This window comes from Halichoerus grypus, chromosome 10 (genome assembly GCF_964656455.1).
Source record: "Halichoerus grypus chromosome 10, mHalGry1.hap1.1, whole genome shotgun sequence".
Taxonomy (NCBI): domain Eukaryota; kingdom Metazoa; phylum Chordata; class Mammalia; order Carnivora; family Phocidae; genus Halichoerus; species Halichoerus grypus.
This window is the reverse complement of record NC_135721.1, coordinates 86,029,563-86,317,920: the sequence shown is the minus strand read 5'-3', so window position 1 is coordinate 86,317,920 and position 288,358 is coordinate 86,029,563. Positions and strand designations below refer to the sequence as shown.

Sequence of the window (288,358 nt, the reverse complement as noted above, 5' to 3'; positions counted from 1 at the left end):
TGATTCTTCTACACAGTTCTGCCATAAACTCCATATAGTGCCTTTTATTGCTAGATATCTCTAACGCCACAAGGTCCACTACGTCTGATGGCTCAAGTAAGCATGGCTGCTTATACCAATGCCTGGAGCTGTTGCAGAGCCCTTCTGACCTGAGTCCCATTCAAAGCTGGCAGCCTTCTGTGTCACTTGATAACTGGATCAGAGAAACATTACCAAGTGTAGAATATGCTGCCTCTGAAGCCCAGGGAGGTCTGCCAGATCTTGGGCTTGCTTTTTAGTGATGAGAAGTACAAAACATGACATTTTGTCCTTTACATTGGAAGGGATTGTCTCAGTATGTCCCAGATCTTTGGGTCATAAAATCTTCAGGAAGGAGCAGATCCCTGAATCTTCATATTGTTTATCTTCCAAATTCTGCTGTCCATGCATCTTGTCAAGTCTTCCAAAAACTTTTGCCATTTCTTGTTCATCCAGCCAATTAGAATGATGTCATTATGATGTTCTATATAAAGTTCTTAAGGCCCAGCTATCTTCAGATTATGACAGAGGGATAGGGATTTAACATAGCTCTGGGGCAAAAACATATAGATATACTGATGTCCATTCCATGAGAATACAAGCTGTTTCTGGCTCTCCTTCTGGATAGGGGTGAAAATAAATGCATTCAACGATGGATGGCTACATACATTGTACCTGAGTACCTGTTACCAGCTCTAGCATAGTACCACATACAAGTAGCAGTTGCAATTGGGGCAATTATTTGTGTGAATTTGCAATAATACACTATTAACCTGTAGTATATATATACTCTTTATAGGAACCAGATCGGTGAATTAAATGGAAATATTATTGGGACTACACTCACCATATCACTTAAATCTTTAAGGGTGGAACTAGTCTCCGCCATTTACCAAGGGATACAATACTGTTTTTAATTTAATATCTTGGCCACAGTGGGGATGTGGATTGACCTTAGCTTTCCAAGCTCTTACCCCATGGGTCAAAGAAAAGGTGTGGAGTTCTTCCAACCTCCAAACCTGCCCACTTTAATTATACATTTGGAGACTAGGGAAATGACCACTGGGTGGGTCTTTGGGGACAATGGACCCACAGTCAGCTGAACATGGGTGAGGAATCAATTTATTATCTTGCTCCTGTATATACATACTTTAACAGGTCATAATGATCCTTCAGATCTCTGGGTATTAAAGTCAAATCAGACACTTTTGGCCAACAGTCCTTGAAACGTCTGAGTACCCCTCTTTTTTCAGTGATGGTTCTCTGAGTAAATGGCTACAGGTCCCTTTAGGGAAGGACTAGGAAATCATCCCATATATACTTGCTCCAGGGTTACAAAGTAATTCCTTCTGGGGGTCTGGCCTCTACTTCGGTCTATGGGTTCTAGTTCTGAATTCTGGCTCAGTTTTGAAAGCTGGCAAGTACTTGTCATGTTTATTTGGATAGTGTGATAAACTGAATAATGACCCCAAAGGTGTCCATATCCTAATCCCCAAAATCTGTGAATGTGTTACCTTACACGACTAAAGAGATTTTGCAGGGGGACCTAATATAATCACAAGGGTCTTTATAGAGGGAGGCAGGAAGGTCAGACTCAGAGGAAGAGATGAGAGGCTGGAGGGTCAAAGTCAGAGAGAGATTGAAGATGCAATGCCGCTGGCTTTGAAGATGGAAGAAGGGGCCATGAGCTAAAAGATGCAGGTGGCCTCTAGAAGCTAGAAAAGGCAAGGGAATAATTTTTCCTTAGAGCCTCCAGTAAGAACTAGCACTGCCAACACCTTGATATTGACCCAGTGAAACCCATTTCAGACTTCTAGAATTATAGGAGAATGAATCCGCATTTGTTCAATCCATTAAATTGGTAGTAATTTGTTACAGCAGCAATAGGAATCTAATGTAGACAGCTTCCTGAATCATTTATCCCTTGGTATTTGGTTGTAAATATTGAGTACCTTTGTTCATTACCCACCTATCACACCCAAAAGCAAGATAGATTCCCTTCTAATTACCTCCTCTGTAGCTCTCTGCAGGTCAGATTCACAGCCTGCCAATCTTCATGCTCATCACATTTCTTCCACCTTGTCTCTCCTGCTTTGGGATCTTTTCCTTCTCATTGCCATCAGTGAGTCTCCCTCCCATTAGGCTTCCTTATAAAGGATAATGACTACTGAGCTTCTCAGTGCTGCTGCTGTCCTCTTAACAGTACATTCTTTATTGTTTAGTAGATGCGTCTCTTCCAGAAACTCCAACAGAGAACAAAGTTGGCTGGTGGTGGATTTCTGGCTTTTCATGATAGATCCACTCAAATGTTGCCAATTCTTTGAGCCTTTTGACACCCCCCCCTTTTTTTTTATCATTTGCCATAGAAGTTTGGGCATTTTTACTTCACTTAATCTGGAACATCACTTTCTCTAGGATTTCAAAAGCTAACCTAGCATATTAGTACCATCTCCCAAAATTCTTGCCGGAGTGTTAAATCCTAAATCACGGGAGAGTGTGCCTATATTTATAAATCTCTTTTATCAAACTTTGTGTATCCCTCACCACCTTGATGCGGCACCCTCAGGACCTGGTCCCATCCATACTCTATCAGCGCCTACCAGTGCATGTGGTCTAGGCCCTGCTGCTCACTTGGAGTGTAGTCACTTTCCCCCTTCTCAGGCCTAGCACTTCTGCAGCTGGGCAATGTTAAGAATTAATACTAGTTAGTGGCCAGGAGGAGAGATGAAGGTAGATCACGAAGGAGCACATGTAGTCTTGCAAAGCAGAGACCTCAACACCATCTTCAGCCAAAGGTAGGGGAGTGCGGGAGTTTGGCCGAGAACAGTGGGCCATTCCAATAGGCCCAGAAATTCAGAGAATCTGCCATTCAAGATTTTTAAGTACATTAACCCTGATGTCTCAGGACCAACCTTTCCTAATCAGCATCCTGATCTTGGGAATTACTGGGATTGAGAATTCAACTCCTGTGGAACTCTGCTATCTATATTATTAAGTTCTGGGTCTGATCCTTAGCTTTTTCTGCTCTCCAACTACAGGAGATAAGAGTGTCTTTATAGGCTTCCAAGGAGGCTTCTGGCTTCATATTTTGTATTAAATAGGTAATTAATCACCCTCACATTTCACTACCTCTTCCTAATTCATTAATGGCATTCAGAAATAGCCATCTAATCTCATTTTCCTTATAATTACTACTTCCGTATGTCCCTGAAACACCTGAGCTATTGCACCTGCCTTCATATCTCCTTCCACATATAGTCCCAGTACATGACCAATGAAAGTTTTAATAACTGCACAATAACAGCATATCAAAGGCTATATATATATATATATATATATATATATATATATATATATACACACATATATATATATATACACATACCATTGTATAGGAGGTCCTTATTGCTAACTGATGGGTGATACAGTTACAAAATCTCATTTTGAGTCTGATTCCTGGGACCAATCCTGGCACCAACTTTCTTAGGCCTGGTTCCCTGGGAGACAGACTCTGAAGAGCAGATTTGCATGCAGAAATTTTAATAGATGGTGTTCTCAGGAACACCTGTGAGGGAGTAAGAGCAGATAGGGATTAAGCAGAAGGAGAGATTTACCTGTGATAGAATCGCATCAAAGGTCTCTGCCAAACTCATAGAGAATTCTTAAGCTGAGATGGCCCTTGAGAGATGACCTGAACTAAAGCAAGGGGGCCAGGCCTTTTTTTTACCTCCAGTAGGACCCATCACTAGATGTGGGCTGCACCGGGAAGGGGTCATTACCTTGGATGGATGCTCACAGGATGCTCAACAGTACCTGGCCTCGCCTTTATTCAAGGAGCTTTGGGTTTGTGAACTGAGTTAAATCTGAAAATTGGTAAGTGGCCATGAATCTACTGTGGTTATTTAAGCCAATGTCTGGTTGACAGATCCAGAATTTTAAGGGATCAAGACGGATATTTGAAGGTTTCCTTGCTATTTCATCCTGGGAAGCCCGTCATTAGTCAATGACTGCCAAAGATCTCTGAAGATCAGACCATTCTCATACCCACACAAAGCAATCTGATGACCACAGTAATTGCAGCTACATTGCTGTGGTTAGTAAGCACTGCTACTCGGTCTCTGCCATTTCAAGAGTTTATCATCCACTGAGATCTGGAAGTCCACCTCAAAGTCAGTATCTCCCAAACATATCTATCGTCTATGGAAACGGCCATTACAGTGTTTTTCAAAGACACGTATACTAAGCCCCACATCACCAAACTGAGACTTAGCTTAGTTACAGTTTCAGCTCTCCCAGAAATGGAATCTTACACCAATCAATCAGGAATCCCCTGATCAGCACTAATTAGGTAATCTGCCTGATGGAGCCCTACCATCCCCTAAAGGAAAGTAACCTTACCATAACCAATTTACTTTTTTGCCTAATATAACTTCCTTATTCTTGCTCCCTTCAGCCTGTAAAAGTTTTCATTTGTACAGCTCCTTGGAGCTCCTTTCCATCTGCCAGACTGGATGCTGCCTGACTCATGAATTATTGAACAAAGCCAATAAGATTTTTGAAATTTACTCAGTTGAATTCTGCATCCTAACATGGTCAAGGAGTCTGTACAATTTTTAGCTATATTAACCGCGTAGGTCTTCAGGTCCAAAACATTTTCTTAGGACGATCATAGAAACTTCTCTGGTTCTCTGACTCTGCTGTATTAAGAGAATTTAAAATGTTGAGCCTAACCTTGTCTTCCTTTCCACCCTCCCACACAGCAGGAAACAGCAGCCCACCTAGTATTGTGTTCCTTATGTCTCTCCCATTGCCCTAAGGCAGCATCCACTCGGTCCTGCAAGGCCTTGTCTGCACTGGGCATGTTATTCCGGGTGAGTGCTGATGACAATTAAAGAAATTCTTCCAGCATTATGTGAAATGGATTACCAGAATCTCATTTTCTTATTCTCATCAGTTTTTTTTGTTTCAGCCAGGCTTCTCCTTTATTAGCTTCTCCTTTAAGTGAAGGCATGTTCCCTGCAGCCACTGCTGGTAACAATTATTGAATAGGTTAAGGATCAGTCACAAGTAACAGAATCCACTATCTAGTTGACAAGGAATATATTAACTGGCACACAGTAGTTCATAGTATCACTGGGAGAGAAGGAGAGATGGGTCTGGGCCTAAATGTCCACATAAAATGCATAAAAGTTGCTGTTCCTGCTGCTGTCGGCATGGCTAGCAGACACCAGATGCCAGGAACCCCACGGTAGTCCCACTGCTATTAGCTCTGCTGCCCTTTTATATCAGGAACTGGACTTCACAATCCCTAAAAGACAGACGCCTTACCTCCACCTTTATCAGCAAATAGGAGTATTCGCAGAGCCAACTTCCTTTTGTCCTTCCAACTCAAATCCAATGGCAATGCACTTGACTGGAGGCGCCCACATCCACCTGTGTTACAGCTAGAAGAAGTGCATATTGAATTCTGTCTATGACACAGGAAGGAAGATATCGATCGCAGCATGGGAATATACTCCAACATACAAAGGCTTTTCAAAGGATGATATATATCCTCAAGTATTGAAAAAATAAAATAAAAAGATCCATTACATCTTTACAACATGAAAAACCATTTACTGTATGGTGATAGTTGTAGAAAAGCAGAGTATACCATTATAAGTCAGCCTCATTTATTTGCTTATTTATGTATTTATTGTTTGCTTCTTCTGTCTGTAGTATGAGCTTCTTGAGGCCTAAAAGTTTTATGTTCATGGATATATCTGCTGGCTTTAGCTAGGACAGAGTTTAAACCAGAATAGTTAGTAAATAAATATTGAACAGATTAAGAAATAAATAGATCTATTTATATCTAGCTAGGCTTCTTGATATATGGCCTGAATGTTGCACACAAATGAATGCAAGGCTTACTATTGTTATTTTTAGAATCTAAAATGGTACTTGAAAATATAATAGCTACTCAGTTAATTGTATTATTATTTTGAAGTTGACCAAATACTGTTGTTGTTTGACATTTAAGAAAATAACATGCCTGAGACTACCCAGTTAGTAGAGACAGGTGATTTTGGTGTTAAAAATGCAAATTCTGCTCCTGACACATGGGTGACCCTGAGCAAGTTACCCTAGTTTCTGTGCCTCAATTTCCTTATCTATGAAATAAGGGTAATAATAGTAATCATAAGATTGTGGTGATATTTAAAAATTATACTTAAAGGCCCTAAAATAATGTCTGTCACGTGGTGGACATTCAGTGGCTATTTATTATTTTTACAAATGGCCAATTCATTCCATCATCATATATAGAGATGTGGTTTCTGCAGTTGTAGGGTCTCCGTCTGGATGTCAGGCCTCTTGCTTCTCTGGCTGGGTTTTCTTCTCTGGCATTTGTCTAAATCCATGGAATGTTAAACAAAGGTCCATTAACAAGTCTACCACTGAATCTGCAGCTTCTTGAGGGCAATTACCAAGTCTTACTCATCTTTATTTCTCTAAAGCCTGGTGCAGTAGCTAACACATTTAGCAAAATGATTTTCAGCTCTGCCTTAAACATGCTCAGATAAGGGAGTCCCATATACTAAGTTCTTACTCCATCCATGTTGGTTAAATATAAGAATTCTGGAGGTTTTTCTGAGAGAGTATTTGGTTTAGTATAAGATAAGGAAATGAGCATGAGTTTCTCTGAAACTTAGATATCTCATACAAAGGAGAATAAGGAAACCAAGAAATAATCATGATAAAAATGACTCAGAAAGAGAGGGGTAACAACCCATATTCAGAAAATGTAACAATCCATCCTTGCCCAGACTGGTCACAAGGAAAGCCTAGAGGTTGAGTTACAGGGTGGGGAAGTGTTTATTAAAGGAGGTTGGAGAACATGAGAATGGTGTTTCTAATATTAGTGTGATGTCAAGAGAACTTGTGCCTCAGTATTTTGCAGATAATCCAATTACACACACCCTTTGTAGAGTAGGAACGTAGAGTACATTTGGACACAATCTTATGATAGCTTCCACAGATCCATAAACATTATGGCTGCTGGGGTTTATCTGAAAATGGTATGCCACGTAAGAAAGGTAACATGAATTGCAATGATCAAATGTGGGTAAATAAATCCCAAGAAAAGGAGGTGTGAAAGTGTTTATTGCATGAATGGGAGGCAGATAGTGGTTAAGACTATGGGCTTTAGAGCTTGACTACCTGGGTTTTTATATTAGCTTTTATATTGATTAGATTTATGGTGTTGGGTAATTGATCTTCATTTTCTCGTCTCAAAAATAATGGTCATATGAGCTGTTGGGAAATGAAAATAGAATTCTTGGAAAGTGTTTAAAGTACTGCTTGTCAGTGGTAACTGCTCAACACATGTTAATTGCTATGATCATTTCCAAGCAAAATATGAACCTCATTCAAACTTCCTTCGGCCTTTCAAGAATACTGATAACTAGTACACTGTCATTTTTAAAAAGACTCTCTGATCTAAACTGGAATTCAATGGAGTCCTTTTGTCCAGGAGAATGATAGAACCACTTCCAGTAAAAGATGTGGTACACTGTGGTAGGGAAGGAGTCTTCTGTTGGGCAAACTCTGAAAATGGCTTTTCTTGGCTCCTTACCTTCCACCTGTCCCACATAATGACGTTGTTGCTTGTCACTAAAACCTGTTTTCGCACTTCCAAATGTCCAAGGCTCACATTTTGGGTGGGGCCTCCATAACTCCGTAGCTTCGAATTTATAAGTGCATCCAGATTCTACTTCAACCTACTTGATCTTGAATAGGGAAATCACAAATCCCTGACTAGATATATGTGGGTCTATACCTGGACCCTCCCTTCTGTTGCACTGAATTATTATCTCTCCCTATTGCCAATATCACTGTCTTGATTTCCTGTCCTCTTGATTCCTTTATTTTTTTTTTTTTAAGATTTTATTTATTGGGCACCTGGGTGGCTCAGTTGGTTAAGCGACTGCCTTCGGCTCAGGTCATGATCCTGGAGTCCTGGGATCGAGTCCCGCATCGGGCTCCCTGCTCGGCAGGGAGTCCGCTTCTCCCTCTGACCCTCCTCCCTCTCATGCTCTCTGTCTCTCATTCTCTCTCTCTCAAATAAATAAATAAAATCTTTAAAAAAAAAAAAGATTTTATTTATTTATTTGACAGAGAGAGACACAGTGAGAGAGGGAACACAAGCAGGGGGAGTGGGAGAGGGAGGAGCAGGCTTCCCACAGAGCAGGGAGCCCAAAGAAGGGCTCGATCCCACGACCCTGGGATCACGACCTGAGCCGAAGGCATATGCTTAATGACTGAGCCACCCAGGTGCCCCCTCTTGATTCCTTTATATGGATCCAAGATTCCATCAGACATCAATTCCTCTCAGCTTAAAGAACTTTTAATATTTTCTATAGTTAGGGTCCCTGGAGTCAAATTTTCTAATTTTAGTTTAACTGGGAAAGATGTCTTCATTTGCTTCTCTTTTGTAAGGATATTTTCACTGGACATAGACTTCTAGGTTGACAGTTTTTTCTCTTTTCAGCACTTTAAAGACCCAATTCAATTGCTTCCTGGCCTCCATTGTTTTTAATAAAAAGTCAGCCATAATTTTACTGTTGTATTTGTCTATTTGTCTTTTTTTCCTCTATCTGCTTTTAAGAATTTCCTTTTATTACTGATTTTAAGCAGTTTTACTATGATTTCTCTACTATGTATATTTCTCTTTGTTTTTATGCTGCTTAGTTTCACAGAGATTTTTGGATTTGTATGTTGATTTTTTAACCCAAATTCAAGACACATTTGGCCATATTCCTTCAGATATTTTCTCTGAGGAAAATATCTTCTTCTTCTGGGGTTCCAATTACACAACTGTTAGACTACCTCATATTTTCCCATTGGTCATTGAAGGCCTGTTTTTGTATGTGTGTGTCATTCTTTTTTCTCTTGAAGTTCAGTTTGAATGGTTGTTGACCTGTTTTAGAGCTTAGTGATCCTTTCCTATACAGTATCTTCTCTCCTTAGGTCAATACTATAATTTTTTCCCTCTTAATGTATATTTCATTTCTATAATTTCCACTTCTTTTTTTAATAGCTTTCCTTCTATGTTGTTATTATCAATGCTCAAAAATCTGCCCCTTTTTTCCCATAAATCCCTTACATATTTACAATAGCTGTGTTAAAGTCCTTGTCTGCTAATTTCAGATCTTTACATATACTTCAATTGTTACTGCGTTTTTTTCTGATTATGGGCATCGTTTTCTGCCTCCTAGGGTATCTAACATTTGGACACTTTGGATGATATGCTGTAGAGATTCTGTATTTTGTTAGTTTTCTCCAAATAATATTGAGTTTTGTTCTTCCAGGCAATTAAATTACTACTGTATCCAGTGATCTTGTGGATGGTTTGGTTTTAGACTGTGTTTGAATAAGTTATCTCAGTGTTCATTTGTCAGATTACAGAAATTCCTTATATCGCTGAGAAATTTTCATTATGATTAATGATCATATTTTATCAACTTTTCCATGGAATTTTTCTCTTCTACTTTTTAATGTGGTGAATTATATTACTTGATTTCCTAATATTAAACCAACTATGTGTGCCACTAGTAAACCGACTTTGTTGTTACATATTATCTTTTAAAATGTTGATGAATTTTTTTTTGCTGATATTTTGCTAGGATTTTTATATCTGTGTTCACCACAGACATATGATATATGATATATATAATTTTGTCTTACTTGTATATATCAGAATGTTATCACAAGCATATTCTGCTTCAAGATGAAGTCATGAACTTTCCCCTTCTCTCTCAGCAACACCAATCTAAATCCAATCTCCACCTCAAGGTTCGGTTGAACTATTCTATTTCTTTCATGAATTTGGTCTTAATTCTTCTATTCACAATGAATCATTCCATTCCGTATATAACAGTTTAACTTTGTTATGCTTTTTCTTTTTTTTTTTATCTTTTTTTTTTTTTTTTAAGATTTTATTTATTTGCGAGAGAGAGAATGAGAGACAGAGAGCATGAGAGGGAGGAGGGTCAGAGGGAGAAGCAGACTCCCTGCCAAGCAGGGAGCCCGATGTGGGACTCGATCCCGGGACTCTAGGATCATGACCTGAGCTGAAGGCAGTCGCTTAACCAACTGAGCCACCCAGGCGCCCCTGTTATGCTTTTTCTGTATGATAACCCTTCCTATCTAGTACGTCCGGGAAGTTTGAATATTTCCTCCACAAGACTGTGATCCTCTTAAAAGAGAGACGTCCTGGGTGGCTCAGTCAGTTGAGCTTCCAACTCTTGATTTCAGCTCAGGACATGATCTCAGGGTCATGAGATCGAGCCTACATGGGCCCCACATCGGGCTCACTGAGGAGGGAGTCTGTGTCTCTACATCTCCCTCTCTATCTGCCCCTGCTCTCTCTCTTTCTCTCTCTGTGTCTTTCAAAAAAAAAAGTCTTAAAAAAAGAGAGAGAGAGAGAGACCTTTGTTTATAAACTTTGCAAGCTCTATCACCATGCCTGAGACAAAGCAGGTGCTCAGCACATCTGTTGAACTGGTTTATACCATGTTTTACATGCTTTTGATTTGGAAGGCCTTGTTCTTCGTTGCTGAACTCACCTTCTTTGCTTACATGGATTCCATGATACCCTTTACTTTTCTCTACGTAGTTGGAATTAAATAATAATAATAATGGTGATTATAATGATAATATAACCAGCACAGAGCCAAAATGGCTTCTTCTGACGTCAAACTCATTCCACCAGAGACTTGGGGTGAAAGATACAACAATCCATCAGTAAAACAAATTGCTGAAAAGCAATTTAGTTCTTTACCTTTCTCTTGTGAAAAGGCTAGAGATGAAGAAAATTCTGAGACAAATGCCTTAAACCATTTTAAAAAATAATTTCACATCTCTCTCTTACTCTGAGGACTCACCACAGTGTGCTGGTATCCAAAGTCATCCTTTTATTCCAAAAGGAATGGATACCAAAAGGTTTCAAATGCATGCAAGGTCTAGATTCTTTTTTCATGCTTTCTCTTTTTCTTTAGATATCGAATCTTTCTTCTCTGCAACAAGTGATCTTTTTCCCTTTTTAAGGTTTCCTCCCCAGGAATCTATTGGATAAGGCTGGTAAAGCTGAAGGAGGCCTGAATGCCATTAGTCAAAGACAAAATTTTCCCCAGCAGGTAGAGGAAGTAAAGCAACCATGAAATTCTTATTTTACTTTAACTTTTTGTCCCCCTCACATTAAAAATTATCAGCCACTTATTACATTTACCAAACTTTTAATTTTCACATATATATAATTCTCATAATAACTCTGGGAACTGAGCCAGGTACTGGACTTTAATGGCCTCATGGACCAAAAAGAAAAAGAAATTCTGGTGAACACAAGATGATAATTAAAATAAACTAGAAAATGTGTGTAGGGAAATGAAGCAGAATTATGATTTCTTAATAACACATTAATCATTTTTCTTTTGAAGTATCAAATGTCACATTAACAAAGCAAAATTTTGGTTTTTTTTAAACACTTCCTTGGTGTTCTAAGCATGGGACAAGTCTTCCTAGTGGGAAATACATCTCTGTCTGGGAGGTAGGTTTTGTTTCCACTTAACAAATAAATAAGCTAAGGATCAGAGCACTTATCACCTGCCTAAAATCGCACAATTGGTGAGTGGCAGGATAAGGATTGGAACCCAGGTAATTCAGTCATTTGAGATGGAGCTCACTAGTGTTTTACTTTACTTTTTATTTTTTGCTAGAATTTTAGTTGGTTGATTGGTTGGTTAGTTGCTTACTGTTGTTTCCTTCCATTTCATACTGGAAGTACATCTTACCATCAACTTTTACCCCATCTTTGCACATCTCCCAAACACTACTTTTCTGATTATATGAGCAGTAAATTTTAGCTCCCAATGGACACTTCCTATTATCTACCTGGCTTTTCAGAATATAGCATATCCTCCCCATCCAAACAGTGGGCTCTTCTGTGTTTTGAACTCCATTATTATATGGTCTTCATTATTACCTGCATTATTTCATACAGGTATTTCTGGCAAGAACGAGGATCGTAGGGGGAGGGAGGGAATGAGGGCAGAAATGACCAGCTAAGGTGTATGGAAAACTTGTTCAGCCCTTAGCAGAGGAGTTGCCTAGTCCATGTATGTTTCCATGAATCTGCATCAAATAGCTCTCCAGGCAGCCTTTCAACATCACTCTGAAGTTGATCTCAGTGTTAACAGAATGACTGCAAAAATTATGATCAAGTACACAAAATCACAACAGGAGAGTCAATATTCAAGCAGGTATCATTTAATATCAGTAAGAAAGAGGAAGTATTTAAAAAAAAGAATGGAGCATTCCATCAGGTCTGTAGATCTTCAGAGTTCAATGGAAAAATATTATATATCTTAAGAGCCAAAGAAACATACAATCTAATGAGCCCTCTGCATTATGGTGCAACATCTGGGGGGTTCTTTCCCAAATATTTAGTCCCTGTGTAATTAATTCTATCTCTGAGACTACCTGACAGCTTCCTTCTGAGTAATGGAGTCATCAATCCAGCCACCACAAATACAGTCAGGTATAACAACTCTTAGGGTCAGAGATAAGGATCAGTCAAGTCCTGCTTAAAATCCCTGGTCATTAAGAAGCTCACCAAGTTGAGGGCCACCTGGGTGGCTCAGTTGGCCAAGTGTCTGCCTTCAGCTCAGATCATGATCCCAGGGTTCTGGAATCAAGCCCAGGGTCCTGGGTTCAAGCCCAGATTTGGGCTCCCTGCTCACCGTGGGGAATCTGCCGCTCTCTCCCCCTTTAACCCCATGCCCCCTCACTCATGTTCTCTCTCTTACTCTCTCTCTCTCAAATAAATAAATAAATCTTTTAAAAAAAAGCTCACCGAGTTGAGAAGGTACCGCCTAAAATTGTATGGGAAAATAATTCCCAAATTGTGTGAAATGCCATAATTCTTCCCTTAATGGATATTTATCTTTCAATGATGGGAAGACTTACAACTTAATATAGAAAATATTTGTGAGATCTAATCTTTGGTACTGATATCTTGGAATTAAGAAATCTGTGCATGATTGATACTTTATGTATTTATATTGTTTCAGATTTTCAACTGATACAGACAAGAGATTAACCTTATAATGCGGTATAAGATGAATATTTAAGCAATTGAAATAGTCTCATGATTTTTAACTAGCCATCTTAGTAAGATTACAAAGAGCCATGGAATTATAAGTTTGATTCATCAAATGTGGACTGACCTTAAAAGTTTAGAAAAATAGCTGAGTGTTTGAATTTTAAATTTGTAACTTTAGTAAATTTCTTCTGCTACCCCAAAGCAGAGTGTTCCCATGAAATCGCTCCTAAACTGGCATAAAGTGGCATAAAGTGAAGAAACAGTTACTATTCGTTTATATGGAAAAAGTTTTGAGCATTCCCAGACCACAAAAATAACCTCTCTTAGGCTTTTTCTGATACCTTAGCACCCATCTTGCTAACAGATGCACAGAACAAATTGAGATAAAGCCCAAATGCTCACAGACACAGGTCAGAGCTCTGGCGGTGTGATGTGGAGAGGCTGAGATGTTGAGATGCTGAGATGCTGAGATGCTGAGTGTGGCTCCTGGGGAAGGGGGCTCAGGTGCGCACTGCGTCTACAGGGCTGGCTGCAATACCAACAATGAACGCTATTTTTACTTTGTGGCTTTTTTTTGTAAAAGTGAAAATCCTTTCTGGATTTCTTCAGGTTAGGGAAAGCAGGTACTAATGTAGGTCTTTTGTTAAAGCAAGGTGACGCAATGTGACCTTCCGAAAATCAGGGGATGCCTGTATTAACTTTTTAAAACCAAAGTAAACCTCCGAATAGCTTTTCCATGCACAATACTGCCCTGCAGGGCACCCAAACTCACGTATCTATTGTGAGCTAATCTCTTGTTAAGCTTTCTGCCTGTTTGAATTTCCATTTGGCTCCTCTTCAAATCCTCCTAGAAAATGCCGTCAGACTTGGGGATGGCAGTGTGGGAGCTTGGGGACAGAATCACTAGGTGACACCCGAGGATCATCCAGAGTTACCAGATGGGTAAGCACAGCCAGGCTGTAAACTGAGAGAACCAGAGGAGACTTTGGGGGTCATCAGAAAGTATTCGAGAGACTTCACCTGACCCCTGACTACAATTTGGAGAACACAAAGTTTTAGACCCGAAGTACATGGTGTACTCTTCCATCATGGGGATCCAGGTCCCAATATTTGGACTTGTTATCTTCAATGATAAGAAATTAAGACCTAGAGTGTGTTTCGCTCTGAAAGTGAAGGGTTGTTTCTGAGATAATCTTTTGTTAGTCCTTGCTTGTTGGGGTTTTGTCTTTCCCTAAGGGTGAATTCCCTGGCACGGCGGCCCACTCCCTTCTCTATATGGATGCTTTAGCTGGCAAAAGAACTGAGGTTGAAATTTGAGATTGGCTTTATGGGTGAGGTTCCTGTTTGTTCAAAGCCACCTCCTATCTTTCCCTTCTGAAGCCACCAAAGAAAACTCTGAAAATCCTGGAGTGACCCTTAATTAAGGCAGCTCGGGGAGGAGGTACAGAGTAGCTAAAATAGAATGCCTTTCTTTTTCTGTATAGCAAATATAGACTGGCTGAAAGGCTTTTATGGACTAATCAGTTTTCCCTGGTTTGATCTACTATCTGACTAAAGCGAAACAATCTTTCCTCTGTTCCTTTTAGACAAGGGGCCAGATTTTGAGCAAGTGGGGCCTTCAGCTCCAAATAGCTGTGTTTCTGGGAGCACCGGCCGTTGTCTCCAAACAGCTCTTCCCTACTCTTGGGGGAAATAAGTGGTGACAGGGTGGGGCTGGTCCTGGGAATTGATGACGGGGGTCAAGGTCTTCTGAAGGATCCAGCTCCTTGTTGCTCAGCACACCCCTCCCCTCCAGGCCTCGCCCTGCCCCCTTTACTTTATCAAAATGCCTCCTTAGGCAAGTTCAGAAGAAGCACCTGACATTTTGGTGTGTTAGAGCTCTCAGATCTAACTTTCCTCAAAGCCTCATTGGAGGAAAATTAATTTCAGGCATCAAAGTGGTTGAAAAGGGTTTGTAGGGAAAAAGAGGATTCCCTCTCACTCACTTTAAGAAAGGAGGCCTTCTTAAAATGAAATTTGACGTGCTCAGATCTGTGTATGCCTCCAGACCAAAAGAAAAATTGGTCTGAACTAGTGCTATAGCTGAATTTGACCCGACTTGGAGAAACCACTGTAAGCAATCTATTGAAGTAAAAACTAGAAAGCACTTAAGAGTGTATCTTTAAGCTTAGTTGAAAAGAATGTGAAAATGTGCTATCTTGTTCTTGCCATACAATTTTAAATTGCCTTTTTTCTCAGGGAGGTCTTTTGATAGAAGCAATTGGACAAGTAGAAAGGTTTAAAAGGTTATTTCTTGGACATTTGCACACTCCAAATGTTTTCTTAAGAGCAAGGGTAATCACCTGTAAAATGTTGTACCAACATTTTATCTTAATGATTCTCAGTCTTTATTGTGCGTGAGAATTACCTGGGGAATTTGTCCAAAGCACAGATTTCTGCACAATCTCCCTCACTTCTCCCCCAGATAATCCAACAGGTCTGTGCTGGGGCCCAATAATCTGCATTTTGAGAAATTCACAACGAATCTGATCTTGGGTAAACCACAGGGTTCACTTAACCTGCAGGACTACATAGCTAACTTTTATTTGGATGCTCACCCTCTTTCCTGGCCTTGCCTGTGCTCAGCTCCCTTTGTCCTTTGTCCCCTTTGCCTGTGCCGCCTCCTCCCCTCCCATGGAAGCTAAGCCCTGGGGCACCACACTTTGAGTCCCTGGTTTTGAGTTAGGTCCATACCTTAGGGGGAGTGCTGGTCACATGGCAAACAAATTCTCACTTGCTCCAGCCTCATTTCTCCAGGATAAGCTTCCTATCCTTGAGGAAACGACCACCTAGAAGTATGTCCTGAAATGTGGTTACCACACTTTAAGAAAAACATAGCAGATCTGGAAAAGAAACTGCAGACATTAAAAACAGCACAGAAGGTTTCATAGGAGGCAAAAGAAATAATTACAGTCTGTATATCTAGGAAGTCAAAAATTCCCCAGGAGGGCCATAGTCTGAGAACCAGTTGGCACCATAGAAATCATGGAGTGCTGGCTTCTGGGTTCAAAGTCACCAGAAAACATGTACGTGAGAGCAAAACAATGTAGCCTTATCTCCTAAAGAAAAACACCTATCACAGTTTGGAGGAGATCATTTTGCAAGATAAAAAAAAAAAAGATTACCCAACAGGTTATGGATTAAATGTAGACAACTCATTATTAGCAAATAAGTCATGTAAAAGATTTAAAGAATATTCTTGAAACATTGATGATGTGGGATATATGAAGAAATAATTAAAGAAAATTAAATATGTTCAGATGACTCTAACATTTGAAAGAGACCAGTATAATCTCTCTCAAAGGGATTTCTTTTTCCTTTACTTCAAAAAAAAAAAATTACTGGTTTGCTGAAACCAGACATTTCTTCTTCAATCAGTAGGTCAAATGAAACCTCAGCACACCTGTAAAGTAATGTGCATGGTGTAGTAAGAAACATGGCGTGCAGCTCTCTGGAATGTCTAGTATAGTTGGGAGATAGAACATACGCACGAACAGAAAATAACTAAGCATAGCATAGCCAATAGAATGCACTGGAGTTGGGGAAATGGCCCTGATACTATGAGAGGTAGAATAGTCTAGTTAGTTCCTAAGGATAAACATCAGGGTCTAGAGTCACATCTAACAGATTTGTGCCTCAGTTTTTTCATCTTTAACATAGAGACAATGGTAACAGTGGTAATACCTCTGTTACTTCGAAAGGGTGAGATTTAATTAATGCATGTAAAATGGATGCCATCCAGTATAAGAACTTAATAAATAATAAGGTCTTTATTATCACTGTGCCCTTCCTTTTGAATGTATTCTACCATGCCTTACTTACTCACCCCTCAAAACCCTGCTCAAATAACACCTCCCTCAGAAAGCTGGCCCTGATTCCTCGATTTGGTTTTGGAGTGCATTACTATCAGCATTGATCACTCAGTCTTTGGTCTCCTCCACTAGATTCCATGCTCTCTGAGGACAGAGAGCAGGATTTATTGACTGTGTCCTGAGGGCTTAACGGCATGCTCAACATATCGTAGGTACCAAGCAAATAGTTCTTCATTAAATGAAATGAATTTCTTTTTTTTAAAAAAGGTTTTATTTATTTATGTGAGAGAGTGAAAGAGAGAGAGAAAGAGAGAGCACACGCACAAGCAGGGGGAGGGGCAGAGGGAGAGGGAAAAGAAGACTTCCTGCTGAGCAGGGAGCCCAACTTGGTGCTGGATCCCAGGACCCTGGGATCATGACCTGAGTCGAAAGCAAAGGACACTTAACCAACTGAGCCACCCAAGCGCCCTGAAATGAATTTCTTAAATATGGAAGGTAGGACTTTATACTAAATCTCAAGGTCCAGGTAAAATCCCAAAGGACAGCAACGGGAGGGGCACAAAGTCTCATGAATGAATAACTATTGGTTTATATACATCTTCGAAGAAGTTATAATCCCTCCTCCTGCTGATCCATATTCTTTTGTTGGAAATTTACTTACAGGATGCAATTTTAGTTTGGGTGTTAATATCCAGATTGTAACTCTACCACACTAATTTAAAGGAGCCTGACAGAATTTCTACTTCATATGGTTATTATTGTCATTAAATGTAATAATAAATATTTGGAAGCAGAGTCATCCACTATTAGTGTACCCAACATAAGTTCATAGCACTTTTGTTAACCCAGCGCTTCTTCCCTGTCTCATGCTCTGGAATATGAACCCCATGAACGCAGGGACTGTCTCTTTCACCATTATAACCAGAACACCTGGAAGTATAAGTTCCAAGTAACTGCTCAATAAATATTGGTAGATTGAATGAATGAATGAATGAATGAATTACTGAGTAAGAGGGTACGAACTATTTTTTTCTTAAGAAAATAGTTTATTTATATTTCCCCCACATGCTTTCTGCACTCATGTATTTCTCCCTTTGATTGACCCTCCCAACTTTACACAAATACCTGCCTGCTGATATTGTCCTCTCAGATCTCATTTTACATGCCCCCCTCCTTCTTTCTAGAGCCTTATTAATCCCCCAATATAAATTATTGTCTCTGCAACTCAAGTCCTGTAATAACTGTCACCTGTATTAGAGCAAAGCTTTCATACTGCTTGACTTTTTCTCACCCTGCTCCAGATGTTAAGTAACTCATCTTTGTTCCTTGAGCTTCGTGTCAACTCATTCTTGATCACATGTATGGCATGAGCTTTTGTTATGTTGCTTCACAGATAATTTTTAAGTTATAAAAGTAATGGCTTTAACATATCCACATATCTCAATAATATGTTATATATAGATATAACATCTCACGTAGTATATTGTTAGGCATTTAGATTCAGTTATTTTCCAAATATTTTCATTTGTGGATATTTAAATAAACATACACTCTTGCTCTATTTCCTAATTTTAATTTTAAGAAGTATTACTTTTGAGGACACGTGGGTGGCTCAGTCAGTTAAGCAACTGACTCTTGGTTTCAGCTCAGGTAATGGTCTCATGGGTCATGGGATTGAGCCCCCTGCTGGGATCTCTGCTCAGCAGGAGCCTGCCTCAAGAATCTGCCCCTCCCCCCACTTGCACACACACACAGACACTCATGCACTCTCTCTCTCTCAAATAAATAAATAAATATTTGGGGAAAAAAAAGGAAAAAGTATTACTTTTTTTCCCTTTCAGTTCACAACATAGTGATTCAACAATTGTATATATTATACAATGTTCACCACATTAAGTGTAGTTACCATTTGTCTCCAGAAAAGGTATTACTTTGTGTGGATTTAAAAATGATTTTTTATATGTGTTATATTTACATTATATATTTTATATATTATAGTATATATTATTATATTTATTATATTTAAAAGTGGTTCTGTAATTTGGACTGGTTCTGATGTCTCAGTGACTTAACTTCCTGGATTCCCCGTTTTTAAGTTTATAAGGTAGAGTTTCCTGTCAGTGAACATCACATATGTTATAAAATTTATTATTCTTTCATAGTATTTAACCATAATATTAAGAACATTGTGTATTATATTATTTGATTCCTATTACTTAGGGTATGAATTTTTTTAAAGAATTTATCTATTTATTTGAGAGAGAGAGAACATAAGCAAGATCATGAGCAGAGGGAGAGGGAGAAGCAGACTCCCCACTGAGTGGGGAGCCAGATGCGGGGCTCGATCCCAGGACCCTGAGATCATGACCTGAGCCAAAGGCAGACGCTTAACCCACTGAGCCACCCAGGCGCCCCTAGGGTATGACATTTCTAAAGCTCTTATAAGTTTTGTCAAATTATTTTTCAAACATTTTCTGCCACATTACGTGGTCTCCAGCAATGGACAGATATAACAGTTCCATTCATATTTTCATCTGTACTACACACTATAATTTTAAAATTAATTTAATAGAGGAAATGAACTTCATTATTGCTTTCATTTGAGATCTTTCACTAGAAATGGAGTTGAACACTTTTCAGTTTAGTCAGACATTTTTATTTTCTCTTACTCTTCACATACTGTGTCCGGACTGTAGCAGAAAAAAATATTTTAGCAATTTTTATGCATTAAAAACCATCACCGCAGATTGCAATAAACTAAATGTTCCAAACAATCTTTTTAATAATACCAATTCTCATCATGCAGTAAGTGTTTACATAGCTTAAAGCTCACTTCAGTGAAAAGGAGAGTCACGGATTAAGAGAGAAGTCATAAAAATCAAGTCATGCACCAAGGTCTCATTAACAGTCAGCTTCTGTTAATTACAAACCAGGGGCGGAGATGGGCGAGACCATTTCCATTCTACACCAAACCAAGAGAAAGGGAGGCCACTTATCTGGTGAGCACAAAGCAAATCAGACTCTGCTCCTTTCCCTATTCCGCCTTTGTTTGCTTATTTAACCAGGCAAAACTACTTAACCACACAAAACAGCTTCTACTATATTGACATAAAACTCATTTCACATGACCCACAAATAATTGCGGCAGCCTTCAAAAGGGTACCCGCTCACAGCTCCATCATTTCCTTACAACAAACTGTGGCAACAGCCCTACTGTGCAATTTTTAAAATTTTAGAACCCAATGGCCCTTCATTTGTCGAGCAGTTTCTGTGCAATAGATTTAAAAAAAAATCGTTAATAAAATCTCATTTTTAGTGTTGGACAAGAACCCAATCTGATGACCGGGGCTGAGGACATCCTGGGGCACTGGCTCTCAGTCGTGGCTGCACACTGGAGTCTCCTGGAGCTTTAATAGACGCTCAGGTTGCCCCCTTGCCAAAGGTTCTGATGTCATCCGCCCGGGATGAAGCCCAGGCAGGAGGGTTTTTAAAAGCGCCTCAGTCAAGAGCCTCAACCTCACCGCTTTAGGGGAAAGTAGTGGATAGAGTTTCATTGTTCCCTGCTGTAGCGACTTCTGTTTGTAAAAGGTAATACCACATGTGAGTTTATTTCTCAAAAAAAGATTCCTGAGGATTTGTTTTGTCTGTTTACTTGCTTGTTTGAAGATACGCCTACGAGGTATTTTGAAATACAGAATAAACATGATGCAAGTTAATCAGATCTTTTAAAAAGTAGTTCTTCAGTTTTAAGACTTTACATAAATGCAGGTAAAGGAACACCTACCAAATGATGGTTTTGCCACTGATGCTCTGGCGCATGTTCACTGTTTTAGCATATTTCCCGGCATCCTCTATTCCTACTCCTCTGCTCTCCAGAGCCGTCCAGACCACCTCCTTTATGCACCTCTTTGTTCTCGCTGCCTGGCCGTAGTGCCTGATACCATCCAGTCCTGGGGTTGTTGACTGACTACATGTTTGCATTGTTCTGCCAGGGGCACAGGCTGTCATTAGCAGCAGTGCCACAGTGACCTCTCTTGATGAAACCAGAAAGTGCAGTGAGGCATTCCAGAAAGGAGTTCTCGTAACCACAGTCAAGTTCAGGTTGAAATGTGAGCCAGTCCCAGTCTTGGACAAAACTGAAGGGGGAAATAATATCAAAGGAGCTTAGGGCAAATGGGAAGCAGAAAAGCACGGTTGGTCTGTTTCCGTAAGTAGCCTGGCCCAGCATTTTTTTAACTTGTCTGAATCTTTTTCTTCCTCCGTGTCCATATCCCAGGGGCACGAGGTTAAGTGCACTCTTTTAAATGACTTTACTGGGTTTTCAGCATTCAAAGATTTAAATGTTTTGTGCTATGGATTGATTTTTCATGAGTCACCGAGGCGTTCTAATCAAGGCAATTAAAAAAATCCCGTACTGCATTTTAGAAGACAAAGTCACAGTGCTTTAGAGTAGTTTTTTTTTTTTTTTTAACTGTTCTTACCTTTAGTTTGTATTTGTTCTTACTGTTTGTGTACTGATACATACTTAGTGTAAACTCAGAGGGAAGAAGAAGTGAAAGAGACAGCTTTTGATGCCATGGTCAAGGTGATAACTACTTAAGAAATTAAAGGCAAGGAAACTTGATCCTAGGGGCTCCTGGGGGGTACAGTTGGTTGAGCATTGGACTCTTGGTTTCGGCTTCGGTCATGATCAGGGTCATGAGATCCAGCCCTGAGTCAGGCTTTGCCCTTAGCATGGAGTCTGCTTAAGATTCTCTCTCCCCGTCTCTCTCTCCACCCTTTCCCCCCTTCTCTCTTTCTCTCTCTCTCAAATAAATAAATCAATCTTTAAAAAAAAAGAAAAATGAAAACTTGATCCTATAAAGCAAGGACAAATGGGAATACTATCACCAGATCATAAACACGCTATCGGGGGTCAGCCAGCTAAGAGTTAACCTGGAGACTCTAGCTCTAAACTCAGGGTTCAGTTTCAACCTTTGCACCCACTGAATCAATTAACTTTCTGCCTAATTAACTCGGCTCTCAGATGAGGCTACACATAAAGCATCCCATATGGACAGTGGCCCTATTTCCCCCTCTGACAACAAGGTATAAAATTGCTTATCTGCATACTGATAACTTAGAGGTTAAAGAAAAAACAGGAGGTAGGCTGTTTATTTGAATAGAAATATGATAGTAACACAAATGTTCTTTGAACGAAATGATAATTTTAGAGGTGGTAATAAAGGAAAGAGTATACAACAGCCAGGCGAAGAATTAGAACATTTTCTTCCTTGAAGAATGAAAACACCTTGGATCCTCACTCCATTGACATTTTGGGGTCTTCGACCATGGGATCACCTTCACAGTGGGCCTACATTGTAGACCTCCTAATAGCAATAAATAAACCTTTCATCACAAAACCATTTTAGATGGAATCCAAAACAAAGAACTCCATATCAAATTACCAAACTATTTTTGTAAGACTGCAGGTTTACTCTATTTATTTTTCTTCACACACCCTGTCCCCAAGACTTTTAAAGAGTGCTAAAAATGATACAAAACCCAAGAAGATAACAATAATAAAGCAGAAGCAACAGAATAAAGGAAACTAAAGATAGGGCCAGAAAACGGAGCCAGAAAAGAGGCTAAAAATATGCATAAACACGGTATCGATGTGCTCTCTTCCACGCGTATGGGCCACAAATGTGGCTTTGACCTGCTAGCAGCCACAGTGAACAGAGTGGCCTGGTCAAGCACTCCTGTACAGATTCTCTAAGATAAAAACAAATGAATTTCACAGAAGACAACCAAGTCTTCCTGGTATTTAGACCAGAAAACAAAAACACAAAACAAAACAAACAAACAAACAAACACTTAGGCTTGGTCCCTTTGTGAAAAAGAAACTATGTGATAGAATAAGCAATGTCCTCAACAATATCTTAATACAAAGTTTCATAGGACTTTTCCTTAAAATACTCCTCTGGATGGGGTGCCCAGTTTCATTTGAATTTCAGATAAACAAGCCACTCATACTTGCACTAAACAATTACTCATTGTTTTTCTGTGATTCAAATTTAATTCAGCACCCTGTATCTTTATTTGCAAACTCTGGCAACTTAGGGTGAAGGCCTCAGAAAGAAATGCAAATTCCTACATCTGTGCATGTTGATAATACTGATCAAAATGTATGACAGGGTTCAGGCACCAGCCATGGGCAGATCAGTGCTATAGCTTAGAACTCTTGAGTATCTAGGGGAGAAATATTCACCCCAGCTTAAAAATTGAAACATTTGATGGGAAAACACTTCTCAGGGTCATTAAGAACTAGAAGAGGTTTTACTTAAAAATGCATGTAAGTCTACTGTATTGGCAGGTGATTACAGCTCCCCTACAATTTGTGGAATATCAATGATTTTGCTTATTGATTCTTTCTGGGTTTGGTGCCATATAAAATAATTGGACACTGACATAGATTAATTATCTTAAAACAGAGCTTCCAATCCATTCTGTGGAATGTGAGAACCTAGTAAAATATTCTAAATGCATTTTAAAGCATTAATTAGTGATAAAAAGACACTTGACAAAAAAAAAAAAAAAGGATTGCTTTTCAGTCTTAGAAAGTCAACTGTGGATTCAAAGAGAATACATAGTTTGAAATTTGATAGAAATTGCCAAATTGCTCCCTAAATAAATTATATCAGTTTACAGGCCAACCCACAGGATAGGGAGACTGCTTTCCAGCACTCTTAGTAATAATACTCACTATGGATGCTTTAATTTTTGCCAGTCTTAGAGGTAAAAGAAACCATATCTCCATGTTGAATCAACTTGAAACTCTTCAACTATGAACAAAATTGTAGTTGACATTTGTCAGTTTGGGGCTGCCAGCCCCCATTGTCAGTCCTTTTCACCATTCCCAGGCACCCAAGGATTGCCCTTTGGAGAACTGTACCTTCCTGCATCTTTGGGGTAGGCGGTAGAGTCCACATCTCTCTATGAAAACTGTGGGGTCAAAGCAGGGGTTCCCATGCAGGGGGTCCCATGACAGTTCTTTGGACATTTGGATCTTCTGGGGGACACTGATGTTTAGGAGAATGACCCAAGAGTGAGGGTGCTGGTTGAAGCCACAGCCATCACGGTGGGAGCTGCTGTGTATTTGGTGCTTGCGCTGTGACTGTGGTTCTCACCACACAGCACTCCAGAGCTCTGTGGCCATGGTCTGGTTTGGAACATAAGCTTTTACTGCCCTGAGCCCCAGCTATCTCTCCAATGCATCCATTTCCTCTTGGAGAAAATCAATGTATTCCTTCCGCTTGAAATCAGGGACGCTGGCACAATTGTATAGAGAGAGGTCCCATCTAATTTTCCTCTAGTGAGTCTGTTAAATAGTGAGTCTTTCCAGTGCATGAACATGATTTGATCCTGACTTACATACAGTTTCCTCAGGAATTCATCTATGGTATTATGCAAAGTATTAAATCTAAATTACAAAAAAAAATGATTAGCGTGAACCCATCTAGAGTGCAGTATTATCAGCTCTCATTAAAGACTGGTGCATTTTTAAACAGAACTATTATACCATGGTATGAAGTGGTGTTTACTTTTGGCATATAGAACATAGTGAGGAGAACTGAAGTTTGTTGATCTCCAGGTTCCAAGATTAGTAAAAATAAGGACTTAGCCCTAAAAATAAATACTTTCATCTCAGCTTACTAGCTAATGTGGAGGATCAGAATATGCCACCCCCAGATATATAGATTTGGTATAAGGAGAATCGAGAGATGCAGAAAGAAGCCTTCTCAGAGCTTCTCTTATCTGACTCAAAGCAGAAGCTTCTGAAAATGAAAACTGCCCCAAACGCCCTCTCCCAGGGAAGCTCTATGGCCAAGGAGAAGATGGAAACCTGGCACCAAACTGAACCTGCACAAACAAACTTTGCTAAGATGGCCCTCCTTTCCTATTAGTTTCTCCCATGTAGTCACCTTCCTCTAGAAGCCTGAAAACTCTTTTCCCTTTGTCTTGTCACTTCCCTACAAATTTGTCCTTCTTTGTTAAGATGCCATGTAAGTCCAAGTTTGAACCACCCCTTTGAGTTACCCATCACTGAGTATCTCCCACGTGCACGTATGCTGTCCATGTTAATAAATTCTGTTTTTCTCTTGTTCATCTGTATTTTGTCAGATTTTTTTCAGACTCCAGCTGGAAAACCTAGGCAAGTAGAGGGGAAAAGGTTTTTTCCCTTCCCTACACTAGCACCAAAGACAGTACCAAATAAACATATCTGCTGAGTAAGTAGGTACTCTAGATGCCCATGGTCTGATGTTCTGTCAAGTATAGAGCCCAGGAGAAAGCCATTCAATTCAAGGAAACCTGAAGTCTTGAGAGTTCTGTGTGTGCACTGTTAGGCAGGAAAGTGCCATGTTGGCCTCAAGGGTCTGCCGATCACATGCTACCTTGTACAGCAATGTCTTGCTGCGCCAAAATTGTGGTCTCCTGTGTTTGCTGTGGGCTTCAGTGTTCTTACTGCAGCATGGGTCTTCAGGAGATCTCACTGTGGCTACCTCAGGACCATCTGTAGCAGCCATTCATTCACAAATACCACATGGTCCCTGGAGAAAGTACTATTTCTTTTTGTTATTAAACTGTGTGTATGGGGAGCATCTTCCCTTATCAAATGGTTGTAAAACACTGCAACTTGAAGTGTAGTCTTAAGTTTTGATTATTTCTCTTTCTTTCTCTGTGTGTGTGTGTGTCTCTTTCTTTTTCATCTATGTATATATTCTCCCCATCCCCTTTGGCCAGAACAATCTTTAAGGATGTAGCTGCATAATTTACATACAATACATAGATTTTAAGTATTCGTTCTGAAGAGTTTTGTTAATCCTATACACCTATTTAACCATCTGTGGAAATAGAAAACATTCCCCCAAACCCCAGAAAATCCTCTCAAGCTTCTTTATAGTCAGTTCTGCACTATTTTCACTAAGAGAGAGAGAGAGAGAGAAATACTAGTTTCTAACACATAGACTTGTTTTGCCTGTATTGCAATTCATATAAATTGAATCATAAAATTTGTGTTTTTTTTGGTGGGGGTGCTTGATATAATGTTTTTGAAGTTGATCCAAATTATTGTGTATGTCAGTAGTTCATTTCTTTTTACTAAGAAGCATTTCACTGTTTGAGTTTGCCACAGTGTGTTTATCCATTCACCTGTTGATTGTTATTTGGGTCATTTCCAGTCTGAGGCAATTATGGATAAGGTTACTATGAACATTCTTCTCTAAGACTTTCTGTGGACATATAGTCTTTACTTCTTTACTTTAAATAAAGTCTATACTACTCTACTGGTGTAATACCTGGAAGTGAAATTTTGGGGTCATGGGGTAAGTTTAACTTTATGAGAAATTGCAAAGGAGTTTTCCAGCATGGTTGGACATTTCTATACTCCTGCCAGCAATAGATTAGACTTTTAGTTGCTTCTGATACTTACTAACATTCGTTTTGTCAGGGTTTTTTTTTGAAAACAGCCCCACTAGTGTGTGTGAAATGGTATATCTCACTGTGGTTTTAATTGGCATCCCCTGATGGCTAATGATATTGAATACCTTTCCATGTGCTTATTGGCTATTTTGCGTACTTTTTTGGTAAAATATGTGTTCAAGTGTGGGTTTTTTTTCCTGTTATTTTAAATTGGGTTGTTTGTATTTTTTCTTATGAGTTCTTTATGTATTTTGCAAATTCGCATTCATCTTTGTGCAGGGGCCATGCTAATCTGCTCTGTATCATTCCAATTTTAGTATATGTGCTGCTGAAGTGAGCACAGTTCTTTATGTATTTTGGATTCAACTCTTTAGTTAGATATATGTACTATAAACATTTTTTCCCAGACTATTATTTTTTAATGAGCCAGGGCAAGGACATATCATAACCATTCTCTGGAATAGCTATACCCAAACATTCAAGGGACAAATATGCCAGGCAGTTATTGCCATCACAAAAATTTGGTATAAAAAACTATCCTAAAACACAGTGACTTAAAACAATAAGCATATATATAGCAACCAAGGGTAGAGGTCAGCTGGGCTCAGCTGATCTAGGCTGGGTTCAGCTGAAGCATCTTGGCTGGGGTCTTTCTGCTCCATGGGTCTCATATTCTCTTCCTGGAATCAGTGGGTGGGCACAGCCATATTCTTCTAATGGCAATTGCTGAGGCACAAAAGGACCAACAGAAAGATGCAAGGCCTCGAGAGTCTGAGACTCGGACAAACACTGTGTTACTTTCACCTGTGGACCAAAGCATCTGTCATGGTTGAAACCAGAGCTGAAGTGAGAAGTGTGCCCTGCCCACAGTTAGTGACCTTTGCAAAATTACTTGACAAATGGCATAGATACAGGGAGGAGGGAATAATGGGACTTAATGAAATCTGTTGCAAACATGTAAAAGTCACAAGTTTATAAATGCACTTTTAAAGAATTTATGATAGAAAATAGACATTAGGAATAATTCACAGAATATTTTGACCTCATTCACTGTCTTGCTGAGTGTTTGATTTCCCTCCTTCAACCCAATTTATTCCATTTAGTATTCAACTAGTCCTACAACCATTCATTTGTGAATTCATGAATTTATTTAATAATTATTTAGAATATTTCATCTATGCCAGGTACTGTGTGCTAGATTCTAGAACCACAACAGTGAATAAGACAAGCAGAAATTATGAAGTTCAGGGGCGCCTGGGTGGTTCAGTCGTTAAGTGTCTGCCTTCAGCTCAGGTCATGATCCCAGGGTCCTGGGATCGAGCCCCGCATAGAGCTCCCTGCTCAGCGGGAAGTGTGTTTCTCCCTCTTCCACTCCCCCTGCTTGTGTTCCCTCTCTCGCTGTCTCTCTCTCTGTCAAATAAATAAATAAAATCTTTTAAAAAAAGTTATGAAGTTCAGAACAACTGAGTAGGAAAGTTCATTCAGTAGGATGCTATGGGAGTCCAGTGGAAGGGCAGTTTACCCAGAATCCTGGTGTGAAGGAAGGTTTTACAAAGAAAATGACATCTAAGCTAAAGCCTGACCAATACATACGAGTTAAAAAGGCAAAGGTGGAGAAGAGGTGTAGTAGCCTGTGCAAGAGGTGATGGAGGGCAAGCTGACTTGGAAGTGAAAGTAGTTAGCTGCAGCCCAGAGTTTGAGTGGAGAGGTGACTATGGCCAAGGAGTGAAGAGTGCATCAAAGACATGGAGAAACAGGAGGCAGGGAAGCTACTACAGTGTCTAAGCTAGAGGTGACAGTCCAACAACCAGGGGTAGAAGCAGCAGGGGGAGAGAGATGTGGATAGATTCCAGTGACATCTTGGAGTCCCAGTGAGGGGGCTTGGAGTTTGATTTTATGTAGGATGAAAGGAGAGTGAGAAATCAAGTATAATGCCCAAATTTCTTGACTAATCAAATAGATGACTTTATATTTAATGAAATAAGACTTAGAGGAAAGGGTCACATCGGGTTGATGGGAGGAACAGATAACTTTTATTCTAAAATATTGAGTTACCTGTGTTAAAAGGTAAACTGAGGCATATTAAATATTTTAAGAGTTTATATGAGGAAAAATTAATTCAAATCAAGTAGTAACCCATCTAGAAGCCATAAAGAAGCTCCAAGGAACCGTATAAAATGGAAGACTTATATGGGCAGAAAGGAGTTGGAACAAAGATGGAGAAGAGGCACATTAACAGGGGCAAGGCTATGGCAAGGTTACTTTCCTTTAGGGGATGACAGAGATTTCTCTGGAAGATTATCTAATTAGTGCTGATGAGATGGTTCCTGATCAACTGGTTTAAGATCCCATTTCTGGGAGAGCTGGAACTGTAATTAAATTAAGTCTTGGTTTGGTGATATGGGGCTTAGCATAAGGGACCCTATTTGGGGCCTATTGTCTTATTTTTAGCACTTGTGAGATACCTGGGAGGTATTGTCTTCCAGTTAGCAGTAAATTTGAACCTGAAGTTTAGTAGAGAATTTAGGGCTGATGGTAGATTTACAGGTCACAAGTATTGTCAGGATTGAACACCAGGGGAGAGGGTGAAAATGCTCATGGAAAATACACAAAGTAGGAGGGCAGAATGGGGAAGAATATCAGTCAACCGGTCAACAAGGAAAGGGTGGACAGGTGAGGGGATCTTGCCTGGGAGGCTAAGAATGTGCAGCCAAAGCCATAGGAAGGAATACTATGGAGGAAGTGTTCATGCCCACTTGCTTGAAGAGACTGAATAGCAAAGAGCAAGGGAATAATCGGTATGGAGATGTTCCTGAAAAGACGAAGAGAATGACATTTGAAGCTCAGTTGGAAGAACAAAGTTTAGATAGGAATCAAGGCCCTCTTCAGTAGGAGAAGAGAAAGAGATGGTATGGAAGCAAATAAATGCTTGATCTGGTCTAAGTGAGAGAGTTCTTGTTGATGGCTTCTTTCTCTTTCTTTCTTTCTTTCTTTCTTTCTTTCAAGGAGGATAGAGTGGTATGGGAAGGAGGTGAAGTATTATTCTTTAGGAAAGTAGAGAAGGTTTGAAAAAATAAAATGGGAGAGAAAATGAAGAAAACTTAATTGTTCTCCTAGCAGCGTTAAGGTCCCAGGAGTGGTAGGGCACTGTGAATTTATCATGTCCCAAATCTTAATGACTTTGCTGTTTTCCACCAGTGTTTGGGAGCACATAAAAAGAAAGCAGACATTTGGCTTGATTCACTCAGGTGGAGGGGAGACATCAAGAACATGCCAGACTCATTTCCTTTGGTGGTAACCTGATTACCTTTTCACCTTTAAGGCCCTTCAGTGAAGAACAACCAGAAGAATTTTGAATTTAAAAATAAATCCAAATGTTTGTCTTCATATTGTCAATGCTGTGATATACTCTTAGCATATTAAAAAATTGAAGAGTATGTATTTGTGTTCACTTTTATTCAGTCAATTTATGTAGTGTCATATAATGGTTTAATATTCAGTGTTCATCAAAATGTTTTAGGTATGATACTGTATGATAACTGTTTCTCGAGGGAAGTGGGGATATTTTGTACCTTAACTATGCAGAATAAAAATGTACTTTACCTTGCCTCCCTTAGTCAAGGGCAGTACCTGCCAGAAGGACGATGGAACAAGAGATTTGAGGATATTGGGTTTGTTTTGCTCAAAACCAACTCCTTATTTTGTATTTTTAAAATTTTCTTAGATGTGATTGAGAAATTCAGAATTTTAGTTATTTTTTGATCAGCTTCTCAAAAATAATACTTTTTAGTCAATAGTAAAGAAATAAAAATGGGCTTTCCATAACAACGTTCATTCCATTGCTCAATCTCTTGTTGATATTCTTATGTTTGTTTTCAGGTGACTTCAATGGACAAGGTGAATTTAATTGCTTACTTTATTAATTTATTTGCTTATTCTCTAGGCCCAATACCTTAGGAGCATATCCTGTATGTATGGTAATTTACCATGATACTTTAAACATTTTGAAAAAAATCCGTATGGATCACATTTTATGTGTTAAGGCATCTAATTAAGAGATACACTTTTAAATAATAAATTTCAACCACAGTCTTTTGAATCAAGGTACAACCATGCCTGATGAGGCAGATTCCCACTTCCCAGAGTGTAACACATCTCAGGACAGAAGCACACTAAGATGTTGGTGGAAAACATGAGTATACTTTTATTATTTTTTAAAAGATTTATTTATTTGAGAAAGAGAGGGAAAGAGAGAGTACAAGTGGGTAGAGAGGCAGAGGGAGAGGGAGGAACACTCCCTGCTGAGGAGGGAGCCTGACTCGGAACTCAATCCCAGGACCCTGGGATCATGACCTGAGCCGAAGGCAGACCCTTAACCGACAGAGCCACCCAGGCTCCCCCATGAGTATGTCTTTAAATTAATAAATTATGAAGGTGCCTGGGTGGCTCAGTCAGTTAAATGTCTGCCTTCGGCTCAGGTCATGCTCACCGGGTCCGGGGATCCAGTCCCGCATTGGGTTCCCTGCTCAGCAGGGAGCCTGCCTCTCCCCCTGCCCTTCACCCTGATTGTGTTCTCTCTAGCTCACTAGGTGTCTCAAATAAATAAATAAAATCTTTAAAAAATAAAATAAAATAAATTAATAAGTTATGATAAAGCATCTTTATCAACCCAACAGGAGCAATTTAGTTATAAAAGGTGGAACCCAGGTACTATTAGAAGAATGTAGGTCCACTTAACAGAGACAACCATAGAATCTAATGACAAGAAGTAGGCTCTTCTTGGTACAGCCTAATAGAGGAACTGGTTTTACAACTTTGTATGATGTCTGTGAAGTAAACAACAGGTCTTAAAAACAGGTTTATAAGAACTGGTTCTTAAATAGTGAAAGCTAGATTGCACCACAGGCATTTTTGAAGAGTAAACTACCTCTTACCTTGAGTAGACTATACACAAGGTGAATGAGCCAAAGGATTTCATATGTTTTGGTTGTCTTCACAATATAACTATGACTCAGGCAGTGAGCCACATCAGTTGTTAAAAATGATTTAAATATAAGCCAAATAATGTGTTCTTGTGAACACAGCTTGGCCACTACTTTTAGATAAATGGACTTATCCTTTTTTTCCCTTTGATGGCTAATTTCCAGGTTTTCTTTGTCTCTGTTATAAGCCAAAATCCTATAATATCACCTCTCTAGGACCATAGGAAGTGAGGCTCATGATAGGAAGAAGTTGAGAGTAATCCGAGAACACTTCTTGACCGCTGAAATGCAATAAAAACCTGGAGCCGAGGAGACTTGGAGTGAATTATGAAGAAAAGGAAGCCCGCCTCCTTGTTTAGATGCAGAAAAGTTATCGCACTGGAGAGAGAGAGAGAGACAGACAATAGATAGATAGAGTGAGCTAGATATAGCAATGTTGTCACCAGATCATTATTGAATTCTCTATACATGGCTTCAAACTGAGGTGTATATGTATATGTATGCACATGTACACGTGTGTACCTGTGTGTGTAAGAGGAAAGATCTATTAGGGAAAAGGAAGGGGGAGAGGAGGAAAGACAAGGAAGGAGGAAGAGGCGAAACAAAAGAAGAAAAGGAAAAAGGAGGAGGGGGAGGAGGAGGAAGATAGAGACATACCAGGAGAAAAACCTATGAAAAGCACGCAGCACACTCTCTGCCCACCCTAAGGGATAATTTTGGTTTCTTTACTCTCTTTCGCAAAGATACAAAGAGCAAGACAAAACACATAAACATACAGACTTGTTTTTACGAATGTGTATCATGCACTCAAGTACAATTCGTAAAAGGGACCATAATAAAAGTAGAGAGTCATGTAGGAATGGGAGTGTGACTGCCTTACTTCATTCTTCCAGATAATTACAAAATTTTCCACTTGTCAATAGACAGGTACCTGAAATCTGAGAATAATAAGGGTATCATTAAGTGAGTAAATAGAGAACGGAGGGGAAAAAAAACTGGGTTGAGATTTCTTTTCCGGTTTTGTTTCCTCCCTATCAACAACTATGGAGATTCTTATCACAACTGACCTTTTTTACTACGCTTTACCACATGGAGGCCATTATTCTCCGTCACTGAAACCTCCCTTCTGCAGCTGTTTTCCCTAGGAAGGGCAGGCAAGGTTGCCGGAGTCTTGACAATAAGGCAGGGAAGGCAGCAGGTGCTGGTGTCAGTAAAGGCCTGCCTGGCTTTCCCTGCTGAGAACCCAGGCCATGGCTGAACTGGGGGGGTGGGGGGGGGGGCGGTGTGCACATGCATGTGTTACAAAATACAGTTTCTTGGGTTTAGCTAGATTTGATTTCAACTTCTGAGTGAGCCTGTATTTTCACGGCAGATCAACAATAACTTTTCATAATTCTTTCTTCTCTGCATATAGGAGTGTAGATCAGGTTGTGCCTGCATTCTTTGGGATCAGAAAAATCATTTCCCTTTCTCTTCTGTCCTTAGCTAATTCTTTCCTCCTAAATCTCACCCTCCTTAATAAAAATATAATATTTCATGATGGCAATCCAGTAGTATGGAACCTCATTATGCCTCAGCAACATCTGTGATTATGTTTTATTCATATGTTATCTTTATTTAGGCCAGACATTCATAAAGAAAACTTCCCAGTCAATCCCAGATAGATACCGGGAAACGTTCAAGGTACATTAACCTGATGGGACCATCAAGCTACCAGGATTATTAAGCTGAATGGGAAGAGAGGAAGCTAAAAGTCAGGTTAGAATTCTTTTCTTGGATATGGCACTGATTTTTTTAAATTAAGTCAGTGCATTTGTTAGAACCTCATTCTCTTCTGTAAATGCAGGCATCGGAATGGCAAAGATTGCGTTCGTGCGTGTGTGTGCCCGTGTGCGCGTGCGCATGAAGTTGGGAAATTGGAGATGCTATTCCTTAGAACTGACACATGGACCTTTCACTTCCGTGTTTCCTTCTACTACTTAGCACTGTGGGGATGTCATGCCCCACTGTAAGTATTACTAAAAAGGCACCTGAACCCTTTGGGTTTCAGTGATTCTTCTGGCTCCAGTTTCTAAGCCTGGGTCATCTGGCTCATACCTGTGATGTAACAACTAAACACGAACATCTGGGAAAACCGTGTCCAGGCCAGTGTAACTTTGTACAAGCAGCTGCTTTGGTGGCCATAGTGTGTGTTTTCCTACTAAATTGTTGTTGGAAGGCCTTTCTACTAAACTTTGGCTTCAAGGACTACACAGAGTTTTTGGATAATTGAACCATTCACTCCTGAGCGTGGTAACCGTGTCCACGTTTTTGAGTAGTTGGAGATGAATCCAAGTAGGAGTGAATTTAATCTAAAATTCAAACCTGCCTAGGCCTGAATTTAAACCTAGATAGGCCTGAAATTTAGTCTAGTAGAACTGAAACTGATTTCTTATTTGCATACCCAGTTGGCATTAGTGATTCTGGATGTCCAGTGTACCTATAGATTCAAAGGAAATTGATGGGTTGAGTCCACAGTATAAACTGGTGCTTTAGCCAATCACTCCTCACCCCCATTATTTTTGTCTTTCTGATTGTTTTCATAAGTGCCTAAGTAATTAGAAAAAGAGAAGTAAGATCACAAGTTAATTTTGAATCATTGAAAATTTAAGTCCCTTGGGTCCATGAAGGCAAAGAATTTCATTTCTTAACTATATGTGTAGAGGAGTTATATTTTCTCCAGTTCAGATTGGCATACTTTACATAAGTGAAGTGATGCCAAGTCTAAATATATATTTTTAGGATTCTTTGGGATTCAGATAAGACCCGAGTGTTATTGAGCGATATCAATGGTCATTAGGCATTACATGATGTAGTACAGAGAATCTTGAGGCTGCCAGGGACTTCCAGTGATTATGTAGGAAGGACAGTTAATATTTAGTGTGTACTCTGTGCAGACTTGCACTGGGTGCTTAACCATACATTTTTGCAATCAATCGTGACAGCTGCTCTCTAAAGTAGACACCATTCACTCTAATTGCATACATGAAAAAATAAAGAAATGGATGTTTGTGAAGCTGTAAAAATGTACCCACATAGGGACCCTCGTAAGTATCATGCATATTCACTGTTACTATGTTTTTGGGTTTGTTTTTTTTTTTGCCACTCATGAATTCGTATATGTATATCACTTTTTTCTCAACTAATTCTAGGATAGAAAAGATATCCACCTTATAAAATGGAAGAGCAACTCAAGATAGAAATATGATCAGTATAGGTATAAAATTTATGAGGAAACATCAAAGCAATGTTAACAGTAATAAGCACTGACAAACAACCAAGTCTAGTATTTGGTCAATTATTCCAGAGAAGGGAATAAATATATATCTATATAAATATATCTATAAATATAATATATATAAATATATATCTATAAATATAGAAGGATAATTTTACTTCCTCAATAGAATTCTTAGGAAACCTAACTGCAACGTAAAATTCCATTTTTAGGACCAGTGCTTGTGCATGTGTGAGTCATGTACGTTGATGATGCTATACTGCGCTTCATCAGTGACTCTCTCTTTGCGGGTTTTTAGTCTGTCTATTTTATTGAACACACATTGTTACAATACAATAAGAGTACTATTATTATTATCATTATCATCGTTATTTCTATTTCATTTATTTTTTAAAGATTTTATTTATTTATTCCAGAGAGAGAACACAAGCAGGGGGAGGGGTAGAGACAGGGGGAGAAGCAGAGTGTCTGCTGAGCGGGGAGCCCGACTGGGGACTTGATCCCAGGATCCGGGGATCATGACCTGAGCCGAAGGCAGATGCTTAACTGACTGAGCCACCCAGGCACCTCTCTAATACAGGAGACTATTTAGTGTGTACTTTGTTATATGTACCTGTTAGTTGGCCCAAGGTATACTTATCTCTTCAAAACTATTACATTATTTTTCATAAAATTAAGTTCTGTGGAAGCCAGGCCAAGTATCTTTGCAAACAATGTATCGGAAATATCTCAATTCTCTAAACCCAGAGTGAGCAAAAATGTTCTCTCTCTTACGTTGTGGCATAAACAGGAAATATATACTGTTTTCTAAAAATGTAAAAATTGAAAAGGCAAGTAGTATATTAATCAAATTAGAAGTGATATGCTGTATGGTTCTGCATTGATTTCCAATTTTCTTCCTAAGAAAGAACACAAGGGACCCTTTCATGAAGTGGTAAGAAATGTCTTGGTCCTGGTTTCTATCATTCCTATTTATCAGGTTCATCCATTTTGTATCTCCAATTGTCATAATAAATTTGACATCCAATTTTTGTATATTTGAGTTTTAAAATACAGCAGTTTGACTCATTTGGTCTGTGAGGACCTACTCTGCTACTGATGCGGTCCTAGCCTCGGAGACCAGCGGTGAATGGTTCTGAACTTCCGCGGACTTGAGATGAGTGCAATCAGTTTCATTTTAGGAGTGGAGGGGTTACATTTTGAGCTGAAACTGTTTCATTTTCTGGGGCACCTGGCTGGCTGTGTAGTCATCGGTTGAACTCTTGGTTTCAGCTCAGGTCATGATCTCAGGGTCATGAGATGGAGCTCCTCCCGGGCTTTGGGCTCAGTGGGAAGTCCACTTGAGATTCTCTCTCAACTTCTCCCTTTGCCCCTTCCCCCACTCCGGCGGTCGTGCTCTCTCTCTCAAATAAATAAATAAATAAATAAATAAATAAATAAATAAATCTTTAAAAAGAAAACGAGAATGTTTCATTTTTTGAAGGAAGCTCAGTAATAACTCCTTTGGAACAAGTGCCATATGCGGAGAGGCAAAGGCATGGCTATTCACCCGATTTGTTGTACCTAATTACTTTGTACTTTTCATTGAGGCTGTCACATAAATTGACCCTTTCATTTCTTTTCAAGTTAGTCAATTGTCTTTGGCATTCCACATGGAGGAAGCCACCAGTGCAATGTTACAATTTGGGAGGACGCTCCCAGGACTCCTGGGTAGAAAAAGCCAGTTGCAAGCTAGACTTGCATTTGCTCTTTATCAGTGTAATTTACAAGAATGCGAAAAGCATGTAGTAAAGACTGAGGGAGAGTTTAGATGAAAGCGCAAGGAGCAAACATTGGACAGAATGACAAACAGAATGAAAAAGAATTCTCTAAGAATTAAGTAGGGCATGTCCAGAAAGTAAATCAAGATCATTCACTGATTTTTTTTAAGATTTTATTATTTATTTGACAGAGAGAGACACAGCCAGGGAGGGAACATGTGGGAGAGGGAGAAGGAGGCTCCCCGTGAGCAGGCAGCCTGATGTGGGGCTCGATCCCAGGACCCTGGGATCATGACCTGAGTGGAAGGCAGGTGCTTAACGACTGAACCACCCAGGCGCCCCCCATTCACTGATTTTTTTTTTCCACTCATTCAACCCCTGGCTGAGCATTTACTATGCACTACCATTCTGACAAACCCTATGGCCTCTGCTCAATAGTTCACGTTCCTAGAGAGGGGCACACACATGGAGGGATGGGGACAGAGAATGAATGAATACAGGGAAGAGGGCCATGGACTATCTTGTAAGCAGCTAATGAAGGGCTATATAAGGTCTTCTGTAAGGATTTTTTTATGTATAATATTCCTCAGAATTCTAGAATTGACAAAACTACCTCTAAGTAATGTCTATGTCCCAGAAGAAAGTAGGTGCCTAGAGCAAATCAGGGCAATTTTTTTTAACAGCCCGGGGAAATTCTAGCTCAGATTAAGCATTGGAAATTATTTGGAAATACTTTATGGTATTTAAATCTTGCTTTAAATTTGTATAGTTCTTACAATGCTCATATTGGGAATAAATTATTATTTAATACAAAATAACCCATTTTACTCAAGTACAGAATTCTGAAGAAATCCCAGGCCGTGTCCCTGTGCAAAAATAAATTGTGATCTATATTGGTATATAAACTTAAGTCTATAAAGCCAGTATCTTATGGGCTGTTCATTTGCTTCTAGAATCTGAACAGTCTTTAAGCTTGAAATACCATGTATGATTTGTGCCAACCCATGAGATAATGAGCTTCATTAGTTAAAATACTTCATGTTGTACAATGATGAGAGTCTGTCACAAAGTCTAAAAGAATTCAGTTGAATAATCATTTGTTGAATGAACAAATCAATGTCTGAACACATTTCACAAAGTACTTTAACCTTTTGCAGCCCCTTTTTCATAAATGAAAGTCTTCATGAAAATAAATTCATTAATAAATTCAAATATTAAACATTCCACTCTCTAGTGCTCCTTCATATCTTTCCGGTTCACTCCTTCAAATACTCCAAGTGTATCAATCCTTGCCTTCACTGGCACCTGTGGTCCCTTGGTCCTACCTGACTTAAATGCCATTTTACTAGTGCCATTGTACCACTCCCTTGCATATGCTCTCAAGCCCCTCACTCCTTCCTACATGCCTGGTGAAACCTCAGTATAGGTTAATTTGATCTCTGCCCACCGAATGCTTGCACCTGTGCAAGCGAATGTGGATCCAGAAACACACAGTCCAACTAATTGGTCCCTTTTTATATTCCTGGTTATAAACCTCAAGTGAACTCTAATTCTATTTGGAATTTATAATTTATATGCCTAGTCATTCACTCTTCCAATATCCTTGAACGAATATTTTCTATTTTAATTTTCTCCTTTGACCTCCAATGCCACTCTCCCTAACCTCACTCTCATTGAAGAATCAAAGCATTGAGGTCAGAACCCATTAAGCTGCTGTCATCACAAATGCTCACTGACCTGTCTGCGCCCTTCTTTCCTGCTGCTGTGGATAAACTGGCCTTGCTCCCAGACGAGCTGGGTCCTTCCACCTGCACACTGGATACCATCCCTCTCATCTAACTGGACAGTGCTTCAGCGATTTTTTTGTTTGTTTGTTTCTCGTCTAAGTCATTTTTTCCCCTTTGCATGGGATCATGGTCATCACTAGGCAAATATGGCTCTTAGTTCCCCAGCCTTTACAAATTTTTCTTCTTTGACCCCCTGTTTCCCTCTGGCTATTGTCCTATTTATTTTCTTCCCCATACAGTAAAATCCTTGTAATAGAGGTTGGGACTCACTGTCTTCAATTCCTCTCCTCTACTACCTTCGTCAGCTTGTCAGGATTTAACACGTAGTGCTTTACAAAAAAATTGTACTTCCCCACGTCCCCAAAACTCTATGTTTCTAAATCAAAAGCCTTGTCTTCATCCTCATCTTACTCAACCCATCATGGAATTAGATATTTTTACTCACGCTTCTGTCCCTGAAATACTCTCTTCATTTGGCTTCCAGGAGACATGCTCAACTGAGTCTCCTCTTATTTTCTCAATGTGGATTCCCAATCTTTGTTTACTGGTTCTTCCTCAGCTCTACAACCTCCAAGTGTCAGCACATCCCATGGCTCAGTCCCTGGACCTCTCTTCTTTTTTCCCTCTACACTCCCTCCTTAGCTAGTCTCAGTACCCAGCTAACTGGCAAAGACTCGTGCTCCCCTTCCTTAGTGATTGTTGTGGCTTGGGAAAAAAACTGCCTAGCCAGAGATTATATTTCTAAGTTCTTACATCTAATTATGACCACTGGTCTATTTCTTGCCAATGAAGTGATCTGTACTCCTCAAAAATTTCCCATGGCCATCATTTCTTTTTCCTCTCTACCAGTGGGGTGATGGTACCAATTGGCAAGTCTTGATCAGCCTACGTCCCTTAATGACTGTGTGAACCCTTCCCCTGAGATTTCCATATTCCCCACTGTGGATTGGACCTCAATGAAATGAGAAATTTCTATGAATTTGAAGCGTAAGGTTTTGGGTTTGAATTTCAGCTCCAGTCACCTAGGGGCTGTGTTTTTCTGTAATAGCAACAGTATTGCCCTAATTAATACACCAATCTATTAGCTGATGACTCACAGATTAATATATCCACTCTGAGCTTCTCCCCTAAATCCTAAACCTGAATATTCAGCCTTTTTTGACATTTCCACTTGGAGGTCTGATAGGCACCCTAAGCTTACCATTTCCAAAGTTCCTGATAAACACCCTCTAAACCAGCTCTTCCACAACCTTCCTTGTCTGTGTTAAAACAAACAAACAAAGAAACAAAAAACAGAAAACCCAGAATTCTCTTTTTTTTCCTTTTTAAAAAGATTTTATTTATTTATTTGAGAGAGAAAGAGAGCAGAGTGAGAAAGGAAGCATGAGTGGGGGGTGGGCAGAGGGAGAGGGAGAAGTAGACTCCCTGCTAAGTAGGGAGCCCGATGCGGGGCCCCATCCCAGGACCCTGGGATCATGACCTGAGCCAAAGGCAGACGCTTAACGGACTGAGCCACCCAGGCGCCCAAAACCCAGAACTTTTTTAAGGCAACTCCATTTTCCCAGTGGCTCAGAGAAGATAGCTTACAGTTAACCTAGATTCTTCTTTTTCTCCTACCCTCCAAGTCTGATCTTTCAGGTAATAGTGTTCATTCTACCTTCAAAATACATCCATAATTCAAATATATTCAGAATCCAACCACTTCTTCCCATCGCTACTGTCCCTACGCGGACGCAAACTAGCATCGTCTCTTCCTAACTTGCATCTCTGCTTTTGTCCTTGCTCTCCTAAACTCCATTCTCAAGGCAAGAACTGGAGGAATCCCATTAAAACAAAAGTCAGATCGTCTCATTTATTTCTGTTCAAACTTTTCAAAGATTTCCCATCTTAGTGTAAATGTCAATGTCCTTGTCAGGGCCTCCAGAGCCCTCGGTGCTAAGGCCCCTATTTCTTCCTGGATCCTCACTTCTGAATTCCATAACCTTCGATATTTGTTTCTTTTGTGGCTTCTATCCCATTTGAGGCACTCTCATGGCTATTTATTCACAGCCTACAAGAGTGGAAAGAAATTTCTGTTCTCATTTCAGCTCTGTCACTTAGAGGATGAATAGCTTTTGATCAACTTTTTAAAAATTTTGTGGAGCCTCACATTTCCTCTGTCTAAACGGGGATGGGAGATAATACTCAACATAGGATGGTTGGGTACCAGTAAGTAAAAAAAACGTGCTGAAAGCTCTACATTCATGTTGACATCATAATTAACCTCACCATCATCACCACTATCATCATCATCACTGTCCTTCATCACCCTCATCACCCTCATCATGATCATCATCACCACCATCCATCATGATCATCACCACCATCCACCATGATCATCACCATCATCCTCACCACGATCACCACCACCATCATCACCATTACAATCAACACCACCATTATCACCATCATCACTGTTCTGTAGCACAGTGTCTAGTATAGCCTCTAGGGTCAAATTATCTATATTTAAAACTTCACTAGCTGGGTGACCTTGGGCAAGTTACATAACTCTTCTATCTATAGTTTCCTCATTTGTGAGATAGGTTCTACTAATAATATCTATAAATTTAAGGTGTCAAGAGTATTTAATAAGATGATAGATACTGTCTTTGAGAAAGAGCCTGTCTCAAGGCATGTGATCAGTAAATGTTAGCTATGGATCGTCCATTGATTCTATCATGAGAACTATAGTTCTCAAGGACAAGCGTCATATGGTCTATCTCTATTTCCTGCTGCAATGAATGCTTACCACATAGTAGAGTCTCAGTTAAATACTTGAGGTTTGGTTGTACAAATGAATGGATGGATGAATAAAACATAGGTCAAAGATAGGCAGGGCATAACGTAGCACACATTCAATTTTAAACTAATGTTGTCTCCTTAAGATGTTTTCAAGTTCTAAAGGCTGATAAAGAGAACTGTAGAAGGGAGAATGGAGATTCAGAGGCATACACACTCGGTTTTGCCTTGCGGAAGCACTGGGAATCCAGAGAAACAGTGCTCTGAACAGTCTGGGCCAGAGTTCACATTGGATGCAGCTGATGAGATTTTCTCAGCGCAAACCCTTAATAAATAAGATCTGCACAAGCATGCCTTTACAGTGACCTTTAGAGAGACAAATTAAAACTCAAAAAGCTTTAAGGAATTACTTCAGATCAAAGAGCCGTAGGAAGTGGATGAAGACAGTTGGGTGAAGATTTGTGATTTATACTCCGCTTCCTTTATTTCCAGGTTTGGGTTTGGTCAGATTTCTATTTCCGGTATGGTAAGCTGTTGATTACATTCTAGAATACTAATGAAAATATACATTTGCAAGGGTATTCCTCATTTCCAACCATTTCTAGAAGCATTTTTGCCATGATCCTGAAGAGTAGCAGAATGAATATGCTACCCCCAAATATGCCACTTGGGTATATTGATTATTTTGAGCTGTGGATGCTTGAAAAACAGCAGATGCAGGGAGAGGCTTTCTTCGAACTCCCTTTATCTGCCTAAAGACAGATTCTCCAAAAGGAAGTCGGCTGTTGTACATCTTCCCAGGAGTTTCATCAACCAGGAAAGATTGACTTGTCATGGAAAAGGAGACTAGAAGTTGACACCAGACAAACTGTGTCACGAACTCTCATCTCCCATCTATTATTCTAAGGGTCCATTCATCTTTCTTTCTTTCTTTCTTTCTTTTTTTTTTTTTTTTTATTTATTTAACAGAGATAGAGAGCACAAGGAGGCAGTGCAGCAGACAGAGGGAGAGGGAGAAGCAGGCTCTCCGCTGAGCAGGGAGCCCGATGCGGGGCTTGATCCCAGGATCCTGGGATCATGACCTGAGCCGAAGGCAGCCGCTTAACCGACTGAGCCACCCAGGCACCCCCCATTCATCTTTCTTAACAATCCTCCCCCCGCACCCTTTCCTACAAAGACGGTAGTTCATCCTGAATTCTACGCCACCCTGGAGAGATCCTCATTTTTCCCTGGATAGCTCCCATGTTTGCATGAAGCACACATGTTAATAAGCTTCTGTTTTTCTCATGTTAACCTTTTATTATAGGGGTCTCAGCTAAAAACTGAGAAGGGTAGAAGGAAAATGATTTTCCCTCCCCTACAATCCCCTGAAGTTCTCTTATTTATTGGGCCCCCAAAGGTACAAAGAGACTTTTAGTAGCAGGTGTTTAGCAACTGCACAGGCTCACTTCATAAATATTTGTTGAATTGGTGAATGGGTGTGCCTTATGTGTAATAATGGGATACTATTCAGAAGTTCCCGGGAGGTTGTCTTTTTGCTTTCTGAGAGCACTGCGTATCAGAATTGAGACATAACACAACAGAGCTTAGAGGAGAGGGAGCCTCTCATCCACACCTGACGACACAGGGCCTGAGGAGGGTGACACAAGATGTAGGTGTGTATCTCTCTTACAGAAATATGTGGGATTCAAATCCTAGATTTTATTTAAGCCTTTTAGAAAGAAACATGAAGTTCATTATTACAAGTCTTTTCTTTCACACAGGAAAACTGAGGCTCTGAAGAGCTTAGTGGTTGAATATCTGGAGACAGAATCTTATTTTTAAATACACCAGGAGATTCCAATATTAAAAGTACCACTCTTGTTTATTAACCTTCACTTTGCAGAAAGTAGCTTTTCAGATAGCAAAACATTTCTCCCCTGAAATGAAACAAGTATCTCTGGCTAAAAAGAGAGAAAAGCATTTAATTCCATGCACATAATAAAACATTCACACCACCGCGTGATCCTTGTTAGTGTAGCTCTTTGAAAGGATGGCTCCAGATTTTTGCTGAGGACTGTCTTTAAAAACAAAACAAAAACGAAACTAGTTTAGACTTTAAGACTTTCATATATAATAATTATCAAGACGATACTATGAGTGCTGACTTTTTAAAGGCAAAGATTTTGACTTGAAATACCACTACAAAATTAAGGGTCAGTAGTTGTACAATGCAGATTGCAAAGGAGAAGTTAAAATATGAATATTATAAAAATATATAGAAAATAGGGGCGCCTGGGTGGCTCAGTCGTTAAGCAATCTGCCTTAAGCTCAGGTCATGATCCCAGGGTCCTGGGATCAAGCCCCGCGTCAGGCTCCCTGCTCACGGGGAGCCTGCTTCTCCCTCTCCCACTCCCCCTGCTTGTGTTCCCTCTCTGGCTGTGTCTCTCTCTGTCAAATAAATAAATAAGATCTTTAAAAAAAAATATGTAGAAAACAAATAGTGCGAACTGTCAGTTCTAAGTCTTTTCTAGTACGAGGGACTCTGTAGTACCTCCCAGTGGAGCCCTTCGCTGCTCCCCCTCTGGAGCAAGCACGCACAGCGGACTGGATCCCCAGGAGCTGCTGCAGGTGGGGAGGGGACGGGCGCCACGGTGTGGTGCAGGGGAGCTACTGCCGCCTATGGACACATCACCTCCTCTCTTCTTGGTCAGCCTCCCCTCTACCTCTGAAAAATCGGGGTGATACACAACCTCCTGGAGTTGTCTGCTAGGGTATGGGAATCCCAGCCTGCTCCTTCACACAGAAGTTCCTGGGGGGCCCAACACTTAAGAACCCTGCGAAGCTCCAAGTTCTGTGTGGCAAGCCACCAAGTTAAATCCCAGATCTCCAGTTTCCAGGGCAGGAGGCGGAGACTGAAGAACAGCCCTGTGCGAGGCGATGATCCTGATCTTCTGGGCAGAGCTTACATTTTTATTTTTTTAAGGTGCACTTTCTCTTAAGCTAAATTCCAAAGTCCTTTGTGAGTGTTAGTGATGCCAGAGGTACTGGCCAGCTTGGTGACTGCATGATGCAGGCGTTATTCCATTACATACACTAATATTCCAAGAGACCGCTTCAGATCAGAGGGCAGAGAAAAAAGATTCGCCAGTTTCTCTGAGAGGGTTCATAAGATCCCAGTAAGCAGATCTGTGCTACTATGTGAAGGTCAGTCTCAAATCAGGTAATTATAACGTATGAACATATTTAGAAATCCTGTCATGTGATTGGATTTTCAAAGCATTTGGGTAGAAAGAAAAAAAGGAGATGTGAGATCATAAAATATGAACCAGGGATCGTTGGGGGGAAACATTTCATGTGGAACTATTCATGTCCGTCCTGCCACTGATTCAACCATGGGAAAGGCCTGCGGCCCATATCCCTAAGGCAGGAGAGCTGACATCCATACAATACATACTAAGTGGTATTCTAGGCACTGTGCTAGGAACTAAGGGTAAACAAGTGAATCAAATCAATCATCCTTACCTTCACAGAGCTTTCAGTCTAGTGGGGGAAAAGTAAAATGATTAAATGCTAAGATCGAAAAGTACGGACAGATATCAGAGGGCATAAAACAGGAAGGCAGGTGTCAGGTAAGACACCCTTGAGTCAATTACCTAGGTGGAATTAACAAGGTGAAGGGCAGAGAGGAGAAAGAACAGAATGTGCAAAGGTCCTGAGGCAAAAGGAAGCCTGGAATTTTGGTCAGAGTTCATAAAGCATTGGTAGTGGGGGTGGGGGGAGTAAGGTAGTGGAGTGAAAGGGAGAGGTCAAATCAGGTTAAGTCACTGTAGGATTTTTAATCTTTCCAAATGGCACTGAAAAGTCACTGAAGGATTTTAACCTTATAGAGCCATGATCTTGTCTTCAGTCATTTCAGGGGTACAGTAATAGGTGGTGTTACCACTTTCTGGGGGTGAGCTCCTAGTCATAGGGCCCTTTGAAAAATGGCTCAGCCAAGTCCTCGTCAACATGGGGGTGTAGTTTAATTCTTTCTTATTTGCTTTAGGGGAAAAATGAGAAGATTGTTTTTAAAACTAAGTCCTTCATCTTCCACTTATATAAAAGAACACTTTTCTAAATGTAAGAAAAAGTTGCTAATCTTTAACTACAATAATATAGATTTATAAAAGTAAAGTGATACTACAGTCTATAATTTCTACAGTTATTCTGGGGAGTAAGATCCCAGAAATGTAGATTTGTCATTCATCTTCTTGTTTATGATGCACAATCTTCCTTTTTATAAACATTTTTTTAGGGGTGCCTGGGTGGCTCAGTCGGTTAAGCATCTGCCTTCAGCTCAGGTCATGATCCCAGGGTCCTGGGATCGAGCCCCGCATCGGGCTCCCTGTTCGGTGGGAAGACTGCTTCTCCCTCTCCCACTCCCCCTGCTTGTGTTCCCTCTCTTGCTGTCTCTCTGTCAAAAAATAAATAAAATCTTTTAAAAATATATTTTTTTTAAGATTTATTTATTTCAGAGATGGAGGGGGAGAGAGAGAGAGCGCAAGCACACTTAGGGGGCGGGACAACAAGAATCTAAAGCTGACTCTGCACTGAGCCTGATACAGGGCTCAACCTCATGACTCTGAGATCACCACCCAAGCTGAAACCAAGAGTCAGATGCCCACCCAACTGCGCCACCCAGACACCCCTGATGCATAATAATTCTTAAAAGCATTATGTGACTCAAACTCCTAGAAATTATTGTCCGAATGTGCCCTTGCCCTATTATTATTTCACCAAACTTGTAGAACTGGCCTGATTTGCTTACTGCAAATAAAACTTTATTCTGCTATGGCATTTTTTGGGACAATCTCTAAATTATCCTCCACTGTTATATTTAAAAGCATTTGAGAAAATAGCCTGCTATTTATGGGAAACTGGTCCCCAACCAGAGGGTGGGCTGAAACCAGTGTCAGCACGGATAAGCTGATTTAAATTCCTTCTACACTCTTATTTGACTTGTAAACTTGGACACATCTGTTTGCTTGTTTGTTTTTAAACATCTCTGCATCTACAACTCTTCGCTGAAAAAATGGGTACAAGAATGTTTCTCTTTGGGGCTTTGTGATAATTGACCAAAAATACAGATAAAGTGCCTTGCATGGAACTTCCTATGTAGAGCTACACAATTTTATAAAGTTATTATTTGCTGCTCCTTCAGGGGAATACGAAGCACATACCTTTAAATGACGATTTCCCGTGAATTTAGGTAAGGAAGCAGATTTTTGGACGGCTCAATGATTCTTTTTAAGAAGATAGGACATCCATAGATTCAGTTTTGTTGTATTTTGAAATCTAATGCTTTATAAAATATTGACTGAAGTACTCTGTCTCTTCCTAGAATCCTTTCATTTTATTCTGGACTTGTCCCTGCATTACATTCAAAGTTTGAAGATGACTGTTCCTTATATGCACCTATTCAGGTGGAAAAGTGTTTTTTTTTCCTTTCTTTCTTTCTTTCTTTCTTTTTCTTTTTCTTGTGTCCTCTACTGACATCTCATGGATTTCCTACGTCAGAACTTTGAAAAAAGAAATCTGTTTGAAATTTTGAAACTCGAGGGCTTAATAGTAGCAGTCATGGTTTGACAGTCAAAAAACTTGAAAGAAGAGAAGGATTTTATTTCCTAAATATAGAAGGGAAAATTGTTTCAATTATTTGAGTGACGACTAGTCTGCTTTTACGTTCATTTTCTGGTGATAAAGATGTTGGGCCAAGAAAGACTGCAACCAGTGAAGTGTAAGACTCCCTTGTAAGAAGGCTGCGCTCCGAATGCGGGGGTGGGGTGGGGGGAGCTGTTGGCGCTGGAAGCCCTTTCAGATCCAGAAGGAGATTCGCGCTCCCTTTCCTTTCCTTACCACAACCCGTCCTGTAATTAGCGGAGCAAGTCAATCTGAGCTAGGCAAATCACTGGCTTTTGACGAAATAATTATATTTCTGTTGCTCTCGGACATGTGCACCTCTAAGCCTGAAAAACAGAGAGAGATGTTTTTCTTTTTCGTGACCGGGGGCAGGGAGAAAAAAGGGGAAGCGACGGGGGTACAGGGAGCGAGACCAGGACAAGGTGGAGGGAGAGAGGAAAGGATTCCGTGGGAGCGTGGGAACACTGAGTCCCGCACGGGCAGTTTCAGCACGCAGACACAATGCCCCGTACAGTACGCGATTTGATAACCCCAAGAAGGGGAACAAAACGAGGCTTTTCTCAAGTTTCTGTACCCTCCACAGAGCTCCACAGTGTGTCCCGGCCTCCGCAGCTCCCGGGCCCGGCCGGTAGCTCCCCCACCCCCGCGGGGCCCAGCTTCCCTTCCCGACCCCGAGCCGGCGGCGCCTCCCCGCGTGCCCAACACACCCCGCGTCCCCTCGTAGGAGCCTGCGGGGGAAAGGGCGCGACGCGTGGGTCGCGCCGGCCCCTTCGCTGGAGGGACGCCCGACGCTGCCTCCGGGGCGGGGACAGCTCCGGCCACCTTGCGCGATTCCGCCCAGAGCTGGCTGGTTCCGGGGGTGGGGGGTCTGGGCGCGCGGCGCTGGCGAGAGGGGAGCGCGGCCCCGCGTCGCCCGCGGGCTCGGGCAGGTGCGCGGCGCGTCGGCCCGGTGTTCGCGTCCTCCCGCCCCGCGGCCCGGGCGCCGCGCCCGCCCCGCCCCCGCCCCCGCCCGCGGGCCGCCCGGGGCAGGGCCTGCGGCTGCGGCCCGCCAGCGGCGCACGGGGCATGGGCCGGCTGTCGGCGGCGGAGGGCGGCTGAGGGTGCGCGCCCGGCCAGGCGGTGTGCCCGTTCGCAGCGGGGACCAAGCCGTCGGCTGCAGAGACCCGGCCCCGCGGCGGGCGGCGGGCGGCGGGCGGCGGATCTCCGCTCCGCACTGTGCGCGGCCGAGCGGGCGGCGCTGCCCGGGAGCGATGCGCTGAGCGCACGGAGGGCCGAGCGCGGGGCTCGCAGGCGGCGCGGGGAGTCGACCCCATGGAACTCGCGGGCACCGGGCGGAGCCTGCGGGCGCCGCCGCCGCTGCTGCTGCTGCTGCTCCTGCAGGTGGCCGGGCCGGCGGGCACCCTGGCTGAGACCCTGCTGGACGCGTCGAGGGCCATGGGCGCCAGCTCCAGCCCGCCCAGCCCCGCGAGCGTGGTGGCTCCCGGAACGACGCCGTTCGAGGAGAGTCGCCTGCCAGTGTTCACCCTGGATTACCCCCACGTGCAGATCCCCTTCGAGATCACCCTGTGGATCCTGCTGGCCTCCCTGGCTAAGATAGGTGAGCGAGCTGGACCCAGCAGCTGGGGTGAGGGCGATCGGGTGGGGAAGCGCGGGTGGGCATCTGAGTCGAAAGGGACCCGGGGAGGAGCATTTTCATGCTTTGGTTCTTAAGTGGACATTGGCCTTGAAATAGCCCCAAACTATTAGCCCAGACGAAGTCACTGACGTGCTGCTTACTTTTACCTCAGACGCCAAGTGGTACAGCCCTCTGCCAAAGCAGAGACCTGTTTACTGAGGGAGGAGGCGAGTGGGCTGAGGTTTATTCCTATCTGTCATGGGGAGAGAGGCGCAGGCTAGCACAGAGGCTAAAACGGTTAAAGCCCTAGATGCTCCGAGGAGAGCAGGCGCCTTGGCCAAGACACAGACCCTGCCATGCACCTGACTAATGAAGTGCCTGGGAGGGGACCAGGGACAACTGAGCGCTTGCAGCTGGGACAGGAACACCCTGTCTCCTCCCTCCTTTGGGCTGAGGCTGTCACTCTCCAGGAAGCTTTTTCTTAGGCGACTGAGCCTAGTGAAGTGAGATGCGTATGTAAAGATCATTAACCCACTTTTCAAACTCTATCTTTAACTCTCATTTGGAAAGCCGAAGCTCAGGATGTATTTTCTCACCTTCATTCCCCATCGCCCCCCCCCCCCCATATAAACTTTTGTTGTGATCATGGGGGCTTTACGTTATTTTTACTTTATATTTTAAGTACTTTTTTTTATTTTGAAATATGGCAACTACTGTTGTTGTAAAGATTCAAAGAAGTTATTAGGTCAAAAGAATGTTTGCATTATTGCATACGTCTTCAACATTTGTCCTGGGAAGGATCCCGTGCTGTACGATGAGGCAGGTCTCCATAAAGGATGAAGACGCCTTGCCCGTCAGCCTCCAGCTTATTGATTGGTGGGAGAGGTGCCACACACACCAGTGACCGTTAATACAGGAAAGTGCTAAGTAGTGTGACAAACTCCGAAAAGATAATATGGCAGGGCAGGGAGGCAGAAATCACTTCCTCATGCAAAGGAAGCATTTAAATGGGGTTTTCAAGGAAGACCAGGATATGGTCAGTTGGAGATGAAAGGGAACAACGTTCCAGACAGGCATAAATAGAGACATAAATTGAGGGCAAACACAAAGCAGTCCAAAGAGATGGGTTTCTATGAGGGTGGAAGTTGGGGTAGGTGAGCCTGATGTCAGATTAAATTAATTAGATTCTATTAATGATGACAAAAGGGGGCACATGCTGTTTAATGACTTCGCAGTCTGCGATTGCCTGGCTTTGACATGGTTGTACTAGTTGCGTGTTTTAATTCCACCTGAGAAATGGAAGCAGAGGAAATGGATTTCCCTATCTATCCAGTAGGTATGTGCATTTGCATAAATTCATTGCCCGTAATAATAAACTCAGGTGCTATCTCCTCACACGGTCCTCACAACAACCCTGCCATGTGGGAAGGACAGATATTAATACCCCCCCCCACACACACACACTGGGTAGAGGTGGAAACTGAAATTCCAGAGAGTTGACATGAGTTGCTCACAGACACACCAAGTGCGGAGCCAAATGCAGGCTCTGTTGACTCACTCTCTCTCCCAGCCTCCATCACTGGCCTGGGCTTTTGTGCCCTGTTTCCATTACTGCTTCTTGGTTGCCATTTCTATTCAATTACAACATTTTGTTTTGTTCTTCACTCCTGATTATTTTAATCTAATTAATTACACTAATAACAGCCGCTGGTAGGCACTTAAGTTCATTATCTCTAATTTTCACAACCATCCTGGGTAGGTATGATTACCCCGTTTCCTATACGGCGAAGCAGAAGTGGGGAGGTTACCTTGCTGGTGGGTGGGGAGCCAGAATTCCACCCAGGTCTGTCTGATGTCTCATCTTCGTGGCTATCCTGGAGGCTTGTTTTCTCAGGATTAAATGAGACTACCTATGTTTAACATTCTTAGAAAATCCTGGGCATGGAATGAGTGCTGAATACTGTCATCATTAGTAGGAGTGGAAAAGGAGTCACAGTATCCTCACTCGGTTCTCCGGTACTGTGTCTCCTTTTCCACTGGACTGGGCTACCTCCTGCCTTTCTCTGTTTCTGTTTTAGGCTCAGCCTTTTCCAAGTGCTCTTATTTGCATGGGTTGCTTTTTCATACTTGTTCTTTTTCCATCATGATCCATTCATCTTGTTGGGCCTTACTCTGTTAATTGTGTGGCATTTTATTAAAATGCTTGTCTGAGGTCATAGGTGTATTGATCTGCCCATGGGCAGTACTTTTTTTTTTTTTAATCCAGATGTATTTCTATCCCCTGGCACTTGCTGTTCTCCCAGTCTTTCAGGCCTTACCCCCCTTCCCCCCAGTTCTCAACTTCACTGGCTACTATCTCCTCTTTCTCTTCTGCATCTGGGGTAGCACAGAGATGAAAATACAGACAGATGTTCATGTCTCCCAACCAGAAGGGTCTGAGCAGAGAGAGACCTGAGTAGAGACTGCCATGGGTGGGGTGAAGGGTATAGTTCCGAGAGCAGAAAGTGCAGTTTTAGGGTCCTAAAAGCTAGTCCTTGGGGTCTTTCCTAGGTTCTTCCTGTATATAGTTCAACCCTGTCCTCCTGTTGCAGCTCTGTCTGTCCTTAGACGAGCCTGGAAATGCCCAGATACCCCCCATCGTCTCCCCCAGGCCCTAAACTTTCTGTGGGCTTTGGGGAAGACTGTCCTTGTATTGAGGGATGCCCTTCCAGCCCATTCAGCAGTATCTAGTCATTCAAATTCTATTTTAACTTTTGCACTGGAAAAACTGTTATTTGGGGGTGACTTAGATGACTTAATTTGCTCATACTTGGGGCAGGATGATGAATTGAGCTGTGCAGGGGACTTGAGGTGATGAGATAACAGATGTGTTAACTCATGCGAAATGCCACGGTTTCTATTTGGGGCACTTTTATGCCGTGAACCCAGTGTACCTGAACTTAACCTGCTGCAGAGAACATGGAGACATATTGCTAGTGATTAATCTAAACAAAGATAACAGGTTGCCCCGAATGGAGGCTCCTAATCACATCTGTAGGAGGTTTCAATCATGCCGGATGGTGAATTCAGCATAGTTTGCTAGATTGCAGCACAATATAATCTTAGAAATATTGCAGTAAGAAGTGCGCAAGTGCATTTTTGGCAGAGTGTTGAATGATTCAACTTTTCATTGTTTTTACCTGATTATCAGGGAAACTCAATTTCTGAATTATTTGGTTAAAAAGAACGTTCTATAGTCATGATGATGATGTCAGTGCATATGTAAAGTAGGTTAAATAAATAAAAGAACATAGAATTTAGTACAACTTTGAATAGTTTTTAAAATTTTGGCAAGAAACATTTCCCAATTTGTTTTTCACTTAGATCCTTACAGAGGTGAAGTTGTATTGTTCTTTATTTTGAATGCTTATATTTTGAATAACTGTTGATTTTTTTAACAGCTATAAATGCACACCCTGCTTGGTAAATCCTATACACAGGGATGGAGTTCTGTAGCTTAGAATAATAGGTAGCCAAAGAATTAAGAAGAGAAAAATTTCCTGGAGTGTTCTAAGATGGTCTTCTCTGCTTTCCTTGCCCATGAAGTGGATCAGTGGGCTTTGCCCTAAACTGGGTGAACTTGGGCATGTGTTCTACCTCTCTTTGAAGTCCAGGAACAGAGCACTGGGTCTCTACTCTTTAAAGCAACAGAACTCCCTTCTTTGTCCTCAGTGGTTTCCCAGATGTCCCCTCACTTATCTTGTAGTCTTGAGCTGGCCTGTTTGCCTCTTCCAGGTGTCACCATGCATCCTGACCTTTTCATTTCCTTTACCCTTAAACTTGGGGTTAGGATGCAGAATTTTCCACTGTCTTCCACCCTGTTGTCTTGACATTAAATAACTTGTTTGTAGTATTGTTTTAAGGAAAAGGCAAAGCAATTTGGTCCGTGAAGGTTTCTCCTCTGGGCTCCAGTCTGTCCTGATTTGAAATATGAAACCAGATAGTTTCTTTTTTTTTTTTAAAGATTTTATTTATTTATTTGAGAGAGAGAGAATGAGAGAGAGAGCACATGAGAGGGGGGAGGGTCAGAGGGAGGAGCAGACTCCCTGCAGAGCAGGGAGCCCGATGCGGGACTCGATCCCGGGACTCCAGGATCATGACCTGAGCCGAAGGCAGTCGCTTAACCAACTGAGCCACCCAGGCGCCCGAAACCAGATAGTTTCTTCAGTTGATATCTATCTGTATTACCTGAGATCTCGATCTCTTAGAAAAACCTACCCTTGCCCTTGATCTGTTTCTCTTTGTTGTATTTGGTGTTCTTGAAGCATATACAGCAGCTGGTTGGTCAGGGGATGAAGCACATGATCTTCACCTGTTTGTGAATCACATCTCACTGTGAACACACTTCTGAAGCTAAGTCTTCCTCATGGCATGTGTTTGTTCTTAAGCTAAAAGAAGAGTTTTGATCCTTTTTGTCTCTAAGTTTCCATCTTTTCCCTTTGGGCTAAACAAAGGATGAAGGATGGCTGCAATAGCTTTCTTATATTCTTTATAAAGATCATTTTAGGTGTCTTCTAGAATTTTATCACTCTAACAGAGAAATATTTTCTTATCTTTTAAAAGAATAACAGGTAATTTTTCACCAAAAATGTTACTCTCTGTATCAACTTCCACAATGACAGTAATTATCATTAAGGGGATACTTTTTTATTTTTTTACAGAATTCTTTCACATATTATGAAGCCCTAAAATTATACAAAGGACTTTTTGTATAAATGTGTTTGTTCCTTGTAGGGTTGTAAAAACTCACCTGTAAAACCAAGTGAATTTGTTGATTTGTATGTGGATAGATTTTCATCAGTGATTCAATTGCTTTTTAAAGTTTACAGTTCTATTTGGCGTATCTATTTCTTCTTCAGTCAGTTTTAGTACTTGTGTTTTTATTCTTCTGGAAAATCATCATTTCATTTGAGTTTTTACATTTATGGGAAGGAAGTTATTTTCTATTTAAAAATACCTACTTTATCTGCATTTATTATTCTACCTTTTTATTCCTAATACTGTTATTTTTGTTTTTCTTTACCTTGACCAACATTCTCAGAAGTTTATCTATTTTATACTTTTTCAAAGAATTGGATTTTGATTGGTTTCTAGTTTATCACTTTCTTCTCTTTATTATTTAGCTACTCCTACTTTATTGGTGTGTATTTTTAAATTTTTTTTCATTCCTGAATTTAGAGCTTAGCTCATTAGTTATTGAATTTACTTGTTTTCTTATATGTCGACTCCCACCTTACAAAGGTAGTTAATCCCTGAAAAACACTTATAGTTGAAAACATAATGTTACTTTCAATAATTTCAGTGATGAATATTTTTATGAACTCTGCTCCAAAATTGTCATGTCCTTACACTAAAATGACATCAGTCTTATTAAAATAGACAAAACTCTTTCAACAGTTTATTTTAGTTATTATAACTCTTAAGAAGCCATTTTTCTTCATCAGTCTCTCCAAAATATGGCTGTTTCTGTGTTTTCATTAAGTTCAAAGCTATGGGGGTGCCTGGGTGGCTCAGTCGTTAAGCGTCTGCCTTCGGCTCAGGTCATGATCCCAGGGTCCTGGGATCGAGCCCCGCATCGGGCTCCCTGCTCTGAGGGAAGCCTGCTTCTCCCTCTCCCACTCCCCCTGCTTGTGTTCCCTCTCTCGCTGTGTCTCTCTCTGTCAAATAAATAAATAAAATCTTTAAAAAAAAATAAATTCAAAGCTATGATAAACTGACATTTAAGACTATGGTACAAAGCATAGTCATGATAATTCTAAGTTTATGTAAATTCATCTTTATTGCAAATTGTAACAATAAAGAGCATGGCAGAGACTAAAGAATTCAGGGAGGGGATGCAGATGAAATTGTACTTTCCCAGTAAATTGCATGAAATCATTATTGCTGTCAACTGACAAACCTTTATATTCTGAGAGGAGAACTTAACACAACATATCAGTGATAAAGCTGAAAAGATAACTGATGTATCTCATCAGGGGCGCTCCGCCACTAATTAAAAGTCTATAAAATCCAATTTAGTCTTCATGAAATCAAAGAAATGCCTCATGAGCTGAAATAGGAATATTAAAAGAAACTCTTCTTAAAGATGGTTTCTCATGATCAGGAATATTAAAAGAAACTCTTTTTAAAGATGGTTTCTCATAATCCAAATGGGTATATCTTCAAGGAATGGCAATATATGTATTGAAGGCTAGAAATACATTGCTCTGCCCTACTTCAGTTGCACTGTAGAGTTTTGATATGTAGAGTTTTCACTGTTGTTTAGTTCTCAGTATTTTTAAATTTCCTTGTGATTTTTTAAAAAAGATTTTATTTATCTATTTATTTAGTTTTGAGAGAGAGAGGGAGAGGGAGAGAGAGAGAGAGTGCGTGAGCAGGGCGAGAGGCAGAGGGAGAGGGAGAGAGAGAATCTCAAGCAGACTCTGAGCTGAGTGTGGAGCCTGACACGGGGCTCAATCTCATGACCTGAGATCAAGACCTGAGCCAAAATCAGGAGTCGGTCCCTTAACCCACTGAGCCACCCGGGCACCCCCTCCTTGTGATTTTTATTATTCTAGCCCAATAATTATTTACAATGATAGGTTTTAGTTAGTAAACATATAGAGATATGTGGTTATTTTTTATTTTATTCATATTTTATTACATTTTGTTTAGATAGGATGTTTTCTGTGGTTTAATATATGGTCCTTGTTTATTTTTATTTAAATTTTAGTTAGTAAACATACAGTGCAATATTGGTTTTGGGAGCAGAATGTAGTGATTCATCACCTAATTATATGGTCCTTTTTAAACTGCATTTTCCATGCTTGCTTAAAAAAGATTATATATTCTCTATTTATTTCGTGAAGGATTTTATACAGGCACATGTGCACATATGCAGACACACATACACACTAGATTAAATTTGTAATTATGATGTTCAGATCTTTAATAGAATTGCCGAGTTTTTTGGCTGTTTTAACTATTAGGTTATATGGTACATTAAAATCAATGTCTAAGATTGTGATGCCAATTACTGTTTATAATTTTGTTATTTTTTGCTTTGTATATTTTGATGCTAAATTATTAGGTGCATACAAGTTTAATATTGTTATATCTTCTGAGCAAATTTGTCCTTTAATTATTAAGTTATGAACTTCTTTATTTTCAGTAGTATTCTTGTGGCTCACAGTCTGTTTTTTCTTTTATTACAATTGCTATTCAAAATAAAACTAGATTTTGCACATGTCTTTTTTCTGTATCTGTTTTCCCCATCTATATTTTCCAGACATATCTTTTCCTATACCATTACTATTAAATCGACTAGATAATTTTCATTTAGATACATTTTATTAAACCACCTATAGCTGGATTTCTTTGTCTTTAATTTAAATTTTAAAAATATCTGTAATTTCAAAAGAAGTGCAGTTACATTTATTTTGCATTTATTGTGAGTTATATATGTGAGCTTACTTTCTTTGTTTACTGTGCTTTTATGTGGTGTCTTTAGTTTTCTTGTCATATTTTGGCTTAGTTTTTTTTTTTTTTCATTTATTTTTTATATATTATTATATATTGTGTTTCTATTCCTTTTGTGGTTGACTCTTCAATTTTAATCTGATTACCTGATTTAACAGGAGTCAGGCCAGGCTGCTTTGGCTCACATTTTCCTACACATATTTTGTAGTTGTATGATATTGTGTGCATAACTTAAACTCTCTGGGTTCAGTTGCTTTATTGGTTAAATGGGTAAATAAAAGTACCAATGTCATAGGCTGTTGTGAAAATTAAATTAGCTAATATATGTAAAATCTTAAAATAATTTTTTGAAATGTGGTAAACATAGTATTTGCGATTTTATTATCGTTTTATCCTCTTTCTGAATAATACTTAAACTATAAAAATTTTTGACTGCTATCTGTCTGTTGCAGGATTTTAATTTTTTGTCTTATAATTTAGACCTGGTCTATATTTAATTTATTCCAAATTAGATTTTAATTTTTTGACATGATTTGTATTTCATTTCCTCCAAATTAGTTTTTAATTTTTATAAGCAGTGTTTACATTTGCAAACATGCTTGTCAATTTTTTTATTATTACTTCTTCTGTCTCCCCCTTTCCCCCAGATTGTTTTCTTTTTACTGAAATATGTTCTTTGGTGTATACTTCAGGGAGGGCCTTTGAATGAGAAATTCTCTTGATCTTTGACAATGTCTTTGATTATTCTTTTGAACGATTATATAACAAGAGTATAGGGGTTGGAAATATTATCTCTTATCAGTTGGAAGACATTATTTCATTACTTTCTGACCCCTTTTGTTGCTAAGGAGAATTATGTTATTATTCTCATTGCCCTTTGGAATTAATCTGACTTTTCTGTTGGCTTGTATTTAAGATTCTTCATTTGGTTATTTCTGATATTCTTCTGTTTCTTTGATGCGTCTAGGTATTGATTTATTTTGTTTTGGTTTCTTGGAACTTGAGCTGCCATGTTTCTTAATGTGGTTTCATGTTTTTCATCTCTTTATTTTTCTTTTCTATTTCTTAGTAATTTTATCAGACCTTTTTACTAGTATCCCATTACTCTCAGAGTGTTTCTAATCTGCTTAACCTACTCACTGGATTTTTCATTTTAATTATATTTTCATTATGCTGTTTTGGCTCTTTTTTAAGTGGATCTGCGTTTTGTTCATACTTTTCTACTATTCAATTAATTTTTATTCCTCCTTTGATTTTTTCATTTATTTAAACTATATTCATTTTATAGTTTTTTTTAGATTTTTCTGTTATTTTTAGTTGTTGCTAATTCTTATGTTTATCACATTTACTGACTTTCCCTTTTGGGTATTTATTTCCTTATATAGATTATATTTTTTGTTGTGAGCTTAGCTTCAGCAGGGGATGTTTACTTGGAAGTGGTTTGTTTCCCTTAAGTTATGAATGGTTCTTCCAAAAATGGTTTTGAGTTTTCATGCTGGGACCCAGAGTTTTAGTGGTTGGCTTTTAGTACTAGCTTGGTTTTCTCATATGATTCAAGTGGACTTTATACCTGTATGTGGTATAAACCTGGAATTTTAAACTTTATAGGGAGAATTTTCTCTCTGCCCAAGGCCATAAAGTATCTTTTAGTATTGGTATCTTTTAGTATTTATTTATTTGGCACAAAGTAGCTCTTTGAGACTCAGGAATTTATGCATGAATGCTTCCCTTACTGGTCTGATGTCAATTTTTTTGTCTTCATGTAGGTGTTCAAATACTGGGTCCTAGCACATAGGGCAGGTAATTTGTCTGGAATCCCCCTGGTTCACTGTGGCTTGAAATCCTCCTGTCATCTCTTGCTTCGACTCTTCTCTTTATTTCTGGCCTTGCAGACATTTTCCCTTATTTTGAATGTGGCCAGATATTAATCTTGTATGTTTGAAGTAAGAGGTGGCTTTATCTGTGTTCACATTGTTGGATGGCTCAGTGACATTGTACTTGGCACTTTTTAAACAAATGCTTGCTATATAATGTTTAAAGTCCATGGATATGTTCTGTTTATAGAATATCATAATGGATTCTCTTTAATAATGTAAGGTGAATATAATATGTGCTTTCCTAGTTTTCCTGTGTTCAGGATGTGAAGATGTGACTATTTTGCTTTTATCTTCTATGTTTTCATAGTTGGGTAGAAGAGAAATAACTCATCAATTGAACAAGTGTTGGACCTAAGTTTTGGAAAAGATGTCCCCCAGATTAGAAGTAGGAAGACCCTATTGCAATCGAGTTCTGCCATCAACTTTGTTGTATGACCCTGCCAAGTCTTCAACTACTTGGTTCTCACATTTAATTAGTAGAAGTAGGGATATGTATCTGCCCCATCTGTTTAACATTTCCACAGGGATAATATGAGATACTCTGTAGAGGAGGAAGTAATTTATAACAAAGGTTTTACTTTTATATAGCAAAGGAAACTTAAGCCAAGAGAAGCATGTGTTTATTATATTAAAGTGATGTGCAGACATGGGCGTATTGTCATTCCAAATGAGGCATGCACAATTACAGGTTACTCTCTTGCAATTACGTCTTTTAAATGTAATGAATCATAATTGATGTACTTCCTGCAACAATCGTGCACATTGTTCATCACCATCCAAGGGCTTTCTAATCTTGATTTGTAAAATTCATCCCTTGTTTGAAGATATATGTATTCCTTTCCCTCTTCAATCATTCCAGGGGAGGACATGAGAATTCCTTTGAAAGCTATGTGGCTGTGACATAATCATATTTTAAAGGTGAGTTTCATGTTATTACTTAGCGTTGGCATAGAAAGGCTCACATGTTAAAACAGAAAAGTCAAATTCACAAATGTATTTAGACATTTCAACTGAAAATGAAACAGATGACACATGCCTACCCTCTGTATGTGAAAGTGCTCTAAAGAAGCTTTAAAAGTTTTGTTATCCAGAGAAAGTTCCTCGTGCAGTCACGAGGCAGTGGAACAATTCTTTTTATTTTTTTAATATTTTATTTATTTATTTGACAGAGAGAGGGAACACAAGCAGGGGGTGTGTGAGAGGGGTAAGCGGAGCAGGGAGCCGGATGCCAGGCTCGATCCCAGGACCCTGGGATCATGGCCTGAGCCGAAGGCAGACGCTTAGTGACTGAGCCACTCAGACGCCCTGGAACAATTCTTTTGCCATATTCCTGTGATCCTTCCACTGGCGATTCTGCTGCTCCCTATCACTAAGCTTCTTTCCTAGGGATCCTGGGGCTGGGAAATCTGATCAGTGTAATGCAGCCGAGCAGAGTCTTTTGTTGTGGCATTGGAGGGTGGAGATGGGTGGGCCTAGATAATCCCTCTATTATGGTTTCATTAATAAAATAATAATAGCTAACAAGGATGAAGCATTATTCCATGCCAGGTATTTGGGCCAAGTGTTTTATACCCATTGTCTTATTTAATTTTTATAGCAACTCTGGTTGGTAGGCACCATTATAATCCCCAGTTTTAAAAAATAGATGAGGAAACAGGTTGAGAGAACTTAGGTCCAGAGTATCACAGCACTTAAGGGGTAGAGGTGGGATCCGTGGCCAGTGTACTTCATCGCTCCACTGTGTTTCGCCCTGAAGAAGAATCTTAAATTCTAGGTATCTGTCTGGGGTCTCCAGAGCACCTTGATGTGCCTTATCTCAGATACTCTTAACCTTAATCTTGACTGTCTCAGATTTTCACTATAAAATCAAACAATGATAATTACATCCTGCCTACTTCAGAGGATCATGGTGTGGACCAACTGAAATAATATATGAAAGCACATTTGACTCCCCAGTTAACATTAGTCCAAGCTCACCACAACTCTGTAAACTGGTAGAATGGAAGGTAAGGTGGCGGAACTCATAGTGCTATCAGAGCTGGAACTTGAGTCTAGAATTTCTGAATCTTGAGGGATGCCTGGGGGCTCAGTCAGTTAAGCGTCTGCCTTCAGCTCAGGGAGTCCCATATCGGGCTCCCTGCTCAGCGGGGAGCCTGCTTCTCCCTCTGCCTGCCGCTCTGCCTGCTTGTGCTCTCTCTCTCTCTCTGATAAATAAATAAAATCTTAAAAAAAAAATAGAATTTCTGAATCTTGGTCTCGCTTTTGCCACCATGCATAACTTAGGGAATGTAGAATTCTAATGGTTTTGAAATGTAGATTTAACATGTTAAGATTCATAGGTGAAGGGTTCAACCTGTAACTTGGGCCACCATGTAAATTTTAATAGGCCAAAGTTCAATTTCAGCAGGTTGACAGGAGAGAAGGTATTCAATCTGTTTTGTGTTGCATGTATATGCACATGTGTTGAACTGCATACACAATGCATGTGCAGCATGCAGACATATAAGCACACATGAGTGACATTCATTAGGACGTCAGCTCCATGAGGGAAGGGACTTTCCTCTTTGACCTGCTCTCTGGGACAGTGCTTGGCACCTAGCAGGTACTCAGTAAGGAAGCACTGAGAAAACAAATAACTAAATAATGTTTAGAGGTACTTTTCGTTTCACCTCAGCTTAATCATGTGGTAACCAAGGTAACCGTGCATCCTGGTTTGTCTGTGATATCCACGATTTGTGTTAGCCGGGCACACGTGTTAATAGTGTGCCCTTCACTCTCAACTGTACTCATTTATATGATCATTTATTTGGCCACTCTACTTGTAATGCATATACTGTTCTTGCACATATTTGAGTGATCACTTCAGCTCTGTTGTCCAAAATCCGAGCTCTACAGCTCTACCACTTGCTAGGTGTGGAGTTTGGGTGAGTTAATAAGCCTCTATAACCTCAGTTATTTCATCTGTGAAATAGGATGATGATAGTAGCTTCCTTCTTAGGTTGTTGTGAGGGTAGAGTTAATGCCTGTGGAAAACTTGCCACCTTCACAAGAACAGAGGTCTTGCTTCCTCTTCCAAAGCATACTGGTGTTGCACCAAGAAAGTCTATTCTGTCCAGTTATTCTGTAACAAGTTGTTAGATCATCTGGATGGTCCTGTCTCCTGCTGTTGGTGTTATGCCCGGGTTTCTCTCTGAATCATACGCATTTCAGTTTTCATTGTTGCATAAATTAAAAAAAAAAAAAAGATCTGCTTTTGTAAGTTAATTTGCAATGGAAATAAAAGGCAGTGCGCACCCTTTGTTTGGTCCCAGGTTCCTGTGTTGTACACTAAAGGGTGAACAGCAAGGCGTAATAGGTGGGAGGCTGAAGAGAGGGCCCCGCACACAAGGCTCATGGTCCAGTGAGACCTTCCCCGTAGGAGCGAGCTCTCTTCTTGACCCTCCTCTGAGCTGCTGGGTATACTCTGTGTCCTCAGGGTCCCCAGATATGTTAGTTCACACACGGGGGAGGGGGGATTGTGTGTTTCAGCCCATCCTTCCCAAGTCCATTTGTACTTTTTTACAAACCGTGTTTCTTTAAGAATCGAGGCAGAAAAGCATTTTAAAACAAAATGCTGCCCAAAGTAATCATTGCTATTTAAAAACTGTCGCCTGGACCTCCCTATCAGCAGTATTCTAAGGCAGAAGCCCACACTGGCTGAGTGTCCATTTTCTCAAACAAAACACCAGAATGGTGTGGAGAGAAGAGAATGAGAAATTGCGGCCCCTCCTTTCCATCCAATTGAAATGTCTGGTCTTCAGGATTGGTAAGAATACACCGTTCCTGTCAGCCGATTTTCTTAGGAGAATGGCATCATTCCTTGTGCATTCTCTACTGACCTGTCTGGAAGGATATGAAAATGCTGCCTCTGGCTCCTGGAGCTCACATCTTTACAGGAACTAGAAAATATATATATATGCCTGCGTGAACTAGCTCCTGCCTCAGTCTCTCCGGGTCCTGTTCCTTCGGCACTTTTATCACCATCTAACGTGTATTTATTTATTCATTAGTCACCTGTGTGTGCTCGCTGTCCCTCCCTTCTCAAGTCATGGCTCTGGGGTGGGGGCCTTGGGTCTTTTGTTTTATCCACCTCTGTGGAGCTGAGGAGGCACACAGTTAAAACTAATGATGTCTACATTCTCAGTACTGTTTTATATTTTCAACTGTTTCACGTCTATAGCCTCTTTTGATGCTCACAAGAGCCTTCATTTGGTTTTGTTTTACTGCAGACATTCATCATTCATTCACATGCTTACATTCTAAGCTCGGTTGGTGAGTGCTAAGGGTTTTGCTAAAGCGATTTGGTTAATAAGATAGCTAATTTATGTATTTAATGACTTTACTCCCTCTGCAGTGATTTTTTTTTGTCTTTTTCTTTTCATTTGGTCTTCGTGTCTCAATTTTGTGTTTTTTATTTTTTTTATTTTTTTAAAGGTTTCATTTTTATTTGAAAAAGAGCACAAGCAGAGAGGCAGAGGGAGGGAGAATCTGAAGTAGACTGTGCGCTGAGTGCAGAGCCCAATGTGGGGCTCGATCTCATGACGCTGAGATCACGACCTGAGCCCAAACCGAGTCGGACGCTTAACCGACTGCGCCGCTCAGGCGCCCCTCAGGCGTCCCTCAATTTTGTGTTTTGAGGCCGCCGAAACCAGGGGAGTTACTGCTATTCCTGAATCTCTGAACAAACGTGTAATCTGCAGGACTCCAGTCTTTCATTTTTCCACTAAATATGTTAGTAGTATTGATCATTATTTTAATAAAATGTAAAGATTATGACGACGGTGGGACCATAGAATTCTTAAGATCTATACATCTTCAGAATTGGAATCCCTTCGGTCTTTGCAACAGTAAACAAATGGAAAGACACATGGATGTGCAGAGACCCCCGAGTTGGTAATCAGAAGCTGGAAAGGAGGCAAAATGAACGAAAATATGATGATTCTGGTAAGTTCAGAAAATAGTATAATTTATCAAATAGGGTAGTTTCTTAATTTAGCTCTAGCCACCCGTGTGCGCATAGCTCCCATCCGTGTAAATAACTGGGGACTGCAGCTAAGTGTTAGCAACCACTTAATTGAAAAATGAAATTAGGTAGCAATTACTGGCTATTGTGGGTTCCTCTTCTATACTTTGATCTCTTTATTTTAAGCAAGTGGTAAATTTGTTTGGAAGGCAGGCTCTCAGAGGAATAAAAACCAAACAGAACATGAAACTCCAGCACAAGGTGGTTGAGTGGGTGGGGTAGTCTCCCTGGATAAGCGTGTACAACTTAATGATTGGTGGGCAAACAACAAAACCAAAATTGGCATAAATCGTTTACTAATACATGGGCTGAAAGAATAACAAGTCTGGGGATTTAACATTAGCCTGGGGCGATAGAAAAAAAAAATTGCTTTCAACTGTTGACCTGCATGGAAAGTTTTGACTCTCAGTTAGAGTACACCAGAGTCCTCATACCCTCCCCGGATCCTGGGTCCTGGTGCCGCCTCCCTGTGCCTCTTCTTGATCTGCAGAGGGTCTATGCAGAAACAGTCCACAGAGCCTAACTCCTCCCTGGATTCTGTCATTCCCCCTAAATAATGCCTACACCCGGGGAAGTTTTTACCCTCAGAACGATCTCTTTCAATCTAACCTTTCCTTGGCCGATCCCCTTCATCAAAGGGTGTTACTAAAATGGAAAAAGAAAAAAAAAAGAAACGGGTGTGGGCCAAGAGCCACAAGGGGGTGAAGCTTGGTAAAGTTAAAGGTGTTTGGAATCTGAGGCTGTCGAATCTACTTCCGAGCCGTAAAGTCTCAACCTGCAGTCCTGACAGATTCAGAACAAGTTCTGTGATGACTCTATGTATACTTCACGAGAAACCTGAGTCGAGGACTTTTCTAGAGAAGAATTCTTGGCGTGTCCAAGGGCTGCTCTCATCATTTTAACAGCCTGGATCTTGTTTCCCACCTGGCGACATTAGAAATTCCCCTGGCATCTGTGGGTTACTTTACTTGGCGCGGGGAGGCACATATTTCACACCCAGATGTAAAATATGCGAAAATACTTGGGACACCATCCAGCATCATTGTTATTTCCTGGTGCAGGGTTGCAGCCTCGGTGGGCAATGAGGATGCACCCGGACTGGTTCGTTTCTGGGCTGTGTGGATGGTGTGGTGTGTCTCCTCTATCTTGGTGGCAAGGTGCTCGTGGAACATTTTGTGAAACTCCTAGGACACCATCGGAGCATGTCGATTGCAAGAACTGACCATCTTTGGAATTCCTCCCCCTGGCCTATCCCACCCGTAGCTTCAAAAAGGAGACTGTGACGTGTTACAAGGAAGTAATCTAAGATGGTCTACTCCAGCAGGAAGTAACCAAGATGGTAAAGTACGTAAGTGGTTTTGATCCTCTGAAAGCCAGTTAGTGGTAAGCTAGCTAATATAAAATTGAAAGCCATGAATAACTCTAAATAAAAAGCGAGAAATATTATTTACAGAAAAGCACAGTGTTTATTATTTGTTCTTTCTTCACTGGCTTTTCTCACTCTCCAAGCACAATTTCTTCTTTAATCTTGGAAAGGAAGAAATTGATGTGCTTTTTACAAGATCATTATGCAAAGTAATTGTGGTATGTATACTTTGTGTAGATGCTGATTAGCCAGCCTCCTGCACGACAGTCTCTTTTAAAATTCCTGGAAAAATTGTGAGCTTTTTTGTCCCAGAAGTAGCCACTGGGCAGCCTGGGCCTGCGATTGTCCCTTCACTGGAATCGCTTTTATAGAGAGAAACTGGAGGACTGTAGATTCTCTGTAAGGCCCAAGCTGGGGAGCTGCATGAGTGGAGGTTTTCATTTTACTGTGTGCATCATATGCTCACCACTGTGGCTCGGCCTCTTTAACAGCCAGGACAACTTCTTTAGTCACTGGCTTGCCCCACGTTGATTTGGGCAGTGAAGCCCAGAGGGACTCTGGGCCTTTTTGCTCACCCTCCAGGCTCCTGAGAGCTGAGGGATTCAGGGCCAGGAGCATCTTCCCAGGCCACCCCCTTCCTGCTCAGGGCATAGCGCCTCCCCAACCCCTCCCCACGTGGAACCAAAACATTATCATTTGAAGGCGTAGCTTGCATTCTTTCAATTTGTGACTTCCCTTGAAATCCAGAGAGATAATAGTCTTCTATTATTCCCCCATCAGATTTCTGAGAACAGCACCTTCAGTTACATCTGCCTTTGGCCCCAGTATATATGTGTCTGTGGGACATGAAATTCTCAGTCAGCATTGGATACAGTGTCTTCCACGAAGCAGGGCAAGCCAGGAGTTATGGATGACTCTTGTGGGTGTGTCTGCGTGTGTTACACAGGCCGCCATACGCGGGCGCACACACAGCTTTTAAGTCGCTCATGAGCAATCACAGGGTTGCTAGTTCAAAACTAAATATGAAATTTCTGCTCAGGGATGTGTGCATAGTCTACTCAGCAAAAATACTTTTCTGGCCTAGTGGTTATAGGCCAAGTTTTTCGGCCCGACTTCTTATAGAAAGGAAGCTATAATACTGAAAATTGATCTTATCTTGCCAATGGCCCAGGAATGCAAACGATGAGTCTGAGATTAAAGAAAGGGCTTACTGCAGGTAGTAGTGAGGCAAGGGCATGAGTCCAGTCCTGGGGCCGGCCCTGGCGCGGGGGTCAGATTAGGATTCAGCTATCTTCAATGGAGAGGAAAGTCCGAGGCCTGCAGGCCATTCCAGAAGTTCTCTCAGCTTGCGGAAGCGAATGTCACCAACTCTCAGTGTGCTGCTCAGGACCTGTCAGGGAGCTCGCCCCATTGACAGAAACCAGCTTTGGGGCCCAGTAAGAACAGGGAGGTACCCCTGAGGAGCTGAGCCCTACTCACTTGCTTAAGAGATGGGAAGCCCGTCCCGTAAGCTGTGGAATCTCAGTGCTAAGTTGTGTTCTCATTGCTCCAGTTCAGATTTGAAGTCAGAAGTCAAAAAAGAAGAGTGAAGAGAAAGAGAATGGACGGTTTCCCACTCTCATCTCCACTGCAGTCTTAGGAGCCTCTGAAGGTTGGCTTTTGGACTTGCAGTCCAGACAGGCGGCCAACAGGGTGGCCTAGTGGTGGGCATGCATGCCCTGGGAGATGGGTGGAGGAGGGTGCCAGCAGTGGGGGGTCCTGCGGGCGCACTGGAGAGCCAGCACTTGCCCTAATGAGACGAAGCACCTGCTCAGCTCCAGCCAATTGCCACCTTGCTCAAATTGGGGGACAGAAGGCCCAGTCTGCTGATTTTTCAAGATAAACTAAACAGAGGATTTTATGTGTGCAGACTCTCAATGTCCAGAGGTTAGCTCAAGATTCAAAAAACACCAGATGAGCAAAACAAAGTAGGCCTGTAGGCCATGGCGGCCCATGGCCTGCCGGTTGGTAACCTCCGGCCTAGACTTTTTCATGTTACATGAAGTTTGCTTCCAGGATTCATAGCTGCTGATATTTATTTAAGGGAGCTGACTTACGCACTCAGGATCAGTTGGAATTTGTGAAGTTAATAACAGTCCAAACGAATACCATCCTCAGAATGTGATTATGTCACAAAAAGAGAAGTAAGTAATAGTGGGGACATCATCTTGCCATTGATAAAAATGGGGAGGCCATTCTGGAATCTCCAAGAAAAGGCATTCCATTTTACACCTTGAATAAGAAGCATGGGCACGGGAAGCAGTGCTGGGACGAAGGTCAGGCCTCAGGCACATGCCTCTCACGTTGCCTCTGACGGTTGGTTAGCTAAGTCACACAGCAACTTCATTATCTACGAAAGATAAACTCTGCAGATAAATCAGATGTTATTCTGACAATTGTTAAACAATGAAGAGTTACTTCCCTTCACTAAAGCGTGTTTTGTCAATTTCAATAAGAATATCTGTTCTTAGGGTCTCAGTAGATGATCAGGTCCCATACAAGAGGCGCTTTCCTTTAAAAATGTGTCTGTGAATATTTTAACAGTTTTAAAGATAATAAAAACAAGTAAGGTTCTTGTGCTGTTGTTCACTAAGCATCATTTAGAATAAACCGGTAGGAGTATTGCCATAATAAACATACGTGCTCTGGTAGATTGGGATATCACGTTAGCATGTTATACCTTGCTCAGCCATGTCCGTTCTTTGATATTTTGCTACGAGCATTTTTGTAGCAATTAGTTATTTGACCCTTTGCATTGCAGAACGTTCTGATTTTTTTGCTTTTTATTTTTGGACAGCCCATGCTTTGTACAGTTTGAGGTTTCCGGTCATTTCACCATAAACACAACATTTTGCCACCTGTCTAATTGGCCGTAAGGCAATTTTGCCATAAAAGAGAAAATCACGAAAAATAACAAGGACATTCATCAAGGAGGACATAATCAAACATGAAAAAATTAATAAAAGTGATGTAAGGATATTTGCCACAAAAGCTAAAGCTGTGAAAAATAAAACAGGGACATTTTAAAAGGACATAATTAAACACGAAAAAATTAATGAAAAAACTAATTGTTAATGTCTTCCTTCATTTAGATAGAGAGGTGTCAATTTTCCAAATATTAGGATGCACATTTGTAACTGAGTTTTGTATTGCACTGTGAAAGGCTTCTACATTGCTGTTCATTCTTGACATACAGTCACATGTCCATTCATACACGTTCCAGAGTTCTATGGGAAATGTACAAGACATAGGAATGCTGTAACACATTTTTAACTGATCTTTGTTACCATTGTAACTGATAGGTTGTTTTCTAGTATAGTATGCAATACAGCTTTATACTGTCTTATTTCACACTTCCAGTATTTATCCAGTAAGTTTTTCCAGCAAATAATTTTCTATCAAGTCGATATATACTAGTCATCGTCCACTATTTAAGACCACCATGTCTACTCATCACTGTATAGAACATGATAAGCTGTAGCCAAGAGTTAGATAATGTATAAATGGGAACTTTGTCAATGGAGCAGTGAACCAAAGTGTCAATCAGTTCTTCCATCTTTCAGAGCAGAATTGCCTTATGGTCAATTAGTTAGCGATGAAAATGTTTGCAAGTGAAAATGCTTGTGGCCAAGATGTCCGCAGTGAAAATACCAGACCCATGTTTTACATCCCCTCTCTGAGAGTTGCCTTTCAAAGGCCTGGTTCAGAGGCTGTGGGTCAGCTGATGAGTTAGTTATTTTGGGATATGTGCATGGTGGCAGCGCCTATCCGCAGAGATCACTTTGATCTACATCTTTTCATACTTGTTTGCTTAGCAGTGTTTATGCAGCTATATCAGTATTTCTTTCTGCTGTGCCATCATCATTTTATAAGAACGAGTAGGAAAGTGAGAAACAAACATGAAGATTTGTTTTCTATTGTGGGAAAAGATACATAACATAAAATTTACCACATTCACCCTAACAAGTACAATTCGGTGGCACTAAGTACATTCACAGTGTTGTGCAGTCATCACCCCTGTCTGTCTCCCGAACTCCTCCATCTTCCCAAACAGAAACTCTGCCCATGAAACAATAAGTCCCTGTCCTCTGTCCTCCCAGCCCCTGGGAACCTGTGTTCTTCTTTCTGTCTCTATGAATGCGACGTATCTAGGTACTTCATGTAAGTGGAATCATACAGTAATTGTTCTTCTGTGTTTGGTGGAAGTGAAGATTTTAAGCATAGCTCTTACAGCGTAAACAAAACTGAGGTGAAGGCAGAAATCACCTTGAGTGATGAAAGCATAAACCTTTAGGGTAATCAGATAGAAACGAGTTGTCTGGGCATTCTGTGGTAAATAAAATAACAAAACTGCAGGTTAAAGAAGACGAGAGGAAAGTTGGAACTAAGAATGTGAGTGAAGACTGTGATAAAAGGCGAGGCCTACGATCTTTGCTTTCAGGGGCTTGAACCCCAGCGAGAGCACGCACAGGCGGTGGCCACATGCCTATCCATGGGCATGGAGAAAAACCCCTAAAGGAGAATAGCCAGAGCAAAGGGAAGGTAAAGAGCTTCTCTCTCTATTGCCATTTTTGTCCATCTGCTACAAACTATGAGCCACTGGGAGTGCAGAATTGAGTAAACCTTGCCACCACCCTGGGAACGTGTCCTAGTGGGTGAGACAGACCCTCAGGTGGATCTGGGAACTCTAGTGCAGTAAAAAGTATGCTAAAGGCATCAGCACGGTGTGACTGAAGACAGAGAGCCACATGAGCCACTCACTGTCCTCTCAAAACATTTTGTTCATGTCTTCGACGGAGAGCATACCTTTTTCTTCATATCGTTGCCTGTATTGGGTGGTACAACTTCCCAGTACCTGGAGGTAAGTCCGAACTGTGGATGACAACGCCTAGGACACATTACTCTTACCCTCTCTCAGATTTCTTGCAGCGCCTCCTAGGGGACACACTTGGTGCCCACCCTAATGAGTTTTGCACACACTGTTTCCTTCTGCTTGGAAGCCCCTCCCACACCTCTTGGCTTTGACAACTTCTACCCCTCATTTCCTTAAGGAGCTCCTCTCCGGTGAGACAGACAAGATTAGAGGCCTTGCTGTGGTTCTACTGTGACTTACATTTCCCTTTCCATAACAAGCATGACATTTGTAATGACTTCTTTGACATCCTTTGTCCCTGTGGATGGTGAACTCTTTGGAGACAGAGCCATTATGTGAGTACTTGGAAATGCTTGTGGGTCAATAAATGAAAGAATAGGTGATCATGTAAGTTATTTATCAGGTTTTAGGAAGGATGAATATTTTCTTTGCAATGATTTTTCCATAATAGACATGATTTCCACCTAATGATTTACAGGCTGTTCAGGCATTTCTCAAACAAAGGTGTCTCAAGTACCAACTTGGGGTTTTAAAAGCAAGCAGGCCACTTTTCAGCCATCTGGGCACTTTTTTTTTTTTTGCATGGTAGTTACGACTTGGCATTTGGAATCAGGATTTTGTAGATGATCTTTATCGAGTTGAGAAAGTTCCTTCAATTAGTAATTTGCAGAGGGTCTGTATGATGAACGGATGTTGAATTTTTGCTAAACACGCTTTCCGCATCAATCACATAATTCTTCCTCTTTAGTCTCTTGATAAGATGGGTTACATTGATTGGTTTTTCAACATTGAGCCCCATTGGCATTCCCTGAGATAAACCTTATTTGGTCACAACGTATAAATCTTTTCATATATTGCTGAATTTTTGGCTAAGGATTTTTACATTTATACTATAATCCTGCACCCAGCCCCAGGGTCACCAAGCAATTCTTGGACACCAGCTAGGTGCCCTACAACTCAGTTCTGACACCATCCACCAGGAGGTAGTGTCAGATCCCACAAGTTAAGGGTTCAGTCCCGCAAGACTGCCCTCTTATCAAACAAAGGTTTTAAGGGCTCTGTACCAGGAAAGGCGTTGGAAGAACAAATACGTGTTTCTTATTATAAATTACCATGTCACCATACTCATAAAGGATATTGGTCTGTTGCTTTATTTTTTGTACTCTTTGTTTAATTTTGGTATCAGGGTAATATAATACTAGCTTCATGAAATCAACTGGGAAATGTTCCATCGCTTCTGTTTTTTGGAAGAGATTACGTAGAATTGGTATGATTTTGTGGAATTCACTAGTAAAACCATCTAGGCCTAAAGATTTGGTTTTTTAGGAGTTTTAAATTACAAATTCAGCTTTTTTAAAAAAAGATTTTATTTATTTATTTGAAAGAGAAAGAGAGAGAGAGGGGAGAGAGCAAGCCCAAGCAGGGGGGACAGCAGGGAGGAGAGAAGCAGGCTCCCCACCAAGCAAGGAGCCTGATGCGGGACTCGATCCCAGGACTCTGGGATCATGACCTCAGCCGAAGGCAGCTGTTTAACCGACTGAACCACCCAGGCGCCCCATGTTTTTTTTTTGCTAGTTACAGCACTGTTTAAATTATCTCCTTCATGTTGGGTGAATTGTGGCTATTTGTATTTTTCGAGGAATCAGTCCATTTCATTGAAAATGTCAAATGTGTGTGTAAAGTTGTTCATTGTATTCCCATATCATCCTTTTGATGTTGACAGGGTCTGTAGTGACTGGTTTCTTTCACTTAGCACAATGTTTTCAAGGTTTATCTATGTGGTAGCATGTATCGATAGGTCGTACCATTTTATGGCCAAATAATATTCCATTTTTTGCCATATTTTGTTTATCCATTCATCAGTTGATGGGCATTTGGGTTGTTTTCACCTTTTGGTTATTATGAATAATGCTGCTATGACATTCCTGTACAAGTTTTTATGTGGACAAATTTTTGTTTCTTTTGTGTATATACTTGAGAATGAAATTTCTAGGCCAAAGAAGTCTGTGTTTAACTTTTTGAGGGACTGCCAGACTGTTTTCCAATGTGGCTGTACAATTTAAGTTCCTAACAGCAGTGTAGGAGGGCTCCTATTTTTCCACATCCTCATAAACTTTTGTGATTACCTGCCTTTTTGATTATAGCCATCCTAGTGTGTGTGAAGACCCATAGGTTATGTAGAAGTGTGTTGAGTCCCCAAGTTGAGATTTTCCTGTTTTTTTTTTTTTTTATATGTTACTGCTTTCTAGTTTGACTCCATTGTGATGTGAGAATATATTCTGTATGATTTTAGTTCTTTTAAAAAGTTTATTGAAGTTTGTTTTTGTGGCCCAGGATATATTCTATGTTGATATATGTTCTGTGGATTCTTAAATGTGGATTCTGCTGTTCGTGGTTGGGAGTTCTCTATAGAATTGATGGTCTAGTTATTCTATCAGTTATTGAGAGTGGGGTATTGAAGTTTTTATAATTCTGTATTTGTCTATTTCTTTTAATTCTATCACTTTTTGTTTCATGTATTTTGTAGTTCCGGTGTTTGGTATGTATGCATTTAGGCTTGCCATGTCTTGGTAAATTGACCCTTTTATCATTATGTAATGGCCTTTCCTGTCTCTGGTAATTTTATTTGCACTGAAGCTTACGTTATCGAGTATTATTATAGCTACTCCTACTTTCATTTGATTAATGTTTAACGATATAATGTTCTCTATTATTTTATTTTCAACCCAGCCTATATCCCTGTATTTGAAGTAAGCTTTTTTAGGCAGCATATATGTTGGGTGATACTTTTTAATCTATTCTACTAACAGCTGTCTTTAATTGATATATTTGGACCATTTTTTAAAATTTTGTGTAATTATTGATATGTTTGTGTTTAAATCTGTAACTTTATTTTTGTTCTCTGTTTTTCATTTCTCTGTTTTCTTTTCTTGCCTTCCTGTGGGTCATTTGAACAGTTTTTTAGAACTCCACTTTTATCTATAATGTTCTGGGGAGTACCTCTTTGTATAGCCTCTTTAGTGGTTCCTCTAGGAATTATGTTATAAATATATATGTATATATAAAATATAACTAATAAGTTACTGGTATAGTCATTTACCAGTTTGAGTGAAGTATAGACTTCACCTCCTGTTACATCTTTTTATTTTCCCCAACTTGTCATATAGTTGGCTTAAACATTTTCTCTATATACATCGAGAACCACATCAAGTGGTATTCCAATTTTGGCTTCAGTGGTCAAACTTAATTTAGAAAATTCAAGAGGAGGGGCACCTGGGTGGCTCAGTTGTTAAGTGTCTGCCTTTGGCTCAGGTCATGATCCCAGGGTCCTGGGATCGAGCCCCGCATCGGGCTCCCTGCTCTGTGGGGAGCCTGCTTCTCCCTCTCCCACTCCCCATGCTTGTGTTCCCTCTCTCGCTGTGTCTCTCTCTGTCAAATAAAATCTTAAAAAAAAAAAAAAAGAAAAAGAAAATTCAAGAGAAGAAGGAAAATGCATAGAATTTGCTCATATTTTTGTTCTTTCTGTTTTTCTTTCTTCTTGATGTTCTAAGATTCCATTGTTTTCTTTTTGAGAATTTCTTTTAGCTGTTATTTTAGGGCAGGTTTGCTGTCAAAAAATTTTCTTAGTTTTCCTTCCTTGATTTTCCCTTTATTCCTAAAGGGTATTTTCACTGGATATACAATTCTGGGCTGGCAGTTCTTCTTCTTCTTTTTTTTTTTCTGCACATGAGTAACGTTGTGTTACTTCCTTATAGTCTCCATGGCTCCTGACAAGAAATCTGACGTTGTTCTATTTTCCCTCCTGTAGAGAAAGGTGTTCTTTCTCTTTGGCTATCATGATTTTTTTCTTTTTTTGTATTTTCAGAAGTTTAATGTGGGTTGTCTTGCTATAGGTTTCTTTGGATTACTCATATTTGGGGCTTACTCATCTTCTTGATTCTGTAGGTTTATGTCTTTTGCCAAATTGGGGAGTTTTTTGCCCTTATTTCTTTGAGTACTTTTGTAGCCTGCCCTTCTTTCTTTTCCATTCCTGGGACTCTGATGACAGGAATGTTAGATCTTCTGCTTTAGATCCATAGGTTCTCTCAGGCTTTAGGTCTGTTTTCTCCCTGTTGTTCAGATTGGATAATTTCTATCATTCTCTCTTAAGGTTGACTAATTCCTTCCTATTTACTGCATTCTGCTATTGAGTCTACAAGATTAAATTTTTTATTTCAATCATCTATTTTTCAGTTCTAAAATTTCCATAAAGTTCTTCTTTATATCTTCTATTTCTTTGCTCAGGCTTTTTATTTTTTTTTCATTTGTTTCAAGTGTGTTTGTAATTGTTCATGAAACACTTTTATCATGGCCGTATTCACATTTTTTTGTCAGGTAAATCTAACATCTCAGTCATCGTAATAGTGGTATCTATTAATTTTCTTTCTTTTTTTTTTTTTTTCCATTCAGTTTGACATCTTCTTGATTCCTGGTACAATGAGTTATTTTTCATTGGAACACGAACCTTGGGGTATTAGTTATGAGACTCGGGATATTATTTATACCTTCTGTTTTAGATGACTTCTTATGACACTAAGTGGGAGAGGGAGATTCCATATTGTTATTGCCAGTTGGGGGTAGATTTTCAGGTTCCTCACTTTGCTTTTATTGACTACCTGAGGGGGGGATGCTCTTCATTACCATATGGGGGCTGGAGATTCTATATTCTTACTAGTTCTCTCCTGACACCTATTTGGCTGAGAGAGGGGTTAGGAGTACCTCCTTGCTGTTCCTCTGGTGGCCTCCCCTGACACTAAAGTAGAGTGGTGGCTTCATTTCTGGTGGGTGGAAATGCAGGTCCTGACTCCACTAGGCCTCCTTTGACCGGCCTCGGTGAAGAGCATGTGGAATGCCTATTACTGCAAGTGGTGGAAGTCCAGGTTCTCCATGTAGTCTTTACTGGCATCATGGAAGAGAGTTACCACTCAGTGGTGAAGAAAGTCCCGACTCCCTGCTTTTTCTTTTCTGACACCGCCCCCATAGGGAGGTTGGGGTTTTCTTTATAGTCTAGTAAGCATAGAATCTAGATTCCCCGCTCAGATTTTGCTGACACTGGGGCCACATTTTTTTGTTTTGTTTTTGTTTTTTTGGGGGTTTTTTTTTGGTGTTTGGAAGGAGTAGAGCAGCTTATTACCTCAAAGTTTTCTCTTTGTCTATGCTGATTCTTTCCCGGTCCAGAGTATAGACAGAGCAGGCTTTTGTTGGGACTTTTGTTGTCTGTGATCATTGGCATTTCCAGCCTGATGGCTTCTTCAAGTCTGGGATGTGAGAGGCAAGAAGAAAACCCAAGAAACTCACAGCTGTGTTGTTCTTCAGATCTCAAGGTCCCTAGCTGGTTTTCCTTCTTGGGCCACTTTCAGAACTTTCTTGTGCTTATTTGTATATAATGTCTAGGGATTTTAGGTTTTTTTTACTTAGTGGGAGGAGTAGAGGAAAATGCATATTCCACCTTTCCAGAAGCAGAAGTTGGTTCTTTTTCTTCAATCTTCATTTTCTTTTCCCCCCCACCATCTTTAAAAGGTGAATAATTCAGGCATACCTAAGTTCTGTCTTAATAGTCTTTACTTTTGGGTCACTGTAATATATCAACTGCTCTATAGGAGAGATGATTGCAGCATAGGATCTCCTTGTGTGTTTTATAGATTCTTCTTTCTTTTCTCTAATGCTATATTCTTTGACACATACGGAATTTTCCAAAACTCCTGGATTCGTCTTTGATTCATCTGTCTGAGAGCAAAAACGTTGGTGAAAAACGACCAGTGTTTTTCTCTCTGCACTTATAGAACACTTTTGGCCACCAGATGTGTGGGATTTTCCACACCAAGCAGCTCTCCAGTTCTCTGAGGACACCAAGTGGGTGTGCTATAATTCAATTCCGTTCTGACATTATCTACCTGGAGTTAGTGTCAGAGCCCACTAGCAAAAGGCCCAGTCTCATAAGACTGTTCCCATTACAGATGCCAATTGTAAGTCCCTGTACTTCTTACTGACCAGCTATAAATTGAGGTTCCCATGATGCCCTCCTTGGGTTCAGTCATTTGCCAGAACTGCTCACAGAACTTAGGGGATAAAGGATACAGATGAATAGCCAGGCAAAGAGATATAAAGCAAGATCTGGAAGGGTCTCCAGTGCAGGAACTTTTGTCCCTGTGGAGTTGCATTGTACCACCCTCCCGTCAGGTAGATTTGTTCATCAGTCCTTAAGCTCTCTGAACACCATAGTTGAGGGATTTCTATGGAGCCTTTATCACTAGGCCTGATCAATTATTAACTCTATCTCCAGCTCCTTTCCCCTCCCCAGAGGGTGAGGGAATGAAGCTGAAAGTTATGAGCTTCTCCTCATGGCTTGGTCTTCCTGGTGACCAGTCCTCATCCTGAAACTATACAGGAACTCACTGTGAGTTGCCTCATTAGAACCAAAGACACTTTTTTTTTTTTTTAAGATTTTATTTATTTATTTGACAGAGAGAGACACAGCAAGAGAGGGAACACAAGCAGGGGGAGTGGGAGAAGGAGAAGTGGATGCGGGGCTTGATCCCAGGATCCTGGGGTCATGACCTGAGCCTAAGGCAGACGCTTAACGACTGAGGCACCCAGGCACCCAAAAACCAAAGACACTTCTATCACCCAGGAAATTCCAAGGAATTTAAGAGCTCTGTGTCAAGAACTGGGGTCAAAGCCCAAATATTAGAATAAAAGATGCACCTAGACCTTCTATCACTTAGGAAATTACAAAGGTTTTAGGCGCTTGGGATGTAAGGGCCAGGAGATTAGGGATGAAGACCAAAATATATGTATTTTTATTGGACCAGAGAATCACACTCACATCCCTCATCCAGACCAGCAACACGTTCTGTTGGAGCAAGTGTCAAAATATATTTTGCATGTGACTTCCTCTCATACACACCACCACTTTAGTGAAAACCATCATCTCCTTTCTGGATTATTGACACACTGGTGTTCCTGCCTCCATTCTTCAGTAGCAGCTAGAATGACCCTATAAAATGGTGAATCTGGTCATGACATTCCTCTGCTCAAAAGCTTCCAGTGGGGGTGCCTGGGTGGCTCAACTGGTTAAGTGGCTGCCTTCGGCTCAGGTCATGGTCGCAGAGTCCTGGGATCGAGCCCCACGTTGGGCTCCCTGCTCAGTGGAGAGCCTGCTTCTCCCTCTCCCTCTGCCTGCCTCTCTGCCTACTTGTGCTCTCTCTCTGTCTGTCAAATAAATAAATAAAATCTTAAAAGAAAAAAAAAAAGCTTCCAATGGCTCCCGTTGCACTCAAAAAAAAAAAAAAAGTATCTAAAGTCTTTCCCATGGCGCTGTGTGCTGTACCCTTTTGCTGCCTTTCCACTTCATTTCTTACCATGTTCTCTTTACTTCCTGTGCTCCAGCCACGGTGGCTTCCTTGGTCAGGGTACTCCCAACTCAGGGCCCTTGTTCTTCCACCATGTTTCACATACTCTGTCCATACAGGGTTTTGTGCAGATGTCACCCATCAGAGAGGCTTTCTTTGACCAGACTGGTATCCAATATCACCTCGTCCTGTCACTTTGGATGCCCTCACCCTTCTTTGTCTTTCTTTGTAGGGATCATCACTACTTGCCGCTATGAATTTACTGGTTGATTTCTTCATTTCCTGTTTCCCTCCATTAAACTGCTGCCTTCCAGCGCAGGGGCTTTCTCTCATTCACTGCTGCATTCCTAGCGCCTGATACGGTACCCAGCACATAGTAGAGTCCCAGTAAGGGTATATTGAATGAGAAATACCATTGGATGACATTGATCATTTGTACTTCTGAATTTTCCCTGTCATATACAATGTTGCAATATAGCATTTTCTTGTTACCTATCAGTGTTCTTTATCATTACTACATAGTTGTACTGAGTGGCTCTCCTCTCAGACTTCCCTTTCTAAGATTATGCATAGATTCCCTTTGGAGTTTGGACTCTTCTTAAACTTTTTCATCACATGTTTGCATCAACATCTTATTTATTTTCACTGATGGTTAATCACTTCCATCTGGTGTAAAACGCTAATCAGGCAGCTCTCATCCCCTCATTTCCAAATTCTAGTCTCTAGTCTCTTGGGCAGGGCTTGTCCCCATTCACTCCGTGTGTGGAAGACAAGGATGGTACTGAGACACCCTCAATGGCTCCCCCTTGCCCACAGAACAGAGGCAGGTCTCCAAAGATTGGCACGCCAGACCTTCTACGGTGGGGCCACTCCCTGTTTGATTGGCTCATCTCTTCCTTGCTGTACACACTTTGTAGCCAGGTCAGCTGTGCTGCCCCACCCTCATGGCGCCCAGCCTTTTCCCCGTTCCTCCCTTGTGCCTTATCCCCGTGAAACCGAAATATCCACAGCCAGTTCTCTTAATGCCACCTCCAATTCCTTCCTGAACCTCCTTATCTGTAATTTCCTTGCCTTCCCTGCTCCTCTAGTACTTACTACATCTCTTCTTTCCTGTCTTGTATGATAATGACTTGTGTTCGTGTCTGATCTTCTGTACCAAATACAAGCTGAAGATACAGCCCATTCAAGATCTAGTACCAGGTCCCTCAGAGCCTTGTGCTGGGAAAGGGACTCAGTAGTCTGATGAACAGTTTAACACTTTGTTCCTTTTCAGAATTCTTCATGGACAGACTGTACTTACTGTGTTTCTCTTTTCTTCGCAAGCAGTCATGTCATTTGGAAAAATCAAATACCACCTAAGTTCTGCTTTGGAATAAGTCCAACAGATTTTTAATGTTTCATTTATATTTTCATTTTTTCCCAATTATTTTATTATTATAAGTCCTTTGCAACCTCATAAGGGGAGCATTTTTTAAAATCTCTACAGAAAGATTGCAGATTCAGTTCCAGACCACTGCAATAAAGCGAATATTGCAGTAAAGCAAGTCAAATGGATTTTTTGATTTCCCAGTGCTTATAAAAGCTATGTTCATACCACACTGTAGTCTACTACTAAATGTTCAATAGCATTATGTGTAAAATAATAATATATATACCTTAATTAAAAATACTTTATTGCTAAAAAATGCTAACCATCATCTGAGCTTTGAGCAAGTTATAATCACTGATCACAGATCACCATAACAAATACAATAATACAGAAGTTTGAAATATTGGGAGAATTACCAAAATGTGATATAGAGACACGAAGTGAGCAAATGCTGTTGTTAAAATGGTGCCAATTGACTTGCTCAAGGACACAGAACTGCCACAAACCTTCAATTTATAAAAAAATGCAGTATCTGCAAAGCACAATAAAACAAAGTGCAGTAAGGCAAGGTTTGGCTCCATATTCATAGTTGCACTATTTTTTAGTGGGGGGAAATTAAATGTATGTTTCAGCCCCAGCATGTGACTAAATGTAAGAATGTGTTAGTGAGTTACTGACATAAATCAGTTAATTCTTTTTTATTTATTGAATTCCATTCTGTTTATTTTATGTATTTATTTCCATATTTTTATTTATTTACTCAACTTGATTCTATTTATTTTTATTTTATTTATTTTTAAAAGATTTTATTTATTTAAGAGAGAGAGCAGGGGGAGCAGCAGAGGTAGAGGGAGAAGCAGACTCCCTGCTGAAGAGGGAGCCCCACAGGAGGCTCGATCCCAGGACCCTGGGATCACGACCTGAGCTGAAGGCAGATGCTTAACTGACTGAGCCACCCAGGTGCCCCTCTACTTATTTTTAGGATTGAATTTTTTCACTCAGTCTTTGTCTACTTAGCATTATCATGCAATAATAGCAGCTTGTTGATGTATCAGATCAAAATGTTGTTTCTCACTATTTCCTGTTTCTCATTATCTGTTGCTTATTGCAATTCTGTTTTTTAAAAGTGTGTATTTGGTTGCTATGTGAATTGGGATACATGCACCCAGCATTTTTACCTTTGAATGAACTTGCTTATTTCTCTTAATACTTAAAAGCAAATTTAATATACTCTGTAAATATTTACCTTTTTTCCCCCAGCCAAATAAGCATGGCTCATTTCAGACGATTCTTTATGTTAAATCCAGTATTTCCCAGAGTTGCTTCAAGAAGGAGCAGCCTGGGAAGCTAATTCTGAGTCAGGCTGCCTCTGCTGATTTTGTTTCGCAGGGTACTTTTGCCTACTCAACACAAACTTGGAAAATATTGGTGGGGCTAGTAAATGTCATTATTTTTTCTTTAAGCTCTCATAAAATACGGAACATTAATTGGATAGCTTGTGTTCATCTGCACTGGGAGGTTGTGCTTTCTCTCCAGAGGGCTTTGTCCCTGCTCACCTCTGCCGATTTCCCCTTTCCCTCCTTGCTGTGTCTCTTGTTAAGTACAACTGTATATAATTTTTGAAACTTATTTTGGATGGTTTTTTGTTATAGTTGGTGATTCAGATTTTTACATTGTTGCTCTTTTGTGGATCCTGCTATCTGGAAGCGTCCTGTCTTCTCTTCCCAGCATTTGACAAACAGATTATTTTAAGTATAATGAGAAAATAGAATGAATCAATAGCTTTGTACTCAGCTATATGTAGATCTTTAGCTTTTAAGCTCAGTTCATTTCAACACTTGTATGCAAAGAGAGATTAAAATAGACTCAGTCTAAGAGAGGGTTGTTTTAACAGTGTATTTTGTATGAGACCCTAATCCTGTTCCCCTTCTCACTAAGTGAATTTCTATAGCAATTAAAAATAAAATAAACTTTAAAGTATCCATCCTTGCAGACGTTTATGTGCTAGTAATAAAAAGTGAATGACACAAGTACTAAATTCTACTAAGTAGAATTTAGCAGGAATAACAAAGATCAAACTAAAACAGGGGGAGGTAAACCACTGCCTAGGGGTCAAGCATGCCTCCCTGCCCCCGGTTTTGTATGGCCTGTGGGTCAAGAATGGCTGTTATATTTTTAAACTGTTAAACAAAATCAAAAGAAGAATGATATTCTGTGACATATAAACTAGTAGGAAATTCTCGTTTCCATGTCCACAAATAAAGTTTCATAAGAACACAGCCACTCGGGTGCCTGGGTGGCTCAGTGGGTTAAGCAACTGCCTTCGGCTCAGGTCATGATTCCGGAGTCCTGGGATCGAGCCCCACATTGGGCTCCCTGCTCCTTAGGGAGCCTGCTTCTCCCTCTCCCTCTGCCCCTCCCCCTGCTTGTGCGCTCTCTCTCTCTCTCTGTGTCAAATAAATAAAATCTTAAAAAAACAAAAACAAAAACAACCCCTCGTACACTTAGGTATTATCTCTGGCTCCTTTTGTACTATGACAGCAGAGTAAAATATGGCCTGCGAACTGGAAATATTTACTATCTGGCCCTTGATAGAAAAAAGTTAGCTGACCCCTGGACTGAGCAGTTGATTGTACTTGCAGCAGCTCACATTCAGCCTTGTAAAAACCATCAAAAACTTCATTTTGTTTTTCCTGATAACTGATCTATTTCTCCGTAACATTTTGATGAGATAACGACTCTGGAGAACCAGTTCTGTCTATTCAAGTTCATTTACCCTCCAAGGAATAGTTGGGGGTGGGGAGAGCCATAAGTGAATGCACATTTGCAAATGTTGATTCACTTGTTTTATTCTGTGAACGATGAAATTTAAGAAGACTTTTGTTTTGATTAATTATTTTGCTACTACGTTTGACTCCTGTCATTTGTAAAACCATACACACTGACACACCAAACCTTCCATGCCCGCAGAGAGCATGTTAGAAGATTCGGTGTCTCTGCTTTATGGTCATCAAAAAAGCACAGAACTAAGATCTCTGGTGACTACCCTTCGTTGAATCCCTCCTTGCTCCTGGAACAACTGGGCAGATCCATTAACTACCATCCAGTTTCAAGCAAAGGTCACTCGGGCCAATTTGGGGTGACTGAAGCATTCATAAAAGAAAGGAGAAGAGTGTTTTCAAAATGTAAACATAGGATCTTTTTAAACAACAGTTGTTGGTTTGTTGCTGTTCTTTTCTGATATTTGCTGCTCGTTTATATGTTACCGTTTCCTACTAGTGTATATGTTGCAAAATATCCCATCAGGGGCCAGATGTCCCCCCACCTCCTGTCCCACTGGCCCTTCTGTCTCAGGCCATCCTGGATATCTGTTGCTGCCTTTCTCTGGGCTCTGCTTGGTGCTGTTCTGCTCTCCCCATTCCTGGTCAGGTTCCATCACCGTGCTGGACCGTGGCAGGCATCATCCTGCGAGATGCACAGACGCAGCGTCTGTTTGTGCCTTTCTCCCTTTGACCGTGTTTCCCACCCTCCGTCCTTGGGAATAAGGACCTCCTTGCAGCCCAGTGACAGGAGATGGTACCCCACATGAGAGCCCTGGGTACATGGGGCCGGATGGCAGGAAAAGGAAAGTGAGAGGCCAGCAGAGAAGTGGGAGCTGCCGGGGAGAGGCCTTGCTCACTCTCCAGTCTGTCTGCAGAGGAGCCTGTCCCTTGCTTCTGTGCGTTTCTTCAGAACCGTTTTCTCTTGTGTCTTCATGTGGGAGAGGGTGGAGGAAACCACAATTGGGGGGCATTCGTGACGTCACAGGCACAGTGGTACCTCCTTATGGTTACAGCCCTTGACGTGGCGGGTGCATGTGTCCCCATTTTGTAAGTGAGCAAACCAGGCCCAGGCCTGGTGGTAGCCTCTCCACAGTTGCGAGCAGCGTGGGGGGTACTGGATCCGAGGTCGGGGGCAGTCATCATATAGCGGCCAGCAAGGCCCACGGCACACACGGCGCCTTCACGTTGGGTCTTCATGCCCTGCCTTCCAGAAAGGAGCTGATTTCACTTGGACTCGAGGGGGCTGTTATGGGCAGGCACATCCTTATCACCCAGGGAACGCTGCATGGCGAAGCAGGGCTCAGTGGGAGAAGAGGTTCCAAAGACAGGGTTCTCAGGGGACTTTCTTCAATGTCTCTGTTCAGCAGAGGTCAGCAGGGCAGAGGTCATGGGTAAAGAGTGGCTGAACCAGCTGAATACATTTATTCCCCAACAATGATTGGAGCCCCCTATAATATGAATAAGAACATGATCAGTGAGGGTGGGATGACTTGAATCCCAGTATAAAGGTGTTCACTTTATTATCTAGAAATTCTTGAAATCTCTTCAAATTATTATGACTACTTTTTTGTTGTTTTTCACAAGCCAAGCCGTGCCGTGTCTTTAGTACAGTGTGTAGACCTTTAAGGGTTGACTTTTTAAACTTGCTGTGATGCTACGTTTCTAAGACTCATTCTGGCATTTTAATACTGTGTTCCCATAATTCAGATAACTTGCGTATGCTGCTTTAATTCTAAAACGTATGAGGTTCCTGCAGGATGGCTCGCCGTTGCCTTGTAAATAAGGGCCGTCCTCACTTAAGCCCTGTCAGGTGACCTTCCTGTGTGACGTTGCTCCTCATGTTACCGCATGTGCTGGAACAACCCACAGTCCTCTCCTCTTCCCCTGCTGCCGGCCTCCCCCTAACATTGTCGTTGCATTAAAGGCCCACTGGGGTCCACCATGAATTAGGAGATGGGTATTTTCCTCCATTTCTTCACTTCCTAGGAGGCTCTTCATGCCTTCTCTGTGTATTTAATGTCTGTCCTTTCAGGAAGCCCTGCCAGATGCTGCCTCCTCCATGATGTCCTTCCTGATTTCCTCCTCCTCCACTCCGCTAGAGCTTGTCTGGGACCTCATCACACGGTGTCCTATGTTAGAGTAGGTCATAAACACATCAGTTCCTTTGCCTTGATTAGAAACTCTGAGACTGGAGATCATGGTGGTTTATATCCCTTAAGTAGTAATTACCTGAAGTGCCTTTGAAGGATTGATTTGGTTGTTTCTGAAGGAGCAGACCTCTGAAAAATTAAACATACTTAGCATTCCAAGTGAAATAGTCTGAAATTAAAAAAAAAATTTAAAAGACTTATTTATTTATTTGAGAGAGAGAGAGAGAAAGCAAGCACATGCAATGGGAGGGGAGCAGAGGTGGGGGAGAGAGAATCTCAGGCAGACTCCCCACTGATTGCAGATCCTGACGCAGGGCTCAATCTCACGACCCTGAGATCATGACCTGAGCCGAAATCAAGAGTTGGAAGCTTAACCCACTGAGCCACCCAGGCGCCCCTGAAATTAAAAATATTAAATAAGTTGCAAACTCTTATCAAGCCCGGAGGGGACAGTGGTAGCCTGAAAGCTGGTGTGTGATCCGGCCACCTCGACAAGACCCTGTATCTCTTTGAGCCTCAGTCTCCACTTAAATCAAAGAACTTAAAAAGGTGAAAATAACTTCCCTGCCTCCTCCTAAAGTTTTTATGAGGATGAAATGAGACGTCACCTTTGAAAATGTGTTGGAAATCACAAAACTGCCTCAAATATAAAATCGCATGGTCTTATTTGAGAAAACTTCATTGGAATCTAGACAACAGCTGTGCTGTGTAAGTATGATGTACGTGTATCATTCAGCTTCTGATGTAAAGTTGCATTCGCGCCTGCCCGTGCTGCGTGAATAGCTTTAAGGTCATCTGACTTTTACATCATTCTCTGCAGCCAATTATGCTGACCCGGGAGGTTTTGAAATAGCATCTGTCGGTTCCAGCAAAGAGAAGCAGTTTATCTTCGCCCTAATTCTCGCACACCCCAAATGCTTTGTCTTTATGTTTTTCCTTCACAGGCTTCCATCTGTATCACAAGTTGCCCACAATAGTGCCTGAGAGCTGCCTCCTTATAATGGTTGGCCTGCTGCTAGGAGGGATTATTTTTGGGGTCGATGAAAAGTCCCCCCCGGCAATGAAGACTGATGTGTTTTTCTTGTATCTCCTCCCACCCATCGTGCTCGACGCGGGCTATTTCATGCCCACTCGCCCGTTCTTTGAGAACATTGGCACCATTTTCTGGTATGCTGTGGTAGGGACCCTTTGGAATTCCATTGGCATTGGGGTGTCTTTGTATGGTATCTGCCAAATTGAAGCCTTTGGCCTGAGTGACATCACTCTGCTCCAGAATCTGCTCTTTGGCAGCTTGATCTCAGCTGTGGACCCAGTGGCTGTGCTCGCCGTCTTCGAGAACATTCACGTCAACGAGCAGCTCTACATCCTGGTCTTTGGAGAGTCCCTGCTGAATGATGCAGTGACAGTGGTGAGTAACTCGTTCGCGCTGCGTCACTCCAACACCACCGGCCACCCTCAGTCTGCATCAGCTTTCTGACAGTGACAGCTGAGGGGAGAACCTGCAGGCGCCACGCACACCTGGACAGTCACTCAGCCCTGCTCTCAGGCGGGCCCCTCACTTGGTTTAATGCTCTGTCATTGCGGTCTTGAAACGCTTTGTGAAATTTTTTTTTTTTTTTTTTAAAGATTTTATTTATTTATTTGACAGAGAGAGACACAGCGAGAGCAGGAACACAAGCAGGGGGAGTGGGAGAGGGAGAAGCAGGCTTCCCACTGAGCAGGGAGCCCGATGCGGGGCTCGATCCCAGGACCCTGGGATCATGACCTGAGCCGAAGGCAGATGCTTAACGACTGAGCCACTCAGGCGCCCCTGAAATTTTTTTATTGACTATTTTTTATTTATTATTATACAACGGGCCCCTCATTTTCGTGTTGCATGAGGTTGCACAGACTGTGTAGCTGGTCCCTGCTTGCAAGGTCCTGCTGGTACCAGAGGAGGATAAAAGTGATTGTGACCTTTCCTATCTCTGAGGCTTTCTCAGTTGGCATTTTCAAAAGTGATGGTCTTTGATCAGAATTAAAGGACTTCAGGTCCTTCGGAATTCTCCATGCGATGTGATGCTGTCAGGAGTGAACATGTATAACAGGAGCGAAGTGACAGCACCCACCAAGTGCCAACCTGTGTCTGGGGAGGGTTTATTAATTATTTTCCGATTTTAAGCCAGTTTTTCATTACACTCTCATTTTCTGTTACTACTCAGCTAGCTTATTTCTGGTCCCCACGATTTTCCCTTAAGTGGGTATTTATTCAGAAAATGCTCATTTATTTTTGACTCTCACTAATTAACACATAATTAGAGTCAGAGGCTGTTGTGATCTTCATGTTCGCGGAATTTACCTCCACCCCGCTTTCTGAGCTCAGGCAAAGTACAGAGCAGTGAGGAGGAAGTGTCTCCCCCCCCCACGGGCCTACAAAATGCTCTTCCCCCGGTGAAAGACACTCCGGTGACCCTGTTTGGGGAAACCGGTCAGCGAGCCCCAGTGATGCTGTTTTATTATGTTAGCCACCATTCTGCGGAGGTGATGGTGAGAGTTGTTTAACGGAGCCATTAACCTCTTGTGAATGCCTACCTTGTGCTTGGGTCTTTGTGCAACCTATGTAGTAATTTTTTTTCCCATTTGGTAGGTAAGAAAGTTGAGGCAGAGAAAAATTAAGTGTTTTTAAGTAACTTAACTAATTTGTATTACCCCCTTCATTAGTTCCTCTCATTAAAATATTATTCCAGATTCACTTAAAAGTCAGCATAGAAACCAACATCACTCCTCATTAGCTTATGAACGGAATAAAATATCATCTTGAAGGATGTCCCTTAGCTCCATGTGGACGTTATTAGGTAGAAAGTAATTTATTGATAAGGAAATCCCATGTTTTAGAATAGCCGCTAAGATAGCTGTTTTGAGGCAGCTAAGGTTCCTCACTCAGGTAACAAAATACACTTCGTTTATTCCATTATGCATTAACAGTGATTAGTCATTAACTTAACCAATATTAAATTTTCACTGGGAAAGTACCATAGCAGTGAAGATATTTTATAATTTATTCTAATTTCCAGAGGCTTCAAGGTTTTCATTGTGACTTATGTTTGCTGTATACATGTTACCCTTGTTGAGGTAGATCACGGACATTTTCATGAGGATTTCTTGGATCCCCTTCGTGTATAGGAAACTTTATAAAGAAATAATAACCCCATGCTGCACTCCTTCTAGGGCAGTCTAGCAAAGCCAGCTCAGTTTTAGAGTGCTCTGCCCTGCCTTTACACTGCTCTCTCGTCTCTTAAATTTCTCAGTCAGACACCTCAGTGTCCATTCTTTGAGCTTGTCAATAATCAGATCTGAGGAAACAGTCTGGCTAAACCACCATTCAAACTGTGTGAAGGCCCCAGGCTTTCCAGGGGCGTATCGGTGCTTCCTGTCAAGAGGCCCCAAGCTGTCAAATATGATTTTATGGACAGAGAGGGAGGCCTGATCCAAAGAGGGCAGTGGGCCAGATTGAGGGTGCCACTCCAATACAGGAAGGAGGGCAAGGACAGAGAAAGGACATGGCTGCTCTTTAGATGTGGAATCCCTTGTTACAAGGCCAAAGCTTGTAAGTCAGAATGACGGTAACGGCTTCCAGTGAATGAGCCTTCCTCAGGTTAGGTACTCTGGGCTCAAAGCCTGTGGACCCTTAAAGCCACACCCATAAGAGAGCAAGCCTATCTGCTTTTACCTACCTAAAGCTGAAGAATAAACCACCAGGTATTATATTCCTTGAATTGGCTGAATAGTGGACTGAACGGATCTAGTGTTAGGAAGAATTAGAACATTGTAAAAAATGATCATTTGCCTCCTTGTGAGGTACCCTCAGAGTACAGAGGTTGAGATGTTCTGTGGAAGATTCTTTGACATCTAGTCTTATCTCTCGGAGAGGTTTAAGGAACTCACGGGGTAAGGGAAGGCATGAAAAGTATGGGCCCTGCTGCCTACAGTGAAAATGATGAGTCACTAGGAGTTGCAACTAGAAGGGTGAAGATTAAACAGAAAAGATTCGTGTTAAAAGTGTAGTCTGGAGGATGAGTAAAATTATAGGTCCATGCAATTACTTCCGTCCCCAAATCATGGGAGATTCAATATTGAGGTAGCAGAGTGAAGGGGAGAAAACCTACCATAAAAATGTCTCAGTGCAAAGAGAAATTGATAATATATAAATTGCCATCCAACTGTGCCTGTGTCCAAGGTTACAGTAGATTGGAATCAACTGCAGAAATGACAGCTGAAGGAACAAAGGTCAGATTTTTAAATGGGACTTTTGTGCTTTCCCTTAGTGTAAATATTAGGCAAAAATTGCTCAGGTTCTCAGTTATCAGATCAGTCCTGCCACTCCACAGTAGTCCAGGATCAAATGGCTTATGTTCGTATGGTAATTTCCAACATCACTTCTAGAACATGTTAATAATGCAACCATTGAATAATCTAATACATTTTCCAAGAACACTTAAAAGAATTTCCTCAGTCTGTCATAATGAGGCTTGGTTATGGAACCAGGCTTGGGCTGGGCTTTATGGTCCAGGCATTATGTGCTGTGCATTGGAATTTAACTTCAGGAAGTTGGAAGGTAAACAGTAACCACTTGGTACTCATTTTTGCTCTTGCAAATTGCATAATATATTTTAAATTCCTTAGGCAAAAATGATTGTTTCTTGTATTTCATATAAAAAAAAAAGTGACCCGAAAACTAAGTTTTTCTGGAACAGCTATTCTGATAAAAAATTCTATATTGTTTGCATCTTTGTGTTACATGATTTCACTGAGTTCTTGCACCTTTTAAATCAAAGGTCCAAATAGATAATTTCTAATTCTTATAACACATAAGTATTTTAGGGGTCTCCTACTCTACCACCTGAGCTCGCTGGGTGCTTGTATAAGTATTTTAAAAATCACAATAATGAGTAGAATGATTTGAAAGTGCTCTTCCTTTCCCCTTCCCTCAATGGCCAAATTAGCCCACTACAAAATATAGGCAGTGCTGGTATTTTGGTCTTTGAAAAATGCAGTTGACAATTTGAGGTCAACTTTACACAGACCAGCTGGAGACATAATTGTAGCCAACATACATAGTACATATGCACATGCACATGCATATATAAATTATAACTCCAGAAGCACTTTCCGACATAGATTCCCTTGCGATACCATTAAAGCATTTAACGGGAATGAACTAACTATGGGTTATAGCCAGCGGTAACTAAAAGAATTTTATCTTGTGCTGATCACTGGGTATCAGGTTCAGTGTAAAGCAGGTGGGAGGGTGTGGAAAGCCTTCTGGTTGTCAAGGCAACGTCTCTACCTAAGACATTGCCCTGTAACATTGACTTGGCCTCCGAGGCAGTAGAATGGTCGAACTGGAGCTTCTTCCCCGTGTGCTGAAAGTACAGTGCCTGTGACTCAGCTTTGTTCTCTGCAAAACCCAAAGAGCTATTGAAACCAGCATGTCTCTTTGATCGGTTTGATGGATTGAGTTGCCAGGAAAATGCCTCTGGAAAATCTATGACTGTGTGTCAGTTTTTCCTCAGGGACACAAGCCTGAGCCTCCTTTGGAGGCCTCATAAAAGTGCTCAATGGGGTGGGGACGGGAGAGCCGAGGGAGGAGGAGGAGGAGGAGATCTGGGTCCTGTGCATGAGCACTCTCTAATTTTGCTGGGGCAATGGGGTAGGCACCCAGGAGGCGGCGTCCACGTGGGAGATGGCCTGTCCCCGAAGCCTGACTGGTCTGGGAGATCATCTTTGTTGCGGGAGGGCAGAGGTGAAGGTGATTTGCGGGGGCTGTAGGAGTTCAAGAAGGCTCTTGAGAAGAGCAGTGGCTTCAGCTGGGCCCTGGAAGATGGACAAAGTTTCCCTGGGTGTAGGGACTGGTTTCCTGCCAAGAGAAACCACAAGAAGGAAAGCAGGAGCAGTGGGGAATTACGGTATTATGTTTTGTGGAGCTGTGATGAGACCCTCTCCCAGACTGAAGGGTGTTGGAAAGCAGTAAAAACAAAACAAACAAACAAAAACAAAAAAACCCCCAAAAACCAAAACAAGAACAACAACAAAAGCCAGGTGTATTGAGCCTTCCCAAAGTCAAGGATTTTAAACTTGAGAGTGACAAATGGAATAGCAGTATTTAAAGGAAGTGAGGCCTGTGTTGGCTGCAGGGGTCATTCGAGCAAGAGCGAGCTGAGATTTGCTGGTGCAGGCGGGAGTCAGGGAGGACAGAAGCCTGAGAGTTGGGGGACAGAACTGCAGTGACCAAATAGCCTGGGGGAGGAAGGAGGCTTTGCAGAGATAGCTGGGGGGGGGGGGGAAGCCTGCCTCTCTCTTCTGGCAGCAGGTGACCGTCCCCCTTCGGCCTTGGCTGTTTGGAGACAACGGGTATATATAGCACATCTCTGATCCTGGCGCCGGAAGCGACCACAGCATGTTGAGGCTGACGGAATCCCACGTGCAGCAGGCCTCTGGTTGGAAGTGGGAAGCGGCAGCTACTTGAAGTCAGTTTCTTTTCTGGCAAATGATGATACTCTCAACGTATTTAAATCCTCAGGGGAAGGAGTTGCTTTTTTTTTTTTTTTCCTTCTTACTCAAGTCATTTCCTGGTGGTACAATACCAAAATGCTCTCAAATGTCATACCTGCGATTACCAGAAAAGAAAAGCTCATTCATTTCTAAGTCCTAATCTGCTGCTTTCTTCAAAGCCAGCAGACCTTTATTGTCTTCTCCCAGGCAGCATGGAAAAGCAAATCATAATAAGGAATGAACCTTGACCACGACGAGTTTATGATCCAGCAGAAAAGAGGGAAAAATGACACAAAACCTGCAAATGTGGTGGGCTCTGACGGACCTTCAGGGAGGCGAAGAGTGGAGCAGGGTCAGAACCTGACTCATTCTCCCATGCCTGGACCTTGAAAAACTTACCCAGAAGGTCAGGAGACCCGGGTTCTCGTATCGCGTCTGACATTTGGTGTGACCATGGACAAAGGGGTTCAATTTGAGTTTCTCAGAAACCAGATAAGGGCGTAGCATGGCCTGTACCATAAAAGGCCTTCATCCCAGTGTCCTGACAGCCAGCTTTCCTGGACATTCTGGCTGTAAATAACCCAGTGAGAAGAAGCAGGGCACCCGCTGGACTCCTGTTTCCTTTGCTGGCTTTGTGAAAAATGTGGTAGGGCCCCAGCCGTCACTTCCTGTCTCAGTTGGGTCCTTAGAAACACGTTTGCAAGCAGATTCCCAGCAGACGTGAAGTGCCGAGCATTTTTGAAGCTTAATTAAACGAAGACTATGTAAAGACTGTGTGGATGTTTCAGAAGCCAAGCAGCCGTGTGGGCTCATTCCTTTAGAAGAGGGACAAAATATGTATGAAATTACAGCACATATACATACAACACACACACACACACACACACACACACACACACACACACACACAACACAGGTGGCTGCCTCTTTGCTTTAAGAAAGTTCCTTTGGGTCTCATGTTATAGCAGATGTGTGTGTGTGGGGGGAGGGGCTGGGGTGAGGAGGAAGGACCTCAGTGCCCTGGGAGGAAGATATCTTCAGGTGGGCTACCTGTACTGATGGCTGGGGCCCCTTCCATGGCACGACCCCACCAGAGAGCCTTGCAAAGTAACTGACTTCACAGCAGCACTGACCAGCTTTCTCTGTGACCTATTCCTTCCCCAGCATCGGTGACACAAGCAGGGCCTGTTGGATGGCAACCAAGTCTTTTAAGATTATCTTTTAGATGGTATCAATCTAAATACAGTTATTTCCACTGGTCATCAACTTGGGGGCACAGAAGAAATGTCCTTGTTAGGAGGCCAGGTGGATTTTTCTGTGGCCGCAGTGAAAACGGGGATGTTGGAAGGGGTCTTGACCACGCTTTCTCTTTCTCCCACAGGTCCTGTACAACTTGTTCAAGTCTTTTTGCCAGATGAAAACCATTGAGACCATTGACGTGTTTGCTGGAATTGCAAACTTCTTTGTTGTGGGAATTGGTGGGGTGTTGATTGGCATCTTCCTGGGATTTATAGCGGCATTTACTACTCGGTTCACGCATAACATCCGAGTGATTGAGCCACTCTTTGTCTTCCTGTACAGTTATTTGTCCTATATAACAGCCGAAATGTTTCACCTCTCAGGTATCATGGCGTAAGTATTCACCTCTTTGTTAAAAAGTACTTAATGTGATGACATTTCATTCAATTTGTGTATTCTAAGATAAGATGCTAAGGTCACATAAGTTTCATAAAAGAGGTTTTCTTAAATTCTTTTCAGAAAAATTGAAAATGGATTTTCCCAACTCTTTGTTTCAAAGAAATGAAGACACTCAGCCAAATTTATACTATAGCGATCTGGTGCTAGAATGGAAAACTACATAAGAATTATCTCTGGGGTCTTGTATGAAATATGACAGTAAACTGTTGGGGTCGATTGTCAGGCACCAAGAATTTTCTGAGTTTGATGCCCACTCAGGGTAGTCCGTGTAGGAGGCTCTCCACTTACTCCAGCAAGGTCATCTCACCTAAACTGCATCTGGAATTCTGGAATTGCTTAGGATGTTCATTTGAATGACATTAGTGGTAGGGAACCTTCACTTTGTATGCTAGATTAGATTTGAAATAATGGCATTAAGTCATTCAAAGCAAAATCCAATGAATAAGGCATGTATGTCATCATGTCATTCTGGCTTAGCTTTTTGAATAAACAGGCATGATTATAAAGCAAGAAATTCTGTATCACAGATACAGTTAGCATATTCACTAACAGATTTAGAAGGATGTTCTCAAGAAGATCTGCAAGTGGGCTGAAGGAGGGTGGTGTTTGGATCTGATTCTACTTCTGAGGGTCACTTTGAAGGAGGCTTCTTGTTGGGTGTGGGTGTTCTTGTAACAAAGCTTCCCAAAACAAGCCTATTTTATTATGGTCACACCCCATATAGGGTTGGTGAGAAAAATACTTAGTAATGGAAAGCCTTTATAAGTTTTCATTTTGACAGATACTTATTTACAGCTCTGTACGTGCTGGGCTCTATGCGAGGGCCTGTGACATACCATGTTTTGGTGTGGTAAACATAAGTCTGGTTCTTGAGGTTTCCTCGCGTAGCCTGATTTGGGTGTTGCTTTGATTAGGGGCTATGTGTTTTTCACCTCGTGTCACGGGTTTTGTATCGGAAGCAGATTAGATTTGTGGTGGGAGAGGTCAGGTGCCTCTCCCAGAGGAGAGTGGGACCCATTATAATGCAAGCCATGAGTTAAAGGTTGTGTGGTTTTCTGTTTCACCGAGAACCTAAATAAAGCAACATATTAATCCAGTTTGACCCAGTAATAAAATGTTCTGTATCTTCCTGGTTGCTATTCATATCATCTGTATGACTTCCAGTTTCCTCACTGTTCTTTGACCAGTGTCATTGAAAGTGTGTGATCAGCGAGTTACAAGCTCTCTCCAGAATAGTGGGGGTGGGACTCTGTGTCTGGTGTTTTAGCAATATTCTAACAGCAGTTTGCTGAAGAACCTTGAATCTGTTTTGACCACGTGCATAAGTAAAAGTTCTAGAACGCCCACACAGTTGTCTCAATATGTGTGTCAATTGGCCTGATGTTCATTCAGGGGCAGGAACTGTGATGGGAAGATCTAGAGTCCGGGGGGATAGTGAAAGTGTTGGAAGGGGTTGGGGTTGTGGGTGCATCTTGCTTAGAGATGTCCGTGAGGGCCAGAGTCCACAGAGGTTGGAGGTTGGCCCTGACCTCCTGTGAAGACGGGATTGTGGGTTTACTTGCTCTGGGAATTAGGAAATAAGGGACAAATAGGACACCATATTCCTAATAAATAGCACAGGTAATTCTCTGTGTGCTTTGTCGGGGGAAGAAAAATATCACCTCTGTTTCCAACTTCAAAGCAAACATTTATTTTACAGCTTAGCACACAGAAAGGTCCTTTATTACATTTAAACTAATATTGTCACTGCACAGAGTACACCTAAATCATAAATTAACTGTTAAATAAGATATTACAGGAGGTTTAAACATTTTTGGATCTGGAATTACCATGTACACCCCTTATCCTATGATAGCCAATGAAGGGACAGATTGATGTTGGAGTGTGTTTGTTCTCAGAAAGCAATACCCTGTTTTCTAATGTGAGGTGATTCCTATGCTATTCAGAACCTGCCCAGGTGTGATGCTTCTGTATCACCCCTCCCCCTCCCTGTTTGAAAAGTGACACTCCACATTGCAAGTACCTTCCTTACCTTGGGATGTTGGTCCAGAGGATCCACTATAATGATGCAATTAAAATTGCACATTCACGTGCACTTCTTTTATAGAACTAGTGATTTTTTTCTGCATTTAAATTGCACTGAGTTTAGGAATTCCTATCATGCTTCATGCTAATTACACTCTTTTGCCATTTGAAAACAAATTTTAAGGTTAATGGGAAGGAAGGCATGTGACATGCTGAGCATGCTCAGTAATTTGCCTTGTTTGCTTAAGGGAAGTGGGCGGCCACACAGAAAGGAAAAGAAGCACTGAGGTCAGGCAGCCGGGGCGCAGAAAGGTTAAAGCCCCGCTGTAAAATAGTGTAGCAACGTGACTCTGTCCTGCGTGAGTTTTGCCGGCTCTCCTCCCTGTCTCCCTCTCCACCTTCTTTCCATCCATCTCTCCTTCCTCTCCCCTCCCCTTCGGATTGCCTTTCAGATCCTGCAACCCTCTGTACCTCCTCTTTGTCTTGGGGGGGGGGGCTCTGAGGCAGCCTGTCCTCGACTGAGAGCACTCAACGAGCAGGACATTAACACGAAAGTCTGGTTAAAAACATCCTTCCGCAGAACAGAAGAGTTGGGTCTGGGTTCAAAATGCAATCAGTCTTTTAGGTGGGAAAGCTCTGGGCAGGACTTCAGCATCTTGGTTTCTTTGGAGAGATGTCGGAAGTGATGTACCTCGGGCATTCACAAAGCCCCCAGTGCAGCTGTTTATTTTGTGTCATGGAATTGTGGTGTGATGTCATTTTCACCACCAACAAGTAAGTGAAATAATAGGAGGTGGCATTCTATCTGCCTTCTCCTCTTCTGTCTTATAAAAGCTATTTGGAGGGGCGCCTGGGTGGCTCAGTTTATTGAGCATCCAACTCTCGGTTTCAGGAAAATGCTCAGAGATAAAACACAGAAGAGTCCCCGTTGTCTCCTTCCTTTACCCAAAGACACAGACAGGTTCCCTTAAAAAAAAAAAAAAAAAAGAAAAAAAAGGAAAAAGAAAAAAGACGATTCCTTAAATCAGAATCATAATAGGACTTTGTTCCCATCTTGTGAACAGCAGGAACCTTTTCTGGTCCTCACCTTGTACCCCCCACATTCCCCTGTGCTCTAGTTAATGAGACACTGAAAATACAAAGTCATGAAGGAAGGGAGGCTGGGTCTCCACAGCAGCTTGCAGCCTGCGGGGATCGGGGATGTGTGGATTTCTCGCTGAGTTGCTCCAGGAATTTCAAAAAGTGGCTAAGTCATCCTTTGGATAGGAGAGTAGGCACTCAATATTTCTTGTTTTTTTTTTTTTTTTTAAGATTTTATTTATTTATTTATTTATTTGAGAGAGAGAAACTTGAGTGGGGAGAGAGGGGGCTGGTGAAGAGCAGAGGGAGAGGGACAAGCAGACTGTGCTGAGCAGACCCTGACGGTTGCGGGGCTGGATCTCCTGACCCTGTGATCATGACCTGAGCTGAAATCAAGAGTCAGATGCTCAACTGACTGAGTCACCCAGATGCCCCAATTGTTTTTTTTTTTCCCCCATGGGTTCATAATTCCTTAGTCTTCCTTCTCTTGAGGGGACTTAAAATGTTTTCCATTTGCTGTTTCAATTATTCCAGCAGCGTTATGGCAAAGAAAGTAGGAAATGGTAAATATTATTCCTGTCTTATGAATGAGTAAATTGAGGCTCAGATGGGCAAAAAACATGGCTGCGGGTGAGTCTGTGAAAGTTGGGCCTGGACCTAAGTCTCCAGTTCTCAGGCCAGCCAGCACATGTCCCAGCATCCACTTAAAAAGTAAAAACAAGCACATTTCAGTGAAAATTTTTAAGCAAGAGACTTTTAACAGGAATTTCCAGGGTGATAAGCTCAGGCATGAAGTCTAGGAGCAGGCCAAGCTAGTGGGACTGAGGCAGTTGCCACTGAAGATGTGAAGACCATGTTCTCTCTCTTTCTCATTTCTCTGTGTATGAGTTGGTGATTGTCATCTATTTCAAACTTTGAGAAAAACAGGAAAGCATGTCTTCATCTGCCATTTTGAATCTTCTGTCCTGGTTCCTCTTGATTGGCCCACCATTGGTAGCATCTAGGAGACCACGTCTTTAAGATACAGTCATATGAAATCACAGTCCAGTGTGCCAGAATTTTCCCCCTTACAGAATGTTCACATGTTCTGGTCTTCTCCAAATATGGAAAAAAAAATGAACACATGACACTACAGGACATTCATAAAACCTTATACAAAGCATCTTCTGTATGTACGGATATATGCATATTTATACGTATGTATGTGTAAGACAGGCTTCTTTCATTCATTTTTTTCCCAGACTTGTCTCATGTTTATCGAATGTTTTTCTTAGTGTAATAAAGTGACCTGGAGCTTTAACAAATCGATCTGGATAATGCAACCTGGATAAATACTCATCTGCCCACAAGTTGTTGGTTATTACACACTCCCTGGCTTGGCCTCCATGCAAATCCAATTGTTCTTAAAGCCTGTCTAAGCAGAGAGCAAGCAGATCACATCAGCTTATTTCTAGTGTGAACTTCAAACTTCAAATACACTCCCATCCAAGACATGCATACTTTTCCCTGCACACACACAAAGAAAAAATGGCCTTTAAGGACTGTGTGTGGTGCATAAGAATTGGCTTATCCTGCAGCTAACAATTAAGTCAGTCGTTAGATTCAGTGCAGGCCAGCTGGGGCTCTTGAGGCATGACAGGTAAAGAATGGATAGGGGATGCTCTAAGGACAGGCACAGGTCCTGGTGCTATGTGGCTTCCATGCATGCGTATTGTAACCTATGCACACTTCCACCCCCCCTTCCTGTCTAAGCTCTGTTTTCCTCTAGCTCTTTAGAGCTTGTAACACTAACATTTGGGGGCATAGAGATGGACAGAAACTTATTCTAAATAAGCAAGGTATAATCTTCTTTCTTTTTTTTTTTGTTCTTTATAATTTTTTTTATTATGTTAGTCACCATACAGTACATCATTAGTTTTTGATGTAGTGTTCCATGATTCATTGTTTGTGTATAACACCCAGTGCTCCATGCAATGAGTGCCCTCCTTAATACCCACCACCAGGCTAACCCATCCCCCCACCCCCCTCCCCTCTAGAACCCTCAGTTTGTTTCCTGGAGTTCATAGTCTCTCATGGTTCGTCTCCCCCTCTGATTTCCCCCCCTTCATTTTTCCCTTCCTTCTCCTAATGTCCTCCGTTCTATTCCTTATGTTCCACATATAAGTGAAACCATATGATAATTGTCTTTCTCTGAAGGTTGACTTATTTCACTAAGCATAATCTCCTCCAGTCCCATCCATGTTGATGTAAAAGTTGGGTATTCATCCTTTCTGATGGCTGAGTAATATTCTATTGTATATATGGACCACATCTTCTTTATCCATTCATCTGTTGAAGGGCATCTCGGCTCCTTCCATAGTTTGGCTATTGTGAACATTGCTGCTATGAACATTGGGGTGCATGTGGCCCTTCTTTTCACTACATCTGTGTCTTTGGGGTAAATACTCAGTAGTGCAATTGCTGGGTCATAGGGTAGCTCTATTTTTAACTTTTAGAGGAATCTCCATACTGTTTTCCAAAGTGGCTGCACCAGCTTGCATTCCCACCAACAACAGTGTAAGAGGGTTCCCCTTTCTCCACAACCTCTCCAACATTTGTTGTTTCTTATTTCTAACAGCATCAACCAAATGAACAGAGAGGTACTCTGTTCTATAAAATACCAGTTATTACAAAGATCTGAAATGTAATTAACAAAGCTTATAACAGTTTCTAAGGCAGGTCCCAGCTCTGGCCTCTATGACAGGTTTCCCTTTGAGTCTCCAAAATGCCTCACTGCCATCAACACTGCCCCCAAAGGGTAGTCCTGGGAATGCTTTGGTGCCCCTGACATCGGCTGCACAGTAAGAATGAGGCATTGGTAATGTTGGGCACCACACTTCTTCAACACTAATTTCAGATTCATCCAGTACAGTCCAGTAGTCCAGTATATCTTAGTTTTTTGTATGATGTCAGCTCTTTGACATGTACAAATTGGCAGGGTCATGATAGATAGGAACACTTAACACACAGTGATTGTGAATGAGCCTAAAAAAAACCCCAAAACAAAAAAACAAACAACTTGTAATTCTTGTCCTAGGGCTCTAATCTATGCCTCAGATTTACACAGAACATCTCTCAGCTGAATAAGTAGGCCAAGGATACAAATCTTTATGCCACAGTTAACAAGCATCAGTCCTCGGTTAAATTTACCATGTCCTCATTCCCAAAAACACATTTACCCATCTAACCTACTGAAGTAAAAATTATTTAGACTTTGATGCTTGGGGTTTTAGTGAACACACTTTCAGGAAGAGCCTTCAGCTCTAATATCCTTCATTGCTCCTGGTGATGGGGTCTGGTTTCTCAACAGCAATATAGGACATTTGTAATGGGGGCGCCTTTATTGGGGGGAGGAGAGAGTGGAGTCAGAGTGGAGACGAAGTGGGAAGAAGCTCAGGTCGTAGTTTTGTTGTTCTGCTCTGTTAATCCAGGCCATGTCATGTTGTAGCCATCAGACACAGAGCATCATGGTAATAACACACTTCAAATACACGGTGCCCCTTGAGCCTCAATGTCAACCCTTTGGATTATGAAGAAGAGCAGGGAGAGTAGAAAGTTGGAGGGGAGGACAGGGGGACCAAGATGGTAGCCTTAGATCTCTGGTTCTGTGACCTCTTCTCTTTTCATTGGCTCATTATACCTTCTATTGCCTTGGCAAATCAAAGCTTTATTTTTGATTTTGGTGTATGCCTTCACTTGTGACTCTGGCCAAAACTGACCTCTCTAAAGTCTTACATGACCACCTCAAACAAAAATGCTAAATGGTGGGGCTTTGGGAGGACATAGTAAAATAAGGCAGGAAATTAGTTAAATAATAAGAAAATATATCATATCTCCCTTAATTTTCTGGGCACATTCAGGGAACAATAAAAACAAACAAATGAAAAGCTTATTATTTTTTATTACCAGTCACATGTCTTTTATTTCCTTTTGTACAACTTTGCCTAAAATGTAGGGTAAAACTAGAAAAGGCAGAAGGAAATTTGAAATTATAAACTTTTCCCCCAGCTTTATAATTGACATGTGTAAGTTTAAGGTATACAACATGATGACTTAATATATGTATATACTGCAAAATTATTACCATAATTAGATTAGTTAACACATCCATCACCGCATGTAGTGACCCTTGTGTGTGTGTGTGTGGTGAGAACTTTTAAGATCTATTCTCTTAGCAACTTTCAAGTATGTGATACTGTATTAACTATAGTCACCTTGCTGTACATTAAATCCCATAACTTATTCATCTTATAGGGGAAGTTTGTACACTTGGCCACCTTTACCCATTTCCCTCATCTCCTCCCCACTATGAACTCTCCCTACTCTCTGCTCCTGATAATTACTAGTCTACTCTCTTGTTTCTATGTTGTTTTTTTTTTTTAAGTTTTAATTTATTTGAGAGAGAGAGAGAAAGGGCAGGGGGAGGAACAGAGGGAGAGGGACAAGCAGACTCTGCACTGAGTGTAGAGCCTGACGTGGGGTTCGATCTCATGACCCTGAGATCATGACCCGAGCTGAAACCAAGAGTTGGACGCTTAATTGACTGAGCCACCCAGGTGCCCCTATGACTTTTTTTTTTTAAATAAAGGTTTTATTTATTAGAGAGCACAAGCAGGGGGAGCGGTAGGCAGAGGGAGAGTGAGAAGCAGGCTCCCCCCTGAGCAGGGAGCCCAACCAGGGGGCTCAATCCCAGGACCTTAGGATCATGACCTGAGCTGAAGGCAGACGCTCAACCGACTGAACCACCCAGGCGCCCTATGACTTTGTTTGTTTAGATCCCCCACATGAGTGAGATCATGCAGTATTTGTCCAGAGTAGTGTTAAGTGATTGATGAAATTACTTGGATTTATTTTTATGGTTTAAACTGTTTAATTAAATAGGTTCAACTCATGACCTCTAGCATTTGCTTGGTTTTTGTGAAGAAAGAGCAGAACCAGTGGCCTGTTAGTTTTTCCCTGGGTGCTGTCCAGCATGGTGACCATCAGCGACATGTGGCTTTTGAGTACTTAAAATGTGGCTAGTCTAAATTGAGAGGTGCTCTAAGTTTAAAATATACACTAGATTTTTAAGATTTAGTAGGAAAAGACTGTAGAAACTCCAATTAATGATTTTTATATTGATTCCATGTTGACATGACAATAAATTAGATTTGTTGAGGTAAATGAATATATTATGAAAATTAAACTCTTCAGTTTCTTTTTACACTTTTAATCATGACTACTAGGAAGTTTAAAATACAAATACGGCTTGTATTATATTTCTGTTAGACAGCATTGTTCTCTAGCACTCACTGTTAGTTTTTGCTATTTGGATATTCGAAGACTTGTTGAAATACGTTTTCTTCCCTCTGATGAAGTAAAAGAAAAAAAATAGGGCATGAAAAATGGAGAAAAAAACAGAACAGAAATGCATTCCCTTCATCGATGTTAATCATGCTGTTTATAAGGAACATTTCTTTGAGAGTAGGGGAGGTTAGAAAACGAGAGAGGAATAACTGAAGGGAGGGGCAGAAGCCACTGGGAACAAAGGCAAAACATTGCCCAAGATCCACATTTAGGGGTTTTGATATAAACTCTTCAAAACCTAGCTGAGGGACGGGACTCTCCCTGATACAAAGTTTTCATTGCTATAGGAATGAGCGAAGTCCATTAAAAGAGATTCTCTGGGGTTGGGTAGTTTGTATTTTTCACAGACTGAAATTATAATTATTCAGTGTTCAAGATAATATATTTTCATGCCTCATAAGTAAAAGAACATTAAAAACATGATCATAATCATCTGTATGGGGAATATCATTCATACAGTCCATGAATTCTCAACCTCATGAGTGGTATATGATTTAGTTACACAGTTGGTAATTAGGTATTTTCAGGTATGGTAAGAATGCAGGAAATAGCATATGGGATATTTTGTAGTAGTTCCTGAAAACGGTATAAAAATGAAAAAGAGCTGACATGATAAATGCCACGATAAGAGAGCTTCATTTTGGGGTGCCTGGGTGGCTTAGTCAGTTAAGCATCTGGCTCTTGATTTTGGCTCGGGTCATGATCTCAGGGTCGTGAGATCGAGCCCTGTATGGGGCTCTGTGCTGGGTGTGGAGCCTGCTTAAGATTCACTTTCTGCCTTTCCCTCCGTCCCTCCCCCCTCCTCCCTCTCCCTCTATCTTTCTTTCTTCTCTCTCTCTCAAAAAGTGTTTCATTTTGTGAAATGCATTTTATGGATTTCTTTTTAGGAACAAATGAATAAAGCGATATAATTTGGGGTCTGCCTCACTGAAGGGCTTTGGTGTCTCCTTGGGTGTGTCATTGTCACGCACTCTTATTCAGGGAACAAATTTGGTGTTTGCCTGCTAAATGTAAATTACGTGAAACTTTAACAATTTGCTCCTGAATTAAGAACGCCTTCCCTGAGATCTCTTTGAAGAATGGAGGTTCTGGATAATAACCAGTAACTGGATAATACTGGTTTTGCTCTTGTTTTGCTCTTTTTGACTGTTTCTTAACTATTCTTTGTGGGTTTTATGTAAAAATGATGATGTCATTGCATCACTAGGTTACTCTTAGTCCTGAACTTACTCTTTAAAGTAGCATTTTCTTCTTTCAGACTTTCAGGTAAAAGGAATTGCAGTAATAAGTAAAGGCTAAAATTATTTCCTAGTAATACATAGGCCAAAATGTAAACAACAAGATTGTAAATCAGAAATGTCAATATTGTGTAATTGCTGAGAAATAATTACCTTTTTTGTTTCAATGAAAATCTTGTCAGAAAACTGGCACTGAAGGGATGCATACAGGTACCGCCCAGCTAGTACTTCTGAGTAGGACGCCAGCCTTTGGACACATGGCAGAAGCCAATGCGCCATTCCCTTCGTCAGGGAGTTCAGCTATGGGAGTCAGGGTTTGCTCTTTCAAGAACAGGATAGGTGACCTAAGGAAAACCTCTTTCTCCTTCACCTCGCTTTAAAAACGTTAGTTTACTTCTAAACAGTTCTCTGTGGGGGGAGGAAGCTAGCCTGGTGTGAACCCAGAGTCTTGCTCTGTTGGTTTCTTTGGCATAGGGAAGCTGTGAGTCGCTCCTCTGGATGCTGTAGTATGTTCTCTCAGTGTGCCTGCTCCCTCTGCTGCCACTTTTCCCTTACATCAATCAGACCTCAGGGCTTTTTTTGATGTTCCCAGGGGACCTGGCCAAGTGGCCAAGATTCTTTTCCCCACGTGCACCCTCACAGTTAATCCCCAGCTATTTGAGGTAAGTCGAGTCACCCGGGGTCTTTGCAAGCAGGAGCCCAGCTCAGACAGTAGAGGGAGGTTCTGTGTGAGCAAGGGAAACCCAAATCAAACCAGATTATTGGTTACTCAGTGAAACCCAAATCAAGCCAGAGTTACTGGCTCGCAGAAATGAATTCTTGATGAGGGCAGGTGTTAGATTTGGCCTTGGGGTGGTGGGACCCCAGGCCGGAACCACCTCTCTCTCTGTCTCTCTTTCTCTGTGTCTCATCTTCCTCTGTGTGATGGCTTCCTTCTGATCTCTAAAACATCAGACAAAACATCAGCCCCTCGTCAAAAGAAATTTCAAAGGAAGGATTGTGATTGGCTCAGGGATTTGAAGAACTGTGATTGGCTCGGACTGTGTCACACGACCAGCCCGGCAGCATGAGAAGCACCAGAAGGCAGTCAAGTTACATTTACGTCGCGACCTGCCTCGCAGTCTGTGTGGACTACCAGTTAGCGAGGAAAGTTTAGTACTTTACAGTAGAGTAGCGTGAGGGTTGGACTGGTGATAGGCTGAGCTGAAGCTTCAGGGATGAAGAGAAGAACGCTGTGTGTCGAGGGTGGCGTGTGGCCGAGGGCTCACAGGCGAAAAGCTCTGCTACCTCCAGGGAAGCGAACCTCAGCCTGGCGAGAAAGGTGGTAGGTGGTAATTCCTGCCCTGTGTTGTTCTGTAGGCAGTCGGGAACTTTGGAAGCTTTGAGCAAAGAGGAGACACCACTGTGTTTCTGTTCCTCAGTGAGGATTGGAGTGCCTCCGAAGCTTTCTTATGCCATCACCCAGAAAACTGAGAGTGTTTCCAGAGCACAGCTGGAGGTCACGACCTCAGGCTTGCTGGAAGCCCCCAGCGCTGGGGCATGGCTGTCTGGGCAGCAGGAGAGGGAAGAGCTGCTAGCAACAGGGTGAAGGAGCCTAGGTGGAGACTTGCCAGGAAAAGAATGTGTGCGGAGTCCTGCGCACAAGACTTCCACCCAGGCAAGAGAAGATGGAGCCTGTTCCCAGAACCAAGTAATGGAAATTGGGAGAAGGGAAGGAGAAAATAGGTGGCAAAGTATAATTAAGTCCTCACATCTCATGTTGGCCCTTATTTTCAGACTTCAATAAAATTGTGAACAAAATGATTCAAGTTTCAGCTCTTTTCCCTCATTCATTCTTCCTCTCCTGAACCCTCTGCCTATAACCCCTCTTGCTTTCCTCAACCTTGGAGGTATTTAGGAATCACCTGGAAAGATGGTTTACATATACAGAACCCCAGGCCCCAGCAGAGATTCTGATTCCATAGGTCTGGGATGGGGCCCAGGCATATGCATTTTTCCAAGGATTTCTAGGAGTTATAGAAACGCCATACTTTTACAAAAGAAGCACAAGGCCTTTGCCAACACTCTCCCACTAGAGTCGGTGGACTCTGTGGGTCCCTTGATGCTTTGTGTGTCCTCACACTACTGACAGTGAATTGTGATTCTACACGTGTTCTCTCCACACAATCATGACTGCTTTAAGTGTCAGTGAATCACCTATAAGCATTAGTTGAATTGAGTTGAAAGCCTATAAGGAGAAGAGACAAAAGATGTGGAGAATCCATGAAATGGGCAAGACTATATGAATAATCAGGCATTTATAATAGTTTAAGTTTACTTTTCTTGGTATTTTAAGAAAAGTGGTTCAGTTTTTGTGCTTGGATCCTCTCTTAAAAACAAACCTTGGGGGGCCCTGGGTGGCTCAGTTGGTTAAGGGTCCAACTCTTGATTTTGGCTCAGGTCATGATCTCAGGGTTGGGTTATGAGATCAAGCCCGTTGTCAGGCTCTGTGCTTGACCTGGAGACTCCTTAAGATTCCCTCTCTCCCTCTGCCCCTACTTCCACCCAGCTCCGATGCTCTTGCTCTCTCAAAAAAACAAAACAAAAACAAATTTTGTTCGCATTTTCTCGTATGTCAAACTCCCTCTTTTCTTGGTTGTTAGGTGTCCTAGAAGAGGCAATCCATTATATGGTAATGGTGAATTCTGAGTATTATATGGTAAATTCATGCCCTGGAATAATTAATCTCACATGAGTGAATACTTTATTCTGAGAGCATGCAGTTCACCCTGAGTCACCACAAGACCTGGCTGTAATCAATACAGAGAAAGCTTTTTAATTGTCCTTCATCATTGCTAGTATTTGACACTGAGGGGTGGAATATGCCTTCACATCTGGCAAAGTCTTTATTGAGAATATGCAACTACTGTTTGGACTGTATTTGTCTACAATTGGATCCATACTTTTTCAGTTCACACTGAAGAGATAGAATGGGAGCAAAAGAATTTTGCAACATTCTTCTTACCTGTTTAACTCAAATCCTAAGCCGTTCAGATTACAGAAAATGTCTCCAAACCTGGGAATGGAAATTAGAGAATTGACCACTCCTTAAAAAAAAGAAAACGAAAGCACTTGTACTTAGTAACTGAATTCACTGAGGCATGGTGTCACCATATGTACATAAACACAGACAGGATATATATTTTTTATCTTCACAACCAGAAATCCTCTGTCACCACCTGCCTTCAGTACTGATGTTGGTCCTTTTGGTTCTACAGATCACAGCCATCTAAATGAAAGGTTCTAGACCTTCATTAAACTAATCTCAGCCAGGATTATTTGACCATGCATCTTGGTACCATGACATGTAGGCAACCACGGTAAGCATGGATAAGCACTAGCCCTGCTCTTTCAGAGCGTACATTCTGGTAGAAGGAACTGAACATCCATGCAAGAATGGCTTCATGGACTGCTAAGATGGAGTCATGGAATAGTACAGAGAAAAGTGTTTGTTGGAATTTTTCTCTTCAGAAATTGTCAAATGACAGATCATTTAAATACAAAGTCTGTTTTTCCTCTGGAAGACTCTGTTGAGATTGTATTAGCTGGCATGAATTTCTTGTATGCTGTATTTAGCATGATGTAGTGGTATATGCTGGTGACTGTAAAAACCACTAATTGCAGGGCTTTAGCTTCTCGGTCTCTAAATTGGCGATAATCACCATACATTTATGTTAAAACGTAATGTGAGGTAAAGTAATAAAGCAGAAAGAACCAGTGAATTCTATACATACCTTACCTCCATGTGGCCCCATGGAATGGAAGTAACACCTGTAAAAACACAGACATATTTTGGGATATTGTATGGACCAGGTAGGTGCTATCATGGATTTTGCAAACAAAATGACAGACCCCTGTAGGAAATGAATTGAGTCCAGCTTCTAGGTTCGTGTCCTTCCAAATCTGTTCTCCATATTTCCTTCAGAGTTATCTTTCTAAAACACAAAATCTGTCCACACCACACCACCGTCCCTATGAGCAATTCATCCATGTAGTCATTGATTCAAAACACGCTAATGACCTGCTGGACACTATGCTAAGCATTGATGACACTTTTTTTTTTCCTCATGAAACTACCAGTTGGGTTGGGGAAGTAGGTATTAATTATATGATCAAAGATAGAATCTCTCACTTTTTCCCTCCAGCCTATGGAATAAATTTGAAACTCCTTAACATAATGCACAACAGTGTCAGTTGTTATTATCTGGCCCCTAACTCCTTTCATCCTTGTCCCTTAACGTTATCATCCCTCTCTTCTCTGGCTACCAGAATCATTCCCCATTGCCCAAATATGCCAACCTGTTTCTTTCTTTCAAGCCTTTGCACATGGCCACTTCTTTTTCTTGGCTTACTTCTCCCCGCTGGCTGAGCTCTTCACTTCGCCGTGGAGATGTGGCTCAAATGGACCCTCTTCTGTGGCAGAGGTGGTGATTTCCTTCCCTGCACTCCCAACCCCATTTATGACATTTCCACTGTTCTCTCACGATGATATCTTTGGGACCCTTTCTCTCTGTGACTTTGAACCCTTGAAAGTCAAAGCTGTGTCTTACTAGCTTTTATCTTCCTAGACCCCAGCACAGAACTGCCCCCAAGTAGATGCTAAGAAAATGTTGGTTGATATTAAATTGTTCTTCATAATCATATTAGCCAAATATGGAGACTAGGAAAGAGAGAAGTGCATGGGAAGAGGGGGATGACTCAGTGACCTAGGTTAATAAAAGTAAGGTCATATTGCAAATGCTAAAGGCCAATAGTTCTATATTTGAAGGCTCTTTAGAGTTAAGAAGTTCAACTAGAGGGGCGCCTGGGTGGCACAGTTGGTTCAGCATCTTACTCATGGTTTTGGCTCAGGTGATCATCTCAGGGTCATGAGGTCCAGCCCTGCACTGGGCTCTGTGCTCAGTGCTGAGTCTGCTTCAGATTCTCTCTCCCTCTCCCTTTGCCCCTCCCACTCATGTGTGCACACACACACACTCTCTCTCTCTCTCAGGTAAATAAACCTTTAAAAAAGAAAAAAATCAACTAGAATTTTCTAAAATGTAATGAGTCTCTTTGGGTTATTATTTTGATGTGGATATTATCTCTTGCATTGATGTTCAGAATGAGAAGCCATGGATTTCAGGCCTGAAATCCCCATGGGTGTCCATGCTGATGGAGGAAGGAATCTCACTTCTCTGGAAGGGCAGTGCTACTGTGATATGCTTTGACATGACCTTATACCCAAGGACACTCCTGGCCAGGCACTTCAGACCCAGTGAGGCTGAGGACAGTCTGACACCAGCTAACACCATTCCTACCACATAAGTTTCTTGTGCTTCTTTTAGGAAAATGAAGAAGAAGCAAAGTTATGATGCCAAGAATATCCATTTAGATGATGGTCTTTGCAGAGGGGAGAGAAGGTTTCTCTTCTTCTCTACTTCTGGGAGACTGTATTGTGTTTGCCTCCCTAGTTGGTAGTTTTGTGTACTTGTGATGTTATTGCAGTGAGGGGGTTTGACTTCAGGTCAGAGTATACCACAACAAAAAACCTCTTTGCAATGAAAACACCTCCTGGCCTTTGCATTAAGCTCTACGTGACAGACCAGAACAGGGATATTTGGAACATCTGTCCCCAGCCCGTAGAGCGCATCAATGTCATAGACATGCCCAGGCTTCCTGAACGGGGCACTACCAGATGCTGAGGCCTCTGGTACCCACCCACTGGGGCCGTTCTCCCTCCAGTGTCTCACTGTGCTGGTAGGAAATAGCTTTAAGTTACAGCGAAGTGTCTGGCAGACATGAGCATCACTGCTGGTGTCATGTTCAGGACACAAAGCAATGGAAATTGATCCCATGGACATTCATGTAAAATTCATTTATTTATTTATTTTTTATTCTTACACCAAAGCTATGTTTTTCGATAATTTCTGAATACAATTTTTATTACATTGCTTACATAATGAACTGAAGATTACTCTTTACCTGTATGGTTTACCTTTTTCCCAGTGACTGACGGGAACTTGATCTTAGAGGGAAATGTTTATCACGTTCACAAAAACAATATTCTCCAGCCTTTTAAAAATCACTTTTTGAATGATAAAAATAATCCAATGCCAGGAAGGAGAGAGGGAAATAGGGGTAATATGAAAAATGGAGCAATTTCAACTGTGTAGCTCATGTTTTATTTATTAAAAAAAAATAAAGTGATTATAAAGAGCTGGGGAGTGGGTACTTTGGTGTTTATTCTCTATATTTGTCTCTAAGCTTAAATGCTTTATAATATCATTTGGAGGCACCTCTTGCATAGCATTAGAGAATTTCAGGAAGTAATATGACCATTATAATTTGTTTTTGTTACAGAGTTTTAGCTTGATAACATTTAAGAAAGGCTCCTTAGTTTGTGTTGCTGTGTATGTATCTTTTTTTTTGATAAAACACATTTTGCTTTAGATTTGTAATCAGTTTAATCAGGCTTTTGCCTTCATTATTTTATATCGGGCAAATCTTACTTTTTGAAGTCTGGTTAAAGAAAAATTAAACCAAATATGAAAGGCAAAGATGTTCAGAACCATAGTTAACAAATGGTTTTTATTGCAGTGGGGGCTGGCAAGATGCCGTACGTAGGCTTACTCAGAGAGATGCCACTTGCCATTCTGTTCTCCTCAGTCTCTCTCGCCTGCTGGTGGAGGTTCTAGTCTATGATTCGAGCCAGCGTGTCAGAGCATCTGTTAGCTTCTGTCACCAAGCACGCTTGAGCAACTCTGGCCACAATCACCTGGAGACATGCACTTGGTTGTGGCCACCACGCCAGGGAGGTGAATGCCAACAATGGTGTGATCCGCTGAATACCGGCCCCCAAAGATTCTCATCTCCAGACCCTCCTTGCAAATATATTACCTTACATGGCAGAAGGGACCTTGCAGGTGTGATTAAGTTAGAGTCTTGAGATGGGGAGATGACACTGGATAAAATCACAGGGATACCGAGGAGAGGACAGTAGGAGGAAGTCAGCCATCAGAAGGAGACATGGCCAAGGAGGCAGAGGTTGGCGTGACAGGCTCATGAGCCAAGGCACGTGAGCAGCCTCCAGACCAGAAAAAGTGAGGAACAATCTCCCCTAAAGCTTCCAGAAGGCACACAGCCTTATTAGCACCTTGATTTTAGCCCAGTGAAAGTGGTTTTAGACTGCTGACCTCTGGAAGCGTAAGATGATGAATCTGTGTGTTGTCACTAAGTCCTGGCTAATTTCTTACTGAAGCTAATACAAACAGGCTTGTACTTGAGAAAGTATGAGCAAGGGCTTGGGAGGGGAGTAAGACCTCTTCCCCATCCAAGGTGACCAGGCTCGTTGAGAGCTTGGACAGAACGAGGGTTACATCCTCAACAGTGCCGGCTTTGAGTCAGACTGCTTGAGTAAAACTCCTGGCACCACCATTTATAAGCAGTGTCGTATTGAATAAGTGGGCCTCTGCCTGCCTTTGTTCTCTCATCTGTAAAATGGGAATGCTAACAGAACTTGTTCAGAGGTTTGTAATGAGGTGAACTGACATAATCCACACAGGGTGCTTACATAGTCCCTGGCACAGAGCAGGGGTCCTATAAAAGTTGACTGTTATTATATAAGCCCTCAGCTATTCAAAGGCCTTGCCATGTGTTTGTGTTTGCTGAATTTTATTAGCTTATTTAATAAGGCACTCTTTCTTTTGGGAACCACGTGAATTATGCATTCCTCTCTCATATAAATCTCAAAAGAAGTACCCACTCATTCTGGGGCCGATGACATTGTGGCTAAATGCATGGTTCCTGACCTGGCGGGGTCTCTGTTTTCTTTTAATAGGGGCACACAAATAAATAGACATGTTGTGTGTGTGTAAGAAACAGGTCTTTTTCTTGCAATGAAATGTGTTCATGATTACCCGTTTAGGTCTTCACTCAGAGAGCCCTTAGGTCTGTGTTCTTCTGCCTATCCGTGTGCTCGCAGTAGGAGGATTTTCCTAAAATAGCAGAAATCTTCTCAGGGTAAGGAGGACTCCATGCAGCGGTTGGTGGCAAGGTGCCTTTAGGGTCGTTGTAGCTCTGAAGTTAGGAGAATGTGGAAAACTTCACAGATCATGACCAGTGGTTGGCTTATAGCATGGTGATCACTCAGTGCAAGGCAGACAGCTCACTCAAATTCTGTCTTCCTTCATTCTAGAATGCCTTCTGATAATGGAGTCCTTTGGTGCTTTCTAGTATCCATGTCTCTGTATTTTTTTATCATTTTTTTTTTCATCATGATAAGTATACTCTTTAATGCTCATCCTCTATTTCCCCCATCTGCCCACCCACCTCCCCTCTGGTAACCACCAGTTTGTTCTCTGTAGTTAAGTGTCTGTTTCTTGGTTTATCTCTTTCTCTCTCTCTCTTTTTTCCTTTGCTTGTTTGTTTCTTAAATTCCACATATGAGTGAAATTATATGGTATTTATCTTTCTCTGACTGACTTATTTTGCTTATTAGCATTATACTCTCTAGCTCAGTCCATGTCATTGCAAATGGCAAGGTTTTGTTCTTTTTTATGGCTGAATAATATTCTATTTTATGTATATACCACATCTTCTTTACCTACTCATCTATAGATGGACACTTGGGCTGCTTCCATAGTTTGGCTATTGTAAATAATGCTGCTATAAACATAGGGGTGCATATATCCCTTTGAATTAGTGTTTTTGTATTTTTTGGGTAAATACCCACTAGTGTGATTCCTGGATCATAGGTAGTTCTATTTTTAACTTTTTGAGGAACCTCCATACTGTTTTCCATGGTGGCTGCACCAGTTTGCATTCCCACCAACAGTACACGAGGGTTCCCCTTTCTCCACATCCTCACCAACATTTGTTGTTTCTTACGGTTTTGGTTTTAGCCATTCTGACAGGTGTGAGGTGGTATCTCGTTGTGGTTTTGATTTGCATTTCCCTGATGATCAGGCATGTTGAGCATCTTTTCATGTGCTTATTGGCCATCTGTATGTCATCTTTGGAGAAATGTCTGTTCATGTCTTGTGAGCATTTTTTAATTGGATTATTTGTTTTTTGGGTATTGAGTTGTATACGTTCTTTATATATTTTGGATACTAACCCTTTATTGGATATGTCATTTGCAAATATCTTCTCCCATTCAGTAGGTTGTCCTTTGGTTTGTTGATTGCTTTCTTCACTGTGCAGAGACTTTTTATTTTGATGAAGTCCCAATAGTTTTTTGTGTTTTTTTTTTTTTTTTGCTTTTATTTCCCTTGCCTCAAGACACATATCTAGAAAAATGTTGCTACAGCTGATGTCTAGTATCGGTGTCTCTTCAGATGGAACCTAGGATGAGCTGTCACCCAGTTCATACTGAATTTCCCTCTGAGGGGGCATTTGAGATGGGCAGGGGTAGCATTTCAGACAGAGAGGAGCTTATGCACACAGTAAGGCAAGAAGATAGCAAAGAGCAGGGCATGTTGGGGAAATTACAGACAGTTGAGGCATATGGTGTATACTGGGTGGAGAGGGGATAGGAGGTGAAACTGGATCTGTCCACTGAGTGAAGAGTGTAAAGATCTTCAGCCACCCAGCTTAGGAGCATGGACTTGACCCTAGAGCCCTTCCCTTACCAGAGTGTGCGCACGTGCTCTATTAAAATAGTATCATTGGAGGGGAAACCAGAGCTCTGTGGTCCCAGAGTTTTGAAGATTCGGGGGGAAACAGGAAAAGGGGTTTCTGTTCTTTAGGTGATCTCAGAGCCTATAAATACGTTGTGAATTTTCCAGAAGTGGAAACTAAGGCATTAGGATAAAGAAAGAGTAAGTAGGTCCAAGAGATACTCAGGATGAGGGGTTGAAAACAGTTGGTGACCAATGAGATGGTGGAGTGGGGGGCATGGAGGAGGTGTGGCAGGGAGAGAAGGCCAGTGAGACTACAGTTTCAAGTTTAGCATTGTAGGCAATACCTTAGCATTTTAGGCACTAGAGCAATAGAGAAAACAAAACTGGTTTTATAGGAAGATAGTGGGTTTTGAATATATTGTGGACCTGTTCTATTTGTGATGCTGACAGGTGCCGATGCCCATAGACTACAAAGCTGGGCAGAGCAGAGAAGTTCAAGCCATAGGTATTGATGAAGACTTCCAGAGATAGTGGGGTCCAATGATGCAAATCACATTCACTTATACAAATCAATCAATAATGTTACAGTGTTGGGAAGAAGGGTAGAGCCATAACTCAGCTCTTAAGTGTTGACTCTTCTATTCTGATTAGGATCGTTGTCAAGCTATATCTTTCCTTGCAGAATCACTGCTTGTGCAATGACTATGAACAAGTATGTGGAAGAAAACGTATCTCAGAAGTCGTACACCACCATCAAGTATTTCATGAAGATGCTGAGCAGCGTCAGTGAGACCCTGATCTTCATCTTCATGGGCGTGTCCACCGTTGGGAAGAACCATGAGTGGAACTGGGCCTTTGTGTGCTTCACTCTTGCCTTCTGTCTGATCTGGCGAGCGCTGGGTAATGGTGCTTGTTTCCTGAAGGAATATTCGGCAGCACTCACTAGAAGAATGGGGCTTGCTGCTTCCCATCCCTCCCCCTGGCTGCTGCTGCTTCATCTGCTTCATCTACTTCTCCCTCTCCCTCCCCGCCCCATTCCTCATGGATTCTGTTCATCCCCAAGTACCTTCATGACTTTGCCATAAGTCACACTGACGTCTCTTGGCCTCCCTGAGTTCACATTTTCACCCGTTATCCCCGAACACCAAATGCCCGAGAGCAGAGGAAAAGGGGAAAGACTGTGGGGCTTATTAGACACTTCTCCCTGTCACAGAAGCACCGAGAATGAGTTTTCCTTCCTAGTTTCATGCTCTGGCCTCACACAGTCTGTTTTCTCTGGTTTTGCTTTTCGTTCTCAGGTGTCTTTGTCCTGACTCAGGTCATCAACTGGTTCCGGACGATCCCCCTGACCTTTAAGGACCAGTTCATCATCGCCTATGGAGGGCTCCGAGGTGCCATCTGCTTTGCGCTGGTGTTTCTCCTCCCGGCTGCTGTGTTTCCCCGGAAGAAGCTGTTCATTACAGCGGCCATTGTTGTCATATTCTTTACTGTCTTCATCCTGGTGAGTAAGCTTCTCTCTCCCGGCAGAGTCTCTCTGGTTACCGGGAGGAGACAGGATCGTTCAGGCTATCATAACGGACGCCTTCCACAAGAGGCCAAGTGGTGAAGGTGTGTTGCGGCTTTGGTAATTATGATGTCAGGGAAAATGCTGCTTCCTGGTGTCACCTGATTGTGCAGGGGCCTAAGGGAATCCAATCTGGTCACTTGGCCCACACGCAGGCATTTTTATTTAAGGAAACTCAGCTTAGTGATCTAAGCTTACTACTGGAAACTTAGGAACTGAGCTCGCTAATCCTTGTCATTCGTCTAACTCTCTGACCTAGGAAATGTACTCATTAAATGCTACTTGTGTGATGACCTTCCAACAGCAGTGTGACGTTAGTTGACTGCATAGCAGTGTGTCCCTTGAAATGCTGGGATGCGTGAACACATGCTTAGTATCTGGAGGCAGAAAGTGTGGTAGGAAGAACACGGGCCTGTGTCAAGATCCTGACTTTACCAATCAGTCTCTTTAAGTTACTAAGCCAGCCCTTAGGAGATTATATTTTGCAGATACTCATTTAGTAAATATGTATTAGACTCCTGCTGTGTGCCAGGCAGTGCTTTAGGGGCTTAGGATCCATGATGAACAAAATGCAGAAATATCCCCATCCTAGATCCCAGAGGGGATGGCAGATGCTAGACACTAGACATGCTAAGTGAGTAAATTACAGAGTATATAAGAAGGTGAAAGGTGCTGTGTATCAAGAAGCAGAATAGTGAGTGAGGGGGAGTTGCAGTTCTAAATAGAATTGTCATGAAAGGCAACAGTGAAAAAAATGACATTTGAGTAAAGGCTTGTGGGGGATAGTGAAGGAATTAGCTAAGCCAAAGAACATTCCAGGCTGATAGGACCAAAGGTATGCAGGCAGTATGTTCCTGGCCAGTGTGGCTGGAGGGATGGGGATGAACACAGTGAGGGAGACCCTAGGGTCCTAGATAGGATAAGGCCACACAGGCCCATGTAGGGGCTGGCTCTTCTCCAAGTGGAATGGAAGCCTTTGGGTTCTGTGCAGAAGCCTGATGTGTTTTTGACTTACTTTGTAAAAGAATCACCCTGGACACTGAAGAATAGTCTGCTAAGAGGACAGGATAGACTTGGGAAATGTAGTGTGGAGACCAGTGCAGTCACCAAGCAGACTGGTGCCGAGAAGGAATGAGATCCTCGACATCATGAAGGTGGAACCTACAGGATCCCCAGTGGGTTAGACATGGGTGTGAGAGAAAGAGCCATCCCTGAGGACTCCAGGGCTTCTGGTCCAAGCGGCTGGGAGGACAGACTTCCCCTCACATGAGAAGGGAAGGGTGTGGATGAAGGGATGAGACTTGGTTACAAGCATGCCCGCTTAGGTGTGCCGATTAGACCTACAAGCAGGGAGATGAGTAGGCAGCAGGGTACTGGGTCTGGAGTTCAGGAGACAGCTGAGAGCTGACGTTTGAAGCACTGAAACTGGACAGGATGGTCAAGGGAGTGAATATATATCAAAGAAGCCAGTACACAGGACCAAGAACTGGTTTCTAGGGCAGCCCAACCTTAAGACACTGGGGAGAAGAGGAAGGCAGCCAAGGAGCCTGAGGGCAAGTGATAATGACAAAGGGGGAAAACCAGGAGGTAGTTTCTATTTATTTATTTATTTATTTATAGGAGGTACTTTTTATTTATTTATTCTTTGTTTTAAAGATTTATTTATTAGAGAGAGACTGAGAGAGAGAGAGAGAGACACCAGGGGTGGGGGAGGGACAGAGAAGGAGAGAGAAGGACAAGCAAACTCCACACTGAGTGCAGAGCCAGACGCGGGGCTCCATCTCAGGACCCTGAGATCACGACCTGAGCTGAACAAAACCAAGAGTCTGGTACTTAACTGACTGCCCAACCCAGGCACCCCTTTAGGAGGTACTTTAAAAAAAAAAAAAATGTTTAACAGTTCATCACAGAATGCTTTCTAGGTGCCTGACTCAGATCTAAGCTCTCTTTATATGATCACATTTATTCCTCATAACAATTCTATGGCACAGAAGTCTAGGAGTCACTGTTATTATTGCCATATTACAGAATTACAGATGAGGACACTGAGGCAATGAGCCTGTGCGTCAGTGCCTCTCCCACGTCTACACAGATAGTAAAATGTGAAACAGGAACCAGTTTAATGTTAACTCTAAATGAAGTGCATAATAAGAGTTCAGTATTGTAACTCGCTGTGCCCCTCCTCCTTCCACTGATCAGTTCCCCAAAAAGCAGTGCATCCTTCATCCATTCACACCTCCCAGGGCTGGCGACAGTGGGTTGTCCTATGTGAGGAATCCTGGAGAAGAATGCCTCGGGAGCGCCTGTCCTAAGTCAAGAAGTGGCCACTTCCTGTTATTGTCTTTGTCACCAGCACCTTCCTACTGCTGGTACCCATCAGTGATGGCTTTCTTGTGCCAGGAACTCAGACAAGGCCTTTTCCATATGTATTATCTCATTTCATTCCTCACAACAGACCTTTGAGAATGAGCCCCGTGACAGAAGCTGAACTTGAGCCTAGGACTCTGACCCACAGACGAGCTCAGACCTACTGAGCTCCGTTGACTTCACTCAGAAGATATTATTGACCAGGTCATGGTTAGTAACAGTTTCAGTTATAGTAATACATGCTAGTTTTGGTTCAAATATCCCATGTCCTTCTTAAACTCAGGGAGACACCTGGGTGTAGAGGAGAAGCGAATGCTCTTGTCTCTATCTTTTTATTAAAGAGTTTATAGGATCCTTGTAAAAAGTCATCCAATTTGCTACTCCCACATTTTACCTGAGGCAAAATTGTGCATTGAATTCATTTTGCCTTGAGCCTTTTAATCTCTCGGGAGAATCCTAGGGCAGCAGGCTTGAGGGGAAAAGTCAGGCAGGGGTGAGTGACTCACCGCCCTCTCCTAGGCCAGCTGCCCTGTCCTTTAGCACTCCCCGCGAGCCCTGCCAGGGCTTAGTCAGTGTTCTGGACTCCTCCGTGCTCGCAGAACTTAAGGTGTCAAATACAAAAATAGAACCATGTCAGTCTAGTGTAACTAGGAACTGGGTCATTTGGAGATGAATATATCAGCTGCTGTTATCCACACAAGTGTTTCTCAGATATCTACAGTGTAGAAGTGGCCCCCTCCCCCAACATCATGGACACGTGCATTTGTAAAATCCAATAAAAAATGACAAAATAGGAAGATGTAATTCAGGAGAGCACATACAAAAGACAAGCTCAAATTTTTTAGTTAGTAGATTCAACAGAGACATAAAATGACATTTCTACAATCAGAACAAACATAGCATACATAGGAAAAAGGAAAGTATTGCAGAAAGGTATACTATTATTCAATGCATATGTGGACATAGGTGATTAATATAGAGTCTTGTTATTATACTCATATATCTTGGCTTTTGGGAATTGTAAATCAACCAAAAGATATAGGTGAAATTTAGATTCCCCATCTTCAAAGCCTACACACCCACTTTGAATGAATAGCATGTATAGCAATATTTAACAGAATTTTTGATGTGACAGATGAAAAATCAGAGGCCACAGACAGAATAGTCTAGATTTATTGGCTATATTTGGTATTGTAAGCATATCAAATTTACCTTTCAGAGATTTTGGGGGGGTCAGTATTTGGAGTCTATAAGCATACATCATGAGCAGTCTTCTCCTCCGATTAGGTTTAAGACTAACCTGGTGAAGCTCTCTCTGATGCCCGTGGGGACGTGGAATTTCTGTAGTTCCATCCATACTGTAATCTTCCTGCCACTGTTGTCTGGCCCACCCTTTTGTGTGCACAGATTGGAGACTAATGACCTGCTCTTAAGTGGTTCTGGGTTATGAACACACACGTTCACACCCACACAAACACACACATACTCCCTTCAGAAAGGATCTTTTTTTCCAGAATACATCAATAATTAAGGAACTCAGGGAAAGAATCCTGAAAGAAAATACTTATGGGTTATAAACATAGTAGAAACAATTAATTATAATCTATGCATAATATTTGCCTTCTGATTAAGGGCTATGCATTCTTTTTCAAGTGACAACTTTTATGTTGATGGATCTATCATTCAACTTCTAAGTGTCTTTCCCCTTTATTTCAACATGTCTTGTATGATGAGCTCTTCCATCCCTAATACTGTTGAGTTAGCACTATCTTCTAAAATAGAATTCCATGTGACATATGGTTTATTATCTGACACCTAGACTTATAATGAGAATTTTAACATTCTTTGAATCATGCTGATAATTAGGAAAGTAGCCTCTTGATGAAGCATATTAACATGTTACCAGAATACAGTCTTGCTTGTGGAATATTGAATGAGTAAACAATTCTGATTCCTTGCTCATGTGAATTCTTTTTCTTTCAGATAAGATTGGTAATATTACATAAAATATAAGCTGTCTCTCATTTTAAAATTATATTTGAGATTGGGCGCGAGGTAGAGTCTAGTAGTAGAAAGCACAGACGTTGGAGTAAGGCTGTCCTGGGTTAAACTTCTGGTTGATATTCTGATAGTTATTGTCTAGAACAGCCTCTGGATAATGGTACCTCCCTCCCAGGCAGTAGAGAAGAAATTTGTATGTAAACATAGTACTTGATGATTTAACCTGATGATTTGCTGTTTTAATTATAACATTAAGTAAAATGGCTATAGAAGTAAGAAAAACAATGCCCTTTGATGTACATATCTTTTCTTTGAAAAGAAAAATGATTGCAGAACAACTAACAATCTGGTTATTATTTAATAAATCCCTATGATCATAAGCAGATCCTCTGAATTCTGGAAATCCATCAGTGGTTATCTAGAAGCCCATCAGGTAGCAAGGTTGACTGGAATTCAAAAGAGGACAGTCTCTTTCTGCCTCCACCACAGATCCATGTTGTGTCTATTGTAAGTCATTGTCTAGAACTGTGAAGCGTCTGGGATTTTACCCTATTTGCAAGTTAACAAGTTTAACTTGCCTGTAAAACTTCCATGGATGCTTGCAGAGGACACCTGACTCCTGCATCATAGACAAAGGGCTTTATTACTCATGGCCAAAGCAGTAGCCAGAGCTTCGTGTTGGTTTGGGTCAGTGTTCCACACCTCAGGTCCCCCCACAGAGGGCCCAGGATGGATGTCCACACATGTGGCGGGTCGCATTACAGGAGACAGGCACTGAGCTGGAGGATTTATCACTCTTTGTCTCGAGGGTGACATTACCTCATCTCTCAATATTGCTTGTTGCAAATGCAACCCTGAAAAATGGCCTGGGTAAAGGCAGTTGAAGCCCTGCATCATGGGCACCCCCTGCAAGAGTGTGTGGGATACTCAGGACCCAGGGTGGGCTGGCTTTTCCCAAAAATCAAATACCTCTGGGGGCACCTGGGTAGCTCAGTCAGTTAAGCACCTGACTCTTGATTTCAGCTCAGGTCATGATCTCAGGGTCCTGAGATCAAGCCCTACATGGGGCTCTGCACTAGGTATGAAGCCTGCTTAAGATTCTCTCTCTCTTCCTCTCCCTCTGCCCCTCCTCCCAATAAAAAATAAAAATAAAAAAAATACCTTTGCTGACTTAGCCTGTCAAACTGGGGCGGTGATGCCAACTATTTTATAGACATTGTGCTTTCATTTGTTAAACGAATGGTCGTGTTTAAGATATGTATATAGTGTAACAATGACACATGCCTATATTTAATTAGCATATACCATTACTAAGTGGAATTCAGTGGAACTAACAAAAATTCATTCTGGTCCTACAATAAAATGAGCAAGATGATCAGGACTTTTTAAGATAAAAAATGTAGGTGAGTAATTTAGGATGTAAGAGAAAGCACAAAGATAGTTGCAAGGGTTTGTGACTGAGCAACTAGGTAAAAGAAGGTGATGTTTAATTTAATATCGGTGGAGTATTGGGTTTGAAGGGTGGGGAATCGGGTGTTTGGTTTTGGACACATATATCTTGGACGTGCCTATTGCCTATTAGACATCCAAATAGAGATATTGACTAGGCAATTGTATGTATGGGTCTAGAATTTATGGGAGAAGCCAGAGTGGGAAATAGAAATTTGAGACTCATTGGTATATAGATGGTTTGTAAAACATGAGTCTGGAAGAAACAATTCAGGAGTGAGCATAGGGAGAGAATAGATAAGGAGGCATACCAATATTGAGAAGTCAAGAAAACGTTCATGAACCAGTCGAGGAGAATGAAAAAGGTGAATAGTAAAATGGGAGAAACATCAAGAGGGGCTCATCCACACAAGTGAAGAGAGTGTTGAGGAAGGAGAGGGTTCTAGCAACTGTGACAAATGGGGTGCATGGTCAGGCAAGGTGGGAACAAAGAGTGGACTATTGTATGCAGCAAGTCCGTGATGAGTGGACATCTTCACAAGAGTGCTGGGGTCAGATGGTGAGGAAACTCCCATCAGTTGGATTCCAGGGAGAAGGATAAAGAGAGATTGGAGACAGACAGGAGATAGAAGGCAAGTCTGCTGAGGTCTGGGAGAGGAAAGGAGTGGCCACAAGAGGAGAATGTGAGCCAGAGGAGGGTTTTGTTTGTGTTTTGCAAAGACGGGAGCCATAGTAGCGTGCCTGAATGCTGGTGGGACGGTAGAGAGAAACACTGATGGCACAGGAAAGAGAAAGACATGATTCAGGGGAAGAGACAGATGTCTGACAGCCAGTTACTGTGCCTGTGGTTAAGTCCAGAAAGAAAGATACACAGAGGTCGGGAGACTGTGGCGTGAAGAGCGTGAGCACCCCCCGAGAACACTTTTATGGTTCTTGCCCACTTATCCCATTCAAAGATAAATACCACCTGTTAAGCCGGGCTTATGATCTCTATAATTAAGTTTGTAATGTGAGCAAGGCCTTACAGAGGATATGGGATAGCAGAGCAATGATAGTGACTTTTTTTGGTTGTTGTTAGAGAGTTTCTTTGAGTTTTGCTGGACATTGTCTACTAGATCAGCAGAGAAATGTAAGGCAGTTCCTCCCACTTTTTTTTTTTTTTGTGCAAAATTTAATGAAATAAAAAACAAAAAACAACCAAACAAGAAATCATTTTCTTCCAAAAGCTCAAACCAAAAGAATGCTCATTACTTCATCAGACAGCAGTTCTTTTTTGTGTCTGCAGAAGCAGGCAGGTGGAGATAGAGGTGGCACAGGGTGGAAAAAACAGAGCTCACCGGGCTGGCTGCCTGGTGGTGCCTGCGGCTAAATGATTCCCTTCCATCAGGTCTGGCCCCGAGGTGTTGTGCGTATTGTGCCAAAGCCGAGTGAATGGGGGAACCATCACTTGCCCTTTGCAAATATGGTTTTCAGTGGTTTGATGGAAAACCAAGGTGTTTCTTTATTGTTTCAACCTACACGGATGGTAACAAGCTGTTTTTCTAAGGCTTATCAAAGGTTGCTTCGCAGGTGACCTGAACTGGAAATTTTCCAATGTGGTTAAAATAAGGTGCCTTCTCAAACGTTAGCTGTTGTTTTTGTTTTTGTTTGTGCTTTTCCTTTATTTCTCCCAACCCAAGACTCAGGGCTCCTAGAGGATAGCATCCAGCCTAGGGAACTTAATATGACGTTCGCAGATGCCAGGTACTCTGCCTCCAAAATAGATGGATTGAGGAAGGAAGGAAGAAGGGAGGGAGAGAAACCTATCAGATCATTCCTGTTGACATGACATGACAACTGCAAATACTTCAAAGAGCAAATAGGAGACTCTGAAAGGAGCTGTTTAAGTAGAGGTTGTTCAAAGACAGTGTCCGTGATCCGTTGCATATAACCAATAAATTGTATTAGTTATAAACTACAATATGTTGTATTTTTAGAAGCTGGGGTTACGCTAGGTACCAGGCCATACTTGCTTCCGGTAGTTGATCAGTGTTGTTTTATTTGTGACAGTGCACTAACCTCTAGATTATCTGTCCAGTGGAAGGAGTCAACATCTGGATTGGGGCCTGTGTCCTATCTTTATTTCTATGTCCCGTATTTACAACTGCTGGGCCCTCACTTATTTTTTTTCCTAAGTGGATACTGATAGGAAAAAAGCATGCAAAACAACAGTTAGCGTCCTTAGAATACATTATATAGTTTCAAAATTGCATTGATTTTGTTGATTTTTTTTTTTTTTCCTGGAGTGGTTATTAAATCAGTGGCTTCATGGAATCTGGAGTTCAGTGGAATCACCCAACTCCATAAACCATGTTTATACCCATTTTCATTTACGTAAGTTAAAAATGACAGGATACGTGTTGATTAGAAAACTGTTTATTACCTCCTGTGTTATTTCAAAGTGACAGACTGAAAAGCAAATAGGACGTAAGGTGTGTCTTCTACTAAATTCGGTCAAAATCAGTTTACACTTCAGAAAGTTAAAGTTAAGCTTAAAAAATGCCCGAAGCCGGATTGATGGAACACAGTGAATGACCTCCCTTAAAAAGTGTGTGTGTGTGTGTCACAGTTTATATTATCAAAAGCATTCCCGAATAAAGACATGCAGAAAGGCGAGACGAAATCAAATGCATGACAGGGAACATATCTCAATGTACCCATCCCTCCTCACCCCCCAAAATCCACTTATTGCCCCCATGCATGTGTTCCCCATGCCAAGAAGGGCCAGCCACCTGCCTACCATGCAGGAGTCTTTGGGATCTTCCTTGACCCCATGTTCTCACCCCCTCCTCACTTGGCCTGTTTTAGTGCTAATATCTCGTAATTTTAAGTATATTAGCTGATTGTTTTGATATCTAAGTTCTCCTATCATTCTTATTTTGCTAAATTTTCCTGGTTACTTTTACTGCCCCCGACTAATTTAGAGCTGACTTCTCAAGTTCTGTTAATAAAAATCCTTTTGGAATAGGTATCGGAATTGTATTGCATGCACTGAGATAAAATTGTCAACATAATATCGTATGTAATCCCATCTAGGAAGTGTCTTTTTAAAACCCAGATCTTTTGAATATCCTTTTACTAAGTTTTATAGTTCTTTTTGTGAAGATTTTATGCATTTCATGATAGGATTGTATATTATATATATACATGGATGGATTATATAAGTGTATATAGTTAGTGTCTGTATAGTATACTATATATATTTTATATATTATTATATATGAGTACACACTAATATATATATCTATTCTCTCTCATGTAGGTGTTTATTCTGTTTCTTTTTTAAAATTAGCATATGGGACGGATTTGTATATGTTGATATGTCTAATCACATTATTAAACTTTCTTGGTATTTTTAAATGAAAAGAGATTGTGTTAGATATTTTAGGACAAAAACTAGATCACTCATGAACAACAAAAATCTTGTTATTTCATTTTTAGTATCTATACTTCTACCTCTTTGTTTCTTATTTAATTTACTGGGACATGCAGAACTGTGTCAAATAGCAGATAAAGAGTATCCTTGTGTTATTTCTAGTTCTAATGGAAAGGCTTTTAATGTTTAATTATTAAGTCAGATGTTCACTATAGATTTCTGGCAGATGTCTTTTTTATCATGTTAAGGAAATTTTTCTTCTCTTCTTAGGTTACTAAATAGCTTATGGTTCTCTCCACTTTTCAAGTTCACAAACATGCCCAAACCCCTCTGTACCCTTTCTCACTGCTGATTCTTTGCTCGTGGTTGGTCCCCGCTAAGATATGCTTCTGACATCTTTTAAGACTACTATTCACTGTTCCCTCTCTATGAGGCCTTTCTGGACTGGCTTCCTGTGTCTCTCTCATCCTTCCTTTTGCCTACTCTGTAACTATTTTTGGCATATCCTTCTCCCTATAAAACTACAAAGGCCTAGAACTGAGTGCCTTAACTATTTTATCTTTGTATCCCAAATGCCAAGACCCTAACATGTGTCTAGCAGAAGTACCATTAAAATGGTCTTAATAAATTAATGAATATAAGAATTATTGAAAAGTTTTCTATGGATAATGCAAGTAGGTGATTCCTCTGATTTGGATAATACTTTATTGTTTCTTGGAATTTCTTTCTTTCTCTATTTCTTAGAATTACTTAGAATTAGTTTGCAATTTCTTGAACTTTGTCCATTGTTTGGTTTCTAGTAGCACATGTTGGGTCATGGCCCTATGAAAATGTGCCAGTTATTGGAGAGGAGGAAAAATTAATAAAGTGTTACATGTACTGTATTAAATCTTGAGAGGAGGATATCTTTTGTTGGTTATCAAAGCTCAGAAGAATAAAAGTTATTCTTGAATTTTTCACTTAATTCTATAAGAAGATATACTATTTTTTTTTTTTTTGTGCAGGGAATTACTATCCGACCACTGGTGGAATTTCTCGATGTTAAGAGGTCCAATAAGAAACAGCAAGCGGTCAGTGAAGAAATCCATTGCCGGGTAAGTGTTAACGTAGTAATAATGATTTAAGTGATAAAAGAAAAACTTGTTGGATTCAGTCGACAGCTTGACATTCTGGCACTCATTTCTTGAAGGAGAGGGAAGTGGCAGAGGGTAAAAGGGAGAGAGGGCCAAGAAGGACTTGAGTCGGGGGGGTGTGAGCACAGCTGCACAGTGGCTTCTCCAAATTAACCTGCTAGACCTCCTGGGAATGGGGGAACAAGGAATCCCTCTTTTTTTTAAAGATTTTATTTTAGAGAGAGAGAGAGCGAGAGAGCATGACCAGGGAGGGGCAGAGGAAGAGGCAGAGAAAGAGAGAATCCCAAAGTAGACTCCCCCTGAGTGCAGAGCCCAACTCGGGGCTCAATCCATGACCCTGAGATCATGACCTGAGTGGAAACCAAGAGCCAGATGCTCAACCGACTAAGCCACCCAGGCACCCCAGGAACAAGGAATCCCTCTTGTTACTTCCTTCAATCTGAAAATGTTTCTACTGGAAAATTATCACCATATTTCATATTTTCCAAAATTATGAACAAACTGTTATGATGAGAAAAATAACCTGAGAATTGCCTATTATTAATATAATAAAATCAGTGTATTTGGAGAGGAATCATTGTTTCATTGCTTTTAGTAAAAATAAAACAAAACAAAACAAACAAACAAAAACCCAACAACAGAAAAAAGCAAAAACGGTCAGGGTCTTTGAAGTGTAGGCATGATATAAGTAGAGTGCAAATTACTGATTTCAGGTAAAAATTAATCAGTAGCCTACTTTTTCTGTTTTAGTTTTTTGATCATGTGAAGACTGGGATTGAAGATGTTTGTGGACATTGGGGTCACAACTTTTGGAGAGACAAGTAAGAAGGTCTTATGCCATTATAGTATGAAGGGGCTCTGGCTCACTCTGGAAGCAGGACTTACTGACCTGTGTTATTTCTCAGTGTTGCAAATCTTTCCTGTATTGTGCTGTAGTATGTACTTTGAGATAAAGTTCAGCAATCACAGAGACCCGGAGCAAGATAGAAGCTTATCTTGCTCTTCTGTAAAAAGCCAGAACTCTGTAGGCAATGTAGGTGTAATAGGTGAGCTCTGCTCCACAGACTCATCATGGTCCCAGGACGCTTCTGTCCTGGTCAGTCCATGAACCACTTCCATTTCCAAGGTTGCCTTTTAGACCAGAATGGCTGCTCCCGCGTTAGCCATCGTGCGCACATTCCAGGCTACACATAGGAAGAAAGATAATGAAGAGACAAAGAATATGTACTAGCTTCCTCCTAACTAGAGTTACCAGAAGCTTTCACACAATTCTTCCAGTTACACACATGGCCTGGCCTTCTGTGGCCAGCATTCAGTCATGCGGGCTTTTCTCACTGCAAGGGAGGCTGAGGAATATAGTCTATTTGGTGAAGCACTGAGGGTTCTGTTACTGTTTGTTGTCCCACACATGACAAGGGGCTTTGTTAAATGCAGAGCTTCGGAGCACCTGACAATATAAATAGACTAACAAGTATTTTACAAATAAATTTTAAATACAAATATTATAACAAATAGAAATAAATATTTTAAAAGCTGCACTTATATGAAAGATTATGTGTGCTTATATAATGTGTCTATCTATCTCTGTTTGTTTTTAACCTTTAAAGCCTTTGTGGTAGGGGCACCTGGGTGGCTCAGTTCTTAAGCGTCTGCCTTTGGCTCAGGTCATGATCCCGGGGTCCTGGGATCGGTCCCGCATTGGGCTCCCTGCTCAGCGGGAAGCCTGCTTCTCCCTCTCCCACTCCCCCTGCTTGTGTTCCCTCTCTCTCTGTGTCTCTGTCTGTCAAATAAATAAAGTATTTAAAAAAAAAAAAAAGCTTTGTGGTGGATAAATAAGATTCAGTGTCTCTCTTCAAGGATCTTTTTTTTTTTTTTAAGATTTTATTTGAGAGAGAGAGAGCGCGCACGTGCACGAGTAAGAGTGGGGAGGGGCAGAGGAAGAGAGAAAGAATCTCAAGCAGACTCTGCACTGAGCACAGAGCCTAATGCAGGACTCGATCCCGTACCACAAGATCATGACCTGAGCCGAAACCAGGAGTCAGACACTTAACCGACTGCGCCACCCAGGCGCCCCTCTTCAAGGATCCTGTAGTTGAAATGGGCAAGGTACACTATCCAGGCAGAATTAAATATATGTTTTCATGTAAATTGAAAAACAGACTTCCAGGATTAATTCGGACAGCAGGGTTGGGGACCACGGAGCGCAGGAGCCAGCTCACCCAATCACCAGGAGCTGACCGTGTGCCTCTCCTCCTGACTTCGTATTCAGTGCCATCCACATGGGTAGCCGGAGTCGTGTTCCATGTGCCGTGGAACTGACAAATGCTATAAACCAGGGCCTATTTTTTTCCCCATAAAACAATTTGTTAACATTTATCAGCACATCACTGGTTAGGAAAGCCTTTTGAAGGAGACAGACAACAGATTTAAACTATATTTTGGTAGATTCCTCTTACTTTCTTGCCTTTGCTTTCCTAACTTGCTAATAGATGCCTTCCCTCCCCCCTGCTAATTTACGTGAAGTTGACCAACCTACCGATTTATGTAATTTAACATTAGGGAGGTTTTGAGTGCTTACTGTTTGTTCACATGTTCTGACATGATACTGGATTATAGGAGAAGTATAAACCATGAACTCAGGACTTTAAAATTTTGCAATATAATAAAGGCAACACAGCAATGGGTGTGTGTGTGTGTGTGTGTGTGTGAGTGAGTGCTATCATTAAGTAATAAGATGAGTTACAGAGACTCTAAGTGCTAAAACACCCTTTACAAACCTGACCACACTGTTTACTAATGTAGAAAAGCCTCTTTGACCTAGCCTTACTTTATAAGCAAAGAAAAAATAGTTTATTTGTATGGTGAGAGCACCCAGTTAGCTATGTGGGAGCACAAAGTAATAAAGCAAACTAAAATCTTCATTGCTAAAATAGGGGGGAAAAAAAGGACCATTTATCTTGGGCAGGATTCACATTTTTGCAGGCAGGGGGTGGATGAAAGAACCAAGCCTATCCAGCTGCACAGTACTCTCTACGCACTACCCTGCTTTATGTCCTCGGGACCTTCCTAACAAAGACGGGTCCTTGTCTTTGCCAAGTCAGCGATTCAGACTTTTCTGCCTCTCTTCCTCTGTTTTTTTTCTCAGCCAGGCCTGTTTTCCACCTACCTCCTCCCTATCCACCTGATCACTTTTCTCCCTCCTCCAGCATCCCATCAGTCCTTCCCTGGAGGGACAAGAGAGAGTAGTCACCCAGGACAGCTGGTTCCTTTCCAAAGTGGAAATTGGGTTAAGGATTTATACCACTCCTCTGCCTCCCAAACGGGGAAATAGATGTGAGCAGGTGTAGGAATCAGGTCAGCATCCCTGGGGCAGTGTTAGGAGGAAGTCGTGGACCCTGTGGTCATGTGGTTTTGGTCTGGAACCTCAGGTAAAGGAACGTCAAAGAAAGTCTGGTTACATCCTGTCTTTCAGGCAGAGATACTCTGTTCTCTGGGGTACATGAGTCTGTTCCAGGCAAACATCTAGAGGCTGCCAGGCTAATTGGACTATAAATACTAAAGATGGCAGAGCCAAGTCTGATTTCACGTCTAAAAGGTAATATTGCTACGTGTCTCAGGTTTTTCTCTGCAGTGTACATGTTTCATTCAACCCCTGTATATTTCCATGCATGACATTCTCCAGGTAAATTTCAAAATAATTCCCTGGATTGTCAAGCCCACTGGATATCGCAGGTAGAGCAGGGAAGTGTGTGTGGGTATGGAGGAATTTGGTGCTGACGCAGGTCATTCTTAAAATTAGCTCTGCTCAGATCCTATCTCTGGTATGTACATAATTGTTGATGTTACTAAAGATCACATATAAAGAAGTGGATTGTTTTAGGTATGTCGGGTTTCTTTCCATTTCCTCTGGAATCCTTAATGCTGTGGATTTCTAGTGGTCTTGCCAGAGAATTTGTGAGGTAGCTGATCCTTTGAGAAAGGGTAAGGCTTAAACCTTTGAGTAGGGAAGTTTCTCAAACTTGGTAAAAGGAGTCTAATGATGGCGAGAGAGAGTGCCTAGGTGTAGGTTGGCAGAGAAATGAAAGGTGTGAAAATAAAGCAAAGAAAGTGCACAGTTCCTATAAATCAGATGCCCTTGCTCTTAATGCTTATTCTTTCTTTTGTTTCTCTCTAGTGAAAAGCCAAAACAATAATAAGAATAACAGAAGTTTAAAAAGATGCGTTGCTGCCAGGAGTCCTAGCCCAATGAGCCTCATGTGAAATTCAGAATAAACATAGAAAAAACTTGGCCCCTGTTTCCTGTAGTGGCCAGTCAAAAGGAGGACTCTTTAATTGTTTTTTGCCCTCCAGTGTAGAACAAAGGGCTAGTACCAAGAATGTGGGTTCACATTGTTCCTTTCATAGCACGGGTGTACCTATAAACCTCCTTGGGCTTATGGTAATCACCATAACGCATTTTTTTTCTTTCTCAACAAATATTCATTGCATGCTGTTTTGCTTACCTATTGGCATAATAATGTTACATAACAAACCACCCTGATACTCAGCTGCTCAAACAACAGTGACATTATTAAAGTGCATGAGTCACGCACGAGTCTGAGAGTCCAGGCTCTGGGCTGCGCTGGGCTGCTGTGGACTGGTCTTGCTCATGCTTCCCGGGGTTGGTTGATTTTGTCAGCTGATCCCGGCTGGCCTTCTCTGATGTGACTGGAGTGACTGAACTCTGCTTCATGTGGCATTCACCTTTGTCCTGGGACTAAGGAGTCACTCCACACATATCCTTCTCATGGTAATTATAGAAACAAAAGAGGTAAGCTTCAATACACAAACCCATTTTAAGCCTCTGCCCCAATTGTCACGTCTGCTACAGCCCACTGACCAGAGCAGGGAACAATGTTGAGGAAACAGGACAGCGCAGGTCACCTAGGCTGTGGTGGAAGGACATTGCCAAGTAATAGGGCAGACGGTGTGGATACGGGGAGGAATTGAGACCAAATGATCCATTCTACTATCTGTGCTTAGAGTGTGCCAGGCACTGTCCGAGGCACTGGTGATAAGGAGAAACTGGGAAAAAAACAAATCTCTGCCCATATATATCATTCTAGTGCTAGGGGACAGAAAGTAAGATAAATTATAGAGCGTGTTTGAAAATGATAATTGCTATGGAGAAAATTATAGCTGGCAGGTAGAATAGGAAGCTCAGGGGGTGGGAAAAGGCATGCAGTTCTAATGGGATGGATGGGAGAGGCTTTTCTGGTAAGTGACTCCAGAGGAAAGATTTAAACTGAGCCCTGCAGGTGTGTGGGGGAAAGGTGTTCGTGGTGGAAGGGACACTGGGTATAAAGGCCCACGGGTCGGAGCAGAGCTGGCGAGCTTCCAGGGCAGGAAGGACACCAGTGAGGCTGGATGTGAGAAGCGCACTGCTAAGAGACGCAGCTCCAAATTGTGTAGGGCCCCCAGGTCATTGTGCATTTACTCAAGTGAGATGCAGAGTTTTACATGGTTTGACTTACATTTTATCAGGCTCACTCTGGCTTCTGTGTCGAGGGTAGTCTGTAGGAATGCAGTGGTGGAAGCAGGGAGACCAGTCGGGTGCCTGTTGCCAGAATCCATTAAGGGATGATGATGTCTTGGACCAGGGTAGATCCAAGAGGTAGGAGTGTAGAAGTGGTGAGGCATGGTTGGATTGTGTGTGTGTGTGTGTGTGTTGATGGTGGAACTAGCAGAAATTGCCAATAGAGTGGATAGGAGTTGTTATAACAAAGTACCACAGACTGGGTGGTTTAAACAATAGAAATTTATTTTCTCCTACTATCTTTTTTTCTCACAGTTTTGGGGACTAGAAGTCCAAGATCAAAGTATCAGCAGATTTGGTTTTTTCTGTGGGCTGTAAGGGAAACATCGGTTACAGACCTCTCTCTTTGGCTTGCAGGTGGTCTCCTTCCTGCCTCTTTATGTGTTTGTGTCAAATTTCCTTTAGTCATAGAGACACCAGTCATATTTGATTGAGACCTGCCTTCATGGCCTCATTTTAACGAAGTCGCCACTGTAAAGACCCTGTCTCCAAATACAGTCACATTCTGAGGTGCGAGGGGTGAGGACTTCAATCTGTGAATTTTTAGGGGGACACAATTCAGGCCATAACATGGAATGTGAGAGAAGGAGAAGAATCAAAGGTGACATCAGGGTTTTTGACCTGGTGGAGTGGTCATTAACTGAAATGGCGAGGACTATAGGAGAAAATGTGTTCAGTCTGGGAACATCAAGATTGAGAACTGGATATCCAAGTGGGGATGTTGACTAGGCAGCTGAATAGTCATTTCTAGGGCTTGGGGGCAAGACTGGAGCAGGAGATACAAATGTGGGAGTCACTGGCAGAGAGATGCCATTAAAATCAGGAGACTGGGCAAGATGGCCAGAGAGCAAGTGGAGGTAAAGAGGGCCAAGATGGAACCCTGGGCACTCCTACATCAAGAGGCCAGAAAAAAGAGAAAGACCAGACAAACGAGGCTGAGAAAGAGGCAGGAGGGAACCCAGGGGTGTGTCATGTTCTGGAAAATGACGTGTTAAGCAGGAGTGGTCAGGAAAGGTGAGGGCCAATGATTGGCCATTGGATTTATACTGTGGGGTCACTGATGACCTCAATACGAGTAGCTTCAGCAGAGTATTGGGGGCAAAAGCCTAATTTGTGAACATTCAAGAGAAAATCAGAGAGGAATTGGAGGAAGTATTTACATTTCTTTTTTTTTTTTTTTTAAGATTTTATTTATTTATTTGACACAGAAAGAGAGAGAGAGAGACAGTGAGAGAGGGAACACAAGCAGGGGGAGTGGGAGAAGGAGAAGCAGGCTTCCTGCAGAGAGCCCGATGCGGGGCTCGATCCCAGGACCCTGGGATCATGACCTAAGCCGAAGGCAGACACTTAACCGACTGAGCCCCCCTGATGCCCCAAGTATTAACACTTTTGAGTAATGTCGCTGAAAAGAGAAGCAGCAAAATCGCAAATGTTAAAAATATACATATTTTAATCTATAATGAGTGGATTATTAGATATATGTATATCATGGCTATATACAAAAATGTACCAGTAGTATCATTTATATACACATATATTTTATATACACATATATTCAGGTATGCACATATAAAAATATATATATTGAGCAGACAAGCAAAACACTACTACTCAGTTTTTCCCTGGGTGTGGTAGAAATGATGGTAAAAACAGGCTTGTGTTTTTTGTTTTGTTTTGTTTTTCTGGTCAATGTAGTATTAATTAACTGAAGCTTGGATTTTCTTTATTTCCAGGTTTAAGAAGTTCGATGACAAATACCTGCGGAAGCTTTTGATTCGGGAAAACCAACCCAAGTCAAGCATTGTGTCTTTGTATAAAAAGCTGGAAATAAAACATGCCATCGAGATGGCGGAGACGGGGATGATAAGCGCGGTTCCTTCCTTTGCCTCTTTGAAGTAAGTACCATTTTGCAAATAAAAGTTACTACCACTAAGTCCGTCTTTCTAGCTTTTTGACACCAGTAAGAGTAACAAATTTCACCTACGTCCTAGACCTCACGGAAGAATGAGATTCTGGTTAAACTGTGAACCCTAGAAATGTATACCTTCCTTTACGTCACCCCAGGTCACATCATGTTGTGTTATTTTAGAACTGGCTTGTCAGAAAATACTTTGTCATGTTTAAGACGACTATGTCTTTGTTATATTTTCTTGCGGTAACTCATTGCTTTGTTAAGGTGCCTCTTTAGCAAGCAATTTGGAATGGAATATCTTAAGGTGTGTGATTGTAAATATGCATGTAATTATATAGATTTCTCATACAGTCATAGTTTAAGGCTTGTAAAGAACATTAGTGATCATCTGGTACAGGGATTCTCAACATAGGCTGCATATTAAAAATATCTTAAGAGCATTTAAATAATACACATGTCCGGGCCCCACCCACACCAGTAAAACCCAAATCTCTGGTGGTAAGGCCCAGGTATGGGTATATTTTATTTATAAGTTCTTCAGATATTTCCAATATGCAGTCAGGTTTGAGAGCCACTGATCTAGTCTGTCTCCCTACTTTTAAAAATGAGGAAATGAAGATTCAGAATGGTAAAGTGACTTACCCAAAATCTTATAGCAAATCCGTAGCAGAACTGTAAACACTCAGTTAACAATGGGTCATTTTATCATGTAAACATCCATCCTTCCCTGCTACAAAAATGACAGAAATTACAGGTTCTGCTGATTTCTTCCTTCACTGATGAGCTTGAAGTACATTTAAAATACATGTCACCTAATTAAAATGCTATCTATGGGAGAGCTGAAATGAGACAGGAAACTCCAAATCACACCCAACCATATAAACTAGGATTTTTACTAAGACCCTAAATCCCCTATTAAAAATATGGGAGTTTACACAATCCAGAATAAAAAGAAATAGTGGTCAGGATGGCTTAGAGCTAAAGGCATTATACTGCACTAAAAACAGTAGTGGTGTGAGCAGAGTGACTGATTTATAGTCTCACCCTGCAATAATTCACTGTGTGACCTTAAGCTGGGTCATCTGTTTCCCTGAGATTGAGTTTCTTCCAAGTAGAAAATGGGGCTAGACTTGATCTTTGTTTCCTTCTAGCTCTATAAGTTAACGATCTTTCTTATGCACTATTCATCTGCAGTTGTAGCAAGGGATAATTCAATTATTCAGCTTCACAAGGGAGAGCCATTGTCTTTGTGATCACAGAAGATAAAATATCTTAGTTTTACTCCCTGCTTATAGTTCATTTAGGAACTGGTAGTAAGCAGAGCAAATGCAAAGGTTATGGAAGTAGGTAGCAGAATTAATGGTCAGCTGCATGGTTAGATAAATCAGTACCATGTTGACCATTCCACATCTCCTGAAATGTTTTCTTTAGGGGAAATTAGAAGCAAAAAGGGAGGTAATAAAGGAATTGTATTTCTGACAGTAAAGGATTAAGTGTTCTAGACCAAACTATCCTATGAAAACAACTAGAAAAAAAGGACAAAATATATTTTAAAAATCTGCTTAAAAGCTGGAAAGTACCAATACAATGAGGAATTTCTTGGCCAAGAGTCAACAGAAAAGGGAAGTCCAAGAAGATGGAACTGGCATTTAGTGCCCTTTTCTTCCTGGATCACAGAGAAATTATCTGAGAGTCTAAAAGGCTAAAACAAAAGTTTTGACAGACTGATTGGTCTCCGAGAATTAAATTGGAATTTAGGACCTACCAAGAAGGAGGAGCTCTTGTACTCAGCTATAGGTTATTACTTCAGAATTCTACACCTTAACCCTCAAAGGAAAGAAGTCTGACCTAGAATTATCTCAATCCATGATTGTTTAAATTATCTGAGATTGATATTACTTTTATCCCAGCTGACTGAGAGAAATAAACTTAAATCTTCTCTGGAGGAAAATAAGATTTTAAAGAGTCTTAAACTACCTCCATGATTTTTCATATATAATATCAAAAGCATATGAGTAGACAAGGAAATGTTATTGGAAACTTTGAGAAAAAGATAAACAAAAACCGTAGTAACAGACACAAGTGGGTTTCAGATAGTTGAGTTAGGGGCTTTAAAATTAAAAGTATGTTTAAGGAAGGAAAATGGCATCAACACTTTTGACATTGTCATAGAGATGATATAAATAAAAAAGATCTAAATGGAATAGTTGAGCTAAAAATTAACTAAATTTAGGATCTCATTTGATAGTGTACAAGTAGATTAGACACAGCTGTAGAGAGAATCGATCAATTGATTGGAAGATAGGAAAGAAAGAATAATCAGAATGAAGAATAGAGTGAAAAAAAAAACAATGGAAAATACGGAAAACAAAATAAGAAATATATGGGATATTGTGAAAAGTTCCGAAAGGAAATGAGAGGTAAATTAGTAGGAATAGTATTTTAAGAGATCATGACTGAGCATTTCCCCAAATAGATAAAAGACATGAACTATGACAAGCCCTAAGCAGATTAAATAAGAAGAAAACCAAAACCAAATGCTAGTAAAACTGCTACAAGTCAAAAACACAAAGAGAAAATTTTAAACATAATCAGAGGAAAGAAGAGACCCTATTTTCTTCAAAAGAGAGAAAAAAAAAACCCTTTGCAACAAAAGCCATGGAAACCATTGGTATCGTCCAGATTCTGAAAGAAAGTGACTGATGACTTAGGGTTCATATCCTGCTAAAATATTATTTAAAAAAAGTAGAATAAAAATATTTTCAGATAAAAAAAACCCATCATACTAAATTGAATGATAAAAAGTTTCAGACAGAAGAAGGAAGAGTCTCGAAGAGAAGCTTGGAGATTAAGGAAGGAATTAAAATAATGGAAATGATGAATATTTGTAAAACCTAAATGAATAGTAATTGCATAAAATAATAATGTCTGTGGGGTTTTGAATGTAAATAGAATTAAAATTAACAACAAAAATAGCTTATAAATTGGAGGGAGGTGACTGGCGTTGTTGTATTCTAATGTTGTAATCCCAGGTAACCACTAAAAAACAGTAAAAGAATGTAACAAGCTAACAGAATAGGGAAATAAAAAGCAAAATAAAATAAAATTTAAAAAGGCAACAAAGTAGAAAAAACAAAGTAGAAAAAAAAAGTATTATAGAACAAATAGAATGCAAATAGTAAGATGATAGTTTTGAACCCAAAAGTAATTACATTAAATATAAATTTATTCCATTTAAAAGGATGGATGATCAGAATGGATGAAAATATACAACTCACTAGATGTTGCTTATAAGAGATAGTACTTCCATCTATAAGAGATAGTACAGAAAGTTTACAGGTGAAAGGTTGATAAAAAGATATTTTGTTGGGCGCCTGGGTGGCTCAGTCGTTAAGCGTCTGCCTTCGGCTCAGGTCATGATCTCAGGGTCCTGGGATTGAGCCCCGCATCGGGCTCCCTGCTCAGTGGGAAGCCTGCTTCTCCCTCTCCCACTTACCCTGCTTGTGTTCCCTCTCTCGCTGTGGGTCTCTCTCTGTCAAATAAATAAAATCTTTAAAAAAAAAAAAAAAGATATTTTGTTGAAGCACTAAACAAAAGAAAGTTTGTGTAATTATTATCATAAAATGTAAACATTATGAGGAAAATATTGCTAGGCATAAAGAGATTCATTTCATAATGATAAAAGGTTTAATTCTAAAAGAAGATATAAAAGTCTAAATTAGCATACAAATAATAACATAGCCTCAAAATATATAAACCAAAACTTGACAGAGCCACAAGTAGAAATACACAAACTCATAATCATAGTGGATAATTGTATTGCTCTTCTCCTATAAACTGATAGTACAAGCAGACAGACTTTCAGTAAAGATATAGATTTCAACCACATAATAAACAATCAAGTCTTTAAAAGTTTCATATAGGGCATGTTCCCTTACCAGAAGGGAATCAAAAACAAAATAAAATATAAAACAGTATAAAAAGTCAAATATCCCTCTATTTAGAAGTTGAATAAAAACTGGATCAAACAAATTATGATGTAAATCAGAAAATATTTTGAAAAATGCGACGTATGAAAACTTGTGTAAAGCATTGTTTAAAGGGAAATTTTTTTAACCTTTAATGAAAATGTTAAAGTCAGGCTGAAAATCAATAATCCATGCTAGGAAATTAGAAAAAGGAACAACAAATTAAACCCATAAAAGACCAGAAAGTTTGAATAGTACTCTAAGTATTAAGTAAATAAATCTGTAATTGAAATAGTTTCCACAGAGTAAACCCCAAGACCATATGGCTTTATTTGTAAATTCTACCAAACATTTAAGGAGGAGATAAAACCAATCTTGCACAGACTTCTTCAGAAAGTAAGAAAAGATGGAAATCTTCCCAAATTACTTTATGCGACTAGCATAATTTTGGTATTGAACCTGACAAAGACACTTATACAGAAGGAAAATTGTAATATTTCTGTAAAAATTATAAACATAGTATTAGCAAACCAAGTCCAGAGATATGTAAAAAAGATATACATCAAAATAATTTTGACTTATTCCAGGAATATAAGGGTAGCTTAAAAGTAAAAAATCAGGGCACCTGGGTGGCTCAGTTGGTTAAGCGACTGCCTTCGGCTCAGGTCATGATCCTGGAGTCCCGGGATCGAGTCCCGCATCGGGCTCCCTGCTCGGCAGGGAGTCTGCTTCTCCCTCTCCCACTCCCCCCTCTTGTGCTCTCTCTCTCTCTCACTCTCTCTCTCAAATAAATAAAAAAAAAAAAAGTAAAAAATCAGTTATTTGCCACTTTTACAGAATAAAGGAAGAAAAATCAAAGGTTATTATTTATCTGTAATAGAGGCAGAGAAATTATATGATAAAATTGAATATCTATTCTTGATTTTTTTAAAAGATTTTATTTATTTATTTATGAGAGAGAGAGAGAGAGAGAGAGCACACAAGCAGGGGGAGGAACAGAGGGAGAGGGCCAAGCAGACTCTGCACGGAGCTCAGAGCCTGACACGGGGCCTGATCTCACAACCCTGAGATCATGACCTGAGCCAAAATCAAGAGTCGGACACTTAACCAACTGAGCCAGCCAGGTGCCCTTCTATTCTTGATTTTTTAAAAAAAATCTAAGTGGACTAAGAATAGAAGAAATCCTTTCTCAAGCTGATAAAGTTTATTCACAAATAATCTACGGCAAATAATATTTTTAATGTTGAAATGTTGAAAGGTTTATACTAAGATCTGGAACACAGATGCCTATTATTACTATTTCTATGAATATTTTACCAATGCTAAGCAAAAAAAAAAAATTAAAGATTAAGGATAGGGAAAGAAGTAAAGCTTTCATTATTCCCAAACAGCTTGATTGTTTTCACAGAAAATCCAAAAGAACCTACAGATAAATAATTAGACATAATAAGTAAATTTATCCAGGTTTCTTAATACATGGTAAAAATAAATCAGTGGGTAATTTTCATAAGTATCAACAAATAGAAAGTGACATTTAAAAAATGCTTAATTTATAATAATATTATGAGGCATATACATCAGTATCAAACATCAAAATGAAATTTAGAGAATATGTGTGAAACCTCTCCACAGAAAGTCCAAAACAGATAAAGACTGTATTACTAAAAAGAAAGACTCAATATTATACGATTTTTAATTCTTCTCAAATTAATCTATGGATTCAAAGCAATTCCATTAAAAATCCCAATGTGTTTGTGTGTGGGTGTGTCATTAGACAGTCTGGTCCTAAAATTTCTATGGAAATATAAAGGGCCCAAATTAACCAAGACAAAATTGTCTTCAAAACTGAACAACAAATTTAGAGGATTTATACTGTTAGGTAGCAAGACTTTCTGTAAAGCTCCCATGATTGAGACAATGTGATACTGAACAAAGACAAAAGGACAAATAGACCAGTGGAACAAAGTAAGAGTTTGGAATAGACCCACACATATATGGATACTTATTAATGACAAAGTTTACATTACAAAGCAGTAGGGAAAAGATGGCCTTAAAAAAATGGCCCTGGGTCAATTAGGGATCCATATGGAGATAAAGTGAAATTGAACAGTACTTCACATTATATCAAGCCAGGGAGTATCATAGGTATGTATGGGAGTGGGGAAACAATAAAGCTTTTGAAAATTATATGAGAGAATATCCTGTTACTGTTGTGATAGGAAAATATTTCATTAAAGGAATGAAAAGGCAAGCCATAGAATGGAAGAAGATACTTGCCTCACATAAAACTGAGAAAGGTCTAAAAAAAAAAGATAGTCCCATGGGAAAATGGACAAGAGACTTGTTCAGGCAGTTTACAAAATAGGGTATCCAAATGGTCAATAATCAATAATCATACGTGTTCAAAAATATATATATGAGAATACTCATAAAAGCATTGTTTGTCATATCCAAAATTCAGAAATAAGGCAAATACCCATCAAGAGTAAAATGGATAAATTGTTATATATTCATGTAGTGGGATATTATACAATGAATAAAATGAACAAACCACAGCTACGTGAGATAACACAGATGAATCTCCAACACAATGCTAAGCAAAAGAAGCTAAATTTAAAAGACTACCTATTGTAAATAAATAAATAAATAAATAAATAAATAAATAAATAAATAAATAAATAACTGACTACCTATTATGGTAGTAGGTACACTCCATTTATATAGGTAAGACTCCATATATATAGAGTTCAAATTCAGGTGCAACTATTCTGTCAACTCAGAAGTTAGGATAGTGGTTGTTTTGTCAAAGAGGGAGCGAAGTAGTGATTGTTGGGGGGTGGAATATGATGTGGTTTCTGGGGTTTTAGTTCATGTTCTGTTTTTTGACTTGGGTAGTGGTTATACCAGTACATTCACTTTGTGACAGTTCATTGAGCCGTACGTGTAAGATTCATGTACTTTTCTCTTTTGAATTATATTCCAATAAAATATATTTTAAGCATAAACAAGGGAGGTAGTTGTGCACTTATCTCTAGAGTTATACAAACATTTGTTGGATAAAATAAGAATATCAGATCCCCAAAAGATTGTTACCTCTTGACCTTATAAGTCCTTCTAAAATTCTGTGAATTAACTTTGCTGATCAAAAAACCTAATTAGAAACTCAGACAGCTGTCTAAACAACAATGCCTCAGTCTAAGAAGATGCTTCTTAAAAACTCATCCAAGCAATTGAGGTTGAGACAAAAATGGATCCTTTATATCTAGAGAAGTCTGTTCTGCTGAAGCCTTAGATTTCTGCGTTCATTCCTTTGTGTTTCTCCATTACCCTTTGGGCATAGGTAATTAATATTATGCTTGTTTTTCAGTAACAAGTTTGCATTAAAAATAAATAAGAGAACTATGCTCTTCAATTGGTATGTCCCTAGCCCATCTTCTGTAAGACCTGCATTAATGTATATTAGCCTTCTCAGCTTTAATTTATCTTATCTGTGTATTTTATTGTACTATATATTTTTGTAGGCCCCCTCAAAGCCTTTTTGAAGGAGTTGGAATAAAACCGTATCAGTACAGTTGGTTCTCATTGTGGGCAGTAGTTATGTTTTATAAAATTGTCATGAACACGGATTTGGGAATACCGAACCCTTGCTCCTAGGGGAAATGCAGGATTAGGTTCTTGTGAGCTTCTGGTCACAACATTTTCATTAACCATTCGATACATAACCTTGTTTTATGTATGTTTCTATTTGAAAACACCTTATTTAATATATGTTGTTTCATTAACACTCCACTCCTGGCCAACAGCACCATAACTCATGCTTGAACAAAGCTCATCTGACATGACTTTTCTTTGGAAGGCACATCACAGCTTTCTTTTGCTCAGGAACGTTTGACATCACTTCAGACCTATGCTTGGCGCCATTTTAAACAGTGAAGTCACCAAACAGAAAGCACAAAAACATGAAAAATATGTCATTAAATAGACCATGGAAAGGACGTTTGTTTACAGTACAGGAGCTGAAACAAGAAGGCACGGCATCACCGTGTTCAGCCTCATCTAGGAACCTGTGCGTTGGGGAACTCAAATTTTCCCCCACTTTGCGCATGTCTATGAAAAAGTGTCATGAGTATTGGCACTGTGTTTACAAATAAATTTTAGCAAGTAGGTGACTTTGCGAATATGAAATCCTTGAATAATGGTGATTGACTGTATATACCTACATATTATAAATGGTGTCTTTGAAAATATTTTTAATGAAGTGTTTAAAAGACTAGGACTTAATAATTAGCAAAATGTAGGTAATTAAGTTTCTGCTGGAAAAAAACCCAATTGTGTATTACCTTTTTTTTTTTTTAAAGATTTTATTTATTTATTTGAGAGAAAGAGAATTAGAGAGAGAGAGCATGAGACAGGGGAGGGTCAGAGGGAGAAGTAGACTCCCCGCTGAGCAGGGAGCCCGATGTGGGACTCGATCCCAGGACTCCAGGATCATGACCTGAGCCAAAGGCAGTCGCTTAACCAACTGAGCCACCCAGGCACCCTGTGTATTACCTTATTAATAGAGTATTAATAATAATAAAATGATAGCATTATAAGCTACTACAGTTTTTCTTCCTTAAAGAATACTTGTGTGGAAAAAAAATAATTGCATGAACAGACTCTGAAAACCTGTGCATGACTAAACTCATTTTGAATAATTTTAACACTGAAAAGTTTTAGAAGTTTGAGTTATTTTAAAATATTGAGTACTCCTTAAGTGTTATTCTTTAAGCTAAGATTCTTAATCTTAAATGATATTCTTCTTAAATGATACTATATCTCCAAAAAGGAAAATTTAGGATTCCAGTGTTTGTTGAATAGTAAAAGATATTCTTTTTCTAACCTTTCACAGTGATTGTCGTGAAGAAAAAATAAGGAAGCTCACACCTGGTGAAATGGATGAAATTCGAGAAATATTATCCAGAAATCTCTATCAAATCCGTCAGCGAGTGAGAATAATTTATTTAGCAAAATGTTTCCTTGCCTTTGGCTAAAAATGTGCCTTCTGATTTCATGCTACTCAGTTGTAGCGGAGGTCGCCCAACCATTATGGCTACCTTTTGCATGTCCTACATCAGCCATCTTCTCTTCTCTGAGAGTCCTATCTTGTTAGGGTACCACTCCCTCTCGGACACCATGGGGAAAGCCTGGAGTCCCCCAGAAGTTCTGCTACTATGGAGATAAAAGCATCTGAGTTAACTAATTGTGGCTCTCTTTTAATTATTTTAATGCAATCGCTTTATAGCTTATAGAAAACTTATTAAAATGTATTTAATCTTTCTTGTTATTCATAAAGTGCTATAGTTTCTCCCTTTAATGTATCTCCCGAGTGACTTCTTTTACTGCTGTTCCATTGTTTTTGTTTTTTTTTTTTAATAAAGATTTTATTTATTTGAGAGTGAGGGAGAAAGAGAGAGCACAAGCTGGGGGCAGAGGCAGGGGCAGAGGGAGAAGCAGACTCCCCTCTGAGCCGGGAGCCCGATGTGGGGCTCGATCCCAGGACCCTGGGATCATGAGCTGAGCCAAAGGCAGCTGCTTAACCGACTGAGCCACCCAGGCGTCCCTGCTGTTCCATTGTTAACACTTCATTCTACCAATTGGCTAATAATATAGCTAACATTTTGAGGGTGCATGCAGTTGGCCATGCCCCACTGCAACATGTATTAACTCAATCCTCCAAGTGGTGTTACTATTGTTCCCATTTTATAGATGAATAAATTAAGGTACAGTGAGGGGGGAGGTGTCACACAGTCCACATAGTATGTCAGGAGACTTCCTCACTACTGTTGGGGTCATTTCTGTACCTTCTTGCTGGTCTCCCCAAAGGCTGTCCTCATTCCATTACTCATTACTGTTGTTCCGCCTTTTTCCCTACAGCACCTTTTTTTTTTTTTTTTAAGATTTCATTTATTTATTTGACAGAGAGACAGCAAGAGAGGGAACACAAGCAGGGGGAGTGGGAGAGGGAGAAGCAGGCTTCCCGCGGAGCAGGGAGCCCGATGCGGGGCTCCATCCCAGAACCCTGGGATCATGACCCGAGCCGAAGGCTCCCTGCCTTCCTAGAAAAATATGTATTTATTCTATCAGAAAATGAACTTGATTACTAATTGCAATTCATTTTAGGAAACTTATAAAACTAAAAATGTATGCCATGCGCAGCCCTGGTTTAGAAATTTTACTGCTTCAAGTACTAGCACGTGGTTATTGCTGAGTCTAGCAGCAGCTTTTTCCAGTTTGACAACCCAGTTGAAAAGAAGCGTTCTTAAGTTAATCAAAAGGACATGGCACCACCAAGTGGCTCAAAGTGGTTTGTTTTTATACCAGTAATTCCTATTCAGTAGAGAATGTATAAAGATGAATTGTATTTTTTCCCCAGCTGTTAATGATGGCTAAATACATACAAAGTAGTTCAAGGTAGATAGAAGTACTTGATAAATTCTATCATTCTTTCGATTTATGAAGATCACACTTTGCAGTGAAAAATAACTTACAGACTTTTATTAGAAGACAAGTGCTTTCAAACCTGGAATGAATGTCAACTTTTTTTTTTTCCCGCATGTTAACTTTTATGCTTTCTATTGATTTATTTTTCTGCTCTGCACATTCGTTAAGTGCCTCACTCAGGTGCAAAGCCAAAGCAACACAGTAACATTTTGGGATCTCTAGGGTAGCAATCAGTTCTTGTAAAAGGTCTCTTGTGTTCTCATTTCAGACTTTGTCCTACAACAGACACAATCTGACAGCCGACACAAGTGAGCGACAAGCCAAGGAGATTCTAATCAGACGGAGGCACAGTTTGCGAGAAAGTATCAGGAAAGACAGCAGCTTGAACCAGGAACGCAGGGTAACTGCTGTTTGTTACCGTTTGTCTGGGACGAGGAAGGCTTCCAGGAGTAGAGCCAACAGCCATTCTGGAGGCCCTACTGACAGAATGGCCGCTGAGGGTTGATTCATGGGAATTCTGGGACGCAAAGTGTAAAGTCTTTCTAGATGTTTCTAGAACACCTGTTGTGTTCCAGGCACTGTTGTAGGCACTTGAAATATGTTGGTGAACGAAACAGACCAGGATACCTTTGCTTGTAGAATTCATATTCTAGTGGGGAGAAGGTGCCCAGCAATGGAATGCATTATCTGTTACGTTAGTAAGCAGTGAGTGCTGTGGAGAAAAACAGTGCTTGAGGAGGGAGACTGGGAGGACAGGAAAGGGTCAGTCAAGTTATAAATCTGAACAGCATGGCTGGACCAAGCTACATTTGGAAAGGCTAATTTGATCTCCCCAGGGAGAGGTTGCAGCCCAGAGCTGGGCAAGCTGCTTGTGCTGGAACTGTAGAATCACTGCAGCTGGGGCGTGCGAGTGTCCACCTTTTCACCTGGCGCAGGGCACTGTCAACAGACAAGGACAATCATTTTTAAATGACATTACGATCGATTGATTTCACACAGCAGACATTGCATCTTAGTATTATTTTTTTGAGTATAATTGACACGCAAGTCTGCGTTAGTTTTAGGATTGCATCTCATTTTTATTTATTTATTTATTTTTAAAAGATTTTTATATATTTATTTGAGAGAGAGAGAGAGAGAGAAAGAGCACAAGCAGGGGGAGGGGCAGGCAGAGGGAGAAGCAGGCTCCCCGCTGAGCAAAGAGCCCGATGCCAGGACTCCGGGATCATGACCTGAGCCGAAGGCAGACGCTTAACTCACTTAGCCACACAGGCGTTCCTGGATTGCATCTCATTTTTAATAATATTCTGTATTGGGTCGTCAGAGACCAAAATGGTAATATGTGAACAAGAAGATTTTTTTTAATGTGAAAATGTGGCAGAACTGATGAAGAGTTAAAGAAAGTAGAGATTGTGGCATTGGAATTGTCAGCCAATTAGCTTTGGTAATACTTTTCATTCTTTCATTTTCGAGACTCACTAAAGTAATTAAAACTTAAATATGCTACATTTTTCACATATTTTCTTTCTATATGTATAGGTCCTACTTCTTTTTTAGTAATACTCTTATAAATAGGTGTCTTTATAGCTTCTCTTTCAGAAGATCAATGGTTTTCATTATTATTTCATTATTCTTCTTTCTAAAGGTCCCACTTTATTTTCATTTTCCTTAATACTGATTTCTATTACATTTTAGAAGAGATTTAGTTGTTTTAAGTGAAATAATTATTGCATGGAGCTTTATTCACCATCCCCACAGCTCCTCACAAAGTAATTTTGGAATAGAGAAGTACGATTTTAATTTTTAACATCAGGGTTTGACATAAGATTTTAAATTTTTGATATACAATAAATGATATCTGCATAGTCTAAATAAGATTTTCCATGTTTTCCACAGGCTTCCACTTCAGCCTCTCGATATTTGTCCTTACCAAAAAACACAAAGCTTCCAGAAAAGCTACAAAAGAAAAAGAGTATGTCTAATGCAGGTAATGAATTCAGTTGGTGCAGAATGAGTAAATTTATCTACTAATGTTCATAAAACAGAGAATTTCCCCATTCTTTGTCTTCATTAAGGATAATGAGGTTAATGATTTGCAAGTCTAAAATAAGACTATGGTGACTTATTATTAGCATCATAAGCTTTTTCGATGGAGCTTCTGTACATATTAAAAGTAACTGAGTCCATTATCTTCCATAATAATTCTACTGGATATAGCACAAGCAAATGCTGTTACCTGTGGTTAGTGAACAGGTAAACAGAAAGTTGTAAATTTGCAAAGGTATATTTACATTTTTACAATTTTCATATAGGCAGCCATAAATTTTACTTCTGCCCCAAATCATTAAAGCTTTGGCATATAAAGTCTAATATCTCTTGATTTAATAATAATCTTTATGTAGTCTCCAAGCCATTTTCTGTGAACCCCAGAAGAAGTATATTAGGATACCATGTTATTAAAATGTGGGATGTAAGAGTACCCCCCCCCCCCTTTATTTTTGGTTATTTAATTAACCAAGAAGAGGAAAGTCTGGTGATGGCTGGTGGTGATGATGGGTGAGATGAGAAATGAGAAGGGAGGCCGGGCAGCACTGAGTACTTAGGGCAGGGCCATGTCACCACCGCGCATCCACCAGAGCACGTTTTCATCCCAAGAATCCCAGCTCCCACCAGCTGTCCTCCCCACCGTTCTCTAGAACCTGAATTTTGACAACCAGCTAGTTCTGATCCTGTGTCCCATCAATGATCCCATTGTTTGGAAAGTGCACATTGGTATTTCGGCTCTTCTATGAAAATAAAAAGGAGATAAAGAAGGTTGTCTCTGAGATTCCAGATCAAGTCACGAGTTTTCATAATAGCAGCTAATTGCTGCTCTGTGCGCCAGTCGCGGAGCTGAGCCCTCCTGGGAGCATTCTGCTGGGGCAGGTGGGAACCCAGTGCTGCTGCCGCCTGGGACACTCACTTTGCTAGCCAGCTCCACCACTCAACTAATGCCTCTTGAACTTCAGTGACTTCCCCTGGCAAATGGGTGATTGTGAGGATTAAATAGGTGAATGCATTTAAGAGTGCTTATTATCATGACAGTAAGCCCTTCAACGTGGGTGTGAGCATTCAACATTAAGGCCCACAGAGATCATGCCTCATGCCCAGGTCTGGGGGCTAGAGGTGGTGAGCCCTCTGACCGCCCCCCACCGCCCAGCCCCCAGGGCCCGAGGGCACAGCAGGTGCTGGACCCACTCGTGCACTGCTGAGTCACCTACAGTCCCTTCTCTCTAAAATGCTTGCCATGTTGTCCTTCTTTTGCTCTGTGGTAGGCGGCAATAGCAGCGACTCAGAGACAGATGCTGGGACCACCGTCCTCAATTTGCAGCCCCGAGCAAGGTGCTTCTTGCCAGAACAGTTCTCAAAGAAAGCCCCACAGTCCTATAAGATGGAATGGAAGAACGAGGTTGACGTTGATTCCGGACAGGGGCAGCCTTGTACCCCTCCAGCTCCCCACAGCAAAGAGGGAGGCACCCCAACCCCAGGCGTGCTGCGGCAGCCCCTTCTCTCCAAAGGCCAATTTGGCCCATTGCTGGAAGACCGTGGGACTGAAGGCATCCGACCCAAGCCGCCACCCAGGCTGGTCCGAAGGGCATCGGAACCCGGCAACCGGAAAGCCCGATTTGGAAGTGAGAAGCCTTAATGGAAATGGCCAAAGTAGGCCTGGGGTGACTGACCCGGCATGGCTGGGGCTTGTTACTTTGAAACCTGACACAACAGTGGGATCCATTTAATACCCTCTATGCATCTAAATACTTTCTTTGGGTAGTAGAGTCATGCCATTGATTGACGGGATGAATGCTTAACCCAAGAAGAGGAAAATCAAAGAAAAAAGCCCCATAAAATGCCTTTTATGACTTCTCGCTAGCAGCTGTATTCTTTGCAAGCCTAAAGAAAAAAAATTGTGTGCCTTTATTGAACTTGAATGACAGAACTTGAAATTTTGAACACACCCATGTTGGTGAAAATTTTAATATATACATACATGCCTCAAATTTTATTTATGGAAACCCTATGTATATCTGTAATCAGTTTTTAAGCAAAGGGCGCTAAAAATGCTCCACATCTTTCCAAGGCATAAAGGAGGATGGTGGACCATCTGCTTGGAGTCAAGGTGTTTCCCCATCCTGAGCTGATGAGCAGTCGGTAAAGGGAGAGCACAGCATGGAGCAAGGATGCCTGGTGAGCTCAGCCTGGGGAGGCAGTCAGAACGTCTGGGCAGATGAGGAGGCCTGGCTCCCAGAGCGCAGATTCCCGTGAAATAACGAGTCATCTGGATTTAATTTGTTCCTCATGCTACCGTACATTTGAGGGTGACCTAGAGATTCCATCTCTCATTTGTGTTTGAATGGTGCAAAGAGAAAGGCTGTGGGGGTGACACGATGTATGACAGACTTGGTGGCAGCTTTTGATGAAGTTCCAACGTGTGGGCCTCATGTTGTATGTGGGGAGACACGGCTGCACCTGCTTACAACTTGTTGGCAGGTTTTATATTGTGCAATACTGGAAGGAGGATGCAGAAGATTCCCTTTCATGCCCATCTATGACTGCCTGCTTTAGAATTTTTCTGTAGAACATTCTAGAACTTTGAAAACAGGTCAGAGGCTCCAAGCAGACAGTTTATAGAAATGGTATTCCAATGTTTAACAAATTGGTGAGAGTTCAGGTTTTGAAATTTATTCAGGAAGCACTTTGGAGAATATAGGAGTTCTATTTTTTTTTTTTTGCACTAGTCTGTAATTTGTTACCTCTCCACCCTCAATAAAGTAGTGACTCAAATTCTTCATATAAAAATGGATTCTACTCATATGAGTACTTTTTAAAAGTACAGCAGAAAGGTAAGAAGTGGAATATAATCATTAAAGATTAATATTGGAATTTCCATCTTAAACTGAGGTTTTATTGGCTTTTCCCCTCCCCCCCCCCCGAAAAACTCCTCTTTAAAACTGGACTGGAACAAGACTCTAAATGTCTGGGTTTAAATACAAATGAGGCCATGCATATAGGCCCCTGGGTGCACATTGGAGATATAGCAAAGGATACAAATGACCACAGTATTGTTAGTGGGAAAACATGAATGAATTAAACAGGAAGATTCTGTACTGAGAAATCCCCAGGGCTGCTTCTCTTATCCCCTCCCTTTATCCCCATTGATGTGGAGAAATAAATCTACCCTTTCTCTCATCTACAGTCTTGGAATACTGCTAGATCATTGGGCGTGAGGCAGAGGGAAAGATAAACACACAAGGTACAAGTTCATGAAGAGCACAATTTCCTTCCCAAATTCTTCCACGTTGATCAGTGGAGAGCAGGACAGACACCATTTGAAAACTGTAAGCTTAGGACTCTGTGCCAAATATCTTAATTTTAAATGAAAATATTTATATAAAAAATATATATATATTTCATCTGCTGAAAAGAAATTGAAACTGACTTTTAACTTAGAATTTTATTATAGGAATGTGATTCATCAAGAGATGGGATGTATATTTTTGAGAATGCCAGGAGTAAATTTTTAGAACTTAATGAAAAGAAAGGTTACCTTTCTGAAAAGAAAGGTTAAAGTGGAAAATGACCTTAAACATAAATTTCCTGATTTTTCCTGGTGTCCTAGAATAATAAATATTATAATGAGTCTAATTTTCTGGAACCAAAGGAGAAAACATGAAAGTTTTTATTAAATTTCTTCTTGTTAAGCAGGTAGACCAAATTTAGCTTGCACTGATTAAAAGTCTATAAAGAATTTGGTTGACATTGTGTAAATTAAAAAAAAAAGCACGTGTCATCTTACCAGTTTAATTTTTTCTTACTTGTTGAATGACAGAAGCAATGAAAAATAAATTTGACTTCATTTTGCTTTTTTTCTATACTTTCTTTTCTTCAAATAAAATTAAGTTCTAGACACTATAGGAGAGAATATGAAACCCTGTAAATATCAAAAGTCTAAATTTTCTGTACTACGGATACATCGCCAACCCTTTGTAAATGACTCCCCTAATTCAAGCAATACTTGATCCAACCAAAGTTCCAGTGGGACAATAGAATTCTGATGGGTCTTTGGTATTTGTTGCAACAAATTTGACTTGAACTACCTGTAAGTGCACAGTCTAGGCTTATTTCTTTACCTGTAATGTTAAGGGCTGACTGTTGGGAACAGGCCAGTTAGTAAACAACTAGAAAGTGGCTCCAAAGTTCGAAACTTTTAAAAACGTGCGTTTTGTGTATAAACCCCCAGAATATCTGGGATGAAATTCCCTTTGGCTTTTACTAAGCTTTGTAGTGGGGGAGGGGAGTGTTTATTTATATAAAGAGCATAGACAAGTTATTTATTACGTGTCTCAGTGTGTTTTCCATTTGTCACGCTGCCCAAATCATGTTTATGTTAAAACTGGCATTTTATAAACAAGTGTGAGAACTGTAGTATTTTGTTAGTTCAGAGTTCACGCTTGACTTTCTTCTCTGAAGAGTGATTAAAGAGATTTCTTCGTCTGGTTGAAGTAGGTATTGGCATTATCTGCCGGAGCCTGAACGCTGTACGTTGATTCCCTTTGTTAAGATGAGCGAGAAGCGCTCAGGACTCGGCTGTCTGACGATCTGAGATCTTGTACGTGTGCGTGTGTGTGTCTAACTTTTAGAGCAAAACGTGTGGCTTGCTGGGACTTTGTATCTGACATCTTAACCAGGCCCTTTCTTCCATCTGCGTGTAAGGCAGAGAGAGCCCCATCTGGGTAACTGCTGCCTGGCTGTGAGCACAGCTCTTTGTTCAAGAGAAGGGTCTCCTCCCTACGGATTTTTTTCCAATGTCATTCACTCCACACGTGGCTGACCCCCTCAAACGTGGTCACCCCCTGCAGATGTGCGGACGAAGCACCCCCATGGTTAGTTTTGAACGTCTTCTTTAATGTTGCAATGGTACATAGTTTTTGGATCCCTTCTGTCTTCTAACTTTCTACAATTTTTTTCAAAGAAAATTCTATTTTACTACCTCTAAGAAGACCGTCGAGAAATTGTGGTCAGTTCTCTTACCTGTCTGGTCAGAGAAACAGGAGTTTCTATGTGTAGAGTTAATATATCTGCTCTCAATGGATTATCGAATTTTCAATCTGCACAGCATACTGATGACTTTGAATGTCTGAGAACCGACTTCAGGGGTTTTAGGTCACAGAGGTCTCATGGGGATCTGTTATCCTTGTATTGTGTGGTATGGAGAAATGAGATGCCCAGTAGATACAATGCCAGACGCCTCGGCGGTGACTTTTCTCATTTTCACTACTGTAACAAAATGCCCTGAATTAAACATGCAAATGTTTTTCTCCCCTGTTATGTCAGGGGATCCTGTTATGTCATCACTACACGTGGTAACAAAATTTGTAATTTAAATGAGGGCTCTCTGCATCCAGAGTTTGGTAACTCCGCTTGCCAAACAGAAATTTTATGTATGTATACCAACAAGGCATTTTTCTTGGTTTCTGTGAAATGTACAAAAGTCTAAGTGTTAAATCAGTATGGAGTGGAAACATTTAATGGAATAAACATAATCACTATGGAGAAAATAATGCATCACAAGAAACTAGTACAGCCCCCCAATTCCGATTTTTACATTTATATATCAAAACCATTCTCATGTGTGCTAAAATGGGGTCATGATAGCCGGAATTTGTGAAAGGTAAGAATTTAAGAGTATTACAAATTTCAGTTGCTTTAGTTTCAAATACACATAATATCTCAAACAGGGCTAACATTGTTAACTGTGTTAAAGAAACGTAATGAAGATTATGACTGGTCCATTAATTTTCTCTATGTAAACAGACCCTTGTAAAGGGTTCAAAAATCATGCATGCTCTGGAATATTAAATGCTGCCTTCCCAAGCCAACTCAAGCAAGACAAATTAGGTGAATGCCATCCACTGTCTTACCAAATGGTTTGTAAAGATTATGCAGGGTTCTGGACCAACATATCAAATTTTTAGGTTTTCACTAACATAGTTTTTGGCACCTGCTCAACACCGTTTACTGTATTTGCTATCATAATTATGTACCTCTGACTGTTGGGCATCCAGTTCAAGTCCTTACCTTTAGCTGGAAAGTTAGTTTGAAGGTGTTACAACTTGACATACTTTATCATTTTGTTCATTCCAAAAAGATGGCACAGTGAAGGTGCTCTGAAGGTGACCAGGAGAAAATGCTCACCCTTTTCTGGGTCATGACCACCTGGCACTGGCAGAAATTGGCTTATGATTCCCAGGCCTATGTTTCAGCCCACAGCACAGACCAAGGTAAGCCCGGAGCATGCACCTATTCACGTGCACTCAGATCCAAGGGCCAGGCCCCATAGCAGCAAATGCATTTATTACATCAGGCTCATTCTGGATAGTTCACGTGGTTTCAGTTTCTTTAGGCAAACTCAGGATAGGTTTAAGTGGGTAAGCTATCACACGAAAAAAAAAATTCTCAGTCTGGGTAAGCACCTGAGTCCCAGTGATCCAAAATGGAAGAGATTCTTTGATAAGCCTAAAGAAAGGTCATCTCCTATTCAATGTTGTAAATTGCAACTATTAACAGGTATTTCAACTATTTTTCCCTCCACAGTGTATGCTTTGGAAAAAAGGACTTTTATTTATCAGTATAGTTTAAATCAAGGCTGATCAAAATACAATTTTTTATTCTAACAACGTCCTTAGTCCACTTTTATGCTATAGTTTATGCTATATAATTATGGGTAATAATTAACACCTCCTTCCTTAATGTTTATAATTATCTTTTCCCCTCGAGGAACAGCGCAAGCTGTTTGAGACTATCCAATTCCAAATTAAAATCGGCATTATTTCTTACAATGTACTAAATCAGGAAAACAGAAATTGTCTGTATTGTCTTCGCACACAGCTGTCTGTAAAGTGGTGAGTTTAGATGATCTGTTTGGGAAAAATGAGAAATCTAAAGTAAAATATTGTGTTAAAATAAGTTAGTATTTGTGTACTGATTAAGTAAAAAATAAATCCTACTGATGAGATGTCATCTTAAAACGATTTGCTTGCCAAAGATGTGCAATAAATTTCAGATTATGTATACATTTGGTATTAGCATATGGTTTGAAAACAGTTAAGCTTGTTCTTACTCTTAGGACGTGTTTTAGCATAACTGGAGGTTAACATTTTCAAGAGATTCTGGACCCTGACTTAACATATACAATCAGGATACTGCAATAGCTCCTAAAAATTACAATCAGAATAAATGATAACACTTTGCTGCAATTTTTAAAGGGATTGTATTATTAAAGAAAATTATTACCATGTAACTGGCAAGTTCTTTGGGAAAAATAAAATTTTAGGACAGAAAAACAATTTTTTCAGTCCATCACCCTGTTCTGAGAAGAGCTGCCTTATACATCATCCTGGCTAGATCTGTGGGAATCTTACTTCAGAAACTTCTGAGAGGCTAGGGTTTCCTGGGGATAGAGGGCACGGGGAATCACCATGCTGGCTTTTGCTATACATTCCAAATAAAAAGCTATCCTCTTATAGCAGGTGCCCAAAAGCCTGCAATTTCTCCTAAGTGGCTTGACTCCCCCGCCCCCACAGGTGTCTACATTTCTTATAGAAGTGTCCTTGGGAAAAGACGTCTTCTTAATATTCACAACATGCAGAGAACGAACTCTCATAAATGCCCACACATGTTCTCTGCCAGCTAACAGAACGGGGAAGAAGGCCTCAACACTCATTACCAGCTAACCTTGCCTGAGCTCTGCCTGGACCAGACACCTGGGCGTCACCCACAGCCTGTCCAGTGTCTCCCCGGAGGTCACAAGCGGACAGTCCCCAGGCCTTTCAGATTTTGTGCCCCACCTGATTCCCTCAGAGCACATGACTTCTCCCTCCCATTCCTCTTGGATGACTGCCCTCGAGGAATCTTTAATGGGAAGTCCACAGAGCATTCTCCAGCATGCATTCTTCAGTGGCTTCCCTCCACACCTGTGAGAATAGAAGCTCAGTCCTGAGCATGGTACATGAGCCCCTTCATGATCCAACCCAGGGACTCTCAACTCTGGGGCACTCTGGAGTCTGGTTCTAGAGGTCTAGGGCATCAGGTGATGCTCCTATGCAGCCAGAACCACTGCTTCTCCCCCCTTCTGTTTGCTGCAGGCATCTCTCTTGACCCACACGCCTGGGCTTGGGAGCCTTGCCCATGTTACTGCCCTGGCTACGCATGCCCCACTCCCTTTCTGATGTCTGCTCATCTCTCTGGACAGGAGGGCAGAGAGGTACACCTTCCCTCTGTGGAGAAGGCCAGAGTCTTCTAGAACCCAAAACCCTGAGGCTGATTCACAGAACTTAGCAGTTGGGGCTGGCATAATGCCAGGGGGGTGCCATATCCTTTATAAACTTCTCGGGCAAGTTCAATGCCCCTAAAATAAGATTCCATATACCATTAAGTTGAACCATGTGAAACTGCAGGTAATTTTGACTTAGAAAAACAGCAATTTTGTGTGGCTCAACCTAAATACTTGGGAAATTATTAGAGAAGTTGCTCAAGAACTCAAAAACAAAATAACACAAACTTTAGTTGAGCAGATTTAATTTCCCTGAGATCATATTCCATAAATTACACAAATACTGTCTACAGACCAGTGGTTTTCAAAATTTACTGTGCACACAGAGCAGGTGGGAATCTTGTGAGAATGGTTCCCAGCAGGTCCGGGCTGGGGTGTGAGTGTCTGCATGTTTAATAAGCTCCAGGGGAATGTGGACGCTGCTGGTTGTGGAACACATTTCTGAATATTCACATATCAGACTTTTTAAGAGGAACTACAGGCATACATCAGAGATATTGTGGGCTTGGTTCCCGACCACGACAATAAAGTACATATTGTAATAAAGTGAGTCAAATGAATTTTTTGGTTTCTCAGCGTACATAAAAAATTATGTTTAGGGGCACCTGAGTGGCTCAGTCGGTTAAGCGTCTGCCTTCGGCTCAGGTCATGATCCCAGGGTCCTGTGATCGAGCCCCGCATCAGGCTCCCTGCGCTGCAGGAAGCCTGCTTCTCCCTCTCCCACCCCCCCTGTTTGTGTTCCCTCTCTCGCTGTGTCTCTCTCTGTCAAAAAAATAAATAAAATCTTTAAAAAAAAAAATTATGTTTATACTATACTGTAGTCTATTAAATTTACAGTAGCATTATGTCTAAAAAACAATGTACATACCTTAATTAAAAAGACTTTATTGCTAAAAAATGCCAACCATCATCTGAGTTTTCAGCAAGTGGCAATCTTTTTGCTGGTGGGGGGTCTTTTCTCAATCTTGAGCAGGGTGGTGGTTGCTGAAGGCTGGGATGGCCTGTGGCAATTTTTTAAAGTAAGACAGCAAGGAAGTTTGCCACATCGGCTGACACTTCCTTTCACTTTAAGGCCACTGTAGGGTTGTTAATTGGCCTGATTTCAATATTCAATATTGTTGCGACTCAAGAAATAGGGAGGCCCGAGCAGAGGGCAAGAGACGGGTGACGAGCCAGGTGGTGAAGCCGTTGGAACACATACATTTATCGATTAAATTCACCCCCTTATATGGGCACGGTTCATGGCACCCCAAAACAATTACAACAGTAACATCAAAGATCACTCACTGATCACACATCACCATACCAAATATAATGAAAAAGTTTGAAATACTGTGAGAATTACCAAAATGTGACAGACACAAAGTGAGCAAATGCTGGTGGAAAAATGGTGCTGATAAACTCAACACACGGTTGCCACGAACCTTCAATTGGTAAAAAAACGCAGTATCTGTGATGCACAATAAAATGAAGTGCCATAGAAAGAGGTATGCCTGTATAATATTTATCTTTAAAAAACCCACATGAGTGTGGAGAATAACAAAAATGTTTCTCTATTCTCTATATGAAGATCAACCCTGGTTTTCAGTATTTCTATGTATCTGATTAACTGTAAAGCCTTAATAAATTTATAGGCTTTATTTAACTTCAAAAATAAAGTGCTAGGATTTCAAAAATTTAATAATGACTACATTAAAGAATGTCTAAGAAACCTGGCTGTTTCTGAGTTCACAGAAAAGATAATCTTTGGAGAAATTCTACTTCATTGCATAAACCCTTGATTACTTCCTGTCCTTTGAGTCTAACCTCTATGACGATCTGGTGTGCTCCTTAAGGGCCACGCCATTTTATATTATATTTTGCTTTCCTTAAAAGCGCTTAGCGCTTGTATAAAAGTTCACAATTACAACACTTAATAAAAAGTTAATATTTTCCTTGTAGCTAGATAGGAGAAAGGACAATCTTCAAACATCCCATTAATTCTTTATCATAAATATTTGAGTTTACCCCATACACAACTTCTAAAACTAGAGAAACATTTTTTTTCTGCTTTACATACAATGCATTTATAATTATACATGTGTTAGGTTGAGAACAGGAATAATTTCCTAGTGGACCAATCAAAAAGAATGAAAGGAATGTGAACTTCGGTAGTTTGCATGGGGAAAAGAGAGGGGGGGCTCCAATATAATTATTAATAGGTGACATCATCCGAATAGCAAGAACCACACAGATGCTTCCCTGTGAGTTTGTGCTAACCCTCACTCTGAGCCTCTCAGCTGGACCCTGGGGTGCTACTTTTGGAATGACCGTTTAGCCTAAGCCTAGGAAAAGGCATTTTCCCTGTAGATCAGTGTAGCTCTTTCATTCTCAGGTAGGGTATTAAAATGAGAGAAAAGAAATGACTTTCAACATAAGACGCTGTACAGTTAAGTCCGTCTGATGAGTCATGACACCAGACTCTCTTACACTGCACGAGACGTTCATCTTAAAGGCATTCCTGTGCTTTGTCTTCTCCACTGGGCTCTACCATCATCCAATCGATGCAGCCCAATGGAGCACCGGCTTCTGGAAGCAGTTCATGCCTGATATCCAGGGAGAACTAGCCAGACGGACCACCTCAGCTCTCTGCAGAGCATGGGACCTCCAAGGCAGTGGACACAAAGGACAAGCTCCATGAACCTGTTTCTCCTACTATGGAGCGTGACTGCCAAGAGCTGGGGAGAAGGTAACACATCGGGATCACATAATCTTAATAGTTCAAACTGAGTTAGCCATCAATAAACACAACCAAGTCTCTGGCTTTGACTTGACTCAAAACCAGTATGTCTCCAATGACCCTTTTTCTGCCTCCATGAGAAAGTGCAAGTATTGCTTATTAAGTACAGGTTTCTGGGCCTCCCCTAGGCCCGCAGAATCAATGTCTGGGGGTGAGGCCAGCCATGTGATTTTCCCGCAGCTTCCCAGGTGGAACCTTGTTATAACTTGAGTAAGGGACAGGCTAATTTCAATAAAGTAGCTTATTTAATCTCTAGGATTCTGATAGCAGAAAAACCCCCTCTTAGCTTACTTATACAAGGTGACATGAACCCAGCCGGTCATGTTATTAATGGCTTACCCTATTTTTTACTTAGCAGGGGACCACATCACCTTCTGTAATCCCACCACCCTCTTCCTGTCCTGAAGCTGGTAGGGATCCCCCCTGGAAAGTTTTAACCCCACTGGCCGGTTCGAAGAGGAGACTTTTACATACGGTTTAATAATACCTTCCCCTTTGACAAGGCTCTGACTTCTGATCAGCCCGCAGGCCGGCCCTGGGCGTCTGCCCGCGAAGCACACCCGCTGGGAAACCACCCTTCCTGGCCTCAGAGTTGGTATCCTCCATCCAGTTCCACGCTATGCACGTTTTAATTTGTCACTCCCACCACCACCGCCGCCACCGCTGCCGCCGCCGCCATAGCGGGCTCTGTTGAGGGACATTAGGAAAATCGCCACGAGGGCCAGCACAGCCCCCAGGCTGGGGGGCCCGCACGGGCTCACCTCCTGCGCGAGCCCCGAGAGGAGCGGGGCGATGATCCGGCCCACGGCCGTCACCGACTGCCCCACGCCGATGACCGCGCCGCTGGCCCGCGCCCCGCCCGCCGCCAGCTGCAGGTCGGTGATGCAGGTCCTGCCCACGGCGGTGGACACGGCCAGCAGCGAGGAGCACAGCACGGCCACGGCCACGGAGCGGGCGGCGGCGTGCAGCACGAGCAGCAGGCAGGTGAGCGCGCTCGAGTGCATCAGGATGGCGCGGCCGTCGTGCCGGTACAGCCGCAGCAGGGGCCGCAGCGCCAGGCCGGCCAGGGCGCCCACCGCGCCGCTGTAGCTGATGAGGTAGCCCGCCGCCCGCGGCCGCACCCCGAAGCGCTCCTCCAGGGCCAGCACAAAGTTACTGTAGTACAGCATGACCGCCACGGCCATCAGCAAGCGCACCGCGAAGATGTCCCACATCTCGGAAAATACCAGGCTCTTCATGTCGCGCAGCGTGGATGCGACCTCCAGCCACGGCGGCCTGGCAGGCCTGGCGCTGGCCGTGCTCTGGCGGGGGGTGGCTGCTCCCTGCCCGTGCCCGTCTGTCCTCCCCCAGGGTGCAGAGTCCTTCCTCGCTGGCAGGCCTTTCTCTGCACTGGAGAGCTTCGCTTCACACCAGGGAAACAGCCAAACCAGACCTGGTAGGGTGGCACAGGACCTGTCAAAGCAGGCTGCACGCCCCGGCTCCCACGGTGCCCCGTGGGGGAGGAGCAAGTACGTGTGGGAGATCACCATTGTGTAGTTTTGTATTTGGACCATTTACTAATCCGTGGTTTTGAATCCAGTTTTTAACTATTCCCACAGCTACTTCTACTCCATTTTGATAGCAGAATTCCGCTAGTCACCTCAAAAAAATCTATACCTACAAGATGTTCACTTTTTTCTAAAGCTCAAGAGCCCATGACCGTTTCCTGTATCATGTGATATTGAAATTCTCATGCCTATGTTTAAATTCATTACCTTTCTAATTCTGTGCCTATCCACCATCTTGCCCACCCATCCATCCACCCACTCATCCATTCCCCATCCATACTTCATCTAAACACTGAATATTTATGCTTCCTAAATGCTAAGTCCTGTGCTAAACAGTAGGAATATATTAACTTGACAACACAAGGCCTATAAAATCCCTGCCCTCGAGGAATTTAAGTCTAAAAGGGGGTTTGGACAAGTAAAACCTAGCAGTTAGATTACAGGGTAAGTGCTATGTTAGGGGAAGCACAGGATGCTATGAACAGAGACAGCCAGCCTTGGTTTGTGGAGGGAGGAAGGGCAGCTTGATACCAATGACCTGTCAGGAAGCACCTGCTTGGATCTGCCCCCACTTCAGGGCCACCATGTGCTTTTACAAGTCACACCTCAAAATCTTGGGGGGTGCCATTCTCATGGACCATTATGGAGTGGCTCAATTCCTATTCAGATAATCCCACCTCCACCCTTGTGACTGGCTCATTCCCGCCTCGGTCATTTTATGTATCCCACGCCATCCAAGTAGAATGACCTATCGCCAATCCATGCCCCCAAATTTCTTGCCATACTAGGACATCTTTTCCAAACTCATCCTGTGGGGTTTTCAGTCCTTCCACACTTCAATTCAGCCCGGACCAGTGGCCATTCAGACTGCTTCATGCTGTTTTCAGCAACCACATCTGTGTATGTGGTTTCTCCACAGTCTAGGTGGACTATTCGCCAGGGACTAATTTATGACAGAAAACTCTACCACGCAAAAATGCAGGCCTGGACTTTTTACCCCTTCTTACCTTTAAAATGCTCCTTGGGCATTTTATAGAATCTTGATAAAACTATGAAAGGACTATCGCTGGTGGACTGAGAGGAAGAGTATAATTAAAATAATAAAAATGATAATGAGGACAGCAACTGACGTTTACTGAGTATGCTTAGCATACTTGATGCAGTGGGGTGAAGCGCTCGTGGGCAAGACCTCCGGTGCTCGTCCTAGTAAGACCGGGAGTGTTGTTACCCCATTTTAGGGATGAGTGAACTGAGGCAACTCGCCCAAGGCCCACACTAAAAAGTGGCACAGCAGGAATCTGAATCCAAGTCTGTCAGACTCCAGAGTCTGAGTTCTTAACCATGAAAACAGAAATCACGGAAAGAAAGACATAAGAGGCCTTTCTCAGGCAAAGTGGCTGATCAGAATGAGGATATGAGAAGCTGAAGGGGTAAAAGGAGTTGAGGAAAACAGCCGAGGTCACTGAGGGAAAAAAACGCAATACGCTGTGTTCACTGTGCTGGAAGGCAAAGCCCGGTGTGAGACACTGTCTGCTGGCCTGCCCCCCTCGCTCTCCTCTGCTATTCCCTGCATCAGCTTGGCCTACTGACCTCCACGTTTCTTAAGAATGCACAAGAAATCCCTATTACTATTTTTAGCCATTGTGGTTGAGAACACTTGTGGCTGAACTATCCCTGACTGACTCGGATCCATTCACAGGCTTAGGTTAGGGCATGATATTAAACAGCATCATTGCTGGAGAATCCGAAACAGAACTCCATAATCATGGCCTTCGTTCATACACTGACTTCTGACTTTGGGAGCCATCACATTCATCACATTCCTTTGTAGGGGAAGGTACCTGGCCACACCAGCCGGTCATGTGCTCAAGTATTTTATCTAGATTTACACTAATCCGTCAGACCTCACCTCCTGGCCGAGGTTACAGGTTAAACTTCTGGCAGGAAATCATAAAATATACCTATGAGGATTGACATTGAACTCCTGAACTCTGTTTTCTGAGTGTGATATCCTAGCTCAACATGGAATCCACCACTCAACCTGGAGCCTTGAATACAAAGACTAAAAAAGATGCAGTAGAGTAGACTATCATTAAACTTAAGGAAAACTGAGTAACATGAACCAATCCTCTTGTTTATGAAGGTGTTTATCTAAGGCTCAGGAAGGTACCAGTCTCTGGGCAAAGAGGCTTATCCTCTTTGCTTTAGGCGACTGGCCCTGCATCCAAGGATCTCATAGTCCAGTAAGTGTTCTTTTACTCATCAAATGTTATTGAACATTGGCTTTATGCCTGGCCAGTTGTGGGCAGGAGTGACAATAGTGAGAAAATCTCTACCTGGTGGCATTTAGTTTCTAATGGTATTTGTGGGGAGGTAAGGAGGAGAGAATATAAGCATGAAAACAAATTGATAATATAATTTCAGAAGTGCTATGAAGAAACCTGAATTATCTGAAACAGAATCATCAGGAAAGGGCTTTCCAAGGAAGTAAATATTTGATACCTGAATGATAAGAAAGACCCAGTAAAGATATGTGGGAACAATGTTGTTGGTGGAGGAAAGAGCAAATTGCAGTGCCCTCCTGCGGGAATGAGCCTGGCGTGTATGAGCCTGACCAGGAAGCCGGTGTGGCTGGTGCACATGGAAGGAGAGAGGGAGCTGGGGGAGGGGGCAGGGCAGGACCTGCACACGACCATGCTGTGTGAGACACATCCGTGCTTTAGCATGATAGGACGACACGGGCAGGCGGTCTGCAGCAGGGAATGAGGTGGTCCAACTTTGAAAAATAAGTCTGCTATTCTGAGGTGAAGGGGATTAAGAGTACACTTATCAGGATGAGCCCTGAGTGATGTACAGAATTGCTGAATCACTATTGCACACCTGAAACTAATATAGCACTGTATGTCAACTATAGTGAAACAACAACAACAAAAAGTCTGCCTGTTTTAAGAACAACAAAGTGTTAAGGAGATAAAAGTAAAGCAGGTAGATTGGTCAGTATGAATGCATACACCAGTCTTCTTATGATGAAATGTCAACTTACCAGCATTGAGAATGAAAACAGAAAAACAGATGAACGCTGTCAGATAAAATCCACCATCTAGCTCAGTAAGATATCCACCAACCATGGGGCCCAAGATGAAGCCCACACTAGATGCTGCGTTGAATTGTCCAATTACTAGTGGCCGTTCTTTCTCTGCAACCAGATCAGAAAGCAGAGCCCTTGAAATGGAGAGGGTATGTTTAAAAATACCTGCAAGGGGATAAGAAACATGCTCTGTAACATTTTTCAGGCCGAAAGAATCTTGCATGTGATCTTGCATTTCATCTCTATCACTGATGGAGTTCTGGTCTCCATTCTCTTTGAATCTCTAAGGTCTGCAGTTTCATCCCGCCATGACTGGACTCCTGATCTAGCCCACAGTCCTAGTTGGCCACCTTATTCCTGGTAGCCAAGCCCTGCATCCTCTGCTTTCCCACCTTCCACCCTGACATCCCAGTATCTCGTTTTCTCTGTTAGCCAAGTGCAATTCATGGTGGCTTCTCTACAGAGATGTGTCTTTTTTTTTTTTTAAAGATTTTATTTATTTGTCAGAGAGAGCGAGCACAAGCAGGGGATGGAGCAGAGGGAGAGGGAGAAGCAGGCTCCCCACTGAGCAGGGAACCCGACGCGGGGGCTTGATCTCAGGACCCTGAGATCATGACCTGAGCCAAAGGCAGATGCTTAACCAACTGAGCCACCCAGGTGTCTCGAGATGTGTCATTCTTTATTCGTTCACTCAGTGAGTAAACATTCACTGCATGCCTACTATATGTCCAGCATTAACCTTGACCCTGACCCTGAGGATAATGCAAGGAACAGAGTGCAAAAAAGACACAAATGTATCTATCTTCACAGAGCTTGTGTGTGTGTGTGTGTGTGTGTGTGTGTGCGCGTGCCTGTGCGCGTGCGCGCGTGCGCGCGCGCGTGTGTGTGTAAAGGTGATAACTGCTAGAGAGGAACAGAGGAGGGAAGGACAGGGAATGAGTAAAAATATAAAAATATGATGACATAGTCATCTAAACACTACTAACTGATTTTCTACTAGCAAGAGGTCTGTGAATTGGTTGACTAAACAAACTGAAAGGGGGGCATGACTTAATAAGAGATTAAAATGTATATAGCAGCTTTATATTCCTCATACTTCTGCTGATGTATTTGACTTGTCTGCACCCATACATCCATATGCTGAATAAACAGACTGATAGGTTCGGGTAACGTAGGTTGCCCACCATGTTGATCAATACATGGCAGGAACTCAATCAGTGTTGCTGGTGGGTCGGCCTGAAGTGCTCCTAACTGTGATGCAACACAATGGTTTCCAGGGATTTCCTTGAAAGAAGTATCACTGTACATCACTCTGCCTGCACACTGATCCTGGCTTCTATACCCAGCTGTGTCTAAATATTAGAGCGGGCATTTGCCTGATAACCAGCCTCTTTGGGAAGCAAACTTAGAAATCTCTTTTGGAATTAGGTAGAGAGACTCTAGATCTATTTCCTTAAATGGGAGAAAGGACTGGGCTGGAAGATGATTCCTAAGAGGCCTGATAGGAATCCTGTGATTATTTCTGAAATGATACCGATGTTGGGTTCACCTCACATACCCAGGGAAGGAGGACTGTGGTGAGGGTAACGCAGACTAGCTTCCTGTTACCTTCTAGAGGTTGGGCTAGGGGACAGAGAGCAGGGGGAAAAACCGCGTGTCTACTTCTGGTACTTCAACCTCCCTCAGGTTCATCTTCAGGATACAAGGACCTGAACCTACACGTGACATTGTACAGCACAACCCTGGCAAGGCTCCCCAGGGCTCCCTCATATTCCCAGGCCAATCAAACACTGTAGAGGTTCCCATAGCAGGAAAGAATTTTATGTATAGCTCTCCTGTTGGCCAAGAGTATGATGTATATTAATAGAACTATCATTACTCAAAGCAGGCTCATTTCATATTAAATAAAAACATTTTAATCTTCTCTATAAATTTCTACCTATTGTATATAGGGTCCATTAATCTCATATATTTCTTTAGAATTATGAACAGCCTTATTGCTGAATGGTGGAGTGTATTATATTTACACATTGCAACCCAAACCAAGCATGTACAACAACTTTGACTCCGGATGCACACAGAGCAGCCATTGGTTGGATTTTATGTGGTAGAGAGGCAAGTTAGGATGACTGCTCATATTTAAAGCAAAGACCTTCATAAGCATTTTTTGTTTTTTGAATCAACAGAAAGGCACAGCATGAATTTTGGAGGGTGAACTCAAAAGACGTGGAGAGTAAGTATGTATGTCACAGAAATGGGTGTGAAAATCCCAAATAAGCTGATCATCAACTATATGTTAGAAGGACTTATTTTATGCTCTGTTCCTTTGGGGCATTAGGTAAAAAGGAGCAGCTTAACTGAATATGGGCAGAGGTCCAGTGCTGCAAACTTGTCCACCAGGGCAGCAGAGTCTGTCAGGGGAGAAAGAAACACTGAAACTCCAGGGCTCTAGCAACTAAGAAAGGCAAAGAGAATAAAGAGCTTCCACAGGAGCTGCCTACCTGCCACACGAGAACAGCATTCACAAGTGGCGGCTCAAAGAATGGACAAAACGTTTTGGTGAATGGACAAAATAGAAGCTATTTCGAAAATGTCAGAAACATTCAAGATCAGTTTGGAAAGAGAAACTCGTCATCATCCTAGTATCTCCCCCGACCAACAGCCAGATTTACAGGAGGCTGCAGGAAGGCTACAGTGGGAAATCTCAATTTGAAGTCAGGAGGCCCAATTTTAAAACTATAAGCTGGCCAAGCGAGAGAATAGGAAGCACAGCGCTGGCCAAAGACATTTAACAAATTCTTACTGCCTGAACGTAGAGAGATTGATGGGAAGGATACAGGTCTGTGCAGCAGCATAATGATTCACACTGACAGGGAGGGCTCTGGGCCCTGTCATGTATAAGCTTTGTGGCTCTGCACAAGTGAGCAGAGCCTGACTGATACCAAGTGCTCGATCAACAGCAGCGGCTGGTGTTCCAGTTATAATTGCGCTTGTCATTATTTTCTTCTGGCATAAGCTCTAGTCAAGAAGGCACCAACAGGGGCGCCTGGGCCGCTCAGTCGGTTAAGCGTCCGACTCTTGGTTTCAGCTCAGGTCATGATCTCAGGGCCCTGGGACTGAGCCCCGCGTGGGGCTCTGCGCTCAGCACAGAGTCTGCTGTAAATTATCTCCTTCTCCCTCTGCTCCTCCCCCTGCTCACACAGGCGCTCTCTCTCTCTAAAATAAATAAATAAAATCTTAAAAAAAAAAATAAAAAAGAAGGCACTGACATGTACGACAGTCTGTCTTTATACACTTACATACAATTGATTTATTTGGAATGAAACACACCCAAAGAAAGAAACTTACCTACAGGGACTCTAGCAAGGGCAAACAGGAACACATTGGTGGATGCTCCAAGAATCAGATAACCCAGGGCGCTGAACAGAATGCACACCAGCAAGGAAGACCGTTTTCCAACCACATCACTCCAGCAGCCCTGAGGAAAGCAAGGAATACAGAAAGTCCTCTGACTTACCACCTTTAACCACCACCACCATGGAAATGCCCCCCAAATGTGACCAAGATGTTTGCCTGATGGGAGACAACTTACCACCAGTGTGCTGGAAAAGAGCTGCAAAATGCCATAGGAGGAGCCTACAAAAAACATCAGTAACATCAAGAAAATCAGCTGGACCCATCACAAAAATGGATCAACATGGTAACAATTACATAGAAATTAACAGAAAAACAGGGGGAAAAAAAGACTATTTTTATTTTTTTTATTTTATTTTTTTTTTAAAGATTTTATTTTATTTATTTGACAGAGAGAGAGAGACAGCTAGAGAACACAAGCAGAGGCAGTGGGAGAGGGAGAAGCAGGCTCCCGGCCGAGCAGAGAGCCCGATGCGGGGCTCGATCCCAGGACCCTGGGATCATGACCTGAGCCGAAGGCAGACGCTTAACGACTGAGCCACCCAGGCGCCCCAAAAAGACTATTTTTAAAAAGGAGATTCCCCCCCCCTTTCTTTCAGTTGGAAGGGTAAAGCAATACAATTTTTATTAAAAGACCTTCAGGGGTGCCTGGGTGGCTCAGTCGGTTAAGCATCTGCCTTTGGCTCAGTCAAGATCTCAGGGTCCTGGGATCGAGCCCCGCATCGGGCTCCCTGCTCAGCGGGGAGCCTGCTTCTCCCTCTGCCTGCCACTCCCCCTGCTTGTGCTCTCTCTCCTCTCTCTCAAATAAATAAATAAAGCAAAAAAAAAAAAAAAAAAAAACCTTCAAAATAAAAATGAAGGAAGCAGAAGAGAGACTAAGGCAAGGGCCGCCTAAGGCAAGGGTCTCTGAGAGAGGCTTCTCCCGCTCTTGAGGATGAGTACCCCTGACTGAGAAGACCGAATAGAGAGTACTCGGGGAGTAGAAATCCAAATCCTACAAAAATTCTACTCAGTCTGAAAACTTTTGTATCATCTTATATCCCTCTAACATTCCAGTTTTATAAAATGCTTTAGTTTTATAAAGAACTGACAAAGTTTTACAGAGTGCTTTTACCTCCATTGTATCAAATAACGTGTCCCTTCTGCTCTTCACAGAAACCTTCATGCTGCTGTGTGGGCCAGTATAATTCTACTTTCCAAGGGAAATACAAATCATGGCATGGAGGACTTACCAAATATTGTGTCCACCACTGTCCCAGAGCATTTGCTTATCCAGCTTGTGAATAGTCAAAGGCTATTAGTCTTTCAACAATTTCTTGTTAATTAGCACAGTCCTAAGCCCTGCTATGTCTTGTCTCTTTGGTAAATCAGTGACTTTGAGATGGAGGTTCTATGCTGCACAGGTAGAAAAAGCCTACAACTCCCTAAGATGTGCTTGTGGTGGTGCAGGAAGCTTGTGACCAATTTGCCAAGGCGCACCCTAGATCCCTTGCTGCGTGACTTGTTTCCTGTAGATTATGTTTCTCTGGTTCCTGCAGGCAGGGGTCTGTACCTACCCTTTAACACATGCAGCCAGCTCCTTGGAGAGGCTCAGTAAGTAACTGTGATGTCACTGGTGGTGAGGGGAAGGGAATGAGGCTAAACCTCAAAACCTCTCTGACCACAGGTAGTCTAGGAAAAGATGAATTACATTCCCTCCAGGGTAACATTTTTTTTTTTTTTTTAAGATTTTATTTATTTATTTGACAGAGAGAGACACACCGAGAGAGGGAACACAAGCAGGGGGAGTGGGAGAGGGAGAAGCAGGCTTCCCGCCGAGCAGGGATCCCGAAGTGGGGCTCGATCCCAGGACCCTGGGATCATCACATGAGCCAAAGGCAGACGCTTTACGACTGAGCCACCCAGGTGCCCACAGGGTAACATTTTTAAGTATTTTTAAGTATTCTAAAAATTCCTTTTATCCCACTTTCAATTTACCTTTGGATAATATTTAGCTATAAGACTGATTTGTTTTTAGGTTTAGTCCAGAGGATTGAAAATTCAGTGCTCTGAAAATGTATGATATTAATCACTCACCTACTATTCCAGCAACTGTTGGACTTGCTCCAAGAGACTTGACATGAAGGCTCAATAAAGGGACGACCATGCTGACACCAAACAAATCCTAAACAACAAAACATTGATTAACTCAAATTAGAAACTGACGCTTAGGCATTCTTAAAGTGGTAATCCTAATAACAAACTGATTAAAAAAATAAAACCAGTATCTAAATTTTGAGCCACCAAGAAATCATAATTGTATTCTACAGTATGCTATGCCCATCAGGTTCAAATTATCAAAGAATCAAAATACAATGTGTTATAACAGTTGCTCCCTGTAAATGCCTGATCACCATGACCCGGAATCATTTCAACCTTAGCTTCTTTGTGATTGATCCTTAATACTCAAGGAGGATGTGCTATAGAAGTTATTCAAATAAAAAACCAAAAAAATGTTTGTGTGTGATGAAGTGGGAAAGGAGGCAGGGAGAATGCATATTTCTTGGCAAAGCTGCACTTGCTTCATATATGAATTTCCTCCTAGAATTAGGGAAGGCGACTAATCTGTGGCTTATAGCCTTAAAAATAATATTTGAAAAGAAAGTCTCAGCAAAGCAAGGAGAGAGAAGGATGGGGTAGTGGGGAAAGACAGTGTTCTGCAGCTAAGTCAATGAAAGTGCATGGGATTTGGGGTTAGACAGACAGTTCTAAGTTCCAGCTCTGTTTCTTACTAAGCATGTGTGCTTGGAAAGTTATTTAATGTCACCAAGCATCAGTGCTGTCATCTGTAAAAAATGGGGATAATAACACCTGTCTGGTAGACATATGATGTACATTAAGAGATGTAATGGTTGAGAAAGGTCTAACACACAACAGCAGTTCAAACATATTTTCTCTTTTCTTCTGTCCTGGGGATAAGTACTGACCCTTTTCGCTAGGTATTCTGAGTTAACAGAAAGACTGTTAATTTTTCCTTTAAGTTTTGTTCTCATTCCTACTTCACTTGGATACTTTCAACAACTGGTTTAGAGGAAGGAAACCACATTGCACACACACGGTTTTCTTTATATTCAGCTGGAATTCCTTTTCTTATAATCCTGGTTAAATAGAAAGAAATGCACGAAAAATATTTTTTCTTTGGGCCCACAATTAATCTTTTGCTTATCCCTTATCCTGGTGCCTGTGCATTCACCTAATTTTAGAAACATGAACCTCTAAATGCACTTTTCAGTGGCCCTTTTCCATGGTTACATCTTTAGATGGCCATATATTTACTATCTAGTGTTCTTAAATAGCTCATAAATTTATACTACCAGAACTACAGTTTATTATTTTGATTTTAAGACTACTTAAAATTTCTTTTGGGTCTAAGCCAATGTCTTTTGGGCTTTGCTGTCAGCTTTGTTTCATCAGCCTGCTGATGTATGATATCACTTAAAAGACCCCAAATACATCAGTTACCTATTGAATTTTCTGAATCTTTCAGAAAAGGAAACTCAATTGTCCAAAAATATTTTTGTTCCAAAAAATTCCCAGTACCACTTGTCATTTAACATTCAAATAAAGAATGGGAGAGAAATAATTAAGTAGGCTGAGATTTATGGCAGGCAATAAGAAAACAGACTCATAAGTAATAACTGATGATCAGTATTATTTTAACGCTTTGTGAGCCTAAAAAATATTATCTATTTCCAAAATTGTCTTTCAGGAAGTTGTGCACTAAAATTGTCTTCCCCTTTACTAGAAAAGGCAACTCCTCTCTTCCTGTGAATCCAGTTTCTTCAAAACCACTGGCTTTGAATGCACTCTGAATGTGACAACTGGTCACGTGCTTATAACCGTTTATAAGGAAATCAGGCAAGAGGGGACCATTTAAACCTTTCGTGGAACATCTACATCTCTCAACAAAAATTGGTGAATACACTAACACGTTTCAAGATCTTTTTCAGGGTAGGAACCTAAATATTTCTTGATTAGCAAATTGCCTCAGTAAGAATGAATAAGAGACCTGACTACAGCTGATGAAATAAAATACGAATCTCACTGTGTATCTGGAGGAAAGAGGGGATTGAAATCACAGATCTTAGCACCATCTTACAATGCTAACCAAAAGTGGCCTAGAGGGCCATCTTCATCTTCCTTCTTAAACAAATTAAAACCTGGAAGCCCAGATGAGAACTAAAAACAGAACACTTTGGCAAATGACTTCTTTAATCCTGTTCCCTTCCTCTCTTATTATTCTGAAACCATTTCCTCAAAAGTCTTAGAGGTCTTTACATCTCTAAATATATTAAAAGTAATAACTAAGTTATGTATAATATTCCTTGGATGTTACCTAACAAAGAGCCTTTAGATCTTCAAGGATATCCAAAGCTGCACATATTTTAATTGCTTACAACATTTTCCATTAAAAAAAAATCCCTACTCTCTTTTAACTTTTGGGAAATCTTACATTTTCCCCTGAACATATTAGAGACCTAATGACTCTCTTGAACAAATTATTAAAATTTTACATCAGGCTTGCTAAATTAGACTCACTGTGTGAACAGCGCGTAGACAACAGAAAAGCTCTGAATATTCAAATCTGTACTGGAAGGCCAACTATAATGTATGATCTGTGAATTCATTTAGAACATTCAAACTATTTTGAATTTTAGGTCATGTTGGTTTCTCCGATCTCCCGATCCGGACTTTCCAGGTGAGGGCCCAAATTCTTTTCATCTGGCAGGACCAGATATGAGTACTGTCTGAGGGAGGGCAGCAATAGCCTAGAGGCAGTCCCCAGCTCCGACCAGAGGGTGGATGGCAGCCAACTCCCTTCTGAAATGTCAAGGGCCACTCACCATCAATAGTTTTGAATTGGGGGTGGCTGAAATGGAAGGTGGAAGAGGTATCTGCACCCTGAGGCTGATCTAAGATTAAGGAATGCCAGGCTCTGAACAGAAAGCATGAGCCTGGGGGCAGGATAGGTAGGTTAAAGGCAGGCAGAGATTCTGTGTGAAGCGCAGCCCTCCTGAGTGCCTCATGGTGTTGTGTTTACAGCGATTTGGAAAATGCTTTCATCATTCTCTTAACTATTAAGTCAACATTAAACCTTTACAGACTGATGAACACCTTGCATTGTGGAGGGGAACAGGGAGGCTGCCTCCCTACTCCTCTCCTAGCTAAGCATGGCTCGGTATCCAAACTCTAGTGAGGATAACATACTGGGGAGTAGTGGTCTTAACCTGTATCTGGGCAGAAAACAGTAATTCCTCTTTGCCAGGACCTAGTGCCTTTGGGGACTATTCAAAGCCTCCGAAGGCCGTCTTCGCCCAGTGACACTTAGCCTGACCAGTTCCTTTTGTCCTCAAATACAGTCTCAGTCTCAGCAAAGAAGAAATCCTGTATGTCCTTGTCCTTTCTCTCCTAACCTGGACCAGCTCACAACCAGGGCAACTAAACCAGGTCTAGACTTGGAAGGAGAGGAGTGAGGCATTGGATCTAGGGTTCCTGCAGACAATGGCCCATGAACTACCAACACAAGCTTTCTGGGAAGATTTTAAGTTGTTCCTGGCAGGGACTGTGTATTACAGGGACTGGAGCTCTACAGCCCCGACCACATAAAAGGTTTTCAGAAATTCTATGAATAATAAATGGATGGAGGTATGCATGACTTCCCCTATCATACACTCATCTTTCTAAGCTTTCCATTCTACGTGGGAAATTCATAATAATTGTCCTCATTAAACCAGGACACACACACACATCATGAAAAAACCAAACCTGCCTTGTCCAATAAACAGTTTGTTGAAAGGCAGATGTGTATAATTCACTGTGGTTTGCATTTTTAAACATTCCAGTCTACCAGGAACCTTAATGAAAATGTGCCTAATTCTGCCCAAGTGGGGTCATCAACAGTGCCTTCCCACCCGGCCTGGCACAAAGGCCTGTGTACTCCTACCACACCTACAGATGTCAGAACAGCTGGGCTTTCCCAAACTTGCCCAGGAGCCCTGCTGTCCACCCTGCGTGCTCTGTACCTTTCACAGCATCTAACACCTGGGGTCACCCCTGAGCCCGGCTTAATCACACTAAAGGCTGGTGCTGGGGGCGCCTTAAACGGCTGGAGTAGAGGAGCTGCGGATTGGGCCCGCGAGGTTGCGCAATAAAGCAAATGTGGCCTGGTGCAGAGTGGAAGGGGTTTGGGGGCAAAAAGAAGCTTGAAAGGTAAGAAGGCACCACCAGGCAGATCGCAGGTTCCCAGCCCTGAGTGAACCTTACGACCACCCAGTCTTCAAAAGAAAAAAAGCCACCCCTAATCGGGTTCCAGGTCCGAGGCGTAGTCGCCCTTCGCCCCCAGCCCCAGCACTCACCAAGAAGCCCACCAGGTAAAGACAGAGCAGGAAGCGACGGGCTCCGACGGCACCGGGGCCGCGAGCCCGCACCTCAGCCCCGGTCCCCGAATCCTGCCTTAGCATCGGGGTCGCCCAGACCGGCCCCCCCGCCGAAGCCAGGCCGCGGCGACCCCCCGACTCCATGCGGCCGGGTAGGGGGGCGCGGCTACCCGCACCCGCTGCCGGGACCCGCCCCCGCGCGCTAGCCCCGCCCCGAGCGGAAGCGAGCGGCGTGCGCCTGCGCACAGGGGAGCGCAGCCGGACTGCGGGGGCGGTGGCTGTGCGTGGACGTGGCTGGTTCCAGGCGGGGAGGAGACAGCGCGCGCCAGCGGTGTGTGAGAGACGCGCCGGTTTTGTGATGGTAATGATAATGCTCTACATTTCCTTGGAGGGAAGACTGTCTCTGGTATTGGAAGGCGGGAGGGAACTGTGCTGAGCTTCGCCATACAATATGGGGCCGCCTGAGGGGGCAGCCAGCCCCACCTGGGAGATCCACAGATTTAGGCTGTAGTTGGCTCTGAGTGACCTGGAGTAGGTGCCTATGGCCCCTTCAAACTTCAGTCTGTCTGTTGGAAAAGCAGGCAGAAATAAGGTAGACTAACGTAAGAGAGCTGTGAGAATCCTGCAAATGCTTCCTGAGCCCGAGGGGAGGTTACAGTTTCCTGGGGTAATAATAATAAGCCCACAGTAAATAAACATGGTAAGTTAAATAATAAACATGCAGTACACAAGAGAAGAAGAACACGATAAATAAAATAATATGGTGACAAATGGTAGAAGAAAAGCACGGTTTCCAGGTGGAGGGGGGGGGGAGGCTGGTGTCCTTTGGTAGCTTGGAAGAGGTGACGTGTAGGCTGAAAAGATTGAGGAAATATATGTGGCTGTAACTTTCTGAACAAACTGAGCGATCAGAGAGATAGGCAGGAGGCAGGATCATGCAGGAGTGCAATGAAAGGAAGTAAGCAGTGCATGACACCAGATGGTGTGTATCAATCACTTAGCCCAGTGACTGACACATGGTAAGTACTTAAATATTACCTATGGTTACTAGCCCCTCTTTTATTCAGGAACTGATTTCAGCACTTACTCCTTTCTTGCTCTGGTATAAAGAGTCTGAGATTTTCAAGAAAATCTCAGTTGTGCAGGTTGCTAAATTTGATCTTGCAGAGTTTGTCATGTGAAAGTTAGGGTACTGTTTAGGAAAGAATGAGATACTGAAATTTAGAATGGAGATGTGTGTTTGGAGCCAGATGAAACTGACAATCTTGAACCCCCCGAGTCACTCTGGGCCTCCTTTGCCACTAGAAGTAGTGTGTCCTCTTGTATCTGAGAAAACTAGCTTTCCTGTGCTTAAAGTTTTTGTGATTAACCCATCTGGGATAGGTGCCTTGAAGAGGAATGCTCATATTCAAGACCCATCAAAACCACTCACTGTGTTCACTAGATAAATAGCTAGGGTAAAATCTCAGCATGTCCCAGGGGGCAGCTAGATACTATGACCTCTGAGGAAATTGTTTACACACCATAAGAATGAAAGACTCTGCTAATATATAATCAGCATACCTTGGAAATGTATGGGGTAGAGAATTTAAGTGTGTCAGATTAAGGAGGGAAAAATATAACACTAGATTAGGCAGAGTTCACTGATAAAGGTGCACTTACTAGAGATTCCAGATGTAATGTGTTAGCGTGGAGAGCTAGAGGTGACTCTCATAGTTTACTTGGTTGGTTGACTGAAACATAGACTCAGAGGTCACCTACGTTTAATAATCTTGGGATGCCAGACGTTTTCTGCATAATATGAAAAAGGGGATCCAAAGCTTGGGGAGATAAGAATGTTAGAGTGGACTTACGATGTATGACCTGCATGCCTAACCCCCAAATATATTCCATCAAAAGGCCCAGAAGGCACTACATTAATAAGGCATTGAGGACTATGTTAGTGGGAGAAACTCTTAGATTCTTGAAAAGGTTTGTGATTGCTCTCTTTTTAGGCTAGGTGTAGCTATGGGTGATATTGCTTTTGAGGTGAGCTCCCTGGTTTAAATGGAGGTAATAAGATTCCAGATTATTAGAGGCCAGATGGCAGCACTTTGACATCAAAGACAAGGTGGGTGCATTTGCTGTAAAAGGTAGCATGTATCAGTAATCAGAATGCTTAGGCTTTCAGGGATCTTTGACTATGGATAATTGACCATAATATCCCTAGGAATAAAATAGTCTACTAGAGTGTTGCTTGAGCTATATAACAGAAAAAAAAACTCTAGATTGGGTACCCAAAATCCTGACTTGACTTGACTTGCCACAGGAGAATCAAAGCATCTCACCCAGTACTAGACATAAATCAATTCACAAACAGAGCCTCTTGACTTAAGGGGAGTCTAGGTAACCTTAGAAGGAATCTTGAAGCATTCACATGAGTATATACCATAAGTCTTCCTCCCCACTTTCCCCTACGGAGCCTGCAGCCATTACTAGATTGGGCATTATGAAAAAGGAAATACCCAGATCTTTGGAGAATTACTAGACACTGGCTCCAGAGTGACACTAATCATTAGGGGCTCAAAATGCCACTGTGCCCCACCAGTAAAGATGGAGCTATACTAGTAATTCTCAAGACCATGTCTTAGAGTCAGTGATTTGCTAGGAGAACTCACAAGACTCAGCATATAGTCATAGCTAAGATTTATTACAGGATTTTACAAAGCAAAATCCGCAAAGTGACTTGCATAAGATGAAGTCTAAAGAAAACAGGTATAAGCTTCCAAGAGTCCTATTCCAGTGGAGTCACACAAGACATAATTAATTCTTCCAGGTGTGAGTTGTGACACATGTGAAATGTTGTCTACCAGGGGAAATTGTCAGAGACTCAGTGCCCGTCTATCATGTAACTACCCTAAGCTTCTGTGCAGAAAAGAGTTAACATAGCAGGCCTATTATCCTTTAAAAAAAGTCTGCTTAAAATGTTTTTGCTTGGGACAGCTACATGCAAAAGAATGAAACAGGACCACTTTCTTACACTATACACAAAAATAAACTCAACATAGATTAAAGATCTAAGTGTGAGAGATGAAACTATAAAATACCTATAAGAAAACATAGGCAATAATTTCTTTGATATTGACCTTAGCAAGATTTTCTAGATATGTCTCCTTAGGCAGGGGACATATGCAGCCTACCACATTCACCTAGACATAATGTTGTATGTGCACATCATGAAATGGAAATCAGTATTGGGCTGTTCCAGAAATTACAAATTGCATGAGCAGGTGACTTGACTCAGGAGTCCTTCAATATTGACACCTGTTGCACCATCTCCTCCATCCCTCCGTGGCCTCTTGGGAGTTCCTTACAACCAATTGACTGAGGAAGAAAAATCTTGAGGCTAGTTTACAAATGATAGGCATGCTATTCTGGTACCACCTCAAAGTAGACAGCTGTAGCACTACAGTACTACACAGGAGTGACTGAAGTAAAGTGGTGAAAGAAAATCTTAACATTGGTTGGCACTTCAAGTGGCACTTTGGTCACTTTGCCTGGAGTGAGAGATGGCCAAAAATAAAATTCTCTATTTGTGGGCAATTTCTAATAGGTTAGATGGAATAGACTTGGGAGATAAATGACAAAGAATTCTAGAGAAGAGGTATATGGCTGGATGTCTAAAGGGGCACAGGATATAGAAGATATTTTTGTCCTGTGTGAATGCCCACCATTGGACGTCTACTGCAGAGGGCTTTTAATAATCAGGTGGACAATATTAGGTGCCCTTTAGATGTCCCCATCAACATCAGTGTTTCTTCAATGGGTCCATGAACAAAGTAGCAGTGGTTGCAGAGGTGAAGGCTATACATGAGCTCAAAAGCATGTCTTCACTCTTATTAATGATACTGCTTGATGCCTAATATATCAACAGCAGAGACCAACAGTTAGTTCCTGTTAATGCCACCATTCCCTGGGGGAGCAACCTGTTGGAAGGTTGAGTGTATTGGACCTCTACTATTATGGAAGGTGCAGAGATTCATCCTCAGTGGAATAAGGAAATATTCTGCATATATATTTGCCTTCTCTATTTATAATACACCTGACAATACCATCCCTGGACTCATGGAGTATTTATCTTCCACTATGGTATTTCACATAGTACTGCTTCTGGTCAATGTGTATTCATTTCACTGCAAAGGAAGTAAAGCAACAGGATCATCTTTATTGAATTAACTGATCTTACCACATTTCCCATCACCAAGAAGAGGTTGACCTAATTGAATGAGAAATAGCTTATTGAAGGCTCAGTTACAGTGCCAAATGGGAGACAATACCCTAAAAGAATGGAGTTCTGTCTTAAAGCATATGGTATATGCTTTGATTTAAAGACCATTATATGGTGCTATCTCCCCCATATCCAGAAGACATAGTTCAGGAATCAAATAGTGGAAGTGGTAGTAACTCCTCTCACTGTTATACCTAATAACTCACTTAGAATATTAATGCCATCTTGGCAAATTTGAGCTCTCCATTTTGAAATCTTTGATCCCAAGAGAGCTATGCTTCCACTTGGGGGGTGGAGGGTGGGCAATAACAAAGGTTCTGTTGAGTTAGAGGATGAAACCACCACCTGGCCATTTTGGCCTCCTTATGCCACTAAACCAGGAAGAAACAGGGGTTATTCTACTAGCTAGAGCAATTGATTGATTCTGACTATGAAGGAGAAATTGAGTTGTTGTTATACAATAGCATGAAGAAGGACTGTATGTGGAAAACTTACACAACGTACAAACAAAAAAAGGTAGAACTATTGCAGAATCAGACCATTTATTAATGAAGATTTGCATCATTCCATGAGGTAAGGAACTCTGATCAGCTGATATTTTAGCAGAGGGCAAGTGAAATAAGAGGTAGCAAAAGAAGAAAGCCATAGATATCATATCAACTATGACCTTGTGTGCAGTTACAGAAGTGAGGACTGTAGAAGCTCTGCATATTTTCTCTTTGTTATACATATATGATTACTTGTATATGTTAACCATTTTTTTCTGCCTTCTTCTTCCAAGTATAATATTATATATTATACATATATATGTGTAGTTGGAGGTTAACTTTGCAATTTAGTCTTTAGGTAATGTAATATTCAGCGTGGTGGTGGCTGAATTTGAAGAGTAATTAATATAGTCAGCAATAGGTACAATGATTATTGAGACTGATTCCTCCTGTTAGGTGGAAAATAGAGTTGTATGGAAATTGAAATGTGAATAGGAGGTATTTAGAAACTGAGTAGCCAGAGGATGGGCAAAGTTATTGATTGATTGATGTGAGTTCCAAATACACATATAATTGCCCTGCTATGTGATACTGGAGCAGAACCCTATCAAAATTTCTCCTTTACTAGCTGGTATAATGATAAACTTTTTTAATAGAAGGTGCTGAGGGGACACTTCATGAGGAAGGAGCTGCTCTTCCAGATGAATGTGCTTTTCTCTCTTCTTGCTCCTCTGGTGTGTGGCAGCCAGAAGAGTGTGAAATACCTAGTGGTGCTTAGCTCCCAGCAAGTTTCAGTGGCACCCATGCATGCAGCAAATTCCATTGGCATCCTAGCTAGTCTCCAAGTGAACCTCCCAGGTGCCCTAGCAAATAATTTCCTGGTCATTTCCACAGACACCCTGGCTGGTGGCTTTCCAGTGAGTTTCATCAGTGTTCCAGCTGAGTGCAAGACACAAAGACATCCAGATTTGATAGGAAGAAATAAAACTGTCTATATATTCATAGACCACATGGTCATCTATATAGGAAATCCTAAGGGATCTACAGGAAATCTACTAGAACCAAGAGTTTAATGAGGTTGCAAAATACAAGGTCATTGTACAAATAACAATTTTACTCATATACAGAAAACCATTAAGAAAACTTTAAATATGAAATACGGATAAATTTGATTAAAAATGTGCAGAGAGATGATCCTCTTTGGACCTATTGAATTCCTATGCTTTTTAGTGGGCACACCAAGATGGTAAGCCTCTAACCATTATTTTATTTGTGTCATTTTCTCAGACCTGATTATATAGCTGGTAACCTTGAAAGGTGAGGTAATGTCCTTCCACTGCTCAAAGATAAAGCTTACTTTCTGCTTACAAACAAGCTCAGTGTTCATCAGTTGTGATTAAAAACCACTACCTGTACAGAATCAGAATCCATGTGGGTCTGCTGCATCACTCCCATGGAACATGGAGGCAAGAGAAACTGGTGCAAACATGCTGATATTTATGCTGCTTGTCATGTTATGAGTAATAAAGTCTTTTGTCTCTGATACAGAGGTCTCATGTCTTCTGTTGGCATCTGTGAAACAGTGTAATAGGCTAATTAATTTTTAAATGGCATAAGATCAAATTAAACACCCAGCAAAGACCTGTACACTGATAGATATGAAAGAAGACCTAAATAAGTGAAGAGATATACCATGATCATGGACTGGAAGACTGAATATTAATATTATTCTCATTTGTCATTAGAATGACTACAGATGAAAAGACTATACAAAGTGTTGGTGATATATGGAATAATAATTCTAGTGGGAATGTGAAATGCCACATCCATTTTGGAAAAGATATTGGAAATGTCTTTAAAAAGTTAATCAGGTAAACATACACCTACCATATATACCTCAGCAATTACACTCTGAGATATTTACCCAATGTATATGAGAACATATATCCAAACAAGGTTGGTACATAGATGTCAATACAAGCTTTTTTTTTTTTTCAATACAAGCTTTATTTGTAGTAGCCCCAGACTGGAAACAATCTATCCATCAGAAGGTGAATTGCTAAATAAATTGTGGTAAATCCATACAATGGAGTACTACTTAGCAATAAAGTCTATGAATTCATACTACAACATGGATGAATCTCAAAATAATTATGCTGACTGAAGAGACCAGATAAAAAATACATACGGGGCGCCTGGATGGCTCAGTCGTTAATCGTCTGCCTTCGGCTCAGGTCATGATCCCAGGCTCCTGGGATTGAGCCCCACATCGGGCTCCCTGCTCAGCGGGAAGCCTGCTTCTCCCTCTCCCACTCCCCCTGCTTGTGTTCTCTCTCTCTCGCTGTGTCTCTCTCTGTCAAATAAATAAATAAAATCTTAAAAAAAATAAAAAATAAATACATATTATAGGATTCCATTTATGTAAAGATTTCACAGAACTCTGTTTTCAGCTCCAGTATGTAAAAATCTTGGAAGTTGCAACTTCCATTCTTACAGTAAGTAAAAAAGATGGAGAAACTGGAAACCAACAAATTTTAATAGATCTCTCTGAAAATTGAGATTACAGGATAAGCCATTACCTGGAAATCTGGAGAGAGCCTAATACAGATAATTACTGTGAAAGTCACTTAATGGGAACAGAAATTGCTGGAACCGGTAACCAGGAGGAACACTTCCATGGTAATTTTAATGCATTGCTGGAGGCTGAGAGTGGACTGGTGTGAGAGTTAAGAATTCTTGGAGTCCAGTCTTAGGGACTCCCCATACTCTCATGGTATTTACCAACAGAAGCTTCACACCAGATTCTTACAGTGAAGATTTGAGAAAAGTAAACATTTAAAAATATACCCATGGGAAAATTAACAGTTTTGAGATAAGCCAAGGGCATTTTCTATGACAAAGGTTTACTCTCTAAGGGAAACTATCAGAGTCTTATCTGACCTGAAAAAAGACAAACAATTCAGCACCGTCTAACCTTTTTATTTCACACAAAAGGAGAAAAAAAAAAAGGCTAAGGTATATTCTAAAAGTCACAATCCAAGGACTTCAAACCCACTAAAACACTGAGATTTAATCATGAGGTTATAGAATTTTCCCCCTTCCCTACAACTTGAGAAAATATCAACAGAGCTCCAGTATAGTAACAGTGCATTACAACTGAGAAAGATGTAAGACAATAGACCCTATTTAAGAAGGACTTTCTAAGGAAAGACAGCAGGGAAGAAAAAACAAGGGAACTGGAGGAAACTGAAGCCTCTGGAACCTACAGCTATAAAAATACTAAATGTAGCTTAACTCCTAGCAATATTAATATAAAACCTCACATTAAAAGCCTAATTACTTGAGTTTCTGTTCCCCAATACATACATGTCTGGCTTTCAACAAAAATTTTACAACGCGGTAAAAGGCAAGAATGAACAGGCTGAAGAGATAAGCATCAGAACCAGACTCAGATATAACATAGGTCTTGTAATTATAAAAGGATTTAAAGTAACTATAATACGTTAAGGGCTCTTATGGAAAGTAGACAACGTGCAAGAACAGAGAGACAATGCAAGCAGGGATGAAAACTCTAAGAAGGAATCAAAAGGAAATGATAGAAATCAAGAACATTGTAATAGAAATGAAGATTGCCTTTGATGTGCTTATCAGTAAACTGGACTCAGCCCAGGAAAGAATCATTGAGTTTGAAGATAGGTCAGAAGAAAATTCCCAAAGTGAAAAGCAAAGATAAACTATAATGAATTTTAAAAAAAATATCAGAATATTGAAGACCTGTGGACAATTTCCAAAAGTATGTGATAATTCGTAATTGAAATACCAGAAGGAAGAAAGATAATTATTATTTGAAGTAACAATGGCCTAGAATTTCCCAAAATTAATGACAGAAACCATACTTTAGGAAGCTCAGAGAATACCAAGCAGGATAAATACCAAAAACCCTACATGAACTGTATATTCAAAATGCAGAAAACCAAAGAACATCGCCAATATTCAACTGGATCTAATTGACATTTACTTCATCTAGCATCAGCAGAATAGCCATTCATCTCAAGTTCACATTGACATTCACCAAGAGCGGCCACATTCTGGGCCTTAAAATAGACCTTAACAAATTTAGGAAAATAGAAAAAGAATGCATAATGGAAAAATAGAAATTGATAACAGAAAATTATCAGATTTTCAACACCCTTGAAGATTAAGAACACACACTGAAATAGCACATGGCTCAAAGAGGAAGTCTTACAAGAAATTTAAAAAATATTTTTGGGGCACCTGGGTGGCTCAGGCAGTTAAGCAGTCCAACTCTTGATTTTGGCTCAGGTCATGATCTCAGGGTCCTGGGATCGACTGAGCCTGGCAATGGGCTCTCCACTCATCCGGGAGTCTGCTCGAAGATTCTCCCTCTTCCCCTACCCTTCCCCTGCTCGCGGTCTCTCTCTCTCTCAAATAAATTTAAAAAAATATTTTCAACTAAATGAAAATGAAAATGCAACTTAATCAGAATTGTGAAATGCAACAACTGGCATTCGGAGGGAAATTTATTACACTGAATGCACATATCAGAAAGAAGAAAGATGTAAAATCAGTAATCTAAGCCTACGTTTTAGGAAACTAAAGGAAGAAAATTTTAATTTCTTTCTTTGGGACCAAGTTTTCTAATACATATCACATTCCTTCTTCCCAAAGAACTTCCTTTAACATTTCTTATAGAGTAGATCTGCTGACGGTGAATTCTCTTCTTTTTATTGTATGACTAGGCTTGATTTTCCTTGACTTTAAAGGGTATAGAATTCTGGAATGGCATATGGGTTTTACTCTTTCCAGCACTTAAAAGATTTCACTCCATTGTTTTCATCCAGCATGTTTTCTAATAAAAAGTCTTGCTGTAACTCTTATTCCTCTGTGGGTAATTTGACTTCTTTTCCCTGGCTGCCTTTCAGATTTTTATCTTTGTCTTTAGTTTTCAGCAGTTTGCATATGATAGACCTACTTTTTTTCCTTCCTATTTTGGTATTAATATTACTCAATATCTCTGAGTTTCTTCGATCTGTTTGGTATATCTCTAATTTAGGAAAATTCTCAGCCATTATTTCTTCAAGTATTTCTTCCTCATTTTCTGTCTTCTGCGGGGACTCCAGTGGTACATACATTACACCATTTATTATTGCCCATCAGATTTTGAATGATGTGTTCTGTTTATTTTTTTTTCCTCTTTTTTCTTTTTGCATTTCAGCTTGGGTAATCTCTGTTGATCTATCTTCAAGTTCACTGATTCTTTCCTTGGCTTTGTTTAGTTTGCTGGTGAATTTGATAAAGGCATTCTTCGTCTCTTACTGTGTTTTGATGTCTAGAATTTGCATTTGATTCTTTCTTATATTTTACATATCTCTGCTAAAGATACGTGTCAAATCTTAAATGTTGTCTTCCTTTTCCATTATGTTCTTTAACATTTATCATAGTTATTTTAAAAGATTTTATTTATTTATTTGACAGAGAGATAGAAAGCACAAGTAGGCAGAACGGCAGGCAGAGGGGGAGGGAGAAGCAGGCTCTCTGCTGAGCAGGGAGCCCGGTGCGGGGCTCAATCCCAGGACTCCGGGATCATGACCTGAGCCAAAGGCGGCCACTTAACCTACTGAGCCACCCAGGTGCCCCATCACAGTTATTTTAACTCCATATTATGATAGTTTCAATACTTGGGTCATGTCTGGGCTTGGTTGTGATGATTGTTTTGTCTCTTTAGACTGTGCTTTTCTCTCTTTTTTTTCAACTGAGCCAGCCAGGCACCCCTCTTTTTTTAAAACAACATTATTGAGGTGTGATTTACATATTATACCATTCACCTATTTAACATGTACAATTCAAGAGCTTTTAGAATACTCATGGGGTTGTGCAGCCATCACCACAATCAATTTTAGAATATTTTATTCACTCCAAAAAGATAACCTATACATCTTAGATATCACCTGGCAAACCCCCAAACCTCCTAAACCCTAGGAAGCCAGTAATCTCCTTTCTGTCTCTATGTATTTGCCTATTCTGGACATTTCATAGTAAATGGAATTATACGGTATGTTTTCCTTTGTGACCAGCTTCTATTGCCATATTAATTTCAAGGTTCATCCTATTGTAGCATGGACGCCAATAACATTCATTGTGTGGATATACCATATTTTATTTATCCATTCATTCATTGGTTAATAGACATTTGGGTTATTTCCAATTTGGGGATATTGTGGATATAATACTGCTATGAACATTTGTGTACAAATTTTTGTGTAGATATATTTTTCCATTTTTCTTTTTTTTAAGATTTTATTTATTTGAGAGAGAGAGATAGTGAGAGAGAGAGCATGAGCTGGAGGGAGAGGGAGAAGCAGGCTCCCTGCTGAGCAGGGAGCCCCATGTGGGGCTCAATCCCAAGACCCCGGGATCATGACCTGAGCTGAAGGCAGACGCTTAACCGACTGAGCCACCCAGGCGCCCCTGAATAGTTGTTAATGGGAATAGTAGAGACAGTGATGGGCCATACTCAGAAGGCTTAGGGGGAGAGAGACCATCAGAAAGCACATGGAAGATTTTTGCCAGCAGATCAGAAAGCCATCCACATGGAGAGCATAGAGGAGTTCCATTAATACCAGACGGTTTCTGGGGTGCCTGGTAGCTCAGTTGGTTAAGCGTCTGCCTTCAGCTCAGGTCATGGTCCCGGGGTCTTGGGATCGAGCCCCGCATGAGCAGGGAGCCTGCTTCTCCTCCCTCTGCCATTCCCCCCGCTTGTGCCCTCTGGCTCTCTCTGTCTCTCTGTCAAATAAATAAAATCTTAAAAAAAGTGCTGGTGCTAACTATGTTTAAACATTGGAAGACCTGTCAAACTTTTCAAAAGCAGCTATATGATTTTATATTCCCACCAGCAGTGGATGTGGGTTCTAGTTTCTCCACATCCTCATCAACACTTATTATCCAATGGTAGTTGTGTGGATTTACATTTGCTGATGGCTAATACTATTGAGTATCTTTTTATGTGCTTGTTTGCCATTTGCAATGCATATCTTCTTCGGAGAAAGGTCTGTTCAGATACTTTGCCCATTTTTAAATTGAGTTGTCTTTTTGTTACTGAATTATAAAAGTTCTTTATATATTCTAGATGCAAATCTCTAATCAGGTATGTGGATTACTAATATCTCTCCCATTCTGCAGGTTATCTTTTCACTTTCTGACAGTGTGCTTTGATGAACAATAGTTTTAACTTTGAGGATGTCCAGTCTATTTTTTCTCTTGTTGCTTGTGCATTTGTTGTGATATCTAAAAATACATTGCCTAATCCATAGTCATGAATATTTATGCCCATGTTTTTTTCTAAAAATTTTATAGTTTAGCTCTTAAATTTCGGTCTTTGATCGAATTAAATTTTTGTATATTTTGTGAGAAGCAGGGGGAGGGAGTGGGCCATGGCTTAAATGTCAAGGATTCCTGCTGTTTTTATCAATTTTTTAGTAGACTTTTTGGCTAAATGTTTCTACATTTGGTGTATGCCTTTAGGACAATTTCCTTAGACTTTAAATGGTTGGGTGTTTTAAATAGCTTTTACCAGTTATGCTTGTGTTATTAGGGAATGTGTCCATGAAGCTCTGCAAGCGCCATTCTTGAAGTAGAACTCAGGCTCTGTTTTTTTCTTGCTTTTCACATGTTCTGTAATATTTTGTTGAAAACTTGGCATATTCTATAGGACACTAGTTAGTGAGATAAATATAAATATATATGTACATTTTGCTTATATACTTAGAGGTGAGCATAACTTCCCTCCTGCTGATCCTTCAGCATGAGGGTGTGTGTGTTAATCTAGTAAGGAGTTGGACTGAGCTTGCAATTTGTTGTTGCCCAGTTACCCTCAGTGATTACCCTGATGGTTATTCTCAGTGCACCATAGGCTTGATGTTTCTAGAGTGCAGGGGTTCTCAAGAGAGAGATTTTTATGAGTAGATTTTATTTTTCAGATTTGTTTTAGGTTCACAGAAAAAAATAAGTGGAAAGCTCAGAGTTCCTATATATCCCCTGCCTCCATACATGCACAGCTTTCCTGATTATCAATATCCTGTGCCATAGTGGTATATTTGTTATAATCAGCGAACTTAAATTGACCCATCACTGTCACACAAAGTCCATGGTTTCATTTTATGTTGTACAGTCAATGGGTTTGGACAAGTACCTAATGGCATGTATCCACCATTATAGTTTCGTACAGAATGACCTCACCAGTCTAACAATTCTCATACTGTGTGCTTATTCCTGCTTCTCTCTTGGGGAAAAGTTCCTTTCTTCCTTTCTTTTCCCCTCCCTTTCTTGCTTTTTTTAAAAAAACCTTTTGTCTTTGTCAGCTACAAAGGGTTTTCACCAGTGCCCTAACGTGACAATTTTGTTGCTCTTCTCCATGCAGATTAAGGCTTTTGTTCCAGAGGGGAGGCAGGGCAGTCGAGTTTGGCAGTGGCTAATTTTCTATGCACTCAGGCAATACTGAGACCGAGAGGATGGTCAAGATTCTCCCAAGTCTTTTTAAATATCTGGTAGGGTTTGTTGATGTGAATAAGTAGATGCAAATCCCTCTGTGTGTGGGACCTGTAGGATTTGTAGCATGCCACATTTGGCCTATAGCAATTCACAAGAAATTTTTAGTTGAATGTTCTTAGGAGCTTGTATGCCACTCAGCCTCATCCACAGTAGGTTAGCAAATACTTGGGTTCTTTTTCTTCCTATGGGCACTTGCTTTTCCCCAGAGATACAGATTGGTTGGTTATTTACCTTAGACCTCACTTCTCTCATGGGTTCAAGAAAAGTCATTCATGTGAAGTTTGTCTAACCTTTTGTTTGAGGAAATATGGATAGAATGTTCTTTCCAGTGTTCTACACTTCTAAGATGAAAATGGAAGTTACTTTATATTGCTATAATTCTTTAACAATTGATGTTGAACTGAAATCTGCATAGAGCATCTAACTCCTGGCTTTAGTTCTGTGTTCTGGGGTAGCACATTAGGGTCCCACCTAAGCTTATGACCTCATTTTATCTTAATTATCCCTTAATAGGCACTGTGTCCAAATATAGTCACACTGGGGGTTAGGGATTCAACATATGAATTTGGTGGGGGACACACAAATCAGCATAATAAGAAACCATGCCACAGAGAGATGCAGAGTTGCCTGTTTCCTTATTGATAAGATAGGGGAAATCATCGCACTTATTGTGGTGGGTTATTGTGAAGGGAGGGTGAATAAGCCCAAAGCATTTAGAATAGTGCCTAGAACAAAGTGAACGCTATGTACTGCTGGGTGTTATTATTTTGTTACTGTTGTCATTTTTGTTATTTAGCTGTTGTGTTATTTGAGTATCCTAATAGGTCCTGACTTTCAAGTGCTTACTCCATACTGCGTATGTAATTAAATTAACAAAACTTAGAACCTAATAGACTTGGCTGAGGAAAACATGAAGAGAAGTCTGTGGAGCGCTCTAGGCAGTAACTACCAGCACGTTCAACAGTCCTACAGACAATGGCCTCTTTCTGGACAGCTTCTGACTGGATATTCACACCAGTGCAACACCAACTATTTTCTCCTCTTGGAGACATGGTAGCATGAAGGTCACATGGATGTGTCTCCTGCCTTGCACTCTGACCTGTGGATTGGATTATCTCTCCTTTGGGGTACATAACCAGAACTGCCTTGTAGACACTGAGCCCATTTGAGCCTCTTGCTTTGGAAAAGTCATCTGAGGTGGGAATTAAAAGTCCGTCTTCATCTTTAGTGATAAAAAAGACCCAGTGGCAAAGGTATGTAAGGAAAAGGTAACACACCCCAGAGCCAAGAGTAAAAATGTCTTTCTTTATGTTAAAATTCAGGTCATAGAACACAAGATTCATGGAAAGCACTTTCACAACCAAGGGACAGGAGAAGGGAACGTTTTCATTCATAGGTTTCTGGCACATGGAGTGTAGCATGTACCTTCAAGAGAGAATTACAACTGAGCAAAGGGGTGAGTGAATTAAATCAAAATAGCAAATCTTTAAGATGTGTATTTGTATAATAGATACCTTCTGCTAAGTTACATCAGTTTGAGTTCTAGTTTTATGTATCAAAAAATGTCCCATTTGGTCCCCAGTTTTGTTACTGAAATGTTTTACTGTGTTTTGATTGTAATTGAGGGCAGATTTTTTTTTTAACAAATTCTAAGTTTTTTACCTCTCTCAGGAGTTGATGCACTTAAGTTCACTAATTGAGTTCTTTATGGGATTTAATCTGGAGCTAGATAGTGAACTCTTTTTCAAAGTAAAGGATATTAATGTAATAAAACTCCCTTTGTGTGAGTTACTTGTGTAAATAGCTCTCAATTTAATGGAGTATAAACTGCCTAAATTAATGAGGTGAATGAGCCAGTGGATCTTACTGCAGTGTGAGCTATTCATAAGGGCCTTGATACTTTGGTGGTGTCATCTTAGTTGCTGCTCAGCATTAAATACTGTGAAAATAGCAAATCTTTGCACTACAGTATTTGTGTTATATAAAAATCCTGACAACTGACCGTAGTGTGCCATAGTATGCAAATTTTACTTGTGGCCAGCAGATGGCAGTGTTCAACCCAATTCAGTTCAACTCCCTAAGATTGCTTATTTGGTCAGCTAAATTTTTCCTGCGCACCTACCTCAAGAGCTGGTAGGTGTTAGGGATGTGGCAGTAAACAAAAACAGAACCACTAATCACCCATATAGAGTTTATTTGTTGTTCCATACTACTTGTAAGATGAGAAGGCCTTTAAATAATCTCTTAAAACTTCAGGATGTGGTCCTGTTGTCATATTGGTGGATGGGGGAAGCAGTGGGGAGGAACACACACGAGAACCAAGAACCAGCACAAAAAACAAAATTTAAAAAGGTTAGTAGAGGGGTGCCTAGCTGGCTTAGTCCATTAAGCATCCAACTCTTAAATTCTGCTCAGGTCGTGATCTCAGCATCCTGAGGTTGAGCCCCATGTCAGGCTCCGCGCTGCTTAAGATTCTCTCTCTCCCTCTATCCTTCACCCACTGCGCTCTCTCTGTCTCTTTCTACCCCCCCAAAAAAGTCAGTTGAGTCACAGAGATAGATGACAGTGTTTCATTGGCAGTAAAAATCTGTTTCAATAATGGTCATAGGGAAGCAACTGATATTTAGGGTCATCACGCAGTCTATTGTCTTATGTTTAGGACTGTGGGATCAGAGTCCCTCACCTGTAACCCCAGGCCAGATGTGTTTAGATTTTGGAAAAGCAATATATTGTATATTACCTAACACCCCCAATGTAACCTGGGGAAACCCTGTAATCAAATACATTCATACTTAGGCAATAAAATACATGAAAGTTCATACTATAATTTATATACATCCCTATGCCAATTAGGTCTGTTTTGCCAATAGGTTTTTATTTTCAGAGATTTTGGAATGGCAGGTAACTATTGTGGATCTATAATATATTATATATGACAAAAAAGAATCCAACCCAAAAATCTCCAAGAAACCATTCCAGTTTTCTGGAAAATGGATTCTCAGTCTCTAGAAGCTTGTGAGAGTTTAATTTCTATACAAGCATACCTTGTTTTATTGCAGGACACTTTATTGTGTTTCACAGATACTGTATTTTTTGTTTTTGTTTTTTTACAAATTGGCGCTTTGTGGCAGCCCTACATTGAGCAAATTTGTTGGTGCAATTTTTCCAAGAGTATTTGTTTACTCTTGTCTTTGTGTCAGATTTTGGTAATTCTCACAATATTTTGAAGTTTTTCATTATTATTATACTTGAATTGCTGTAGTCTTATGATAAAACTTTGATGGATGAGGAGTTGCTTCTTATGAATGAGCAAAGAAAGTGGTTTTTTGAGATGGAATCTACTCCTGGTGAAGATGCTGTGAAGATTGTTGAAATGACAGCAAAGGATTTAGAATATGACATAAACTTAGTTGATAAAGCAACAGACTCAGTTGGAGAAGATGGACTCCAATTTTGAAAGAAGTTCTACAGTGGGTAAAATACTATCAAACGGCATCACTTGCTACAGAGAAATCATTTGTGAGAGGAAGAATCAATTCATTTTCCAAACTTCATTGTTATCTTATTTTAAGAAATTGCCTTTAGCAAACACCACCCTGATCAGTCTGCAGCTATCAGCATGGAGGCAAGACCCTCCAACCACTAAAAAGATAACCACTCACTGAAAGCTCAGATAATGATTCATATTTTTTAATTAAGATATATGCATTGCATTTTTAGACATGGTGCTCTTGCACGCTTACAAGACTACAGTATAGTGTAAAAGAGAAGCACTCTCAGTGCTATGCAAATATAAGCTCATAACTTTTATATGCATTGGGAAACCGAAAAGTTCATTTGGCTCGCTTTATTGTGATATTTGTTTGCTTCATTGCTGTGCTCTGGAACTAAACTTACAGTATCTCTGACATATGCCTGTGTTTGTTTACAAATTTGTTCAGTATTGTTAGGTCCTGGGTATTGTCATTCTTGAATCTTTTTAAACTTAAGTGAATCAGAATTAATTTCATTTTGAGAATGTTTAATTTAATTAGATATTTTGAGATAATTAAGACTATTACAATATCAGGATTGGAAATTATGACCTTGGAAAAATGAGTGTTTTGCTCATTATCACTCATAAATTAAACATGACTTGGGATTTCTGCTAAGTTTCAGTGTATTTACCAATTAAAAAACACAGTTAACTAAAAAAAAAAGACACTGTATCAAAATAATCAAAGCCTTCCATGGTTTATGGTCATCAAGCCTTTGGTTGTCAAGTTTTATTTAACTTGTAGAAAACATGAAGGAAATTTACCACAGTATCTTGGTGGTAATGTGGTGCTAATGATCTTCATATACTCTAGGTTTTAGAAGATTGATTTTTAAGTTTTTTAATTAAAAAAAATAAAAATATTTTTGTCACAATTTCTCTGACAAAAGACTCTAAAAGGGAAGTTATTTCCAGGAAATAAGGAGGACCTCCAAATGAAATTATGATAGTACAAATGATCAGGATGAGAGGAAAATGGCAGGGATGACCAAAGAGTTCATAGAGCTTTCAGAATGGAACAACAAAACCAGACCAGCTTTCTTAGCTGGGTGCATTGTGCCTTCTAATATCTGATTTCAGAAAGTGTCCATGTTTGTTTGCTTCATTGTTAAGTCTTTATGTTGTTCTCAAAAGTACTTGAGGCAGCTTACATAAACATATATAAAATAACAGGTTAAACAAGTATGTGTTGGAGAGAAAATCAGGGTCACACAGGAAGAAAACTAAGGAAGGAAGGGAGGGGAAGGGGTGGGAAGCTGGGACATCACCTTTGTACATTTTGCCTCTGAGCCTTCCAGGTACCCAGGTTAGATGAAAAGCAGTCTTAGTGCCATGAGAATATAAGCTCATTGAAGTTAGAGAGCACGGTTGATTCACTGTTACCATTCTGGGACACAACAATATGTATTAGAACAGGCATGTGGTAAATATGTATTAAATGAATAAAGATTTATAGTGTTTATAAGATTAAAAATAATATTGGTCTGTGGAAACACAACTTCTTTTAGCATTCAGAAATTTCCTCCTGGTCTTCATGAGAAGACACTGTAGATGCAGGGACCAACATTCTTGGTAACATTTTGAAGAATAATGGGGCAAGTTTAATGTGGAGCTTTCATTTATTTGTTTATATATTATTAATTTGTTTATCGAGCATACATTTCTTGATCCAAGTTTTCCCAAGACACAGGGATTCAAAAAGTGTCTATAGAAGAGCAAGAGTGTAATTAAACAAATATGGGAAAGTGTTACAGGTTGTATAATATAGTCTCCTTGGGGAGTGCTGCTGGTACTCAACACTTAGAAGAACATGTAGCACGTGGTGGTGACTTGGTATCTATTTGTTGAGTGGATTAAGGAAGAGTTCATCAGACAGATGGAGGAGAAGAGCCTTCTAATCAGAAGGGGGCAAAATAGGAAAGGATTGGGGGAAATGCTGCTGGTGGCCTAGGAAGGAGGATGATATGTGTGGATGTGGGGAGCACTGGGGGCACTTGGTGTGAGGTTAGTCTGTTGAAATAAACCTGAGTCCTATCTGGAATGCTAGCACAGGGAATTTTATTTAATATTATGATTGTTAATTTTTTCATCAAAAACTGATCTTCAGCTAAAGGCAAGGTAGAAGAGAAACCTAATATGTGTGATGCACCAACTCATTTGACACACGTCCTCTTTTTTTTTTTTTTTTTAAGATTTTATTTATTTATTTTAGAGAAAGCAAGAGAGCACAAGCAAGGGGAGTGGCAGAGGGAGAGGGAGAAGCAGGCTCCCCGCTGGGCAGGGAGCCCAATGTGGGGCTCGATCCCAGGACCTTGGGATCATGACCTGAGCCACCCAGGCACCCTGACACACATCCTCTTACCTAACACCCCCATTATCCTCTCAAATATTGTTCTTATTTTCCATATAAGAAACTGAAGTTCAGAGATTTGAATGATTTGCCCAAGATCACTGTCTATGAAAGAAAATTCTTACTCTTCTTAATTCAGTGAAATCTTCATTCTAAAAGTGGGGGAGAACTTGGGGAAGGGAGCTGGTACCTGCAGATCCTGTCCTTGTGCCCAGGTTCATTGTATTCTGGAGGACCAGTCCCAAGTCTGCACTCAGCCACCTTGCCTCCTCATTTAGTCTTGGGGACACAGAGAACAATTGAAAGTTGTAACAAAGCTATGGGGTAATGTTTAGGGTATAAACATAAAACCCATTAATTATTGTGAATTGTCTGGCAGTGAGACCCCATGCAGATTTCTCTTGGCTTACCTCTGGCCGTCTTCATGTGAGCAATAGCATCTTTAATTCCTACCATCAAGAAGACTTTTAGATGCTAAGATCCCTGCCCAAGAGAGTGAATGCCCACAGAGAAAGTGGTTGTTTCATATTTTGTCTACTGAAGACTGACTTGTATTCAAGTTATTTAATATGCTTAGGTTTGTGTCTGCCACATGGTAGATGCTCATGAATATCAGCTTTATTATTCACCTCAGTTCATATTTTTGATAATTAAGCTCTCTCAGGGGATCGAACCTGAAACACCATACTTATGCTTGTGGCCTTGCAGATTCAGTGTGATAATCATATCAACATAAAAATAGATTCGATATTCACATAAAGGATAGGCAATGAAGTTGTTTTATTATAGGATTCTTATGAGTTAGGGTTGGTGCATGAGTGTGTCTCTCCTCATCTCCTGGCCTTTCACTAGAAAGGAGTGTGAAGGGAAAAAGACCTTCTTCCCAAATCCGTAGAGATGATGAGAACCCAGCAGCTTTTTAGCCATCTTCCTGGTGCATGGGTAATTGTTCAGGCTGCCGAGAGAACCCGAGGAAGAGATACTGAATAGCTGTTAGAAATATTTTAGGGGGGCGCCTGGGTGGCTCAGTTGGTTAAGCAACTGCCTTCGGCTCAGGTCATGATCCTGGAGTCCCGGGATCGAGTCCCACATCGGGCTCCCTGCTCGGCATGGAGTCTGCTTCTCCCTCTGACCCTCTCACGCTCTCTCTGTCTCATTCTCTCTCTCAAATAAATAAAATCTTTAAAAAAAAAAAAAAAAAAAGAAATATTTTAGGAATCATGCAAAATTAGAGGAGTTGCAAATGACAGGCAAATGGTCTGATTTTCTAAAGAAGAGAGACACATTTTGACCCCTGGATGGTAAGTTCCATTTCATTTCTCAGAGTCTGATGGAAATTCTCAAAAAGGTGGTTTGTGAGCATCTGCAGAGGAAGCACACACCCCCCTAAAATCCATTCTTCCAAGTTTCACAAAGAACAGGCCATGCCAGATCAGGGCCATTTCTTCTGGGATGGATTGCCAGTTGGATAGCTCAAAAGGTCATGTATTTGCATGTCAGCCAAGAGTCCTAATACAAATTGATTTTTATTTTATTTTAGTGCTTGTTTTGTGTCAGGCACTGTGACAAGCACTGGGGATAATGGAGCTAAAGAAGTTCAGTTTCATGATGTCAGAAGTACTCTGTGATATCAAATAGATGTGTACAAATGAATGGTGGAAATAATTAGTTTGGTTACTAATAATTGATTTAATAAACACACATTTTATAATGATGCTTATACATTTTTGGATAAGCCATAAATGCTAAGAAAATGTTATTTATTGATGGACCGTGTGACAAAGACCAAAATTGAGATGAATTATAACAATAACAAAGTCCTACACTCCTTTCTGCTTATTTTAAAAATTTAATTGCTTGCATGTCTGTATGTTTGTGAATGTGTATGTTAAAGATTTAGTGTTAATGCATAGATCTTTACTATAAACTTTTGTGATATAAATAAAATAAAACCTTCCTGAAAAAATTTCTCCTTCTCTCCAAAGAACAGTGTTGGTACCTACAACTACACAACCACACCAATGCTGGGAGAGGGATGGGTAGGGAGCAGGAGAATGTGTCTAGGTTGTCCAGAAGCTCATTATTACAACCTCTATGTGCTTCATTCTAATGAATCATTTTTTCCCACTAGGGCATGAACTCCTCTAAGTTAGGGCCTGTGTACTGTAACCTTAATATCTGGCAAAATGCCTGGACCCTCACAAGTTCTCAATAAGTACTTCTTCAAGATGTATTTCCTTCCTCAACACTCCCCCCCCCCAAAAAAAACCCTTCATTTGATCTGATATTGCATTAATTATGGAATAGCATCTCTATTAGTTTCTCTTTATTGCTGTAACAAATTGATAAAAAGTTAGTGGCTTAACACAATACAAATTTACTGTCATTACATTTCCAGAAGTCAGCAATCCCCCAAATCAAAGTGTTGGTAAAGCTATGTTCTTCCTCAGGGAGGCTTTCGGGAGAATCTGTGTTCTTTCCTCTTCCAGGAACTAGAAACCACCCACATTACTTGGCTTGTGGCCCCTTCAAACCAGCAACTCTCTGACCCTTTTTCTTGTCACATTTCTTTCTCTGACCACTCTGTTAGAAGAGATTCTCTACTTTTCTTTTAAAAAAGATTCATGTGGTTAGATTGGACCTACCTGTATCATCCAAGATATTGCCATAAAGAGTAACCTATTCACAGATTATGTGATTGCAGTTAGGACTAGGGTGTGGACATCTTTGGGAGACCATTACTCTGCTTATCACAGCCTCCAAATCAGAAAGGTGGTGGTAATAAGGTGTTAGACTCTACCCCGAATATTTTACTATGCCTCACTTCAATCAAATACTTGAAAATTATAGCAAAGAACCAGAACAGCAGGGAGATTTGGAGTTGTGCCAGTCTAAGGGATGTTTAAAGGAATAGGAAACTTAGCTTAGAAAAGAGAAGACCTACATTTCGGGGTCCAGTGGCAGTTGTGGTTTGAGGAGGCACAAAATGACTGCTTCTTCAAAATATCAGAAAATTCTGTTGCCTAACAGGATTGCACACTTGTGCTGTGCAATCTCAGAGGACTGAATAGGATTAATCTTGGAAACTTCAGGGAAGCAACTCTTGGCAGAAATTAAGGCAGGGTTGTATGGACATTAATGATGTCCTTCAATATAGCAGGCTAGAAATGGCATGGCTCGATGCCGTGGGGGTCTTACAAAAGAGATTTGAGCATTAGTACAGCTCAGGTGGACTGTCAAATTCCTTTTAAGCCTCACAGACACCAATTCTGTGACCTAGAATTCCATTCATGAACTTCGGACACCTCCGACTGTGTGTAGCCAGCACTGGCCAAGGCCTTACATCCTTACTGAAGAGTCATTTCTTGCCCTCACTGAATCTGTATTTAAAGGATCTGTCCGATACCAAGCAGAAGAAGTGAAGGAAGCTGGTAGAGCTGATGCCTCTTCAGAAGATGCAGTAACTCATATTATTGTTGAAAATACATGTTTAAAAAACAGTAGCCATAGAGATAGTACAAATTTTAAAATATTACACAAATACTTTAAAATACTCTCTGGCATATTCAGACATGAAAAGAAAACAACTGCAGAAGACAAGGCATGAAGAAAGTATTGATTCATTAGGTGGTTTGTGTAAGAATCAAGTATGACTCATGAGGAAGTTGGCTATTTAAAACGAAGGGAACAAAAGAAAGAGTAGACTAGATTCTTTCACCTTAATCCATAAAATGACATATTTTGAGACGTTTTTTAACCTGTCCACTTTGGGGATGGTTATTTGGAGTAACTTGTATAAGATCTGGGAGCTGCTGTAGAAAGGGCTGTTTTTATGTAAATGGCATATGTAGCATGAAAGTATTTTTCGTGCTTTAAATAGTTTGTTACTTTATTTTTGATCTTTTAAGTATACATCTGAATGTCTAGTTTATAAACCTGGACTCTACTTTGTGTTATGTGTTACATTAGACCACTTGACCCACAGATTATTTTGTATCCCAAAAATATCCAAAAGGAATTAAGAAATTAATTATAACTTCAGTTGTATTCAAGAGAACTCTTTGTGGTTTCTTATAGCTGTTATTTATCTGTCTTCAAAGAGAGTCTTAAGTATCTGGCTTTGGGGTTGTAATGGTCATTCTAGATTAAGAGGAGCTTGTTGAGACACTTAAGACGTTGGGCCACTACTGCCAATGACTTCATACCACTCCCATCTTCTTTCCACTTCTATGGATTACCCAACAGCAATAATGGTCATTCTAGCCAGCTCCTGATACTCCTCTCTACAGTCAAGGGAAGGTCAGCTATTTTTTGATTCCCATGGGAGAGAGACAGCTCCTCAATCAGTATCCTAAAATAGCTGGCCGTTCTCAGCTGCTGGGCTGGAGTCCCTCCAGGGGAGAGCAAAGGGAACACAAATCCACCCACTGGGTGTAAGTGAGAAGCCACCACAACATGAGCTAGGAGAGGCTTCTCAAGAAGATCCTGCTTACTCAAAAAATCTTTCTTCTTCTTCTTTTTTTTTTTAATTGAGAAGCTAGGTGTCTTGCCATTTTTTTTTTTTTTTAAATTTCTTATTTTATTTAAAGAGAAACTAGTGACTTGAAAATGAGACTAAATATTGCCATCTTCTTTGGGGCTCTCTTCGGTGCTTTGGGGGTTTTACTCTTTTTGGTGGCTTTTGGATCAGATTATTGGCTTCTTGCAACTGAAGTGGGGAAGTGTTCAGGTGAACAGAATGTGCGTTTCTTCTTCCAAATACTGATGTACTTGGTAGGGATGAAGATAGCCTTATGTATCCTCTTTAAATCAGAGAATAGTAGTGGAGTGCCTATTTCTTCACAGAAGAAATAGGTAGAAAGCTACTGACCATTATTATTTGGGATAAAATACATTGCTTTAACATTTTCCTGGATGTGATAATTTAGGTATGTACTTTGTGTTGACAGCAAGTTACTTCATTTGTGTTCTGTGTAGATAGAGAACGTCACTTTCCACCATGAAGGATTCTTCTGGAGATGTTGGTTTAATGGGATTGCGGAAGAGAATGATTCCAGTATCTGGAAGTTCTGGTACAGTAAGTGCAATTTAGCTTTATTTTCCCCTTTGTCATTAAAATAAGAATGAACAGCTTCGATTCTTAACTGTAGAATCCTGATAGGACATCTTCAAAAGACTCATGAAGTGATTCTTTTTCAGTAAGTAGAAATGGCTATAGGAATAATTATTTTATTTTCTAACTTAAAGTAGGAGTCTGAATATTTATGGCAAAACTGAATTATATGCTGTTTCCTTGCTCTTATTTAAAATACACTAACAACAACAACAAAAATCCTTGATATTACCTATAGTATTTTTCTCAAGTGTCTATTACTGCTGTGTTGCAAATAATTTTTTTTTTTTTTTGGCTATCAACCCTTGAAATCTCAAATTTAAAAATTTAGAAATAGAGATGTGTTATTTTATATTCATGGCTTTAAAGTTAAAAATTCTTTTCTTTTTTATAATGAAACTTAATTACCAGCAACAGTGGATGAAAGCTCACTCTCTTTGGGCTTTAACCATATTTGTAGGCAATATCAAGAAATGCCTGGCTTTTGATGTTTGCATTCTCTTATAGAAACTTGAAAGTTCTCTTTTGAAGTAGAATAACCTCTTAAAAATATGATGCATTCTTTTCACTGTATTTCCTATATTATATTAATCTTTGAAAATCAATTCATTGAAAATCACTAGCTTTTATCTTATTGCATTCGACAATAAAAGAACTGCTTATTACCCTGAAGGTTATTGTAGGTTGAAATTATTAGTCTCCTTATCACATACTCCTGTGATATATCAAAATATGGCATTTACTCATATAATAAAGAATATATAATAAAAATATGAGATCTTAGAAGACACGCAAGCTGACAGCAAGTTGGCATGTGTAAAAGTAACCAAGTAATGATGAAATGAAATTTTGCAAGAAATAGTTGACAGGTTTCTCACAGTCATTTTGGGGAAGAGAAAAAGCATGCAATCTGCCAACAAAAAGTATTTAGACTTTGATAGAGTAAGTCAGACTGTGCAAGAGGAAGACTTTGCCAAGGACTTAGAGAAAGGAAGAATTTCACTCCTCCTTAAAGGGTACACTCAAGTTTTCAAACAACATAAAAGTTTTTTCTTGTATTTTCTCCAAATACTAAAAATGCATTTGAATTATTAACTTGTATGACCTATCATTTCCAATTTGTTCCCTAAAAATAGAATATAGGATACTTTTTATATTAATCAGAACTGATCAAGGTTAAATCTAAGTTTATTAGATTTTTAAAACAATTACTTTTTGAATACTTACTATGCACTAGGCATCAAGTTAGGAACTGGAGGATATGGTTGTGAAAATAAATGAAGTGTAGTGCCTTTAATTTTAAGGTGATATTAGGGGCATTCTCTGCACTGAACTATGTAATGAGCTAGATGTTTTGGATGAATCCACTTTCCAGGTCCCCTGAGCTGCTTGATGTTTTTCCCCTTCATTCAACAGTTCTTTGAACCTATTGATCTAACCTGCAGTTTGTTTAGCTTGTGTGATCCAGATCCCACATTTCTCTTCTGTTAGGAATGAGTCTTCACCTCATTCTCTCAATAATAACTACCTTTGTTTGGTCTCCTTTCTAGCCAATCAGCCACCATCCAAGAACTGCGCACATGCTTACCTGTCACCATATCCCTTCATGAGGGGCGAGCACAACTCAACTTCCTATGATTCTGCTATTAGTAAGTACCTCTGTCCATAGAATGCCTCTGAGAGGGACTTGTTTTTCTGAAAAAAATAATTTAACATATATCATTTCAACATTTTCTCTGGTATCAATCTGTTATATATAAAATAATAGGATGCCATTTTTAATACACCATTTATAATTCTAATTGAATATAATTTAGGTTTAAAAGTAAAACCATTGAGGGGGGCCTGGGTGGCTCAGTCGTTAAGTGTCTGCCTTTGGCTCAGGGCATGATTCCAGGGTCCTGGGATCGAGCCCTGCATTGGGCTCCCTGCTCGGTGGGAAGCCTGCTTATCCCTCTCCTACTCCCCCCACTTGTGTTCCTGCTCTCGCTGTCTCTCTCTCTGTGTCAAATAAATAAATAAAATCTTTTAAAAAAAAAAAGGAAAGCCATTTTAATTTACTAGCTACTTATAAAGATATTTTTTTACGTGTGTTTTCTGATGTGGAAATAATGATGTTTATTAGGAACAACTGCTTCTTATGGGTTAACTGACCTGAAACTAGTCTTACAATGAAAAATAATTGTAATATACACCCTACCTTTACAACATTGTTTTTGCAGCTGTTGCACATACAAATATAATTATACTACTGTTTTCCTACAAAATGACTGAACTTTGTTATATGTGATAACTCATAGAAGAATAGTCAAATATCATTAACTGAGAGTCATGATTACCTAGTTTCTTTTATATTTTCATACTGTTTGTTCTAGGGAAAGTACACAAACTTAGTTTGTACAGAAAATACATAATATATGCTTAAGTCTAGTTTTATGGAAAGTATCTGAACTCAGTGTGTCAGCTTTATTCTCAGCTGGTTTCATGAAGTTTTTAATAAAGAGTGTTTATCATAATCTTAACATTAAGAGTTGGTTCAGAATTTACCAACGTCATAAACAGGGACAAAAATACTTGTTTTTTCAAAGATAATAAGTAATGTATTTAATGTTCTGAATAAACTTGTATTAGTCAGTATTCTCCAGAGAACCAGTAAGAGGTATACAGGTGGGGGTGGGGGTTGGGGAGTGAAAATGATTGATTTATTGGATTGATGGAGAGATTTTAAGGAATTGGCTTATGCATTGTGGAGGCTGGCAAGTCTACAATCTGTAGGACAAGCCTGCAGACTGGATAAGAGTTGCTATTGCAGTCTTGACTCTGAAGGCTGGAAATGCTGGTAGAATGTCTTCTTTAGGAAACCTCAGTCTTTGTTCTAAGGCCTTCAACTGATTGGATGAGGCCCACCCCCATTATGGGTAGTCTAACCAAATTAATGCATAAGATTAACCATCAAAAATCTTAACAAATCTTTACAGCATGCATAATTTTTTCATCTTTTTATAAAAATATGTATTTCTATACCTTATAATTTTAAGTTTGCTGAAGGATATAACATCTGCTTATATCACATGATTAACACATTTTATGGAGTGGATGTGGGGTCTGGATAGGAAAATAGGTGAGCTGACACACAGCCATGCCTGTCCATCAAAGTCGCTTGTGCTTCAAATGGCTATGGCTTTTGGCCTTGAGAATGTGCAGTGTGGATGCTCTTTCCCACTGAAAACTGCACAAGGCAGTTCCCATTTGTCAAAGCCCTTTGTATCCTGTGTGACATGGACCTTCTCACTGATAAGAGAAGAGATGGCGTAGCAAAGAGTAGGAGAAATCATTCTGTATTACAAAAAGTTGCAAAAAAAGTATTCCCCTGACATTCTTATTTTTGTAAAATGGACTAAGAAATGGTACAGGGTTGACTTTCCACAGCATTAGGTATTTGCATAGATAATTAGGATTGTTGTTGATACTCATATGTTCAGGTCCTATGATGAGATAGGTATCGTGGACAATATATACTTTAAAATGAATCTACATATTTGAAAAGTCTGCACCTCAAGGAAATAGAAGAGAACCTGAAAAACAAGGTGACATGATCTAAACATAATAATTATGATGGAGATGGGTAGTAAATGCATGTCACAAAAATTATACTGCAATTATGCTTAGAATTATTATGTAGCACTGCATATAATTACTGTGTCATTTTTTGGATCCGATGACAAAACCATATTCCAATTTTTTTTGTTTTAAATTATCAGACTCCTCTTTGGCTCACATATTGTAACTCCCTATTCACTTTAAGCGACTTTATCAAACACTTTAGCAAAAATAACTGAGACAGGAAGAAGTATGTCCTACAACAGAAATAGCATATACATATTTCATTTACCTTCATAATAATGTACAGTGATATCTAACATTGTATTTGGGTGATTTTTTCTTATGGTTTCCTTTATCCAAGAGAAGGGCCATAGATATCGTTAGAAGAGTTTTACCTGATTGAAAGCGCATGTTTCCTAGTTAGTGAGGCCATCTAATCTTTACTAGACTCCATAGCCACTCTTTGGTTTCATGTAGCCTTATAATGATCAGGCATTATACATTTGCTAATTTATCTTGGCTAAATTCAAAGTATTGTTTGTAAAATCTGGTGCATTCCAGCCTGGCAAATAATTGGTAAAATGGCTTTGTATTCTCTTGAGTTTTTGCAGTTGCATTTAGCCAGTATTGAAATCAGTGAAAATAATATAGTGGTATTTAATTTTTCTGGAAAGACTATTTTGCAATCATTGGATGCTACTGATGAAATTATTCTATTTCATCACATGGAGACTGAGACTCAGAGAAACCACGTGACACTGTTTTCACACAGCTGATCATTGGCAGAATTAATGCAAAGGCCCAAGTCTCTGGATTTTCTTTATTGATAATCTTATAAACTACAGTGAATGAAACGGCAAATTTTAGTGTTTGCCATTAAATCTTTTTAAGTATAAGTCTTTTCATTGGATCTCAGCAAAAGAACAATTCTAACATTATGTTGGCTTTTTCTACTTTTCTATCTGATCCTGATAAGGTCTAATTTAGTGTTTCCTTTATCTATTTTTGCCTCAAATACATATTCTAAAATTTGGTTATGCTCAAATCTAGTTATTTGAATGGTTGCCCAAGCCTAGAGAGGTTGTTAAAGTAGGATTGTGTACTTCGAAGTCCTTTAAACAATTCCATTACCTTTTGATATCTGTCAGAATTTAGATTTTCTGGTTTGTTTCATGATTAAACTCAATCACAGTTCGTGTATTCCGTATCATTTGGAATGATGTACAGAACATAGATTAATTTCCTAGCTAATTGAGCCCCTGAGTGAATTAGTCATTTTGTTGGTGTCCCCATAGCCTTTGGCCACACCTATATGAAAGTGCTCATTATAAGTAACTGTAATTGTTTACCTTAGTTTCTTTATTTGGTGGAACTCCCTAAAGGCACAGAATATATCTTACTCATATTTATATCCCAGAACCAGGACCTAGTACAGTGCGTGGTACTTAGTAAATGCTTACATATCTCTATGGAATGACTTAGTGCAAAAACTCCTTGGCTTTCCTCTCAAGCAGAATATATTGAACATAATTTCTCCTTTTCTTGGTGAGTTGGAACAAACACACATACCATGACCTTCCTTGAGTTTCTCAGAATCAGTGTTTGCCCTCATGCTTTAGGGCCTTTGTACATGGCGTCCCTTCTCTCCAAATGCTTTTCCTTCTTCCCCACCCCTCCTCCCTTCATTTCTCTAACAAGCAGGCTCATGCTCCAAGCTAGTACATACTTCAGTTTTCTAAGGAAGACTTCCTTGCCAGCCCTCTGCTCCACTAGTACATGGGCTAGACCAGGTTCTCCTTTATCAAGACCATTTTTTTCTTTTTTTTTGAGTATGCTCCATGCCCAACGTGGGGCTAGAACTCACAACCCTGAGATCAAGAGTTGCATGCTCTACTGACTGAGCCATTCTTTAATTTGACTATCCATAGCACAGATTTTGTTTACTTGTGTAATTATGAATTTCCTTCCCGGTTCAACTCTAAGCTCCATGGCAGTGATGTCTTGTGTGTTTAGCTCACTGGTGTACCCACTATAGACTGAGTGCTAAATGAATACTTTGGGAGAGTCTCCTTGTTACCCTATGCTGTGGTACTAATACTGATGCACTAAGGAACTGCTGGTGCATGTAGGAATTTTTCAAACCTTTACTAAGTGGACTTAGATTACTCTTAAATTGTTTTTCATACTTTTAAAAATAATTTTTAGGTCTTCAACACTGCTTTCACATGTCAGCAGTCCTTTGCTTTTATTGTCAATGTTTATTTATTTCATATTATTTTCTGATCTTCTCTTTCTTCACCCTTAATGCAAAATTGTAGGGTAAAGCAGATTATGGAAGACTAGAACAGGAAGGAGGCAGGTAGGCACATTAGTCAGCCATGTGTTAGGTTGTAAGTGACAGAAAACTAATGAGCTAAAAAATAAGGGCAGTTTTCCTTCCACAGCAAGGTCAGAAGCAGCGGCCACAATGATGCCGCCAGGGCCCCAGGAGCTTTCAGGCTTTCCTCCCACCATCCTTGGGAGGTGCACAGTTGCCGCCATGCTCTTCCATCTTCAGAAGAGCAGAGTGTCCCTAGAATTCTCCAGTAGATTTCTGCCAATGCTGTAGTCATCAAGACAGTGTCATGTGGCCACTGTAGGCTGGGACCTGGAGTTGCTGGCTCTCTAGTCAGAGGAGGAGAAGGGAGAAGGGCTGGGATTGAGCGCTGATCCCTTAAAAGATCAACAAGTCCTCAGGGTTTGAATGAGGGCGGGGCAGCAAGGATGAAAAGGGAATAAAGGAAATAGATGATATTTAAAGTGTTAATGTGTAGAAACGCCTGGGTGGCTCAGTTGGTTAAGCGGCTGCCTTTGGCTCAGGTCATGATCCCAGGGTCGTGGGATAGAGCCCTGCATCAGGGCTCCTTGCTCAGGGGGGAGCCTGCTTCTCCCTCTCCCTCTGCCTGCTGCTTCCCCTGCTTGTGCTCTTTCTCTCAAAGAAATAAATAAAATCTTTAAAAAAAATAAAAAAAAGAGTTAATGTGTAAAACTTGGTAGCCCAACAAAAGAAAGCTGGAGGAATCAAGGATGATGAAGAAGTTCCCTTTTGAAGAAGGCATAATTCTTCATAATTTAAACAATGTGTAATAAAGTGTAAGATAATCACCTCCATCCCAATGATAAATACTATTTTAGGGTATTTCTTGCCAATCCTTTTATATGCATATTGTACATAGTTTTAATTATTATAAACATGTATCTTTTCTAAGTTAGCAGGCATTTCTCCACATTTTTACCTAATAATTTCTTAAATTTTAAATATGTTAGTTGCTACCTCCACATTAAAACTAATCTTGTGAAAAAAATAAATGATAAAAAACTTCAAAAATAAAAATAGTTTTAGGCATGTAACATGTTTCATAATTTGCATTAACTCTTTGGATTATATTTACAGAAGTGTGAATGGTGAATCAGAAGGTAGGAATAGGTTTTCTTTGTTGTATCATGCCATTGTACCACATTGCTTGCCAACCAGTAATGAACTGTGAATTATTTCAGTTAAGAACATTTGGTAAGGAGGACAGAAGTATGAGCACTAGGAGGAGGGGGTGACATTTGAAAGTGGAGGATGGGGATTTAGTTTGGATTTCAACATTTTATAGTTGGGTTGATGGTAAAACACCATTGCAAAATAATTCAGCATGTAGCTTGCTGTGCAAAACTGACTTCCCTAAAAGACATTAATTAGAACAGCAGATACTGATGAGGAATTACAGAGGTGGTTTTTGATATCAGATATAATCTTTAAGAAAAAAGTCATAGAAAAGGAGGTGGTAAAATATCAATTATACTTAGGGGGAGAAGGAAAGAAGCAAAGACAGTCCACAAAGGCGAAAGAAAAAGAAGCCTTGAGAAGCAAGCTGATGAGCAGGCTGTCTGCTCAGTCAGAGGGTTTGGTGGTGGGGAGATTCTTAGGAAGGAGGTGGTGGCCCTCAGTGACAAATGCAGAGTGAGTGGGAATGAGAGGGGCACGAAGCAATTGGAAAGATGGGATAATGCAAGAGTTCTAGTGGCCACTGATAGCTGTACCCACCGAAGACTCAGCTACAGAGGCATCTCTTTCTACACCTAAACCCACATGCCCTGCTGGTTTGGCCTGAGACTTGTAGGCCCACTGCTCTGTACCCCACTCCTGCTTACTGCCTGTTCCTTTGGATTGGACCTGAGGGCCCTGCCCTCTTTTCCTGGCAATGCCCTTCCTCCCCCCAGGGAACCATTCTGTTTTCCTGTACATTCTGTCTCCTGACAGCCCTACCCCAGGCTTCCTCCTCCTTCTCCTCTCCCAAAAGGAGAGGTCAGAAAGCAGAGATGCTCATAAAGGGGGCAGAGCAACAGAATGATGGGGGTGTGAACCCTCATACGGGATGTTTAGGGAATGGGCAGCAAGGAAGTTGAGACCTTTGTGATTAGCCAGCACTTGAACTTGGAGTAGCTACCAAAAGAGCACAGGATTTACAGAGAATACAAAGTCCTTATAAAAACAATCACACACACACACACACACACACACACACAAGCACACCATCTTGCTTTACTTAAAAGGCAAAATAAAATATAAATACCCTTATATTTGACAATTTTAAATAGCACAGAAATGAATTAGGATTTGAGTCTAAAGTTAATGTAAATACTTAAATAACTAAGAAGACATATCAACATGTCCTAGGTATCTAATTTCATTGGGATGACCTCCTGCTTCCTGATCAATAATGCTGGTGTAGCTGGGTCTTATTTACCAATTTTCTCATGTTCAAATATGGTGAATCTGGACATTGTCTTAAATTTACCAAACTTCCTTCTGTTCTGCTTTAGTTGTATAGTAAAAAACCTACACTGCAAAATATGATGGAAAATACAGTTCCTTTTTTTTTTTGGTCATAAATGTCAAGTACCTAGATATTGAGAGATACCTTAACATCCACTCAATGTCCTACTGTTCATTCAGACATTTGGGATTACACAGCCATGGCGACAGAAACAGTGTGATATTACAGGGTGCCCGCAGTTTCCGAGTTCTGGCTGACTTTTTATCTGTTACCCAGGGAAGGCTCTATTGCATTCAGGTTGGAGGGCACTCATAGGGCCGCTCACTCAGCCTTCCAAAGCTGTAGCTCATGATGATACAGTTGGCTTTCCAGTTCCAGGGCCCAATATCAAGGCTGTAATTAAAAATCACTTTTTCAGAGGGTGTTATTTTGTGTTCCCTACAATTTATTCATGTACATCTAAGGATTGATTGACAGCTTATGTAACATCCCTGCACTAATGGGGGAGATTACCTTCTGTAAACAAGACTGTGTGTTTGTGGCTTGGCTTCCCTTCACGGAGGACAGGCTCCAGACTCAACAGAGACTTCTGGTGATATATCTTAAAATGTCAGTCACACTCAGAAGTAGAAATCTCCTCCAATCATAGAGAACCTCTTGGTGCCAGGCTATCTCAGCCTTAGCAGTATTGACATTTGGGGCCAGATAATTCTTTGTTGTGGAACTGTCTCGTGCATTGGAAGATGTTTAGCAGTACCCCTGGCCTTTACCCACTAGATGCCATTAGCACCCCCTCAGTTGTGCTAATCAAAAATGTCTCTTAACATAGCCAAATTTTCTGGGCTGGGTGGGCACAAAATCACCTCTGATGAGAACTACTGGGACACTCTATATATGCATTGCTAACACTTCTGAGGACCCAAGCTCTTCTTCAGAATTATACTCATACTGTGTACATTCTGTGCCCAACTCCAAGTCTCCAAGGCTCAGAAGCACATAAATAATGGTTATATCCTTCTTCCATGCAGAATATGCAGACAAAAAAAGGAGCAAGGGGCTGATCTGGGTCTCTCTCATCTTTAAATATTACTGCTTCTGCTCCAAGTTGTGGGTCTGTTCTTAGGAAAGATATTTACTCAATCCAATGGAAAAAAAAATATCGAAGAATACTGTATCCTGGGCACTGTCCTGGGTGCTTTAGTGTCAGCCCTAAATTCTTGCCTTTATGAAGCTTTCATTGTAGGGGGGAGGCAGATGATAGACAAAATAAGTCAGTCAAGTAGTTGGAGGGAAATAAAAGGGGATAGTGTGTGTGTGGAGGCAATCTCAATATTAAATAAGGTGACTACAGAGGTTATGTCTGTTTTGAGTTTGCTAGCCTTGATTGAATGGGGCTGTGTCATCCAGCTAACTTGCCATGGTTCCTTGATCCCTGTTTTGAGGACTGGATGGATGCTGTACAGAGAGTACTTAGCACAGGGGCTGGCTTGTGGTAAGGGTTCTATGGGACTTACAAGCTGAACTTTCAGCCAGTATGTCTGTGTTCACTACCTGGAACCAGTGCTTCCTGGCTCTGGCTTCCTTACCTCCACAAAGCTCACTGTACTTGTTGGTAAAGGGGAGATTAGTATAGTATTAACTCACACAGTTGTTAAAATGAGGAGATAATAATACAAATGCTTAACAGAGTAGTTGCCCTGTAGTTGGTGTTCGATAAATGTCAGCTATTTTTATGGCAATATACCAATTTAGAGCACTGGAAATAAGTCCTCATGAGGACATGTGAATTCATCGTAGCTTCTCCCCAGTGAAATGCTTCCTGCTCTCTGAAGTGTGTACGTGTGTGTGTATGTGTGTGTGCAGTCACATCAAGCACTTGATAGATTTTCTAGTAAAGAATAAGGATTTCAAAAGTAGTGTTCAGGGGCAGAGCAAGATGGTGGAGGAGTAGGAGACCTGGATTTCGTCTCCTCTCAGGAATTCAGCTGGATAGGGATCAAACCAATCTGAACACCTACGAACTCAACAGGAGATCGAAGAAAAGAATAGCAACAACTCTCTGAACAGAAAAGCGACCACTTTCTGGAAGGTAGGACGTGCGGAGAAGTGAATCCGAGGCGATATTCGGGAGGATAGACGGCGGGGAAGGGGACCTCCATCAGCTGCTTCTGGCAAGTGATAGAGCAGCGGAGCACAAAATCGGAACTTTTAGAAGTCTGCTCCGCTGAGGGATGTCACTCTGGTGGCTAAGCGGGGGGTGGAACCCTCGTGGGACAGTGTGGTCTCAGGACCCTCAGGGTCACAGAAAGACCGGGGGTGCCTGAGTGTGGCAGAGCTCCCAGGTATCGGAGCGGGGAAGCTGGCTGCAGAGACGGAGCCGAGGCACGGGCTCTCAGCTCGGGGTTGCCATAAACTGTGATCCGCGGCACAGTCGGGCCCCTGCTCCTCCAGCAGGGACCCAACAAGCGGCAGATCCGGGGAGACTCACCTTCTTCCCCCGGGAGGAGAGGTGTGGGAGCGCACTGCAGGGATCTGCTGGGTTTGGAGACTCCACATGGGGTCGGGTGCCAGAGATAGAAACACGCGGTCACAGGCCGGGTGAACACGGAGTGTGGCCGGAGACCGGGGAGACGGGAGTGACTGGCGGCTTTTCTCTGGGGGCTCACTGAGGAGCGGGGCCTGAGTTCTCGGCTCCTCCGGGCGGAGATTGGGAGGCCGCCATTTTCACTCTCGGCCTCCAAAGCTGTATGGAAAGCTTGAAGGGAACAAAAGCTCCGGAGAGCAAACCCGAGCAGATTACTTAGCCCGGACCGGCAAGGGCGGGGCAATTCCGCCTCCAGCAAAGACTTTTGGGAACCACGGCAACAGGCCCCTCCCCCAGAAGATCAGCGAGAACAGCCAGCCAAGACCAAGTTTACCGATCAATGAGAACGGCAGAACTCCAGCGCTAGGGGAATAATGCACATAGAATTCATGGCTTCTTTACCATGATTCTTTAGTCTTTCAAAGTTAATTTTTTTTTTAAACTGTCTTTTTTTTTTTTTTTTGAATTTTTCTTTTTCCCTTTTTCAACCAACATCTTATCAATCCCTTTTTAAAAAAAAACATTTTTAGTTTTCATTTTTATTTTTCATTTTTAGAGTCATATTCTATCCGTTCATAGTAGTTACCCATATTGTTGGCATATATATATAAGTTCTCTCTTTAAAATTTTGAGATAGTTTCTTCTAACAGATCAAAATATACCCTAAATCTCTATTGTATGGTTTTTTTCTACTCCCCTGCCTGATCACATTCTCTCCCTTTTTTTTTCTCTCTTTTTTTTAAATTCTCTTCTTTCTTTTTTCAAACAACTTCTTATCAATTCCTTTTATAAAATTTTTTATAATTTTCATCTTTACAGTCATATTCCATCCCTTCATCATATCAACCCTTATTTTTGTACATATATAAGTTTTTCTTTCTTTAAAATTTTGGGAGGCACTTTCTTCTAACAGACCAAATACACCCAAAATCTAGTGTGTGGCACTGATCTATATACCAGCCTGATCATATTTGATCACATTCTGGTTTTTTTTGTGGTTTTTTTCTGTTTTTGTTTGTTTTTATCTTTATCTTTTTCTTTTCCTTTTTTTTTTTTTTCTTTTTCTTTTTTCTCTCTTTCCCTTTCTTTTCCCACTGCTTCAGGTCTTTTCTGATTTGTTTAGAGTATATTTTCTGGGAACGTTGTCACCCTGTTAGCATTTTGTTCTCTCATTATTCTCCTCTGGACAAAATGACAAGACAGAAAAAATCACCTCAACAAAAAGAGCAAGAGGTAGTACCGACTGCCAGGGACCTACTCAATACGGACATTAGTACGATGTCAGATCTAGAGTTCAGAATCATCACTTTAAAGATACTAGCTGGGCTTGAAAAAAGCATGTAAGTTATTAGAGAAACCCTTTCTGGAGAAGTAAAAGAACTAAAATCTAACCAAGTAGAAATCAAAAAGGCTATTAATGAGGTGCAATAAAAAATGGGGGCGCTAACTGCTAGGATAAATGAGGCAGAAGAAAGAATCAGTGATATAGAAGACCAAATGATGGAAAATAAAGAAGCTGAGAAAAAGAGAGATAAACAACTACTGGATCACGAGGGCAGAATTCGAGAGATAAGTGATACCATAAGACGAAACAACATTAGAATAATTGGGATCCCAGAAGAAGAAGAAAGAGAGAGAGGGGCAGAAGGTATAATGGAGCAAATTATAGCAGAGAACTTCCCTAATTTGGGGAAGGAAACAGCCATCAAAATCAAGGAGGCACAGAGAACCCCTCTCAAAATCAGTAAAAATAGGTCAACACCCCGACATCTAATAGTAAAACTTATGAGTCTCAGAGACAAAGAGAAAATCCTGAAAGCAGCTCAGGAGAAGAGATATGTAACCTACAATGGTAGAAACATTAGATTGGCAACAGACCTATCCGCAGAGACTTGGCAGGCCAGAAAGGACTGGCAGGATATATTCAGAGCACTAAATGAGAAAAATATGCAGCCAAGAATACTATATCCAGCTAGGCTGTCATTGAAAATAGAAGGAGAGATCAAAAGCTTTCAGGACAAACAAAAACTAAAGGAATTTGCAAACACGAAACCAGCCCTACAAGAAATCTTGAAAGGGGTCCTCTAAGCAAAGAGAGAGCCTAAAAGCAACATAGACCAGGAAGGAACACAGACAATATACAGGAACAGTCACCTTACAGGCAATACAATGGCACTAAATTCCTATCTTTCAATAGTTACCCTGAATGTAAATGGGCTAAATGCCCCAATCAAAAGACACAGGCTATCATCAGATTGGATTAAAAAACAAGACCCATCGATATGCTGTCTGCAAGAGACTCATTTTAGACCCAAAGACACCCCCAGATTTAAAGTGAGGGGGTGGAAAACCATTTACCATGCAAATGGACACCAAAAGAAAGCTGGGGTGGCAATCCTTATATCAGACAAATTAGATTTTAAACCAAAGACTGTAATAAGAGATGAGGAAGGACACTATATCCTACTTAAAGGGTCCATCCAACAAGAAGATCTAACAATTGTAAATATCTATGCCCCTAACATGGGAGCAGCCAATTATATAAGCCAACTAATAACAAAAGCAAAGAAACACATCGACAATACAATAATAGTGGGGGACTTTAACACCCCCCTCACTGAAATGGACAGATCGTCTAAGCAAAAGATCAACAAGGAAATAAAGACTTTAAATGACACACTGGACCAAATGGACTTCACAGACATATTCAGAACATTCCATCCCAAAGCAACAGAATACACATTCTTCTCTAGTGCCCATGGAACATTCTCCAGAATAGATCACATCCTAGGTCATAAATCAGGTCTCAACCGGTACCAAAAGATTGGGATCATTTCCTGCCTATTTTCAGACCACAATGCTTTGAAACTAGAACTCAATCACAAGAGGAAAGTCAGAAAGAACTCAAATACATGGAGGCTAAAGAGCATCCTACTTAAGAATGAATGGGTCAACCAGGAAATTAAAGAAGAATTAAAAAAAATCATGGAAACCAATGAAAATGAAAATACAACTATTCAAAATCTTTGGGATGCAGCAAAGGCAGTCCCAAGAGGAAAGTATATAGCATTACAAGCCTTTCTCAAGAAACAAGAAAGGTCTCAAGTACACAACCTAACCCTCCACCTAAAGGAGCTAGAGAAAGAACAGCAAATAAAGCCTACAGCCAGCAGGAGAAGAGAAATAATAAAGATCAGAGCAGAAATCAATGAAATAGAAACCAAAAGAACAGTAGAACAGATCAACGAAACTAGGAGCTGGTTCTTTGAAAGAATTAACAAGATTGATAAACCCCTGGCCAGACTTATCAAAAAGAGAAGAGAAATGACCCAAATCAACAAAATTATGAATGAAAGAGGAGAGATCACAACCAACACCAAAGAAATACAAACAATTATAAGAACATATTATGAGCAACTCTATGCCAGCAAATTAGATAACCTGGAAGAAATGGATGCATTCCTACAGATGTATCAACTACCAAAACTGAACCAGGAAGAAATAGAAAACCTGAACAGACCTATAACCACTAAGGAAATTGAAGCACTCATCAAAAATCTCCCAAAACACAAAAGCCCAGGGCCAGATGGCTTCCCAGGGGAATTCTACCAAACATTTAAAGAAGAATTAATACCTATTCTTCTGAAACTGTTCCAAAAAATAGAAATGGAAGGAAAACTTCCAAACTCATTTTATGAGGCCAGCATTACCTTGATCCCAAAACCAGACAAAGACCCCATCAAAAAGGAGAACTACAGACCAATATCCCTGATGAACATGGATGCAAAAATTCTCACCAAAATACTAGCCAATAGGATCCAACAGTACATTAAAAGGATTATTCACCACGACCAAGTGGGATTTATCCCTGGGCTGCAAGGTTGGTTCAACATCCGCAAATCAATCAACATGATACAATACATTAATAAAAGAAAGAACAAGAATCATATGAACCTCTGAATAGATGCAGAAAAAGCATTTGATAAAGTACAGCATCCTTTCTTGATCAAAACTCTTCAGAGTATAGGCATAGAGGGTACATACCTCAATATCATAAAAGCCATCTATGAAAAACCTACAGCAAATATCATTCTCAATGGGGAAAAACTGAGAGCTTTCCCCCTAAGGTCAGGAACGTGGCAGGGATGTCCACTATCACCACTGCTATTCAACATAGTATTAGAAGTCCTAGCCACAGCAATCAGACAACAAAAAGAAATCAAAGGCATCCAAATTGGCAAAGAAGAAGTCAAACTCTCACTCTTTGCAGATGATATGATACTTTATGTGGAAAACCCAAAAGACTCCACCCCAAAACTGCTAGAACTCATACAGGAATTCAGTAAAGTGGCAGGATATAAAATCAATGCACAGAAGTCAGTGGCATTCCTATACACCAACAACAAGACAGAAGAAAGAGAAATTAAGGAGTCGATCCCATTTACAATTGCACCCAAAACCATAAGATACCTAGGCATAAATCTAAGCAAAGAGGCAAAGGATCTGTACTCAGAAAACTATAAAATACTCATGAAAGAAATTGAGGAAGACACAAAGAAATGGAAAAACGTTCCATGCTCATGGATTGGAAGAACAAATATTGTGAAGATGTCAATGCTACCTAGAGCAATCTACACATTCAATGCAATCCCCATCAAAATACCATCCACTTTTTTCAAAGAAATGGAACAAATAATCCTAAAATTTGTATGGAACCAGAAAAGACCCTGAATAGCCAGAGGAATGTTGAAAAAGAAAAGCAAAGCTGGTGGCATCACAATTCCGGACCTCAAGCTCTATTACAAAGCTGTCATCATCAAGACAGTATGGTACTGGCACAAAAACAGACACATAGATCAATGGAACAGAATAGAGAGCCCAGAAATGGACCCTCAACTCTATGGTCAACTCATCTTTCACAAAGCAGGAATGAATGTCCAATGGAAAAAAGACAGTCTCTTCAACAAATGGTGTTGGGAAAATTGGATAGCCACATGCAGAAGAATGAAAGTGGACCATTTCCTTACACCACACACAAAAATAGACTCCAAATGGTTGAAAGACCTCAATGTGAGACAGGAGTCCATCAAAATCCTAAAGGAGAACACAGGCAGCAACCTCTTCGACCTCAGCCGCAGCAACTTCTTCCTAGAAACATTGCCAAAGGCAAGGGAAGCAAGGGCAAAAATGAACTATTGGGACTTCATCAAGTTAAAAAGCTTTTGCAAAGCAAAGGAAACAGTCAACAAAACCAAAAGACAACCGACAGAATGGGAGAAGATATTTGCAAATGACATATCTGATAAAGGGCTAGTATCCAAAATCTATAAAAACTTATCAAACTCAACACCCAAAGAACAAAGAATCCAATCAAGAAATGGGCAGAAGACATGAACAGACATTTTTCCAAAGAAGACATCCAAATGGCCAACAGACACATGAAAAAGAGCTCAATATCGCTCGGCATCAGGGAAATCCAAATCAAAACCTCAATGAGATACCACCTCACACCAGTCAGAATGGCTAAAATTAACAAGTCAGGAAATGACAGATGTTGGCGGGGATGCGGAGAAAGGGGAACCCTCCTACACTGTTGGTGGGAATGTAAGCTGGTGCAGCCACTCTGGAAAACAGTATGGAGGTTCCTCAAAAAGTTGAAAATAGAGCTACTATATGATCCAGCAATTGCACTACTGGGTATTTACCCCAAAGATACAAAAGTAGGGATCCGAAAGGGTACGTGCACCCCGATGGTTATAGCAGCAATGTCCACAATAGCCAAACTGTGGAAAGAGCCAAGATGTCCATCGACAGATGAATGGATAAAGAAGAGGTGGTATATATATACAATGGAATATTACGCAGCCATCAAAAGGAATGAGATCTTGCCATTTGCAGCGACATGGATGGAACTGGAGGGTATTATGCTGAGCAAAATAAGTCAAACAGAGAAAGACATGTATCATATGACCTCATTGATATGAGGAATTCTTAATCTCAGGAAACAAACTGAGGGTTGCTGGAGTGGGGGGTGGGGTGGGAGGGATGGGGTGACTGGGTGATAGACACTGGGGAGGGTATGTGCTCTGGTAAGCGCTGTGAATTGTGCAAGACTGTGGAATCTCAGATCTGTACCTCTGAAACAAATAATGCAGTATATGTTAAGAAAGAAAAAAAAAAGAAGAAGAAGATAGCGGGAGGGGAAGAATGGAGGGGGGGAAATCGGAGGGGTAGACGAACTATGAGAGATGATGGACTCTGAAAAACAAACTGAGGGTTCTAGAGGGGAGGGGGGGATGGGAGGATGGGTCAGCCTGGTGATGGGTATTGAGGAGGGCACGTTCTGCATGGAGCACTGGGTGTTATGCACAAACAATGAATCACGGAACACTACATCTAAAACTAATGATGTAATGTATGGGGATTAACATAACAATAAAAAAAAATCTTAAAAAAAAAAGTAGTGTTCATTATCATTATCATTATCATGATCACCATCATCCTGGTACAAGATAGTTAATATTAACATCTGTATCAGCCAAGCTTTGCCACTGTTTATCTAGTAATTTTGATTAAAATTCATTCAACCGATATTTATTGAGCACATACTATGTACCAGGCACTGTTCTAGGTTCTGGGGAGCAGCAGGGTACAAAACAGATGGAAATCTCTGTCCCTGTAGGGCTGACATTCTGGAGAGGGGAGACACATAGGCAAGATAAAATAAGTCAATTATATAGCATATTGGAAGATGACAGTGCCCTGGAAAAACAAAACATGGAAAGAGGCTGGAGACGAGGGGCTGACAGAAGTGAGGGTAATAAGAACTCTGTAATGTGGTCAGAGGGAAGCTTGGCTCTGAGAAAATGATATGGAGTGGAGACTTGTAGAAAGTGAGGGAGTGAGCCATGTGATGTCCAGAAGAGTGTTCAAGGTAGAGGGAACATGAGATGTAAAGTCCAGAGGCTAGAACATGCCTGATGTGTGCAAAGAACACAGAAGTAGTCAGCACAGCAGGAAGAGATGGAGGGAGTAGAGTAGAGGAGATGGTGAGGGAGGTGGAGGGTGTAGGGGGAGGTTGGGCCAGTGTAAGGACCTTGGCTCATGTTCTGAATGAGAGGAAAAGGGGGTTTATGAATGGTTTTGACCTGATTTGTGTTATAAAAGAATTTCTCCAGTTATTGTATTGTTAATGGACTGTGGAAAGTCAAATGTGGAATCAGGCGGACCAGTTAGGAGGTTTGCTATATTCCAGATGGCTAACACAAAGATATTAGGAAATAAAGATTTGTCTGAATCTGGCACGGTCCTTTTAAAATTATTTAACAACCAGTAAGGAAATCTATTAAGTGGATAATAGCAGTAACACAACACAACAAAACAAAACTCTTAGTCCAGACTGCTATGTACCTTAAAATATCAGTTTTCCCTTTTTGTAGTTTTTTTTTTTTTTTAAAGATTATTTATTTATTTATTTGACAGAGAGAGACACAGCGAGAGAGGGAACACAAGCAGGGGGAGTGGGAGAGGGAGAAGCAGGCTCTCTGCCAAGCAGGGAGCCCGCTGCAGGGCTCGATCCCAGGACCCTGGGATCATGACCTGACCTGAAGGCAGACGCTTAATGACTGAGCCACCCAGGTGCCCCCTTTTCATAGTTTTTAAAAAGTATTTCATTGTAGAAATTTCCAAACATTTACAGTAATTATCAACATATTTTCTAGTATATGTGCTGCCAAAGTGAGCACAATAATTATCAACACATTTTCTAATCAAATGATTATTACTGTGAATTTTGAAAGTTCTTTATATATTCTAGATGAGTCTTTTACTGAATATGTGTTTTCCAAACATTTCTTCCCAATCTGTAGCTTATCTTTTCATCACCTTAATAAGGTCTTTCACAGAGTAAAAGTTGCGAATTTGATGAAGTTCAATTTATGGAGTTTTTCTTTTATGGATCATACTTCTGGTGTCATATATGAGAACTTTTTACCAAGCCCCAGGTTCTGAAGATTTTCTCCTCTTTTCTTCTAAAAGTTTTTAGTTTTATGTTTTACATTTGAATCTATGATCCAGTTTGAGTTACTTTTGTGTAAGGTGTATGATTTACAATTTTTCAAATGTGTGTTCCACCGCTTTAGCACCATTTGTTGGAAAGACTGTCTTTCCCCCATTGAATTGCCTTTGTACACATGTTAAAATATAATTGGTTATACTTGTGTGGGACTATTTCTGGACTATGTGTCCAGTTCTGTTGATCTATATGTTTGTCTCTCTGCCATTGCCACACCATCCTGATTACTTTAGCTATATCTTGAAGTTAGAGTGAATGATTCATCCTACTAGGTTCTTTTTCAAAATTATTTTAGCTATTCTAGATCCTTTGCATTTCATTATGAAATTTAGTCTTTTCTTTATCTATAAAAAAATCTTTCTTGGATGTTAGAATTGCCTATATCAATTTGGGAAGAATTAATTTTATTATATTGTGTCCTTATCATGTTGAGTCATCCAATCTGTGAATGCAATATATCTTTCCATCTATTTAGATCTTCTTTAATTTCTTTCACCAGCATTTTATAGTTTTCAGCTTACAAATCCTGAATGTGCACTATTAGATTTACATCTAAGTATTTCAATTTTTTGAGCAATTATAACTGCTATTGTACTTTAAATTGTGGTTTCTATGTGTTTATTGATAATAGAAATCTAATTGATTTTTTAATGTTTACATTGTATTCTGAGAACTTCTTTGCTGAATTTACTGAGTAGTTTTAGGAGGTTTTGTTTTGTTTTATTTTTTATTTTTTGTAGATTATTTGGGATTTTCTACATAAAGAGTCATGTCGTTGGCATATACGGACAGTCTTATTTCTTCCTTGCTTTTTTATATGCCTTTTATTTCCTTTTCTTGCCTTATTGCATAGACTGTAACTTCCAGTATCATGGTGAATAGCAGCAGTGAGAGCAGACAGTCTTGCCTCATTTCTAGTCTTCAGGAGAAACAATTCAGTATTTTTCCCTTAAGTATGATGTTCCTATAGATTTTTTTGTGCATATGTTCTTTATTAACTTGAGGATGTTCCCCTCTACTTCTTATTTCCTGAGAGTTTTTTGTCATAAATGGGTGTTGAATTTTGTTAAATGTTTTCTTCTGCATCAATTGATATGATCACAATACTATTCTTCTTTATCATATTAATATTGTATATTACATTTATTGGTTTTCAAATACTGAACCAGCCTCTTGTCATAGGAATAAACCCCATATGTTCATGATAAATAATTCTTTTTATACATTGCTGAATTCTATGTTAATATTTTATTAAGGATTTTTGCATCTGTATTTATGAAGGATATTGGTCTGTAGTTTTTTTACTGCTTATTTAGGTTAAGTATCTATAATAATGATTTCATAAAGTAAATTAGGAAGTGTCTTCTCTTTTTCTGTATTCAAGAAGAGATTGTGGAGAATTGGTGTTAATTCTCTTTAAATGTATATGTTTGATAGAATTTACTAATGAAATCATCTGGGTCAGGAGATTTAACTTTCAGGGAATTTAAAATTATAAATTCAATTTCCTCAGTAGTTACAGGGCTATTCAGATTATGTATTTAACAAGTGATTTGATAGTTTGTGTTTTTCTAGGAATTGGTTCATTTCATCTAAGTTGTAAAATTTACATGTATAGTTCAAAATATTCCCTTTTTATTTTTTATATGCAGTATCTATGGTGATGTCCCATGTTTCATTCCTGATATTGGAAATTTGTGTCTTATTTTTATTTTGTCAGTATTGTTAGAAGATTGTTAATTTTGTTGAACTTTTCAAAGATCCTGCTTTTTTTCATTGTTTTTTTTCCCATTAGTATTCTGTTTTAAATTTCATTGACCTATGCCCTTTCTTATTTCCTTCTTTATTATTGCTTTAGATTTGTCTTGCTCTTCTTTTTATACTTTCTTGAGATGAAAGATTAGACTATTGATATTTTATCCTCTTTTTTAATATAAGCACTTATGGGTATAGATTTCACTCTCAGCACTGCTTTTGTTGTTTCCCACACTTTTTTTTTTTTTTTAAAGATTTATTGATTCATTTTGGGGGGGGCAGGGAGGGGCAGAGGGAAAAGGAGAGAGAAACTTAAACACACTCCTCACTGAGCATGGAGCCTGATGTGGGGATTGATCTCACCACCCTGAGATCATGACCTGAGCAGAAACCAAGAGTTGGACGCTTGACAGACTGTACCACCCATGTGCCACTGCTTCCCACACTTTTGATACGTTTTATTTTTATTTTCATTCAACTCAGTGTGTTGTTTAATTTCTCTTGAGACTGATTGTTTGACTCATAGATTATTTAGAAGTGTATTGTTTAGTTTCCAAGAATTTGAAGATTTTCCTTCAGTCTTTCTGTTATTAATATTTAGTTTGATTCCCTTGTGATCAAAGACCATACTCTGTACAATTTAAATTCTTTTAAATTTAATAAGGTTTGTGACCTAGGATATGGTCTATTTTTCTGTGTATTCCATGACATTTGAAAAAATGTATTGTTGTTGAATGGAATGTGCTGTGAAAGCTAAAGGCTATTGGTTGGTGGCATTATTGAGTTCTTCTGTATTCTGGCTGATTTCTTGTCTAGCTGTTCTAGTAATTGGTGAGAGGGGATATAGATGTCCCCAGCTATAATTGTAGGTTTATCTGCTTCTCTTTTCATTTCTATCAGTTTTTGCTTCACATATTTTGCTGCTTTTTGTCAGTTGCATGCACATTTAATGTTGTTATGTCTTTTTGGTAGAATCATCCTTTTATCATTATTTAATGTTGCCAGTAATTTTCTTTATTCTAAAATCTATTTTATCTAATATTAATATGGCCACTCCTTCATTCTTTGAATTGATATTTATGTGGTATATATTTTTTCACTTTTTTATTTTCAATATTTCTAAATTATTATATTTGAAGTGAGTTAAAGAGAGCATATAGTTGCAAGATTTTTTTTTATCAAGTCTGCTAAGCTATCTCTTTTCTATTTAAAGACAATTTTTTAGAGCAATTTTAGATTCACAGCAAAATTGAGAGATAGTACAGAGATTTTTTTATATACCCACTGTTCCAACACATGCAGGCTGTCCCTATTATCAACATCCCCCACGAGAGTGGTATATTTGTTTCAACTGATGAAGCTACATTGACACCTCATAATTACCAAAAGTCCATAACTTACCTTAGGGCTTACTCTTGACATTGTATATTTTATGGGTTTAGACAAATGTATAATGACAGGTATTGTATGCATCATTACATTATCATAGAACATAATTTCACTGCCCTAAAAATCCTCTGTGCTGGGGCACCTGGGTGGCTCAGTCAGTTAAGCATCTGCCTTGGGCTCAGTTCATGATCTCAGGGTCCTGGGATCGAGCCCCACATCAGGCTCTCTGCTCAGCAGGGAGTCTACTTCTCCCTCTGTCTCTTGCCCCCTCTCATGCTTGCTCTCTCTTTCTCAAATAAATAAATAAAATCTTTAAAAAAATCCTCTGTGCTCTGCCTTTTCACCTCTGCTGCACCCCAACACCTGGCAACCACTGATCTTTTTACTGTCTTCATGGTTTTACCTTTTCTAGAATGTCATATTGTAGGAATCATACAGCATGCTGCCTTTTCAGATTGGTTTCTTTCACTTAGTAATATGCATTTAAATTTTTTTCCATGTCTTTTCATGGCCTGGTAGTTCATTTCTTGTTAGCAGTGAATAATATTCCATTGGTTGGTTGTACCACAGTTTATTTATCCATTTACATATTGAAGGACAATTCGGTTGCTTCCAGGTTTGAGCCATTATGAGTAAAGCTGCTATAATCATCTGCGTTCAGGTTTTTATGTGGACACAACTTTTCAAATCCTTTGGGTGAATACCAAGGAGGATGATTGCTGGATAGAATGGCAAGGGTTTCTTTCATTTTATAAAATACTGCTAAACCCTCCTGCACAGTGGCTGAACCATTTTGCATTCTCACTAGTTTTAAGATTTCTTACTGCTCTAATCCTCTAGAATTTAATGTTGTCAATGTTCTGGACTTTGGCAATTTTAATAGGTGTGTAGTGGTATCTCATTGCTTTAATTTGCATTTCCCTGATCCCAAATAATGTGTTGCATCTTTTCATAAGTTTATTTGCCATCTTTATATCTTCTTTGTTTCTGTTAAGATCTTTGTCTACTTTTTAATTGGATTTTTTTGTCTTCTTATTTTTAAGAGTTCTTTGTATATTAATCACAGTCCTTTATTGGATGTGTCTTTTGCAAATATTTTCTCCCACTCTGTGACTTGTCTTCTCATTCTCTTAACATTTTTTGTGAAAGAATTTTTAATTTTAATGAAGTTGAGTTTATCAATTATTTGGATTGTGCCTTTGTGCTGTATCTAAAAAGTCATCGCTATACCTAAGGACATCTAGGATTTCTCCTATATTATCTTCTAGGAGTTTTATAGTTTTAGTGTTTTACTTTTAGGTATATGATCCATTCTGAGTTAATTTTCATGAAAGGTGTAAGTTCTGTATCTATATTCATTTTATTGCATGTAGATGTCCAGTTGTTTCAGTAGCATTTTCCTTGCTCTGTTTTATAGTCTTTGCTCCTTTGTCAAAGATCAGTTGGCTATATTTATATGCATCTGTTTCTGGGCTGTATATTATGTTCCATTGATCTATATATGTCAATTATTTTGCCAGTACCACACTGTCTTGGTTGCTATAGCTTCATAGTAAATCTTGAAGTCAAATAGTGTCAGTCCTCCAAACTTGTTGCTCTGCTTCAATATTGCGCTGGCTATTCTGGGTCTTTTGCCTCTCTATATAAACTTTAGAATCAGTTTCTTGATATCCACTGAATAATTTGCTGGGATTTTTATTGGGATTGCATAGAATCTATAGATCAAGTTAGGAAGAAGTGGCATCTTGACTATACTGAGTCTTCCTACTGATGAACATGGAACATCTCTCCATTTATTTTGTACTTTGATTTTGTTCATCAGCATTTTTTGGTTTTCCTCATATAGATCTTGTACATATTTTGTTCAATTTATACCTAACTATTTAATTTTAGAGGTGTTAACATAAATGGTGTTTTGGTTTTAATTTCAAATTTTATTTGTCCATTGCTGGTATATAAGAAATCAGTTGACTTTTTGTACGAAACTTCTTATAACCTTGCTATTATTAGTACCTGAGGTTTTTTTTTTTTTTTTAGAATCTTTTAGATTTTCTATATAGATGATCATGTCATCAATGAACAAAGATAGTTTTCTTTCTTCCTTCCCAATCTATATACCTTTTATTTTATTTTCTCTTCTCATTGCATTAGCAAGGACTTCTAGTGTGATGTTGGAAAGGAGTGGTGAGAGGGGACATCCTTGAGTATTAGTGGAATAGCAAGTTTCTCACTATTAAACATTAGCTGTAGGATTTTTGTACATATGCATTATCAATTTAAGGAATTTCCCCTCTATTCCTAGTTTCTTTTTTTTTTTAAGATTTTATTTATTTTTGAGAGAGAGAAAGAGAGAGCATGAGTCGGCGGGGGAGGGGCAGAGAGAGAAGTAGACTCCCCACTGAGCAGGGAGCCTGATGTGGGACTCAATCCCAGGACCCTGGGATCATGACCTGAGCCGAAGGCAGATGCTTAACTGACTGAGCCACGCAGGTGCCCTATTCCTAGTTTCTTGAGATTGTCTTTTTTTTTTTTTTAATCATGAATTGGTATTGGATTTTGTCAAACGCTTTTTCTGCATCTATTGATATGATCATGTGATTTTTTTTTCTTTATTAACTTGCTGATGTGATGGATTTTATTAACTGATTTTTAAATGTTGAATCAGCCTTGCATATCTAGAATAAATCCCACTGGATCATGGTGCATAATTCTTTATACACATTGTTGGATTCAATTAGCTAATATATTGTTGATTTTTGCATCTGTGTTCATGAGAGATATTGGTCTTTAGTTTTCTTGTCTGATTTTGGTGTTAGAGTAATGTCAGTCTCCTAGAATGATTTTGGAGGTATTACCTCTGTTTCTATCCTCTGAGGTATTGTAGAGAATTGTTAGAATTTTTCCTTAAGTATTTGGTAGAATTCATCAGTGAACCCATCTGGGCCTGGTGCTTTCTGTTTAGGAAGATTATTAATTGTAAATACCATTTCTTTAATAGATATTGGCCTTTATTCTTTGAGTTTTGGCAGATTGTGTCTTTCAAGGAATTAGTCCGTTTCATCAACATTATCAAATTTGTAGGCATAGAATATTTCATAGTATTCCTTTATTATCCCATTTTTGGCTGCTTATTGATTTTTTTATTGCAGTATATTTGACATACAATATTATATTAATTTCAGGTGTACAACTTAGTGATTCAATATTATGGAGTGATCACCATGATAAATCTAGCTATCTTTTATTGCCCTTTTAATATACATGCAAAAATGTAGTGATGTTCCCTCTTTCATTTCTGATATTAGTAATTTGTGTCCTCTTTTTTTTTCTTAGATAGCTTGGTTAGAGGCTTATCAATTTTGTTGACCATTTCAAAGACAATCTTTTGGTTTTATTGATTTTCTGTTTTCAAATTCATTGATTTTTACTCTAATTCATATTATTTCTTTGCTTCTGCTTCCTTTGGATTTAATTCACTCAACATTTTTCTAGTTTCTTAAGGTTAAACTCAGGTAATTGATGTTAGACATTTCTTCTTTTCTAATATATGCATTTAGTAAATTTACCATTAGACACTGCTTTTCCTGGATTCCACATATTTTGGTAAGTTGTGTTTTCATTTCATTTAGTTTAAAATATTTTAAATTTCTCCTGAGATTTCTTCTTTGATCCCTGTGTTATTTAAAAGTGTGTTTTTAAATCTCCACGTATTTTGGGATTTTCCAGTTATCTTTCTGTTATTGATTTCTAATTTAACTCTGTTGTTGTCTGAAAGCAGACATTGTTTGATCTCTATTTTAAATTTGTTGAAGTGTACTTTATGGTCCCGAATGTGGTCTATATTAGTGACTGTTCCATATGAGCTTGAGAAAACTGTGTATTCTGCTGTTGTTTGGTGAAGTAGTCTGTAGATAGATGTCAATTATATCCAGTTAATTGATGGTGTTGCTGAGCCCAGATATGACCTTACTGATTTTCTACCTGCTGGATCTATCCATTTCTTATACAAAGGAGTTAAATCTCCAACTGTAATAGTGGAGTTTTTCTCTTTTCAGTTCTATCAGTTTCTGCCTCAAGTAGTTTTACACTCTCTTGTTAGGCACATATACATTAAGGCAAAGCTGTCCTTTAATTAGTGTATTTATAGTATTTGTATTTAATGCCATTATCGATATGTTAGGGATTAACCCTGCCATTTAAATGTTTATTTTCTCTTTGTTCTATTTTTTATTTCTGTTTTCTTTTTCCTGCCTTACTATGGGCCGCTTGAATTTTCTTAGAATTCCAATCCATTTTGATTTATCTTTAGTGTTTTTGAATATATCTCCTTTTTCTACTTCATTCCACTTTCCAGACCATCCATTGAGTTTTTATTTTTGGCTATTATATTTTTTCATTCTTAAAATTTTCTTTTGGCTCTTCTATTTCTTTGCCAAGATTTTTTTTCTCTTCAATTTAATTCAAGCATGTCCATATTTCTCTTTGGGACATTTTTATCATGGCTCATTAAAAATCTTTGTTAGCTAATATTAACTCTGTTGGCATCTACTGAGTGATCTTTTTAAAAAAATTTTATTTTATATAAAAATCAATTAATTAACATGCAGTGTATTATTAGTTTCAGAGGTAGAGTTTAGTGATTCATCAGTTGCATATCACACCCAGTCCTCATTACATCAAGTTCTTAATGCCTGTCACCCATCCCCCCACCCACCTCCCCTCCAGCAACCCTCAGTTTCTTTCCTATAGTTAAGAGTCTCTTACGGTTTGTCTCCCTCTCTGATTTTATCTTATATTTTTCCCCTCCCTTCCCCTGTGTTCATCTGTTCTGTTTCTTAAATTCCACATATGAGTGAAATCATAGGATACTTGTCTTTCTCTGATTGACTTATTTCACTTAGCATAATACCCTCTAGCTCCATCCACGTCATTGCAAATGGTAAGATTTCATTTTTTTTGATGACTGAATAATATTCTATTTTGTGTGCGTGTGTGTGTGTGTATACACACCACATTTTCTTTATCCATTCATTTGTCAATGGACCTCTGGCTATTGTGGACATTGCTGCTATAAACATTGGGGTGCAGTGCCCCTTCGAATCACTATGTTTGTATCCTTTGGATAAATACCTAGTAGTGCCATTGCTGGATCTACTGAGTGATCTTCTTCATTGAAGTTGAGATTTTCCTGGTTCTCATATGACTAGTCATTTGTTTTTCAATTAAAATCTGAAATTTGGGGTTATTGTGTTATGACACTCTGGATCTTCTGTTTTGGTTAGCTTTTTCACACTGCTTCTGCAGGAGAAGGCGTGGGTACTGCCTCAATAAAAATCAGGTAGGAGTGGAATTCCAGGCTCCCCACTTAGTATGTGTTGACATGAGGAGAGGCTGTGGTCCTGCTGGGCAGCAGTGAGAGTTCTGGCTTTACACTATGCTTCCATCGATGTAATCCTGGCCAGAAGGGGTACGATTGAATCATTACAGCCTCTTCCATGACTTCCACTGACATGAGGAGTATGCAGGGGGGTTCTCCTTACTACTGGGTGTTGGTTGAGGTCCTGACTCTCTACTAGGCCTCCTCTGATAGCACTGTAGGTGGAAGAAATGTCTCATTTTCACCTTAGAGGGGTGAAAGTCCAGGCTCCACACATTGTCTCTCCTGTCACTGTTATTGGTCACCTCATTATCCTTGCAAAGATGAAAGTTCTGATTACTTTTTTAGCCTTTTCCAACACATCCTTCATCCTTGTGTGTATGTGTTTGTGTGTGTGTGTGTTTGTAAGGGGGGAGGGTTTGGGGCACCTTGTTATAGCCTGTCAAAGGTCAAATTCTGGACTCCCTTCTTGGTCCTTGCTGATGAGAGTAGAGTTGAGAGCAAAAGTCTTACTCTGTGGTGTTTTACTAGTGTAGTAGTGCATATTTCCTAAAAGTTTCTAGGCAGCCCCTCACCTTGTCCTTTAGATGAACCATTGTTTTTGGGGCTTTTCTTGTCTGTGATTGTTGTCATTTCCAGGTTACTGGCTTTTCCATCTCCATGGACGCCACAGGGGCTGAATGGTACCATCTGGTGGTGATGAAAGTTTTACCTCCCTTTCTTCCCAGACACCACCCAGCATGGGTGCTGGAGTGGTCCATGGAGTATGGTGAATGGAATCTAGGCTCCTCACTCAGACTTTGTTGAAATCTTCTATGGTGTTTGTCTAAAAGTTTTCTGTCATGATGGACTGTTCCTTTCCTGGCACTTTGTCTAGATTGACCTGTATTTGTTGCCATTTTCTGGTTATTTAATCTCTAGCATCAAGTATAAGATGAAGGAGGCAAAAAGAAAACTCAGGGGACTCTCCACCGTGCCATTACTTGGGCTCCAAGCTCCCTAGTTGGTCTGCCTCTTCTATTTATCTTTCTGAAGCTGCTTCTGTTTGTTTCATAGATAATCTCCAGAGATTTTAGTTGTGATTGAAGAAAGCAGAAGTTCACTGAATCTGATTATATACTGAAGGAAAAGCTGACCAGATTTGCTAATGGATTGGGTGTGGGGTGTGATGGGAAAGAGCAAGGTCAATGGTGACCCTTTTTTGTCTTTACAAACTGGAGGGATGCTGCTGCTATTATTAGAGATGCAGAAGGCTGAGGTAGAGCTGGTTTTTAAGAGGAAGATTTGGTGGGTTTTGGACATGTCAAGTTGAGGCTGCCCAGTGCAGATGTTTTGTCAGCTCTTGGATAACAGAATCTAGTGTTAAAGGTGGAGGTCTGGGCAGGCATTGCACCTTCGGGAGTCATTGTGTGGAGATATATTTAAAGCTATGGGACAAGGCGAGACCATTTGGGGAGTGAGGAGGTCAGTGCATGGACTGAGCCCAAGGATGCTCTATGGTTAAGTTCTTCTCAGAGGAGAGAGTGGTAAGTTTGGTCAAATGCTGCCAAGAGGCAGAGTGAGGTATGGCATGTGGTCTGACCCTTGGGCTGAATGGTCTGCCCCCAGCAACTTTACCTCCCATTTTCCAAGCTGGGTTTCCTTCTTCGAAGACTCACTACTCTTATTTCTCTTTAAACAGATTACATTTTTTGCACTCCCTTTTTTCTTTCTTCCATCTGTAAGTCATAATATATAAATGATAAGCACAAATATTGCTTGATAAATTCCACTGCTGGCATGAGGAATTAGAACCAGTAAATGTATCAGTAACTGGAGCCATAAATTTCTCAGGGACACCATCACAATTTCTTCAAAGCTATTTGTTTCTATCCTTATTTCTTTTTTCTGCTTATTTAAACCTACTAATCTATTAACAGGTGTATAAAAAAGAAACACTTTTTTTTTTTTTTTTTTTTTTAGAGAGGGAGAGAAAGGTGGGAGGGGCAGAAGGAGAGGGAGAGAGAGTATCTTAAGCAAGCTCCACGTTGGGTGGAGCCCAATGCGGGGCTAGATCTCACAATCCTGAGATCATGACCTGAGCCGAAATCAAGAGTCAGATGCTTAAAAGACTGAGCCACCCAGGTGCCCCAACATTTTATTTATCTTATTAAAAATCACTGATATCACAAAAGAATGGCTTACTTCATTTCTTATTATAAGTTAAATGGATTGAGGGAGCCCTCAATATGTGGAGCCCCTACCATGTGCCATCTTTGTACTAGCCCACCCTACTTGACATTACAGATATTGCTCCCTTAGATCTGGTGACAGCTATGAAGTAGGATTTATTTCTGCCATTTCAAAGCCAAGGAAACTGAGAGTGTTTAGGTTTCTCGATCCAAAGATCATGCTCTGCGGTGAGCTGCCTGCATTTCCATAACCACCTTCTTGATAATATTGTAGGGGAAATTATGTTTCAATATATACTTTAAAACAAAATCCATTGGTTAATTAGAGAAGAATTGGTAAGTTCTATTATTTCACTTTTTAGTTTCGGTATGGCAAGTCAATGTTAGTTTTTCTTTTACTACTTATTACTCTTTACAAACAAGTTTAGGGGAATAGAAGTAAAATCAAAGTGACTTTTAAATGTAATTATTTAAAAAATATGATTGATCTTTGGAGTGTTTCCCCTAGTACCAAATTCATTGCATCAGGCTTATGAATGGCCAAGGCTATTCTTCACATCCAGAAGCATTGATTTCGTATCCTTAAGTGAAGTGATACATTTTATGGAAAACAAAGTGTTAACTTGTTTCCAGAGCAACAGCTGTTGTTATGCAATATGGAGGGTATTTGCTGTAACAGTTTGCTATGTTGAGTAGCTAGAGAGGGAAGTTTTCCAAAGATGGATCCTATCACTGCAAATAAATAAATAAAACCAAATCCTCCACTAGATCATGTACAGAGTAGCTATGGGGATGCTATGTTTGATCTCTTCAATGATTTTCTGCTTAAAATGGGCAGTTTTGGAATGTGGTCCTTTCAAGCGGAGACTTGGAAGTTCAATCTGTGCAGTTCATTATCAAAGGGAAATATTGACCATCTACTTGCCAAGACTCTAACCAGAAGAGCTGGAAGTGACTTCTGAGACTGCTGCCTTTTTATCAATAATCAAACAGCAAATTAGGGAGGCTGGTTAAGTGACTCGCTTCTAAGGAACACACAGCAAATAGTTGGTAGGTCGGTGAGAACTCAAGGCTGCCAGTAGGCATTTCTGCCACATTCCTTCAGATTGACTGCTAGAAGAGGCCAAGTGAGGGAAAGATGCCCAGGAGGGTTCTATGTACTATACTTGGTGAATGCCGACTTTGAACACCAAAGGCCGTGTTTCCTGCTAAGTGGAGGAAATATGACTGGCAGTCTGTTCATGAACAAGCAAAGTGTGAACGTTTGTTCTGGAGTAAAATGAGGCTTTGCCCTGCCGGAGATGCCAGCGTGTCCCCGCTATCTCGTCTGTCCCCACGCGACTCTCCTCTTCACTGGCTGTGCCAGCTAGCACTCCTTGCATGCATGGTTCCCATCCCAGACTACGCATGTCCTTCTCCTCAGCTGGCCACGTATTTTCCCCAGACATTTGCTAGCAGGGACGGGCCACTACTTGCCTGCAAATCCCTTTCACCCCAGCAGCTGGTGATTGCTCTCATCTCAATACCTTTATTTTCTTCCTAGAAACTTTGTAGCTTCATTTCTTTTTTATTCTAATTCCCCCATAAGGTTTCCTTGTCCATTTCATTTTCCCCACAGTGCAGGGTGGTTTCCACGAAGTATCATCAGATTTTTTTGGTGGCTTTATCATAGTGTTTTACTCCTTCAGGGGAAAAAAAAATCAGGAAAATACAAATTTCTGTACGAAAGAAAATGGAGTATGTGTTTTTCTCTTTTTCTCTTTGTCTGTCTTTCTCACTGAAAACACTGCCCCCACAAACCAGACTGCAAATCTCTTGCCATTGGTTGGATTATTGATAGATAGAAGCTTCATGTGGACAAAAAGCCTATTTGATTTAACTTTATCAGTGATTTTTCATATCATTTGTAGGGTAAGTTTCACATAACATGGGCCAAAAATGTTCCACTGGAAAATGACTGTATCATACATGGACCATTGTGATCTGCCTCCTATTTTCTTTCTCTAGCCACTTCCCCTGCCACCAAAGCTCTCTGCGCCTTCACACTAAGCTCCTTGCACACACCTGCTTTTCCTCCACCATAAGATAGGTATTGTTATTATCATCTGTTGGGGAAGGAAACTAAGGCATGGAGAGGCTAATAGCTTGCTCAAGGTCACACACCAGTATAGGGTATTCCACCTCTCGAGTCTAGCTACACTGCTAGTGGTTCTACACTCTCCTGCCTTTTGGTGGAGATGAGGAAGTAACTCCACTATGTCCCTTCAAGGAGGGAAAGAGGTTGACTGGATCTCAAGTGACAAGTAGGAAGCCTTATTCATTCTAGTGAGGGGAAACAGGACTGCCAAAGCCTAGAGGCATAAGAGCATTTCCCCCCAGGAAACTTTGGTAAAATTTCAGCATTTCTGGAGGATCAGGTGAGAGGAACCAGAGTGGGAGGGATTTGAGCCTGGAGGGCTTCGATGCAGGAATGGCAGTTTATTTGGAAACAACAACAACAACAACAAAAAACCCCACAATGAATACAGAAACTAATGGTGTCTGAGACTGAGCTCAGACAGCCCTGAGTTCAAATCTTGACCTTGTCATTTACTGGCTATTTAATTTTTGGAACTTTCCTTAGCCTCTCCAGCCTTATGGGTAAACTACAGAGTAGGGATTGTGGTGATGACAGAGGAAAGAAACTGTGGAAAGGCTGAGCCACTGCGTGGCGTACAGCACCTTCACAGTCAAGTTGACAGCTCCGGAGAGACCCAAGAGTCCAGCGGTCCTCAACCTGGCTGCACATTCCTTTCTCCTAGGGGGCTTTAAAAAATACGATTGCATGAGCCCACCCTGAGAGATTCTCACCTAGATGGACTGGGTTAGAATCTTGGCTTGGGTATGATGTTAAAATCCTCCAGGCAGCTCTGATGCTCAGGCAGGGATGGAGGCTGCCAGTCTAGGCCCTCTGAGACAGCAGGGGTCAGAAGAAGACCTTGGAGCTGGAGGCTAATCTGATCCCCTGTATTAGGATCTGAGCGTCTTTGTATACAATACCTCTGTAGGGAAGGAAAACACTTTATTCTATCCCCTTAGGTTCAGTGACTGTGACCCTGCAAAATAGACTATAAAAAGACAGAGGAAGATGAGAGAAGGTTTATTAGTATGAAGGTACATGGAGGCCTTCATAGAAAAATGAAGAGCCAAAGAAGCAGATAGGCCTGAGAGCTTATACGCCTTTTTGACAAATAACGATGAATGTGGTGATGTGACAAGACAGAAGAGAAAGGGGTTTTGGCTCAGGGTGGCAAACTGGGAAAGTGACTAGGAAATATATGGGGGACGTAGGGGGCAATAAGGGTACTTTGGTAGATTTGTTCGCAAACCCACCTTGGTTCCTACTTGCTCTCTTCTTTGTGGCCATCAAACTCCCCCCGGAAGAGTGGACTTGTGGCAGTCCTCATTTCTCAAGAGTTTCTGCTTTTAGTCAGAAAAGGAAAACTCCCCACAGGTTTCTTTCTGCATTCACTAATTCTTATTTGCTTCTGCTCAAAATAATCTTACCCAAAGTGGCGTATTTTGGGGTGACACATTCTGGTCCCCTTCACCTCACTTTGGAGTGCCTCTAGTACCTCGCTCCTGTGACCTTGAGCCAGCCAGCTGCTCCTATGATCAGGCTGCACTGTATGAATGCCCTTGTTACCATGGCCACCACCCCTTCTGCCTCTAATACTGCAAGGTCCTGCAGCCAGCAAGCCTCCCCCCTTACCCCCCAAGATCGTTAGGAGGAGAAACGAGATAGTGACCATGGATGTACTCTCAAGCCTGGAAAGATCTTGAAACCATGTGAAGAAACCCACACTTCTCCTGCTGCAGGGACTTTGCCAAGGTCACACCCAGCATGGGAGGTGAAGCCTCTGCCCCACCTACCCAAGACACTCCTTACTCTCAGCTATTCCTTCACTGCCCGCATTTGCAGTAGGGAGGTAAATAAATTCCATCAGGCCTTTCAATGTTCTTTTTGTTCTGAAAAAAAAAAAAAAAAATCAGTGGACCATGGAGAGCACGTGACTTGGCTTGGCACGTCCACAGTTGTGGAACTCAGACGCGGACACACTGCACAGCCTGTCCTTCTGCTTTGGTGAAGGCATGACTGTATTTTTAGACCTGCCCAACGCTGCCAAGACAAGTAGTGTATAGAGATGCAGGACAGGCTTGCTGGCCTGTGTAACAGAAGCGTCTTGCCTAAAGCTACGGCAACATATGCTGGAGGTTCTCATTTGCTGCTGAGGATGGTGGAGGGGGGTGGCGTGTTTTGTTTTGGCTTCTTATAAAACATTTTATAGCACTTCACACTGTGTGCTCGAGGATGTGTCGAAACATAGGATTAGCTTTATGAACTAGCTTTGTGAGGTGTCTGAGGCAAGATAGCAAGTTTTGAAAAATGAATAACACTTAAGTTTATCTTTAAACTGCAAATACAATATTTACATTTTTATATACACAATAAAATAATTTATCAAAACACTACGAATTTGGAATTGTGATCATTTGGGTTGACTTTTTCCCTCTATACTCTGTACGGAAGGTTGGTTGTGTACATTATAATATTACAAAATCAAGAGGAGATTTGTCAATATCTTAACAGAACAAATTGTTCTGGCATACAAATGAAGAAATCCATGAAAACAGGTTTTATTCTTGCTGGTTTCTCACCTTCTGTAACAAGAGCTTATCACTAAAGTTGATTTCATCTCTATCCCGACTTCCCGGCTTTAGGCCCCACTTGGGTAACTAGAATAACTACCTGACTAGTTTTCCGTGTTCTGTTCTTTTTCCTGCCAGTTTATTCTCTGGACAGCGACAGGAGTGGTATTCGGATACAAATGTGGCTTCAATTGCTGATAACTGACCTTCAGGGGCTCCCTAGGACCAGTATGATAAAGACCAACTCTTTCTGAGTGGCACATGAGGCCGTGACTACCTTTCTGTCCCGCCTTTCCTGGTCCCTTCATCCACATGGGAGGCAGCTGCAGGGAGCTGTTTTCTATTTCCCGATCCATGGAACTCTTTCCTACTCTGACTGGGTTGACCTTCCTCCTGCCTTCTGCCGGTTCAACTATAATCAGAACTGTAGGGCTTTACTCATGACCATTCAGCCCTGAAATAGTGGCTTCTCAAGACAGTCATCCATCCGGCTCTGTGATGTGCTGTGCATACCTTTGCTGGGGCACCTATCACCCAGTGTTAAACTTACTTCTTTTTCCCTCACTGGACTGAACTTGTGAGGACAAGGATTATGTCTAACTCTTGCAGTCTTTGGTGCCTAGAGAGCCACTGAAGTATGTTTTCTAAGTTAAGTGACTTAATGGTTGTCAACCACACACCTATTCGCCAAGCAAGCCTGGCGGGGTCTCTCTTTGCGGTCCCTTGGGAGACACTGGCTTGAATTGCTGGATGGGTGTGAATGGCTGGGAATGGAACTTCTTATAAAATAATCCAGAGTTAAAACTTCAGGCTGCTTCTACGCATCATCAAAATTAATGAGTTTTAGGGCATGTTTATTACATTCTTAGTGGAAAAAGAAATACCGTAGGGTTTTATTTTCTAACCTTGTAGATGGATTTCAGAACAGATAATAATTCTGCCATCAGCTTCCCATTTGTGGTCCATGGTAATCTGCACACATGCAAAAATGTGCGTGCGTGCACTCACACACACACACACATGCATACCTATGCACACATATTGATGTACACAATTAATAGTCTGCTTTATGTCATGGCCGTCATTGTCCTACAGTTTGGGATGATTTGTATGTTTCCTCCCTGAAGGATGCTTAATAGATGTCTCCCTACACTTCCTAATTATGTCACTTTGGAATTTGATCTTTTGGGTATATCCAAGGTATGAGCTCCTTTTGATGTATGTTTCAATCTGAAATTTGAATTTGCAGTGCCATTAATATTCTTTATGTTAGATACTTTTTATGAGTAAAACACATTGTGGACAGAGTTTTGCATTCCATATACACTCTTATTTAACAAACTAGACAACCTCTAATGACTTGACGTTTCTTTGCTTCATGAAAAAGCAAAAGGATAGTCCTCAAATGAAAACTAGAAAAATACTGTATATTAGTGAAAATATTATAAAAATGTGAAGTGACATATACGGAATGTACTGAGAGGACATTTCAGGATACCCTGGGCTGATGATTTTTAATCTAGATCTACAAGGATGAAGTTAGTTGGTAGTGAAAGAAATACTGTAAGTTGGTAGTGAAAGAAATACTGTAAGGGTAAAAGCTTAATCTATTTAGGAAAATAAACTGGATACTCTAGAAGAAGCATTTCTATAACATTGGTTGTTAGAGTAATTACTACTCATCCTCATTACAACACCCGAGCAAGGAGCACTTTGTTAGGTCAATTCACCAATTTATTTAGAATCAACAGAACTTCATTGCTTTGAAAGTAGTCGTTAATTCTGGCCTTTCACAGATTCAGATGATGCTTTCTTTTAATTAATCCAAATTGTGATGATATAGATTACACGTAAATCTATTTACATTGTAAATCTTGCTTCCTGTTCTAGAAGGAATTAATAGAAATCCAATATTGTTTAAGTTAATTGAATTGTACTTAGTGGTACAAATGGATTTTTAGAGATGTTTTCACTTGGCACAGTCCAAAGGTTTCAAAGACAAAACTTCACAGTTTTTACGGCTCCTATAAGGAACAAGAAAATGAATGAAGTGTTCTCTGAGATACATTCACGATCTAGGGGTCTTAAACAGTACAAACCACTAACCAAACACAAACATCCTCCCTGCCAAAATTTCAAAGGTGTAGATATATTAGAACTGAAACTCGTCCCCATCCTAGATCCGTGAGATTAATAGATATCTTTTATGTGTTAACTACATTGTTGACAAGGACATTTTATTACAGAGTGAGTACAAATTAATAATAGTAATAGCAAATATATGTGAGTAATTACTGTATGCAGCTACTTTCCTTGTATTTTCTTAATTCTTTCTATAAGCTTATGTGAAGGGTATTGTTTTCCATCTTAGAAAACTATGGTCTGTCAGAGACACACAATTCGTGGAAGGACCCCAGTATCATGTTTGACTCTCAAAACACATATTCTTCATTAACTTTATGTTGAAGATTCTCTGATTGCCTCAGTTTTACTTCAGACAGTGAAAGAACTCTACCCAATTTCACAGGACGATTCTGAATTACGAGTGAACATTTTAATTCTGGAATCAAAGTGTGCCACATATGCAAACTAGGTAATATAATTAGCTAAGGAACAGGAAGTTCCACAAAATTTTGAAATAGGCTTGAAGCTATGCACTTTTGAATGCTGAAGCACAAGCAGAAAAATAAAGCACACAGTACCCGCAATAAGGAGTCTCTCTTGGAAGCAATTTCTGTATGGTCACAACTCAGGCAGCGAGGTTCCCCCTTCCCTTAAATGCAGATCTGTTGCTCTTACCTTTTCCAGGGACTCAGAATCGAAAGTCAGGCTATTTTGTTAGAGCAAGGGACAGGACAGGAACTGGCAGCTGTCAGGAACAACAGCAGCTCTGAGGAGCATCCATCCACATTTCTGTTTTCTCTCTTTCTCTCTCTCCCTCACCAGGTGCTTTCTCTCCTTCTTTCAATCCGTCTGCTTTTCTCTGTGGAGAGGCGTGTCCTACTGTTTCTGTCCTCTCTGTGGCCCACTTCATAATGCCTGCCCTCTTGTCTGCGTATGGCTCTTCTGGACCCAGCAACCAGTGCTTCTTTTTAACTTCAACCTTGCTACCAATCACCTCATGTTTCCAGTTTTCCAGTTCTCCAGGGATCACAATGATTAGCCCAACTCATCTTTACAAAACATAGGTCATAAGACATGGATCAGAGGTCACCGTGTTAGAGCTGTCTTTGTGTTAGGTGTCTGAGCCCATTTGTTTGTATTTTGGGTATTTAGGAGTAGAGTCGCATGTTCTAAAACATGGCCAACACTTTCTTAGAGGTTAGTGGACAAGGAAACTTCCCATGGAAGACAGTATGTCAAACACAACTTCTCTACTGCACTGTGTGCAGGAATCTAAAGGGATTTCCAAACGTCAATGGTACATAAAAGCAGCATGCAAGGCTCTCTGAGGGAAGTAATTCACTTTCCTATTACTGAACACAGTACCACCTGCTGTGTAGTGTTCATGCAATTTAAATAATAATGTAAATAAAAGCAACCACAAAATAAATGCCATTCATTGATTTCTTATTTTATGTCACACACTTCACATACATTATTAATAATTCTTCCAATAACTCTAAAGGATGGATACAAACATCTGTATTTTACAGAAGAGATAGATGTTCGGGAAGCTTAAGTAACTGGTCCAAGGTAACATCACATGTAAGTGGTAAATAACTGAGGTTACTCTGATTCTAAAACCTTCATGTCTATACCGTATTGTGCTGACAATATATTTTTGTATTTCAACAGTCAAGAATATTTTAAAGAAATTAGGATGAGAAAAATACTAGGTAATATTTATGCAGATATTCACCTTTTCCGTTTCTCTTCCTTTATTCCTCAAGTTTCAAGTGAACCCTGGTGTCATTTCTTTCAACCTAAAGAAATTCCTTTTCCTATGTCTTTATAGAGCTTTGATAAATTCTGTCTTCCTCCTTGAGAAATGGCTTTTTTTCCCGTCTTTATTCCTCAGAGATATTTTCACTAGAAGAAGAATTTGAAATTGATAGTTCTTTTCTTTCATTGCCTTAAAGATGTTGTTCTACTCTCTCCTGGCCTCCATCATATCTGATGAGAAAATGTGGTCCTTGGGATTGTTGTTCCCCTGTATTCAATATGTTTTCCCCCTTACCTGCCTGTGACTACTTTCAAAACTTTATCTAAGGTTTTCAGTAATTTTATTATTATGTGTCTAGGCTGATTTTTTTTTTCTCCAGTTTTTGTTCTTTGGAGTTTGTCGAGTTTCTTGTATCTATAAATTTATCTTTCACCAAATCTGGGAATTTTTCAGGCATTATTTCTATGAATGTTCATTCGGCACCAATATGGTCTGCCTCTGCCTTAGGGACTCCAGTGACACAATTGTGACATCTTTTGATGTTTTCTCTCAAGTCTCTGAGACTCTAGCCATTTTTTAAAACATTTTAGTTATTTATTTGAGAGAGAGAGTGAGTGAAAGAAAGAGAGAGAGAGTGCATAAGCAAAGGGAGAGGCAGAGGCGAGGGAGAAGCAGACTCCCCACTGAGCAGGGAGCCCGATGCGGGACTCGATCCCAGGACCCTAGGATCATGACCTAAGCCAAAGGCAGACGCTTAACCGACTGAGCCACCCAGGCACCCCTGACTCTAGTCACTTTTTATTTCAATTTCTTTTCTTTCTGTTCAGATTGGATAATTTTTTTTTTTTTTTAAGATTTACTTATTTGACAGAGAGAGACACAGCGAGAGAGGGAACACAAGCAGGGGGAGTGGGAGAGGGAGAAGCAGGCCTCCCGCGGAGCAGGGAGCCTGATGCAGGACTCGATCCCAGGATCCTGGGAACATGACCTGAGCTGAAGGCAGATGCTTAACTGACTGGAGCTACCCAGGTGCCCCAGATTGGATAATTTCTACTGCCCTCTCCTCAAGTTCACTTGCTCTTTCTCATCTCCATTCTGCTATTGAGCTCATTTCATGGATTTTAAGTTTCAGATGTTATATTTTTCACTGCAATTTAGTTCTTTTTTTTATAGACTCTATTTCTCTTTCAAGAATTTCTGTCTTTCATTTCAAGAGTGTTCACCTTAGTTCATAGAAAATGGTTCTAGTATCTGCTTTAAAGTCTGTGTGATAATTCACACATTTGAACCGTCTTGGCAACTGCTGATTGCTCATTCCTTTGAGAATTGGTCAGATTTTCATGGTTGTTAGTATATCACGTAATTTTGGATTATAGCCTGGACATTTTGAATATTACGTCGTTAGACCTTGCACACTGTGAAACTTCTGTGGAGAATATTGATTTGTTCTTTGAACAAGCAATCCACCTGCATGATTTGTCCTTCAAGGTCAGTTCAGTTTTCAAAGCCTTTGAGATGCTGTTTGGGTCTGCTGGGGCATGTATATCACTCAGGGCTTGCTCTGGTACTTGGGTGATATTTATACTGTAATTTAGTTCTCAAAGCCTTTGTTGTACTTCTTTGGGCATTTTCTGTGCATGTACAACTTGGGGGGTGAGCTCATCACTTGTGTAGTTTCAAACACAGAATTAGAGATTCTCTTCTCTGGTTCCCGCTCATCTGTGGGATTTCTTCCACATCCTCAGGCTTCCAGGGCCCACTTTTCCAGTTTTTCTGGCTGGAAAGATTAGTTTCTCAGCATGGGCCTCCTGGGCCATGGCCCAGTTTCATGCAATTGTACCACAGTACAAAGCAGTGAAAGAAGAGGAAAACCCCCAGAGCAGTGGTTCCTTCACTCTTTGCAAACTGGGTGTCCCTTTTTCTGCTTCTATTTTTTTTTTTTTTAAGATTTATTTTTTTATTTGAGAGAGAGAGAGAGAGAAAACGTGGGTGGGGGGGAGGCAGAGGAAGAGAATCTTCAAGCAGTTTCCCTGCTGAGCACAGAGCCTAATGCAGGGGGGCTCGATGTGGGGCTCCATCCCAGGACCTGAGCCAAAACCAAGAGTCGGTCACTCAATCCATTGAACCACCCAGGCACCCCATTTTTCTGCTTCAAATAGCCAAAAGGTTGAATCGTCTTTTGGGATCTTAGGTGTCCATGCCTCCCCTGGGGTAGCAGTGCAGATCTACTTTTGAGGCCTCGAGGCAGGACTGGGAGAATAAAAAGAGAAAATTCAGCATGGGGACTTTGCCTAGACTCTGGCTTAGAGGGACAACTTTTCCTGCTGATCTATCCAGAATGATGATCTTAACTCTGGGTTTTTTGTTTTGGTTTTTGTTGTTTTTTTGTTTTGCTGTTTGTACCTTTTATAAAATTCCCAATTTGGCTTGCCTTCAGGCCAAATCCAGGAGGAGAAAAAAAGGAAAAACTCAGAAAACTCTTTGTAGCCAGTTTTATCTTTCCTTGGGGTTTGACTTCTCTCCTTAATCCACTTGCTATTTACTTTTCAGACTCCTCAGATAGTTGTTTGCCAAGCGTGTCCACGTTTTAGTTGAAGTCAGGGGAGCCACAGAATGGGCTCCTTTTTCTGTGGATTGCCTCTTAATCATGTTTTCACTCCTAGTACTTGCCACAGAACCTACCACATGATAGACAAGTAAATGAAGGGAATGCAAGTGTAAAATGTGAGGCTCACCAATGTGAAGGAAATCTTTGTGTGTGTGTGTGAATGAAAATGTAAAATGTGAAGCTTGCCAATTCTCCAGCAAATTCTTGTATGACCTGGATGGCATGTGTTTGGCTCACTGTTTGCTACTCTTCCCACACTCAAAGATGGTCAGTACTTCTCCACTGCTTGGCTCCCTGTGGAGCCTGAATGCAGCCACAGAATATTCCTAACACCCCAAACCTGGAAACCACTGTCAGGCGAACAGCATGGGATGTGGGGTACAAGCCGGCCTTTTACTCCTGTCTTTCACATGTGTCCACACATTTTCCAGCCTTCATTTCCAATTTAAATGCAATGCCTCCTCCTCACAAATTTCCACCTTCCTATACTCCTTGCTCTAAGATTCCAGCTGATGGACACAGTTTTTTCTTTGCCAGGTGGGCTTGTGGAAAAAAATCATTTTTTTTGCTTTCTTATATAAAATTCTATGTTTTCATTAAAAAATGTAATTTGACTAATGTGTTTTATGGGGCTTTCCTTCATTTATACCAAAAGGAACTTATGTTAGTGTTTTAGCCCTTGGGAAATGATGAATTTGTTTAATAGATCAGTAATTATCCCGCTCAAAAATGATCATTAGAATTCCTCTTTATTTGATTACTATGTATCACCAAACCCACAATCCATTTATCACCAGCTGCATCCATTAATTCAGCCATGCTGGTCCATGCATAAGAGACTACTCTAACTTCTCATTTTGAGTCATTCTAAGAAAAATATTGGTAGAAAGTAGTATGCCTTAAATATATCTGATTTAAAATCTCAGTCTATACAAACCTTTAATTTTGGTTTTGTTTGCCATTTTTCTTACCTGAAGACTATTTTCCAATAGAGTCGCAATCTAAATAGAAGTGTACTTTTTTGTTAGGGGATTGGGGTGATTATTAGCTTCTAGGGGATGACAGTGGTAGTAAGAAGCAATGTTTGTAAATGTGAGTGCCTTTTCATGTCTTTGTATGTTTGGTATGAAACACCTAGCTGTGACCCAACTAGGTACTTACTCAAGGGAACGCTTTCCAAAACTAGAACATCCCCACTTCTAAAATGGAAAACATGGTCAGGAAAATGAGCTCCGAGAGTGTACTGAGCATGTGTGTGGTGCAAATAACAAGCGTGAGTTAGTTGAAGGTTGACATCACTAAGTACAAAATTATCTAGTAAGGTTTCCTTTGGATCGTCATTCAGGACCCATGGCTTGGGACTCTGCCTAGCTGTGCCATGACTGAAATCAGAACAATAAAGAGGAAAGAAACTGACTGTGTGGTACAATCTAAGTGGGGTTCACAATCTAAATGTGGTTTTCTTTTCTCCTTTTCCCCGTGGGGTCTCCAGTTTACCGTGGTTTCTGGGCAGTCCTGATGCTTCTGGGGGTCGTCGCTGTGGTGACTGCGAGCTTTCTGATCATCTGTGCAGCCCCCTTCGCGAGCCACGTTCTCTATAAAGCTGGTGGAGGCGGGTACATTGCTGGAGGTATGTGCAAGGCAAAGGGTGTGATTTCCAGCCATGGTTTTTCTCGACAGCCTCACATTTTCCTTTTCTAGTTTCACGTTTCAGGCCTCTAGTAGTAGTAATATAATGATATTCATATGCAGTTTTGCTTGAGTGCCCATTATACGCAGACCCTTCTCCAGGGACTTTGCGTTTTCCACGTGCTCCACAGCATTTGCTCACTGTATCCACGTTGTATGAAGAAGGCACTAGAAGGGAAAGCTCTGTTCTTTAGCCTCTTTTAACCTGTTTATTTTCTATCTGTAAAATGGGTTCATAGCATGTCTCTCTGTAACATCAGGATATGGGTGAACTTTTCTGTGTATTCTTAAAGACATAGCCTCATGATGATATTACAAACTGGCATGATTTATTTATCACAGGTAAAAAACATCTCTTTCTACAATGTCACCACTCACTTTTCTTAATTGTGGTTCATGTGCATTATAGAAACACATTCTCTCTTTGGCGAAACCTGCGTTTGTTTTAGTCAGCTTTCCAACTAGTCTTTTTAATGCCTTTACAGTGATCTTAGTATAAATAGAAAAATAATTGACTAGGTGTGTCTTAGGAATATCAAGTATTTTTCATTTAATTGGAAAATAAAAGCCAGAACATTAATCTGAAAACATATAAGCACAGGTGATTTGTAAAGATAACAGTTCTAGAAAATGAGAGAAACATCACTATGACCAAGACCAAATTGTACGTGGCTATGCTATATCGTAACATCAAATCAGAAGGACAAAGTGTTTCTGTATGAAATGGTAGTGATAGTAAAGAAACAGAATGGATAGTTTTGTCATCTCTAAATCATTGCAGAGACAGCTCCTGATGTTGTCCATCATCATTTAATCAATGACCAATTAACAGTTCCTTTAAGCACACTTATTACATAATATTGTGCTTAATTCTGTAGAGGGAATAAAAAGAATAATCAGATATGGATCCTCTGTTCAAAGAGTTCAAAAAAGAAAAAAGAAAAAGAAACAACCCACCAAAACCAAAACCCATCCTGTGAATAAGAGTCCTGTTCAACCTATTCTGTCATTCTTTTGTCTTTTATTCAATTCTTTCCTCACTGGTTTTTTCAAGGACCTTGTTTTCAAGGGCCTGGATTTACCTACAAAATTCACCATTTTAAAGTATATAATGCAGTGGTTTTTTTTAAAGATTTTTTTTATTATGTTATGTTAATCACTGTACATTACATCATTATTTTTTGATGTAGCGTTCCATGATTCATTGTTTGTGTATAACACACAGTGCAGTGTTTTTTAGTACATTTCCAGAGTTGTGCAAATATTACCACTCTCTGATTCCAGAATATTTTTTTTTAAAGATTTTATTTATTTATTTGAGAGAGAGAGAGAGCCCAAGCAGAGTGAGCGAGAGGCAGAGGGAGAGGGAGAAGCAGGCTCCCCACTGAGCAGGGAGCCCCATGTGGGCTCCATCCCTGGATCATGGGATCATGACCCGAGCCAAAGGCAGATGCTTAATTGACTGAGCCACCCAGGCGCCCCTAATTCCAGAATATTTTTATCACCTCACAAAGAGACCTTATTGTCTCCCCTCCTTCCTTCCCCCTGACCCTGAGTTAACACTCATCTACTTTCTATCTCTGTGGGTTTGCCTATTTTGGATATTTCTTATCAGTGGATTCACACAGTGTGTGGCCTTTTGTGTCAGGCTTCTTTCACTTTAATCTCAATTTATAATCTCTCTTCTTTAATTCATAATTCCATAAGACCAAATCCCTTATATGCCATAAAACTGAGCATTTTCTGAGTCGAATGTTTTTACCTTCTCCAAACCACATTCTACCTTTGCTTTGTTCCGGGTCTTGTGAAGGTGCATATTTTTCCATGGTCTTCCCAGAAATAACAGCTGTCTACTAGAGCGTGTAAATATTTGTTTCTTCTCATTCCTTACCTTTCTTTTTAAATCTTTTCCAATAAAGGAAATATGTATAGTTAACCCTGGAACAATATGGGTTTGAACTGTGTGGGTCCATTTATTTATACATGGACTTTTTTTTTTTTTTTTGATAAATACAGTACAGTCCTGTAAATCTGTTTTTTCTTTTTTATGTTTTTACAGTACTGTCCTGTAAATTTACAGTACAGTCCTGTAAATCTATTTTTTCTTTATGTTTTTCTTATGTTTCTTTTCTTAGCTTACTTTATTGTAAGAATACAGTGTATGATACATATACAAAGTAAATGTTAATTGATTATGTTTTCAGTAAGACTTTTCTGGTCAACAGTAGGCTGTCATGAAATCTTAGGGGAGTCAAAGCTACAGGCAAATTTTCAACTACAGTTAAGTTTTTGTGGTGTCAAAAGTTACAGGCAAAAAAAAAAGTTATAGGCAAATTTTTAACTGCGGTTCAGTTTTGGGGGAGTTAAAATTTATAGGCAGATTTTCAACTGCACAAAGGTCAGCACTCCTAACCCCACAGTGTTCAAGTGTCAACTGTAATAGCATGAGTTTAGGACACATATGGACAGCATGGTTGTTTTAAACTCAGAAACGCTCTGATCCTTGGTTTAGTCTGATCAAAGAATTGCGTGTCTGTGTGTATGTCTCGTGCTTTTGAAAAAAAAAAAAGTTGGTCATTTTTAAATTGTGCAAGAAGGTATTATATCCAAAGAATTACATTTGGCTGAGAACTCTGTAGGAAGGTAAAAGCATTTGGTATGTACTCATATGCCAGTGACCAGTGGCTTTTCTTTTTGTGATGAATCTTTGCTGTGTGTGGGAATGGGGCTGGGGTTCCCCTTGCTCAGATCTTCTTCTAAAGTCCCCTGGGAACTGAGAGGTGTCCATGGTATTCTGGGACCCATTCTGCAAACAACCAAACTGGACAATTATGAGGACACTTCCTTTCAAACTTGACTTTTAATTTCCTTCATGGCAGAATCCTTTATTGTTTGTGTAGGACCATTTGTTCCCGCAGAACACAGAGAGAGATTCTGTTGGATGAGACAAAATTAGCTTGGGTAGAAAAAGTGATGTTCTCAGGAATAATTGAAGTTTACAGTCTAGTGTCAGTTTCCACAGTGAAACACAATTCTGTAAGGCAGTTATGGGGCCAATAAATCATCCTTCATCTTCAGTACTTCTTGATAGAAGAATTTTTAAAATCTCTTCAATGTTTATTACCAAAATTCTCAGGTAATGTTAATAGGCAACTTAGCCTCTCAGAGTCGAAGGTGGAAACTTACATGCTATCCTGTATGAACACTTGGCAAATATGTAGGAAACACTAGGTTTTTCGGCCACCCAAATTTTTGTGTGCCACATTTAATATGGAACCACGCATATAGTCATCTACCGAGTTAAATGGAATTGAATTTATAATGCTTTCTTTGGTTAGATTTTATATTTTCAAAATGAGGAGATCTCATTCTGTGGGCCTAGTATTCTAGAATCTCTTTGTTTCTTACGGCTTGCCTCGTCGTTCCCTGCCTCACCGAGCCTCCCGTGCTGCCCTGTGCCAACGCTCTGTGCTCTGCCGGTTGGCTAGGAACAGGTGCAGCTTGGGCCTGGGGTTGCTGTGGCAGTTTTATCAATGCCACAAACAAGATTGTACACTCTCTCTTTATTTGGACAGATGGCCTTAGAATGGGGAATAGCCAAATTCCAAATGGCCAATGCTGGGTATGTGCATGCACAAAGACTCTTTGGCATTAGCAGGAAGACTGTTTTTGAGCATTCCATGCATGGCTGAGTCATGCTGATGTCACAGTTGTCCCTGTGAGTAAGGGGCGGGGTCCATGGTATTCCTCTTGCTCTGTCAACAGGCTCAGAGCAAAGTGTGGAGGGCGTATGTTGCCACTCCTCACAGCTGGGCAAATTCCTTTTCAGGCAGGCTAGGCCGTGTGTTCCCCGAGGAGGTTCAGTTCTGGAACAAGCATTTGGTATGTACTCATACGGTACATACATGAGTATGGTAATTGTCAGGATGTTATAACGCCGACCCTGTTGCAATGAGTTCTTGTCACACACTCTACAAAGCCTAAACAAATGCTGAAATTCGTTTTAATGTGGACTTCCAGAGAACTTTCAGATCCAAAGGGGCTGACGCTTGTCTTCTCCTATCCCTGTGATATTAAAGATGACAGGAAAGATGCAGAAGTTAAAATGGGTAGGCATAGGGGCGCCTGGGTGGCTCAGTCGTTAAGCGTCTGCCTTTGGCTCAGGTCATGATCCCAGAGTCCTGGGATCAAGCCCCACATCGGGCTCCCTGCTCTGTGGGAAGCCTGCTTCTCCCTCTCCCACTCCCCCTGCTTGTGTTCCAGCTCTTGCTGTCTTTCTCTCTGTCAAATAAATAAAACCTTAAAAAAAAAAAAAAATGGGTAGGCATAGCATTACAAAACGTTTAAAGTATATGGAGGAAATTATTATATAGCTGAAACTTCCTAGTATCTGGGCAAAGCGACGTCAAGACAGGAATTGCTGTGCATGAGTAAGACTTCTAAATGTACAGGAAAGAATAATGACGTGATCTGGAAATTCTGGGATACTGACATCACTGGGTAATAAGCCATAAAACTTAAAATTGGTATTTTACCAAGATACTACGGTACAAAGGTTTTTCTTTTGTAATTGAAATCACTTTTTCCTGAGTGACAAAGTGGGTTTACATTTTTCTGCTGAATGTAGAGCTCGACAGAGTCCCTCCTGTGTAGAGGTGCCTGAAAAGTTTCTGGATCTCAGCTAAATCCTTTGTGGGACCCTCACATTGGTGAGACTACATGGACATCTTGTAAGTCAGAGGAATATAGCAGCCTTTATTCTAGACCCAGGAGGTATTAATGGGAGCCAAGGGTACCTTTGCAGTGTAATTGGTCCTTTGGAACAATTAGTCCTTTGGGGGCAAAGTAGTGATTTGACTCCTGCCCATTCTGTCACTACAGAGGATGCTCCTTGCCCAGACAGCTGTTGCTCAAGCCATTACTGGTAACCAGGGATATAAGCTGAGTGAGTTGGGATGAATTTTATAAATCCTCTGCTATGTGGGACAAACCGCTGGAAGCACATCCTTCCACAGCTCATCCCTGTTCCCTTTGGATCTGGAGGACAATGCTTTCTAGAAGCGTAGTGATGTGAACCCTCTTAAAAAAGTGACATAGGAAAGGTGAGAGGATATGAAGGGAATACAAAATTCTGAGTACAAAATATATAAACTACTGAATCAGAATTAAATTGGACTTGTGGTTTGTTTTCCTTTTTCTTTCAAAAGAGCAATGGAATTTGTAGTAGCTCATCAGCAAATCACATTTATTTCTATATGAAATAAGATAGATGTGATGGATGCCAAACTGCAACATACTTTTTTGCCTAAATCCTAGAAAAAATCAGTCTCAGAAGCCAAGGGACATATTTCAGATGTTCCTTTTTTTTTTTTTTTTTTTGGCTGAGACTGAACACGTGGCTTCCAGGAAGCACTCAGTGTCATACCTTGCTCCTTACGTCTTCCTCCAGATAAAGCAAAGCGAGAGAAGAGTATGTGGAGGAAACAGAAGACCATGAGCAGGAAGGGATTAGGGAAGAATTGCTGACAGCCTAGAGGTAGGCATTCTAAACTTACAGGCACACGCATCTCCCTGCTTGCACCTGCTGTCTCCATCTATATCGTGAGAGATCCAGACTATAAACAGCCACTTACCCTGGACAAGCAAAGGGGCCTCTGTGTTAGCAGAACAGGCCTGGAAGGCCAGTGAATTCTTGCCAGAATGGCTTTTCTAAAGCTTCTGTGTCTTTCTTAGTGCACCAGAAGGAGGCTTTCAGGAGAAAATCACAAGCATGACCTCCTAGTGGGGAACAGAATATTTCACCAAAGTCTAGGACTTCACATTTTTATTCACAGGTCTGTTCTGTTGGAGGTATGCATGGAAACAAAAGGGTGACTCATGAGAACTGTAGGTTACTGATACATTAGCCAGATGTGCTTGTTGTAGTAGAATTCCTGTCTCTGATTTTTGTTTTTAAATTTTATTATGTTATGTTAATCACCATACATTACATCATTAGTTTTTGAGGTAGTGACTGTCTCTGATTTTTATGAAACACAAAACAGCAGTTTGGATTTCTCTTTTGCTCAGTCCAGAGGCTTTGTACACTAGATCTGCTTTCTGAGTAGTTCTGGAAGAACCAGTCACCCTTATGTTTCTAGAAGTACTTGCTTTGTACCCTGGCTTTGTGCCTTCAGTTGTCATATTTGAGAATTTGTTCAGGAAAAGTATTGTTTTGGATATTGATACTATAATAATGTCAAAGGCCTCTCTTCAAATTCTGATGTGGAATTTTAGTTTCCTCCATATGTCATTTCATCAAAATGTCAAGTGCTAGAATCAGTCAACGTTGGTCAATATTAAAGAGGAAAGAGCTCTGAAGAATTTTTATTTACAAAAATACTTTAAAGCCTATAACTTTTCTTTCTCAGTTCTTCAAAGTATTTTTCCCCACATTGCTTATCAGTTAGAATGTGCATAACAGGCTGTTAGGATCAGACTTATCCCCACTCAGTTTGGAATGGGGCACCAGTATAATAGATGTATGATGCTCCAGTGAAGAGAAAGGTCCCCAGAGAAAGAATTCAGAAGGCACAAGTGAGACCCAGTCCTGTGAGCCTCCAACACCCCAGCCAGGTGAAGAGACACAGAGTGGTTTCTCTGGAGAGAGCTGTTGTGCTCCTGAGTCTCTTACTTGGGCTTGGTGTGCATATGTGTTCTCATTGGAAACATTCTGGGTGATGGTCCAGCCCCTGCCCAGATGAATCTAGGTTATGAGAGGTCAGCTGAGTAATAGCTTTAGTGGGACTTCCTGGAAAACCTTGAACTGGAAATGTGAATAAATGGCCCCCACCCCCTTTTACAAATGTATCTGTGTGGTTCTTCTGAGAACTAGATCTATAGGTCCTGGCAAATGAATGCTTTTACTCACATGATATTTTATTATGGGATATAATTAACCTCCACACTGAAAGGGAGTTTTCATATGTGTGGGTGACAAGATCCTTTCCACTTTATAAATGGCATCTCTGGTTTGGGGTTAGGTTTTAGTATGGTGGAAAGGCAGAATGAATTTCCATCTGCTTCACTCTCCTTTAAAGTATGTGTATCATTAACATCTACTATTAACTTAGTTCCAGAAGGCATTTAATTTCTTTACAAATATTCTGTTTTATTTCACACCCTTCCCCCAAATAGTCAATTTGCTCAGAAATAACTAGTAGTGAATGAATAAGGCATACTGCTTTTTTAACTGAAATTTTTATGCATTTTCTGAGGCTTTTCCCCCCACCCATTATACTTACTTGTACAAAAGAGAAACACATTAGTAATAGACTCCCCTGAATGACCAGATTGACATATGCTAAGTTTGTCCTAGAAAACATTTTTACTTCCTGTAACTAAAAGGTTGTTGGGGGAAGGACAGGAAGTTTGCTCACTGGACACTTAAGACAGAAAATGTCCTTAATATATATAAGTGAGCACAAGTCTGGATTCACCTGTTACCCTTTCTGAAATGTTCAGCGATGGGCCTGTGGAGTGACTGGTGCCACCTGGTGGAAGATTCTAATAAGACATGGGCAGACAATCTCCCTCACTTCTCATGGAATCTCGGAACTGGAAGGCACTGTGGCAGTTTATCCCCTTGCGTCTTGACTAGCCCTAAAATAGCCCAGTCATATGAGAAGCTCTGATGCTTTAAAAGATTTCAGAGAATAATATTTGCTAGCCATTGGCAGTAGTTCATGCCAAAGCTCAATAAAAATAATGATAATAACAAAACTAGCCGATGCTTATTATGCGCTTGCCCTGTTCCAGGAACCTTGCTAAGTGCGTTATCTCCATTAATTCCTTATGACTGCTCTCTGCAGTAGGCACCTGCATGACCTCTATTTTACCAACAAAGATGCCGAGACACAGAGAAGTACAGAACTTGTTCAAGGTTACTCAGCTAGTCAAGTGTAAAGCTTTCCAGCCAGTACACCTTTGAGGTAAGATTTAAACCAGGGCAGTCAGAAGCCAAGCCTGTGCGCTTCAACCACCTCCTGCTTCGTGAAACTCATCTACTGTGAGTAAACACTTCCTTGGTGTTAAATGAAAATCCACTTTCTAGATGCAATCCCTAATGACTTGTACAGATGGATAAACCCTCATGATCATTCTCTGTCAATAACTGTTTCTCAAGGGAGTACAGGTATGGGATAGGCAAGATGTTTAATGCCTACCAAGATTATGCCAACCTAAGAAAGTAATAAATATTTGAGAAATCCAATAGACATTATATAGGTTTGGTTGACTAAATAAAAACATGAGGCCAGAAAATGAAAGGGAAGAAGCAGTTAATATATTTGGACAGTAGTGTGGTGAAGTGTGGGCAGTTATGAATATTTGGAAATCAGATAGATGTAATGAAAAGATACAGGCATGAAATTATAACTATATAAGATATTCAGGCTATCTCAGGAAATTGGAGAAAAATCAGTGGAAAGTGAGTCTGAGAAAATGAAGAGTGAAAATTGTTTATGGTTGATCATTATGCATTAGCAGTTTTAAAATTTCTGAAAAATGACATGTAAAAATGAGCATAATGTAACTGAAAGAGAAAGGAATAGCATTTTAATGTAAAGAAGGACTATTACAAAAGTACAATTATTTTTAAGAACTTCTAGTGTATTTCCCGAAAAAACTAACTTTTTAGTGAATGAACTAACAGATACATAACTACTTTGAAAGTATGTTATGGTGCAGTAAGTCTTACTTTTGAGAAAATGTAGAATTAGCAAATTTTCCTTTCCCCATGTAATGTTTAGAAAAATAAGTATGCATTTTAGATTCTGGAGTGGATCTATGAGAATAGCCTACACTAATGACCATGTTTCCTCCTTTAGCCTGACACATAAGGTTTCTTAAAATTTGAGTAAGGTCTCAAACACTGCAATTTTTAAGATTCCTACTGTATTAAAAGTTAACACATGCCAAACTCATTTGCAAATACTGTGGCACTAAGCGCTTACATTTAAAAAGTTAACACTCTATGTTTTTAAGACACATACATAAATGTAATGACCCTATATATAAAGTCATTTGCAGACATTATCCAAAATCTTTTATGGATTTGGGCCTCAAACGCATACTGCTTATAGACTCCAGTGTCATCCATATCATGAAGGAGCACTGTTATTCTATCCCAAGAGGTTAAACCCTTGCCCATTCTCAGAAAGGGTCTAGCTCTTTCTCCTTGGTTGTGCTTTTATATCCTCTAAATTAAAGGCTAGAGATGCTACCTACATACCTGAGGGACAACTGTCTTTCCAAAGAAGTCTCAGAAAACAAAGATGCAGGGTGGCATTCTGGTTCCTACTTTGGGGACCAGTTCACAGGGGTTCATTTTATAATGAAGCTTCATAACATTCATTTATACATCATATTTTGTGTATTTCAAATGATACATAAATGCAGTTTAAAACAAAAAACAAAACTCTGACTCAGAAAACAGTCACAAAACATCCCTGTGCTCCAAGCATTTGGAGAGTTTAATTGCACAGTGAACACAATTGAAGAGCTGTCAAAAGTTTTGTTGACAAAACTGATGCTTGAGGAAGAGAAGGGAAGACTGTATTCTTAAGGGGGGGTGGAGGAGAGTCTGAGCAGGTGCACTGCAGGTCACTGCCACAGCATCTGGAAGCCCAGCATCTCTTTTAGCAGTTTGGCATAAGATCGTGTTTCATAAAAAGATACTGATGCGACACATGAAAAAGTGTTCAACATCGCTCGGCATCAGGGAAATCCAAATCAAAACCTCAATGAGATACCTCCTCACACCAGTCAGAATGGCTAAAATTAACAAGTCAGGAAATGACAGATGTTGGCGGGGATGCGGAGAAAAGGGAATCCTCCTACACTGTTGGTGGGAATGCAAGCTGGTGCAGCCACTCTGGAAAACAGTATGGAGATTCCTCAAAAAGTTGAAAATAAAGCTACCCTACGACCCAGCAATTGCACTACTGGGTATTTACCCCAAAGATACAAATGTAGTGATCCGAGGGCGTATGTGCACCCCAGTGTTTATAGCAGCAATGTCCACAATAGCCAAACTATGGAAAGAGCCAAGATGTCCATCAACAGATGAATGGATAAAGAAGATGCGGTACACACACACACATACACACACACACACAATGGAATATTATGCAGCCATCAAAAACCGAAATCTTGCCATTTGCAATGACGTGGATAGAACTAGAGGATATTATGCTAAGTGAAATAAGTCAATCAGAGAAAGACATGTATCTCATGATCTCACTGATATGAGGAATTCTTAATCTCAGGAAACAAACTAGGGTTGCTGGAGTGGTGGGGGGTGGGAGGGATGGGGTGGCTGGGTGATAGACATTGGGGAGGGTATGGGCTATGGTGAGTGCTGTGAATTGTGTAAGACTGTTGAATCACAGGCCTGTGCCTCTGAAACAAATAATACATTATATGTTAAAAAAAAAAAAAAGAAGATAGTAGGAAGGCAAAAATGAAGGGGGGGAATCGGAGGGGGAGATGAACCATGAGAGACTATGGACTCTGAGAAACAAACTGAGGGTTCTAGAGGGGAGGGGGTAGGGGGATGGGTTAGCCTGGTGTTGGGTATTAAAGAGGGCAGGTAGTGAATGGAGCACTGGGTGTTATACACAAACAATGAATCATGGAACACTACATCAAAAACTAATGATGTAATTGTATGGTGATTAACATAATAAAATAAAATTTTAAAAAAAGATACTGTTGCCTATTTCCTTTTTTAAAACCATTTGTCTAAGGAAAAGTATCGGTCATTTCAAGACTCTATGTTTGAGTTAGAACATCACAAACCAAAATATTCATTGTGGCTTAATTCATTATAGCCAAAACCTAGAAAGAACCCAGATGATCATCAAGAGATAAGTGGATGAACAAATTGTGGTCTGTTCATACAATGGGAATAGTGCTCAGCAGTAAAAAAGAGGGACTACTAACACATGCACAACCTGGGTGAATTCTCTGTCATCATGTTGAGTATGAACAGCCAGAGACAAAAGACTGCACATGGTCATGATTTCATTTCTACAAGGTTCTAAGGGCAAAGCTCTGCTATAGTGATAGATGCTTTGGGGGAGGGGTGTGAGGAGGCCTGAAGAACCTCTCTGGAGTGACAGGGATGGATATGTTCTATTTTTAATGGATTGTGGGTACACTGATGTTTACATTTATCAAAACTCATCAAACCGGGGCGCCTGGGTGGCTCAGTTGGTTAAGCGGCTGCCTTCGGCTCAGGTCATGATCCCAGGGTCCTGGGATCGAGCCCCGCATCGGGCTCCCTGCTCGCCGGGGAGCCTGCTTCTCCCTCTCCCTCTGCCTGCCTCTCTGCCTGCTTGTTCTCTCTCTCTATCTCTCTGTCAAATAAATAAATAAAATCTTAAAAAAACAAAACAAAACAAAACAAAACAAAAAAAAACCAAAAAAACAAACAAACAAAAAAACTCATCAAACCATACACTTAAAACTCATACATTTTGCTCTATGTAAATTATACCTCAGTTAAAAAAATGAGAAAGAGAAACAATGAATCTGTAACGCTTTTTACCCATTAGAACAACCTTCAAACTATTGGAGCTTAATATAATACCTTCAAATATTAGTATGGACTAATTTCAGAAATGTTTATATGAAGACTGTTTACGGATCTTCTGCCAAAGCCCCTTGCGGGGACGTGGTCACTTATGCTGCTCGGTGCTCCTCTGCAGGTCTGAGAAGGCATTCATTATGTATTTCTTGATGAATTGCTATGTTTCCTTTTAGAAAATGATAGTAAATACATAGCTTATCAAGTTTCCTTTTTGTTTTTTTTCTGGGCATGTCAGATCCAGGTTCACCATTCCATTAACGCGGCTGTCCTTTGTACCCTTACCCACACTCCAGGTTTTTTCTTCATTTCTATAGTTAGCATGAACCCTCTCTGTACCTTCCTGGGAGCTCCACCTGGAAAAGTAATCTCATTGCCTGCCACCTCCTTGGAATTTTTCCCCACTGTAGGGTGTCTGTGAATGTCTTCATCCTAATGTGTTATATCTGCTCTCAGGGTGTCCGTTTAAGTTATGCCACAGGCTACTCTGACCTTGTGACTGCAGACCTCATTTCATCCTCTGAAAATAGACAGAAGGAGTAGGCTGATGCTATCATCCCTAAGATTTTATGAAGCTGACATTCTAGCTCTGTTTCTCTAGATGCTCTTGCTGAATATTGCCCTGTCTCTAGAGTACATGCAGCCTCCAGTTAGAGAAAAGGCAATATTTTTCTGATTCTAATTCACTGTTCACTGTTCACTTTAACTTCATTCATAATGCATTTTTTTGACTATGGAATTCGTGGCCTTTCCTGTGCCCGTAGAAAGCTGAAATGAGTTGTCACTGAATTTGTGTGCAAGCCTGACTAAAAGAGGCCAATGGAATCATCTTGAATTTATGATTCTTCCCCAAGTAACCAATAGCTGCCCATGATTGAAGTTGTTAAAACACATTTCAAAGGCAGTTCAGTTATATCTAAGCAGTTAAATATCAAGTTTATTGTTTTTCAGTAACTCCAAAAGGCTTTTGTTTTTTAATACAGGTATATGTATTTCTAGGCAAGAATATAGACGTTTGACATTTGCCTTTTTGAAGAGTTTCCATTTCTGTGGCTAACTTTTCTCTAGGAATGTGTTTTTTATTTATTTTATTTTATTTTATTTTATTTTATTTTATTTTATTAGGAATGTGTTTTTAAATCTGGTTTATTTTTCCATACTTGCTTCCATAAAATATTGAGGACATGCAGTTTTACTTTCAGTCTGTGACTTGGTGTTGGTGAAATTCTTTTGTATTTTTTTTCCACGTTGTGAACATTTCCATATTGTTTATCATTAGCAATTACATTCCTAATGGCCCTTTGTGACTACGTGACCTTTGTTTCAGAGAAAATGCTTTCCAAATTGAATTCATGATATTTAGAAGGAAAAGTTTTCAACTTCGTAAGAGTTGTAAAATCATGAGTGGCTCTTCCCCACACTGCTAATTAGTAAGAGAACCAATGCATTCTTCTTGTGACTTAATTATTTGTCCATGGTTTTATTATCACAAATCTTCTTGGGATTTGCTACCTTACTTTATGCCTCCAGTGAGCTGTTTTATGGATTTTTTTGGTCTTCAATTAGGTATTTTAAATTTAATTGGAAATAAATTATGCTTTCAAAATATGACCAAATTTAAATATAACTTAATTTAAAAATAAATTATTACCTGAATATTAGCAATATTTTCTATTCCTGCTAAAATCACAGTGGCAAGTGGGTTTGACATGTAACTCACTTGTTACTCAAGGACAGTTATTACTTATGTTTTCACGAATGAGAGTCCTTTAAGAAATCAAGGGATAATAATTAAGATTTTAACATAGTATTTTTCCATTAGTGTTCCCCCAAATGATACTCTCCACTTGGTAGGTGAACCAAACCAGCAATATTACTGTTCATTACTCATCACAATAGCCCACCAAAAGAAAATGTGTCTTTCTGGGTGTATGAACACACATACTGTCCTCCCATGCCCGCCAGCATATGTCCTTTCTAGTGCACATAACCACAGATTCCCACCATGCTTTTTTGTGTTTTTTAATTCATTCATTTTGTCTTTTGTTTTGAAGTATTTTCATATTTATATAGAAGTTGAAAAATCCCTTCACCCAGAGACTCCATTCACCTTTCACTAACTATCTCAATGTCTTTTCTAGCAAAAGGCTCCAGTCCTGCAACATGCTTTGCATTTAGTAGTAATGTTATCTGAATCTCTGTCAGACCAGAATAAGTCCTACTTAGACCTTCATGACCTCGACTCTACAAGAGTACAGGCCTGTGATTTTCTAGAATGTTCCTGAGTTGGTGTGTCTGATGTTTCCTTCTGATTGGATTTAGGCTCTTCATTTTTGTCTATCATAGCAGTGATGCTGTGTTATTGTCATTGTATCTTACAAGGTGGTTGGTGACATCAGTATGCTATGCCACCGGTGATATGCACTCTGATCATTTGAGTAAGGTGCTATTTGCCAGGTTTCTTCAGTATGAAATTACTGTTTTCCCCTTTACAATTGGTAAGTGTTTTGTGGGAAGAGACTTGGAGCCTGTGTAAATATTTATTTCTCATTAAATTTCATTTACTAGTTTTAGCATCCATTTTTTTTCCTTGCCTGAATTATTACTTAAATGATTGCCAAATGGTGATTTCTAATTGAACTATTCCTTCTACATTTATAAGTTAGCATTCTCTAAGGAAAAGCTTTCCCTTCTCCCTGCCTAATGTATTCATTCATTTATTTATAGCACTGTGGGCTCATGGATTTCTCTTTTATTCGGTGAGGTATCATGTGCCATTATCATTATTGGTCTGATAGTCTGATTGCCTCAGAGCTGGCTAGGGGGAACCTCTCGAGCTAGCTTCTGAAACACTCCCACCATTCTGAGAGCATATCTGACATTCCAGACTTATCTTGTACTTTCTGTCCCAGCCTGGATTCACCTATTTCTTTGAGATGCCTGGTTCCTGATATTTAGAAGCCAAGATCTGGACACTTGGTGTGCTCCATGCTACTGGGGTGTTATTGCTCCCAGATCCTCCCAGGACACAGAGCCAGGAAATATATGTAGGTGTATACACACGGGTGTATCTTAACACACACACACACTTTTACTTCTATATCTATCTGTCTATCTAGAACCATAAATTCACACTGATATATTTAATTCCAAACAAACACCATAGGCTTTATTTTAGCTTTCCCCCTTTTCAAATTTGTAACTCCCTTTTCAGGCAGTGAAGAACATGACTCCAAATAACCTCAATATATTTATTTGTTTGATCAGTCTATCTCTATGTAATAGTCTCCTGACTCTTCTGTTGGCCAGATGCATTATGTAAACCCCCCATCATAAATTCTTGCTGCCATGTCAGCTAAACCATTGGCCTTTGGTGTAAATACTTACCAATGTCTCTTAGTCCATTTACTTTCTGTTTGTCTCTTTGCATGTGAGTGCGCACATGCACACATATACACACTGGTATAAAACACTGGCAATTTAATAGGTAGGGAAACACTCTTTTACCCCATGGGAAGATGTAATTATAAACTGGTATGATATGAATTAAATGACAGTATCTTCAATTAGTGAACAAGTTAAAGACTGTAGTGATAGAAACGCCTATTTTCATTGCTTTCAGGATGTAAATGCTCTTCAAATAATGGCAATTTTATTTTATTTTATTTATTTATTTTTTTAAAGATTTTATTTATTTATTTGACAGAGAGAGACACAGCGAGAGAAGGAACACAAGCAGGGGGAGTGGGAGAGGGAGAAGCAGGCAGGGAGCAGGGAGCCTGATGTGGGGCTTGATCCCAGGATCCTGGGATCATGACCTGAGCTGAAGGCAGATGCTTAACGACTGAGCCACCCAGGCGCCCCTAAATAACAGCAATTTTAAAATATAAGTTAATTCTTCCTTATTAAGAATCATCCACATGGTTACTTGCAATACATTTTTTTTAAAGATTTTATTTATTTATTTGACAGAGAGAGAGAGATAGCGAGAGCAGGAACACGAGCAGGGGGAGTGGGAGAGGGAGAAGCAGGCTTCCCGCTGAGCAGGGAGCCCCATGCGGGGCTACATCCCAGGATCCTGGGATCATGACCTTAGCCAAAGGCAGACGCTTAAGGACTGAGCCACCCAGGTGCCCCGCAATACATTTTTTTTTTAAATACTCTAAATTCAGTAATGGATTTTGCAACTTTTGAAAGAAAATATGCATAAGGCTACTGGTTTTTCACAAAGGCAATTTTCTGTTTTTATAAAACTATCTGAAAGTACAAGAGAGTCACATGATGCAAGAGAGATAAGAAACATATCAACAAATAATAACAAAGGTTTGTAGTCTGTTTGCATAAGGCAAATAGTATGCAAATAACTAAGCCAAAACTTTACATTAGGGGAGAGCAGTGTCTATATATTTGCAGAAAAATGTATTGAAATGCACAGAGTTGCCCAACAACACATGGCATTGCCATATTGTTGTCAGCATCTGAGGTACGGCTTTGCAAGGAGTTTGCTCTCCGGCTATGACTTTACTATTTCTCTCTGACATAGCTGTTGTTCAGTGGTTAAATTGCACTCTTCTGTGCTCCAGTATTTGCATTTACATTACAGACCACAGTGTGAAGGATGTTTCTTATTAGTGAAGCATCTATGTTGATTCTTCATTGCTCTGTGTTTGTATCATGATTATGAGAAAGTTTAAGACTCACCTTGGCATATTTATAAGCCCGTCTTCTTTTGTGTGTACCTCTCAGGATTCTTTACGAAATGGATGGCCCAAGAGAGAGAAGACATCCTAAATACTGTAGGAGCACAATTAACTGGAGAAGGGTGATTAATGGCTAGGCTCTTAAAAGCTACTCTGTCCTGCCAATATGCCTCCATCTCTGCTCCTAGTCACAGGGTTATGTTTACCTTTCAGACTGGCTCGCAATTAGAATATGGAGATTTTATGCCTGATGGTTTCGTTCATTAATTCAAAGACTATAATAGGTCCTTGACATGTTTGGATTGAACTTTTGGACAACTAGCAAATGACCTCAAGTATATTTTGCTCAGGGACAAATTTGAATCCCTCAGGCTGTGTGGTTTGTGTGTGGGACTTGTCACTCACTCACCCGTGTATCAGCTTGGCTGACTCTCCTGGGTTTGCAGCTCAGCACAGTGGGGCTGCTCCCTTCTGTTATTTCAGTGACAGCCACGTGGAAAAGTATATGCTTTGCAGTATTCTCAAGTTTTAGCATTCGTGAAGCTCTTCGGTCATATTGCTCCCTCCCTGCATCCCTCCATTCTACTTCTGTTCCTTTCTCTTGTCTAATAAGGCTCTTGGTCTTAGACCTGTGGTTTTACATTCCACAGAATTTTTTCATTAATTTTTTTCTCATTCTTTCCAGGCAATGTTACCTTTATGCTATAATCAATCTTCAGCATCTGTATTTCAATTTGAAAGAATCATGTCTATTCTTTACATTAGTTCAGTGCTTTCATCTCTGTTTTTGTCTGGTACTTACTTTGGCTTGTGTTTTCATTGACAAAATTACCCACAGCATTAGTTAGCTGTATTATAATAATATAATAATAGTTGGAAAGACCTGAGCTAAAAAGCGGCTCTGAAAGCTACTGGTTGTGTTTGCATATCCTTAAAACCGAGGGTCAACAGTACCTATTTTATCAATTCATTGTACAAATTGAAATAAATAATGTATTACAGTGCTCACCCCAAACCAGGCATATAGTACAGATGGGAAATGTTAGGAGAAATTCCACTAGGCAGGATCTTTGACTCTTATGTACATAGACACCTAATACAGAGCCTGGCATACAGTGAGTACTCAATAAATGCATGTCAGCTGTTGCCATTGTTCTTATGTTGCCATCTCAATGCTTTGAAAATTAAAGATAAGCAGTATGCATATAAAACATATAATAAAGGGTATGACACAGAGTAGGTGATTTGGCTAGAATGGTATTTTTAGAGACATATCATCAGGCAAATGATTGGTTAGTGTTCTTGGGAAAACATCTTCAGAAAGACTAAAGGTCTTTTGTTTTGTCCTTCTCAGGCATCCTGTTTTCCCTGGTGGTGATGCTGTATGTCATCTGGGTCCAGGCGGTGGCTGACATGGAAGGCTACAAAAACATGAAAATGAGAGACTGCTTGGAGTTCACCCCTTCTGTTCTGTATGGCTGGTCATTTTTCCTGGCCCCGGTGGGGATATTTTTTTCTTTATTAGCTGGATTACTGTTTCTAGTTATTGGGCGGCATATACAAATACATCACTAATCAAACTGTTGCCACCAGCGTTTTCTTGAGAGGTTTTAAAACAGGATTTTTTTTTTTTTCATTTTGTTTTGGTGATCCCAGTGTAGAATTATTAGATGAGCTTTTTAGTTAGTATTTGAATTTTGCTTTTACATTTTACTTGTGATTTCTGCTAATAGGAAGGTCTTAGAATCTTTCCAGACGTCCACGTTTCCATCCTCTGTAGGTGCTATCAAGAACCTAGGTCTCTAAGGAGCAGTAACATGGGCTTCCCTCTCATTGCAACTGTTAGAGCTCACGCAGGTTACAAAGGCCTGATAATGGCATAACACCACCACCTGGGCCAGTGAAGCTTTGATTTAAAGCTTCCTTCTTGGCATTCACTTCTGCTGCTATTAAAAAAAAAAAAAAATCTTTGGAGAATAATTAAACAGAAAACAAATGTTGTCAGAGAACTTACCCCATTTCTTCTCCACACACATGCATCTCCACATACACATTACTGACTCCTGTAAGATAATTATTTATGACTTAAAAATAAATAACAGTGTGCTTGTGGCAAGAGCCAGGCAAACCCATCAGTTCAAATGGACCACAACCTGACTGAGGACGCGTACTTACTCCACTCTCTTACCAACAGGAGTTTGGTCACTTAATTCTATTCCCTTAATTGTGCATGCTTACATAACCTTAAACTATGTTTAAAAGTGGCAAATCTGTACACCAAATTACATATAATGCAGACTGGATTTTTAGGAGCTCAGTGGATTAATTATATGTAATATGGTTGAAAATATGTAAAAACCAGGTACCTTAGCTTAGTACTTAGTTCTGTTTGATATTTTAAAATTCCTCCTTAAAATTATATGCTAATATGTTCAGCATGTGAAAATTTATTGATGAAATGTGCTTTTAATATGCACTAGCTATAAACTTTCAAAATATTTCCATATGAAATAATAGCCTTGCTTTATTAAAGACTATGAAATATTAACTTTTCCCAAGGTTTTATGGGTTGTAGTTCTTCTGATCATTTGATTCCCTTAATTATTGACTCTCAGTTTCTTCATCTTTACAACAGGTATTTTAACATTTACAGATATGCTAATTACTTTAACGTCTTGGAAGAAAACTTGGTGCTGGTTGGTGGATAATTCTTTCTTATTTGCTGGTGTAGACATGCAGACATTTTGCATATCAAAGATGTTTGTTTGGCACTAATTTTGATTGAAATCAAATCCATCTGAGAAGCCCACGTTGCATTTGCATTTTGGAAACCTCCACCAAGAAGCAGTTTGGTGTTGGTGAGGGAACAGAGAGCCCTCATGGTATGCGAGCTTTGTTCTGGGCACAGTGTTTTACTCTGCAGCTGTTGTGATTACCTAAGGCAGGACTCAGAGGCAAATTAAGAGATGCTGGGGGACAGAGGGGCTATTGCTTTCCATTCAGCCGTTCCCCTGATGGAGAGATTGCCTGTCTTCTCCACACATCTGTACTTTCCATTAACCTTTTTCAGTGGGAGGGATTTCTGGAGGAATGGCCATGCTCTGAGGTATCTGCAGAATCATGAGGGCATTTTAGTGTTTAGGGACAGAGAGGACTAGCATGTGATAAAAACAAAACACAAAAATATAAGACAAAAAAACAAAAGCTTCAGGGGTTTAACTGGTTTCTCAAGCCATCTGAGTTATAAATGTTTTTTGTGGTACTTGCCTTTGTCTTTTTCTGTTTTCATTTTTATATTGCTCCATTTACTTCTTTGCTTTTGGCTTGATTATTAGAAAAATAATTATGGGTTCTGTTATGCATATTTACTGTGATATTAAGTTATGGCATGCCATTAAGTTTTCCAGACGATGCTAGCTGTATTTGATTAGTTCATGTCATCTGTAAATACAATTCCTTTTTGTAGAACTTTGGAATGGAGCCTTTTTTCTGGTGTATTATATGTCATTTAAATTTCACATACAAGCTGCTTTCAGTAAAGGTTTGAATATTTATAAATTTCAGATGGTTATCCTCATTTTCTAATACACTTATGCGGCTACCATATATTTATCATAAGGCAATTGGCTGAATATCTGATGTGTATGACACTTTTACACAGATACATACTTTGGAAGTATTTCATAGTTGTAATGCATCAATCACATTAATTCAGATGCATTTCCTGATCTACTTACCAGCAATCCGTGGAAGGAAGGAAGGTGAGTTGTATGTGCTGTGTCAATAAGTAATATACTTGAAAATAGCAGAAATATGCAGTATATTCTTGTAACAGCCTTATGTCTGATTTAGGATAGTATGTGTGTCTCTATTCTATGTATTGACTAATTTTCAGACGCTTCCAAATACTGTGTTAAAACCTTTTTTAAGAGTGTTGATTTTGCATCATAAAGTTTCAATGTAACAAATAAGATACCTTTTTGGTGATATTCTGGAAAGAGTGAAGAGGGCGCTGAGTCATGCCTTTGGACTTTGGGGAAAGCTGTGATCTTTCCATACTGTATTTGTTTAGGGGTTCAGTCAGTTGGGCAGCAGGTGACATTACACTGGGACTAGCTGGAAAAACCATACAGAGAAGCTGAATAATAGTGTTCAATTTAGGGGTTGAGGGTAGGACTTAAAAAAAAATTTCTAAAAAAAAAAAAAAGATTCTACTAGTATGCTATTACTGGCCATTTAGTCACTTTTATGACTAATGTATGAAATGTATTTGTTGAATTTGAATATTAAATCCACTTATAAAGGCATATGATGGATGAGGTGTCAGTATTTGGTTCTTATCTATGTATGTATCATCAACTCATATGTACATATGTATGTGTGTGTGTGTGTATGTGTGTGTCTACTCATGATTATAAATTTGGATAGAAAGAGATAAAGAGATAAACAAAAATTAAAAAATCAGTTTCAGGGGACAGTAATAGAGCTTATGTCCCTGAGTACTACTTTAACTGTTTTACTCAATTGATGATGGTCAATTCAGTTCAACACATAATTTGACTTATATTTTCATGAAAGAAACCAAATTAGGCTTACAAAGAGGCTTAGAATGTCATTAAGGATTAGACAGATAGGGGATGCTGGTAAAAATAGGCTGTACATACATCTTCATGGGGGTAGCATTGTGGGGAAAGACCCATAGTGCTGGGATTATATGGAAAGAAATATATTAAGAGGATGAGTCCCCAATTTGATTTTGGTGGAATGCCACCAGGAATGAGGGGGGGGCTCATACAGCAGAGACGAAATAGAAACTACGTTTTTGCTGATTGTCTGAAAGCATTAAATACATAGAGACATTTCCTCAGTGATGACCGAGTGTAGGTACAAAAATTCCAACAAAAACTTAGGAAGATGGTATATTAGATGTTAAAAGCCAAGGAGGGTGGGGAAATATTAAACATCATATGTATTATAATGAGCATAAAGCAAGCACAGGAACATTTAACCTGGTTAGCAGGGTAAGAGGAAAGAAAGAACAAACATCCAACTAGAGCTTAGAGTTTCTGAGGCAAGTGCTAGGACCTCTGTCTTCAGGAACATTAAAATCAGCCCGGACTAGTCTGTAGGGGTGGGAGGTACTGGAGAGAACAAGTATGAAATGACAGTGGGGGAGTACTAAGGGTCCCGCTCTGGCTTCTGAAGGGTCGTGTTTCCCGCTAGTGTGTTGCTGTGATTGCAAACAATTGAAAGGGCAATTGGCTGGGTGAGCTTTATAAAATGAAATGCCTTTGGATATAGAGAATCATAAGCTATGTCTAACCATTCTGTTCTATTTGTAAGGCCTCTATAAGCAAATAAATTAGAATGATTTTGAATTCAAGTAATGATTTTTCTAGTTTACACAAATGACAGAGATAGTCTAAATTGGCTTTATGAAATAAGTGTGGTTGGAGTAATTGGCATCCTGTACTGATGCTGAGTATTATGTAGATAATTTAGGGGAGAGAAGTCTCACTGGGATAAAATAAGTACACAGGCCACAAAAATTTTAATATTCCCATTCTTCTGGGAGTCAAGAAGTTATTGTGACATAATTCACTAAAAATGTAAATAGTTCCCCCTTTATGTGGCAATTGGTTTTATTTTTCTTAGCATTTCTTTTTCCATTTATTCTAAACAGGAACTGCCACTGTTAAAAAATTTACCAATGCTTACAGATTGGATTGTCATTGAAAACTAGCTAAACAAATAGGTATTTGGTCAATACAGCTTTGAGAAGAATGATATATAAAAAATAATGCTTGTTGCCTCATATTTTGTGTGCCATATATAGACACTATCTGCAGTATTGATATATCGTCTTTACTCTCCCAAAATACAAGACTTTTTTTCTCAAGAATTTTATGGGTATATGTAAATGCTTGGAGAAATGTCAGACAGAAAGTTGGATTAACCTCTGTGTGTGTTGTACTACCCACAGACCTATGTATGTTTATATTTATGTATGTGTGTGGCATGTATGCATGTGTATATATGGATTTGGATAACAATGCATATATATTTGTCAATAGACAGGTCTGAATATGCACACAAACACACATATATATGTATATAATACATGTGTGTTTATAAAAATATTTTGTATATATAATATATATGTTTATATATAATAAATACCTATATTTATTTTATATTGTATGTGCATATCGCAAATATCTGTCTGTCTCAGGCATTCCTGAGCTCTTAAGGCTTGCTGAAGGGGAGGGCATATTTTATCTTTATGCTATTGCAAGCCTATCCCAGTGGTGAGTGAGGGATGCAGGGAAGACTCAGTGAATGCTATCACAGCCTCTCTTCCTTGGATCCGGGGCATATGTTATGATGCACGTGGATTGGTTGTGTCTGACCCTATGCATGCCTAATGGCAATGACCCTGTCTTTGAACACCTTCTAACAACTGATATCTAGTTGTTAATTAATATTTACTTAATAGTAATAAATTTTGCCAGAGAAAAGAATTCCTTTCTAAAGCAGCATGCCTTGGTTGAATTTTTTGAATCCTCCTGCAGAAGGTTAAGCCAACTGGATGCCTCATGAACGCCTTATTTGGGTCACTTATAGGGAGGATCCTCTGGTGTGGTGGGAAAGGTTTTTAAATCTACATCTGAAGACCTGCAATCCAATCCGTGGATTTTAAACTTAAAATTTGACAAGTTATTCCACCTTACTTTGGCTCAGTATATTCATCTAAAATATTTACTAGTTTACTCAGCAAATAATAATTGTGTGCATACTATGTGTCACAAATGGTGCTGAATATTGGGTGTATATTACTAAACAAGACAGATGTGGTATTTTCATTCTTCAAGCTAGGATTCAAGGAAACAATATAGACAACAAGCAAATGAACAAAAAAAAAAAAAACCCACTATGATTTATAAATTGTGATAAGTCCTCTAATGAAAAATACATAGGACATAATGACATAAAACCATGATTGTAGTCAGGGAGGTTCTTTGTCAGAAGAGAATTCTGAATTGGAGAGAACACCGAGTATTCCGACACATAATAAGATAGGAAGGGGCCATCTGGGTGAATCGTGGCCTGAGAAGTTTTCAGGGAGGGGGCCTAGTGGCATAAGGTCTGAGCGTGGAAAGAGCTTGACGTGTTCTAAGAACAGCAAGCTGGCTCGTGTGGCTGGACATTGCAGGGGAGAGTTCCGTTATGTAGTTGGAGAAGTAAAGCCCCAATCATTTACTCCCCCTGTGGCTGTTACAGTATATTTTGAAGCAGAAAATTGAAAGAACTTGCTGGTGGAGTGGATATGGGATGAGGAGAGGGACAAGCCAGAAATCACTCTGATTTCTAACCTAAGCCAATGGGTAGATGGAGAAGTCTGGAACAGGAAAGTCAGGGGGGAGTATGTGTGAGGGAGAAAGGAATGGAATCTGTGGGCCATTTTGACGATGTAATGTTTGAGGTGTCTGTGAAATATCCAAGTTGAAACACTAGTATATGGCAGTCAGGAGCTCAGAGGAGCAATCTGAGCTGGAGCCTCACATTTGGGAGTCACCACATTTAAAGCCATGGGAAAGATGAGGAGATGAGGGCAGATGCCTAGCGAGAGAAAGAACTCTTTGCACTGGAGAACCCAACATTTATAGGGTGAAGAGAAGGTGGAGCCTGAAGAGAGGTCAGAAAGAGACGTGGAAGCATTAATAGGAAATGTGGTGGGGGAATACCTGGTGGGTGGAGAATGTTTTGAGAAGGGACTGAGTTTTGAACTTTACCAACACTGCTGAGAAGATGGCTGAGACAGGGAAAGAAAGGAGACCTCTGGCTATGGAAGCTTGGAGGTTGTTTTTGACAATGATGACAGAAGTCTTGGCATAGTGGTGGGGACAGAAGCTGGATCTGATTGGTGTGAGGAGCTGATGGGAGGTGAGAATGTGAACACATGCTGGGCAACTTCTAGAAGACTGTCCTGAAGGAGAGCAAAGGGTTATGAACTTGGGGAGAAGGGAGTGTGAGGTCCAGAGGAAGCATTCTTAAGACCTGGGAAAATGAGAGCCAGTTTGGCTATTTTGCAAATCATTCTGTCCAGCGTAGAGGGCGATGATGTGGGAAAGGACCATGATGAGAGTGGGGTCATGAGGCATGCTGATGTATGTGTGGAGGGACAGTGTACCTGCCTCCCCTTAAAGGAGGTCATGTATTTGAAGACACCCAGGATGGAGAATGCACTCACTCCATTACACTTGGCAAAAAAAACCCACAAACACAAACAAAAGTCCTATTGTACGTTTACCATGTACTAGTCCCAATGTTAGGTGTCAGGGTTACAGAAAGTTGAGCAAATCACCTTGTATTAGGTCAAATGTAATACTCTTCATTGCTTATCAGCCAAGCATATGAATAAGACCCGAGGGAGTCAACACAGTTGAAAGATAGATCTGTTAATATTTTAAGTAGGAATAGAAAATGACAGCAGAATCAGTATGTCAGGATGTTGCTGCCTATCCAGAAGATTTCATCACGCTTGTGAAGTTAGGTGCTTCCTGACTTGCTTCCCTAGATAAGTATTTGAGAAGGAGATTTCTTGTTTATATCTGATGGCCTTAGTTTTATTCCAATCCAGAAGAACCCCGGTGACTGTCAGAAAGCCGTCTGCTGGCATGATGGGAAATCCTCAGCCTCCTGTTTTAAGAATAATCAACACACATACTGGATATTGCATTAGAACCCTGGATCTGGATTCCACATTATTTGTTTTAGGTTGTCCATTTCTGATCTGGGACAATACTCCAAGATAAAAAGGAAAAGTATGGTATATGAAGGAAGGTTGATAAAATGTTCAGAATGAAGATTTTTAAAATTGATTCCGTTTGGATTCTAAGAAATTCTTGCATTTCTTAATTCATTGGTAGTAAAATTAGAGGAGTTTATTTTTTAAGGAGAGTATAGAAGAGTTTCTACTCTTTTGTAATTGGCCTGACTGACCACTAGTACAAGCAGTAAAACATCTCAAGCACCCAGGAAGAGGGGCTCCATCTTACGCTAGTAGATGTTGTTTTTGATTGATCAACAGTAATATCAATATAGTTCATGATTTCCAGTACTTTTATCTGTCCACATTATTTTTTATAGATAGCAAGATTTTCCAAACTAATCTGGTTGTTTTATAATGTCATCTTAATCATAAAACGGTGAACCCCAAAGCCTACATTTTCACCACTCATCAAGCTTTCAGAAAAACAGTTTCCAAGGTCTGTTACTGCCTATTCAGACACAATAGGACAGGAAAAAAAAGTCGTTAAAGAAATCTTTTAATTCTCCAAGCTGTTTTCCTTTACAAAAGTAATACATATTCATTAGGTAATTCAGAAAGTGTAAATAAGCAGAAAGAAAGACACAAATTTCACCCATAATTCCACCAGAAGAGTCAAGTGGTATATATGGTTATAATAGGTAGCCAGAAGAGGGTCATACAGAATAAAGTTCTGTAAACTTAGTTTTTTACTTAATAATATAGCTTGAACATGTTTGTGTCTTTAAATATTTCAAAGATTACTGCACTCTTTCAATTACAGCCAAGCCAGTGCAACTCAAAAGCATGCCAACCCAGTCAGTGTTTTTGGAGTCACTTTGCTTGTTGTCTATGTGGACACAGTTTAAAAAAAGGAGGAATAGTAGGGACCATCCACCTGGGTCATCATGAGTTAAATAATTGTGGACAAGTGAAAATCATATTAGGAAAATAACGAGTGCTCTCTAAATTTCCACTGAATGAAAATCAAGACAAGATTAACAATGATGATTACTCTGATTTTTGAGCATTTCTTATGTGCCAGTAGCTTTTTGTACATTGTCTGTGATGTCATTCCCCTGGGGAGTTGAAGGAATGGTAACAGAAACGGTATGCAACTTGCCCAACGCTCCACAGCTAGGAAGGGTTGGAGATGTGTTTTTAGGTGTTTGAATCTCCATGTTCTTTCTGTAATACCAATTGGCTTCTCCCTAATAGCAGTTGGAAAATGTTTTTGAACATTTGAATAAGAACAGAAAGATTTCTGTGAATGGGTATGTGTTGGATTAGTTGCATGAATGGTAAACCAAATCGCACAAAGTGAGCTACTTTAAAATCCTCTACTGACCACTCGCTTTGTTGTAGTCCTTGGGCTTCAAGCATTAAATGGGATGGTTACAGTATGTCAGGGTCCCTGTGACATGCTCGATGACCTCAGTGACCTACAATCTGGTATGAGGCAATAGGAGTCTGAAGCCACTTTAATGGCTTATGACATTCTGGGGGCAAAATAGAAAGACCGCTATGTGGAAAGCTGATATTGCCTTGCAGAAATGGCTTCCTGGTTTTATTATTGAAAGCTATCACTCACAGTGTTGGAGAAAACACCCAGCTATGTGATAGAGGAAAGACAGTGGAATTCTGAGTCTAAAAGCTGTGTACCCTCAGGCAAGTTACTGAGCCTCTTTACTTTTCTCCAAACAATATAATTGGGCAAAGCCCCCAGGGCAATGTCCAGTCTGCAGCTGGAATTTTAACAGAGTTCCCACTCAACGCCAATTAGGGGAGCAGGGATGGAGGCCTTCCAGGTAAGCAAGAGGTCTCTGGAGAGACAGAGAAAGATGGCCAGGGTTGGAATCCGAGTTCCACTCTGAGTAGCAGGATCTTGAGCAATTATAGACTTCTCTATGCCTCAGTCTCCTTACCCACAAAGTAAGGACAGTAAAATGTTTGTGTAAGGTGTTTAGAACAGTGCCTGAACCAGAGTAGGTGCTAAATAAATGTTATCTACTCTTGATAGTGTTGTTGTTATCATAGTTTTGAGTTACCATGTTTCTCTAATTTCTGATCCAGGATTTCCTAACTTCACTTTTCAAGGGTCAGTGGATATGATTTTTCCAGGACCCTTTCCCCCACCTTATTCCTATATATTCATCTTATGAACATCTTCCTTCCCACTGCCTCTCCTTGTATAAGATTTCCCAGGAGTGTGATGAGAGCCAGAAAAACTTGGGGGAAGGGGTGACAATTGTAATAATATGTTCCCTTTAGAGAAAACAGACCACCAGAGAAGAGAAGTTAGCTCAGAAATCACTTGGGTGGGTTTCCATATGTGGTTGGCCAACCTCTTTCCACCCACACTCCCCCAAAAAAGTCCAAATTGAATTAGTGCCCCTTTAAAATGGGGAATACATTTAAATATCTATAAAAGGAAAACACAGAAAGATAATGAAAAACGGCTCTCCTGCACATCGGCTTTACTTGTGCCCTTGTTATGTGGCTTCACTTTGAAACAGATCGCTCTCCTTGCAACACGTAGCATGCTGCCAGCCACCACATGGCTATTTGGCAGCTATTTAAAGCACAGATCATATTACTGCACTGCAGTGCTAGGCACCCATGTTCCAACTGGTACACAACTGATCTAAACAGAAATCAACTTCAGGTCTTCTTCTCTGAAATTAAATGTGAAGGCGTGATCTCTAGGATCATTTTTTCTTTCTTTTGCGTTACTTCTTTTTGGAATGGTGTCTTACTTGCACCACGGGGGAAAATCAGTTAGGTTGTCAGTCTGATATACTGTATTATCAGATATGTGAGCTTTTCCTCCTTTCTACATTTGCCTAAGAGCTTCTAAACGTGGAGAATACAAAGTGCTAAATGGAATGAAATGACCTGTCAAGGGTAGATACCGCATTTGTGAACAACTTCAAAAAATTCCCCAGCTTCAAGGCCCTCTAGCCTGAGCTGCCTTTTTCTTTGCTTTCCTCTCTTTTCTTTTCGAACCGAAGTACTTTGTGCATCATTGATCTTGGAAGATCGTTTCGTGAAAAGAAACCATTTTGTCCCTGCCTAAGCAGCCTCAGATAAGATTTGGAAGTGTGGCTGAGTGTTCAGTATTAGAAGAGCAGATTCAAGCTTCACCTTCATTATCATACAACATTTATATTTCACATAATATTCAAGAAAGACAAACAAGCAACTTCCAAAATGATTTGACTAGTACATACACTGGATAGCAGTGACTTGTGGTTTTAGGAGGCTCCGTACAGCTGTTAACCAGAGAAATCAAAATGCCTACCCTAGGAATGATCAGAGAGGGTCACATTTGTCTCAGGTCACATGGACTAGAGTTATCCTTGGTGGAGCAAACCGATAGGATTGCTAGTGTTTATCGGAAATTGGGGATGAGGACACTGCTTCTACTCATGGCTGATACATGTCATAATCTTAGGAAAGGTGTTACTTCTTTATTCTATCTGCGAAATATAAATAGTCATTGAGAGAGCTGGAAAAACAAGGCAGCCGGCTCATTTCTCAGATTGTCACATATTATCTTTGCAATAGAAAGCCATCAGGAAGACTGGTCATGATTTTGACATCCCTCCTGGTTCTGGCTCAAGGTGACCTGTTGGTCATGGTAGTTAATTCTGGGAGTGATCACCAAGGTAAGGAGTGTTGCTAACTCCTCCCTGACAGAGTGTCCACAGTACTCAATAAACAATAAACAGTAAACAATGGCTGAATGGCTAAGTGAATGAATGGATCAAGCTGTTGTGAAATTTTGGCCCAGAGCAAGGTCACTTTTACTGATCACTTAGGAGAAACTGAAGCAGCATGTAAATATTTATATTAAGCAAATATTTTGTGGCCCATTTATGGTCCTTTAGAAAAATAAAAGTCATTCCTTTAAAGAGTTAGGACAGAGCAGAAGTTAACAAACATACTGGTTTCTGTCTTACTCTTTTAATGTATACTAATTAGCAGGTTATTCCTTCAGTTCCCAGCAGGAGAAGTTGAAGTGCAGGGCTGAGGTTATGGGGTAGCTGAAGTTTCTCACCAGGTAGTGCTAGTTCCTTCAACTACACTGAGCATCACTGGATTAAGAATTTCTTATTTATTTGGAGCACTTTGTTGAAATGCACTTCATAAAAAAGGTGCTAATAAGGTCACAGAGCTGGCTCCTCTTATACTTTCTAGGAAGCAGGTCCCTGGTTTATGCCACAGGACCAGAACAGCTAATTGTGTCAAGGTGGGGCTCCTGGCCCAAGGACAGCCAGTCCAGAGCCTATCCAGCTGCTCATGACGAATGACTTGTAGCCCAGGGCAAAAAGTTGGTCAGTTGGATTCTTCTTTCTCTCCCTTCCCTCTTCCCTTTTCTCTAATCTCCCAACTGTTGCCTTCCCAGTAATTTTATACTGGGACATATCAAAAGGTGTTTAGAAGAGGTAGAGGCAGAAGCCTGGAGGATACATGAACAGTTGTTTTGTTTTGTTTAAGATTTTATTTATTTGAGAGAGAGAGATCACGAGCAGGGGGGGAAAGGTAGAGGGAGAAGCAGACTCCACGCTGAGCAGGGAGCCTGATGCGTGACTTGATCCCAGGACCCTGGGATCATGACCTGAGCCAAAGGCAGACACTGACTGAGCCACCCAGGCACCCCTGAATAGTTGTTAATGGGAATAGTGGAGACAGTGATGGGCCTTACTCAGAAGGCTTAGGGGGACAGAGACCATCAGAAAGCACATGAAGATTTTTGCCGGCAGATCAGAAAGCCATCCACATGGAGAGCATAAGGAGTTCCATTAATACCAGATGGTTTCCAGGGTGCCTGGGTGGCTCAGATGGTAAAGCGTCTGCCTTCGGCTCGGGTCATGATCTTGGGGTCCTGGGATTGAGCCCCATCTTGGGCTCCCTGCTCAGTGGGGAGTCTGCTTCTCCCTCTCCCTCTGCTTATGCTCTTTCTCTCAAATGAGTAAGTAAAATCTTAAAAAAAAAATACCAGATGGTTTCCATGAGATCTAGAGGCTTTTACTGCTGTGGCCCTCTGAGCCTCCTGCCTTCCTGCTCCAGGCTCTAGGCTCCAGGCAGCCTAGCTCGTTATGTGTCCTGTTCTTGGCTGTTTTGGTAAGACTTTCCTTTCTTGCACCATGCATTTTGCTTGAGCACTCCCCTCCTCCACTTAAACTAGACTGAGAGTGTCCCTATTCCAGTGACCCAGAGAGCCAACAAAAACAGGAAAGGAAAACTTAGAGACATTTTTCTCATCCTGTAGGTCAATGTCCATTTTACTTGTAAGAGTAACAGTTGAAGGGTAACAGGAATTATGTTCATATTGCTTGTCTACCACTGAGGGAATCAAGAAAGCTGTAGCAGCTGAGGGTTTGCTATTTACTCAGTTCCATCTAAGTGTTTATATCTCACAGAATATTTGATTTCTAATCTGCCCCCCCCCATTGTATTAGTGATGTAGGTGTGTTATGGCTATTGCTAATTTCATGTGTCTGATCCTCTACCCATTATTTTCAACATCACAATCCTCAGACTTAATGAACAATCCATTTTTTGACAACCATTTCATACAAATGACCAATCGTACCCTATAGCCTAGGAACTCCAGATTCAAAAGCGCTGGATTGCTGGCATTAAGCCCCGATGGTGTGTAAACTAATGGGGCTTTTAGCACTTAGGTTTTAAGCATTTCTGTACATAGAGGTGGTCAAGGCCAGGATACCAGCTCTAATAATGAGTTCAAGATCTTTTGTGAGCTGCCCTGTGAAGTAAGCTATTGTTTACAACACTAGAGCTTTGGGAAAGTGCATTCTAAGTTTTAACCAATCAACAAATGAACTTTTGGAACACAAATCACTTATCATCAGGATCCTATCTGCATACATTTTCTATGCAGTCATGTTAAAAGGAGAGTGAAGAAGGGTTTCAAATGTAGAACTTCTGGTTCTTTGGATATTCTTCTAAACATAAGTTTCTGCCATGACTTATAGACATGATGTGCCCAAACAATACGGTGCTTATAAAGAAGGACTAGGCAAAGTTTTTGATACAATCCTCCTTTTATTTCATAGGACACAGAGCTACATTTTCTTATGTATTATACAAAGGTGAATTGTGTATACCAAGTAGAGAAAACTCAAGAAAAATGGAAAATATTGACATACTTCATGTTGGCATGCCCCAATTTCCCTATGCCCCACATGGAAGAATGACAGACAAACATCTGGTCTTGATAGATACAGCGGTCACATTTTTCACTGGACTGTATCTGCCTACATCTTTATTCTGGCAAGTTTCCACTTTGTACATAATCAAAACATATATTGAGGATGTATTTCTGGGCTATGAATTAACACTTCCATTTCAATGATTCTCCTCAATCTTCCAAGTTCCATGCATTGAAAATACTTCCTTCTTTTATAATTATTTTAGTTTTTGTTGCCTTTTTTCTACTGGATTTATAAGTCAGAACGTGCATCACCGTCAATTCATGATTCTGATTGGAAAAGGCCTCACCCAACTTGATGAGGTGCAGAAGGTCTTTAGAGGGTTTCTTTCTAGAATTCATTCTCAAGGAATGTAGACATTGGGACAAGGAGGTCAGAACCAAAGACATGATCATATACAACTGTGTTCAAGTCTAGCACTTAAATATAAGCCAGAAGTTGGAACTATTGCAAACCACATTTATAATATCATTTGAGGGACAGCTGGGGTCAGTGCTAAATTCTGAATTGTCAGATGCAGAGAGGCTACTCTTGCATAACAATAAGCATAGGCTGTCACATTGAACAGAAAATAACCACATTTCACCTTGGAAAGTATTTTCTAAATAGAGCAGTAATTGTTTTTAGGGAGCTATTCATGACTTACTTTTTCCCCCCCTACTCTCAAGAATCCCCCAGGAATAAGGTAAACTTTTTATCATAATTTATACGATGTGGTAATTTTTTGAATAGTTTAGAATTTGTATAGCCTGATAACAGATCTGCCAAATTGCACACAGCCATCCTGCACTGGCAGGAAGACGGGCTTGGATGACCTGCTGGGTCCTTCTCGTTTCGAATGTCTGAGTCTTTGAAATACATCCCAGAGCTTAATTATGACAGCGGTCTTTATTATTCTGAGCCCCTAACGGCACACTTCATGAGAACAATGTAAGAAGAAAAAGGCTGGTGCCTTTGCAGTGGTTGAATTGGAACATGGGATGCTTTCACAAAGGAGCTCCTCTTTCTCAGGCAGGTGGAAGGTTGGAGGAACAGTGGTGGGCTAAGGATCAGAGAGTGCTGGTAGGAGCTCATCAAACTAATTCTGTTATTCATTCACAGTCTAGTATAAATCAGTTATGGGCATACTTTTTGTAGAAATAAGCCATCTTAGTTTTGATACCTTGCATCAATTTAAACAGCTTGGCTATCATTTCTCTTCCTCACTACATCCAGTCCTGGCTTGGGCATCTCCCTGGAATTGTGCACGGGAACTGGACAAACAAGCACCATGCTTTAAAAAAAAAGTTTTAATCTGAAATAAATTTAAACTTACAGAGCAGTTGGGAAGATAGAGAACTCCCACACACACCTTCACCAGCTTCCTCCAATGTTAACATCTCATGAAACCACAGTACAACTTTTAAAAGGTCAACCTTGGTACGATACCACTAACTAAAACTATGTACCTTTTTTGGATATTGCCAGTCTTCCCTCTGTCTTCTCTCTGCCAGTATTTTTCTGTCCTGGGTCTAAACTAGGACTCTTAGTTGAATTTGGTTGCACTGTCTCCTTAGTCTCCTCTAGTCTGTGACCTTTCCTCAGTTTTTCCTTGTCTTTCATGACCTTGGCACTTTTGAAGAGAACCGGTCAAGCACCTTGTCAGGTGTCTCTCATTTTGGTTTTGTCTCATGTTTTGTCAGATTGGAGCTATGGATTTTGGGAAAGAACAGAGATGTTGTACCCTTCTCAGAGCATCATTGAGACACAGGATATTAATCTGCCCCATTACCGGTGAGGATAACCTTAATGAAAGTGGGGTCTGCTAAGCCAATGACATATAACTTACTCCATTTTTGTGAACAGGGCCTGAGTTGGCAAAGGAACGTAGCCAGCCTTACGCTAACAATTTCATAGACATGTAGTTGGAATGGTATGCATGTGCACTGAGCAAGTTTTCAGTGCTTCGAATCCTTGATGGGGCTTGCATTTTTAGTTTTCTTGCCCTATGAGTTGAGATCATCATGGTCTAAATATAGGTCTAAATGCATCTCTGGTAGTACTGTGGCTGTTTGTAGCTGTCTGTGAGTCTACTCCTGACCCCACTTTGCCTAGGCCCCAACTCTAAGGCTGACGGATTATCCATTTATGAGCTTTATGCATGACAAAGAAAGCGCTGATCCAGTCACCATCTTAAGAGTTGTCTTTTTTATCTACATATGCCACGTATATCTTTTTTTTCTCCTTAGCCCTGGGAGGTAGAAAAGTCAGACTACTCCATAAATTAAAAAACACCTGATGAAGGCTCAAGGACTTGCTTTATATGGCTACAGCAATGCAGATTTAGAGGATCCAGGTTCTCTGAAACTCAGTACCCTGAGCTGCCTTGATACTCAGTTCACCCAGCAAAAGAGGCTTGGGGCCCTGGCAGGTCCAGAGAAGTCCAGTCTATGAGCAGGTGCCTCGAACTCTGAATGTATTACCAAGTTATTATAAAAGCCAAGGGACATTAGTTAATCACTCTGGCTTTTCCACTTGGTGGTTGTTATTTCAGGAATAAAATATTCCCGGGGTCTATTTCTAATTTAATGCCAAGATGCAAATTGTGCCTCACCTGTTTCACTGAAGTGTTATTTATGTCCAAATAACACCTCCTAGATAAGGACCCATTGTGCCTGTTTCCTTCTTTGGAAATCCAGGATAATAATAGTAATCAGCTGCACACAAAGCAGTTGTGGAGGGTGGGGGATGGGAAAGTCTCAATAATTACAACAGCTCAGGGAAAACCAAAATCCGGGAAAAGTGCTATGGAAATGCTAAATGCAGTAGTGAGAATTATGACATCTCTGCAAATTCACCACCAGAGGCCAGGATAACAAAATGCTGGGTAAACATTAGCTTCATTCAACAAATATGTATTGGCTACATATACCATCAGAATCTGAAGTTAGAAAGGATCATTGATAAAAATAGCCCAGCTAAACATTTTTTAATAGATTTTATTTTTTTTAGAGCAGTTTAAGTTCACAGTAATATTAAGCTGGAGATACAGAGATTTCCCATATACCCCCTGTTTTCCCACCCACCACACACACACACACACACACACACAGCCTCTCCCTTATCAGCATCCCCCACCAGCGTGGTACATTTGTTGCAGTTGATGAACCTCCACTGACACGTCATTATCACCCAGGGTCCATGGTTTACATTAGGGTTCACTCTTACTATTACACATTCAGTGGATTTGGACAAATATATAATATGTATCCACCCTACAGTATCATACAAAATAGTTCACTGTCCTAAAATTCCTCTGTGCTCCACCTATGCATTGCTTCTTCCCTCTTTATCCTTGGCAACTACTGATCTTTTTGCTGTCTCCATAGCTTTGCCTTTTCCAGCATGTCATATTGTGAGGGGCGCCTAGGTGGCTCAGTCCGTTAAGCGTCCTCCAACTCTTGATTTCGGCTCAGGTCATGATCTCGGAGTCTTGGGATCAAGCCCTGTGGTGGGCTCTGCACTCAGCGGGGAGGCTGCTTGAAGATTCTCTCTCTCCCTTGCCCTCTGCCCCTCCCCCTGCTTGGACACGCTTTCTCTCTCTCTCTCAAATAAATAAATAAATCTTTAAAAAATTAAAGCAGCGGCGCCTGGGTGGCTCAGTCGGTTAAGCGACTGCCTTGGGCTCAGGTCATGATCCCGGGGTCCTGGGATCGAGCCCTGCATCAGGCTCTCTGCTCAGCGGGGAGCCTGCTTCTCCCTCTCCTACTCCCCCTTCTTGTGTTCCCTCTCTCGCTGTGTCTCTCTCTGTCAAATAAATAAATAAATAAATAAATAATAATAACAATAAAAATAATTAAAGCAGAACCATACAATATGTAGCCTTTTCAGATTGGCTGCTTTCACTTAGTCACATGCATGTGAGGTTCCTTCATGTCTTCTCACGACTTGATAGCTTGTTTCTTTTTAGCACTGAATATTATTCTCTTGTGTGGATGTGTCCCAGTTTGTTTTATCCATTCACCTACTGAAGGACACCTTTGTTGGGTCCAAGTTTTGGCAATTATGAATAAAGCTGCTATAAACTTCTGGGTGCAAGTTTTTGCGTGGACATAAATTTTCAGCTCCTTTGGGTAAATACCAAGGAGCACGATTGCTGGATTAGATGGTAAAAGTATGTTCAGTTTTGTAAGAAACTTCTCCAAACTGTCCCAACTGTCTTCCACAGCGGCTGTACTGTTTTCCGCATTGCTGTACCACCAGCAATGAATGAGAGTTCCTGTTGCTCTAATCCTCCCCGGAATTTGGTGTTGTCAGTTTTCTGGGTGTGGGCCATTCTAATATGTGCGCAGTGGTATCTCTTTATGCTGAAAGTTGTTGTGTGCTTACTATGTGTCAGACACTGGGCTAAGCACTATAATGATCTTATTTAATCTTTACAAAATCTGATGAGGTAAGTGCTATGATTTTGTCTTTCTATTTTACAGAGAAGTAAAGGGAAGTTTAGAGAGGTTACATAACTTGCCTAAGGTCCCATAAATAACAAAGAAAAAGCCAAGGGTTCAGAGGCACTCCCTCACAATGTGAGGCTGTGTTCCTGTGACAGCCCTGGTCTCATGTTCACCCCCTCCTTACAGAGGAGGAACCTCGTTCCAGATCTGCGAAATGACTCGCTGGAAGTCACGGCCATTTAGAGTAAGATGCAGGAAGAGAACCCCAGCTCTATCAGCCTGGTCCTCTGCATCACACATAACTCAGCTGTCAATCATGTCAGGTTTGGCCTCTGATAGAAGGCAAGATCCTGATGGATGATGGCTATTCCAAGCTTCTCAGATCCAGTGCTTATTATAATGTACTTAATTTCATGCTCAGATTAAAGACAGAGGACCTCTCTTGAGTGCAACACCTAAACCTAGCATCGCCTTGCTATCTAGTTGAAATATGTTGCCTACCCTGTGCACGAATGCCAACCACAGGTGAGAGCTCTCTGCTATTGCCCTACCTCCCTCCACTGTTAATTGTCTTCGTAGGGACTTTCCATTCCCAGTTCTATGATACCCTGTGGTGTTTCTAATTTTTTCATACAAAATTGAGGATTCTTAGAACATTAGTTCCAACCCAATTCAGTTTTAAAAGCAAATGTTCGGCATAAGAAGGTGAAGTTTGTGGATTTTTTTTTTTTTCCAATGTAGGGGGTTGTAATTCCAAAAATGTCAAGAATTATAAAGTTGCTCATTAAGACAAATAGGAGAAATGATTTGTTCTTAACTGGAATTAGAGAACAGAAAAATGCAAATAGTAAAGTGTTGACTAACTTCTGGATGGGGAATGATTTGCTGCTGTGAATAAGGTGGAGATTCTGCTCTTGAAAATGCGAGGACTCTTACCACTGACAGCCAGTGCAGGCCTTGTAGAATTTTTTTCTGTAGTGATACTGTGAGATGGCCATGTTGGACTCTGGAGCCGCTGTAATGCCACCTTGATGGACCACCAGTCCCCGCTGTGGGATGTGGTTTCTAAGGCTGTGGCAGAGGCCGAAGCAAAAGACCCGTGATGAGCTGTGGCAGAGCAGCTGGTTAGCTGCACACTTCATTGGGTAACAGAAAAGGGGCTGATGGGCTGCCTATTCGTGTCTCCTGTGGATTTGGTTCTAGCTGCACTCTCATGCTTTCTAGAAACCCAAGGATGCCAGCTGATTATAGTCTCTCTGGACAGGGGACTTCCAGGGAAGTTGCCAGTTGAAGGAGGCAACAGGTGGCTTCTGAGAGCTCCCCACTCAGGGTTGGATGCATAATCTGCGGGGCCCAGGGCAAAAGGAAAAGAGGAGCTCCTTGTTGAAAAATTATTAAGAATTTCAAGAGCAGAGCACTAATCCAAGCACAGTCCAAGTGTGGGGCTAGGTCTGATTGCAACTGCTACTCGCCCATAAAGCTGACCCTGTCCCCAGTGTTATCCTCTCTCTCACTTTTGTACCAAATCTGTATAAGGTAGGAGACAGTCCTCTGTCTTAACCCACACCTTCATTTTATCAGGGTAAAATTAAGTGAAAATGAACAAGATGCATTGTTCTGGCTCTTTATATTTCAGTAGGAAAAAATTCCTAGTAGAATTTCATGGGCTCGTGGGCTACGTTTCACTTCACAGTGAAATTAATATTAATACAAAATACTAATTAATATTTTCAAGTCACCTTTTACAAATTTTGACTTGATAAACCTAATTATCCAATCTGCCTCCATAGATGGCCATTGTGTTTACATTTCCCAAGTATGATTTGGGTTTTGTAGGTCTATGAAGCTCAGTTACCACTTTTGACAGCTGCAGTGTGAACTTAGGGTTTAACTTTCTTGATTCAAGAAAGGTGTGTATTTATTTATTTATTTATTTATTTATTGTTCTTAGTTCCACTGCCTGGTGCAGTGGATGACAACCGTGATTGGACCTGATTCTTTCTCTCAGGGGCTCCTATTTAACAAGGTATAAAATCACATAACTACATTAGTGTTATGCCATGTGGTAAGTATGTCTGACATGTTTAGGATATGCGGGGGGGGGTGGGGCTTCATTCAGTTGCAGGTGAATTAAAGGAAGGCTTTCCAGAGGACTCCAGGGTAGAAACTCCCACGTACTGTCACTCTGCCCCACTTGGTAATGCACAGTGCACATTTGCCGTTCCCCAAGTAGATAACCCCTTCTCGTTTGTCAGTAGTAACATCTCAAGGAACCAAAATCCTGAAAACACTTTGGAAACTGTGGAAGAGGCCACCAGGTAGTCAGCGATGACTTTTAAAGCAGGGATGAGGCAGATGCACATTTTAGAAGCCCTTCCGGGGCTTTGTGGATGATCGCACCTGGGCAACATGACTGTAAGGGATCCCAGCCCACGGAGGTCTCGCAGCTGTTCAGGTGGAGAGACCACGAGACCGCAACCAACCATGGGTAGAGGAAGGGCTGTGAGAGGATGAATTTGAGATACACTGTGGATGCAAACAATGGAGGGAAGGGAAAAATCAAGAGCTGGTAAGGACCCACTCTTTTCTCAAAGGTAGTACAACAGGCATTCATTATTAGTGTTTTTGTTTTTAAGTTTTAATTTATTTATTTGTCAGAGAGAGAGAGAGAGCACCAGGCAGAGGGAGAAGCAGACTCCCGGCTGAGCAGGGAGCCCGACTTGGGGCTCGATCCCAGCACCCTGGGATCATGACCCAAGCCGAAGGCAGACGCTTAACTGACTGAGCCACCCAGGCATCCCAGGCATTCATGATTAGTAATACCCCACACAGCATCGAGTAACCAGTAGTAATTGTGCTTGTGTTTTTATGTTTCTCAGTCGATGTTCATCTGTTTGCTTTGCTCTCTTTCTCACTTGACCATGAAAACTTTGGTCACTAGGATATTCTTTTTGCTCTTGTCACTGTGTTTGTTTCATAGGGCGTAAACAGCGGGTGCTAAATACATACCATTTTCTGACTGATTAGGATTTCAAGAGAACATCAAAGCTGTTTAAAAGGCTGTGTGGATTTTCTCTGTTGATTTAAACACTTAGACTGGAAGGAGACAGAGCAATTTACAACCACTGCGGCGCACATCTGAGTTAGCGCTGATTTTTGATTTCTCTGCGTTTAGCAACTTCACATCGTACCCCTTGTGAAGGGCTTCACCACTTGCTAGCACCCTGTCCTAAACCGTCAAAATGTGTCTTTCCAGTTTGTTTGGAGCACCATAAAGGCAGAAATGGGGGTGTTAGATGTGACCAACATGGCAGACTATATGACTTTTAGAAATACCGAAACACCACGAAACTCAAATGCAATTGTAGCTATAGTTTGTGGCCAAACTGTGACTCACATCCTCTGTGAGGTCAAGGCCCATGTCTGAGTACATTTCCGTTCAGAGACAGGTGTTCGTGCGCCCATGGACGGATTGCCAGTGTGACGCTATTATTCTCAGCACGCAACTTCTGAAGCCAGCAATTCTACCACAGGAACGTGGGACTGGGGGTCCTCGTGGCCACAATTTAACAAGCTTTAGTGAGACTGATCCTCTGGCAGCCCGTCAGTGACCAGAACTGCCCAGACTGTAATAGATAAAAGAAAGATTCTCAGGGATGTACAAACTGGGGAAAGGAATGTAGAGTTGCGTTGGGGGAAACACAGTAACAAGGAGCAAGATTTACATCAGTTCATTGTGAGAACTGGCTCTGGTGCATCTTTAGAAGAAGAAGAAACATTCTGAACCAGCACCCTCAGAGTCCTAAAAAGAGAGGCTGGAACTTGAAAAATCGCCACTAGAGGGCTCATTTCATCTATAAAGAAGTCTGTGTTGAAAAGCCAAGAACTTTCCAAAGGGCTTTTTTGAGCACATCTCAAGGTTGGGGGACTCGGGGTGATTGCCATGAGATAGAATTGTATCTTTGGATAACTTTGGAAGGAGGTGTGTGCCTAAGTGTGAGCTCACCACAGCTTAAGATGGGTGTATTTTGCTGATTGTTGTGGTCTTGATACATAGGGCACATATTTTGAGGAGAAATGAAAGACTATTTATTCCAATTAACTCTTCGGTGCAGAGGATCCAGATTAGGATGAATGCCCCGTTGAGTTCCAAAGGCCCCACCCACCCAAAACAGGGCAGGACCCAGAGTAAATATGGGGGGAGTATGTGGGGGTCAGGTCAGTGACGTTGCGACTCGGAGATAACAGGGCACTGAGCTAGTGTCAGGCCATCTAAGTATCACAGACAGGCCAAGACAGCTGAGGGATAAAAACAAGAATGAAGAAAGGCGATTTAAAAAAAGAACATTTGACAGACAGCATATAACTGCAATTCCTTTCACAGAAAGCAAAATATTCCCAGAAAGCAGAAAATTCCCAGCGATAGGGGGAGTCAGAACTCAAATAAGAGCTCCGATTTTAGGCATTCGCTGTTGGTAATCCTTCAATTTTTATAACATTTTCCAGATCTGCCACCGTATGAACTACATAACTGACAAATCTTCAATTCACATTATATTTAAGTGGTTTCCCCCATCACTTCTCACAGTTAAAAATACATTACATAAATTACTATCCTGCCTAGCGAAATACGCGACGATTCTGTTGTCTGCCTCTATTTCTAAAACATTTTGGCACTTTCTGGGGAAGGCGTCTCCTCAGTTATGCCAGGGGACTTTTTTTTCAATTTTGCTTTGTTATTAAGTAACAGTATCACGGAGATCCACAGAGAAACAAACAGTGGTGGCGAGGGCCGGGTGCTGGGGTGGATCTCAGGGCTACAAGCAGAGGCAGGAAGAGGAGCTAGAATAGAATATAGGATGTCCCCTTCACTTGCCAGTCCCTTGACGGTCTTGGTGCTTGGGCACCTGGCTAGAACTCCGGCTCAGCTGGAGGGGAGCCAGAATCTGGGTATTAATCTTGGAAGAGCTGCACTCTCATGTGGGACACAACCAGCTCTGCGGAGAAGGACAGGCGGGGAGAACCAGCAGCCCATTGCTCCACACCATGCAAGCGCCCTCCGCAGCCCCACAGAGCTCTCCTGTGGGGAGACCCGGGGTTGAGCAGTTCTTTCTCCCCAGCAGGTGTCACTGTGGAATTATTAAAATAGGAAAAAGGCAAGGAACTGCATTTCAGTGAGCTGAGCCTCAAGTAAAAGACCTTGAACCAACAGATGCTAACTGCACTTATCCTGGTGAGCCTTTTGTAAAGCATATAATTGTCGAATGACTATGCGGTACACCCGAAACTAACATTATATTATATGTCCACTATCCTTCCGTTAAGAAAAAAGAATACTTAAAAAAAAAAAAAGACTTTGAACCGAAATCACACACAGGCCACAAAGCAAAGACAGAGGGATTAAAAACACTCCCCCCCACTGACAGCAGCACCATGACTATGTCCGGGCTGTTGTCTCTGAGCTTTGTAGTTCACATGGATTTTCAAGTTGTAAGAAGCAGGAACAGTTACCCATGTGGATATTAAAAAGATAGATATCTACATTTCACAGTGCCAATAACATCAATTTTTGTCCTATCTGCTGGTTGTCTGGATAGGTAATTTTGTTTGTTTCTTCACTGGGGGGAGGTGTAACTCGATGTCATGGAAAGAACTCAGGAACCCAAAAATCGGTGTCCAGATTCTCGCTTCTCCATCCCCACAGTATGTTACCTCAAACAATTTACATAATTTAGAGCTCTGAGGCTCAGTACCATGACAGGGTAATTGTGAAGGTTAAATAAAATAATATTCATGAAAACACCTAGTACGGTTAGTTAAATATGAATCCAGATGCGTCATTGAAATGCTGTTTAGAATTCGTTATTATCTTAATATTTTAATTTCATTTTGAATATATTCCATTCATACGTTATTACCCATGTATGAGTTATAACCTCCAGAAAGATAACCCACTTATTTCATTTGGGCCCCAATGTCTCCCGACTTCGTCTGCTCAGATGTCCTGCTAGGACGTGAATGCAGAATCATTATCTGCATGGCCCCTTTCTGCTTTTAAAATTCTGTTTGATGGTACTGTCCTTTTCCCTGAGTTTTGAATTTTTGGGTTCACCTCAACTTCTCCTTCGTCACCATCTGCCAGATCCTGATAGATTCCTGAAGCTGCAGTGCCGTTTTTGAATGCTACCCCGTCTCCTCCACCTGCTGCTTTCCCGTTGCTTGTGGGCAGGATTACTAGCCCAGTTTCCTCCCTCCCTGGCTCCCGAGTATGCTCATGAACTTCCCTCCAAACACAAATGGCCCCATCCTTGATCCATGCCACCAGAATTACAGAGTGTGGGGCCCAGGATGACATGGCTTCAACATATACTCCAGAGTGTGCTGGGAATCACTCACACATCTCAGACCTCAAGTCAGTTCTATCTTTAAATCCAAAGCACACTTCCCTGATAGAATGCTCTTCTTAAAGCCATATTTGTATTTTGTTCCTTCTCTGCTGCACATCTTCATGATTTCCCATTTCATAGAAAATGGTCTTAGTTTCATAATTAGATGATGACCTTACATAACAAAGTGTCTGGTATCTAGTACACGCTTACAATCAACACTTCTAGCTGGTTGCCGGGAGGGTGACCTGGCCCCCTTCTTTGACTGTCCTGATATATAAAAGGGTCACTGGCACTGCCCCTTGGTCACAGCTGTTGGCACAAGAGTGTGGGCTTCTGATCCAATGTGTGCAGACAGATCTTATTTCCAAAGAATCTGAAATCTGAAATGGAGAGACTTTGAGTTCAGATGTATGGAAACTGAGTCCCATAAAGGATAAAAAGTCTCATGCTGAGGTTGCCAGGCAGCCTGGTTGTACCCATCCTGAGCCTTGACTACGCATGTCTACTCCATCATAAGAAATCCTGACATCCCCCAATAAATAGTCTGCTTTTCCTTTTTATTCAAGTCACTCAGAATCAATCTCTCTTGTTAGCAAATGACAGAGCGTAATCTGATACAGTGTTGGAGATTCAGTCTGTTCGTGATATAGTTCCAACCGACCTAATTCACGTTACTTCTCACAATTCCCTGAGAAATTTCTCCTCTAAAACCAGGCAACTCTCCTAATAAATTTCACTTCTTTCTACATGGAATTTCCTCTTCTCTCTATCACTCAAGCCTTGCAAAGCCCTGATGTCCCGGCCCCTTCCTGAAACTCCTCTGGTCTTCAGGGACCTCCCGTTCCTCCACGCTCTTAGACCACGGCTGGTATAAACCATTCACTGAACATTCATCACATATGGGTTTGGATGGCCATTTATCTTTTCGCTTGCACGTAATGCGTCTTCCCAATTAGCTGCAAGCCACTTGGAAGCAGAACCCAAGTCTTGAGTTTGTTTTTTAATGTTTTTCTCTGAAATGCTTATGCTTAAATGTTTCTCTGCTACTCTTACTCCTAAGTGCTTATTGTTTAAATGTTTCTCCCCTACTATACCATGTCTTATAAATATTTATTGAATGAATGGAAGAAATACATACCTGCTTATATTTATAATTAAAGGGAACAGGGGATTATAGTATTTGTTTTTCCAGAAATGCTTCCAATTATCCATTCCCTCATCAGTTCACTTGTAGCAGGGAAATGCGACATTCCCTTTGTAGAACGTCTGCTTTGTAATTGCTCCTGTCAGGGTGATTAATGGATAGTGGTTTGTGACCAGGAACCTCTGTGGTGACCTGGTGGTCAGCAGAGGCCACCTTGTCTCAGATATTTCTATCCCTGCATGAGGTTTTTTTTTAAAACAAAATTATGGCTTTGGAAAATAACTACGGTTGCATTATGGGTACATTTGCATACAGATTCCAGGAGCCTGTCGATAGCTGATTGCAACCAGGCGGGAGGCCTGATTTGCTTACCAGGCCCTCCTGACTGGGAGATGGGACAGTCACTCAATGCTGGAGCCAGGCCCGTGCCTTGGGCCAAATGTCTTTTCTTCCTCCCGGTTGTCTTCTGCGTGGGCCTGCCTTGCATGCTGCTGACTGACATCTCAGGCTGAGGATCTCTGCACTGGTCTTGCAGGGCAAAGTCTGGCCATGGCAGTGGGGTGGAAGATGGGGGGCTGTGCAGAAGCTGATGGGGAAGAGAGTGGAAGCTGATGGGGAAGAGAGGGGTCCCCACTCCCCTGGCACTTACCTAAGGTCCAGTCACTAGAAGGCTTTCCAGTCTAACAGGTACATCATTCATGCTGCTTTGTTTCTCTTCTTCGGAGACCCCTCCAATTTTTCTTGGCTACAACAGGTCTGATCACTTGATGGAACACAGCCCCTCTTCCCTGAGGAAGAAAGCAGCAATAGGTGGACCAGGCTGGGAAAGTTGCCTGCGTTCTGGGAGCAGAAAAAATGTGGCTCTGAAAGGTGACTTTCAAAGACTGGGCTTGCTAGGAGATCCAGAGGGTTCTTCCTCTTCATCCCTTGCAGTCAGTATCCCAGTCCCTGAGCGACTAGTGTATGAATACTAGTGTTCAATATAGTATTAGTGTGTGAGAGATGATGGTACAGAAGTGAGTGATGGCTGTTCAGGGTCATATGTATTTAATGGATTTTCTCACTTAACCTTCACAACAACCACACAAAGCAGGTAGTCTTATTAATCCCATTTCTCAGCGGCAGAAACTGAGGCACAGAGAAATGAAGTAACTTGCCCAAAGTTGCACAGCTCTAATTTTTATAAGTATTCTTAAAGGAATCATGAGAATTCTTAAAAGAGTACTCCTATAAGCATGCTTACTAATGAACTCTTTCCTAGTAATTATATAAATCTGGCAGTGATATTTTAGGAACCCGTTCAGCAGCATGTTAGGTAAGAGCCTTCTATTTGATCATTTAACAATTTTTTATCCAGGACCTATTAACATATAGTCCTGTTCTACAAGCTGAAAGAATTACCCCCAAAAAGTAAGTGCTTATGTTATAGTTTGGGAGACGTGAACTTTTTCTCCATGTGACTCTTGTGATTTATGTCTCTAGATGGAGGTGTAGATGGAAATTGTTGTAGGTACCGGATGGGCAGCCAGGCATCATGGTAAGGAGAGCTGTCCCCGATTTGCCCAAGTTTGTCCATGACTGGCTCCATTGCTCACTAGCAGTGTGACCTTGGAGCTTCATTTAACTTCCCTGTATTTCAATGGTCTCATCTGTAAACTGGGAATAATTGTTAATTCCTAATTCTTTGGGGTTGCTTTAAGGATTAGAAAAAGCAGCCTAAGATGACCAAACTACATCATAAGCAATCAATAAATTGCAGTCAGTATTGTCCTTATCTTTCTGCATCTCTATGAGTATCTACAACTGGCTGCTAATATCAAAGAAGGCACTTCCTCCCAGTAGATTTCTGTAAAACTGGGTATATTCTCCAGAGACTGCACATTCCTATTATACATGTTTATTCAGGACCTACTGTGTGCCAAGCACGCTAGTGTGGCAGTGAAACAGGGCAGACAGTTTCCTTCCCTGCTGAAACTTACAGTCAATCCTGCATGGTGTTTAGTTTTCAATCAACTATTCTCATCCGCCAATACATAATCGAAAATTCAAGAATTGTCAGATGTTGAAGGCGACTTCACCTTCTCAGGAGCAGGGGTTAATTCTAGGTGGGGGAGTGGGGAGGAGGGGAAGCTTCCCAGGGGCCGATGGTGAAGCCAGGAAAAGAAACAGAGCGGGCAGAAGTTTTCTAGGCAGAGGGACTAGAAGACGCGGTGGGAACAAGGCAGGTAGAAGGCGCATGGCCGCCAGGCGGAGCCTGACAGTCACTGCTTTGTGCGCGTGCACGCCGGCAGGGCCGGCCCTGGGTGGGCAGGTTGTCTGAGCTGTCCGTGCTGTTATTTTCCTTGAGCATTTTAGCCGTATGGAGTCGCCTGGATCCTCACAACAGTGGTATGATTTATGTCCATTTTAGAGCAGCAGGAAAGGGGAGACAAAAGAAATTTCTCTGCTCACCGAGTTAGTAGATGACCAAGCTGGGATTTGCACCCAGGCTGTGGTGCAGAGACCTGGCCCTCTGGGCGAGAACAGATCAGCTTCACAGTTCAAGGAGAGACAGAGAGAGGGGCTGGCAAGTCCCTCTGCATAAGTCTGTGATCAGAGAAGAAGACTTCCTGACAGCTGGGATGCAGGAACAAGCCCTCTCTTGGTTTGAGGGAAATGGCAATTTGGGGAACACTGAAATATAACCAATGATTTCTTATCACCCTTTAACTACCTGAAGTGGTCTTTTTGGTTTAGAAACATTCTTAACAAGGAGGATTACTATTGCACGGATCCCCTCCCCCCCACCCACCCACCAAAATAAAGCAGGGAGAGAATATTTTTTGCAGGTATTTTTTTTTTTTTTTAGTAGAATTTTAAAAGTTCAGTGTAAAAAAATCCCTTTTTACCTCTGTTTGGAAAATTCTCTTTGTCCTTCATATTTACAGCCTTTTGTAAATCAGTGATTGCACTATGGTTGTAGTTCTCTTTCTTATGAAATTCAAACCAGAACTAGTACCCAATCTGGTGAGAATGCTTTGGTTTGTTTCATTTCCTGACATGTAAATGAGGGTTTATTGTAAGGGTGTAACAAAAAAGTTGAATACAAAATAAAGTGTGAATTACAAAATGTTAATTTCACTTTCAGAGTTCAGATACTCTTTTATTGTTATCAAAGACAGTTGCTTTTCTTTTTTTTTTTAAAGATTTTATTTATTTATTTGACAGAGAGAGACACAGCGAGAGAGGAAACACAAGCAGGGGGAGTGGGAGAGGGAGAAGCAGGCTTCCCGCAGAGCAGGGAATCCCGAAGTGGGGCTCGATCCCAGGACCCTGGGACCATGACCTGAGCCCAAGGCAGACGCTTTACCGACTGAGCCACCCAGGCGCCCCAAAGAGAGTTGCTTTTCCCCAAGTCCTCCAGAAGTATATGAAGATGTGTTCAAGGAATGAGAATTTTAAAAAGAGAAATGGACATCTCGTTTGCTTGTTTTCTATCTTTTCATGTCACAGACATGAGTGAAGAGGGGAATATATACCTTATGCAGTTGAAAGTGTTTCACTGAGAAAAGCCTTTGGCTAGAAAAGACAAAATGGACTCCCAATACTGTTAGATTTGTAAAGTGGAATTGTGGAAGCTTTGCCTAAGTTGTTGATTCAAAAGCTAACTTTCTTTTGTAGGATTGGATGTATAATATTTAACAACAACACACGTGACATGGAGTAGCAACTAACATGGGAAATACTAGTGTATGTGTGTGTGAAGGGAACGGTGATAAGCTCAAGAAAATTTGCCACAGTATGAGTTAAAAAAACAGTGTATATTTTTATATGGCATTATATTTAATTTAGAATGATCAATAATTTTCTCTGTAAATTAGCATATTTTGGGAGAAAAACCCTTTTTATTAAAGATAATTTCAAACACACAAGTATAAAGAACAATATAACAAACGCCCACGTGTCTGTTCCCTGGATTCCACAGATAATCAACATTCTTCCAATTTCCTTTCATCTGTTCCCAGCCCCAACTTTTTTTTTTGGAAATATTTTAAACAATCTCGATACTATATTATTTCACCAATGGATACTATCTATTGCCTAATACACCCCTCTTCTAAAAATAAACCTCAATACTAGTATCAGCAAAATTAACACTAATTCCTTAATATCATATGATATCCAGACTATGTCCACATCTTTTCACCTGACTCAAAAAAGTGTACAGTTGATTTGTTTGAATCAGGATCCAAATGAGATGCACACACTGAGTGCATTTTATTGGTGTATCTCTTCAGTATCTTTTGCAGTAGTTTTCCCTCTCTTCCTGCCTTCCCAGGACCTCCCTTTCCCTCTTTTTTTCCTTCCCATTAATTTGTTCAAGAAAATGGGTTATTTGTCCTAAAGATTCATGCATTCTGGTTTTGGCCGATTGAATTCCCTGGTGCCATTTGACATGAAAACTGATGTTAGATCTGAGACTTGATTAGATTCTGGTCATTAGCAAGAAAACCTCCGAGGTTTTTGTTTTTATTGTAATAAGGCTCTCCCAGGAAAGACCACCTGGTGGCAGTGTTAGGCATCCCATTTCCTTCTCGGTGAGTCTCCACATTTTCACTGACCTTGCCCCTCCTCTACCTTGAGTTCTTTGCATTTTCCTGATGCCAGCCAGCCACAGCAGCACATACACATGAAAATGAACAGCTTCCAGCCAGCTGGCTGCTCATCTTGTCCTCAGCCCCTGTCCCTGGGGTCAGCTCGGTGCCTGCAGTCAGGATGGCCGGCAAGATCTGACCAGTCTGGTTTGCCTGCCGTGTCATAGAAATCACCATCTCTCCTCCAAAGTTAGTTAAAAAGTCTAAGGAAGTTTTTTGGTTGGAGGCTGAAGGTTCTCAGTTTGAGTTAAAATAAGCAATGAAACATTCAGGATATTTCAGCTAATTTGATAGAAAATCATGGCAGCCCAAGATGTTTATTTCAGCCATGATCCCCCTTATCCAGCTTCCCTTTCTGCTTTCCTCACAAATGAGGACAATCAGCTTTGTTGGTTTCACCTTCAATTACTAAGAGAGTTTCAGGGAAATAAGTGCCCATTTTTTCATCCTAATAGCAGGTAACTCCTGGATCAATCAGCTATCTCTTTCCAGAATTGCTTCATCAGAGTCCTAGAACAGCGACAGGCACAGGACAGGAAATAAGAATGTTGACCTCGATGTGAGTTCAACATGAAGGCTTTGGCACCAAATTGCTGAATCATATTTAACCTCAGTTTATTCATCCGGAGAATGTGAACAACTATCCCTAAGTGACGCTGTGGATTAAATGAGTTAATTGGTGTACCTGTCAAATAGTTGCCATCAATTCATATTAACATAAAAGCAAGCAAACTCAACTTCATTACCCTGGGTCTTCAGAGTTGCAGTTTGGTGAGGTTCAGGCCATTTTTAAGTTTGAGTGATTGTATTGAATAAGATGCCTGACATTGGAATGAGAGTAGGGCAGTGTTTGAACTATTGCAAAATTAATAAATGAGGAGAAAGTAATTCACTAATATATGACTAGTACACACTCAAGCTCTAAACCAGCTATCTGCAATTTATTTGTTAGTTACAATTGAGTAAGAGCTATTTTACCTGGAGTATTTTCTTCCTTGTAATTTAAAATTAAACCTTCAGCCAAGGCACGTAACTTTAATTTGAAAGAATTTCAGACTCTATTCCTGTGATTCTAATTTCTTTCTGCATCTTCCTGGCTATATAGTCATTGTGCATTAGAGCATCCTTGTTGATGAGGTCAGCTCACTACAGCGATTTATTTTCTTAACAATTTTGAGTATATTATTTAGAGCATTTAAATTGCTTTTAGTGAAATTACTGACAAGCATATTTAAACCCAGACCCAGGTCACTGTAAAGAAGAGAAAGAAAAAGAAGAAAAACGCCCTGTTCGACATCCAAAAACCATAATTATGGTCATAAATAATCATGTGCTCCTCTAATAAATCATTGGATGTTAAGTCAATATAACTTGTACAAAATCAGTTCAAACATTTCCTGAAGTAAAAAAAAAAAAAATAATAAAAAAAATCAATCATATGGTTCTTTCTGTCACATTTTGAGTTTGAACTAATTTATTTGCTGATATACCAATGATGAGAAGAAAACAGGAATATTTAAGGAATTAATGATATAGTGCCATGAGAACTCTGCCAACCACTTTAAAAAAGAAGCCAAAATATTAATGGTATAAAATATGTTTATATACATTCAGAATTTTAATGAGATGCCTTTGATATGTTATACGTTAAATGCCAAATTTATCTGTACTTAAGCAGATCATACAGGTATTAAAGAGAATTGGGGTAATATGTGCAGGTGCAGATTTAAAAGTTCATATTTAGAGAATTTTAGTAAAAATGCGTTCCTCAGCTGAACAGGTAAAATCCTTATAGATTATTCAATTTGTGTCCAATGAAAAACAAAAGTTAAGAAATTTATGGTTAACTGAGAAAAGCTGTGTTGGTTTTTCCATAGATTTCTCCCCCCATTTAGACTGTTGCTGGATGATTCTTATTTCTACACTGTAATTTCCAGCTTATCCTAAATATAGACGCTGGATTTGAGCCATCCTAATTAAACTGTGAAGTTCTTTTGTAGTGAGCGCTGATGCCTCTGAAATCAATTTCAAGGTTTACACAAGCAGTGTATGTCACCTTCCTGGTTTTCTTTCACTTTATGAATTTATCTACAAATGATAAATTGCAAATAATATTTTAGTGGCAAATTTGTACCTTTTTTCCACCCCAGGCTGTTTTTTGTTTTTGTTTTTTAAATATATCATTATAAGCTTCCTTCTGTGCTATAGGGATTTAGATCTTCTTTCAAAAGTTTCCCACCTGAAAGTATCTACCCTCTTTCTGCACCAAGTTTAAGTCTTTATATTATAAATGAAGAAAGCGAGATGAAATGGTTTTGCCTAAGGCTACCTGGAAAAACAAGTATGGTATCCTTCTGTTGTTACACAAAATTCATGTCTTTTCTTGACACACAGATGTTAGAGATAATAGGATTTTCACTAAGGGAATAGAAGGTGAGAATCAAACACAAACATTTCAGCACAAACCCACTGGCAGGAGAAGCCTGAAGGCTGGGGTGTGGAATATGGGGTGTCGGCTCAGGGGTGCCTGTGTCTGCAAAACCTTCCCAGGAGCTAGCCCCCAGCTCTCTGAGACTGAACCCGGAGTCTTATGGCTTGGACTAGACCCTGTTCAGGGCAAGCATGCAGACCCCTCCCACACTGCCATCTGTTTACCTTGGGAGCACCAGGCTGCAGGCCCTGGGTTGGGGTTCCTGAGAACAGGTTTCCTCTGACACCACCATGGAGCAGGGCAGTAAAAATTCCACATGATTTTTTTTTTTTAACAAAACCCTCTATCTGTGGGAGGTGCAGTTTGAGAGTAATTTTAAATGGACTCTGATTTGTCCCTTGACGTCAACTTCCAGAATGTAATTTTACTAGAACTCCTCCTGATGATTATGCCGTCTTGATAGTGGGGGGCTGTCCTCTTAAATTGCCTTTGAAAGGCAGAAAGAAACACATAAAATAGTGTGTTTGCCCCAGTGCTTATGGGGTCAAGAAGCAAAAAGCAAGTATACTGTAAGTTAGAAGAATTGGCCTCAAAGCTTTTTTTATATTAGAATACCCGCTCGGGGCTTTTGAAATAGACAATACCTAGGTCCCACCCCTAGACCAATTAAATCAGTTTCTTTGGTCTGGGATCAATGCACAAGTAAGTTTATAAACTCCCCAGGTGATTCTGCCCGGTTCCCAGAGCAGGGGTTCTCTATGTTGTCAACAGCCCAGGGGGCTCTATGGATCTCCAGGAATGTTGCAAAAGTCTAAAAATTAGTTTTAATATGCTTTATTTAAAACAAAGTTGTTCTTATAGTAGATAGCTATCTCAGAGGGGAGAGCAAGAAGGAATGAATGATGCAATGGAAGGTATAATAAATTGCACAACTGAAGAGAGGTCCTGTTCTAAAAATGCAGGAGCATTGATCTAGAGGGCTGCGTTTTCTTTGTGCTGGTCTAAGTTATGAAGTGAAGAGACAACATAAAAGAAAGTGGGGATTAAAAAAATAGAAGTCGTGACAAATTTGATAGGCAGAATTTCTTTTTTCCATTGAGCTGGTGCTATGACAGAAATGTTGCATTTTAGTTACTAGATTATATGGCATTATGATATTGTCAAATTAACATCATGAATATCACCTAAGAAATGATCTATCCTTGAGCTAAACTTCTAGCATACTGTTACACTTTAAAAAGGAAGAAACTTTTTCCAGTTCTAAGTGCCAGTTTGAAACAGTGGTTCTTAAACTTGCATGCATGAGAATCATCTGTAAGGCTTGCTAAAACAGATCGGTGGGCCCCATCCCCAATGTTTCTGACTTATTCGTTCTGATGTGGGACCCAAGAATTTGCATTTCTAACAATTTCACAAATGGTGCTGGTCTGAGGCCCACACTTTGAGAACCATTGTCATAAAGCATTAGAAAAGCGTTTCTTGAGTTTATTTTACATAGTATATATGTCTTGGCCCAGTTTCTGGAGAAACAGAGCCTGAGACAAAAAGTACATGCTAATACTTTACTGGAGTATGCGGTCCCTGGGAAGCTGGTGTGAGGGGAAAAAAGAAACACAAAGGAGGGACTGAGGGCAAGCAGACGGGAGGATGTGTGCTACTTACTGATGAGCTGGCCCTCATTTTGTAACAATCTCAGCTTATTGCCTGGGGAGATAAAGGCAAAGAAATTTATCTACCAGCTCTCTCTGGTCTCTCATCTTCAATTTATTACTGCTACCCCAGGGGATGTTCCCCCCCGCTTCTGGTCAAATCAGCTTCCTGTCCAGGTAGCCGCTGGAGAAGCCAGCCTCCATGGGTATCAGGCTTCCCCAGGGCAGGCGTGCCAGGGGGCTCCACGCACAGGCTCCTAGGGCTCTAGGCTTGCAGCAGGAATAACCAGTCCAAGACTCAGCCACTGCTAGGGTGACTCTAGTCAGAGAGGAAGGCAGGGGCACCGACCTGGAGTAGCACATAAACCGACACTAGCAAACGATCAGCACTTCTCGAATTATTTCCTATGAAAGACACTTTCTAAAAATTTCCTGTGGTTCATGGACTCCTGTCCTGCTGTGTCCTACTGTGCCAGGCTAGTATGTACGGTGCCACAGGTGACTCAGTGCATGAGCTCAGCATCTGCCAGATGAGTGTAGACCCTGCTCAAAGAGAGAGGGGACCGGAGACAACTAGCAGCCCAGGCTGTCTGCAGACCAGTCTTTGAGTAACACAAGCAGAGACTATTCTTGGCCAGATTCCACAATTATGGCTTTGCCTTTCTCTTTATGATGAAATCATATGCCTTAAGAAGCAGAAGTCTCAGCTTGTTGGAGGCTCTGCATAACTGGCCCAGTATATGATGTAGAGCTATGAAATAAGTGATTTTTAAAGTTGCAAACTTTGAGACACGTAAGTAGTGTATGTCCCAGCAGAATGGATTGGGGCTTATTGTGTTCTTTGCATCTAAAATATTAAAAATATCTCTCCTTTCTAACACTAATGGAAGCCTAATGAGAGGTTCAGCATAAAGAACGTATAGAGGTTCGGCACCCAGTTCCAACATGTGTGTGGGGGTGGTTGTTTTCACACCAACAAACAATTCTCTGCACTTCAGCTGGGTGTCCTACAGCTCACCTCAATTCTAACACTCTCTGCCTGGAGATAGCATCAGATTCCACAGGCTAAGGGTTCAGTCCCACAAGACTGCCCCCCAGTTCAGATACCAATGTCAAGTCCGGGTTGTCACCCCTGTACTCCGACCAACTGGTTATAAATTGGACCCTCTTCTTGGGTTTGATTAATTTGCTAGAGCGGCTCACAGAACTCAGCAAACAGGTTTACTCACGAGATTACTGGTTTATTACAAAGAATATTAAAGGATGCAAGTCAACAGTTAGATGAAAAGATGCATAGGGTGAGGTCCCAAGCAACGGAGCTTTTGTCCTCATGGACCCTGAGGCCCAGCATGGTGACAAATGGAGGTTTTCTGACTCCCTAACCCGGAAGCTCTCCAAGCCCCCTCCTTTGAGATTTTTATGGAGATCTCATTACATGGGTATGATTGATTAAATCATTTGCCACTGGTGAGCGATTAACCTCCAGTGCCTCCTACTCCCCGG

At 40.6% G+C, this 288,358-nt stretch overlaps 3 protein-coding genes, 1 long non-coding RNA gene and 1 other non-coding gene across 7 annotated transcripts; 2 read left to right on the top strand and 3 right to left on the bottom strand.

The window, feature by feature from the left end:
• Positions 1-26,702: 26,702 nt before the first annotated feature.
• LOC118534022 (U6 spliceosomal RNA) lies at positions 26,703-26,810 on the bottom strand. The gene has a single exon (XR_004916470.1). It is a non-coding gene; the product is annotated as a U6 spliceosomal RNA (small nuclear RNA).
• Positions 26,811-47,748: 20,938 nt separating this feature from the next.
• SLC9A2 (solute carrier family 9 member A2) lies at positions 47,749-145,322 on the top strand. The gene is made up of 12 exons (XM_036089524.2): positions 47,749-48,311; positions 83,720-84,183; positions 90,688-90,938; positions 111,053-111,270; positions 111,669-111,871; positions 122,171-122,260; positions 123,050-123,120; positions 129,608-129,769; positions 138,646-138,742; positions 140,506-140,637; positions 142,134-142,224; positions 143,552-145,322. The coding sequence occupies exons 1-12, from the start codon at positions 48,026-48,028 to the stop codon at positions 143,920-143,922; spliced, it is 2,436 nt and encodes an 811-aa protein (XP_035945417.2). The 5' UTR covers positions 47,749-48,025; the 3' UTR covers positions 143,923-145,322.
• A 5,512-nt stretch (positions 145,323-150,834) lies between these two features.
• SLC67A2 (solute carrier family 67 member 2) lies at positions 150,835-168,045 on the bottom strand. Of its 2 annotated transcripts, none has more exons than XM_036089525.2 (6): positions 167,830-168,045; positions 163,511-163,598; positions 161,613-161,656; positions 161,369-161,498; positions 157,976-158,185; positions 150,835-154,817 (listed from the first exon to the last, which is right to left on the bottom strand). In XM_036089525.2, the coding sequence occupies exons 1-6, from the start codon at positions 167,992-167,994 to the stop codon at positions 154,003-154,005; spliced, it is 1,452 nt and encodes a 483-aa protein (XP_035945418.2). In that variant the 5' UTR covers positions 167,995-168,045; the 3' UTR covers positions 150,835-154,002. The 2 variants fall into 2 exon arrangements, with proteins under 2 accessions (XP_035945418.2, XP_035945419.2); XM_036089526.2 differs by having other exon boundaries at positions 157,976-158,128.
• A 54-nt stretch (positions 168,046-168,099) lies between these two features.
• TMEM182 (transmembrane protein 182) lies at positions 168,100-254,693 on the top strand. 2 transcript variants are annotated; one of them, XM_036089530.2, is made up of 5 exons: positions 168,100-168,211; positions 192,036-192,135; positions 193,722-193,820; positions 234,605-234,742; positions 252,485-254,693. In XM_036089530.2, exons 1-5 carry the CDS (start codon positions 168,209-168,211, stop codon positions 252,703-252,705), a joined length of 561 nt encoding a protein of 186 aa, XP_035945423.1. In that variant the 5' UTR covers positions 168,100-168,208; the 3' UTR covers positions 252,706-254,693. The 2 variants fall into 2 exon arrangements, with proteins under 2 accessions (XP_035945423.1, XP_035945420.1); XM_036089527.2 differs by lacking the exon at positions 168,100-168,211 and adding an exon at positions 191,471-191,798.
• On the bottom strand, positions 228,331-229,668 carry LOC118534017 (uncharacterized). Its single transcript, XR_004916466.2, has 2 exons — positions 229,418-229,668; positions 228,331-228,642 (listed from the first exon to the last, which is right to left on the bottom strand). It is a non-coding gene; the product is annotated as an uncharacterized LOC118534017 (long non-coding RNA).
• Positions 254,694-288,358: the final 33,665 nt, after the last annotated feature.

Bases quoted from the DNA above. Each gene is read 5' to 3' on its own strand.
- SLC9A2 (XM_036089524.2), top strand. From the start codon at position 48,026: ATGGAACTCGCGGGCACCGGGCGGAGCCTGCGGGCGCCGCCGCCGCTG. The intron at 123,121-129,607 runs GTAAGAAGGTCT...CTTTATTTCCAG, and splicing joins CACAACTTTTGGAGAGACAA to GTTTAAGAAGTTCGATGACA. The intron at 140,638-142,133 runs GTAACTGCTGTT...TGTTTTCCACAG, and splicing joins GCTTGAACCAGGAACGCAGG to GCTTCCACTTCAGCCTCTCG.
- SLC67A2 (XM_036089525.2), bottom strand. From the start codon at position 167,994: ATGGAGTCGGGGGGTCGCCGCGGCCTGGCTTCGGCGGGGGGGCCGGTC. The intron at 163,599-167,829 runs GTGAGTGCTGGG...TTTGTTGTTTAG, and splicing joins TTTACCTGGTGGGCTTCTTG to GATTTGTTTGGTGTCAGCAT. The intron at 158,186-161,368 runs GTAAGTTTCTTT...ATCCCCTTGCAG, and splicing joins CCTTGCTAGAGTCCCTGTAG to GTATTTTTAAACATACCCTC.
- TMEM182 (XM_036089527.2), top strand. From the start codon at position 191,667: ATGAGACTAAATATTGCCATCTTCTTTGGGGCTCTCTTCGGTGCTTTG. The intron at 191,799-192,035 runs GTGCGTTTCTTC...TGTTCTGTGTAG, and splicing joins AGTGTTCAGGTGAACAGAAT to ATAGAGAACGTCACTTTCCA. The intron at 193,821-234,604 runs GTAAGTACCTCT...TGGGGTCTCCAG, and splicing joins TTCCTATGATTCTGCTATTA to TTTACCGTGGTTTCTGGGCA.